Raw genomic sequence first — 288358 nt, 5'->3', positions numbered from 1 at the left:
AAACACACTGTACAATATTCCAAATGGCGCTTTCTCTACTGCACTGTGCAGCCATGTCGATTCCCAACATGGCTGAACATAACAATATCACGTGCTCCTACTGCTGTATACAATAACTGAGTCTGCGAAATAGTCCGTTAATATGCGAAAAACACCAATCCCTCGTTTGCAAAAAAATACGTTACAGTATTTACAATATTACACCAACAGTATTACGGACTAATCTAGTATTTAGCACAGATTATACGGACAATACCTATAGTGGCAGCCTGCAGTATCCTACACTAATACAGTATTGTCATTGCTAGTCGGAGATCTCTGGCCCATACACACCAAGCAATTTTAACACACTGTCCAATATTCTAAATGGCGCTTTCTCTGCTGCACTGTACTGAACGTGGAAGCCATCAAAAATCACGATATCACTACTGTATTCTGTATGAGTCTGCGAAATGAGTTTGCGAAACAGTCCTTTAATGAATGCCTAGTTTTGCGAACAAATCCGTCAATTGCACTATTACTTCAACAGTATTACGGACAATACCCCGAATCTAGTGTTTACGGACAATACCCATAGCGGCAGCCTGCATTATCTGAATACTGTATTCTTATCGCTAATCTCATCGCTAATCTCTGGCCCATCCATACACAGCAGGCGATTGTATACAGTATTCTGCACCGGTTGCATTTGAACAGTAGGGAAAGAAGGGAAACAGGTTCATTCAGGGACAAGGTGGGAACCGTCCATTTTGTCCTCGTAGGAGCCTGGCTGTGTACTGTATACTGTAATGCAGCAATCAGTCAAAATGTACAAATGACTGTACTGTACTTACTGCTCCAGCGAGAAGATACTGTGCTGTTCTTGCGGAAGGCAGTATGCTGGTAAAGCTTGGTAGAAACAGGAACGCAGCAACAACTTGACTTTGGATTCAGCAGAATGAATAGTCCAGGTGTACAGGTACAATCTCGTGCTTGTATACAGGCAAGAGATGAAGAGACGATCCGTAGTAATTCTAAACGGTTTAGATGCAGAAAAACAAAATGGATACAGTAGTATGACAATTTTAGCGTCTGTAGCTGAATTTATGCTGGCAGAGACAAAGGAAAACCTTCACGGCTAAATGCTGATAGGTGCATTTGAATTATGTACAATAGCAGGTAAACAAAAGGAAGGCAGACTGCAATTAACATACTGTATTTTGTATGACTGCAATCAACATCTTATTGTCTGAGGTGCCGGTCTGTGTCTGAGTTTTGAGAAATCTATTGTTGCGGAAAAAAAACGTTGTCTGTAGCGCAGTATGTATGGGCAATAACTGTGTACATGGCAGCCTGCCATTGTGAATTTTTGTTTGTGGAAAAGTCAGAAGGAATTTGCTAAGCACCAAATACTGTAACTATTGATTTAAAAAAAAAAGTACGTTTAAAAAATAAAAATATATTGTACCCAACTGAGGATCGAACCACTGTTACTGTCATAGTGTAGCTGTGCCTCTACGCGCTAGGCCACTGTTAACTGTGATTTTCTACGCTCCATTGGTGTGTGATATACAGCAACGTCCAATACAAGACATGCCCCGTAAAGTACAGTACGAACTGTATGACATGCTCCGTTTGATACTGTAGGTCCTCAAATAATGTTTTAAGTAGTCATCCAGCAATAGCAAAGGTTAGCATGGCTTCTGTACCACTTACATAAATTACCGTACGTAACTGCGGCTGGGAATAAAATACAAAAACTCTGTCCGTAAAGTAAGGACAAAATCCGTAGTGTAAAGTCGTGGCAGCTTGACTAGCAAAGGTTAGCATGGCTTCTATGTTCACACGGTAGCACTCTGAACCAGGGACATGTGTAGCCTTGAAAAGCTGGAGAAGCGAATTTAATCCCGAAACACGGTCCTCAAAGCAAGGACTTTTACCTGAAGAGCGAAATCTATTTTGCGAAAAAAACGTTCTCTGTAGCGCAGTATGTATGGGTATTAACTATCGTGTACATGGCAGCCTGCCATTGTGAATTTTTGTTTGTGGGAAAAGTCAGAAGGAATTTGCTAAGCACCAAATACTGTAACTATTGATAAAAAAAAAGTACGTTTACAAAATGAAAATATACAGTATTGTAACCAACTGAGGATCGAACCACTGTTACTGTCATAGTGTAGCTGTGCCTCTACCCACTAGGCCACTGTTACCTGTGATTTTCTTCGCTCCATTGGTGTGTGATATACAGCAACGTCCAGTACAAGACATGCCCCGTAAAGTACAGTACGTACTGTATGACATGCTCCGTATGATACTGTAGGTCCTCAAATAATGTTTTAAGTAGTCATCCAGCAATAGCAAAGGTTAGCATGGCTTCTGTACCAATTACATAAATTACCGTACGTAACTGCGGCTGCGAATAAAATACAAAAACTCTGTCCGTAAAGTAAGGACAAAATCCGTAGTGTAAAGTGGCAGCTTGACTGTTTAGCAAAGGACAAAATCTGTGGTGTGAAGTTGCGGGACTGCGTTTTGTAGAAGATACTGTACAAGTGTACAGTACTGTAGATTTTTTTTATTTTATAAAGGGAAGAACGTTGATTGGCCAGTTTCTCATACTCTCAATGTCAACTCCAATATCGCTGTATTCGGCACCGTAGTCTTAACGTGGAACATTAGTCACCCAGTGGTTAAACTATGTATTACATGGCGTGGAACATAACGCAGGACATAACGCAATCTACTACTCGCGAGTCAGAGCCCTCACAAGCGTGTTGTAAACCACAATGTACCTGGCCACATCTGTAGGTGTGTACTCTGCAGGCCACATGACACTATTTCCTGCCCTTGTTTCAATCTATAACGACTTAATTCATGTATGTGTCTTTAAAGTACTGTATATGACATCCGAACTATTTGGTACTGCATACTTAAAGCCACGTGATACTCACGATGGCTCTGGAACGCATGTGCGTTCCAGTAGACTTGAGTAGCGGTCACATGACATCCATGATAGCTCTGGAGCGCATATGCGGTCCAGCAGAGTTTAGTTGCGGTCACGTGTTATACACGTGACCAACGATACAATACGTAGATCTACACACGCCCCAGGAGATTTGAGTTGCGGTCACGTGACACACACGTGATTCACAACGTAACACACAGTTTCTGACTCACAGTCACATGATGATCAGGTGACCATCAACGTCACATTAACCCAGTGATTGGTTACATTAGTTTTCTCTCTCTTTTCTCTCTATCCCCTTGCCTGGAACACCGCCGCATCTACCCTTCACTTCCGGGGTGCTGGCGGAAGTAGTTAGTTAACTTATGTGAAACGCATCTGCGTTCCACCTACTTATAATGTACGTGCTCCCTATAAAGTCTAGGAAATAAATACATTCACTCAATAGAAGTGGATATCATGATTTATGAAATAATAAAAGCATAATAATGTTGGCTATCTGTCATCCGCCTGCATAACGAACTTTAACCCCGATCACGTGATCGGAACTTATACATTGGAATAAACGGTCTCTGTAATAATTTTAATGCAAATAACAACTATAAATTTTTATTCATGGATATCTGTCTGCCTCCTTATTTTCATATTGTAATTATGTAATATGGTTGTAATTCTACCGATGATTGGACCTTACAGGTGTTATTCACTTCCTCATTAAGTAACGTATATATACCTGAGCCAGGTACACAGCCAAATCACCTTTGATAAAGCTGCAGGATGCAGTGAAACGCGTTAGGTGCTACAACCCAGCCTCTGGATAGTGTCTTGTGATTTCCCCCTCCATTGTGGACATTGCCATTTCCACTACTGGCAACTCTCCATCTACATCGGTGGACACCCTGCACAGAACTTTCAGGTGACCAGAAACAACAACCTGCACCTACACTTGCATCACTAACTGTGCACGGAAGCCGGACCTAATACTTCACCTATTGACGGCCAAGGTGGTGGCTCGCTCCAAGGATTCTTCCGGTGACTCAAATGATACCCACCCCCTCCAAAAAAGTGGACAGAGTACACCAGTAAGCGACAGCAATTGATTACATCCTCCAGCGGTATTCTAACAAGCCGCGCTCATCGTGAGGACATCATCTGTATTCCACCAACCAAGGACCTGGTTCAACATTTGGTAATGTGCACTTACCTTCACCCACCAGTGATCACTCTCCATCTTCCAATTACACGAATCCATTGAGGCTTGGCTATTGACTTTAAATTTCATTCCAATTTACTTTTATTCTCCCCCCTTATCTTTTTCTATTAATTTATTGTATTGTACCATTGTATATTCAGGTTATTTTTAATGTGAGTAAAGAATTTGTTATATTTCCAATCATCTGGTATTATTCATTTACAGCGCTGCTCGACTCGCCTTGTGCTTGTCCCCTTTCTTTAGCTTTTTCAGTGGGGAGTGACTGCCCCCACATTTGAGCAGCTGCTTCTATTGGAGCAACAACCCGTGTCAAAGCGCCTGAATATTCCCAGGGAATATCTCTTTTGGGAATGTCCCTGCCCTGTACCCGCTGTGCCTCAGGCTGGGAATGTCCCTGCCCTGTACCTGCCACACCTTAGGCTGGGAATGTCCCTGCCCTGTACCCGCCGTGCCTCAGGCTGGGAATGTCCCTGCCCTGTACCCACCATGCCTCAGGCTGGGAATGTCCCTACCCTGTACCCGCTGTGCCTCTGGCTGGGAATGTCCCTGTATACAGCACACCTCAGGCTGGGAATGTCCCTGTACCCACCATGCCTCAGGCTGGGACTGTCCCTGCCCTGTACCCACCGCTCCTCAGGCTGTAACTCTACCTGCCTTGTACACGCCATGCCTCAGGCTGTGACTGTCCCTGCCCTGTATCTGCCGCGCCTCAGTCTGTGACTGTCCCTGCCCTGTACCTGCTGTGCCTCAGGCTGTGACTGTCCCTGTGCCCACTGTGCCTCAGGCTGGGAATGTCCCTGTCCCGCTGTTCCTCAGGCTGGGAATGTACCTGTGCCCGCTGCGCCTCAGGCTGGAAATGTCGATGTGCCTCGGCTGGGAATGTCCCTGTGCCCGATGCGTCTCAGGCTGGGAATGTCCCTGTGCCCGCTGCACCTCAGGCTGGGAATATCGATGTGCCTCAGGCTGGGAATGCCCTATGCCCGATGTGCCTCAGGCTGGGAATGTCCCTGTACCCACCACGCCTCAGGCTGTGACTGTCGTTGCCCTGTACCCACCTCAGACTGGGAATGTCCCTGTACCCGCCGCGCATCAGGCTGGGAATGTCCCTGCCCTGTACACACCACGCCTCAGACTGGGAACATCCCTGCCCTGTACACACCATGCCTCCCTGCCCTGTACCCACCTCAGACAGGGAATGTCCCTGTGCCCGCTGCACCTCAGGCTGGGAATGTCCATGTGTCCACTGTGCCTCAGGCTGGGAATGTCCCGGTACCCCCTGCACCTCAGGCTTGGACTGTCCCTGTGCCCACTGCGCCTCAGGCTGGGAATGTCTCTGTGCCCGCTGCGCCTCAGGCTGGGAATCTCCCTGTACCCCCTGTGCCTCAGGCTGGGAATGTTCCGATACCCCGCTGCTCCTCAGGCTGGGAATGTTCTGGTACTCACTGCGCCTCAGGCTGGGAATATCCCTGTCCTGTACCCCTCTTGCCTCAGGCTGGGAATGTCCCGGTCACTAGAATAAAGGGAAAGTATTCCTACAGGATGTCATTTCCTCTGCAACTCTCCAAATGCCGCCGAAGCGGCTGCGTAGTCATTTTCCAACAATCCCAAGCAGCAGCCAGGACGGGCCATAGAGCTAGAGACACGAGAGGGGCAATATATACAGGTACTGTACCAGAGGTGGTGGCATGTGCCTGTCCGCACACAGTATGATGTCATGGGTGGCACCAAAGAATGCTTAGAAATGTTTTTCTAATTTTCCATATGAGAGATACCTCATACATCCAGCCTCCGTACACCATGCACCACGAGATCCCTCATGCATCCAGCCTCAGAACATCATGCAGCATGATATAACTCATCTAGCCTCAGTACACCATGCAGTGTGATATACTTCATACATCCAGCCTCAGTACACCACGCAGTGTGAGATAACTCATACTGTACATCCAGCCTCAGTACACCACATACCTCCCAACATGACCATCTCCAGGAAGGACACATAGCTCTGCTCCTGCACTTCCCTCTTAATGCATGATTGCCATCACCTGTGTTGAAGCACCTTTATTATCAATTAACCTGTTCAACACAGATGAAGAGAATCATGCATTAAGTGGAAAGTCCAGGAGCAAAGCAATGTGTCCCTCCTGGAGAGGGTCATGTTGGTAGGTATGACACCATGCAGCAGGAGATGCCTCATACATGACCCTCTCCAGAAGGGACTAAGGGGTGCATTTATCAACATAGTGCGATGCCGGCGCAGTGACATCGCATTGTGGTGTTGAGTTACACCGCCTGAATGTATCACTAGAAGGGCGCAGGCACAGGGCTCTGAAAGCCCGTCCCTGCGAAGCCCTGACCCGGAGGCCGGGGGGTCTGCGCATGCGCGGTTATGCGCTGACCCCCGCCGACCCCTCTGACTGCACTGCCCCGCTCGGCAGTGCGATCCCGCAGCCATAGGCTACAATGGGCTATTGCCATCCCAGAATGGCGATAGCCCAGGGATGCGAAGCCGGGCCCCGATGTTAATACATCAGGCAGCTTCGCATCCCCCATAGAAAACTATGAGGGATGCAGCCGGCGGCGGTGCAGGGGGGATCGTAGCAGGGATCGGAGATTCCTGCTGCGGTCCCCCTTTGATACATTTAGGAGATACTTAATATTTGCGGCTAAACCCCCGATTTAGCCGCAAATATGGTTTGATAAATGGGCCCCTTAATGCTCTAATCCTGGACTTCCCTTTTAGCATATGATTACCATCACCTGTTGAGTAATTGATAAGAAAGGTGTGTCAGCACATGCGATGGTAATCATACGCTAAGAGGAAGTCCAGGATTAGAGCATTGTGTCCACTGGAGAGGGTCATGCTGGGAGGTATGCCCTAACAGTGCAGGTATTAGGGATATCCAGGTTTGAGTACAGGTAATTAGTTATTAGTACCTCAGTTATTTGGATTTAAGCCCTTGTCCTGTGTGTCTGGAGGTCCGATGTTGGGAATACTATTTAATATTGCTGTCCTCAGTTACCCCAGCACATAACGTGCTGCTGTATGTACATATGGACTATATATACCAGCCATGACACAGCTATGCAGACTAATAAACAGTAACAGCGCACAGTGATTTATGGCGGCATGTTCCTCGCTCACAGAGGACAGTTAGGATAAATGTCCCTGTCACTGTGCATCGTGGGGCTCATTTACATCATGCACCAGGGGATGGAGCACATGTGAAATGTTATAGACAGGGATAGCAGGAATGCCCAAACACCCGAGCGTTTCTGGCTGTACCCCAATGTGCAGCGTACGCCAGGGTGGTGCAAACCCAGATTTCATGTGTCACCTCTGTCTCTGTACATTGTTAGGACCAGCGGACACAGATAGATAGATGCTAGGACCAGCAGACATACATACATAGATAGATAGATAGATAGATAGATAGATAGATAGATAGATAGATAATGGTTATTGGTAGTACCAAACCGACACAGTAGATAGATAAATAGATAGATAATGGTTATTGTTAGGACCAGCAGACACAGTAGATAGATAGATAGGGCGGGATGTACTAAAGGGAAAATGCGGTAAAACTGGGGTTTTTACCGCATTTTCCTATGTACCATTACCCGTCCGCCCCGTCTCCGCCTGGCAGGGTATCACCCCCCTCTGGGTGGCGATACCCTATAGAAGCCTATGGGCTTCTATCACCGCCCGCCGTCCGCGCGACCCCCCTACCGTCCTCCATTGATCTCCTCCTCCCCCAGCAGGTGTCACAACCGGGAGGACATCCGGCTGCAGGGGGGAGGAGGAGACGCAGGGGGACACTGACAGCCGCCGGGATGTGACGGAGACCCCCGCACACCACATTACAGGTATCGCAGGGGTCTCCGTCACCGCAACCCGATGCTAGCCGCATATGTTAGTACATATGCGGTAGCATCACGGCGGCTGTCAGGCGAAGGGCGGCGATGTATATTAATACATCCCACCGATAGATAGATAGATAGATGTTATTGGTAGGACCAGCAGACCCGATAGATAAATAGATAGATAGATATTGTTAGGACAGATAGATAGATAGATAGATAGATAGATAGAGGTTATTGGCAGGACCAGCAGAGCCGATAGAAAGACAGATAGATAGATAGATAGATAGATAATGGTTATTGGTAGGACCAGCAGACACAGTAGATAGATAGATAGATAGATAATGGTTATTGGTAGGACCAGCAGACACAGTAGATAGATAGTTAGATAGATAGATATAATTAGGTCCAGCAGATAGATAGATAGATAATGGTTATTGGTAGGACCAGCAGACCCGATAGATATAGATAGATAGATAGATAGATAGATAGATAGATAAGTTTGTCCCAGGTGCCCGGAGGCAAGAAAAATATTAGTCCCCCCCCCCCCCCCCCATACACACACACACACACACACACACACACACACACACACCTCCTTATATAAACATAAGTATTGTATGTATGTATATATACTATGTTTAAAAAAAAGAATGTGTGAAGTCTATGGTCCTGCTAGGAGGGGGAGTCAGCCTCAGAGGCAATATTGAAGGCTTTCAATTAACTGATGCAAATTTGCAGGAGAGAAGAGGTGCCCTCTTGGGAGCAGGAGCCCGGCGACAGATGACTCCATTGCCTCCCAGAGTTACGCCTCTGGATAGATAGATAGATAGATAGATAGATAGATCAGCAGACCTGATAGATATAGATAGATGTTATTGGTAGGACTAGCAGACTAGATAGATAGATAGATAGATAGATAGATAGATAGATAATGGTTATTGGTAGGACCAGCAGACACAGTAGATAGATAGATAGATAGATAGATAGATAGATAGATAATGGTTATTGGTAGGACCATCAGACACAGTAGATAGATAGATAGATGGTATTGGTAGGACCAGCAGACCCGATAGATAGATAGATAGATATTGTTAGGACCGATAGATAGATAGATAGATATTGTTAGGACCGATCGATAGATATATAGATAGCTAGATGGTGATTATTGACAGGACCAGCAGACCCGAGATAGATAGATAGATAGATATTGTTAGGACACATAGATAGATAGATAGATAGATAGATAGATAGATAATGGTTATTGGTAGGACCAGCAGACACAGTAGATAGATAGATAGATAGATAGATAATGGTTATTGGTAGGACCAGCAGACCCGAGATAGATAGATATTGTTAGGACACATAGATAGGTAGATAGATAGATAGATAATGGTTATTGGTAGGACCATCAGACACAATAGATAGATAGATAGATAGATAGATAATGGTTATTGGCAGGACCAGCAGACCCGAGATAGATAGATAGATAGATAGATAGATAGATATTGTTAGGACAGATAGATAGATAGATAGATAGATAATGGTTATTGGTAGGACCATCAGACACAATAGAAAGATAGATAGATAGATAGATATTGTTAGGACAGATAGATAGATAGATAATGGTTATTGGTAGGACCATCAGACACAATAGAAAGATAGATAGATAGATAGATAATGGTTATTGGCAGGACCAGCAGAGATAGATAGATAGATAGATAGATAGATAGATATTGTTAGGACAGATAGATGGATGGATGGATGGATAGATAAATAGATAGATAGATAGATAATGGTTATTCGTAGGACCAGCAGATCCGATAGATAAATAGATAGATAATGGTTATTGGTAGGACCAGCAGACACAGTAGATAGATAGATAGAATGATAGATAGATATTGTTAGTAGCAGCAGACATCGGCAGTGATGATACAAGGTGTCGCACTAACCCTATCAGTACAGTATACTTCTATACACAGGACATACTATAAATGCAATGTGAGGGATGGAGGAGGCAGACTCAGCAGGCTACCGTGCAGTATAAATAGCTGTCTCACCTGTAGTCAGTTAGTGGGATCAGTAGGGATGACACATCATTATAGGAGCTCCCCCATTGCTGCACCAGATATCCCAGTGCCTGCTGTGTGAGATCAGACCCTATACACATGTGTCCAGTAATGGGAGACTTCTGCTTCTGAGTCACTGAGATAGGGGGGGTTTACTGGGAGGGAGCGGGGGAGGGAGGGCAGACAGGGAGAAAGGGTGCCGGGACAGGAAGGGGGCGGGAGTGGGACAACTGACTGTGAGCAAGGGTGCTAGGACTGGGAAGGGGAGGGATACTGGGACTGGGAGGGGAATACACAGCAGACTGGTAATAAACGGGGTGCTGGGACTGGGAGAGAAGGAACAGAAGAAAACAGGGAGATGTGGAGCTGGGACGGGGGAGAGGAAGTTACAGCAGACTGGGAGAAAATATGCTGTGACAGGGAGAAGGGGTTCTGGGACTGGGGGAATAAGGACAGCAGACTAATACCCCTTTTACACCAAAAACCCTGGTCCGACCCTGGTTGTTTGAACGCTGGAGTTTCAAGGGTCTGACCCTGCTTTATACTGCATTTACACAGCACTTCGACCTGGGTCGGACCTGGGTCTGCACCATTTACACTGAACCTGGGTCAGCCCTGCCTTTCCTTGTTGATATATAGATATATATATATATATATATATATATATAGATATCTATAGATATCTATAGATATATAGATATATATATAGATATATATATATATATATATATCTATATAGATATATATATATCTATATAGATATACATATCTATATATCTATATATATATATATATCTATATAGATATATATATCTATATAGATATATAGATATACATATCTATATATATATATATATATATATATATATATATCTATATATATATATATATATAGATATATAGATCTATATATATATATAGATCTATCTATATAGCTTGGAGGGGGTAGAGGGGGGAAGCTGTCCCCGGGTGCTGTGGGGGTAGAGGGGGGAAGCTGTCCCCGGGTGCTGCGGGAGGAGGGGGGTCCCTGCGGCTACTGAGTGGAGATGGGGTACCTGTCAGCGGCCAGCCTGACACGGCGCTGCCACTGCTGTATCTCCCCCGCTGCTGTATCTCTTGCGGCGGATGGCGGTGTCGGCGGTCCCTCGGCGGTCAGTGTCGGCGGTCCCTCTGGCGCAGGGGAAAAGACCCTATGATTGCCGGCGCTGCTGTATCTCCCCCCGGCGGCCGGTCCTTGCGACGGATGGACAGTCAGTGTCGGCGGTCCCTCTGGCGCAGGGGAAATAGTACTATTTCCCCTGCTCCAGAGGGACCGCCGACACTGACTGTCCATCCGCCGCAAGGACCGCCCGCCGGGGGGAGATACAGCAGCGGCAGCGCCGGCAATCATAGGGTCTTTTCCCCTGCGCCAGAGGGACCGCCGACACTGACCGCCGAGGGACCGCCGACACCGCCATCCGCCGCAAGAGATACAGCAGCGGGGGAGATACAGCAGTGGCAGCGCCGTGTCAGGCTGGCCGCTGACAGGTACCCCATCTCCACTCAGTAGCCGAAGGGACCCCCTTCCTCCCGCAGCACCTGGGGACAGTTTCCCCAGCGCTGCACGCTGTGGACCCGCTGCGGGTGCCTGGACCCGCAGCGGGACCATTTACACCGCCATTTACACGGGTCCCATCCGTGTTCTACCCAGGTCAGGACCTGGGTAGAGGACCCGTGTAAATGGACACGGATACCCCCCATTTACACCGCCAAGGATCCGGGTCTGACCCGCCGCTGACCCGGATTTTTCGGCGGTGTAAAAGGGGTATGAGAGAAGGGGTTCTGGGACTGGGGGAATAAGGACAGCAGACTGGGAGAAGGGGTTCTGGGACTTTGCGGAAAAAGGACAGCAGACTGGGAGAAGGGGTTCTGGGACTGTGGGGAATAACGACAGCAGACAAGGGGTTCTGGGACTGTGGGGACTAAGGACAGCAAACTGGGAGAGGGGTTCCGGGACAGGGGAATAAGGACAGCAGACTGAGAGAAGGGGTTCTGGAACTGGGGGAATAAGCACAGCAGACTGGGAGAAGGGGTTCTGGAACTGGGGGAATAAGGACAGCAGACTGGGAGAAGGGGTTCTGGAACTGGGGGAATAAGGACAGCAGACTGGGAGAAGGGGTTCTGGGACTGTGTGGAATAAGGACAGCAGACTGGGAGAAGGGGTTCTGGGACTGTGGGGAATAAGGACAACAGACAAGGGGTTCTGGGACTGTGGGGACTAAGGACAGCAAACTGGGAGAGGGGTTCTAGGACTGGGGGAATAAGTACAGCAGACTGGGAGAAGGGGTTCTGGGACTGTCCGGAATAAGGACAGCAGACTGGGAGAAGGAGTTCTGGGACTGTGGGGAATAATGACAGCAGACAAGGGGTTCTGGGACTGTGGGGACTAAGGACAGCAAACTGGGAGAGGGGTTCGGGACTGGGGGAATAAGGACAGCAGACTTGGAGAAGGGGTTCTGGAACTGGGGGAATAAGGACAGCAGACTGGGAGAAGGGGTTCTGGAACTGGGGGAATAAGAACAGCAGACTGGGAGAAGGGGTTCTGGGACTGTGTGGAATAAGGACAGCAGACTGGGAGAAGGGGTTCTGGGACTGTGGGGAATAAGGACAACAGACAAGGGGTTCTGGGACTGTGGGGACTAAGGACAGCAAACTGGGAGAGGGGTTCTAGGACTGGGGGAATAAGGACAGCAGACTGGGAGAAGGGGTTCTGGAACTGGGGGGAATAAGGACAGCAGACTGGGAGAAGGAGTTCTGGAACTGTGGGGAATAAGGACAGCAGACTGGGATAAGGGGTTCTGGGACTGTGGGGATTAAGGACAGCAGACTGGGAGAAGGGGTTCTGGAACTGGGAGAAGGGGTTCCGGGACTTGGGGAATAAGGACAGCACACTGGGGGGGGGGGGTGTCTGGAACTGGGGGAATAAGAACAGCAGACTGGGAAGAGGGGTTCTGGGACTAGGGGAATAAGGACAGCCGACTGGGAATAGGGTTTCTGCGACTGGGGGAATAAGGACAGCAGACTGGGAGAAGGGGTTCTAGGACTGGGGGAATAAGGACAGCAGACTGGGAGAAGGGGTTCTATGAATGGGGGAATAAGGACAGCGAACTGGGAGAAGGGGTTCTGGGACTGGGGGACTAAGGACAGCAGACTGGGAGAAGGGGTTCTGGAACTGGGGGAATAAGGGCAACAGACTGGGAAAAAGGGTTCCAGGACTGGGGGAATAAGAACAGCAGACTGGGAGAAGGGGTTCTGGGACTGGGGGAATAAGGCCAGCAGACTGGGAGAAGGGGTTCTGGGACTGTGGGGAATAAGGACAGCAGACTGGGAGAAGGGGTTCTGGGACTGTGGGGAATAAGGACAGTAGACTGGTAAAAGGGGTTCTGGGATTGTGGGGAATAAGGACAGTAGACTGGGAGAAGGGGTTCTGGAACTGGGTCAATAAGGACAGCAGATTGTGAGAAGGGGTTCTGGGACTGGGAGGAATAAGAACAGTGGACTGGGAGAAGTAGTTATGGGACTGGGGGGATAAGGCCAGCAGACTGGGAGAAGGGATTCTAGGACTGTGAGGAATAAGGACAGCAGACTGGTAAAAGGGGTTCTGGGACTGTGGAAATAAGGACAGCAGACTGGGAGAAGTGGTTCTGGGACTGTGGGGAATAAGGACAGTAGATTGGTAAAAGGGGTTCTGGGACTGTGGGACTGTGGGACTGTGGGGAATAAGGACAGTAGACTGGGAGAAGAGGTTCTGTAACTGGGGCAATAAGGACAGCAGACTGGGAGAAGGGGTTCTGGGACTGTGCGGAATAAGGACAACAGACTAGAAGAAGGGGTTCTGGGACTGGGAGGAGTAAGAACAGCAGACTAGGAGAAGGGGTTCTGGGACTAGGAGGAATAAGGACAGCAAACTGGGAGAAGGGGTCTGGGACTGGGAGGGTTAATAACAACAAACTGTTCTTACCTCTCCAGATGTATGAAGCAGTGTATTTAAAAACCACCATAAGGGGCGTGGCTTGGCGGCCATAGACAGTGGCTGCTTTCTGGCAGAGCTCCGGTGATTCGGTTTTAAAAGCAGATCCCAGAGGACACCCTTCCACTTGTACAACTACCCACGAGGCGCCATCCCCTCCCCTGTGCCCTCCGACGCCGACCTCACCTGGCAGCGGAGTCGGGGTGCCTTTTTTAAGGCTCCTGCGGACTGCGGCCTTCCTGCGGTCAGAGGCCGGGGACTAAATTTGGTGGCGGTCCCGGATTCGACGCGAGTGCTGCGGAGGACGTGGCCGTGAAGGAAGACCCAGTGACCGGCCGTCCGAGCTCCAATCAGGTACCCCTCTCCCCCCACCGCTGATATCACAAGCTGCGCTCCCGGACCGGGCGCCACACCAGACGCAGCGAGACCCGGAAGTGGACGGGCGCCATTCCCCCTCGCCTGTCCGGGGACTGCCCAGGAGATCTAAGGGAGGCAGCACACGCGCGCTACACTCTGCGCCCGGGACCCTCCACCGCCCGCAGTGAGGGGACGCTTACTCCCCCTGGCTCCCTCAGGCACAGGGGCTGCCAGCTAAGTGTCCCAGGGCGGCCAAGCAGCACAAGACGTGCAGGCAGCCGCCAGCTGGGATTTATATCCCTATAGCTCCCCTCGCTGCCCACTGTCCCCTGAAGGGCAGGATCCCTACTGCCACATACGTATACCCAGCAGCCCATTTAATTACAGCCATCAAACCCCCACTTGGCTCCCACAAATTGATCCACGCTGGACTCTCTTTGACCACACAGATCCCCTAGCAAGGGGCTCCCTCTGGTGGCCTACCCCTCAGCCTCTTTCAGCACTCCTATTCTGAAGCCCCTGCTGAGGTGAAGGGAATAAAAAATAAATAAATAAATAAATAAATAAAAGGAAAAAAAATAAAAATAATAAAAAAAAAATATATATATATAAAAATTTAAATAAAGAGGAAAAAAAAAAAAATAAGGGGAAAAGAAGAATAGAAACAGTGCCCAGCTACCCAGCTCTTTCACGGTGCCCTCCCGGAGCCAGCAAATGTGAACCCCCACCACCTGACATGCCGCCCCACTAACGGGGGAATGTGACCTTCGTCCCCTATAGCACAACACACAGTGCTCCATCTACATGTAACCACCCCTTAGCTTCCTCTTCTAAATGGGCAAGAGGGGAAAAGGATCCCAAAGCCAAACCCCTCTAAAACCTCGCACCAGCTCCTACCAACAGAATTTGCGCTCCTTTCTTTCCACCCCCCGCTCCGAGGATCCCTCAGAAGTCCCCCCGGACGAGGCCACTTCCTCATCCTCTAAAATGGCCGCAACCCCTCCGCCAGGGCCCTCACAGGACACCATTGCACAGCTAAGAGGCGAAATATCAGAGATCCTATCTCATGTTAAATCACTGCCCTCTAAGCAAGACATGCAGGCCCTTGAAACGAGACTTCACGAGTCCCTTCAATCCCAAATCGCACTAGTCCAGACCGACGTAACCCACATAGGCACACGCGTTTCTGCGCTGGAAGATGATAGGGACGAAGTCCACGCCCAGCTCCTTCACCTACGGGAATCATTATCCCAACAATCCATGGACCTAAGGTCGACGCAAAGTAAATTAGACGATCTGGACAATCGAGGTCGTAGGAACAACTTGCGGGTCCGAGGCCTCCCAGAGGACATCCCCCCTGCTGGTCTGATGGACGCTCTCAACAAAATCTTTGGGGAGATCCTGAACCTGGACCCAAATGACTCAATAGAATTTGATCGAGCCCACAGGGCCTTACGTCCGAGGGGAGCTGCAACGGACCGCCCGAGAGATGTTATCTGCCGTGTCCACTATTTCTCCCAAAAGGAGGAAATTCTCCGCAGGGTTCGCACCTTGGAAGCAATAGAATTCGAAGGAGCTAGTATCCAAATCTACCAGGACCTTTCCTGGCGTACCCTGCAACAACGACGGATGCTGAAGCCTCTAACGGAGGCCCTACGCCACAAAGAGATCAAGTACCGCTGGGGTTTCCCGCTGTCCCTCCAGGTTTCGCAGGGGGGCCAACCCATTACCCTCAAGGATCCCTCAGGTCTCTCGAACTTCTGCTCCACGCTTGGCCTTGACCCTATACAACTGCCAGACTGGCAGGCCTTCTCTCTCCCCTCCATCCCCACGCCAAGCCTCCCGAGAAGGCCCCACTGGGACCTGGTCAAATCCTCCAAGAAAAAGCCCAGAGAAGCAGGCCCTCCTTCAACTTCAGACCCCCCATGACCTGCATCGACCCCCTCTCTTGCCCACATCCATCTCTCACTCTCCTGACGTATCCAGGAGCGTCTGGAGACTGAGCATATCCTTTTTTCATATATACAAACGTGTTACTCTATGTTTTACTACCTAATAATATGCACTGTGTTTATTGTTTATCGCTACATGCGACTGTTCGTATGTACCATTCCCCCACTTGGGCGGACGAAGGCACTGCCCCCCAGTGTGCCCCCTGCCGCAACTGTTTTTTCCGTGACATAAGGGCTCTGGTAGTCCCTTTTTTTTGTCCGGATGCGGCTACTATATTTTTGTTTTCAGATTGATTTGTATTATGTTGTGTTGCACGCAGTTACCTACTTTGGTTACACATGTCTCACCTTTCCCCCTCTCAGTTGTCCTTTTCCCCAACCTCCCCACCTCTACCCCCCCCTCCGGTATCCTAGCACTATACATCTTGGTCCTTTTCCCCCCACATGACTACTTCCCTTAGGATTCTTTCCATAAATGCCAGAGGGCTAAACGTCCCTGAAAAGAGGTCCCAGGCCCTCCGCTCATTTCGTGCCGAGAAGGCCGACATAGTCCTAGTACAGGAAACTCATTTCCGTCAGTCAGAAACAGTGCCCAAACTCAGCAATCACTTCTTCCCCATTGCCCATTACTCTAACTTTTCCCAGTCCAAGTCTAAGGGAGTAGCAATCCTATTTGCTAAGCACCTACCAGTTTCCAATATTGTTGTACACGAGTTGGAGGAGGGGAGATGCCTTCTTATCACCTGCACTATAGCCAACTCCAATATAACCATAGCTAATATCTATGCCCCCAACCAGGGCCAGCCGGCCTTCATAGAGAAAATGCTAGACAAGATATCGAACCTCCGTGTCGGCCTTCTGGTCATTGGTGGGGATCTGAATTGGGCCTTAGACCCCCGTCTAGATGTCTCCTCCGGACCCTCCCGCCCTGAGCGGACGCTACGCAGGGTCAGGCGCTTGCTCCACTCTCACCAGCTGTCCGACATCTGGCGTATCCTGCACCCATCCGAAAGAGACTACACACACTTTTCCCCCCCTCACCAATCCTACTCTAGGATAGACTACATACTGATAGACCATAGCCACCTTCAGTCTGCCCGTGATGCTAAAATTGGCCCAGTGACTTGGTCCGACCACGCCCCCACCTCACTAGATTTTTCCTTGAGTCCCGCTTCGCCACTTTACCGGCCCTGGTGCTTAAATGAATCCTTGCTTAACGATGTATACTGCAGATCGCAATTAGACGAGGCCATTAAGGATTACATTGAGCATAACTCGACCTCAGATGTATCCAAACTCTCAATATGGGAGGCGCATAAATGTGTCCTGAGGGGGAAATGTATACAGTTAAGCTCCTTCCTTAAAAAGCAGAGGACTGGCCAGATTGAGAAACTCCTTAAGGAAATACAAAGCCTCGAATCATCCCACAAAACTACCCTCTCCTCAGACACCTACTCAGAACTCCTAGCTGCTCGGTCAGAATTGAACAAGATCCTCCTAGATAAGATTAAATTCTCCTACAGAAAATGCCGAGGCAAATATTATAAATGGGGAAACAAACCTGGCAAAATGCTGGCCCGTGCGCTCCGCGAAAAAAGAGCCTTCTCCTTCATACCCTCTATTGGGGATGGAGAAGGCCATACTCTCCACGAAACTGATAAGATAGCGGAGACCTTTTGCTCCTACTACTCCTCGCTTTACAATCTCCCACCCACGGGCCCCCCCTCTGAGACCGGGGAAAAGCAACGCGCGATAGGTGAATATCTCACTAGGGTAGGGTTCCCGAAGCTCAGCCCAGCTAACATAGAGGAACTAGAAAAACCATTTACGCTACACGAATTAGAAGAAGCCATAAAATCGACCCCCTCCGGGAAGAGCCCAGGCCCTGACGGCTTCCCCATTGTTTACTATAAGGCCTTCAAAGACAGATTGACCCCCATGCTACTGGAAGCTTTCAACTCAGTTTCAGATTCATCTCCCTTCTCCTCCCAATCCCTTGAAGCTATTATTACAGTGATTCCCAAGGAAGGCAAAGACCCGTCCTTATGCCCCAGCTACCGCCCTATATCACTCTTGAATTCGGATTTAAAACTCTTCGCCAAACTCTTAGCAAATAGAATGAAACTGCTCCTCCCTAGCATCATACACAGCGACCAGGTTGGATTTGTCCCGGGACGTGAGGCCCGTGACAATACCTCCAAAATCCTGGCCCTTGTCCACCACATCTCCAAAACGGGAGCTCCAGCGATCCTGCTCTCCACCGACGCGGAAAAAGCGTTTGACAGGGTAGACTGGAACTTCATGTCAGGCATCCTCCAACACATGGGACTAGGTCCCACCTTCTCCCAACACATTCTCTCCCTGTACCGTAGTCCTTCGGCAAGGGTCAGGGTCAACGGCTCTCTCTCCCCCTCCTTTAATATTAGGAACGGCACCCGCCAGGGATGCCCCCTTTCGCCGCTGATATTTGTTCTGTGCATGGAGGCACTAGCCCTCTCTATCAGAGCTAACCCTAACATCTCCGGCTTCACCCTCCATGGCCAGGAGTATAAACTGGCCTTATTCGCAGACGATTTACTCGCAACACTTACCTCTCCGATCACCTCCCTCCCTAACCTAATGGAGGAATTTCGCCTCTTTGGATCTCTTTCTAACTTCAAAATCAACTACACAAAATCAATTGCACTAAATATCACCACGCCCCCTAATATAATCACCGGCCTCAAAGCAGCGTTTCCCTTCACCTGGCATGACTCCCAATTAAAATACCTAGGAGTAGTCATCACCAGAAGCCCCTCCCAGCTTTTCGAGGCTAACTTCACTCCCCTTCTTGCAAAACTGCGACACGACCTGTGTGCGTGGAGGGCTCGGCCCTTCTCGTGGTTTGGCAGATTGGGAATCCTGAAGATGAATTTCCTCCCTAGGATCCTATACCTCCTTCAAACCCTTCCCATCAAGATCCCCCAACACTGGTTCAAGGACATACAGGCCATTATACGTGAATTTGTATGGGCAGGAAAACGACCGCGTTTGAGGCTTGATCTCTTGCATAGAACAACACTCAGAGGGGGCCTTAGACTTCCAAACATCCAAGGGTACTACCAGGCCTCCCTGCTAACTAGAATCCTTGAATGGTCAAGAAGGGATACATCGAAGCAATGGGTTCAGATTGAGCAGCAGGAAATACACATCCCGGTATACCTTGCCCCGTGGCTCCCCTCCCTACCTGGTCTGAACCACCCCACGATAGGACCCACTATGCAAACCTGGAAATCTCTTAGGAAACTCCCCTCTATCTCCTCAAAGGCCTCTCCGTTTAAGTCCTTCCTTGCCCTTAACAGCTTTCCCCCAGGCACCGACCTAAAGGCCTTCAGCCGCTGGCTAGACAGGGGACTCTTCCGAGTGGGACAGCTGGTGAGAGGGGGACGTCTTCTGTCTTTTGCTGAAGCTAAAGCTGAATGGAATCTGCCGGACGTGGAATTCTGGCGATACCTTCAGGTCCGTCACTACCTCCATTCCCTGGACCCTCCCACCGCGCTTACCACACCCCCGTCGCCCTTTGAACTCCTCTGTGCCAATTCGTCTCCCCCCCAACACACCATCTCTACGCTTTACAACCTTATTTTGGCAGATACTAGTCTCAAACTCCCCCACTTTACGGTAACATGGGATCACGAATTGGGAAAGGAAGTAGGTGAAACTAACTGGGAAAAGATTTTCTGCCTGGCCCACGCTTGCTCCACTAATGTAGGAGTCCGTGAGACACAATACAAACTTTTGTCCCGCTGGTACAGATGCCCAGATACTCTCTCCAAAATGGGTACTGGAGTTCCCAATATTTGCTGGCGCTGCACGGGGGCCCCAGGGAACCCATTTCATATATGGTGGCAGTGCCCCCTCATTCGGCCTTTCTGGACAGAAATCATCAGGCTGTCGGGGATCATCCTAGGCGATCAAATCCCCACCGACCAACTATTTTGGCTGTTTCACCTTTCCCCAGCCCCCCTCTCGAGATACAAAAATTCTCTGCTGTGTCACCTGAACAACGCAGCTAAATCAGTTATTCCGGTGAGATGGCGTTCCACCTCACCTCCAACAATAAAAGACTGGTTCAAAAAAATAGACTTTTACATGGACATGGAGGACATTCTATCCTCGGCTGACGATAGACACGCCCAGTTTAGGAGTACGTGGTCCAGATGGCTGCTCTTCAGGGACACAAAGACCTACAAAGACGTAATGGCCTCCTCGTCCCCCTAGTGCTTCCACCCCCCCTCCAGCGTCCTGGAAGCTCACCACCCACCCATCGCGCTCTCTCTCCTGCCGACCCTCTCCTCTGGTGAGAGTATTTGTCGATCCGCTCACACATCTCAGTATACATATATACCAGATGTCTCAGCCTTGTAATTGATATATTCTTAAATATACCGGAATACCCCCCCCCCCCTCCTCTCCCCCACCTCTATCCACCCTTTCCCCATTTATCTTCCACCTTCTTCATATTTGCACTATTGTTTCTGTTCCAGTTGTCCTTTTTTTTTGTATGTGATTTATTAAGCTAACGCATTGTCCCATGCTGGACGGACTTATAACCGAACTGTATTGTAAAAGCTGTACCTAAAATCAATAAAAACCTATTGGATACTAAAAACCACCATAAATCTGCCAGCATACCTACTGTAACAAACAACTAGCTTTAGTACAGATCCAGCCAGTAATTTAATTTATTTTTACAAAATACAAGTGATTGACAGGAATATCATCCAATACGATGACCGGGCTTTAACAGAAATCTATTAACATAAACAAATTTAAATTAAAAACCCACAATTATGCACCATATACAACACATACACCCAAATCACACAACATATACAGTGAAACAATCACATAATGTATCCAGCCAAACCACACAACGTATACACACAGGACTTTAAAAATGAAGAGAAAAAAAGACCACAAACAGTTGTTTCAATACAGTGTGCCTAGGCACCCCACATATCTGTACCCCGTCATACCCCAAGGCCTGTCGAGTAGGGTGCAGACGGAAGAGGGCCGCCTCTCTCCCGCAGCACAGTGCATTGAATGTTCGCTGGGCACCCGGTGCTAAACCATTTGTAGACGACCTGATTCTCGGTCAGGGTTTTGTGCGTAGCAGAGCAGCTCCCGGGGTATACATGTGCACGGGGCCCAGGTTAGAGGCACACTGTACTGGGTGCAGTAGGGAGTGGTTGTGTGGGGCCCCGGGGTATACATGTGCATGTGGCCCCGGGTCAGAGGCACGCTGTACTGGCTGCAGTAGGGAGTGGTTGTGTGGGGCCCCAGGTCAGAGGAACGCAGTACTGGCTGCAGTAGGGAGTAGTTGTGTGGGCCCCAGGTCAGAGGCACGCTGAACTGGCTGCAGTAGGGAGTGGTTGTGTGGGGCCCCGGGGTATACATGTGCACGGGGCCCCAGGTCAGAGGCATGCTGGACTGGCTGCAGTAGGGATTGGTTGTGTGGGGCCCCAGGTTGGAGGCACGCTGTACTGGCTGCAGTAGGGAGTGGTTGTGTGGGCCCCAGGTCAGAGGCACGCTGTACTGGTTGCAGTGGGGAGACAATGTTACAATACATATACCGGTGTGTGTAATCTGCCACGGCTGCACCGTGTAACCAGGGACAGGAATATATGCAGCTGTGTCTGTACATTGACTCCCAGACACTTCATGATGTATGGAACAGGCCCCAGATCATATGATGCAGCACACGGAAGGTGACATGAGGACCCTGGCATAAATAACTGCTGTGTGCTGGCTGCTGACGTCCCAGTATTTATATAACAGAACATATGCTAAGAGAGCAGTCACGCATTGTTTGCTGTATGGAAGAACCGCCACCCCTCGCTGGATAGAAGGAAGACGGCCATACCTTCATTCAACAGAAGGCCTACAGTTACAGATGAGGCCTATTCATAATGGAGCTCGTCATAAGTACATATATTACTATGGAATATACATCAGCACACACCGGTGGTAAGGAGCTGAATAATAATCGTCCGAAAACTGACTGATGCCAGCTCAACTGACTGATGCCACCTCCCCCACGCCCCCCCCTCCCCCCATGGAGTCCCTCCCTGGCCCTGCTGGCTCCGAGTCTCCCCTTACACTGTCCTGACTATTGTGTACATTACAGTCTTGCACAATCCACAGTATTTCTATGTCCAGTACATATAATCTAGCTGTGGTGGCACTGCATGCCCCAGCATGCCATGTCAGTGGCTGTTACAGCAAATACCATGGCAGCAAGCATAGGCGTGCGCAGCACATTTTATTAGGGGGTGCACTGTCAAAGGGGTGTGCCTAGCACCACATCTTAAACATGTATAACACCGCCCATTGGGTGTGTCTAACAGCACCAATCAGGCGTGTCTACCATAATCTATTGGTACTCGCTACAATATAAAACGTCTCTCAGTATAATAATATATGCAAATAAAGTAAGAAACATATATGGATGATATGTAGTGATATGACAATGGTCTGGCACAAGTAACAATGCAAAACACACATAATTGATTGATGGGCGCTTCTTTCAATGGAATACAGTTCTAAAAAGCAAAAGTCTTTGGTAAAAGGTATTGCTGGTAGGCAGGTGTTCATAAGGGTGGGCACAGCATTAGGGGGTGCCTGTGCACCCATAAGACTCAATGTGCGCACACCTATGGCAGCAAGGACTTTCTGTCCTTGTTTCCCACCCGCCGGACACAGAATCTGCAGTCAGAATTGTGCTGGTCATATCTGCTTCCAGTCCCGCAGTGTAAGTCACTAGTTGATCCCAGCATCTGCTGCACTCAGCTCTCTGACATTATTATTTTTGTACATTCAGTAATTTTTATTGAAAGTGGGCAGCTGAATCGATACAGATATCAGTATAGCAGGCAAAAATACATGTAGAATAGGATTAAACAGTTGTACATAGAGAGTAAGGGTCATTGTATCACACACATTAGGCTCAGAAAATCACTGCACAGTATTTGGATTACAACAGTACCCGAAGGCGCCATTCAGGCACAAATGCAAAAGGAGAGCATAGGGCATTATTCTAGTTCACTCTTAAAGGCAAATTCCTTCTCAAATGGACAAAACCATGTGCACTGCAGGTGGGGCAAAAATAACATGTGCAGAGAGAGTTAGATTGGGGTGAGTTTTTTCTTCAAAGTGAGATCCATATTGCAGTGTAAAAATAAAGTAGTCATTATTTTCCCTGCACAGAAACAAAATAACTCACCCAAATCTAATTCTATCTGCACCTGTTACATCTGCCCCCCTGCAGTGCACATGGTTTTGTCCATCTGAGAAGGAATTTGCCTCTAAGGGCCGTATTCAATGAGCCTAATTCGCCATGTTTTCTGGCGATTTTGTGCTATTTTCGTGCTGTACTGCGATTTTTTGACTAAAACGGTGAATCACCCTATTCAATGACCAGTGGGTGAATACATTTCAAGGTTTTTATCGCCATGATTCACCGAGTAGCAATCGCTATCTTTTTATGGTGAAGTGGAATGTGAACTTTTAAAATAAAGTGTTTTGTTTTTTACATTTGGTGTCAAAAAATCAGGAATTTTATTCTGAGGAGGGGCATGCTATTTTTATTCATGTGCATGATAATTACATATGCACGATCGGGTGCAGTGAATATCTGCTTCCCTGCTGGCTCTCCCGGGGGGCAGCCTGTGCTGCCTGGCACCCGGGGAGCCCACCTCCCCCCCACAAACTTCTGGGGCAGGCAGGGAGACTTCCATCTCCCTGCCTGCCGCTGTCCTCAGGCTCCCTGCGGCATCTGCCGTAGGAGTTAAAATTCGCCGGTCAGGTGCAGCGAGCCCCTGACTCGTTGAATACTGGAGCCGGCGAGGCTCCGGAACGCGGTGGGCAGTGGTGAATGTGCAGCGAATCCTAAACAGGATTCGCTGCACGTCGTCATTTTTCTCATTGAATACTGCCCTAAGAGTAAACTAGAATAAGGCCCATAGTGTATAAAATTAAATTACACTTGTAGGCGAACGTGTCACTGAATACAGAGTCACTGAAATGTATACCATAGCTAACTGCAATAGCCAAACAGAGTTAAAATGGGTTGGGATCATTTGGTCTATTGCATTATGGTCGAAAGTCATTAGGTCGAATCCATTAGGTCGACATGCTAAAAGGTCGACATGACTCTAGGTCGACATGGGAAAAGGTCGACATGATTCTAGGTCGAAAGGTCATTAGTTCGACAGGTCATTAGTTCGACAAGGTCATTAGTTCGACATTGTCTATGTCGACATTCACAAGGTCGACATGGGGTTTTTCACTGTTTTTTTACCTAAATGTCAACACAGTCGACATGGACACAGTTTAAAGTGCACTGCATCCCCTCGCATCGCTCGCTATGCGTCGGGCACGGTGCCTCGCTACGCTCGGCACACTATTTTATTCTCCCACCACGCCCTAGTGGATGGTAGGGCATGAAATACCGCCTGTCGGCACATGTTGGCTCAAAAAACAGTGAAAAACTCCATGTCGACCTTGTGAATGTCGACATAGACAATGTCGAACTAATGACCTTGTCGAACTAATGACCTGTCGAACTAATGACCTTTCGAACTAGAATCATGTCGACCTTTTCCCATGTCGACCTAGAGTCATGTCGACCTTTTAGCATGTCGACCTAATGGATTCGACCTAATGACTGTCGACCATAATGCAGTAGACCAAATGACCGCATCCCGTTAAAATATATGGAATAGATCCAGCTACCAACCCAAATAAAAATAATAACACCCATAGCAAACCTACCCCAAAATCCTCAACCCTGTATGAACCTAAACCAACACTAGGTATACTTGGATCCCCTAAAACACCCCAAAAAAGAAAAAACTAGCCCTAACCTACACCCAAAACCTCCATCATAAATAATCTAGCCATTAAGGGGTCGTGTTATGCTCCACCCAAGGGCGTGTCTAGTTCCATATATGAAGAGATTGTGAAAAGAAATTGTGAACGTGGCACCTAGAAGTGTGGGGGTGTACTGCTACATCTGAGAGGAATCATTTTAAATGACTTATATCCAAATTTAGATGAGCCCCAAAGCAGTTAGTACGAGATACCATACTTGCTAAAGTGCTGGGAAATGGTGCAGATGATTCAATGTAAATGTATCTGTCTCTCATTCCTTTTTTCCCCAAAAATGTAACTGTAATGTGGGCTGGGTGAAATGAGGGAGAGAGGGAGATTGCTGCTATGTCAGGGAGTCTCCTGCAGAATGCAAGAGGTGAGGTAACTATGATGTAACAGTGTAATGTGGGCTAGGTGAAATGAGGGAGATTGCTAGACTAATGAGGGAGAGAGGGAGATTGCTGCTATTTCAGGGAGTCTCCTGCGGAATGCAAGAGGGTAGGTAACTATGAATCTAGCCCAACACTAGGTATATTTAGATCCCCTAACCGACACTAACTATAATCATGTAGATAATATGAGCTAATTGACCAGTCGTCCTGATTCAAAACTAGTGTAGACTCACAGCAACAACAGGAAATAACTGTCTTCATTTTAGCTATCCCCCCCCAACTAACTAAAAGATCCCACCCAGCCAACCATCTCAATGATAAATGATAAAATGGACCGACAGGGGCAATGGGCAAAGATCAGAGCACCAGTTTGACTCTTATAGAATCCAGCACAGTATAAAGTATTTGCAGTCTCTATGAATTAGTTCAGCTAGGCCTTAGGAAACAACCGGGCTATTAAAGTAATAGTTTCACCTACCCTCCTTAAAAGAAGCCGGGACAAAATGTATAGTGACCTCAAGCTTAAGCTTAAGTCATAGTGGCCCAGCTCTCCCGCACGGGTCTAGTAAGGAGGGGTGTGGATCGTATTGTCGACAGCACTTAGGTCGACAGTCATTAGGTCGACAACATCCAAGGAAGACTGTTCAGGAGAAGCATCTGGCCCACGAAAGGCAGGGACCACAATCTCCTGGTTGACATGAAACCTGGACACCACCTTAGGGAGGTGAGAAGGAACGGGGACCCACAGGACAGGGCCGACAGGTCAGACACCCTCCTGGCAGAAGCAATTGGCAACAGGAAAACTGCCTTCCAGGTGAGCCAGCAAAGGTCCACCGACCGTAAGGGCTCAAAAGGTGGGTCCTGAACAGCAGAGAGTACCAGGAAAAGGTCCCACGGGGCATCCGGGGGAACAAAGGAAGGTTGGCTATGTAGGACACCATGCATGAACGTGCGGACATCCGGTAACAACGCCAACTTCCTACAGAACAAGATGGACAAAGCCGAAACCTGTACCTTTAAAGGAGATAAGCTCAATACGGCCTCCAGGCCCCTCTGTAAGAACGACAGAATCCTGGCCAAGCGGTAAGTCATGGGAATGAAGTGGCAAGCACGACACCAGGAAAAGTAAGCTTTCCAGATGTGATGGTAAGCACTGGCTGAAGAATGTTTGCATGCCCTGAGCATGGTTGAGATTACTCTGGAGTTAAAGCCTCTGGCCCATAACAGGAAGGTCTCAACAGCCACCCCGTCAAAGCCAGACGCTGCAAGTCTGGGTGTAGATGTGGTCCTTGAGAGAGCAGGTCGGTCTGGACATAGAGGTAGACGGATTGGAGGGGCCACTGATAGAGCCTGCAGAACCAGATCCATCTGGGGCAATTGCGACCCACCAGGATCAATGTACCACCCTCCGCTCTCAATTTGCGGATCACCCTCAGGAGGAGCAAAATCGTGGGGAAGGCGTACATCAGAGCAAAAGGCCATGGGGCTGACCACCATGCAAGCCCCTGGGTTGTGAGACCTGGTCCCGTATAGGGTGACCTTGTGGTTGTGGCATGATGCCATCAAGTCCACCTCAGGTTTGCCCCAACGTCGTACTAGCATCCGGAACACCTCCGGATGGAGGGTCCATTTGCCGGCCTCCAGAGTCTGGAGGCTGAGGAAGTCTGCTACCCAGTTGAGGACTCCCAGGCTAAAGATCGCTGAGAGAGCAGGGATCTTCCTCTCCGCCTATTGGGAAATGTGGGATATCTCCGCCATGGCGGCCCGACTGCGAGTGCCACCCTGGTGGTTTATATCATTGCACTGTCCGACTGGACCTGTACGGGGCGTCCACTCAGCCATGGTTCCGCCAGGCAAAGGGCCCAGAACACTTCCCTCAGTTGGAGGACACTGATCGAAAGTTGGGTTTCCTGAGCATTCCATAAAACCCGTAACGATCTTTGGCAAGTAACTGCCCCCCACCCATGGAGGCTGGTATCCGTGGTGAGGACCCAAAAAGTCTCCCCACTGTGAGGTTCTGGTCTAGAAGCCACCAGGATAGGGAGAGACGAATATCCGATGATAAGGCAGGACCGAATGCTGATTTAGAATCCTGACCACTTGGTGAGGATTTATTGTTGTAGAGTACGGGAGTAGAATTGGGAATTTTCCGCCATTCGAAGTCCAATACCACCGAGCCCAGGACCCTCATGCAAGCATATGTGGATACCCGCCTGAGGGAGAGAAGACACTGGACCCGGGACTGCAGAGTACCACGACAGTCTTCAGGCAGATATATCCGCTGGATCATGGATTGTGCTGGAAGCATGGAGGCTTTATCATCCAGCCGTGACATTCCAAGACATAAACGCAACCAAATGAGCCTGAAGAACCCCCGGGGACTGAGCCAGGATCAACATGTCATCCAGATACGGCAGTATCCGGATACCCTGATTGCGCAGCCTGCTGCCCATCACTGCCATGACCGACTTAGCGACATGTACGTCCACTCTGGGGGCTGTTTCCCAACAGACCCTATCCTGTTGAGGGAGGGAGTAAAGGAGGCAAACCGTCTAGGTAGGGTAAACTTCCTATTGGGCATCTCCCAGGCCTCCAAGAGGGTGTCCTCCAAGTCCTTAGACTTGGGAAATACTACTAGGGCCCACTTAGGGTGCTTAGAAGTAGGGCCAGAGTACCTAGTCAGTTCAGCGGGGTCCTGCAAATTTAGGACCTCTTTTACCGCCATAACTAAGGCCACCACATCAATGTGTGGTGAGATGTACCCCCCTGGAGGGGTTGTCATAGTCATCATCCTTGTCATTTACCAATGAAGGAAGGGAGAGGTTGCCTTGCGCTTGTTAGTCCTAACCTGTAAACTTCTGGATACCCTGGATGGCGGCAGCTAAAGGACGCACCCAAAGGGGCTCCAGCACAGGAGGTGGTTAACAGCAAGGATGAGGATGGCCCAACAGGCTGCAGGGGTGGTGCAGATGGTAGCTTACCTACTAGTTGCACCATTACCGGAGTAAGGGACTTAGGTGACCATTTATCAAACCGCCTCAAGCCACCAGTTTTTTTTAGTAAACAAGCCCAAGGCAGGAGCAAAGAGAGAAGGAAGACAATATGCAACATACAAGGCCACACACATAACAACAGGTCTAACCTAACCGCAAAAACCTATAAAATGCAGTGAAACATATAAAAGCAGGCGCGTCAGGGAGGGATCTCTGTGTCTCCTATGGATCTCGAGTAGGGTGGCAAATCCCGGGATTTGGCCCTAAATCCAATCCCGGGATTTCGGGATTAGACTGCGCATGCTCGCTCAGACGCTGCCCGGCGGTTCCTGACCCCAGCGTGTGGCCTGCGCAATGTGACGGTCACGCTGTGCAGGCCACACCGCCCACTCTGCTGTCACCCCTTCTCCTGCCCGCCCCTTCTACTGGCCACCCGCACGCCACTTCTCCTGGCTGCCCACCCCCCCACCTCTTCTCCTGCGCCTGCCTGCCCGCCCCTTCCCCTGCACTCACCCATCACCACGGACAGCCCAAGAAGCACTCACCGACCCTGTGGAGTGAGCCCGAATCCTGTCAGGGACCGGAAGGTCAGTGTCCCGATAGGCCTGGCAGATAGTGGATCTGATCCACGGGCATTGGCGGATTCGGGGAGGTACCTGAGTACCAGGGCTTTCCAACGAGCCCAGCCTCGTGTCTCTAGCCCCCTGGGAACCAGAGATATCGCCTGGCAAAGCCGTAACGTTTTTCCCCATAGGATAATATGGGACCCGTTAATTCCGACCCGACACCCGGTTCCGATGGCTGCTAGTTCCTTCCCTGGCATCACAGAAGTATGTGGTTGATCTCATTCAATTCCAAATCGCTGGGCCTTCAATATTATATCAGACTGGTCCCTATCGGTCAATCGGTTCCAGAGATATTGTGGATAAACCGATTTTATTATTTTTGAAATGTAATTTCATGGCTGTTCATGTTCTTTGAGGGCAGATTACTCTGGAACAAAACATTTCAGTTTCACTTGTCCAATATCATTCAAAGACCACTCAAAAGTTTGTCAATATGATACTTGTCTCATGTAAATGGGTCAGTTGGTTCCGAAGATATAACCGGTTAAATGAGATAACTGGTTAAAGGGGGGGAGGGGTGGTTTTCACTCCCCCTCACACCAGAAAATGCAGGGACTAGGCTAGTGTAAAAGGGGCCAACCTGGGAATGCATTTTCTGGTGTGAAAGGGGTATTATTTCAAATAGCCGGGACCTGAATACAGCCAGGCTCTGCCACTGTCAGTGACTATCACTTCTGCATGGCGGCAGCTGTCCCCCATTTACCGCGAGCATGTAATCCCACATGGCAACGAGCATGGAACCTCTGACAATGAGCATGGAACCCTTGGCAATGAGCATGTAGATTAGCAGCACTTATGTAGCATAATTTTAATAGGCATTATGGTGTTTGGCATAATCCATAATGGACATAATGGTGTGTAACTTAACGTGTAATGGACATGGTGTAAATGTTTAACGCGCGCCTTTGGCAGACAATGTCCCTGTTTATGAAGCGTATTGTGAATTTTGGCTTAATCCGTGTGGCATTATGTGAATTCTGGCTCAATCCGTGGGGCATTATGTGAATTTTGGCTCAATCCTTGTGGCATTATGTGAATTTTGGCTCAATCCGTGTGGCATTATGTGAATTTTGACACAATCCATGTGGCATTATGTGAATTTTGGCTCAATCCATTTGGCATTATGTGAATTTTGGCTTAATCCGTGTGTTATTATGTGAATTTTGGCTCAATCTGTGTGGCATTATGTGAATTTTGGCTCATTCCATTTGGCATCATGTGTAAGGGGCAAGTATAATTGGGTCTAGTATTTTATTGCATAATGTGTAGAAGTTGTATATGGTGTGGTACACTACACTCAAGGATACGACCCCTGTTGAGTGGCCACACCCCCTTTTCCGGAGCGCACCTTCGGCACGCGCACAACTACATCCTTCACTTTTGTCGCCATGGTGGGCCTGCATACTTTAAATGCCAGAGCCTATTTTTAATCCCATTCCCACCCTCTCTTTGCCGCTCTCTTAGCATGTACACTGGCACCACTAACACCACCCCTCGCCACCCAAACCCTCTTTTATCATGGTGCCCCCCCTGTCATTTTATCCTGGATCTGCCCCTGTCCACGGGCCACCGTCTCCTTCGATGCCAGCCAACCTCGCTTGTGGGCAGCATACAGGACAAAGAGTGCATCTGATTCATGAACTGTCTTCGTACACTTTACATAGATGCAAAGTGCGGACCACATCCAAAGAAGATTCCAAGGCCGTTTGATCAGAGGACCTGAAGGCAGGGACCACAATTTCCTGATTGATGTGGAACCTTGAGTGAACCTTAGTCAAATGATAGGGGCGAGTTCGAAGAACTGCCCTGTTTGGATGGAAGACAAGATAAGGGGAACACCATGACAGGGCTGACAAGTCGGACACTCGTCGAGCAGAAGCAATAGCTAAAAGGAATTATAGTCTTCCAAGAGAGTCATGGAAAATCTATTGAGCGCAACGGTTCGAATGGAGGAGACTGCAGAGCTCGGAGAACCAGGGAGACGTCCCACGGGGCTACCGGCGGGACAAACGGAGGCTGTATCCGGATAACCCCCTGCGGGAAGGTACGAACATCCGGTAGTAGAGCCAGTCTTCTGTGAAACAGGACAGACAATGCAGAGATCTGCACTTTTAGTGAAGAAAGCCGTAAACCGGCCTCCAAGCCCATCTGGAGAAAAAATAAGATACTATAACGCCTGGGATCCAGACCCCTTGTCGCACACCAGGAAAAGAAGACTCTCCAGATTCTATTATAGACACTTGCTGAAGACGGCTTACGTGACTGAAGCATAGTCTGGATTACTCCTGAGGAAAAACCTTTTGCCTGCAAAAGGGATGTTTCAAGAGCCACCCCATCAAACGGAGACGGGGCAGATCCGGGTGCAGACAAGGACCCTGACTGATGAGATCTGGTCGTAGAGGAAGATGGAATGGTAGGTCCGCTGACATTCCCAGTAGATCCGTGTAGCAGGGCCTCCTGGGCCAATCTGGAGCGACGAGAATCAAGCTTCCTCCTTCGACTTTGAATTTGCGAAGAACCCTGGGCAGGAGAGATATCGGGGGGAACACATACATTAGTTAAAATGGCCAAGGTGGCGATAGGGTGTCTGGAAGACAGGCTCCTGGATCTCTGGTGCGAGACCCGTACTTCTGGACCTTGCAGTTGTGGCAAATGGCCATCAAGTCCACTTCCGGAGCTCCCCATCTGTCTACAAGCAGGTCAAACACGTCTTGATGAAAAGACCACTCTCCGGATAGGAAGGCCTGGCGGCTCAGAAAGTCCTCTTCCCAGTTCAGTACCCCCGGTATGAATACTGGTGATATGGCCGGGATGTGTCTCTCCGCCCACTGGAAGATGCACCAGGTCTCTGCCATGGCCCCCCGGCTGCGGGTTCCTCCCTGGTGATTAATGTATGCTACAGCCGTAGCATTGTCTTACTGGACCTGAACAGGGCGACCCTGAAGCAATGGGAGGGCCAGACAAAGGGCTCAGTATACCGCCCTCAGTTCAAGGCAATTGATGGAGAGACAGGTCTCCTTTGCAGTCCACAAACCCTGGAAGGATTTCTGACAGGTGACTGCGCCCCATCCGCGCAGACTGGCGTCTGTCATCAGGAGTACCCAGTCCTGGATCCAAAAGTAGTAGTAGTAGTTTGTTTATTTATAAGTAGAGACAGGATTATATGCAACATAAAAAGCTCGAAATATGCATGCAAATATGCATGAAAAATACTTAAAATATGCATGAAAAGCGTCAAAATATGCTAAATAAAAAATACAAAATAAAGTGAAATTTTATAGTTTTTTACTTAAATCAGCATACAATTAGTAAGTAGTAAATGACCCCCAGCAGTATACCCCACATAATGCCCCCAGCAGTATACCCCACATAATGCCCCCAGCAGTATACCCCACATAATGCCCCCAGCAGTATACCCCACATAATGCCCCCAGCAGTATACCCCACATAATGCCCCCAGCAGTATAACACACATAATGCCCCCAGCAGTATACCCCACATAATGCCCCCCAGCAGTATAACACACATAATGCCCCCAGCAGTATAACACACATAATGCCCCCAGCAGTATAACACACATAATGCCCCCAGCAGTATAACACACATAATGCCCCCAGCGTATAACACACATAATGCCCCCAGCAGTATAACACACATAATGCCCCCAGTAGTATAACACACATAATGCCCCCAGCAGTATAACACACATAATGCCCCCAGCAGTATAACACACATAATGCCCCCAGCAGTATAACACAGATAATGCCCCCAGCAGTATAACACAGATAATGCCCCCAGCAGTATAACACACATAATGCCCCCAGCAGTATACGCCACATAATGCCCCCAGCAGTATAACACACATAATGCCCCCAGCAGTATACCCCACATAATGCCCCCAGCAGTATAACACACATAATGCCCCCAGCAGTATAACACACATAATGCCCCCAGCAGTATAACACACATAATGCCCCCAGCAGTATAACACACATAATGCCCCCAGCAGTATAACACACATAATGCCCCCAGCAGTATAACACACATAATGCCCCCAGCAGTATAACACACATAATGCCCCCAGCAGTATAACACACATAATGCCCCCAGCAGTATAACACAGATAATGCCCCCAGCAGTATAACACAGATAATGCCCCCAGCAGTATAACACAGATAATGCCCCCAGCAGTATAACACAGATAATGCCCCCAGCAGAAGTGCACATAATGCCCCCAGCAGAAGTGCACATAATGCCCCCAGCAGAAGTGCACATAATGCCCCCAGCAAAACCGCACATACTGTAATGCCCCAGCAGAAACTGTGCTGTAAGTTACACTCACCGTTGCCATCCGTTGGTTGAGGTCAGTGTTCTGTCCAGAAGCACCACTGTTCGGGGCCTCCAGCACCCGTGTGGCGCGCAGTGATTCCCCGCGTGTCAGCAGAGGTGGACAGCCTGTCAGCGCGGCGGGCAGCCTGTCAGCGCGGTGGGCAGCCTGTCAGCGCGGCGGGTGTGGGATGTAGCTGGAAGAGCCTACAGTACACACTGCGGCGTATCCACCCACATCCCACCCCCCGCCGCGCTGACAGGCCGCTTAATCCATTCCTCTGATGGGCGATTCTGTCAGTCTATCAGCGGCGTTTCCTCACATAAAGAAAAAAAAAGTCAGGAAGTGAGGGTGAACGCTCCGCGCCGACCGCGCTATACCAAATATGCACCATCAGGACATTTAGGTCAGATATGCAATTTCTGCTGAAAATCGGGCAAATATGCAAATGCATATGCAAATATGCAAATGCATATAATCCGGTCTCTATTTATAAGGCACCACAAAGTGTCCTCAGCGCCGTACATAGCAAACAAAAAACAAATTACAATCAGCGGACACGCTAGCCATCAGCGGGTACCGCCAGACACACTGACAGTTTGCCATGCAAACTGATCATATTTGAAGCATACCTCCCAACTGTCACGATTCCGTCGGGACAGTCCCGATTTTCGGGTCCTGTCCCGACGTCCCACCCGCGGCAGGCATTGTCCCGCTGCGGGGGGGTGGCAGTTGGGAGACCCCCCAATGTAGTAGAATAGACGCTGTGCGCATGCGCACAGCGTCTATTCTCGTATGAAAATGAGGTCGCGGCTAATTAGCATAAGCCGCGCCCTCATTTGCATACACCACGCCCCCTTTTCGGGCGCTCGCGCGGCTTCGCCGCGCGAGTGTCCCTATTTCTTTACATGGGAAGTTGGCAGGTATGTTGAAGCACTGTCAATCTATATAATATTGTGAGCATATTGTCTGATAACAGCAGCGGGTACACTCGCTGTGTGCCATTGCTGCTGCCTAAACTGTGAGATTGAAAGCGGACACGCTAGATACCAGCGTGTACCGCCAGACACGCTGACAGTTTGCTTCGCAGACTGGTTACAATAAGGCTATAGCAAACGCTTGCCCTAAACTACAGCAATAGCTAAAAACTACAGTACATATATGCATTATATTAATTATGATCAACTCAGTGTGTACCGCTTCAAATTGTGGGGATTATTGAGTCAACTATTGCCTAAACATATAAGCCAAGGCATTACATTATATGCCCTTTGCATTAACTATAATTAACTATAATATAATCAGGCAGACACACGATCTCAAGTAATACCCACTGGCAGCCTGCATACTAAAACTTACAATCTCTAACAGTAAAAATCATCGACACACAAGTGTCAACCATCAATCTAATTGGCAAGTAATACAAGGATTTTACAAACACAATCATCTCACTTAATTGCTAGCAGTCTTTCCATATAGCTTAAGGTGCGTACACATGGGGCAATATGATCACTGGCAATATATTGCTAGCAATATATTGCTCAGCAATCATATTGCCCTGTGTCCCGTTTTCATCTGCGACCAGAGATGGTCGCAGATGAAAATTTAAACACTGCTGGGTGAAGAGGCAGGGGATGTCGCTGGTCGGAGGAGCATGTTCCTCCGACCAGCGACCATTCAGGGGCTGAAAACGGGAGCGTGCACCTGGCGATTTATCGCTGGTGCACACTCCAATCACTGGCAATATGGTCGCTCAGCGACCATATTCCCAGCGATTTCAGCCCCTATCGCCCCCGTGTGTACACAGCATCAAACAGCAACAAATGTAACAAGAGGAAATTGTCCCACATTTGCAAAGGATACTGTTTATTGAAGACGTTACACAACACAAACGCATCATTAAAGAGACTTCTCATAGACACACAAGCAAGTTCCCACACGTGCTATTTTTAAACACGCACAATTTTTTCACTGTGTTTGTCTATTTATGTGTTTTATTTTATATTTCGCAATTTTAGAATAAAACAATTAAAAGTTAATTTTTACTGGCTTGAATTAATTCCTTACAGTGCACCACACCAAGACATACCTTCTCTTTTCCTGTATTCAGTTCTGAAGTAGGTGTCGAAATTGTGGAGGAGACTGAAGATGAAGTAGAGGAAGGGAAGAACAGGGCAGGAGTGCTGGTGAGGTAAAGAGGTAGGGAGAGTACGTGAGGAAGGAGGGCCCTACTCATAAGAGTTAACAGACTAAAAGGAGGTGGGTATACGAACGAAAAACAATAGGATAAGTAGGAACGGATGGGAATGGAAGGAGGGGTAGGGTAGGCAGGATAGGAGGAGTGAAAGAGGTTAGGAGGATGAGGGATAGGCTAGTCGGAAGAAGTGGGTTTTGAGGGAGCGTTTGAAGGAGGTAAGGGAATCAGAAAGCCTGATGGGTGGCGGGAGGTTGTTCCAGTGCAGGGGGGCAGCGCGAGAGAAATCTTGGACACGGGAGTGGGAGGAGGTCAGGCGGCGGCGGAGCGAAGAGGACGGGAGGGAGTGTGGATAGAGATCAGTGAAGAGAGGTAAGGAGCGGTGGAGGAAGAGAGAGCCTTGTAGGTGGTGGTAAAGAGTTTAAATAGAACTCAGAAATGAATGGGGAGCCAGTGAAGAGATAGACAGAGGGGGAGCCGGAGGTAGATAGAATTAAGAATGGATTGGAGAGGGGCGAGGCGGGCGAGAGGTAGCCCGGAGAGAAGGATGTTGCAGTAGTCAAGGCGGGAGATGACAAGAGAGTGAATGAGAATTTTGGTCGCGTCAGTGGAGAGGAATGGTCTGATGCGCGAGATGTTGCGGAGGTGAAAGCGGCAAGACCATGAGAGAGCACGAATGTGCGGGGTGAAAGAGAGGGAGGAGTCAATGATGATACCGAGGCAGCGCGTTTGGTCGGTGGAGGTGATCTCGGTTTCACCAATGCTGATGGAGATAGTGGGGGAAGAGGGGATGTTCGGGATGGAAGATTAGAAATTCAGTTTTAGCCATGTTTAGTTTCAGGAAGCATTGGGTCATCCAGGCTGAGATGGCCGTCAGGCATTCGGAGACCCTGGACAGGAGTGATGGGGATAGGAGGAGAGATAGATTAGGGTGTCATCAGCATAAAAGTGGTAATGGAAGCCGTAGGAGCTGATGAGGGTGCCCAGAGAGGTGGTGTAGAGGGAGAAGAGGAGAGGGCCAAGGACTGACCTGACTGGCTGCGGGGTAGTAGGAGAGGAGGAGCTCGGAGTGGAGATGGAGAAGGAGTGATCGGAGAGGTATGAGGTGAACCAGGAGAAGACTGTGCCAGTGATGCCAAAGGGTGTTGAGCAGGAGAGGGTGGTCAACAGTGTCAAAGGCAGCTGACAGATCAAGCTGATGAGGATAGAGAAGAGGCCTTTGGATTTAGCCGATTGTAGATCGTTAGTGACTTTGGTCAGGGCAGTTTCAGTGGAATGTAAAGGGCGGAACCCGGATTCAAGGGAGTCAAGAATGGAGTTAGCAGTAAGGTGGTTTAGGAGATGATTATAGGCCAGACATTCTAGGAGCTTGGAGGCAAAAGGGAGGAGGGAGATGGGCCTGTAGTTGGAGAGAGAGTTTGGGTTCATATTTTTTTTTTGAGAATTGGGGAGACAAGAGCGTGTTTGAAGGAGGAGGGGAACATCCCAGAGGATAGGAAAAGATTAAAGAGGTGAGAGCAGACCGACGGACTGAGATGACGGATAATATTGGAGGGGATAGGATTGAGTGGGCAGGTGGAGGGAGAAGTGGATTGAAGGATAGAATGGACTTCAGCAGCAGTGGTGGGGTAAAATGAGGACAGGGGTGGGAAGGAGGGGAGTGGAGATGTTGGAAGGGAGGAGGGAGAGGGTGAGGTCATGGCAGCAGTGATGGCAGTCCTGAGAGAGGAGATTTTGGTTAAAAAGTAGGTAGCAAAATCAGTGGCTATGATGGAGGATGAAAGAGCTGGAGGAGGGGGGGGAGAGCAAGGAGTTGAAGGTGGTGAAGAGCCTGCGGGGGTTGGATGATTGGGAAAGGATGAGGGACTTAAAGTAGGATTCCTTGGCCAGAGCAAGGGCTGAGCTGAAGGAGGAAATAATGAATTTGAAATAGAGATAATCCGCGAGGGAGCATGATTTCTTCCAGAAGCGCTCAGCTGTGCGAGAGCACTTTTTAAGGAATCGGGTGATAGGTGAGTGCCACGGTTGGGGGTTGGAGCATTGAAGGGGGATAGAAGGAGGGAGGGCAGGCAGAGTCCTATGCCGAAGATAGGATGATGTTATAGAGGGAGTGTCAGGAACCCCGGTTCCCATGCCGCTCGCGTGCGCCCCTTACCGGCACGCTGGTGTAATCTGCTCCGCAGATCAGCTGTTGGTACACTCTACAACCCCTGGCGCGATGTCTCCATCTCACAAGCTATTCCCTGTGTCACCTAGGACTCCAGGTGTATTCCCTGTCCTGATTGCGGGTCACATGTTCCAGGTAAGCTCCAACTTACTTCCTGGTCTGTGTACTACTGCTGCTGTGGCTAATTCCCCAAGCCTGCGGCTGATTCCCTAATCACCTGGAGGAATAAAAGCCTGCTTCCCAGTCTCCTCCCCGTCTTGAACAACTTGTCAGTTCCCCTGCAAGTTCTCCAGCATCAAGCTCCCTTCAAGACTCCCCACTTGCTCCAGAGGTTTGGTTACCTGAGTCCGCTGATACCTGCTTCCATCCTCAGCGTTCCTGGTTATTCCACTCCTGCCAGAAGCTTCCACGAGTTTCATCTGCCGTGTGATCCAGCTTTCTGTGTGCAGCCCAGGTTACCTGCTCAGCGTCCGGATACCAGTGGGTCCGCATGCCCTTCACCTCTCAGCTTCCAGGCTGCCCCAGTGATCTCCATCGATTACCATTAAGTCCCCTCCGGCTCCCAGGCCGCATCACAAGAACTCTCCTCCGGCTCCCAGGCCAAACCATCGAATACCATCGACCGGCTCCCAGGCCGTATCCCACGGTACTCAGTCCCCTATACGGTGTACACCTTGCTACCTACATTCCTCTGTGCCCTCTGTGTTGCTACCAAGCATTCAGTGCCATCGATCACCATTAATGGTTTAAGTACCCCATAACATCTTTGCTCTACCAGTCTCCAGAGTATCAACCCTGCCAAAGCCACAGGGGAACCTGGGTAGAGGGCCGTGACCTGGTCAGCAGTGGCAGCTAAGTCCATATCCCCTTGCGGGGGTCACTGGTGAACACCACTGTCCGCTTAGACCCCGCGGCTCTGCCTTAGGTTCAGCCAATCTTCTGTGTCCCCAACAGGCCATCATTCTCCATCCTTCCGTGAATGAGCTCCAGATACCTCAAGCCTCCCAGCTTCCGATTCCCTGCGCCCTCCACTGGCTCACCCAGGTCAGGGCCGGGAACACAGCAAGTCCAGGCTGTGACAGGGAGGCGGCGAGGTTCGGGCAGGACATGGCGGCGATTGGGGCGAGAAGAGGACACAGCGTGTCCGAGAAGGCAGCAACATCAAGTGTGTTGACGTTATGCCGTTAAAAAACAATGCGCTTGGGGGGGGGGGGGTGGCAGAGGGGGAAGCAGTGAGGGAGAAGGAGATGAGGTGATGGTCAGAAAGAGGAAAAGCTGAGATAGTGTAGTCGGTAAGAGTACAAGAGTGGGAGAAGATGAGATCGAGGGAGTGTGGGTGGGAGAGGTAGTCCACTGAGATAGGCCAAGAGAGGAGCAGAGAGAGAGGAATTTGGAGGTGCCAGGATCAGCGGGGTTATCCAATGGGATATTAAAGTCACCAAGAATGACAGAAGGTAGGTCAGAGGAGAGGAAGTGTGGAAGCCAGGCGGCAAAGTTGTCAAGAAATTGGGAGATACAGTAGGGCCAGGGGTACGGTAGATTGCAGCGACACAGAGGTGGTAGGGGTAGTACAGACGGATGGAGTGAGACTCAAAGGAGGAGAGAGGGTTCAGGGTGAATGACACTGTAGGTGCAGGAGGCTGAGAGGAGAAAGCCCACGCCACCACCTTGGTGACCGTCAGGCCTGGGGGTGTGAGAGAAAGAGAGGCCACCGTGGGAGAGAGCAGATGGAGAGACAGAATCAGAGGTGGAGTGACAGAATCAGAGGTGGAGAGCCAGGTCTCAGTGATAGCAAGGAGGTGGAATGCGCTAGATAAATAGGTCATGGATGTCAGGGAGTTTATTGCAGATGGATCTTGCATTCCATAGGGCACAGGAAAGAGGGTGGGTGGGTTGTGTATTTATGTGGATAAGGTTTTTTGGATTGCAGAAGCGAGGGGGGTCCTTGGGAGTGTGGGGGAGGGGTCAGGATAGGTATGGGTTGGGAGGAGGGAGGAGTGGTAGGAGAAATTGAAGTTGAGAGATTAACAGCCATGAGGGGTAGATTAGTGATAGACAGAGAGCAGGGATTTGGGAAGACAGACAGTGGGGCGCCCCATCTGTAGGTCCCCACCACATGAGGGACAGATGTACCTCCTGAGAGAGGACGATCCCCTGTGCCCTGATGTGATGGTGTGACCCGTCCCACTGGGTCAGAAGTTCCCACTGCAGCGGACGGGAGTGGAATTGGGCATCTCAAAGGTGGAAACCATCGAGCACAAGACCCGCATGCAGGCATGAATGAAACCTTGTGTTTGAGAAGATCCCGAATTCTGGACTGGAGGGTCTGAAGCCTGTTCTCTGGCAGGAAAACCCTCTGAAGTTTGGAATCCAAGAGGGCTCCTACAGTAGATGGACCATCCGTTGAGATGGAAGGATAGCAGATTTTTACCAACTGATAATCCAACCATGCCTTTGTAGAAGAGTCACTGTTCTGTGGATGTGATCTTGGACTTCCTCCGGAGATTGAGCCAGCAGAAGAAGGTCATCTAAAAAAAGGGAGAATTCTGACCTCCTGATGCCTGAGATGTCCTGCCATGACTGCCATGATCTTTGTGAATACACGAGGAGCAGTCAAAAGACCAAAAGGCAGCGCACAAAACTGAAAGTGATCGCCCAGCAGAGCAAAGCGCAGGTACCTCTGATGATTTGGGCGAATGGGGACATGAAGGTAGGCATCCTGGATATCCAGGGATGCCAAAAAATTTCCCGGTTCCACGATATATGTGATTATTCCATCCGAAATCGGGAATCCAGAGGAACCTATTGAGGGATTTGAGGTTCAGTATTGGTAGATACGCCCCGCTGGGCTTCCGAACCAAGAATAGGCTGGCGTAGAATCCTAGACCCCGTTGTGATGGGGGAACCTGTACAATGACCCTGGATTGAAGAAGGGACTGAACGGAGTCCTTAAGGGCTCTTGCTCTTATGGGATCCCTTGGTAAACTGATGGAAAAGAATAGAGAGGGCGATGTGGGCGAAAGGACTGAAAGGAAGCAGTACGGGGTCATGGAGCCCCTGTAGATGGCAGGAATGCTGTCTTAGAAGCTGCTACTTTAGCCACTATTTTGTCTAGCTCTGGACCAAAGAGGTTTGTCCCAGTAAAAGGAAAAGCCTCCAAAGCCCTTTTGGAGTCAGCATCCGCCCGCCAAGCTATAAAGCCCATCTTGATGAAATGGTGGAAGCCGAGACTTTGGAAGCGAGAACTTCCACATCTAGGGAAGCTTCTCCTAAATAAGCTGCAACCTGTTGGACCTGGCCTGCTAAAGGTAGGGGAACAGGGTTACCCATCTCTGGAGCTCATGTTGGGGCTAGAGTTGTTCAGCTGGTCCCCTGGAAGGCTCCTGGAAGTAGGTTTTGGAGGGAAACCTTCCCCCTAGCCAGACAGACTGGCACCTGGGTGGTACCTGGCCCCCCAGGTGGGCTGTAGCTCAGAGGAGTAACCACTCCCCTCTGTCCATAGGGACAATGCTGACTGTGCATGTGCCCAGTGTATGCACGTCTCAAGCACTTAAGTTGATTGGTTAAAGACCACAGGGTGGGTTTAACTTTACCCCCTGTGGTAATGGGTATTGGAGTAGCTTAAAAGGAGGGCCTTTGAGCCCTGGAAAATGTACATCTGCCAGTGTATGAATGCTGTAAACATCTGTATGCTGTGCATCCTATGATAGAAGAGATCTTTTAAGATCTATTGGCAAATAAACCATCTATTCAGAGGAGTAGCTAGGTGACATTGTGCCCGGAGCAGCAGTATGTTTCGGCGCCCCCCCTTCCCATTAATTTTTCTTCTTATAGTAATGCACCTTACACATGATGCCACACAAATTTTAATGCCCATTATAGAATATGCCACACCGTAGTGCTCATTACACATTTTGACCTACACCGTAATGCCTAGTAGACATTATGCCACATACCATAATGCTTAAGTAACTGCATGCCACACGCCGTAATGCACATTGCGCATGAGGGAGCACAAGAGGGAGAAAAAGAGAAGAGAGAGTGAGGGAGAGAGGGAGGGGAAAAAGAGGAGAGCGAGGAAGCGCAGGGGAGAGAGGAAGGTAAAAAAAAAAGGACAGCAAGGGAGAGCAGGGCATAGAGAGTAAGGGAGCACATGAGAGAGAGGAGGGAGGGGATCAGGAGAGGAGAAAGAGGGGGTGGAGGACCACTGGGGAGAAGGAGAGAGAGAGCAGAGGAGTGCAGGAAAGGGAGGGGGACCATGGGGGGTGGGGGATGACTGGAGAGACAGGGAGGAGGGGGAAAGAAAAGAGAGGCAAATGGGAAAGCCAGGCTGTACTTCCTAATTTTCCATTTCCGCACCACTGCTCCGCCCCTCTGCCTGAAAGTATAAGTTATTCACCAAGGGATGTCCTTACCAGCGCCTGAGAAGTCCCACTCCTTGCTGCTGCTGCCGTGTCTCCTGCTCTCACACTGCAGGGCCTCTGTTCTCCCGTGTACAGGAGCCGTCGCCGGGCCTACTCTCCCACATAGATGCAGCGCCGCCGGGACTCCTGCTCCTCCCGTACATAGATGCCGCTTCCAGGTCTCTGCTCCTCTGCATGCAGGTGCCGCCACTGGTCCATCTTCTCTGCACACAGGCGCCGCTTGTCCTTCCAGTGACACATGCAGGATTTTGAAAGGGGTAAATAAGTGGTTACAGAACCAATAATAACTGCCCCCACCCCCATAGATAGCTAGAATAACCCCTCATAGAAGGCATAGCCCCTCCATAGTTAGACAGCATAGCCCCCCATAGTCAGCATAGCCCCACATAGTCAACACAGCCCCCCATACACACCATAGCTAGTCCCACATCGTCATCATAGCCCCACCACAGTTAGACAGCAGAAATCCCCATGTAGACAGCACAGCCCCCATACACAGCACAGCCCCTAATGCACACCATAGCCCCACCATAGTTAGATAGCAGAACCCCCCATAGTCAGAAGAGCCCTCCCATAGATAGACAGCACAGCCCCCCATAGACAACAGAACCCCCCATAGAGACAGCATAGCCCCACATATACAGCAGAACCCCCCCCCCCCCCTCATAGTCAGAACAGCCCTCCCATAGACAGCACAGCCCCCCATACACAGCACAGCCCCACCATAGTTAGACAGCACTAACCCCCCCCCCCCCCCCCACACACACACACCATAATCAGCATAGCCCCTCAGACAGAATACCCCCCAATCGGAGACCGCCTCAAGAACAGTCCCCCCTCCCCCCTAGGCAGCAGACATCACAAGGATCCTCTCCAGCCTTCCACTGTTCCACACACACAGTCTGCAGACTTTGCAGGCACAAGCCTGGCCAGTGTGCAGATTCAATCATATCAGAACCACTGGCAGCCCCTGCCCCCCTACTCACTTTGTAAATAGAGTAGCCCTGGTGCCCATGTGCTCCTCCGTAGGTCTCTCCCCTCTCAGGCTGTATGTTATGTCGTCATCGTCAGCCTGAGGAGCTGCTCCCCCTGCCTGCCAGCGGCTGCATCTACATGTCACACAGAGAGGCAGACAGCAGCCGCAGCAGCAGCAGCAGCAGGGAGGCAGAGGGAGACGGGATGGAGACAGAGGCTCTGCGCCTCTGCTATAGATTGTTGCCGGGCGGCATCCAGAGGGTGGACCGGCGGGCAGCGAGTGTAGCGCCACGCTACTCCACTGCGCCCGGAGCACACGCTCCACCCTCGCTACGCCCCTGCATCTATTGCCCAAGACAACTACTTTTATCTTGCGACCAACAGAATTACTGCAATAATTCCGTTCTCCTGCTCTTCTCGGTACAAGTATCCAGCGCCCTCCAAGTTCCGCTCTGCCAGCTACCGAAGCAGAGGTCTGGTCTGTGACCAGTGGGGAAGCAATCAACGCCAGTCGGGGGTGTGTCAGCAGCGTGTCGACGCATACACCCCAGCAGGTAGTACTCAGGTGCCAGCGTTTGGGCCTGAGGAGGTATCAGTGGTTCCAGGCGCCACGTAGGAGGAGTCTGGTGGTGGCAGCAATACCCCCGCCCACTGCGTAGTGGGCGGAGTCAGTAACAGGCGTTTACTGACGGTAACAGGGAATCCCCTATTGGCCAGGTCCCGTGAGACCAGGAACCGCTATCTTTGGGCCCGAAGGGCGTAGCCAGAGCGTAAGGGCAGGCGTCCGTTCACAGTCTTTAGGAAATTTTCTAGCTTCCTGTCGGTGGGTTCCTTTAAAGAAGCGGTGTTAGGGATTGGCAAAGTAGAAGCTCGTACCAAGTGTGCCACCTGGGCATCCACTGGAGGCGGACTTTCCCATCTAATCCTGTCCCACGGGGGGAGGGGATAAAGAGTGGGAAATCTTTTGGGGAGTTGAAATTTACAATTGGGGGTAGTCCATGCTTTCTCCAACATATCTTCCAGTTGATCAGATCTAGGGAATATTCTTTTTACGTTTAAAAAACAGGGCCCTGGGTGAGGTAAGAAGCCCATGCCGGCTCAGTGATAGAAGAGACGGCTGAAGGCTGCTGCTGACGCTTATGACAGCATGCACAAAGGCTGTCAAACACCTCGTCATGTGTTGACAAGCCTGCAGTACAGGAAGAGCAAGTGCACAGCAAAGGAGTTCCCACCTTCTTAGGTGCCTTACCTCTGGACATTTTAACCTGAGGTACACTACAATCTCAACAACTCTGTATGGTGTGAGAAATGGCTCAAACGCACACTGCAGCGCAGGGAGAGCAAGTGTAAAGATTACCACAGCACTTATACACAGCAGAACACAAAATGCAACAGCTCTCACTGACCACAGCCCCAAGCAGTGGCGTAACTATAGCTCCACAGCCCCCGCGGTGGGGGGGGGGGGGGGGGGGGGGGCGCTGCGGGGCTATAGTTACCTGCGGTCTGCGTCTCGCCCGGCGCTGCCGGGGGGCTGCGGGGCTATAGTTACCTGCGGTCTGCTTCTCGCCCGAATCCTGCTGCAATGAAAACTGCCGATTAGAAAATGGCTGCCCCCATACTGCAAACAGTTTTCTGTCTGCAGTATGTGGGCAGCCAATTTCTAAGAGTCAGTTTTCATTGTAGCAGCAGGAGCCGGCCAGGATCGTGACGGTCAGGCAGGTCCCAGCAGAGAGCCGGGCGAGACGCAGACCTCGGGTGCAGGTACGGGTAAGAAGGGGGGGGGGGGGCGCAAAATAGTTAGTTACGCACTGGCCCCAAGGTTGGCAGGAGGAAGCTTGTATAGCCTGACCTGTGGAGGAGACGTATACAGGGGAGACCGGAGATGCAGCAGGCAGCGTGGATGAGGCAAAGATGGCCGCTGCGCATCCTGTGCAGGGAGGGAGGGCGGAGGAAAGCCTGCGGCGGGAACTCCGGAGAGAGAGGGTGCCAGCAGACCCAGGGGAGGGGCTAACGGAGTTGAGCCTGCCCCCTCCCTGCTGATTCTGGAGCCCCCAGGGAAAATGACCATCCGCAGCATCAGGCAAATAGCGGGGATCCATAGAAACATAGAATTTGACGGCAGATAAGAACCACTTGGTCCATCTAGTCTGCCCCTTTTTTAAACATGTTACCTCAAACCATATTTGATCCTTTTTTTTTTGTAAGGATATCAATATGCCTATCCCAAGCATGTTTCAATTGTGCTACTGTACTTGCCTCTACCACCTCTGATGGGAGGCTAATCCACTTATCAACTACTCTTTCTGGGCCTTATTTTGGTTCATTCTTTCTGACAAAATCCTTCTTAGATGGGCAAAACCATGTGCACTGCAGGTGGGGCAGATGTAACATGTGCAGAGAGAATTAGATTTGGGTGGGGTTTTACTTCAAAGTGAGATCTATATTGCAGTGTAAAAATAAAGCAGTCAGTATTTTCCCTGCACAGAAACAAAATTACTCACCCAAATCTAATTCTCTCTGCACATGTTACATCTGCCCCCCTGCAGTGCACATGGTTTTGTCCATCTAAGAAGGATTTTGTCAGAAAGAATGAACCAAAATAAGGCCCTCTGTGAAGTAATTCTTCCTCAAATTTCCCCTGAATCTTCCTCCCTCTAGTTTCAGTGCATGTCCTCTTGTTCTGCTGCTCCTCTTCCTATGAAGAATGTCTCCCACCTGTACCTTGTTAAAGCGCTTGATACTGTATATTTGAAAGTTTCTATCATGTCCCCCCTTTCCCTTCTCTGCTCCAAAGTATACATAAAGGGATTTTTGTAAGAACTTACCGTTCGAATTCCTTTCTCTGATATGGTCCTGGTGACACAGCTCAACATTGGGATGTAGGAGGGTCCGCAGGAGCCAGGCACCTATCCTAAAGCTTTTGGAGGGTAGGCTCCTCCCTTCCGCATCCCAGACTCCTCAGTTCAATCTTTCAAAGCCACTGGAATACATTAACTCAGTACAAATGCCTGCACATATTATATGCACAATTTCAAAAATTAACTTTTCAACCATATATAACATGAAACATCATGAACACTGGCATACTTACTGAGCGTAAGGGAGGGATCACTGTGTCACCAGGAGACGCAGACCGCAGGTAACTATAGCCCCGCAGCGCCCCCCCCCCCCCCACCGCGGGGGCTGTGGAGCTATAGTTACACCACTGCTTGGGGCTGTGGTCAGTGAGAGCTGTTGCATTTTGGTTGCACCAGGACCTCGGGTGCAGGTACGGGTAAGAAGGGGGGGGGGCACCGAAAAAACGTGCGACGGGGGGGGGGGGGGGGGGGCGCAAAATAGTTAGTTACGCACTGGCCCCAAGGTTGGCAGGAGGAAGCTTGTATAGCCTGACCTGTGGAGGAGACGTATACAGGGGAGACCGGCGCTGCGCATCCTGTGCAGGGAGGGAGGGCGGAGGAAAGCCTGCGGCGGGAACTCCGGAGAGAGAGGGTGCCAGCAGACCCAGGGGAGGGGCTAACGGAGTTGAGCCTGCCCCCTCCCTGCTGATTCTGGAGCCCCCAGGGAAAATGACCATCCGCAGCATCAGGCAAATAGCGGGGATCCATAGAAACATAGAATTTGACGGCAGATAAGAACCACTTGGTCCATCTAGTCTGCCCCTTTTTTAAACATGTTACCTCAAACCATATTTGATCCTTTTTTTTTTGTAAGGATATCAATATGCCTATCCCAAGCATGTTTCAATTGTGCTACTGTACTTGCCTCTACCACCTCTGATGGGAGGCTATTCCACTTATCAACTACTCTTTATGGGCCTTATTTTGGTTCATTCTTTCTGACAAAATCCTTCTTAGATGGGCAAAACCATGTGCACTGCAGGTGGGGCAGATGTAACATGTGCAGAGAGAATTAGATTTGGGTGGGGTTTTACTTCAAAGTGAGATCTATATTGCAGTGTAAAAATAAAGCAGTCAGTATTTTCCCTGCACAGAAACAAAATTACTCACCCAAATCTAATTCTCTCTGCACATGTTACATCTGCCCCCCTGCAGTGCACATGGTTTTGTCCATCTAAGAAGGATTTTGTCAGAAAGAATGAACCAAAATAAGGCCCTCTGTGAAGTAATTCTTCCTCAAATTTCCCCTGAATCTTCCTCCCTCTAGTTTCAGTGCATGTCCTCTTGTTCTGCTGCTCCTCTTCCTATGAAGAATGTCTCCCACCTGTACCTTGTTAAAGCGCTTGATACTGTATATTTGAAAGTTTCTATCATGTCCCCCCTTTCCCTTCTCTGCTCCAAAGTATACATAAAGGGATTTTTGTAAGAACTTACCGTTCGAATTCCTTTCTCTGATATGGTCCTGGTGACACAGCTCAACATTGGGATGTAGGAGGGTCCGCAGGAGCCAGGCACCTATCCTAAAGCTTTTGGAGGGTAGGCTCCTACCTTCCGCATCCCAGACTCCTCAGTTCAATCTTTCAAAGCCACTGGAATACATTAACTCAGTACAAATGCCTGCACATATTATATGCACAATTTCAAAAATTAACTTTTCAACCATATATAACATGAAACATCATGAACACTGGCATACTTACTGAGCGTAAGGGAGGGATCGCTGTGTCACCAGGACCATATCAGAGAAAGGGATTCGAACGGTAAGTTCTTACAAAAATCCCTTTTTCTCTTTCATTGGTCCTGGTGACACAGCTCAACATTGGGACGTTCCAGAGCCGGTCCTTTGGGTGGGTACGCTCAGGTCTGCAGCTCTCATCTATGCTCGCCCGAATGATCCGTCCTCCGATGCGAACTCAAGGAACCTATAGAATTTGGCAAAAGTGTGAACAGATGACCAAGTGGCGGCCCTGCAAACCTGCTCAGCTGTGGCCCCATGTCGAACCGCCCAAGAGGTGGCGACCGACCTGGTGGTATGCGCATTAATCCTGGCCGGCACAGGCCTACCAACCTTAGTATATGCAAAAGCAATGACGGAACGCAACCACCTAGCAATGGTCTGCTTAGAAGCAGGCCAACCAATCTTGTGCACATCATACAAGACTAGCAAAGTGTCAGTCTTCCTGACACCCTTCACCCTGTCTACATAAATGCGCAAGGCGCGCACAACATCCAAATGCCTCAATTTGTCCCTTTTTCTTGAACCCTCGGGGTTGGAACACAGGCAGAACTATTTCCTGATTCAGATGAAAAGCAGAGACTACTTTTGGTAAAAATTGGGGTACTGTTCGAAGAATAGCACTGTCATCATGAAATATTGCATGACAATGCTCCCAACTCCGATACTCTCTTTGCTGACGCAACCGCCAACAAAAATACAAGCTTCCATGTAAGGAACTTAAGGTCAGCCGACCTCAATGGCTCAAATGGCGCCTTTTGAAGACACTCCAGAACCAGCGATAAATCCCATGGAGCCACTGGTTGTTTGTAGGGAGGTTTCAATCGAGAAAACCCTTGCAGGAAAGTTTGCACCTCTGGTAACAATGCTATTCTTTTCTGGAAATAAATCGACAAGGCCGAAATCTGTACCTTGAGTGACTGAAGGCTTAACCCAGATGAGAAGCCATCCTGCAAAAACTCCAGCAATTTAGAAAGTCGAAATCGCGATGTGTGCGACTTCTGCCTTTCACACCACCTAATATAGGTCTTCAAGACCCTATAATAGTTTGCCGAAGATACTGACTTCCTAGCTTTCACCATGGTGTTAACCACAGCCTCCGAGAACCCCTTGTTCTTCAAGATGGCGGTCTCAATAGCCAAGCCATTAAATTTAGCCGAGCTGAATCCAGGTGTAAGAACGGCCCTTGGCTTAACAGGTCTGACCTCAGAGGTAGACACCACAAGTCCACAGACCATCTCTGAAGCCTCGAGTACCAGGACCTCCTTGGCCAATCTGGGGCCACTAGAATCACCGGAATTCCTTGGGACTGGACTCTTTTCAATACTCTCGCCAGCATTGGAAACGGCGGGAAGACAAAGCAGATTCCCCTCCCAGGGGATAGTCATTGCATCCACTGCTTCGGCTCGTGGATCTCTCGTCCTGGCATAGAATCTGGGCACCTGATGATTGAACCTTGATGCCATCAGGTCCACATCCGGAGTTCCCCACTTCAATGTAATCTGAAGAAATACCTGTGGGTTCAGGCTCCATTCCCCTTCCAGCAGCTCCTCCCTGCTCAGGAAATCGGCCTCGATATTCTCCACCCCCGGGATGAATATCGCTGACAATGCTGGAACATTCAGCTCCGCCCACAAGAAAATCCGGGAAACCTCCCACATGGCCAGCTTGCTGCGTGTGCCTCCCTGGTGATTCAGGTATGCCACAGCCGTGGCGTTGTCGGTCTGAATCCTCAAAGGAAGGCCCTGCAATCTTTCTCCTGCCAGAGATATCACTTTCCACACAGCCCGCAGTTCCAGGATGTTGATCGGCAAGGCAGACTCCTCCGAGGTCCATAAGCCCTGAAGGCGTAGGTCCAAAACCACCGCCCCCCAGCCCCTGAGACTGGCGTCGGTAGTCACTACCAGCCAGTCCCAGGACTGCAGAGACCGACCCCACTGAAGGGAATCCACCTGCATCCACCATTGCAGAGAAGACCGTGTCTCTGGAGACAACCCTATGTGCTCTGACTTCATGGTGTGAGTATTTCCTGACCAAGACGTCAGAATGTCCCACTGAAACACTCGAGAGTGGAACCTGGCAAACTGTAGCGTCTCGAAAGTCACCACCATTTTCCCTAACAGTTTGAGACACCTCCAAACCGATGGACTCTGAGGCCCCAGGATCTCTCTAACCAAGGTGGCTATGTCCCTGGCCTTTGTCTCTGGCAGAAACACCCAATGTAGATGGGTATCCAGGACAACCCCCAGGAACTGGATTCTCTGTGACGGCACAAGCTGAGACTTTTGTAAGTTTAAAAGCCATCCGTGAGTCTGCAAAAAACTGATGGCCTCTGCCAAGTGACTCTGCAACTTCTCCACCGACTCTGCTTTGAACAGCAGTTCGCCTAAATACGGAATCACCGTGATTCGTTTCAGGCGGAGAGCAGCCGCCATTACAGACATAATTTTGGTGAATACCCTTGGCGCTGTGGCCAGACCGAAGGGCAACGCCTGAAATTGCAAATGTAGGTCTCCTATCGCAAACCTCAAGAGAACCTGATGCTCCGGATGGATAGGGACGTGAAGATATGCGTCCTGGACATCCATGGACGCCAAATATTCTCCCTGGTCCAAGCTTAGCAGCACAGACCGTAGAGATTCCATCTTGAAATGGTCTACCCACATATGGAGATTCAGACTTTAGATTTAAGATTGGTCTGAAAGACCCGTCTGGCTTGGGCACCAAAAATTGTGGAATAAAAGCCTTTCTTCCACTCCGCTCGAGGGACCGGGATCACCACACCCTTCTCTAAGAGAGATTGAGCCGCCCCCAAAAGAGCAGCCCGGAGCCGAGACTCCTTTGGTAGTGGTGTAAGAATGAATCTTCTCGGAGGAAGACCTTTGAAGGGAATTCTGTAACCCTGGGATATAATGTCCAACACCCAAGGATCCCGGCCCAACAATGCCCAAGTGTCCCTGAACCATCTCAGACGCCCCCCCACTTTGACCACCATCGGGATAATTCCCAGGTAGTCATGCGGAGGGCTTGTCCTCACCTTTGGTGCTTGGTTTTTTATTAAAGGAACCAAACTTTGACTTAGGGGCCTTGCCCCTGGAGGACTGAAATTTTCCCCTAAAGGACTGTCCATGAAAGGACGCACCCCCTCTAGGGGAGGGCCGAAAGGACGGCCTAAAAGAAGAAAACCTTGAGGCCTGTTTAGCTGCAGGAGCCGGCAGGAAAGTACTTTTGCCTCCCGTGGCCTGCTTAATAATCTCTTCCAGCTCTGAACCAAACAACAGCTTTCCTTTAAAAGCTAAAGCCTCTAAGGCCTTTTTAGATTCATTATCCGCTTCCCAGGCTTTAAGCCAAAGCACTCTCCTGGCATTGACGGACACTGTGGAAACTCTGGAAGCCATTTTGAGAGCTTCCTCCTCCGCCTCAAGCACATAATCTGCAGCTGCTTTGAGCTTCTCAGCAAGCAATAACACACCTGGATCAGCATGTAAAATTGTACATAAGTCATTGGCCCACACAATCATGGCCTTAGAGACCCAGGCTGATGCTATAAGCGGGCGTACAGTGTAGCCTACCCCCTCAAATATTGCCTTGAGGTTACCTTCCAGCTTCTTGTCTACGGGGTCCTTAAAGGCTGCCCCCCCTGGACAGGAAGCACCGTGGCTTTAGAAAGCCGAGCCACAGAAGCATCCACCACCGGAACTTTTTCCCAGAGGTCTGCATGAGCCTCAGGCATGGGGTATAGACTTAAAAATCTCTTAGGCATCTGCAGCCTTTTATCGGGCGTTTTCCAAGCCCCTTCCAATAGATCCTGTAAACCTTCATCCGCAGGGAAGGTAACAGTCTCCTTATGCTGCCGTTTAAAAACACCATTTGCAGGAGTTTTATCCTCCACAGACAAGTTCAAAGCCTGCTTAACAGCAGTAATCAAGTCCTCCACCCCTGAGGCTGAGGACTCTTCAGAATCATCACCCTGATCCCAGGGGATGTCTGTGTACTCTCCCTCCTCTTCAGCAACAATCAATGGCACTGAATAAGACCTTTTAGGGGTCCCCACAGTATCACCATCAAATTTGTCTAACAAATCATTAAACCTGCTGATCCCTTTTGCAGTATCCTGCATGACCTGTAAGAAGCTAGGATCTGCCTGGGTCAGAGGCAAGGAGCCTGAGATGATGACATAGGTCTCGGGGAAGCTACCAACACATCACTCTGCCTGTCCAGCAATTGCACTAAGGCAGGGGTGGCCAACCGGTCAGAGGTAAAGAGCCGAAAAATATCGGTAGTCAAGCTAAAGAGCCGACATCATGCGCGCGCCGAAGGCGCATGCGCCAGAAAAAGGGGCGTAGTCTATTTTGACCCCTTGGGTGGGTGTGATACAAATATGCCTCCAATAGTGCAGTGCCATATATACATATGCCCCCAATAGTGCCAGATACACATATGCCCCCCACGGTGCCAGGTATGCACCACACGGTGCCGGGTATGCCCCCACAGTGCCAAAAAGCTGGTATGCCCCCACAGTGCCAAAAAGCTGGTATGCCCCCACAGTGCCACAAACTCATATGCCCCCACAGTGCAAATTTCCCAGCAGCAGCACTCACCGTTGTTGTTGCTGCTGCTGCCAGGTGTCCCCCTGCACAGTCTGGTGTCCCCCTGCAGTCCTCCTGTCATGTCACCGATGGGAGGAGAGCACAGGTACACTGCGCGTCTCTTTCCCCCTCATTTCCCTGTGACTGGGCCACCCACCAATCAAAGCTCGCTGGCCGGCTCCTGATTGGCTGCTGGCCCGTGAGCTCTGCTTGGCAGACGGCCCAGTCACAAGGATGCACAGTAAGGGGTAGGAGAGATGCGTGATGCGCGCTCTCCTCCCCTCAGAAGGAGAAGGGATTCAGGGAACCGGCAGCAGGGGGGACTGGGACAGACGGTGGGCGGCGGGCAGCAGTGGGAGCGGGAGCCGCACTTTACAAGGGGGAGAGCCGCATGAGGCTCAAGAGCCACAGGTTGGCCACCACTGCACTAAGGCATTCACAGACCTGCCCAGGGCACTGGCCCACGCAGGCTCCGATTGCTCTACCCTCCGGGGTTCACTCCCCATGGGTCTCACAGCAGCGCAAGTAATACACAAGCCCCCCTTGGCCATCTGCTCAGGGGCAAATTTCAGTGTACAAACACTGCAAGCGCTCAATGCATTAAGGGCTCCCTCCCCCAAAGCCACAGACTGTTGCTCAGACATGATGTTCTACAAATAACACACAGTCACAGCGCACACTGTACAGGCGCTTTATACAGAGCCAATGTACTCAGTCACTTATCTGTCTGAAGCCTTCAGAAGTGGGGAAACGATGCCCAGGAAATCCAATCACTCTGCCAGGATCTGTCAGCCAGCTCAGCTCCGCTGCAAGCGTTCCGAATGGCGCCAAAATAGAGTGAGGGAAGAGACCAAGTCCCTGCTGCTGCAGGGTCCGTGGCTTTTGGCACCAACCACCCCCAGACAGCCGCTCCCACTGCAGGATCTCCAAGTTCCAGTGTCTCCCCCTCTGCTGGGGACCACTTGGAACATGCCTGTAACACACTGCTGTCCTCTCATATAGGAGCTCAGTGTGTAAGCTCCGCAGAAAATGGCCGCCGCCATCACGGAGCGCCTGTCCCCCATGATCCCCACCTAGCGTGAAGTCGGTTTCAGATCGCTCTGGAGCCCAGGCAGCTTCTTAATAGAAGCTGTAAGCGCTGCACAGGGAGACCAGACAGCGTCTCCCCCATGCACAGTGAGCTGACAGGACGCGCTTCTGTCAGCTCCTGCTGCGCTGTCAGTGTGAGGATTCAGTGAGAATCCTCACACTGTGCCTACCTAGCTAGTGTAAAAGTTAATAAAATAAAAAACGGTACTTATGTATTATCTGGGCTCCCATGTTAAATGCACCCCATTTTTTCATACCCCTACTATCCAAATACGCATGGAGTTGATTTTATATAGTGTGGCGAGCGCAGCGAGCCACCGTGCCCGAAGCGTGGCGAGCGCAGCGAGCCCCGCGAGGGGATGCGGTCTCATAAGAAAAATGGGAGCCCAGATATTACATAAGTACCTAAAAAACTCCTAACTAACTCTAATCCTTTCGGCTGCTCCAGCAGCCCTTTAGAATAGCACCCACTCCAGTGGGCACCTAACATGAACTGAGGAGTCTGGGATGCAGAAGGGAGGAGCCTACCCTCCAAAAGCTTTAGGATAGGTGCCTGGCTCCTGCGGACCCTCCTACATCCCAATGTTGAGCTGTGTCACCAGGACCATTGAAAGAGAAATTAAGATCCTTTAGTCTTTCCTGGTACGTTTTGGGATATAGGCCAGGCATGTCCAACGCCAAATGTTGTGAAACTACACATCCCAGCATGCTTTGCCACAGTTTTGCTATAAGAGAATGCTAAAACTATTGCAAAGCATGCTGGGATGTGTAGTTTCACAACATCTGGAGGGTCAACGTTGGACATGCACCATTTTAGTTGCCCTTCTTTGTACAGTCTCTAATGTATTTATATCCTTCTGGATATATGGCCTCCAGAAATGAACACAGTACTCTAGATGAGGTCATACCAATGACCTATACAGTGGCATTATTACTTCTTTCTTTCTACTGCTGATACCTCTCCCTATGCAACCAAGCATCTGACTAGCCTTCTTCATTACTTTAGTCAAAAGTGGGTTGTTTACCACACAGAGCTACTTTAGTAAGTTCCCACAGAATAATACACCACTAAGTGATAGATTAATAGTGATACATAACTAGGTCAAAGCAGGTTGAATTTCCAGTTGTCAAGGGGGTTCAATCTGTAATGATACAAAAATACCCTTTGTGGGACTCACTCACAATAAGGGTACACAACAAAAAAACATCATGGTGTAGTATTTTACAATAGTTTGATTTTTTAATGTGTATATAAAACTCACAAGAGTTGACAATTTAAAAGGCAAAAACAAATAGAATCCCAGGCATAAACTGCTCACACGCTCCCAGAGCTCCTTTTCTTCTACGATCCCATGGCAGATATATTTAGGGATATTCCCCTTATTCCTAGGATTAGACAGGGTGATTTATTTTTAACTAAACTCCGCCCACCTGGGGTATATACGTCCACACCTCCCCTTCCTCTGTGTTTTTTTTTCCTGTCTCCTAAAAAGTTAGACAGAGTAGGGTGTTATTTTATTTTCTGGAGCTTACTTCAGGGTTGGCTGCCCAGGGGGAATGGAATCAGGTTGGCCTCTAAGAGTTTCCATCCTGATCAAATATACATGCAGCATGGGCTGCAGAAGCGGGAGCGCGACGGTTAGCTTGCTCACTGTCCGCGTGTTCTGGAGGAAATGGAAGCAGCAAGGTACTCACATGTGGTATTGCTAAAAGCTCTCTGCGGGGAGTAGTAATGCCAGGATCTGTTACATAGTAGGTAAGGCTGAAAAAAGACTTGCGTCCATCTAGTTCAACCTGGTATAGATATCCATTGCTGATTTGGTAGGTTCTGATATTTTACAGACAGATTATATTTCTTATTTGTACCCATGGATGTTTTTCTCCAGTAAATGTTTGTCCAACTTTGCCTTGAACGCATTTAATGAGCCAGCCGTTACCACCTCTCTGGGAAGAGAGTTCCAGAGTTTGACTGTTCTGACCGTAATGAAATTCTTTCTACTAGCTGAATTAAATCTTTTTTCATCTAATCTATACTCATGCCCTCGTGTCCTAGATTCCTTTTTAGTAGAAAAGAGGGTGTGTGACAGTTCCTTATATTGGCCCTTGATATACTAGTACATGTTGAGCATGTCCCCCCTTAAACGTCTCTTTTTCCAATGTAAATAGTCCCAAATTGCTTAATCTCTTCCCGTAGCTTAAAATCTCCATTCCCCTAATAAGCTTTGTTGCTCGCCTTTGGACTTTTTCTAAGTCTATGATGTCCTTTTTATAGTGTGGGGCCCAGAACTGCACTCCGTACTCGAGGTGAGGTCTCACCAATGCTTTATACAGTGGCATAATTACCCTTGAGTCCCTAGTTTCCATTCCCCTCTTAATACATGCCAGAATTTTGATGGCCTTTTTTGTAGCTACATTACAAATGGGCACTACATCCCAGTTTGCTGTCTATTTGGACTCCTAGGTCCTTTTCAAGTATGGAATTACCAAGTTCCTCTCCGCTAAGAATGTAACTTGCACACTGGTTGTGTCTCCCAAGGTGCATAACCTTACATTTATCTACATTGAACCTCATCTTCCGTTGCACTGGTCTCTGCTGATGTCGGGACCCGGTGACTGAACGCTCATCTCGCTGGTGATAGACGCGCATTCAGCGTGTGCGGGAGACTTCCGGGTAAGACCCCTGGAGGACGGCACAAAGATGTGGGTTTTACCCTGTATGTGTCAGGTTACTGGCAGAACCCCCGTTACCACCCCACCCCCCCCTGCGATTCATGGGACCCCTGCGGACCCCCCTCCCGCGATTCGCGGGACCCCCCCCCCCGCAATTTGTGAACCATCGCCCCCCTCCTTATCCTGCGAGTCATGGCACCCCCCTCCCGCAATTCTAGTCGCCCCCCCCCCCCGAGTGATTTGCGGACCCTGCCCCCTCCTACGATTTGCGTGATTTTTTTAAGGTGCCGGGACACGGAGCATAGCTCCACCCCCCCACACCCGGAAGTCCCGCCACCAAGTTCTGATTAACCCACGGCCTATTCAGTCAGATATAATGGATGACCATCGATAGTCATCCAAGTAATATGTTACTACTATCGATGGCAGGGTGCAAAATCGCCATCGATGGCGTCTGCACCAATGCCTATCCCTACTCAGCAACAGCCAAAAACCTTTACCACACCTCATGCCCACACACCTCCATCACTGCCCTGCCTCGTAACACCCAGTGTTGCCCACATTCCCCTATCATGCTTTACCACCCAGCCTCCTGCTCTCATGCACCCTAACTCCCACCCAGTAGGAAGAGACACTGACTCAGGGGCACCGTCCTATACTCCTGTGCTGCCACGCTGGACCCTCATCCACTGGCAGAAGCTGCACAGTGTCCCCCACCCTCCTCATTAGTCCCCCTTATGCCCACATACCCCTATCACTACTCAGCCTCCTGTTTTCCTGTGTCATGACCTCCGCCAGTGGGGAGCCGCTGACTCAAAAACACCCTACTATACTATTACACACACACACACACACACACAAACCTACAACTCAAGTTGCAATACAGGGCATCTTTCATACAATTCTAACCATATTTCACACAATACAAACGTTCACAAATTAAGGACAAATTAAGGGGGCGCAGCCCCTTACGACGGTGTGTGAAGAGCGCCCGTAAATTATTGACCTTTGTTTTATTTCTGGTGTTCTGACAAAAAAACACGGGTTACCGACTGCTGCATGCCTTTTTGGTGCGCTATATTTCAAACTATTCCTCTACTTTCTTCATTGCTTTGTTACATTGCCTACCTGCCTTAAGTCCCCTGAAATAGTGACACCTAGATCCCGCTCTTCCTCAGTAGTTTCCATTATAGTGTCATTTACTATATTTAGTCTCTGGATTTTTGAGACCCAAGTGCATGATTTTGCATTATAGCCCTCCAGCTGTTGTGAAACTACAAGTCCCATCATGCCCTGCCACAGTTTGTCTTTTAGGTAATGCTAAAACTAAGGCAAGGCATGCTTGTATGTATGTGTAGTTTAACAACTGGAGGGCCATAGTTTGGACATGCCTGGCCTGGGGTATTACCCAGTAAACCCATCAAATCCTCTCCATAAGGAAAGCAGCAATCTGCTGGACTCACCAATCCATCACAGTAAGTGCCCCCCCTTTACAGGCAGCACCCCAACACATCTCAGCAACATCAAATAAGACCACCCGTTACAAAACATCTTTTATTGGCTTTCAGTCACAGAGCCCAGAAAGAAGCTGCCGGCTGCAAATGGACAGCTATTAAAAATATGAGAAACAAAATCACAGAACATATAAAACTATATTTACAGCGATGATGCGGCAGGATGTAATGCAGAGAGGCCGCTAGTATACAACTCCCTGCGCATCTCCCCCAACATTGGCCTAACACCAAGTATGTCCCATGCAGATTCCCCGGCCATAGACAATCCAGTATGTCCCTTAGGGGATTCCATGACAGACTCTCTTGCTTGCGTAGTGCAGGAACCATTATTTACACTCACAGCCACAAGCATGATGGGAAAAAGGGGCAGAGTAGAGTAACGAGCGCAAAGACAGGGCACAGCAGCTAGAAGGCATAGCGAGTACGGATATCTTCCAGCTTCTTGGAGACCTCCGGGGGCGTCCGATCTAGCTCCTCAGCTACGCTCTGCTGCTTAAGTGGCTCCATTGAATTGAACTGCTCACACAGGTCTCCATCAATAACATTCTGAGGGATGAAAGAGAAGCCAGAGAGAACATGTGACCAGGAGCAACCAATCACATAACACAGCAGATACCCTAACCTTACATATAATCCAACTACACCAACACCCTTACCTCTGACCACTGTCCCTAATAACACAACACAGTTAATACCCTAACCTTACATATAATCCTACTACAACCTTCCATCCGACCCCTGAGCCTAATAACCCAATACAGTGGATACCTAGCATTACATATAATCCTACTACAATCAACACCCTTCCATCCAAACCTCCTAATAACCCAACACAGCTAATTCCCTAACCTTACATATAATCCTACTACACCAACACCCTTCCATCCGACCCGAATAAGCCAAAATAACTAATAAACACAGACACCCTAAAAGAGCAGACTGGATTACATTTATTTCTATATTCTATTGCAGGCCCATGCTGCCATCTAGTGGCAACATTGAGCAAAAAGCAGCCAGCGAAGACCAGCCTTCATATACCACAACCTACCTTCACAGGGAAGTAGTACGAGCGGAAGCTCAGGTGGTCCCGCCCACAGATCGGAGGGTGCTCAGAGCGGAGATGCATCTCCACATGCTGGAAAAAGTCGTGATCCTGTGGAAAAGTGGAAACAGATGGTTGGAATGAAATAAGATGGAGATGTGTTACACATGGGTCACCTCTCCTGCAGGCCCTGTTCTATTATAACAACATTGGTGACTCCTGTATCACACCCATACCTCGTGGGAAGTAAACGGGACCAGGATGCCAATGCCACCGGATAACGTGGTATACACCAGAGACTCTGATCCACCAGGAATGAGCGTTGTCTTCTGCAGTGACAACACAGTCTCTCCTACGTGATAGTTCATGATCACCTCTGCCTGTTTTGAGACGCAAATTAGGAGCCATTTCCCCATACACAGAAGCACCCTCCTACTGCATTTCAATGTCAGAATACATACATACCTTCTGAGATGCTCCATTGAGGAGACCCCTGTCCCACAGCGCCTTGTTACCAGTAGGATCTTCATCCACATCATCATTGATGTTCGGGGGTAGCCGCACCTGTGGGCAGAGACAGTCAGATCTGTGTGTGGGTCATCCAAGCCCTAATGCCTTGCATCATATATACCAGTATTCCCCAGCCCTGGAGAACCCTCTGCATTTCATGATCTCTGTGGGGAGATTGTTCCTAACAGACCCAAACGTTACATAACTCTCCAGTCTATATTTAAAGAAATCCTGAAATCATGACCTGCTGAGGGTATAACATATCAGCTACTCCCCAGTCCTGTTTGTTCCCCATTATTTTATAGACTATAACAAATGGACATGCAGATGAGCTTTACCAGTCAGCTGTAAATAAAGGAACCATCTGCAGCAGCGGAACCTGAACTCACCACACATATATTCCCGAACTTGTCTGCGCCGGCCACCGTATCGTAGTCCAGCAGGCTGGCAGTAGTAACCCAGCGAGGATGAGTGTCGTCTGCAAATATAATTAGCTGGTTCTCATTGCGCTTATACCGCGCCCATAAGAAGCTCTCCTGTACGTCAGATACAATGACGCGCTGCCCAATGGTCTGGATGCCCACAATGAAGTTTGCAATATGCTGCGAGATGGAACAATTGGCATTAGTGAGGAAAAGCAGATTGGGCCTCAGCCACCAAATGGAAATATCTCCATGGCAAAACTCACCTTGTTTTCACATTTACGCAGAAGTTTCTTCTTTCCCAAGTCATAAATTCTCAGCAATTTACCCACCCCTATCAAGACTCGCCCCTGGAAGGGTGCAATGGCGGCGGGAACCTCCTCTACAGGCGTCTGTCAGAGAGAAGAGTCCATTTAGTACAATACAGAAACCGGTCGGAAAACAATGATCCCATACAGGCCAACTGTACTGACCTTGTGCACAAACTCCAGCTTCTCCCCATTGTTCACCAGCTTATATGTATAAACCAGACCGCCGGCCACAGAGCGAGGGTTCAGGATCAGGTCTTTCGCCACACCGACCAGGACGTACCAATCATCCCCAGCATTACTGAACCGACACACGGCCACGCTGCAATGGAAAGAATGCACATTATAGCGGGGACTACATCACAATTCTGCAATACACTCACATGGGATCATGAATCCAACCCACCTGAATGCAGCCTCATTCTGCTCCAGCTGCACCAGGTCCAAGGTGTTCCCCTGTATGGCATTCATGACCCTGATAACAGAAGCCCACTGCCCATTTCCAGCTTTTGGTGCTCCGAAGATTGACTCAGGCAAATTCTCATTCAGGAAAGCTGCGGCCATCTCAGCAGCCAGTTCCCGCTCATCTTCTCCTGCAGCCTCCACCATTTCCTACAGCAAATAACCAACAATGAAGCTGTATACATCACGCTCTCACACCTACAGGAGACGGCACCTAGACCTGACCGCTCACACTTGCAGGTGACAGCACCTGCCAGAGGTACATAGACCAGACCTTACACCTACAGGAGAAGGCACCTAGATGGGAATCCATGAATACAGAGTTGTATATGTCCCCTCACACCTGCCAGGGGTACTTATTTATGTAAACCTGCTCTGCCCTGTGCATGGCATGTTCTGCTACACATGTACATTTTAGGATAAATCAACTATTTTCTTTTGGATCTCAATTTGGTTTCCTTTTCACTTCAGGGTCTTACTTCCCATATAATTTTTTTCATTCCAATGTTGCCCTAAACATAAGAAGTCTGCAAGGATTTTGGCATATGTCAGACCATTTATTCCTAAGTAACAGCCCGACAGATTCTTCTGATTTCTAGAAATATCATAGCAGGTCTCAGGCCGGTAGCTCCTCAGTCTACATGAGAAAGGGATTGGGTGGGAAATGAATCTACCCTGTGCGGCTACCCAAGCACCTACCTCTGCCATCTGCTGCTTGCGCTGAGCTTTGGTGGCCTCCGTGTACGCATTGTGATCTGTTTCGATAATGATTAAGTTGCTACTCTCAGGGTGGATAACAAACTTCCGTGGGGTGTACTGGAGAGGGAAAGCCACTTGGTTAAATACCGCTCCCAATTTCTCCAACGCTAAAATTCTGTCACGAGAAAGTAAAATTTCAGTGAGAAACCAAAACACAAGTGATTATACACGTAGTGTGGCACTAAATGCAGCTTCCAGCCAGACCACCTGTCCTCCATTCACAATGACCCGAGACTGACCTCAGTGTGTTGGTTGAGATTGCTACAATTCCTTCTGGACACTGCTCAGAGGCGAATCCAGAGGCGTACTCCAGCGTCTCATAGGAGAGGGGCGTCAGATGGAAGCGAGACTGGTAGGAATAGCTGAGCCATGAGCGGCTGGACATGGCCAGGACCTGAAATGTCACCAGGAGGTTACATGATTATTCTCCAGAGCTAGACATTACAACGGGTCATGTGCAGAACAGAACAAGGCCACATGAGGTATACAGCAGGTAGTGACACAGGGCAATGCTGGGGCATATAGGAACTGGTTGTGCCCAGAGAATGGTATAAAGAGGGGTAGAACAGAATATAGACAGATGGTCTGAGTGGATGCTAGAAGCATTTTAACACAAGGGTCTCTGGTCCACAATAGGGGTTCTACTGTGTACTTACAGCCTCTTGTCCTTGCATCCTGACACGGAACAGCTTGACCGGCCGTGACCCCAGATATCGGGTTCTGGTATCAGACAGGTCACCAGTTATTGGGTCCAACACTGTTCTGAGAAGAACCCCATTCTGTAGAGAGAGCAGACTGTTACATAGATGTCCCAACTCTAAGAAATCAGATCTAGAATGCTATTAATGGACCCAACAAAGTTACAAGAGAAGGAAGGGTTCTGGCACTAAACTAAAAAAATGCTGCCATGCTGGGGCTTGTAGTTGCACACAGAGAAAATGCTGATGCACACAATAAAAGTTAGAGCCAGGGAGAAGGAACAGTGTAAATGTCGAATATAGATTGTAAGCTCCACTGGGGCAGGGACTGGTGTGAATGTTTAAATATTCTCTGCAGCGTTGCGGAATGTGCGCTATATAAGAAACTGTTAATAAATAAAATAAAGAGTATTGAATCTATAAAGAATCCAATTTGACATGTTTCTCCAGACAGTCAGTCACTGTCCCATGCATATAGGATCCTGAGATCGGATTGCATACAACACATCGTATGCGATCCTGCTGCCCAGGAAGCTGAAGGGGAATTGCGTGCAACGTCAAGCCTCAGAGAATTGATCACTAGTGTATGTTTAAATAATGAAAGGTGTTCCAATAAGGACACCCGCAGCTCAGTGCACCGGCAATTTTTCTGGGATACAGCGGATCTTACACACAGGTGACTCACCTGAAGTCCAATGTTCAGGTACAGGAAGCCAATAGAGCCTCGTTCTCCGAGCTCGTCCTGCCTTTCAGTGCCTCCCATCTCCACAATGCACAGGGCCTCTGGCTGGGCAGGAAGAGCCTGCATGCTGAGCGGCTGCAGACAGTCCTGTTGGCAGGACAACGAGCTGGTTTTCAGTAAGAATACACAGACACAAAAGGGCTACATCCTACCGTTCTGTACTTACCGACGGGTCCAGAGAGATGATTCTGACAGTATTATCCACGAGTCCAACAGCCAGAAAGCGTGAGCGCTGCTCCCCAGGAGGCACGTTAGCCAGGCTCATACACACCACGTCTGCAGACATCTCCTTCCTCTCCGTGTACTCATTCAACTGCCCAGACTATGCGAGGAACACAAGGAACATTGCTGAGACAAAGGATTACAGGCCAAGCAGACAGGGCAGAGAAAGCAGAGATCCAGAACTTACAGGGTCCATCTCGAAGTACACAAGTTCGCCCCCAGTAAGAGCGATCACCACCTGGCGCTGGTTCACTGCGCACTTCACTATCATCTTCTTCCCAGGAGTTTTCCACTCATTGACTCTCTTATCTGCACGAATGTGTCGGATGCCATCGGGATAGACCTGATTAAGCAGAAGGAAGAATGCTTAACATCCATTGGAACAGGATATCCAAAGCATGCAAGGCGACATTACACACCTGCACCAAGGCGTCCTCCCCCAGCAGAGAGCAGGACAGGGTTGGCGTTGTCCCGAGAAACCCAGAGTCCGTCACTTCTTCAACAGTTTCTCCGATAGAGAGTACAAGGGTGGCGTTGACGAAGGATACTATGATGTAGGCATCGTATTCATCTACAAGAGAGAAAGGCAGAACAATCCAGTAAGAACACAAGGGGAACCATTACCTGCTGCACCCCACAAGGTCTATCCCCCAATACACAGAAATACAAATACATGTCATTCAGACTAGAGGCAGCTGGATGATCAGCAACACTTCATAGGACAGGCAGCTCTAATCTAACAGAACCTAGTTCCAGTCTTCTCCGAAGAGAGCCTGGGGTCAGGTATTTTCTAGCAATAACAGGGTTAGGTAAACGGTGACGGCTGTGAAGCAGCTAAACCACTGCGGCACAGTACACTATGGATAAGGCCATTCTCTAACCTGCACAGCTGTTGTGTAATTGCACTGGTAACCCTCAGGACTATATGGGACGCCAGGCGTAAACAGCACAACACAATTCTAATGGAGCCCATACACGGTCCCTTGTGTACGGCTCCGTTCTGTACTATGCGATGCGCGCTCCCGCGCATCACATAGTACGGTACAAAAAGTATGTGCTGCACATACTTTTTGTACTAGGTACACATCGGATCGCAGTGCATGCACACTGCATGCACTAGGGATGCGATCCGATGTGTACTATTTAAGTCCCAAACGGATCTGTTAAACGGACCGTGTATGGGCTGCTTCAACCTAATGAAAATTTAACATTGCTTGGGGAAGTGTTCCATATCTGCACTAAATAAACCCCAACAGTGCTTTTAGCGCTGCCGATACACACCCCCCCCCCCCCCCCAATTAAGCTGCTCGCTCTCACTAATGTGATGGACTTGGGACAGTTGGCTTGTGCATACCCTGAAACCCTCAGGACTACACATCAGTAGGAGGAGGAGGATTATATAGGAGACGGGACCATAAGGTCAACGGCTGGTACTCTGGGTGACAGAACAGTCTCTCTCTCGCTTAGAGGAGGTATCACATGTGTCCTAATAGGGAGGGGGTACACACAAACTGGGGGTCCAGTCCTCTCCTGTCTCATAGCACGTGTGACTTCATACCTACATGAAATAGCATCACAATACACTTGTACAATACAATGTAGCAAACACAGTTATATTATCTAGAGGACAAGAACAGTGCGGGTTAGTCATTCTGGGCCATATGTACAGGTTAATGCTTTGCAAGGTCTGATTTCTATTGGTCTGAGAACGTGTACAGTAGACGAGTCTAGAACCCCAGACTATCTTCTGAGGCCGGCTTCAATTACTATAAAACTGGTCCCATAAACGTGGCAGCCATAAGGCCTGGGGAAGGCCGAGAGCGGATGTCTGCAGGGATAGGACTCATACACACCTGCGTGTGTGGAGGGGGGTTATACCAGCACCTCCTCCACCAGCAGCCACCTGTGGAAGAAAAAAAAAGGCTTGGTATTGGGAGGGTGTATCGCCAAGTACCAGCCAGAGTTAGTATGAGCTGTCAATGTATGGACGGAGATGACATGAAAGCAAGAAGCTCAGCGTTTCACCTGTCAGACACAGTGTGGAGGGGAGGATACCTAGGATAGGGCAGTTGGAAGCAGGAGGCATTTTATCATGAGGTGCTGGGGACTCATCCAGACACTGGCATAGGGTTTCCTGCACGAGTAGTGCCAGCACCAATCTATTGTACATACCCGAGGGCCCTATTCATATTTGATCACAAAGCAGTTTTTCTCAAATAAGCAAAACCATGCTGCACTGCAGATGTAACAGGTGCAGAGAGATTTGGGGGTCATATAGTTTCTGTGCAGGGTAAATACTGGCTGCTTTACTCTTACACTGCAATATAGATTTCAGTTTAAACACCATCTACTCAAATGTAACTCTGCGCTCCAGTTACATTTGCCCCACCGGCAGTGCACCATGGAATTGCCCATTAATATAGTTTGCAGAATATAAGTAGGACCCATGGTGGCGTGACATAGCATCTGCCATTAAACACTGCCTCAGGCGAAGTTTATCACACAACATGCGGCAGGAGGAACTGCCCCCCCCATCATCAGAGAAAACATCAGGAACCAATCACACCAGGAATAAGTTACCTCTGTTCTTCACCCATTTTCTAATTGACCTTTGTAATTCAGGAACTATGAAGGCACATTGGGCTTAGTGGGCAAAGGATGAAATTCCAGCTGAGCACCACCAAGTAATGACCACTGGATAACACAGCCTGCTACTACTAATAGCAGAACCACACAATTATTTTATAGCTGTATCCAGGGTGCCATGGGGAGATCTGTTATCTTGTGGCCCACGTGATGTGGGCTGGGCCAGTAGTAAGGACAATGTAGCCTCTCCAGCCAGCACTAGATGATAAGACATCATTACACTAGCCGTCCCAGGTGGGAGTCTAAGAGGCGGTGCCATGTGCTTACAGTCAGATGACATGACACCAGACTCCCACCTGGGGATGCTAGTGTAGTAAGTGGCGGCGCTATGTGCCTACAGTCAAATCATAGGATGTCAGACTCCTGCCTGGGGCTGCTAGTGTGATATCAGGAGGTGCCATGTCTAAAGTCAGCAGCTCCTTTCTGCAATCTGGTCAGATTGGGATGTTATTACAGAGTTTACTGTTCTGCCCTAGTGAAGGATACATGAACCCGCCCCCGCCATGGAGCTTGTGACACATCACACAGCATACCTTCTATATGTCTTCTTACTGTCCACACAGCATTGGGGTTACCAGGCAGCTCCGAGACGGCCATTTCCGAGACCTAAGCAGAGACAGGAAGAATTTACTAGGCTCTAACAACGGATTCCCTCCGTGTGGACACGCAAGTGTCCGTCAGATTCTGCTATTGTCTCCACATCAGGTGTCAGAGAAGAGACATGAGAACTCATCATACTGCACACACAGCTAGGACACTGAGAACAGAGACTTCTTTCTCACCTCCAGCCCGTGTCGCAGGACCCTGAGAGAGGAACGTGGACCCCGGCCACAGGCCACATACAGCTGAGGAGTATCTTCGTTGGCCAAGTCAGCAATCTACGCAATGGACAGAAGACACACTGTAAGCTAGAGACCACCAGACCCTCACACCCAACACCGCTCCCTCCTCAAGGGTGTCAGACCCACCTGGCAGCACATGATGGGTGAGAGACTGTCCTGCTCATCTACCAGCACAAGGTTCTTCAGAGGGCGCGGCTGGAAGAAAAAGGTGTCTCCCTCCTCTAGGGGCATGGCAGAAGAGAACTCCGGCTCCTCATCGTCGTCACCCAGGTGAGCGATTTGGTAGAGGTAACTGTTGGGACAGAAACTTTAACTCACAGCCCAGATACACAAAATCTCGCACTAACAGAGGGAGCCACCGAATGCTCAGCTTGTGGTAGGGTGTACTTCTAATATTCATACCTGCTGGACAACCAACCAAATCAGTGCTCAGATGCTTCTGTCTAGCAGGTATATTGTTAGACTGCTCATTTTAACACCTAAGCCGGCACCACTATTCCCCACATACAGGGAGCTCAAATGCTCAGCTGGTGGCAGGGCGTACTGCAGGACATCCAGAGCAACTAATCAGTGCTCAGCTGCTTCTATCTAGCAGGTATATTGTCAGACTGCTCAATGTGACACAGAAGCCGGCACCACCAGTCCCCACACGCAGTCAAATCAATGCCATCTTTGCAGGTAAATACACTGACCTTCTATCCAAACAAGGCAGGCGCAGAGAATATTCCCAACTCTAACCTTAACACAAGGTCGGTATTCCTGACCGTATCAGTGCAGGTTACACAATGAACGCAGGTATATGGCAGTAGTGTCATAGTCTATGTAAGCAACAGTCTGTACTATAAATAATGGGAAGTATTGCGCATCTCATGGGCTGCTCCTGTGGGAATGTGACAGACGCAACCTCCACTTACTGGTTCCCAAACTCTGAAGCCACAAAAAGAAAGCCGGTTTTCAGCACACACATTGCCGTGGCCACAGGAACAGTATCAAAGTATTTTAGGCGAATTTCTGTAACCTGAGAGAAAGGAACAGAACATTAGGGAAGCACATCGCACAACTCTGCACTAAAAGGCATAAGAACAAGACAGTCTATGAATAGCGCAGATACTCACCATGTCCTCATCAGTCTCCAGAGTGATCTTAAAAATGTCCCCCTGCTCAGTCTGAGCCAGGAAGAAGAACATGGATTTGGTTTTGTGTGTGGCGGAGCAGACGAACACCATCCCTCGCTCTGGGTCATCCAGGTCATTCTGTGTAAAGGGACAAGGTTCCGTCAGGGAGAGATCTACCACCACCACCCCATCATCAGGCAGCTGGTCAGAACTTTTACATTCTCTCCAGGACTCAGTCAGAGAAGAGACATGAGAACTCATCACCAACAGCTGCCTGTATACAAGTCATGGTAGGCAGTGTACCAACTCACCCTTCTCCTGGGGATCGGACAGCGAATATCTGGCTGATCACCAAAGTTCTTGTATGTAATGTAGTTTTCAGAGCAAATGAGGACCCCGCTGGGACCATCTGACCCTCCAGGGACTGCAGAAGATAGGGTCAAATTAACAGGTAGATCACATTTCAGTTCAGCAAGAAGTGTCATGCAGGTAATATCAGAAGAGGGGGATCTACTGATTATTGAGGAGAGCAGGTAAATGTGCTTCCCTCATCTACATTTACCTCTACAACTACACCTATTAGGTCAATCAATCCTTGATATGGTGACAGACATCCTGCATAAGTCAGTCCTCAGCTACTGTGCCTCCCCATCGCACCCATGTCCTGCACATGCCAACCCCGACACTGTGCCTCCTCCACATGCCAGCCCCAACACTGTGCCTCTCCATCACACCCACGTCTTGCATACGCTAGCCCCTCCACAATGTGTCTTCCCTGCACACGCCAGCCCCTTGACATTGTGCCTCCCATGTACATGCCAGTCCTGACACTACACCCCCCCCCCCAAGCACCAACATCCTGCATAAGCAAGCCCACACTAGCTTCTTGCTATTTTGCCTCCCCATGTACTGCACACACCAGCCCCGACAATGTTCCCCCTATGGACCAACGTCCTGCACACACCAGTCCTGACACTGTGCCTCCCTCATGCACCTCATTGAGTCTCCCCCTTGCGCCATCCTGCACCTCACAGAGTCTCCCCTTGTAGTGTCCTTCACACGCCACCCTCATGCACCCCCGTCACCCAGCTCACCTGTAATTAGGAAGTTGCCGTGCTCCTCCAGTGGCTCACTGTATTTACGCACCACGTGGTTCAGGCCGAGATCCAGCTCATAGAAAGTCAGGGTCTGCTGGGTGTTTGCTGCAGCTTCTCCGGTTGGGTCGTTATCCGCTTCCTACAAACATAAGACCATCCAGTCATTACCACACGCATGTCATAAACCAAGCAAAGGGGACTATCTGATCCCTCTCACATCAGACAGAGACTTTCTCCAATGAAGATTTCAGAGAAGAGACATGAAAAACTCATCATGTAGGGGGTACATACTACACACCACTGTGCCACAGCCTGGCATCTCACCTCATAATCCATCTCCAGACAGGCAAACATGGGGTTCTCAAAGCCCACGTCTACCCCCACCACATGATATACTAGAGTGTTGGCCTTGTGAGCTTCCAGTGGGGAGGAGATGGTGAGACGGGCAGCTGCGTCTCTATTCAGAATATACACCAACTTCTGCTTCTCAATGGCACCTGTGGGCAACATGACAGTCAGAGATCAGGACCTACAGCAAAGTGCTCCCTACCCCCCCATGTAGAGTCACTCACTTATCATCACAGCTCTGCCCTTGGGGTCCACAGCCAGGAACTGTCCCGGTACTATCCTGCGACACCCACTCTTTCCAAAGGTTTCCTGGTGGATCTTCTCAAACATATTTTTAGAAGGGTGGTACTCCAGAATGATGATCCGCCCAGAGTCACTGCCTACCACAATGTAATCTTTAGTGCCTCCAGTCAACCGGAAGGCCATGAGGGAACGTATGATCCCGAACACCTCCACTGTCAGCAGCGTGTGCACTTTACCGGTGTTGGCATCAGGCCGGAGCAACTCAACAATCTTACCCCGGGAAACAACAATCTCTTGTAGTTTGGTTCCTACACAAGGAAATAAGAAATGTCAGTGAGACTGGCCAGCATATGATGTGCCCCCTTATCCCCACACATGGCTAATGGCCATTACCTGAGAAGTTTCCATGGATGGCGAAGCTGATGCCTGTGGCTCTCTGCAGCGTGATGTTGTACAAAAACATGGCAGCTATCAGTCCTTAGCAGCAGTAGGGTGAAAGGGGATTTATAAGAACAGATACTGAAAAAGAAAGTTCAAAACACACATTTAATGATAAATTGGTATATTACACACACATCACTAAATCCACCCGATGCTCCTCAGAGATAATTTGTCTCCAGTTACTGTCAGAGAAGAGACATGAAACTCATCCTTGGGAGCACCAGACGCTGCATAACACAGTGTCCTCACTGTCACATAATCTGCAGCCAACAGCTCAGAGCCACCCCAATACACACACGGCATCACCCCAGCACTGCATCCTCACACCTCAATACACACACGGCATCACCCCACCATTCCCTGCACTGTACCCTCATACCCCAGGAGTCACTTCAACACAGCATCACCCTCACCCTTCCACTGCATCCTCACACCCCAATACACACAGCATCACCCTACCATTCCCACAATTGTGCCCCACACCCCAATACACACAGCATCACCCCCACCATTCCCAGCACCCCCAATGCACACAGCATCACCCCCAATGCACACAGCATCACCCCCACCATTCCCAGCACTCCACCCTCACACCCCAATACACAGCATCACCCCAGCACTGCACCCTTATACCCCTGGAGTCACCCCAACACAGCATTACCCTACCATTCCCACCACTGTGCCCCACACCCCAATATAGACACACAGCATCACCCCACCATTCCCAGCACCCCAATACAGCATCACCCCCACCATTCCCAACACTGCACGCTCAAACCCCAATACACACCTCAATACACACATGGCATCACCCTATCATTCCCAGCACTGCACCATCACACCCGAATTCACACACGGCATCATCTCGCTGCCAATGTCTCCCTTACATAACCCGTGTACAGAGCCCCCATTAACACCCCGGCCACTGGGCCTCACATATGCTCCGGGGCTTCGGAGAGGCGCAGGCCTGGACCCACCCTGTGCGGGAAATGGGCGGCGGAGCTGACTGGCCGTGATCGGCCGTGGTGAGGGAAGAGAGCGGGGCGCTGGCGGGCTGCGGATGGAGCGGATATGGGTCAGATCGATGCAGGACGGAATCACTCGACCGCCATCTTCCTTCCCGCCGCTTTCTAGGCCACGAGCCGGCCTCAGGCCCCAGCACAGCTGCCCTCGTCGCGCCTGCTGCGGAGCGCGGACCACGGCATCTACTACCTGCAGTCACCGGCTGCTCCGTTTCCTCCTGTGCTGCCTCCGGAGCGCGGTTTCCTCACCACCACCGGCACTGAGCGGGCAGCTAACTAAGCAGAAACCACAGGAGGACGCCGGAAGTGACGTATGAGGAAGGAAGCCGGAAGTGACGCGTCATGTCAACAATGGCCAGCTCAGTCAGCGGCTACAGGGGAGCCGGTTGCTCGGCGCTGAGCATGGAGCACATCCGCTCTCTCACCGACCTGCAGGAGCTGGAGGAGGCCTATGCGCGGCTGTGCGCGGAGGAGGTAACCCGGGGAGGGGCTGCCATTACTGCTGTGTGCATGCGGGCCGCCATATTGAGGTGTTAGTGCATTGAGTGGCGCTCCCCAGTGGCTGAGTAACAGTACTGGCCATTACTACACTCCTATATCCTCGCCATACCATCATGTAACATTGCTGTATCCCCACTATGTGTATATATAAAACCACTGTGCCATCGCCTTACCATTACCATTGCCGTATACCCACTGATCCATCACCATATCCTCACAGTACTCTTGCCTTATCCTCACCATATACCCAGTCATATACCCAGTCTCTCAACTATATACACACTCTACCATCACCATATCCTTACAGTACTCTCCCCGGGAAGCGGTCATCTATTAGAATGAACTTAGGTCTACAGTCATTAGGTCGACCCCACTAGGTCGACTGGCAGGAAGGTCGACCTGACTTAAGGTCGACATGGGCCAAGGTCGACATGACTTAAGGTCGAATTTGCATAAAGGTCGACATGAGGAAGGTCGACTGGTCATAAGGTCGACATGGGTTTTTCACTGTTTTTTGAGCCGACATGTGCCGACAGGCGGTATTTCATGCCCTACCATCCACTAGGGCGTGGTGGGAGAATAAAATAGTGTGCCGAGCGCAGCGAGGCACCGTGCCCGAAGCATAGCGAGCGAAGCAAGCGATGCGAGGGTCCGATTCTCATTGCCAACTGTGTCCATGTCGACTGTGTCGACATTCGGATAAAAAAACAGTGAAAAACCCATGTCGACCTTATGACCAGTCGACCTTCCTCATGTCGACCTTTATGCAAATTCGACCTTAAGTCATGTCGACCTTGGCCCATGTCGACCTTAAGTCAGGTCGACCTTCCTGCCAGTCGACCTAGTGGGTTCGACCTAATGACTGTAACCTAAGTTCATTCTGACAGATGTACCGCTTCCCTCTCCCCATATCCTCACTAGGGATGGCCATCGACCATCGATGATTCGAAATCATCGATGGTTCATGGTCGATGTCGAATACTTTTGCCATCGATGGGGGAGTACAAGATGGTTTCCCTCCGTCGATGGAATAGCAAAACGATGTTTGCTTTTTTTTTTTTTTCAAAGTGCTGGGACACGGAGCATAGCTCCGCCCCCGACACCCGCGAAGCCCCGCCCCCATGTTTTGATTGGCCCACAGGCCAATCAATCAAACACAATGGATGACCATCGATATGTAAAAATATCGATGGTCATCCATTGCATAGTTAAGCAATATTGATAGCCAGTTGCCGAATTGCCATAGATGGCAACCATCGGTGGCAATGGCAATGATGGCCATCCCTAATCCTCACCGATCTCTTATGCTCGCTGTGTCCTCCCTTAAGCCGTCTCTTACGCTCGCTGTGTCCTCCCTGTAGCCGTCTCTTACGCTCGCTGTGTCCTCCCTGTAGCCGTCTCTTGCGCTCGCTGTGTCCTCCCTGTAGCCGTCTCTTGCGCTCGCTGTGTCCTCCCTGTAGCCGTCTCTTGCGCTCGCTGTGTCCTCCCCGTAGCCGTCTCTTGCGCTCGCTGTGTTCTCCCCGTAGCCGTCTCTTGCGCTCGCTGTGTCCTCCCCGTAGCCGTCTCTTACGCTCGCTGTGTCCTCCCCGTAGCCGTCTCTTACGCTCGCTGTGTCCTCCCCGTAGCCGTCTCTTACGCTCGCTGTGTCCTCCCCGTAGCCGTCTCTTACGCTCGCTGTCTCCTCCCCGTAGCCGTCTCTTACGCTCGCTGTGTCCTCCCCGTAGCCGTCTCTTACGCTCGCTGTGTCCTCCCCGTAGCCGTCTCTTACGCTCGCTGTGTCCTCCCCGTAGCCGTCTCTTACGCTCGCTGTGTCCTCCCCGTAGGCGTCTCTTACGCTCGCTGTGTCCTCCCCGTAGGCGTCTCTTACGCTCCCTGTGTCCTCCCCGTAGGCGTCTCTTACGCTCCCTGTGTCCTCCCCGTAGGCGTCTCTTACGCTCCCTGTGTCCTCCCCGTAGGCGTCTCTTACGCTCCCTGTGTCCTCCCCGTAGGCGTCTCTTACGCTCCCTGTGTCCTCCCCGTAGGCGTCTCTTACGCTCCCTGTGTCCTCCCCGTAGGCGTCTCTTACGCTCCCTGTGTCCTCCCCGTAGGCGTCTCTTACGCTCCCTGTGTCCTCCCCGTAGGCGTCTCTTACGCTCCCTGTGTCCTCCCCGTAGGCGTCTCTTACGCTCCCTGTGTCCTCCCCGTAGGCGTCTCTTACGCTCCCTGTGTCCTCCCCGTAGGCGTCTCTTACGCTCCCTGTGTCCTCCCCGTAGGCGTCTCTTACGCTCCCTGTGTCCTCCCCGTAGGCGTCTCTTACGCTCCCTGTGTCCTCCCCGTAGGCGTCTCTTACGCTCCCTGTGTCCTCCCCGTAGGCGTCTCTTACGCTCCCTGTGTCCTCCCCGTAGGCGTCTCTTACGCTCCCTGTGTCCTCCCCGTAGGCGTCTCTTACGCTCCCTGTGTCCTCCCCGTAGGCGTCTCTTACGCTCCCTGTGTCCTCCCCGTAGGCGTCTCTTACGCTCCCTGTTTCCTCCCCGTAGGCGTCTCTTACGCTACCTGTGTCCTCCCCGTAGGCGTCTCTTACGCTCCCTGTGTCCTCCCCGTAGGCGTCTCTTACGCTCCCTGTGTCCTCCCCGTAGGCGTCTCTTACGCTCCCTGTGTCCTCCCCGTAGGCGTCTCTTACGCTCCCTGTGTCCTCCCCGTAGGCGTCTCTTACGCTCCCTGTGTCCTCCCCGTAGCCGTCTCTTACGCTCCCTGTGTCCTCCCCGTAGCCGTCTCTTACGCTCCCTGTGTCCTCCCCGTAGCCGTCTCTTACGCTCCCTGTGTCCTCCCCGTAGCCGTCTCTTACGCTCCCTGTGTCCTCCCCATAGCCGTCTCTTACGCTCTTTATTCTATGACTCACAGAAACAAGTGGAATCTGAGCTGGATGCACTACTCGGACAGCAGGGGGCTGTAGAAAGCAAGATGGTGGCTCTCCAGCGAATGGGGTATGTACATATGGTCTAAATATTATACCCTGCCGAGGGCCCTATCTATCTATTTATCTATCTATCTTGGTGACGGTGGCACTCGACACAATGAAACAATCACCAGGAGACTGGATATGGTTCCCCAATGTTTCAAGGTACTGGGCCTCTTTATCAATTTGCAGAAATCTACACCTTGATAAAGAGGCACAGCACCTTGAAACATTGGGGAACCACATCCAGTCTCCTGGTGATTGTTTCATTGTGTCGAGTGCCGCCGTCACCCAGTCTCCAAATCACCCGGGATCCCCCCCCCCAAAAAAAAAAAAAAACACCACGTCCCGGAGAAAACACCATATTCACAATTGAAACCATGAAAATGGGTCATTTATCAGGAATTTCGCAATTTCAGTTTTTTCACTCCGCCCTAGTGTGTGTGTGTATATAGAGAAAGAGATATAGAGAGAGAGATATGGAGAGAGAGAGAGATATGGAGAGAGATGGGGAAAAAGTCCTCTATATCTAAGAGGCTGCTGTCCAGGTATCCAGGTATGGAAGCGCTGTCCGACGCTGGTGTATTGGCCACAAAGGCCTCTGCCAATTCTGTACTGGTACGTGGTATCTTGTGGCTACGACCCTGGAAGGCTGATTTCAAGTCTAGAAAGACCCTAGAAATGTTACCCTTTAAAGGGGGCATATTGTTACGGGAGGAGCTTCACAAAATTGTAGCTTCTCTGGCAGCTGCCAAGACCGCATGTCTCCCATCAGCTCTCCCGCATTGACCCATCCGCTCTTCCTCATCGACCTAAGCTTGCTCCTTTTCAGTCCTTTCGTCCCCAAGGCAAGGCCAGAGGCCAAAGCTTCCCTGTAACCTCCAGTGCATCTAAGCTGGCTAAGTCTAAGCCCAAACAGACCTGGACCACTAGACAGCCCCCAGCTAAGCCTGACAAACCAACATGATGGGGCGGGCCTCCCTCAGGTGGACCCCAAAGTGGGAGGCCAACTTCTGCACTTGACACAGCAGTGGCTCACCACCACAGCAGGTCCTTCAGTGAGAGAAGTCGTATCTCGGGGATACTCTGTATCATTCAAAAGACACCACCCAACAAAAGTTTTTTGCACAGGCCTCCCACCCAATCCACAAAAAGCGGAAAAGCTAAGGGACATACTACACTCCCTGTTACAATCTCAAGTGATTGTACCGGTCCCACAACATCAAAGAGAAAGCGGATTTTATTCTAACCTGTTTCTAGTTCTGAAACCAAACTGGACTTACAGGCCCATTCTGAACTTAAAGGCATGTAACAAGTTTGTCAAAGTGCCAAAATTCTGCATGGAAACCTTGCGGTCAATAGTGTTGGCAATGGAGCCGGGAGATTATGTGTCCCTAGATATAAGGGATGGTTATGTGCATATCCCTATTCTACCTTCACGCCAGCGGTTCCTCCGTTTAGCCATCCTATCCCGTCACTTTGAATTTCAGGCACTCCCATTTGACCTGGCGACGGCACCCAGGATTTTTAAAATAAATCATGGCATGCATGGCAACATGTCTACGACAACAGAGCATTAGAGAGTATCCCCTTACTTAGATGACCTCCTCCTAGTGGCCAAATCACCGGGGGTTCTGTCCGCACACCTGCAGACAACAATAGCTGTTATTCAGCAGCATGGATGGCTTCTCAGTTGGGAGAAATCCTCTCTATCACCATAATAACGGATGCTGCACCTGGGAGCACTGCTGGATTCCCAATCACAGAGGCTATTTCTAACAAATGTCAGACTCTAACAGAGAATACGCCAATTCCATTAACTTCCCAGAGTCTCGATCCACCTGGCAATGCAGATCCTGGGCCTTATGGTATCGACGTTCGACATGGTCGAATGTGAGCAGTTTCACATCCTCCTAAAATGGTTCAGAACCACATTCATGACTCCAGAGGTTTGGTTATCCCTCCAGTGGTGGCTCCAACTATCCAATCTGAACCAAGGACGACCATTTGGTTCACCAATTGGATTCTCTTAACCACCGATGCCAGCCTACGAGGCTGAGGAGTCATAGTAGAATCCCAATTCTTGCAAGGTGTGTCATCCCGCTCAGAAGCGTGTCTGTCCATCAACGTCTTGGAGCTACGGGCAGTATACAACGCACTGATCCGCTCCCAGGATCTTGTTCAGAACAGACCAGTACAGTTTCTGTCAGACAATGCCAAAACAGTGGCCTCTGGGGCACTCGCAGTGCAGCAGCCATGCAAGAAGTCTCCAAAATTCTCATTTGGGCAGAACACCATCTCCCTTCATTGTCGGCTGTTTTCATCCACGGAATACTGAATTGGGAAGCAGACTTCCTAAGCCAACAAGACGTTCATCTGGGGTATTGGTCACTCCACCCAGAGGTCTTTTCCCTTCTGGTAAAAGTTGGGGTCCTACAGATGTGGATCTCATGGCGTCCCATCACAACTACAAAATCTCAGTGTACGGGTCATGATCCAGGGATCCTCAAGCCAGCTTCACGGACACTCTGTCGATTTCCATGGAAGTTTTGTCTTCCATACGCCTTTCCTAAGGTGGCCATGACAGCCTTCGTTCTCAGGAAATCCAAACAGTAAGGCGGGATCTCATACTAATCTACGAGATCGTAAGGCCCATTATGGGTCGGCAAGCCGAGGGGGGTCCTCTGAGCATTGTGCAAGGCTGTAACATGTTCAACTGTTCATACATACATTAGGTTCTATGCATTTGACAGGTTCGCCTCCCAGGATGCTTCCTTTGGTCGTCTGGTCCTTCTGACACCTCAGACGGGTACCCTCCCTTGAGCACTGCTATTGGACATCCCCGATGTCACCCTGTGGGGACCATGAAACTCGAAGAAGAAAATGAGTTATGGCAGACTTACCTTCAGTTCACTCTCTGTCCTTGAGGTTCATGGGACCCGCATGGCACTCACCCTTATAGACCTGAGGTATTCCTTATGATATACAAGATGTGATTTATACGACCTTGGTCACTACTTCCCTCACTCTGGGGTAGATTTATTAAGCTCGGTGAAGTGATAAACTGTCTGGTTTTTATCACCGGCCAATCAGCTCCTACCTGTCATATTTCAAATCAAGCCTGTAACTTCACAGGTAGGAGCTGATTGGCCGGTGATAAAAACCAGACAGTTTATCACTTCCCCGAGCTTAATAAATCTACCCCTCTGTCTATATGAGTGTGCTGGTATGATCATCACCTGTCTTCTTCCTTCTCCGCTTCCTGCTATTGGCTGGTTAACAAACCAGAGGAGCTGAGCATGGAGGCGGGGTTATAGGGGAGAGGAGCCATGCATCCTGGGTTGCCTCAATGCTTTGCTGATCCTCTGGATCCGCCTACAACCCCGATGTCCCGCTGTGGGTCCCATGAACCTCAAAGAAAGAGTTAACCCAAGGTAAATCTACCAGAACCTCTCATTGCATGGTCTCTCTTCTGTCCATATGGCATCACACTATAACCTCTCAATTTTAGGTTCCTCAGTATGCTTAGCTCTGTGTTGCCAGCTTGTGCCCCAAAAGCGTCCATTTTCCCTTTCTCCTCCTCCTCCACACCTTTCCTGACTTATTTATCTTCCCATCTTCATTTCAGGCCAAACCTGCAGCTTATAGAAGGAGACGCCCAGCAGCTGTCAGGGATGATCACGTTTACCTGTAACTTGGCGGAAAACGTCAGTAGTAAAGTCAGGCAGCTGGACCTAGCCAAGGTATGACAGACATATGACTGTGGGGCTGGCAGAGGGATAAAATAAATATGTGGGACTTTCTAGTTAATAACCTTTACTGAAAGTGCTGTTGGTAATGGAAGTGAGTTAGGTCGGGGACACGGTATCTGCCTGTAATGGAAGTGAGTGAGGAAAGGGACCCTGTATCTGCCTGTGATTGGAGTGAGGTCGGGGACCCTGTATCTGCCTGTGATGGAAGTGATTGAGGTCGGGGACTCTGTATCTGATAGTAATGGAAGTGAGTGAGGTCACGGACCCTGTATCTGCCTGTAATGGAAGTGAGTGAGGTCAGGGACTCCGTATCTGCTTGTGATGGAAGTGAGTGAGGTCAGGGACCCTGTATCTGCCTGTGATGGAAGCGAGTGAGGTCGAGTACTCTGTATCTGCCTGTGATGGAAGTGAGTGAGGTCGGGGACTCCGTATCTGCTTGTGATGGAAGTGAGTGAGGTCGGGGACTCTGTATCTGCCTGAGGTCGGAAACTCTGTATCTGTGACTACTAATTTTCAGATCTGTCCTATTCTCTAGAGCCGGCTCTATCAGGCCATACAGCGAGCAGATGACATTCTGGATCTGAAGTTCTGCATGGATGGGGTGCAGAGCGCGCTGAGGAATGAGGCGTACGAGCAGGCGGCCGCTCACATCCACAGATACCTGTGCTTGGATAAATCGGTCATTGAGCTCAGCAGACAGGGGAAAGAAGGTACCACTTGTTCTCTCCACCACTCTGCGTATCCGTGTCTGGGTATCATAATCTTCATGTCACACATTACATAAACTTTATACCCTGACATGTATTTAAGGAGCAGGGTTGGCTTATTGCTTCTGCACTGAGCCTGACAGGTGTAGTTGGGGCTTAATAAGCGTGACCCATGGATGTGGGGCACACATATGTTTGGTGCTTGGTTACTATGTATCAGTATTGTGGGGCACACAGAGGTCTGATGCCTGGCTAGCGTGGCCCAGCAATGTAGAGCACATGGGTGGTTGATGGTTTGCTAGCGTTTCCTGGAGATGTGTGGCACACGGTTGGTTGATGCCGGGGTCGTGTGTCCCGCGATGTAGAGCACACGGGTGGTTGATGCTGGGGTAGCGTGTCCTGCAATGTAGAGCACACAGGTAGTTCATGCTTGGCTAGCGTGTCCCGGCAATGTATGGCACATGGGTGGTTGGTGCTGCGGTTGTGTGTCCCCGCAATGTAGAGCACACAGGTGGTTGATGCTGGGGTAGCGTGTCCCATGATATAGGGCACACGGGTGGTTGATGCTGGCTAGTGTGTACTGGTGATGTATGGCACACGGGTGGTTGATGCTTGGCTAGCGTGTCCCGGCGATGTAGGGTACTTGGGTGGTCATAGTCACTTAGCGTGTCGTACAGTGATGTATGGCACACGGGTGGTTGATGCAAGGTTGTCCAGGTGTAGAAAAAGCTCTAACATCTGTGTTTGTTCCAGGTAGTATGATTGATGCCAACCTACAGCATCTGCAGGAGGCCGAGCAGCAGCTCAAAGTCCTGGTTAGTGAGAAGTTTGATGCAGCAACTAAAGCTGGAGACTTACCTCAGGTGGAACGCTTCTTCAAGATCTTCCCCCTGCTGGGGCTGCACAAGGAGGGGATCAGCAAGTTCTCTGCATACCTGTGCCACCAGGTAACACGCTGTCCCCTGCTCTCTGACTTACAGTAAACACTTGTACCTGTGCCTACAGGTAACACGCATCCCCTGCTGTCCGACTTACAGTAATCACATGTACCTGTGCCCCCAGGTAGCACGCCATCCCCTGCTTTCCGACTTACAGCAATCATACCTACCTGTGCCCCCAGGTAACGCGCTGTCCCCTGCGCTGACTTACAGTAATCACATGTACCTGTGCCCCCAGGTAACACGCCGTCCCCTGCTCTGACTTACAGTAATCACACGTACCTGTGCCCCCAGGTAACACGCCGTCCCCTGCTCTCCGACTTACAGTAATCACACGTACCTGTGCCCCCAGGTAACACGCCGTCCCCTGCTCTCCGACTTACAGTAATCACACGTACCTGTGCCTACAAGTAACACGCCATCCCCTGCTCTGACTGAAGGTGCCCATACACTCTGTGAGAATTGCATATGTTATGGGCTAGATCGCATCGCACCGGATGCGTTTTGCATGCAATGTGCATTCGATGCAATGTGATCCACGGGCAGCACAAAAAGTATGTGCAGCACATACTTTTTGTACTGTGCGATGCGATGTCCGCGGTAGTGCGCATAGCATCGCATGCTGCTATTGCATGGCCACCTTTACAGTTATCACATGTACCTGTGCCCTCAGGTAACACGCCGTCCCCTGCTCTCTGACTTAAAGTAATCAAACAAACCTGTGCCCCCAGGTAACACGTGTCCCCTGTTGTCTGACTTATAGTAATCACACATACCTGTGCCCCCAGGTAACATGCCGTCCCTTGATCTATGACTTGCAGTAAACACTTGTACCTGTGCCTACAGGTAACACGCCATCCCCTGCTGTCCGACTTACAGTAATCACACGTACCTGTGCCCCCAGGTAACACGCTGTCCCTTAATCCATGACTTACAGTAAACACATGTACCTATGTCTAGCACCCCATATGCAATGTCCTGCCCCCCCTATATACAACATGCTGCTCCCAATATGTGATGTCTGGTACATTCTAGGCCTCTGCAGCTGATTATGTCTGATTTGCAGGTCGCTAAGAAGGCTGAAGAGAACTTGGCCCTGGCCCTGGGATCAGAGGGTGGTGAGCGCAGAGCTTCCCTCCTCTTTGCAGATACTCTCACTCTGCTGTTTGAAGGTGAATCCTATTGCACAATGTGTTCTATAGTAACCACCCCAGAAGCCTATGGTCCAGTCCTCTGGTGAACCCACACCAGAATATGAAACCTTATTTAGAGTTCCTATGAAAATACGAATGGGTGATCCCTCCGCATTTTTCCATATATACCATACATTCCTTCATATATAACAACGTATCCTCTTCTTCGCCTTATGGATAAGTTCTTCAGAGGCCAAATTCTTGGTGTAGATCCTTCTTTCATCTAAATGGGATCAATCTTGTTCCTAGTTTTTATAGCTGGAGCACTGTATAATGGCCAGTTCTCAAATATGTATAAGTAATAATCTTGGTAACACTCACCCGACCTAGGAACCAGGAGGAACACATAACCAAGGCTGACACTGAAATATCTTGGCGGTCTGGTGAGGGTTACCAGGACTCCCGCTGCTGACCCATTACTTACGCGCATTATTAATTCTCCAAAAGGGGTAAAGATGCCCTCCACCAAAAAATAGCACTAAAGATAAAAAAGGTATAACTTCCCTGTTTATGGGCTTAAGTCTGGATCCTCGTCTGTTCTGGATCTGGTAATCCCATATGTAAGACGAGAAAAAAACAGAGAGCCCCGCCCTCGTGTAATACTGTGATTTTATAAAGTGCTAATCTATTTTCATAAATATTCCATCCCTTCTATGTGGTGTGTAATATGGTCGGGGGAATTCCCCCTTTCACAACACTCACACTGTTAGGAGATCAAATTAGCTTATCACAGTAACATCAGACGACTCTCTTATACTCTAAGGATATATGGATGGCGTCGGGGATTCCCCCTTTCAGGTTACTCACTCTCTTTCTTCTTGGAAGAAGCACATCAACTGTTCTTTTCTGAAGAATGAAGCCAGGACTCTGTCAAAAATAAAATATAAGTGGATCCTTTATTAATTAATTATAAAAAACATGAGCATTATTGTCCAATCTCAGGTTAGCTGACGCTCCAGGGGTCCAGATGGTAAATACGATGGGGCCCCGTAAATGGTCCCTCTGATAGCCGTCAGTTCACCCAGACTAGAAAAGCTGCTCCTTAAAAAGTCACTACCAACGCGTTTCGACCTCTAATGTAAGGTCTTTTTCAAGGTACCAGTGACTTCTCAGGACCAGGTTTAAATAGCCCTTCTATTATCCATATTCCCATCACCTGTGTGTCACTCTGTTTTCTGTATACAAAATAACTTTTCCCATTGTCCTAATAAATATCAACTAGATATACATGTTCCTGGGTACCGGGTTCCGTATGGGAACTTCCTGTGAATCAGCCGCCCCCCCGGAAGTGACGCGGCACGGTGGTGACGTGTCATACCGGAAGTGACTCGCCGGGGTATTCCTCTGACTCCGTCTGTGTCTGTCAGCATATGTGACTGTAGGGAATTCCCCGCCCACCCCCGGAAGTGTTATATCGGGCTGGTGATGTGCGGCTCTGTTGTTTCTTCCTCTCCTGAAGCCGATATAGGTTCCGTTTTACTTCCCGTCGGCGGCCATCTTGGTACACCTTTTCTTATGGCTGGAGAATTCTCCATCTTGCTCCTCTCCCTTCTCCATAAAGGTGTATCTCCAATTGAGTTCCTGTCGGCGGCCATCTTGGTACACCTTGTTCCGTTATATTCAGCTCCACCTTGCTTCTCTCAGTTCATTTTTTTATGTCCCAGATTTAGTCATGGTGATTCTGAAAATTTAAAATAACTGGATAGCAGTGTCGGTGGGGATTCAATAAATACAATAAAAGCATAAAGTTAAAATTTAGGTGATATAAAACCAGAAAGTGCAATGTGTCAGTTTAGACAGAGGAAAGTGCATAGTGCGTATCCCAAGTGGGGTTCACTTTATCTTTTAAAGAAACCATTTGATTTCGAAGTCTTGGTTCAATCCTTTGGGTTCTAGTGTGTTCAACTTGAAGATAAGTTCCATTTGCTTTTTTGCCAGCCGTTTTTGAATGTTCTTATCCCTTTCTGTTGCTTGGATTAATTTTATGCCCCAAAAGCCCAAAACCTGATGTGTGGCCCATCTAAAGGGAAATTGTATAGAAACTTTTGCAGTCCAAGTAATGGATGATGTAAGAAAAATTAAAACCAAAATTCACCACAACCTCACACTAAAAGAAAGAAATGCCCTTGATGGTTTGAGGAAGAATGACACAATTATTATCAAACCAGCAGATAGGGGGGGGGTCGTTATTTTAGATCTGACCACGTATGAGGAAGAGGTAACGAAACAACTGGGAGAGGAATCTACTTATATGAAACTCAAAAAAGATCCCACCACTAATTTCAAAACAAATCTAGACACGCTTTTAAATGATTTTACAGAGGTTTTGAATCCGAGAGAAATAAAATTCCTGAAAATAGACGATCCGCAAATTCCAGCCATTTATATACTCCCTAAGGTCCATAAAGACCCAGTCAAACCTCCAGGCCGTCCAATCGTGTCAGGTATTGGGTCCCTGACTGCCAATCTATCCGAAATGATAGATTTTTATCTTCAGCCCTTGGTTTTTAAAAATAAATCGGTACTTGTTTCCTATCTGGGCGCCCAGGTTTTCTACGTACGGCACCGTAAGGAAATCGGATCGCATCGCATCGTACACATACACGATATTGAACGATGCGATGCGATGCGATCCGATTCGATTTCCCATAGGAAACAATGTGAAATGGCTCAATTTAGCCAAATTATCATAGGAACAATAGTAAATGGGCCAAAAACACCCCTGAACATTGAAATGTCCCCCCAAAAGTAGTTGACGCCACCCCGCCATCAACGTGAACCCGAAGCGTGGCGAGCGCAGCGAGCCCGCGAGGGGCGGCGGTACGCGTCCTCCGACCTTTTCATGCCCTACTATCCACTAGGGCGTGGAGTGAGAATAGAATAGTGTGGCGAGCGCAGCGAGGGGACGCGGATACCTTCACAGTTATACGCGTCCCCTCGCGGGCTTCCCAGGTGTCCATGGCGACGCGGACACCTGGGAAGCCCGCGAAGGGACGCGTTTACCTGTGAAGGTATCCGCGTCCCCTCGCGGGGCTCGCTGCGCTCGCCACGCTTCGGGCTCGGTGGATCGCTGCGCTCGCCACACTATTCTATTCTCACTCCACGCCCTAGTGGATAGTAGGGCATGAAAAGGTCGGAGGACGCGTACCGCCGCCCCTTGCGGGCTCGCTGCGCTCGCCACGCTTCGGGTTCACGTTGATGGCGGGGTGGCGTCAACTACTTTTGGGGGGACATTCCACTGCTCTGTGGGTTTTTTTGGGGTTTCTGGCCCATTTACCATTCTTCCCTATGCTGATTTGGGTAAATTGATCCATTTAACATTGTTTCCTATGGGAAATCGAATCGCATCGCATCGTTCAATATCGTGTATGTATACGATGCGATGCGATCAGATTTCTCTACGGAGAATAGCATGGTGCGCAATTAACTTAGCGGGCGCCCAGATAGGAAACAAGTACCAATAAATCTCATTTAAAAGACACAAGAGACATTTTAAATATTTTAGAGACCATCCAGTGGGAGGAGGATTTCATTTTAGTAAGTGCCGACGTCAGCTCTTTGTATACAATTATAGAGCATGAAAATGGAATTAAAGCTGTCGAATCCTTTTTAAGAGAATCCAATCTAAGTACCGAACTGCAAAATTGTATCCTGCAAGGTATCAAATTTATTTTAAAACACAACTTTTTATCTTCAAAGGAGAGTTTTACCTGCAGAAAACGGGCACAGCCATGGGCACCAGGTTTGCCCCAGCTACGCCAATTTATTCATGGGTAGCTGGGAAAATGATTATGTTTGGGCTGACCACCCTTTCAAGGCAAATCTGGTGTCCTGGTCACGATATATCGACGACATTATTTTTATTTGGAAGGGGGATATGGAAACACTGGAGGAATTTTGTACCTATCTTAATAACAATCCCCTTAATATCAAATTGAGTTTTGTAATCAATAAAACAACAATACATTATCTGGACTTGTCCATTTATATAGAAAATGGGAGTATCTGCACAAAAACTTTTCAAAAACCTACAGACTCATCAGCATACATATACGCTGATAGTGGCCACCGCAAGAACTGGCTAACGAGTATTCCAGGAGGACAATTCAAAAGACTTAGGAGAAATTGTTCAGACCAAAAAGTCTTTAATGAACAAGCCCAAACTCTAAAAAACTCCTTTCTGGCCTGTGGTTATGAAGAAAAAGAAGTACAAAAAGGCTTAAGTGATGCCATGACAGTGGAAATAATTGACCTACTTCAGCCGAAACCAAAAGAAGAAAATTCGAACTTCCAATGGGCCTTTATTACGAAGTATAATTCGGTACTTATGTAGTATCTGGGCTGCCGATTTTTTGATTGTATGCCTTAAGTTAAGGCATACAATCAGATGCGATGCGATGCGATATCGCATCGCATACGATGCGATGCGATGCGATGACCCGATTTTACCATAGGATTCAATGTTAAAATGGACTGAGTCCATTTTAACATGGAATTCAATGGGAAAAAGGGGTCCTTTTCATACCCCTACTATCCAAGTGGGCATGGAGTTGGATATAAACCTGTGGCGAGCGTAGCGAGCCACCGAGCCCGAAGCGTGGCGAGCGAAGCGAGCCCCGCGAGGGGACGGTATTCTGTGTCCCCTCGCGGGGCTCGCTACGCTCGCCACGCTTCGGGCTCGGTGGCTCGCTACGCTCGCCACAGGTTTATATCCAACTCCATGCCCACTTGGATAGTAGGGGTATGAAAAGGACCCCTTTTTCCCATTGAATTCCATGTTAAAATGGACTCAGTCCATTTTAACATTGAATCCTATGGAAAAATCGGGTCCATCGCATCGCATCGCATCGCATCGCATCGCATGCGATTTGGTCGGGTGCGATGCGATGCGATGGACCCGATTTCAAAATCGGCAGCCCAGTTACTACATAAGTACCTATAATTCTCAACACATTGAAATAGAAAAAATCTTCAAGAAGCACTGGTCCATTATCCAAAAAGACCCCATAATAGGGAATCTTCTACCCATAAAACCAAAACACATTTACAGAAAATCAGATAACTTAAAGACCAAATTGACCCAGAGTCTACATATGGGGAACCAAGTGAGAACGAGCTACAATAGATCAAAGGGGTTCTACAGATGTGGACTTTGTATTAATTGCCGTAACACCCCAAACACATCAGTGTCCAAAACCGAAGAACTGGTCATTAATGGAGAGAAAGTAAAAATCATGGAATTTATGACTTGCAATACCGCTACTGTGGTTTATGCCGTAGAGTGTTCGTGCAATAGGTGGTATATTGGAAGGACCAGCAGACCCCTGAAGACCAGAATTGCAGAGCACTTTAGAAATATTAGAAAAGGGATTGAAACACACCCCCTGGCAACCCACTTTAAAAAACACCATAAGTGCTCCACACATCAGGTTTTGGGCTTTTGGGGCATAAAATTAATCCAAGCAACAGAAAGGGATAAGAACATTCAAAAACGGCTGGCAAAAAAGGAAATGGAACTTATCTTCAAGTTGAACACACTAGAACCCAAAGGATTGAACCAAGACTTCGAAATCAAATGGTTTCTTTAAAAGATAAAGTGAACCCCACTTGGGATACGCACTATGCACTTTCCTCTGTCTAAACTGACACATTGCACTTTCTGGTTTTATATCACCTAAATTTTAACTTTATGCTTTTATTGTATTTATTGAATCCCCACCGACACTGCTATCCAGTTATTTTAAATTTTCAGAATCACCATGACTAAATCTGGGACATAAAAAAATGAACTGAGAGAAGCAAGGTGGAGCTGAATATAACGGAACAAGGTGTACCAAGATGGCCGCCGACAGGAACTCAATTGGAGATACACCTTTATGGAGAAGGTAGAGGAGCAAGATGGAGAATTCTCCAGCCATAAGAAAAGGTGTACCAAGATGGCCGCCGACGGGAAGTAAAACGGAACCTATATCGGCTTCAGGAGAGGAAGAAACAACAGAGCCGCACATCACCAGCCCGATATAACACTTCCGGGGGTGGGCGGGGAATTCCCTACAGTCACATACGCTGACGGACACAGACGGAGTCAGAGGAATACCCCGGCGGGTCACTTCCGGTATGACACGTCACCACCGTGCCGCGTCACTTCCGGGGGGGCGGCTGATTCACAGGAAGTTCCCATACGGAACCCGGTACCCAGGAACATGTATATCTAGTTGATATTTATTAGGACAATGGGAAAAGTTATTTTGTAAACAGAAAACAGAGTGACACACAGGTGATGGGAATATGGATAATAGAAGGGCTATTTAAACCTGGTCCTGAGAAGTCACTGGTACCTTGAAAAAGACCTTACATTAGAGGTCGAAACGCGTTGGTAGTGACTTTTTAAGGAGCAGCTTTTCTAGTCTGGGTGAACTGATGGCTATCAGAGGGACCATTTACGGGGCCCCATCGTATTTACAATCTGGACCCCTGGAGCGTCAGCTAACCTGAGATTGGACAATAATGCTCATGTTTTTTTATAATTATTTAATAAAGGATCCACTTATATTTTATTTTTGACGGAGTCCTGGCTTCATTCTTCAGAAAAGACCAGTTGATGTGCTTCTTCCAAGAAGAAAGAGAGTGAGTAACCTGAAAGGGGGAATCCCCGACGCCATCCATATATCCTTAGAGTATAAGAGAGTCGTCTGATGTTACTGTGATAAGCTAATTTGATCTCATAACAGTGTGAGTGTTGTGAAAGGGGGAATTCCCTCGACCATATTACACACCACATAGAAGGGATTGAATATTTATGAAAATAGATTAGCACTTTATAAAATCACAGTATTACACGAGGGCGGGGCTCTCTGTTTTTTTCTTGTATTACATATGGGATTACCAGATCCAGAACAGACGAGGATCCAGACTTAAGCCCATAAACAGGGAAGTTATACCTTTTTTATCTTTAGCGCTATTTTTTGGTGGAGGACATCTTTACCCTTTTTGATTGCTTCCCAGTGGAGGTGTGGTGTCTCCTCCAAGCCCTTACCGAATACCTGCTGCTGAACTGCGCAACAGGAACCCCACCTATTCTCACGTTCTACATTATTAGTTCTCCAGCTGGAAACACTTGACACAACATTGATCCCATTTAGATAAAAGAAGGATTTACACTAACAATTTGGGTTACTGTACCTACAATTACACGGTACCATGGTGCCCTATCCACTGTGCCCGAGCGACTGCACCCCGTGTCACTGTGCCAGCCTTCTTCTGATGGGAGGCTATTCCCCTTATCCACTACTCTTTCTGTGAAGTATTTTTTCCTTAATTTTCCCTTGAATCTTCCTCCCTCTAGTTTCAGTGCATGTCTCTCACCTGTACCTTGTTAGAAACTTTCAAATGGATCAAGGGTGTTATCATGTCCCCCCTTTCCCTTCTCTGCTCTAAACTACACATATTAAGATCTTTTAGTCTTTCCTGGTACGTTTTTTGATGTAGGCCATGCACCATTTTAGTTGCCCATCTTTGTACATAATGTATTTATATCGTTTTGGAGATATGGCCTCCAGAACTGAACACAGTACTCGAGATGAGGTTGTACCAATGACCTATACAGTGGCATTATTACTTCTTTGTTTCTACTGCTGATACCTCTCCCTATGCAACCAAGCATTTGACTTGCCTTTTTAATTGCTTTGTTACATTGGGGTGTATTCAATGCCGCGGCGAGCGGCCAGCAAGGGGGTTAAACAGCGAGGATTGCAGAAAACCAGCGATCCTCGCTGTTTAACCCCCGGCCGCTCGCTCTATTCAACGTTCCGGGGAAATCCTCGCCGTCACAGGACGGTGAGAATTCCCCAAAACAGCGAGACCCGCGGCTAATGCAAGAAACTCGCTGTATTAAGCCGCGAGTCTCGCTGGTTCTAGAGCCACATACGCCAATTCCCCCTCGCTCAAAAAATGGAGCGAGGGGAAATTGGCGTATGAGGGGGCTGCGTTGAATACGGTCAGGGTGAGTGGCAGGAAGCTCTGCTCGCTGTCACCACTTGCCCACAGCATTGAATACCCCTAATTGCCTACCTGCTTTTAAGTCCCCTGAAATAGTGACCCCTAGATCCATCTCTTCAGTAGTTTCCATTATTGTGCCATTTATACTATATTCAGTCTTTGGATTTTTGAGACCCAAGTGCATGATTTTGCCTTTTTTGGCATTAAACTGTAGTTGACATGCTCTTGACCATTCCTCTAATCTACATAGATCGTCAATCATTTGTTTTACCCCTCCAGGTGTATCTATCTCGTTGCTTACCTTTTGTGTCATCTGCAAACAGGCAAATTTTACCCTCAATTCCATTTGGAATATCACCAATAAAGATATTAAAAAGCACTGGTCCAAATACAGATCCCTGGGGTACTCCACTTGTAACGTTTTCCTCCTTTGACTGTACTCTGTTTACTACAACTCTCTGTTTTCTGTCCTGCAACCAGGATCTTATCCATTCAACCATCTTTGAATCCAATCCCAAGCTTTCAAGTTTATGTAACAGTCTGCGATGTGGGACAGTGTCAAAAGCCTTACTCAAGTCTAGATAAGCTAGACTTCAATACCCTACTCTACGTGGTTCTAGTGTTCCACTGTAACGCAGTGTCACAGAGAGGGGTCTCCCGGGGTATGTACCCTACTCTACATGGTTCTAGTGTTCTACTGTAACACGGTGTCACAGAGAGGGGTCTCCTGGGGTATGTACCCTGCTCTATGTGGTTCTAGTATTATACTGTAACGCGGTGTCACAGAGAGGGGTCTCCAAGGATATATACCCTGCTCTATGTGGTTCTATTGTTCTACTGTAACGCAGTGTCACAGAGCGTGGTCTCCCGGGGTATGTACCCTGCTCTACGTGGTTCTAGTGTTCTACTGTAACGCAGTGTCACAGAGAGGGGTCTAGGGTCTCCCAGGGTATGTACCCTGCTCTACGTGGTTCTAGTGTTATACTGTAACGCGGTGTCACAGAGAGGGGTCTCCCAGGGTGTGTACCCTGCTTCACGTTTTTTTATTGTTTTACTGTGTGGGGTCTAGGGTTTCCTGGGGTATGTATCCTGCTCTGCATGGTTCTAGTATTCTACTGTAACACGGTGTCAAAGAGAGGAGTCTCCCAGGGTATTTTCCCCTTCTCTACGTTGTTCTAGGGTCGACAACCATTAGGTCGATCGGTCATTAGGTCGACCAAAGCACTAGGTAGACAGTAAAAAGCTCGACATGGGTTTTTTCACTGTTTCTCCTTCATCCACTAGGTGTCACTGGAGTATCAATGGGGATAGAAGGGCGACCACAGGGAGCATGGGCACTTTAAATTTAAATGAGTGTGGTCAACTCCTCCCCTTCTACTCCCCCTCCTAGGCAGTCTTAGAATGTGCCCTCTGGGAGCTGGTCACACTCTGGCTTGCTCCAAGGCAAAGTTTATGCAAAGATAGAAAAAAATAAGATTGATTTCTTCCAGGCCTGTCTGCAACGTGGGAGCTGCCGGGCGGACCCGGCCGCAGCTGTCTGCAGCTTGCGCCCTGTCCACGGCTGCAGAGACCACGTCTCCGGAGTGACAGCCGCCACCGCATGCAGTGTGCGCCCCGTCCTCCCTCAGCGTCTACCGCCTCCAGCCAGAACAGGCATCTGGTATGTATGTCGGACCCCCCGGCTAGCTGCGGAGGTCATTTTAAATAGGGCGGTACTGCGGGGTCTGCCTTTTTTTCCTTTAAACATTGGCGCCAATATGGGAGACGGAGGGGCGGAGCTACCGTGTGGTATGCTCCCAGCGGCCCCGGCTTCTCCTCAGCGTGACTCAAAGCAGCGGCGGCCTTTTTCTACAGGCACTGCTGCATGCTCACAAGGGAAAACTCAGTTTTGCTGTGACAGTCTCCAGGACTCAAGAACAGCCCCTTCTTCCGGTGTCCAGACCTGCAAAAGCTTCCCCAGGTTCTGTGTGCAGACAGTGGGGTTAGAGCTTGGTGAGAGAGATTGGGCTGTATGCAAATTAGGCTATAGCGCTCCCTAGTATATACCATAGCGCTGTTGTTAGCCTGTGGCAGCTTCTACTTCTTATACTGTCTCTCCTGTCCAGTGTTTTCACTCTGGTTTTTGGCTGTACTATCCTCTGGTGTGTATGTACAGTTATAACTTGCTGATTGTTGCATATATATTTATACTGTATCAATCGCAGTTACAATGGCAGGAGGCAGCTCAAAAAGGTCTTGCAAAAAGTGCAATACTAAACTTACACAATCTGCTGAGGGCACAATGGAGTGCGATAAGTGCACCATAGATCCCTCTACCTCAGGCACAGACCTCCCCTGCTTGGGCATTGCAGCTCAATGATGTGATGTCACGCCTGTACTCTGAGCTTACAGCTTCACAGAGGGACAGAGAAACCTCTACAGAACAAAGCAGAGTGATTTAGCCTTAGCTGTGGAGGGTTTAACAAAAGCCCTGACCCCAGCCCACTCTGAGGCCCAGTGCATGTGACTCACAGCCCCCAGTGCTAAAAAGACTGCTTACGCAGGTCTTAAGGCCCCCATACACTATGCGATTTGGGCACGATTTCCCCTGATTCGGATGAATCGGGCCATGAAATCGGCCCAAATCGCATGTTTAAACATCCCCTCCGATCCGATGCGCAGTCCCGTGCGCATCTGATCAGGGTTGGGCAGTCGGACCGGCTGCACATAAGATTTCCTAAATCTTATGTGCAGCCTCCGGGCAGCAGGGTCAGCGGGCGGGGGACACTGCGAGGGCAGAGGCGGGCAGTAGCAGCGAGCGGGGAACGCCGGAGAGCCGGGCAGAGTCAGCAGCAGCAGATGCTGGGGACCTGCAGGGGGTGGAGCCGGGCATGGTAACCTCTCATATAATAGGCAGCGGGCAGGGGACACAGAGGCAGTGAACCGAGAGGGAGCTGGGCAGGAGGATCGGGGAATCACTCTGCAGCTGCAAGGAAATAAAAACCAATACAAATGAATGGGCAGTGATTGGCTGAGAGCTCTCTCAGTCAATTGCTGATTGGCTGAGAGCTCTCAGCCAAATGCTGATTGGCTGAGAGAGCTCTCAGCCAATCACTGGCTGCCCATTCATTTGTAATGGTTTTTTTTCCTCCCTTGCAGAGTGAGTCCCCGATCCTTCTGCCCAGCTCCCTCGTCGGTTCACCGGCGTCCCCCTGCGCGCTGCCTCTGTGTCCTCTGCCCGGCTCTCCAGCGTCCCCCCGCCCGCTGCCTATTTGAGAGATTACCATGCCCGGCTCCACCCCCTGCAGGTCCCCAGCATCTGTCTAGCTCTCTGGCGTCCCCCGCTCGCTGCCATGCCCCCCAGCTCCCCAGTGTCCCTCGCCCGCTGATTCTGCCCGGCTCTCCCCCTGCAGCTCCCCGGGAGTTGCATATGATAAATCGCATGGCGATTTATCATATGCAAAACTTGGCACATCAAGTGCATAATCGTGTGTTCCACTCCCGGGAGGGCTGCCGGGGAAATCAGGTCCGACTTGTCCCTAGGACAAGTCGGGCTAATGTATGGGGGCCTTTAGACACTGAAATGGATGATGACATGCCATACCAAGAGGAGGTGAGTTTGTTGCTCCAGAGGTTGAAGAGCAACAGGCTTTACTACCACAGGAACCTGAACAGGCTGCTCAAGTGTTAGATGACCTTATTGATCTGGTCAAACTAGCTCTGGATATTGATGACAGGGCTGCTGCACCCAGACGCCCCTCCCTTTTTGGTAAAAAACCTAAACAGGCGGCCTCTTTTCCTCCTGCAGAAGAACTAGATGAGCACGTTTTGTTGGCATGGAAAACCCTGATAAGAAATTTCTAATTTCTCGCAGACTTACCCCTTGTCTGCTGAGGCCGGAAAGTTGGTAGAAACACCAACTGGTGGTTCACCATTCGGTCACGCGTCTTTCACAGAACATGGTTCTCCTGGTACCGGGGGCCACCACTCTTAGAGATGCCTCGGACCGTAAGCTTGAGCTTACCCTTAAGTCCATTCATACCGCGGCTGGTGTAGTACAGCGTCCGGCTCAGGTTGGATGCTGGGTCAACAAGGCCATCGGGGTTTGGGCTTTTCAGATGGTTACGCATCTGAATCAGGGTGCTGATATTGACGTCCTGCTGCAGTTAGCAGAACATATACATGAGGCCTCAGCCTAAATGGTGGAGGCCTCTAATGATGCCTGCATCATAGGTGCCCGCATCTCTGCGCTCTTTATTTCAGCGCGCCGATCACTCTGGCTTCGCCAGTGGCAAGCTGATGCGGAGTCCAAGCGGGCGGTGGAGGCTCTCCCTTTCGGAGGAGATGTCCTGTTCGGGCCCGAACTGGACAAGTTGATATCGCAGGCTACTGGGGGTAAATCCATGTACCTTCCTTCCACTGCTCCCCCCTCCTCCTGCTCGCAGTACTTTTCAAAGTAAATCGTTTTGATCCTTTCGCCCGCAGTTCCGAGGATGTTCCAGAGGGAGTGCTCCCTCTCACAGAGGCTCCCAAGGTCGTGGCAGAGGTGCTTCCTGCTCCGCCCAAGAGGCTTAAGCCTTCACGAAGCCCTCAGCATGATGGGCTTCAGGCCCACCTGGGGGACCCCCAGGTGGGAGCTCTTCTTCAAGACTACACGCACGTGTGGCTTCAATCTTGTCAAGACGCATTGGTTTGAGATCTGATAGCCTTCGGCTACCAGATCCATTTTCAAAAACCACCTCCCTGCCATTTTTTTTCAAAACAGGTTTACCAGTTTCAGAGCAAAAGGGCCTGCTATTAACTGCGGCCATTTTGAAACTCGTATATGGGGGGGGGGGGGGGGGGTGATCCGGGACCCGGAAGAACTAAAGACCTTGGGGCTTTACTCCAGCCCTTTTCTGGTTCCAAAGCCAGATGGCTCAGCTCGCCCTATCCTCCACTTGAAGGACCTTCAACCGGTCAAGTTCAGGATGGAGTCCCTGATCGCCGGATTGAGGAGGGCGAGTTCTTGGTATCACTCGATATCAAAGATGCCTACCTCCATATACCCATTTGGCCACCCCATCAGGCGTTCCTGCGGTTCGTGGTCCGCAACCAGCATTGGCAGTTTCAGGTCCTTCCATTTGTCCTCTCCTTCCCGCGTCTTCACCAAGGTCATGGCGGTGATGATGGAGATTTTGCGGACTCAGTGACGGTAATACAATATCTCAGCGATCTTCTGTTGAAGGCTCCATCCAGGGAGGCTTTGTTGGTGAACATCACTCGGACAGAGTACTCTCATCCATCACGGATATAATAATTTCAGCTTCAGCCCTCACAACGGCTACAGTTTCTGGGAATGATCTTGGGTATGGCCCTGCTGAGAGTTTTCTTGCCGGACGACAAGATACAATCACTCCAAGCCTTAATCCGCCTAGTGCTTCTGACATGGCAGTTGTCGTCCTCACATGCCCCAGGTTACTGGGAAAGATGTTTGCCTCTTTCGAGGCGATCCAATACGGTCGGTTCTGGTCGAGACCGTTCAAATGTTGCCTACTGCAACAGTGGTCATGCTCTCATCTGCACCTACATCACAGGGTGAGGTTGTCGGTGTGGTGGCGGAATTCCAGCAACCTCAGGTAAGGAAAGAGATTTGGCATCTGGAATTGGATACTGCTCACCACGGATGCCAGCCTTTTGCGGTTGGGGGAGCAGGCACCCTGGATAACCAGTTCCAGGGATGTTGGACTCTGCAGGAGGCTCTCCTTATCAATGTTTTGGAGCTCAGAGCAGTATATTATGCTCTCCTGCAGGCTCATCATCACCTTCAGGGTCAACCCATCTGGGTACAGTCCAACAATTCCATGTCCGTCACCTATATCAGCAAGCAGGGCGGCACGCGCAGTCGCGCAGCCATGAAGGAAGTGAGTCGAATCCTCCTCTGGGCGCAGGATCACGCGTTAGCCATCTTCATACCCGGCATGGACGATTGAGAGGCCCGCCTTTTTTAAATCGGCAAGACGTACACCAAGGAGAATGGTGTCTCCACCCCCAGGTGTTTCAACGCCTGGTTCCCAGGTGGGGTGTCCCCAGGGGGATCTCATGTCGTCTCGCCACAATTATCAGCTGCCCCGGTACTTCGCCCGAATGAAGGATCCACAGGCAGTTGGAGTGGATGCTCTAGTGGCACCTTGGCCATTCCACTTTGTATACATCTTCCCTCTGTTTCCACTGTTACCTCGGGTGCTGCAGAGAAAGAGAGAGGTGGTCACGGTCCTCCTGATTTAGCTACGGATTGGCCATGCAGGTCGTGGTACACCAGCCTCACGTCTCTACTATTCAACGAACCATGGTCCCTGCCTCTTCAAGAAGATCTACTCCGTCAGGGGCCTTTCATCTTTCCAGACTTGAGTCTGCCGCATTTGACGGCGTGGCTGCGGAAAGTTCTATCCTAAGGCAGGCAGGCATTCCACGGCCTGTTATACCTACCATGATGAAAGCCAGGAAAGACGTTACCTCCAAGCATTACCACCGCATCTGGCGAGCTTACGTGTCTTTGTGTGAGGGACGTAGGGTTTCCACTACTCTTTTCAAGAAGGCTCGTCTTCTTTTTCTGCAGGCCGGCTTAGCTGCAGGGTTGCATCTGGGTACCCTGAAGGTGCAAGTGTCGGCTTTATCCATCGTTTTTCAGAGAAAGTTGGCTCTTTTGCCTGAGGTACATACTTTTTTTCAAGGAGTATTGCGGCTGCAACCTCCTTTTCACCCACCTACGGCTCCATGGGACTTGGACCTAGTCGTAGGTTTCTTGCAGTCTGCGTTTTTGAGCCGCTAGAAGAGGTGGATCTTAACTACCTTACATGGAAAATGGTTCTCCTCCTGGCCTTGGCGTTGGCCAGAAGGGTCTCGGATCTTGGGGCTCTTTCGTGTTGCGCTCCATTTCTGGTGTTCCATGCAGACAGGGCAGAGCTTCGTATTTGCCGCTTCTTTTTGCCTACGGTAGTATCGGCTTTCCACATCAATCAGCCGATTGTGGTGCCGGCCTTTCAGGAGGATTTTCCTAAGGACAGTACTCTGGACGTAGTCAGAGCTCTGAGGATTTATGTGTCTAGAACGGCATCTCTAAGAAAGTCTGATGCCTTATTTGTCACATATGATCCGATCAGGTGGGACTGGCCGGCCTCAAAACAGCCGTTGTCTCGGTGGATTCTTCTTACCATCCGTCAGGCCCATGTCGCAAATGCTCAACATCCTCCTGTTTCCATTGCGGTGCACTCTATGCGCTCGGTGGGACCCTCTTGGGCAGCTGCTCGCAGGGTCTCTATTCAGCAGCTCTGTAGAGCTGCCACTTGGTCTTATCAGACTTTTGTCCAGTTCTACCGGTTTGACACCTTTGGGGCTCCAGCTTCGCAGTTTGGACGCTCTGTGTTAGGGGGTCTCAGTGCCATCCCACCCACTGTTACTCCAGTGACACCTAGTGGATGAAGGAGAAAACAGGGATTTTGTACTTACCGTAAATCCTTTTCTCCGTGTCCACAGGTGTCACTGGATGCCCTCCTTGGTGTTGTTCCTTACTGTAGGAAATGCTCGACATAAAACTTTTTTGCAGTTTCTTCTGCCAGGTTAGGTTCCGGTCATGTTTGATGGAACTGCCTGGTATGTCTTGTGTGATGTGTATTGTTCAGTGTTATTCTCAATGTTATTCTCAATGTTATTCTCACTGTTAAGTTTTATTCTATACTGGTTGATTGTTACTGTGTGTTATGTTAACCTCCTCTGGGAAGTGTTTTTTTTCTTCCAGCTCCTTTCGGGCACATCCTTGCGACTGCCTAGGAGGGGGAGTAGAGGGGGAGGAGTTGACCACACTCATTTAAATTTAAAGTGCCCATGCTCCCTGTGGTCTCCCTTCTATCCCCACTGTTACTCCAGTGACACCTGTGGACTCCGAGAAAAGGATTTGCGGTATTTCATGCCCTACCATCCACTAGGGTGTGTCGGGAGAATAAAATAGTGTGCCTGAAGCATTGCGAGTGAAGCGAGGGGATGCGGTGCACTGGAAACTGTGTCCATGTCGACTGTGTCGATATTCGGGTAAAAAAAACACTGAAAAACCCCACGTCAACCTTTGACTGTCGACCTAATGCTTGTGTCAACCTATTGACCTGTCGACCTTGTCCCATGACGGCCTAGAACCATGTCGACCTAATGACTGTCGACCAACTTGCTGTAGACCAAATGATCTCAACCCCTCCCAGGGTATGTACCCTGCTCTAAGTTGTTCTAGTGTTATACTGTAATGCGGTGTCACATAGAGGGGTCTGGGGTCTCCCGGGGTATGTACCCTGCTCTACGTGGTTCTAGTGTTATACTGTAACGCGTTGTCACAGAAAGGGGTCTGGGGTCTCCTGGGGTATGTACCCTTCTCTACATGGTTCTAGTGTTCTACTGTAACCCAGAGTCACAGAGAGGGGTCTCCCAGGGGGGCACATACCCTGATCTACGTGGTTCTAGTGTTCTACTGTATTGTGTTGTCTCAGAGAGGGGTCTCTCGGGGTATGTACCCTGCTCTACGTGGTTCTAGTTTTCTACTGTAATGTGGTGCCACAGAGAGGGGTCTGGGGTCTCCCGGGGTACGTACCCTGCTCTACGTGGTTCTAGTGTTTATCGTTGTGTTTCAGGTATTGCGCGTATAGTGGAGACACACCAGCCCATCGTGGAGACTTACTATGGACCAGGGAGACTGTACATGCTCATAAAGCACCTCCAGGCGGAGTGTGACCGGCAGGTGGAGAGAGTGGTGGATGCGTTTATGCAGCAGCGAGACTACCAGAGGAAGGTTAGGATGTGGGTGATTAGGAAGAGTGAGGTATGAGGTGCCACCCGGTATCTCATAAAGGCTGAGAGGTATGAGGTGCCATACGTGGTATCATTCAGATTGTGAGGTATGGGGGGCTGTATGTTGGATCACTCAGGCTGTGAGGTATGGGGGGCTGTATGTTGGATCACTCAGGCTGTGAGGTATGAGGTGCTGTATGTTGGATCACGCGGGCTGTGAGGTATGGGGGGCTGTATGTTGGATCACTCGGGCTGTGAGGTATGGGGGGCTGTATGTTGGTTCACTTGGACTGTGCGGTATGGGGGCTGTATGTTGGATCACTCTGGCTGTGAGGTATGGGGGTCTGTATGTTGGATCACTCGGGCTGTGAGGTATGAGGTGCTGTACGTTGGATCACTCGGGCTGTGAGGTATGGGGGGCTGTATGTTGGATCACTAGGGCTGTGAGGTATGGGGGGCTGTATGTTGGATCACTCAGGCTGTGAGGTATGAGGCTGGCACTTTTTCTCTTGCAGTTTCAACAGGTGCAGAGCAGTATGATTAGAGCATCCTTGGCAGACAAGATGGAGCCCAGGTGAGCACACAGTTACACCGACACCTGGGACGTTACACAATTACACACAGTATGATAAATGGTCAACGGCTGGAAATGTGATATTGGCTTTAAGGGCAAGCAATTAGTCCCTGCAGATGAATTCACCAGCATATATGTCAGCCAGTTCCATGCAGTAACTACTGTTATCCGCTTCCATTGCTTGGATATTTATACACAGAGTATGAGAAGTATCCCCGTCTTCTGATCCGCCTTCCCCAGGGTGGGTGAGGGTTTGGGGTGGAGTAGCCAGTCTGTTCAGCCCATATATTAGTGCTGGGCTGTGCAGTGTCTCGGGACAATGGATTGTCTTCTAACCACGGGTTACACACACACCATGTGCTACACAGGATGGGTGTGATGAGGTGCATGTGTCATGGTGCTGTATGTATGTAGGGACCCGCTAACACCCCCAGCTACCTGGTGACATAAAATATGTACTACACAGGATGGGTGTGATAAGGTGCATGTGTCACGGTGCTGTATGTATGTAGGGACCCGCTAACACCCCCCAGTTTCTCTGCGACATACACAATGTACTACACAGGATGGGTGTGATATGGTGCACGTGTCATAGTGCTGTATGCATGTATTTATGTAGGGACCCGCTAACACCCCCCAGTTTCTCTGCGACACACACTATATGCTACACAGGATGGGTGTGATACGGTGCACGTGTCATAGTGCTGTATGCATGTATTTATGTAGGGACCCGCTAACACCCCCCAGTTTCCCGGTGACACACACCATGTACTACACAGGATGGGTGTGATATGGTGCTGTATGCATGTATGTATGTAGGGACCCGCTAACACCCCCCAGTTTCCCAGTGACACACACAATATACTACACAGGATGGGTGTGATATGGTTCACTTGTCATGACTCTGTGTCCTCTTTGTGCTCTATACAGGGATCTGGACCCAATCCTGGCAGAAGTGGCACTGATGAGCGCCCGCACAGAACTATACCTCCGCTTTATAAAGCGACGAGTGACCTCTGACTTTGAGGTTGGGGACTCTGTGGCGACAGAAGAGGTGAAACAAGGTATTGACCTTCCCTGTTTTGTCACAGTGCGTCAGACATGTCTGCACTCGCTCACCTCACACTGTCTAGGGCTAGGCCAGTGGTTCCCAACCCTGGTCCTCAAGTACCCCCAACAGTGCATGTTTTCCAGGTGACCCTGCAGGTGCACTCATTATTCAAGCACATTTGAAAAGATCCACAGGTGGAGCAAATTATAGCACTTGTGATTTCTGTGTGGAGACCTGGAAAACATGCACTGTTGGGGGTACTTGAGGACCAGGGTTGGGAACCACTGGGCTAGGTGAATACATATCCTCTCGCTCCAACTCTGAGGAATCGTCACATACCGGTCCCTACTGACCTGAAACTGGTCAGTCATTCTCTTTTATCACTGCACATTTATTATTGTGTATCCATAATGCCACCTTTAGGTGTTTTCAACCTTGTGTGCCACCATCTTGCCCTTTTCATCTGCATGGTGCCTGTCACATTCCAGCAGCAGAAAAGAGATTTTTCTTTTCAGGGTCCTACAGGGGACATCGGGGTTGTAGGCAGATCCAGGGGTCCGAGGCAAATCGGCAAAGTTTCCCAGGATTCCCGGGCCCTCTCCCCTGTTTTTTGTTTGGTGCCAGCAGGAATCTGACGCATTATTTTTATCAGCAGGGATTACCTTCTGAGGTAATATCTGTACTGAGGTAATCCCATAAGAAGCTGTACTTTATTCTTATTTTTTACACTGGCCACTTAAGCGGCTGAGGCCACCCCCCGCTGTCAATCACTGACGGCGGCGCGGGTGGCCACATCACTCCCGCTGGCGCCGTAACTCCCCCACGACTTTGTCAAGAGGTGTACTCGGCAGGGGAGACTGACAGCGCCTAGCACCTCCGAATCTCCCCCAGGCAGCGTGGCCGGACTCCGGGAGAAGGTAAGGCCCTCTCTGAGGGCACTAAGTGCTGCGTGCTGGGGGAGAGGGTCGCAGCAGCTGGTGTGGACACTGGCTTCGGGCAGGGACACCACTAGACCACCGAGGCCAGAGCGCAGGCTGGATCTTTGGGATCCATTTCAACAGGCTCCATTTGTCCTGGTGGGGGAAGTCCAGCAAGTCTTAGAAGATTTCAGAGGTTTTACCCTCTCGGGTCACACATACTCAGTGTTATCATTCTAGGTTTTCCTCTGGGCTATACCTATTGCGCACTGTAACCCCCCCTCCTTGGGTTTTTACAGTATGTCCAAACGGGCGTAATCAGACAGTCTCCCCAACTTTTGTCTTGCAAGAGTTGTGCTGCAGGTCTGTCTGATCAGGATGTCATTCAGGAGGGGCTATGTGTTAATTGCTTTATTCCCCCTGGCCAGTCCTCTGATACGTTGGTTTCCCAACAACCTCCCTGGCCAGCCTTTCAGCAGTTGTTAGGCACCCTAGTGGGTCGCCTTCCTCCCTCCATTGCACCCCCTGTAGTCCAATCCCCTCCACCTTGGGTGGATGTCCTGTCGACCACAGTGCAGACCTTGCAGCAGACATACGGTAGCTATCCAAAAGCTGCTGCCTAATGCTGCATTACCTAACAGGCCTCTGTTAACAGCATTGCTCACTGTAGCACAGGATGACACAGATGATGATGGGGATAATAATGATAATGCTGATGATGACATTAATATGGATGATGATCCTATGCCTACAGACAATCCTGCTTCACAAGCAGAGACAACTGATGTGGCAGCTCTCATCCATGCAATCCGTGAGGTGTTATTCATAGGAATGAGAGCGAGTGTGAATAGAAGAGAGATAACGTTTGGGAAAAGTTTGCAATTTAATATATAGTCAAAATTACACCAAACTGCTAGTCCCTATGATTATTGAATATTCTGTGCCAGAGCAAAGATGACTACTACTTTGACTGCCAATGCATGGTGATACATAATTGGGGTATAAGGTAGAGAAACCATGATCTAGACTTAAATATTTATTATAGTCTTTTCTCATTTCCTATTGCAAGCAGTTTCTGACAGGGGGAACCTCGAGAGCCGCCCAATTAGTGGGGCCCGGTGACCCTTTACCTGTCTGCTTACCTGTACATATATCATTAACGCTTTGTGTTTGTGTGTGAAATACCTTTGTTGTACATCCTTTGAATGTACCTTATTTTATCCCTTATAAATAAATAAATAAAATATATCTTAAAACAAGTTCATATTAGACAAACTTTTAGGACCCCCCTTTCTAAAAACTTTAAGAGTGCCCCAAAAAAGAGCTTTCTCTCTCTACTTGCAAGCCTCACTCGTTCTCAGAATGTTCAAATGTTTATTAAGTACTTCCTGGACTTTTCTCCACTCATGGCAGAAAGTTCCTATAAAGCGTATCTTTTCTTGGACATCCACCTTTTTAGGTTTGGGGACCAGGAGTAATTCTCTGTCTACTTTCTCCATTTCCTTCCTGGCCTTCCGTATGGTCCGGTTACTGTACCCCCAGTTTCTGAGTCTCCTCCGATCTTAGGTCATAGGTGATCTGATCAGAGCAATTTCTTTTTGCGCACAAAAAGGTTATTTATTTATTTATCTTTATTATCAATTGCACTAATATTAAAATGCATTAATATTTAAATCCGGTGTTTTAGCGCTGTTACCCATTTTCTTTCCTCCTTAAAGGAGCCTACGGACAGGCGCATGGAACAATGCCTTAAGTCCATCTTTACGCTCACAGGGGCAATACAAAGACCCACTGTGGCTGCGTCCTGGGCTGCAAAAGCTATTCTGCCATGGCTGCAAGTGCTGGAGGATGAGTTGGAGTGTGACTCCTTAGAGGATGCCAGACTATGTGTCTCTTATATCAGACAGGTAGCATTGTATATCATGGATGCTCTGTCAGACGCTGGTGTATTGGCTGCAAAGGACTCTGCCAATTCTGTACTGGTACATCATATCTTGTGGTTACCACCGTGGAAGGCTGATTTAGAGTCTGGAAAGACCCTTGAATTGTTACCCTTTAAAGGGGACATATTGTTTGAGAAAGAGCTTAACAAAATTGTAGCTTCTCTGGCAGCTGTCTCCCATCAGCTCTCCCGCATCGACCTTAAGCTGCCCATATACGGAGCTGTTCGCCGGCATCCGTTCTGTACTATGCAATGCGCGCTCCCGCGCATCACATAGTACGGTACAAAAAGTATGTGCTGCACATACTTTTTGTACTAGGTACACATCGTATAGGATCGCAGTGCATGCACACTGCATGCACTAGGGAGGCAATCCGATCCGATGTGTGTTGTTTAAGTCCCAAACAGATCCGTTAAACGGACCGTGTATGGGCAGCTTAAGGTTTCTCCTTTTTGGTCCTTTCATTCCCCCAAGGCAAGGCCAGAGGCCAAAGATTCCCTCACACATCCAGTGCATCTAAGCTGGCCAAGTCTAAGCCCCAACAAGCCTGCGCCACTAGACAACCCCCAGCTAAGCCTGACAAATCTGCAGAAGGGCGGGCCTCCCTCAGGGGGTCCCCAAAGTGTGAGGCCGATTCTGCACTTCACACAGCAGTGGCTCATCACCACAGTATCGGGGATACTCGGTATCATACAAAAGGCACCCCCCCACAAAAGCTTTTTCGCACAGGCCTTCCACCCATTCCGCAAATAGCGGAAAAGCTAAGGGAAATACTACACTCCCTGTTACAATCTCAGGTGATTGTACCGGTCCCACAACATGAAAGAGGGATCGGATTCTGGTTGTTATTGTGGTTCACTCGCAAAGGCAAATTCCGGTACTTATGTAATATATGGGCTCCCGTTTTTCTTATGAGACCGCGTCCGCTCGCCACGCTTCGGGCACGGTGGCTCGCTGCGCTCGCCACACTATATAAATTCAATTCCATGCGTAGTTGGATAGTAGGGGTATGAAAAAATGGGGTGCATTTAACATGGGAGTCCAGATAATACATAAGTACCCAAATTCCTTCTCAAATGGACAAAACCATGTGCACTGCAGGGAGGGGCAGATGTAACATGTGCAGAGATAGGTAGATTTGGGTGAGTTCTTTTGTTTCTGTGCAGGGAAAATACTGATTGCTTTATTTTTACACTGCAATAGAGATGTCACTTTGAAGTAAAACCCCACCCGAATGTAATAATCTCTGCACATGTTACATCTTCCCCACCTGCAGTGCACATGGTTTTGTCCATTTGTGAAGGAATTTGCCTTTCTGTTCGACCCAGTTTCTAGTCCCAAAACCAAACAGGATTTACAGGCACTAAACAAATTTCTCAAAGTGCCGAGGGATTATATATATATATATATATACAGTATATATATATATATATATATATATATATATATATATATATATATATATATATATATATATATATATATATATATATATATATATATATATATATATATATATATATATATATATATACATACAGGAAATCCACAATTGCGCTAGAAAGTCCCAGAATGGAAGGGTCTGTCCGTAATCAATATGACATGTAGTGCAGCTGTAATCCGTTAGGTGTTTCACCAAACACCAAAGGTAGGAACATGCAGGAAAAAACCAGAAAGCGCACAGGTGAGCTAGTATGAAAGTACAAATTTACTATAAATAACAGGCTCACATACATGTAGGTTTGAGAAAGCAGGTATGCGGTAACATAAAAACCAGCACAGCGGAGTCCACAATCAGAAATAGGCACAGCGGCAGGACATCAGCGGCTGGAAGCGGAGGACCCGGAGACGCCACAGCATGGATAGCTGAGATGAACGTCAACGTCAACCCAGGAACGCCCCAACGCGTTTCGTCAGCATATGACTTCGTCAGGAGGCGTGTCTTGCATCCACAGGGATAGGATTTATATACCCAGCGACAGGCATGTTAAGTGAACCTTCACTGATCATATTAAAGGTATATACCCGCATATATTATTAAAAGCAACATGAGCAACAATAATACATTGAATGGATACATAATGAAAATACATAATAAGAAATATACATACAATATACAATAAAATACATAATGAAAATATATATGAAGACAAAAAGTACTTTTATACAATATTTGATAAAAAATACATGTATATATATATATTGAGATGAAGGAAGAATCGACACAGCATTGCACAACACCGACAAAAAAATCAGGACTAAGCACAGACTAAGGGGTAAACGCCCAACTACAAAGTCCAGCAAATCCCAAAAAAAGAGTCAGTGTCAACAGTGCAAAAAAGGTACTATGTCGATACCTTCATTCATCCCAGTGGGAGACATGGTTTTTAAAGTAAAAATCCAATAAGATTCTCTGCGACTTAATTTGGATAAGATATCGCCACCTCTCTCATCGAGGGTAACGTGTTCCAAAGCTTTGAAGGAAAAGAAATCAAGGTTAGAATCACAACATAAAGCAAAATGACGGGGGACACTATGAAGAATGGACTTATTACGTATACTTCTAGTATGCTCCAATAAAAATTAGAATATTGGAGCATACTAGAAGTATACGTAATAAGTCCATTCTTCATAGTGTCCCCCGTCATTTTGCTTTATGTTGTGATTCTAACCTTGATTTCTTTTCCTTCAAAGCTTTGGAACACGTTACCCTCGATGAGAGAGGTGGCGATATCTTATCCAAATTAAGTCGCAGAGAATCTTATTGGATTTTTACTTTAAAAACCATGTCTCCCACTGGGATGAATGAAGGTATCGACATAGTACCTTTTTTGCACTGTTGACACTGACTCTTTTTTTGGGATTTGCTGGACTTTGTAGTTGGGCGTTTACCCCTTAGTCTGTGCTTAGTCCTGATTTTTTTGTCGGTGTTGTGCAATGCTGTGTCGATTCTTCCTTCATCTCAATATATATATATACATGTATTTTTTATCAAATATTGTATAAAAGTACTTTTTGTCTTCATATATATTTTCATTATGTATTTTATTGTATATTGTATGTATATTTCTTATTATGTATTTTCATTATGTATCCATTCAATGTATTATTGTTGCTCATGTTGCTTTTAATAATATATGCGGGTATATACCTTTAATATGATCAGTGAAGGTTCACTTAACATGCCTGTCGCTGGGTATATAAATCCTATCCCTGTGGATGCAAGACACGCCTCCTGACGAAGTCATATGCTGACGAAACGCGTTGGGGCGTTCCTGGGTTGACGTTGACGTTCATCTCAGCTATCCATGCTGTGGCGTCTCCGGGTCCTCCGCTTCCAGCCGCTGATGTCCTGCCGCTGTGCCTATTTCTGATTGTGGACTCCGCTGTGCTGGTTTTTATGTTACCGCATACCTGCTTTCTCAAACCTACATGTATGTGAGCCTGTTATTTATAGTAAATTTGTACTTTCATACTAGCTCACCTGTGCGCTTTCTGGTTTTTTCCTATATATATATATATATAACAGATAGCATGGCTGGAATCTGATGTGATAGCTATGTGTATTGTAGCCATTTTGAGCGATAGTGTTAGGACCTGCAGAAAAGTGGGGTCCCGTGAAGGGGGCTGCAGGTTTAAATGCATTGATCAATTCATGAACCAAATCTCCACTATTTATTTTTAGTTAATTTAGTGTGTGCAGAGCCCCTACAATGTCTGTTTAAACAATGTGGTCACAAGCCATAGGGCACCCCAAAACTAAGATAGGTGAGTGCCGATGTTTATATGTCCCAAGGTTGTCCGGCACTCCTGTTATTAGCTGCCCGGGTGCCTTTTTTAGATGGGAGATCCACCAAGTATACTGTAATGTATGTGTGTATGTGTGTGTGTGTGTATATATATAGTTACATAGTTACATAGTAGGTAAGGCTGAAAAAAGACTTGCGTCCATCTAGTTCAACCTGGTATAGATATCCATTGCTGATTTGGTTGGTTCTGGTATTTTACAGACAAATTATATTTCTTATTTGTACCCATGGATGTTTTTCTCCAGTAAATGTTTGTCCAACTTTGCCTTGAACGCATTTAATGAGCCAGCCGTTACCACCTCTCTGGGAAGAGAGTTCCAGAGTTTGACTGTTCTGACCGTAAAGAAATTCTTTCTACTAGCTGAATGAAATCTTTTTTCTTCTAATCTATACTCATGCCCTCGCGTCCTAGATTCCTTTCTAGTAGAAAATAGGGTGTGTGACAGTTCCTTATATTGGCCCTTGATATACTTGTACATGTTGAGCATGTCCCCCCTTAAACGTCTCTTTTCTAATGTAAATAGTCCCAAATTGCTTAATCTCTCCACGTAGCTTAAATTCTCCATTCCCCTAATAAGCTTTGTTGCTCGCCTTTGGACTTTTTCCAATTCTATGATGTCCTTTTTATAGTGTGGGGCCCAGAACTGTACTCCGTACTCTAGGTGAGGTCTCACCAATGCTTTATATAGTGGCATAATTACCCTTGAGTTCCTAGTTTCCATTCCCCTCTTAATATATGCCAGAATTTTGTTGGCCTTTTTTGTAGCTACATTACAATGGGCACTACATCCTAGATTGCTGTCTATTTGGACTCCTAGATCCTTTTCAAGTATGGAATTACCCAGTTCCTCTCCGCTAAGGTTGTAACTTGCACACTGGTTGTGTCTCCCAAGGTGCATAACCTTACATTTATCTACATTGAACCTCATCTTCCATTTTTTTGCCCACTCATCTAGAATTGCAAGATCATTTTGAAGCATGGTGACATCTTCAAAATGATATATATATGTGTGTGTGTATGTATATGCAGGGCTATTTTTGTGCAGACTCTAGCAGGAACTGTGGCCCTTATTCTAGCTCACTCTTTCTGACAAAATATTTCATAGATGGACAAAACCATGTGCACTGCAGGTGAGGCAGAAGTAAAACCCCACCCAAATCTAATTATCTCTGCACAAGTAACACCTGCCTCACCTGCAGTGCTCATGGTTTTGTCCATCTAAGAAATATTTTGTCAGAAAGAGTGAGCTAGAATAAGGGCCACAGTTCCTGCTGGAGCCTGCACAAAAATAGCCCTGTGTATATGTGTATGTATGTATGTATGTATATATGTATGTATGTATGTGTGTATATATATATATATATATATATATATATATATATATATATATATATATATATATATATATATATACATAAAATGTAGGCAACAGCACTCACGGGACTTACAACATCACAATCAATAAGGCTCAGACACGGAGGTCTAGTTAGCAACGTTTCGTGCTTTAATGCACGTCATCAGGCTCCTGATGAGAGCCTGATGACGTGCATTAAAGCACGAAACGTTGCTAACTAGACCTCCGTGTCTGAGCCTTAGATGTTGTAAGTCCCGTGAGTGCTGTTGCCTACATTTTATGCATACTTCGGATGTCCTCCGACCACTCCAGCACCCAGGCATATTGCTTCTAAGGAATATTGAGTGCCTTCAACATACGTGTATATATGTTATATATATATATATATATATATATATATATATGCAGGGTGGCCCGGCACAGCCTTCTATTGTCAGTGTTGGATGGGTGCCTGCACTAAATAGTGCATATGTATCCCAGTCTGTGGTGCGGCACTCCGAGTCAAACTCCACTCAGGGCTGTACAATTAATGTTTTATTCTGTCTATAGCAACGTTTCTACATGTCTGTAGCAACGTTTCAATGCCGCTAGGGCATTGTCACATTGCTACAGACAGAATAAAACGTTAATTGTACCGACTGGGATATATATATATCTGGTCTGGCACTCTGGGTTGGCTACAACTTGTACTTGCCCGGGTGCTCGCCTGCTGTGGGGATACCACCTTCAATACATACACCTGTAATAAGCGTCACTCCGGGACTCCATTTCAATACTAGTGTAACATATTTAGTTTAGTGACTCTTGTAGTGACCATTTAAAATATACTTGGAGCAAAAGAGAGGAAAGTTTGCGCCAGTCGCACAGGAAAAGTATTATATTTTGAGGATTAGTATGGACCCCTGTTACATCAAAAAATCATTTAATTCATTTAGAAAACATTCTGAATAATGAGTATGTGCGGGGGTGCTACCACGGGACACTAATGGAGACACAATTTATTAAGGAAAGAGAGAATGACACTTATGGTGGTGCACTTCAGAGAGAAGAAATTTTAACACTTAAAATGTAACTTTTAATAGGATTGGCTAATAAAAATGTTGCGAAATATGGACTAAAAGAACACATATAAGACACGGACAGTGTAGTAAAAAGGATACAAGATCCTCACACAGTGATCCCCACTGACCAGCCCTCCTTTATAATTCTTAATGATATTCTGGTTTCAATTAGTGCGCGTTGTAAATAATACACAGATTTTTATTAATCCTGTAAGTGTCCCAATTTGTAAGGTACAAGGGGATTTCAATAAGATGTCCCATATAATGCGGTGACAATACAGGTACTGGTATGTATAACAAGTGCTTCACATATGTGGGATAGGTAATACAGCTCGGAGCCTGTAGTTTGAGGCAGCGTGCATGTATTTCCCTCACGCTGGCTGGGTTCAACTTAGGCAGCCAAATCCATGTGCTGGCAACTAAGTCAGCGCTGGAGTTCCCGGCTGTCTGAAGGGACCCGCCGCCGCTTTTGAAAAAATTCTTTAAAAAAAGACAGGACAATACCGCCAGAGGAACCATGGTTAATGACGTGTCAGACAGAGAATTCTCCCAACCATGTATTGATCAATTTTTCAATACTCAGGATCTGAATGCATTAGAAATTTTGGGTGAACTCTATGAAGACAATGAATCAATGACCACCACGGATCCACCGATAGTGAATCCAGATACCCTAAATACCAAATTGAAAAAGAAGTCTACTTTTTCACCTGACTTCTCTTTGTGTCCCCAAGTAAAAGTATATGTAGAATTGGTCAGTAGGGATCTGGACATTATTGAAATCAATAGAAAATCATATAACCCTCAAGACAATCTCATTATACAAGAGAGACAAGCCCTCAGGGAAATTCAGGGGTGGAAAGATACCATCATAAAACCCTCGGATAAAGGGGGCAATGTGGTACTCTGGGCTGCAGACAAATATCGCAGAGAATTGGCACGCCAACTGGGGGACACCTCATGCTATAAATGACTCCATTTTAATCCCACCAATGACTATCTGGAGGGATATCAGAGGATGTTAGAAGTAGCTTATAAGGGAGGTGTCATTACCAAAACCCAGCATGATTTTCTCACGGTAAAAGAAGTTAAGATCCCCACAATATACCTCTTACCGAAGGTCCACAAATGTGAGGAAAACCCCCCGGGCAGACCAATTGTGTCCGGGATGGGAGGTCTTACAGAGAAGGCCTCACAGTTTGTGGACCAATACCTGAGAAAATTTGTCCCCACGCTACCATCCTACGTACGCGATACCATGGATGTATTAAATAAAATACAAGACCTTACTCTAAGTTCTGAATCCTGGTTGATCACCTGCGACGTAGAGAGCCTGTATACCAGTATTATACACACGTACGGTATACAGGCTTCCCAATACTTTGAGTATGGACCTTACCACACCCCTGAATGAATTCATCATTCAATTACTCAGATTTGTCTTAACCAAAAATTATTTTGTGTGCGAGGACAAGTTCTACCTCCAGGTACAGGGGACTGCGATGGGGAGTACTTGTGCCCCCACGTATGCCAACCTGTACCTGGGGTGGTGGGAACGCGAGCACGTGTTCACCGATAATCATGAGAGATATACCGAGCACATTTTATTGTGGCTTAGATATATTGACGACCTACTGATAGTATGGGAGGGGGACATCAGTCTGTTTACTGAATTCATCACAGAGTTGAACAACAACAACCTGAATCTCAGACTTACCTTCCATACTAGTCAGAAAGAGGTCGAATACTTGGACCTCCGCATCACTATCGAAACAAATGGATCTATATCCACTGATATTTTTCGCAAAAAAACAGCTACCAATTCGCTTCTACATAACAACAGTGCTCACTTCCCACCGGTCATCAAAGGTCTCCCCAAGGGAGAGTTCCTACGGACCAAGCGTAATTGCTCCGAACCTACTATGTATGACAAAAGAGCCGACCAACTTGGTACTAGGCTCAGACACCGGGGGTATAGTAAAAGGTCTATACGAAGGGTCAGAAAAGAAGTATGTAAATACGAAAGAGAATCTCTTCTTGTTCCAAAAGCCAAGAGCATGGACCAACCAGAAAAAGTGAGATTTATTGGCACCTTTTGCCAGGAATGGCGGGGAGTGCAAGAAGCACTCAATAAGCATTTGCATGTTCTTAAAACAGACCCAGATTTAGAGGAAATCTTGGGGGACAGGACAGAAATCAGTTGGAGAAGGAGCAGTAACCTTAGGGACATTTTAGTCCACAGCCACCTGGACAAAGATACCAGAGCCAAAATAACAAGAAAAGGCTCATACAAATGTGGGACATGTAAAATGTGCCCCCATATGATCCCTATGCAAAATTACACTGACAAATACAAAAAAGTGTGGAAGATAAACCAATATATTAATTGCGAAACCGCAGGGGTTATTTATAACTTGGAGTGCCCCTGCGGCAAGCATTATATTGGCAAAACTCGAAGACCCCTTAAAAAACGATTTGCCGAACACCATCTTAGCATTAGGAATGCAGCCAGGGATCGGGAAAAATTCAAAGCTTTGACACCCGTAGCCAGGCACTTCCTTAAGCATCATGGAGGCAATCCATCAGGGTTAAAAGTTTTTGGAATGAAAAGAGTTGAGATGGGAATACGGAGGGGAGATTGGGACCAGGAACTCCTCAGACAAGAAACTCGACTGATTTTTTTGATGGGCACTGTGTCACCAGGAGGCCTTAATGAAGAAAATAATTACACAGTTTTCTTATAAGCCTACCTCCAGAATTCATCTATCATCCTAGACCAATCTTAACCTTGTCTTTTCGTCATCACCTTGGATCACCATAACACTAGCAGCCATACCTGGGTGGCACCATCCTTATTTTATCACCACATCAAACTCATCCCTGACACATCACTCCCCTCCCCTTCACTGGTTTTAGTTTATTTGAGTCACTTCACAGCACTTCATTCATTATTCACGTTTATATTCACCATGTCATGCACGTCAGGGAATATACACCTGCATCACATCTGAGAGAGACCTGCGTCTATTCTCCCATCTCACGAGCCATATCATTGGACACATGCCTCTCACCATTGGTCCACTGAACACAGTGATATCAACTGATCTTTCACCATTTATGTACATATATCACATTTCCAGTTTGTCTCTATCCGCAGTGCACGTCACACTATCACAATCCTTTGTTATCATATTAACCATTAACTGTAACAGGATGACACCATCACATCCATAATAATACAGATATATATGACAGTTATGACACTGTAAATTTCCTTTTGACTTACCTTTCTTTGTAGCTCTCCTGAGGCTGACACCGAGGAACCTATGTCCCATCTTCTTTACGGCTGGCCAGTACTTCGTTGTGTACTCAACAAAAGATCTAATAAATAAAAAAACATGGAACAAATCATTAGACTGTATGATAGCCTTATCAATACCATATGATCTCACAAATAAACTTATGGGAAAGCATGCTAGACGTGCTCCATGAATCCATGAGATGTATGACTATGTCAATTTCATCTGTCTTATCCTGCTTATCGGAACTGCGATGCCCGACACGGCTCCCACGGGTAGCGTCGGACTATATGCCCGATCAATCTATAATAGTATATGTACATAGAAATATATGTTCCATCTCCCCCACAGTTGGTCTGTGCCTCACTTACCTATCTCAGTAGATTCAATGGAGACATGGATAGAATGGTGAGAGTGAACGTCTCATCACTGCGGTACCTTGCCAAGTTAGGGGGTATATATATAGGACCATATAACGCAACACACGGACAGGAGAATTTCTCCTTTCCCTTCAACGAGAATCCCTTGTCTTACACTAACTTCCCTGCATTTATTAACACCCCTTCACCGCCAAATGAATAGTAGCGGTATGCATGTGGAACTATACTCAACATATTTTGTGTAATAATAAACATCCAAACCAACACTCCAATTTCAATTACCCACATCTCGTCCACACCATACGACATTGCAAGAAGGGAACAATTCAAAATCACCCGAGATGTATATTACGTCTGCACCGGCACTACAGACCATGCCTGTGCACTCCTGGTACCAATATGATTTCCCTCTACACTTGTCACTTGATCTCCAAGTGACAGTACATGAACAACTCATTGCTGCAAAGCAACAGGAACGCGTATCCAACATGAAGACTTATCTGCGTCCACACTATACGATCGCACAGGAGATCAACTCAGACTGTGCTAAACTGCAATATTACGTGTAACATAAAATAACACGCTTGTCTCACCCTGTACATTACCCCCAAGTGAACCCAATGTACACATATGCGCTACAGCGCAATTTTTCAATACCTCATAAACCTATGGGTGTTCTTAACTTCCATACGCCCTTCGACATGTCCTCATGAATATGCATGAACCATTTGGTATAAATAGGCTTCCGTACTAAGGTCAGGTTGGTCCTAACGAAGCTTAACTGCGAAGCGTACGCAGACCGACTGCGCCCGCAGTGTAAACCCCCCTGTCTCCCCTCCCCTCTTGAAATGTATTTTGTATATGTTTAGTTTAATTAGTGCAGCGTTCTATACGGGCGTCACTTTCCAGTGAGTCCGTGGAGCTTGAGAAGCGGTGTGGTGGCGCCACTCACCGCAGCTCCTAATAGGGTAGTGTCTGACCGGTAGTGTTACCACCTGACACTCCGGCACGTACCTGACACCCCTACATCACAAGAAGCGGCGGCGGGTCCCTTCAGACAGCCGGGAACTCCAGCGCTGACTTAGTTGCCAGCACATGGATTTGGCTGCCTAAGTTGAACCCAGCCAGCGTGAGGGAAATACATGCACGCTGCCTCAAACTACAGGCTCCGAGCTGTATTACCTATCCCACATATGTGAAGCACTTGTTATACATACCAGTACCTGTATTGTCACCGCATTATATGGGACATCTTATTGAAATCCCCTTTGTTAATGGTGATTAAAATATAACCAGAGTGACAATAAGTGAAAAGCGTTGGTTACGTAATAAGTCCGCAACCAACGTACCCTTTATACCTAGCTACGTGCGAACAAAGCGTAGCGCAGCGTAGCGTACCTTTTATTGTATTATGTATACCAAGAACCAATACCTTAATCAGAGATTCCTTCGCAGTACTTTGTCTCTAATCTGCGAATATACCTTATCGGACTGTGTCCGCAATATACCTTATCGCTATTATGCGAATAAACAGACAACGACCACTGTATAGAAATATGGAGATAAGAGCTCCGTAAAAAGATTGTATTTGAGTCCCTAATGGACAAAAGGGGGTTACAGAAATAAGAATAAACAGGTATAACAAGTAATACAATATACTAACAATGAATACTAAACAGACTCTGCTAAGGGGAGAGAAAACAGATACAAGACACAATCAGCCAATCAATACAATAAGGATAACTACCGTTAATGCAACCGTTACCGTTCTCATCAAATATGCGAAGTGTAGTCCGGTCAGAGCTCACTATCGTTCAGGGATGAACTATAGTCCGGTGGTCAGGTCAGGGAAAAGTAGATGTGCCAAAGAGAGTTTGGCTGCTCTGGGTCGCCTATCTTATAGGGTCAGAAAGGGGAGGTCAAAGGCCGTTCTCATTGGTCAGGGGTCGAATGTCAGGTCAGCTGTGATTGGGGGGTAAGCTGATACACCTGGTTTGGCTAGGTCCAGGGGAGTGAACTTTAAGAGTCCTTTGTTCGGTGGTTTCGGCGTCAGCAGTGATAAGAACTGGTTTCATCTGGATTTCTTTGTTACATTCTTTCAACAGAAACTGTCCCTGGATTATGGATTATGTCCATAACTATCGGGCAGTGTATATTGCGAAATATTCGCAATGACCGGAATACTTCGCATAATGAACTGAACGGAACGGTACTAAACACGATACAGATAGATGTATGCAGGGCTAACTAAGCTATGTGTGGCGTTCTAAACCTTTAACTATATTTTACTTAGGGTCAGTATGTATTTATGAATTTATGTGTGATAGTATGGCTACTCTTCTGGTCCATTTTGCCACGCATACTCGGGTATGGAAACTTTATTTGCGCAACTCTGCGAACCAAAATGGCGACCATACTATCCTAAAATGGCGTGTGTGTAACTCGACTTCCATAGTCCACCCTTTAACAGTAATTATAAAACTGTTACAATACAAAACATTTCACACGACAATACAGAAATTCATAATCCTAACAGAGAAATTGGGATACATGAATTAAACATATAAGGGGAGTAAACCATCTGCTCTCGGCCGATCCAGGATCATGGATAAACGATGGGCCGCATTTATCGAACAACCTACTCAGGGTCACGAAGGATAATGTACAATTTTGGGATAAAAATAAAAACAGGGGTGGTTACAACATATACACGTTCACAAATATGGTTTCTTTAAAGGGAGGTGGTTTCGATTTTAGGGTCATATACCAAACCCTGGTCTTCCTCTGTATCTCTCGTTCTTACACTCATGATTTCGGTACGTTTTGTCTTTCCCCGGGTCACCACCTTTATACATTTGAACAATAGCACAAAGACTATGATGGCACCACCGATACAGAGAAGGAGTTTTCCTATGCTAGCTATGATCCCTTGCGCCCATTCTCCTAAACCAGAGAACCAGTGCATTGGATTCAACCAGGAGGTCCATTCACTAACTTTGTTACCTATTTCTGCCAGGCTGATATTATGTTCCCTTCTAAATTCCCATTTAAGCTGAAGAATCTCATCCATCCGATGATCGATGATTTCTTCTGGGTCTTCAGTATTGTTGGTGATATATGTACAACACTTCACCCCAAACTGTGTAGAGAGGGTGACACAATATCCTCCTGTCATAGCTGTCAGATAGTTCAACACCATTCGATGTTGGACTAGCTCTCTTTTATACGCTTGCAACTCCTTCCCAGTGTATCTAAAGGTGTCATCATAAATCTCAGTGATGTTATCTACCAAGCTGGCTAATGCTTGTATATATTTAAAATTTATGACTCCTCTGGCGGTATGGGTGATGTCTAAAGCAATGAGGAGTTGGATACCGAACGACTCGTGTATCATTTCGGAAGCTAGGGGTTCTTTCCTGATGGTTAAATCCCTTTTATGGATTTGGTCATAATGGGTATGAGTGTAAGGAGGAGAAATACCTCTGTGTATGTTCATCATCTCATCATGTGTGAGGGTCATCACTTCCGGTAACACTCTGCCTAGATAACAAATACCAACGTAGTTCATGGAGAGCCATTTGTACGCCCTCCTACCACAAATATAATAAACATCGTCAGGGAGAAAATAGGGGACAGAGTATTTCATGATCTTGTCACACCTTATCCATAAGAACATCCCCGTCCCCTGTTCCCTGACTTGTTCCTCACAGATTTCTGGCTGTAGGGTTACATTACAGTAGCCGGCTGATACTCTGCCGGCCATCATTTTACTTCTCTTCACCGTGTAGACATATTTATAGTGTCTCCCACTGGTTCGGATTTTTAACAACAATTCTTTATCAATAGGCTCTCCATCTGGACGCTGGGAGTAAGTTATTGTCTGGTTATGCCATGTCACTTCCCAAGTACCAATCGCTCTGGAACTCGAGAAGTTCATACATACCAGGGATTTATCCACTTGGTATGGGTGTAATCTAAGACTAGGGGACCTGGTATACAGGTATCTCTTATCCAATGGCCTCCCCTTATTTAATACGCTTATCTCTGAAATATTAAGCGGGTATGGGACTAGGCCTACACTACTCCTTTTATGTAACACTTGTGAACACACCCAGCATTCTGTTTGGTTTAAGACCTTACCCACTAGTGAGTGGTAATCACTCAAAGGATGTCGGCCTGTAGTTGCCTTACTTGTCGACTGACATCGCTGGATGCATTCTTCTTCCATTTTAGGTTGACAATATCTACAGACACAGTACTCACCAGACAATAACTCATCACATAGCCCTTGAACTACGTTTCCCTCATACCTTTTACCTTCTCCTGTCATGGGCAAAGTGTCAAGCTGGTTTAGGGATTCTACCTCACCCATATCTGGGTCCATTATTACACTGTCAGAACTCCGCTCCGATCGCTCTAGGATGTGGCAGCCACCGAGTATCTTTGGGTGAATAAAAGAACACAGAAAGAAAACAAAGACATATATGCATAACTGTGAACCTTTTGCTTGGAGTCCTTCCATCATCTCTACCAGGGGACTTTTATTTTGCTCTGCTCTTAGACCTTTGTTCGCTCAGGTTGCTCGACCTTGGCTGCTTCTCAGTGTTCCCGAAACAATGCTTCTAGCGACACTTCTTCTCTCTCGCTCTCTGCACACTGGGACTCTGGGTTACTGGCTTTCTTGCAGTGGGACGAATGTATCCAAGTCTCTCTCTCTGCGACTTTAATTGATGTAGTGCTGGTCAACAAAACTTGGTACGGTCCTTCCCAACGGTCTATCAAACAACCTGAGCGTAAAAAATTTCGGATCATAACAAAGTCTCCTGGTTTAAGATTATGACAATTCTCTGTAGGCATATCAGGGTTCAGTAATTTCAGCTGCTTTTGTTGCTCCCTTAGCTGTTTGTTTAGCTTTAGGAGATACTGTACAGTTAGCTCATTGTTACATTTGAGATCATCCTGTGGGTCTATCATGATGTGTGGCTGCCGACCAAACAATATCTCGAAGGGGGACAAGTTGAGCGGAGTCCTGGGAGTGGTCCTAATGCTATACAACACAATAGGCAGTGCCTCTGGCCATAACAACCCTGTTTCAGCCATCACTTTACCCAATTTGTTCTTAATAGTACCATTCATTCTCTCAACTTTGGCGCTCGCCTGGGGACGATATGGAGTATGAAGTTTACTATTAATCCCCAGGAGTTTACACATGATTTGGAAGACCTCTCCTGTGAAATGAGTGCCTCTGTCACTCTCAATGACCTTTGGGATACCATACCTACAGACAAACTCCTGACATATTTTCTTTGCTGTAAAGGTAGCAGTGTTGGAGGCAGCGGGGAAAGCCTCCACCCAGCTAGAAAACATGTCAACACAAACTAATACATATTTCAAATTCCTACAGGGTGGTAACTGTATGAAGTCGATTTGTATTACCTGGAAAGGGCCTTCTGTAGGAGGGATGTGGGATGGCTCTGTTGGGATGGCTTTTCCAACGTTCTTCCTCAAACAGGTGAGGCATGACATTGACACTCTACCTGCTTGAGAAGCGAACCCTGGTGCACACCAGTAGGCCTTTACCAGCTTGCACATACCTTCCTTCCCAAGATGTGTCAGCCCATGGGCCGCCTCGGCTAGACTAGGAAGGTATGCTCTGGGGGCCACTGGTTTCCCGTGTCCATCTCTCCAAAGTCCGGTAGACTCTTGGCCACATCCCTTCGACTTCCATACTGCTCTTTCCTGTGGGGAACACAAATTCTGCATGTCTATCAGTTTGGATGTGGATACTATGTTCAGTGTACAAAGGTTGGTAGGATGGGTGAAAATATTTACAGGGCATGCGGCCCTTTTCGCTGCCTCATCAGCGCGGCTGTTACCAAGTGACACCGGGTCCTTCTCTGATGTGTGAGCTTTGCACTTGATAACAGCCACTCTGTCTGGAAGCTGAATAGCTCCCAGAAGTCTCCTAATATATGTCGCATGCGCCACTGGTGTGCCAGCCGCCGTCATGAAATTTCGGAGGCGCCATAGGGCTCCAAAATCATGGACTACTCCGAAAGCATATCTGGAGTCGGTATATATGTTGACTGATTTTCCTTGGGCCAGTTCACATGCTCTGGTCAGTGCCACCAGTTCCGCTACTTGTGCTGAGTGAGGTGGTCCCAAGGGTTCAGCTTCCACAATACCTTCTCCATCTACTACTGCGTAGCCTGTGCACAGCTCTCCCGTGTCCGTCTGTCTATGACAGCTACCATCTGTGAATAAGGTTATGTCTACCTCACTTAATGGGCTGTCGCTTATGTCAGGACGTGCTGTGAAGGTCTGATTCAGGTAGGACATGCAATCATGTTTGTCCTCACTCTCACTAAACTCTGCTTTACCATATTCAGCAACATTCCCATCACCCTCCACCCTTTGTGCCTTGGAAGGCACATGAGGAAGGAATGTGGCTGGGTTTAGTGTGTTGCATCTTTTGATGGTAATATTTACTGGGGCCATCAGCGCCAGTTCCCACTTAGTGAACCGTGCTGAGGACACATGACGTGTTTGGGCAGAATTTAGGAGGGCAGAGACAGCATGGGGAGCATGAACAGTTAAATCGTGTCCCAACACTACGTCCTCACTCTTACTTACTAGTTGTGCTATTGCAGCCACACTTCGTAAGCAAGTTGGGAGTGAGCGTGCTACTGTGTCCAGCTGGCCACTGTAGTACGCTATTGGTCGGTTGGCATCACCATGTTTTTGTACAAGCACTCCTGCCGCACACCCACCTGATTCAGTTCCGTACAGTTCAAAGGGTTTTCCATAATCTGGCATTCCCAGTGCTGGGGCCTTTGTTAGGCTCACCTTTAGTTCCTCGAAAGCCAGTTCAGATTCCTCAGTATGAGAAACCCGATCTGGCTTAGTTGAGGAAACCATCTCTTGTAGTGGTAATGCCAGAATAGAGAAACCTGGGATCCAATTGCGACAGTATCCACACATGCCTAGGAACGTACGGATCTGATGCTGGGTCTGTGGCAGTACCATATTCTGAATCGCTTGGATTCTGTCGTCGGTGAGGTGTCTCAGCCCTTGGGTAAGGCAGTGGCCCAGATACTTAACCCTGGTCTGGCATAATTGCAGCTTATCCTTAGATACTTTATGTCCTGTCTCTGAGAGATGCATCAGCAGCTGTCTAGTGTCATCCACTGATGACTCCAGTGACTCAGAACACAACAATAAGTCATCAACATATTGTATCAGTATTGAACCACTCATGGGTTGAAAGGATTGTAAACAATCATGCAAGGCCTGGGAGAAGATGCTGGGGCTGTCTATGAATCCTTGGGGGAGTCGTGTCCAGGTATACTGTACTCCTCTGTAAGTAAAGGCGAACAGATACTGGCTGTCAGGATGCAAAGGGACGGAGAAGAATGCTGAACACAAATCAATGACTGTGAAATGAGTACAATGAGGTGGGATTTGCATTAGGATGACAGCTGGGTTTGGCACTACGGGGAATTGGCTCTCAACTACCTTGTTTACCCCTCTTAAATCCTGCACTAGTCTGTAGCCCCTCCCCCCACTCTTTTTCACAGGAAAGATGGGACTATTGGCCGTGCTGGAAGTTCTAACTAGGATTTCCTGTTGGAGCAATCGTTGGATCACTGGAAATATTCCTAGCTCAACTTCAGGTTTTAAAGGGTATTGCGGTATTTTTGGGGCTATCCTGCCTTCTTTTAAGCGGATTTCTACTGGAGCTACATTTGCCATTAGCCCAGCGTCCTGTCCATCTTTAGTCCAAAGGGAACTCGGTATTTGTGCTGTAATTTCAGCTACCCTAGATGGATTTGATTCTACAACAGTGGAATACAACATTAGCCTCTGAGGACTGTCCAGCATATCTTGCACTTCTTGTGTAAGATTTTTAGGAGTATCTAGGAATACCCCATCGGGAGTGCAATAGATGACACATCCCATTTTACATAGTAAATCTCTACCCAGGAGGTTAGTCGGGGCCGCTGCAGCCAACAGAAAAGAGTGTTTGGTATGCAGAGGCCCGATTGTAACCTCCGCTGGTTTCGTCAGTGGGTAATGTTGTATTTTTCCTGTTACCCCAATTGCCGCTACTGATTGGTTAGTGAAACCCAAGTGAAGAGGAGTGTTGAGAACAGATCTGGCCGCCCCTGTATCAACCAAAAAGGTTTGCCTTACTCCAGCTATATCAACCTTCACCTGAGGTTCCTCTCCAAGGTGTTGTGTTAGTCTAACTGGCTGTAGGATACAGGTATGACCTGTTTCCTATGGTCTGACCTGGGTTGCCCTTAGCACAGTGTCAGCCATCAGATGGGGAGGAGGCATGTTGCGTGACCTGTCTGTCTCCTCCCATTGTCTAGGGGCTGGGTATCTCCGTGTCTCACCTTTGTGAGATTCCCATTCTCGCTTATGTGTTTGGTAACTCCTGGGGTTTCCTGCCCTACAATGAGCTGAGTAATGACCTTCCCTATTGCAGTTGTAACAGATAATTTGTTTTCTACCTGTGTCCCTGGTGTTTCGTGGTTGTTGGTATGCAGCTTTGTTTGGGGCATTAGTAAGGGCTTGGATGCTAACCATCATCAGTTTGTCAGTTTGCAGTTCCCTGTGCTTCTTAATGTTGCGGTCGTGGTCCACAGCAGATTCCCGTAGGGCATCCACTGTCATTCCACGCCAATTTGGAAAAGAGGTTTGGACTCTGGCTCTCAGGTTTTCCCTAAGCCCTTCCACCAGCACAGAGACAATCATCTCCCTCAGGTGGGGGTCGTCCTTAGGCTCGGAGACACCAGTGTACTTTGATACCTCCAGTAAGGCCTTTGTAAAATAATCAGCAGCAGTTTCGCCATCTTTCTGTTTGATGGTGAAAATCTTGCTATATTCTACTGCCGCAGGAAAATATACTCCCAACTGTAAGTTAATCAGGCGTATATTCTCCTGGTTGATCTCATCATTTATCTCCTTGTCCACTTTCAATCCACTATCCTGAATGAATTTCGGGATGTCAATGTGAGTGGGGAGACAGGCCCTCAACATGATTCTCCAATCCTTGTTGGTGGGCTCATCAGAGTTTCCTAGATCCCTTACAAATTTCCGGCACAATGCCAGATCTTTCCTTGGGTCAGGGAAATCTGTAATGATGGACCGCAGCTCTAACCGTGTCCATGGGTTTAGCATGGTCATCTTTCTGGTAGGTATCACACCCTCTCTGTCTGCCTTACCATAGGGAACCTCCAGTGTGCGTACAGGGTATGTTTGTACCACATTCGCATTACTGGGACCTGCTTGGGAGTCATTTGTGTCTGTGCTGTGTGGTGCATCATTACCTGAGTCCAATACTATGCTGTTGGCATCAGCCGTCTCCTCCTCCTGTGCTGGGGCCTCAACAGCGGGTTGAGCTTTTCCCTCAATCATATTAATTGCATGAGAGACGGCCAGTGCCAACAGCTGCTCGTTTTCCTCTCGGGCTTCCTTGTAAGGGGATAAAACAGGGTACAGGTTAGCAACGGATACATTATTACTTATACTTTTCTTATGAGTCATTATCCCCTTCGGCACATATGGGGGTGGGGGAGCTGATTCTATTGTGGCAGCGGTTGCATTTATATTGTGGCTGATTGCGTCAGGTATTGCCAGACCTCTGCTTCCCCATTGTTCCTGTCCTTCCTTCTGCCACAATTTAAGAATATTGATATGCTTCACTCTCTCCTTACGACTGGAGAGTAGGCATATTTAATCTTTTACTGCTGATAAGATTTCCGGATCGAAGCTACCAACACTGGGAAATTCTAACTTGCTGCCTTGTGTCATTTTTCTCCATTTATTTTGGTAAACAACTGCGAGTTCACCGTGCTTCCTGCACATAATAAAAGCAGCCGATCCTTTTGGCCGGCTTGCTTCCTCCCTAACATGCACGTTATCACAGCGTGACCCGTTATTACCCATAGTTACAGGAATAAACGTTCACAGCTTAATAGATATCGGTGGGTTATTACTTATCTGAGAGCTCCCCAAACACTCACTTCTACAGCTTCCTAGAACATCCCACAGTCAAGCAGGTGCGAAGGATACGAGGTACGATACTCAATCACCAAGTCTTTCAACTAGCAGCGAACTTCTAGCCAACTTGCTTGATGCGGCACAATTTTTCCAGGGTATAACAAACTTGTTTTCCTATACCCCCAAAAATCGGATTTCTAAAGTAGCTAATCGGAAACAAGTGCGTTCCGATATATCTTCTTGTACCCTCCTAGCGGAATCAATTCCACTGAAGGGGCAGTTCCTATGGGCACGTCGTCACGTGAACCCTAACCTTGTCCTACCTGGACTGTCCTACACTGGACTACACTGCGCTTGAGTCGTGTCGTCACACACCCGTTCGCCTCAGTTATTTTTCACACTGGGTGCTGGTTACACCTTGGTCTTATGCATATATTTGAAATATTTCTGTACAGAAAGTTTCCCAGGCCGGTAGCTTTTCACTAGATACTTATGCAGGTATAAATCCCTTATAATACGCTATAGGAATCTATTAAAATAATGCTTGAGTTGCTTGCTTATGAGAAAATGAACAAAAAAGAAAAAAAACTTATTTTCTCTTTATTTAATCACCACCTTATCCACAGTATATTGCTATACTGTTTAAATAAAGCTAGTGGTTCAATACTGTTCACCTTTGAGTTCCTATGTGTGCTGCATGTGCAGTACCAATGAACAGTCACGTGTGTACATGCGCTGTTCACAGGCCGCCGATGAATCGGCCACCCACGTGTTCTATAGTGTATTTGCAAGGTTACACTCGGGTTTCGCTATACGCAGTAATTGCGCCTAAATGTGGAATAAATCCCTTAACTCCGTCCGAAAGTTACGTATCAAGATGCGAAATAAATCCCGCACTTAATCCGTAAATCACGTACAAAGATGCGAAAATTTCCCGATATGGGCACGTGCGCGCGCACCTTGCTTAATACACAATAGACGCTTTACGTTACTGCAAAAGGCCCAGGACTTGTCGCCACGTGGCGGAGTCCCTGTTTTTGCGGTAACTAACAATAAACAATTATAGTTTTGCACAGAGGGGATCCTCTATGTACTATAATAAACACAGATTCCACGTGTGCGAACCTTATCGCACGTGGTACATATACTGTAATGAACAAGCAACTCAAGACACTATACCCCGTTAAACTACTTGTGGCAGGCAGAAGTACAGTTTACTAAACACTTAATATATGTTTTAAAAACACGTGGCTTTCACTTATTGTACTCCGGGTTCAGCGCTAGCACTTCCCGAACCCCGCACCGCCGCGGACTCGGCCTATCCAGCAATGGAAACAAATAAATACTTCCACCCTTTTGCTGGTATAGGTCGGGTCGCACGCCTGGTACTGAGTTCTGGACTGTGGAGCGGACGGACGAGCCCTCAATTGTTAATGGTGATTAAAATATAACCAGAGTGACAATAAGTGAAAAGCGTTGGTTACGTAATAAGTCCGCAACCAACGTACCCTTTATACCTAGCTACGTGCGAACAAAGCGTAGCGCAGCGTAGCGTACCTTTTATTGTATTATGTATACCAAGAACCAATACCTTAATCAGAGATTCCTTCGCAGTACTTTGTCTCTAATCTGCGAATATACCTTATCGGACTGTGTCCGCAATATACCTTATCGCTATTATGCGAATAAACAGACAACGACCACTGTATAGAAATATGGAGATAAGAGCTCCGTAAAAAGATTGTATTTGAGTCCCTAATGGACAAAAGGGGGTTACAGAAATAAGAATAAACAGGTATAACAAGTAATACAATATACTAACAATGAATACTAAACAGACTCTGCTAAGGGGAGAGAAAACAGATACAAGACACAATCAGCCAATCAATACAATAAGGATAACTACCGTTAATGCAACCGTTACCGTTCTCATCAAATATGCGAAGTGTAGTCCGGTCAGAGCTCACTATTGTTCAGGGATGAACTATAGTCCGGTGGTCAGGTCAGGGAAAAGTAGATGTGCCGAAGAGAGTTTGGCTGCTCTGGGTCGCCTATCTTATAGGGTCAGAAAGGGGAGGTCAAAGGCCGTTCTCATTGGTCAGGGGTCGAATGTCAGGTCAGCTGTGATTGGGGGGTAAGCTGATACACCTGGTTTGGCTAGGTCCAGGGGAGTGAACTTTAAGAGTCCTTTGTTCGGTGGTTTCGGCATCAGCAGTGATAAGAACTGGTTTCATCTGGATTTCTTTGTTACATTCTTTCAACAGAAACTGTCCCTGGATTATGGATTATGTCCATAACTATCGGGCAGTGTATATTGCGAAATATTCGCAATGACCGGAATACTTCGCATAATGAACTGAACGGAACGGTACTAAACACGATACAGATAGATGTATGCAGGGCTAACTAAGCTATGTGTGGCGTTCTAAACCTTTAACTATATTTTACTTAGGGTCAGTATGTATTTATGAATTTATGTGTGATAGTATGGATACTCTTCTGGTCCATTTTGCCACGCATACTCGGGTATGGAAACTTTATTTGCGCAACTCTGCGAACCAAAATGGCGACCATACTATCCTAAAATGGCGTGTGTGTAACTCGACTTCCATACCTTGTACCTACAAATTGGGACACTTACAGGATTAATAAAAATCTGTGTATTATTTACAACGCGCACTAATTGAAACCAGAATATCATTAAGAATTATAAAGGAGGGCTGGTCAGTGGGGATCACTGTGTGAGGATCTTGTATCCTTTTTACTACACTGTCCGTGTCTTATATGTGTTCTTTTAGTCCATATTTCGCAACATTTTTATTAGCCAATCCTATTAAAAGTTACATTTTAAGTGTTAAAATTTCTTCTCTCTGAAGTGCACCACCATAAGTGACATTCTCTCTTTCCTTAATAAATTGCATTTAAAATATACTATTATTCCTAAAATAAACTACAAGAGTCACTAAACTAAATGTTACACTAGTATTAAAATAGAATAACTATACTTGAGCGCCATCTACTGTCAGACTTAAGCATAGGTCTGACATGTTTTATGGAGAAAAAAAGTTTGTCTATGTAACACTGTTAATAAGATAATAATATTCAACAGAAGTGTGAAGTTCAGTAGATTTAATATAAGCACTTGACACGTTTGTTTAATATTAGAGGTGGTTTCAATTTGTTAATATTTTTGCCAATAGCTGTTGCATACTTGCCTACTTTTGAAAACTAATTTCCAGGAGATTATAGTTGGTAATAGAATTTTGCACACCGCCCCATTAAGGGGGTGTGTCATGCTCCACCCAAAGAGCGTGTCTATTTCCATATATGGAGAGATTGTGAAAAGAGATTGTGAACGTGGCACCTAAGGCCCCCATACATTAGGCCGACTTGTCCTTAGGACAAGTCGGACCCAATTCTCCTGTGAGCCGCCCGGCAGCTCCCCGGGAGGCTCACATACAATTTGGCACTTGATGAGCCAGTTTTTACATGTGATAAATCGCTTGCGATTTATCACATGTAAAACAAATGGGGAGCTGCAGGGCGGTGAGGAGCAGTGGGGCGGGCAGCGGCAGTAGTTGGGGCGGGCAGCGGCAGTAGTGGGGGCGGGCGGCGGCTCACAAATGAGTTCCCGGCGGGTGCCGGGTGCGGCGAGTGATGCTGACCTGGCCGGCATGCTGTGATAACAAATAGCAGCGGTGCCGCTGCGGGACGGGACGCACAGTGGCGGCTATTAGATTTTCAAAATACCTGTCAAATGACCGGCCGTTCTGTGATTGGCTGAGAGAGCTCTCAGCCAATCACAGAACGGCCGGTCATTTGACAGGTATTTTAAAAATCTAATAGCCGCCACTGTGCGTTCCGTCCCGCAGCGGCAGCGCTGCTATTTGTTATCACAGCATGCCGGCCAGGTCAGTGTGTCTGCCCGCCATGCTCCCCCGCCCCCCGGTGTCTGCATGCATATGCCTGACAGGTGGGCAGGCATATGCATAGCATACAGGGAGGTCGGATGATCTTATGTGCTGACCGTCCGACCTCCCTGATCCGGTCCGATGCGCACGGGACCGCGCATCGGATCGGATCATATATCACACACCTGCGATTTTGGGGCGATTTCATCCGGTTATCGGCCCAAAGTGCCGAAATCGGATGAAATCGTCCCAAAATCGTATAGTGTATGGGGGCCTCTAGAATCATCGGTAGATGAGCCTCAAAGCAGTTAGTAAGAGCTACTATACTTGGTAAAGTGCTGGGAAATGGTGCTGATGATTCAATGTAAATGTATCTATCTCTCATTCCTTTTTTCCTCAACAATGTAACAGTGTAATGTGGGTTAGGTGAAATGAGGGAGATTGCTAGACTAATGAGTGAGAGAGAGAGAGATTGCTGCTATTTCAAGGAGTCTCCTGCAGAATGCAGGAGGGTAGGCAGCTATGAGCTTTTGCCAGTACCCCAGCCGCACAGAGGATCCAGACACATCACATCCGGCGTCTACCGAAAGTAGACTGCCGCGATCCGGACGGACGGAAGGGGGGACAGCACAGCGAGTGATGTGCTATGTTTTTTCATTATGTGTAGGTTATATAAGTTTGGCACTGCACACTGTTTTGCTGTAATGTCCTGAAGAAGAGCCTAGGCTCGAAATGGCGTAGACACACATTAAAATTGCACTTTGCATGATGGAGTCCCGGAGTGACGCTTATTACAGGTTTGTGTGTGTGTGTGTATGTATATGTATATGTATGTATATATATATATATATATATATATATATATATATATATATATATATATATATATATATATATATACTTCCACAAAAGTAGCACTCCGACCATGGAATTACTTCAAGTGTTTAATATAAACCACAGCAACGTTTCGATGCTACTTCGCGATCCGGACGGACGGAAGGGGGGACAGCACAGCGAGTGATGTGCTATGTTTTTTCATTATGTGTAGGTTATATAAGTTTGGCACTGCACACTGTTTTGCTGTAATGTCCTGAAGAAGAGCCTAGGCTCGAAATGGCGTAGACACACATTAAAATTGCACTTTGCATGATGGAGTCCCGGAGTGACGCTTATTACAGGTTTGTGTGTGTGTGTGTATGTATATGTATGTATATATATATATATATATATATATATATATATATATATATATATATATATATATACTTCCACAAAAGTAGCACTCCGACCATGGAATTACTTCAAGTGTTTAATATAAACCACAGCAACGTTTCGATGCTACAGCATCGTCCTCAGGCTTAAAATACACAGCACACAAAGCCATTTAAATACAAAAAGTCACGCACTGTGTACGCCTCCAATGGCGCGCCCACAGTGCAATCAACTAACAGGTGAATCAAAACAGAAGATCTCGCGTGTGGACGGAGCCACCGGCGAGAATGCAAAATTCAGTGTAATCATAAATTATATAGAAACAGATACAAAATACATATATATACAAGCAGCATAATAATATATACATAATCAGTGCTAGGATAAGTGTAGCAGAGCTGGAACTAGATCTAGTGCAATACACGTATTAATGTTAAAAACCCTAAACCTTTTTAAATCTACAGATCAACTAAATATCAATATTATGCAAGGCGTTACTTTCTATAATAAATGGAAACAAATTGTAACACAGTGACCACCAATAGTCAAAGTACTGCAACGCAGAATGATCACTAAGTTATTTCTATCAGGAGGCTATCAACCACGTAACTACACTACCAATCTAGCAGCTTCATAGCATAGGGGTCAGCAGCTACTTCAATGTGAGGCTAGATGGATCATACGACTTAACACACTAGCACCCAATGGGTTAAATGAATCCCTGGGGATGAATATATTGCTATGAAGCTGCTAGATTGGTAGTGTAGTTACGTGGTTGATAGCCTCCTGATAGAAATAACTTAGTGATCATTCTGCGTTGCAGTACTTTGACTATTGGTGGTCACTGTGTTACAATTTGTTTCCATTTATTATAGAAAGTAACGCCTTGCATAATATTGATATTTAGTTGATCTGTAGATTTAAAAAGGTTTAGGGTTTTTAACATTAATACGTGTATTGCACTAGATCTAGTTCCAGCTCTGCTACACTTATCCTAGCACTGATTATGTATATATTATTATGCTGCTTGTATATATATGTATTTTGTATCTGTTTCTATATAATTTATGATTACACTGAATTTTGCATTCTCGCCGGTGGCTCCGTCCACACGCGAGATCTTCTGTTTTGATTCACCTGTTAGTTGATTGCACTGTGGGCGCGCCATTGGAGGCGTACACAGTGCGTGACTTTTTGTATTTAAATGGCTTTGTGTGCTGTGTATTTTAAGCCTGAGGACGATGCTGTAGCATCGAAACGTTGCTGTGGTTTATATTAAACACTTGAAGTAATTCCATGGTCGGAGTGCTACTTTTGTGGAAGTATGTATGCGGATTAAGCAAGTGGGCACCCGCCGAAGTAATTAAATATTTATTGGAGTGCCGGACCTTCAAGCGGATATATATATATATATATATATATATATATATATATATATATATATATATATATATATATATGAAGAAATAGGGCCGCGCTAGTCCTTTTCAATACTTCAACATCTGTTCAAACTGTGCGGTGCAGCTTCTCCGATGGCCGATCCCACGGCACAATACAGAACATGCGAAAAAACAGGAGATTCGCACAATGAGCAATATAACAATTCCTTTATGTAATAAAACAATAGCTCACGTACAGATAGGTTTAGAGTAATCAGCTTGCCAGCATAAATATAAGCATGGAGTGCAGTCTCTTCCACGTTGCACCAAAGCCGCAATAGCCCTTGATTCACCGTCGATAGGACCACCCACGCAAACGTCACTGGACACGCCTCTACGCGTTTCGTCACTTGATTGGACTCCAATCAAGTGACGAAACGCGTAGAGGCGTGTCCAGTGACGTTTGCGTGGGTGGTCCTATCGACGGTGAATCAAGGGCTATTGCGGCTTTGGTGCAACGTGGAAGAGACTGCACTCCATGCTTATATTTATGCTGGCAAGCTGATTACTCTAAACCTATCTGTACGTGAGCTATTGTTTTATTACATAAAGGAATTGTTATATTGCTCATTGTGCGCATCTCCTGTTTTTTCGCATATATATGTGTGTGTGTGTGTGTGTGTGTGTGTATATATACATACGTAACCAGTAGTATGTGGGTGCCCGCACTTGTAGATGCAATATAGAAATTCGTAGTGTGCAGCACTCCAGCCAGAATCTTCGAGGTACAAAATAGCTTTGAGACAACGTTTCAATATCCAAACGATATTGTCATCAGGTTGACAGATGACAATATCGTTTGGATATTGAAACGTTGTCTCAATAAATCTATTTCTCTTTCAATGGTCCTGGTGACACAGCTCAACATTGGGATGTAGGAGGGTCCATAGGAGCCAGGCACCTATCCTAAAGCTTTTGGAGGGTAGGCTCCTCCCTTCTGCATCCCAGACTCCTCAGTTCATGTTAGGTGCCCACTGGAGTGGGTGCTATTCTAATGGGCTGCTGGAGCAGCCGAAAGGATTAGAGTTAGTTAGGAGTTTTTTATTTTATTAACTTTTACACTAGCTAGGTAGGCACAGTGTGAGGATTCTCACTGAATCCTCACACTGACAGCGCAGCAGGAGCTGACAGAAGCGCGTCCTGTCAGCTCACTGTGCATGGGGGAGACGCTGTCTGGTCTCCCTGTGCAGCGCTTACAGCTTCTATTAAGAAGCTGCCTGGGCTCCGGAGCGATCTGAAACCGGCTTCACGCTAGGTGGGGATCATGGGGGACAGGCGCTCCGTGATGGCGGCGGCCATTTTCTGCGGAGCTTACACACTGAGCTCCTATATGAGAGGACAGCAGTGTGTTACAGGCATGTTCCAAGTGGTCCCCAGCAGAGGGGGAGACACTGGAACTTGGAGATCCTGCAGTGGGAGCGGCTGTCTGGGGGTGGTTGGTGCCAAAAGCCACGGACCCTGCAGCAGCAGGGACTTGGTCTCTTCCCTCACTCTATTTTGGCGCCATTCGGAACGCTTGCAGCGGAGCTGAGCTGGCTGACAGATCCTGGCAGAGTGATTGGATTTCCTGGGCATTGTTTTCCCCACTGTGAATGCTTCAGACAGATAAGTGAGTACATTGGCTCTGTATAAAACGCCTGTACATTTTGCGCTGTGACTGTGTTAATTTGACATCATGTCTGAGCAACAGTCTGTAGCTTTGGGGGAGGGAGCCCTTAATGCATTGAGCGCCTGCAGTGTTTGTACACTGAATTTTGTCCCTGAGCAGATGGTCAAGGGGGGCTTGTGTATTACTTGCGCTGCTGTGAGACCCATGGGGAGTGAACCCCAGAGGGTAGAGCAATCGGAACCTGCGTGGGCCAGTGCCCTGGGCAGGTCTGTTTATGCCTTAGTGCAATTGCTGGACAGGCAGAGTGATGTGTTGGTAGCTTCCCCGAGACCTATGTCATCATCTCAGCAGTCCTCTGGCTCCTTGCCTCTGACCCAGGCAGATCCTGGCTTCTTACAGGTCATGCAGGATACTGCTAAGGGGATCAGCAGGTTTAATGATTTGTTAGACAAATTTGATGGTGATACTGTGGGGACCCCTAAAAGGTCTTATTCAGTGCCATTGCTTGTTGCTGAAGAGGAGGGAGAGTACACAGACATCCCCTGGGATCAGGGTGATGACTCTGAGGATTCCTCGGCCTCAGGGGTGGAGGATTTGATTACTGCTGTTAAACAGGCTTTGAACTTGTCTGTGGAGGATAAAACTCCTGCAAAAGGTGTTTTTAAAAGGCAGCGAAAGGAAACTGTTACCTTTCCTGCAGATGAAGGTTTACAGGATTTATTGGAAGGGGCTTGGAAAACGCCCGATAAAAGGCTGCAGATGCCTAAGAGGTTTTTAAGTCTATACCCCATGCCTGAGGCTCATGCAGACCTCTGGGAAAAAGTTCCGGTGGTAGATGCTTCTGTGGCACGGCTTTCTAAAGCCTCGGTGCTACCTGTCCAGGGGGGGCAGCCTTTAAGGACCCCGTAGACAAGAAGCTGGAAGGTAACCTCAAGGCAATATTTGAGGGGGTAGGCTACACTTTACGCCCTCTTATAGCATCAGCCTGGGTCTCTAAGGCCATGATTGTGTGGGCCAATGACCTGTGTACAATTTTACATGCTGATCCATGTGTGTTGCTGCTTGCTGAGAAGCTTAAAGCAGCTGCGGAGTATGTGCTTGAGGCTGAGGAGGGAGCTCTCATAATGGCTTCCAGAGTTTCCACAGTGTACGTCAATGCCAGGAGAGTGCTTTGGCTTAAAGCCTGGGAGGCGGATAATGAATCTAAAAAGGCCTTTGAGGCATTAGCTTTTAAAGGAAAGCTATTGTTTGGTTCAGAGCTGGAAGAAATTATTAAGCAGGCCACGGGAGGCAAAAGTACCTTCCTGGCGGCTCCTGCAGCTAAGCAGGCCTCTTGGTTTTCTGCTTTTAGGCCGTCCTTTCGGCCCTCCCCTAGAGGGGGTGCGTCCTTTCAAGGACAGTCTTTTGGGGGAAAGTTTCAGTCCTCCAGGGGCAAGGCCCCAAAGTCAAAGTTCGGTTCCTTTCATAAGAAACCAAACACCAAAGGAGAGGACAAGCCCTCCGCATGACTACCTGGGATGGTTCAGGGCTGCGTGGGCATTGTTGGACCGGGATTCCTGGGTGCTAGACATTGTATCCCAGGGTTACAGAATTCCCTTCAAAGGTCTTCCTCCGAGAAGATTCATTCCTACACCACTGCCAAAGGAGTCGCGGCTCCGTGTTGCTCTTTTGGCGGCGGCTCAATCTCTCTTAGAGAAAGGGGTGGTTATCCCGGTCCCTCGAGCGGAGTGGAAGAAAGGCTTTTATTCCACTCTGTTTTTGGTGCCCAAGCCAGACGGGTCTTTCAGACCAATCTTAAATCTAAAGTCCTTGATCTCCATCTGTGGGTAGACCATTTCAAGATGGAATCTCTGCGGTCTGTGCTGCTAAGCCTGGACCAGGGAGAATTTTTGGCGTCCATGGATGTCCAGGACGCATATCTTCATGTGCCAATCCATCCGGAACATCAGGCTCTCTTGAGGTTTGTGATAGGAGACCTGCATTTGCAATTCCAGGCATTGCCCTTTGGTCTGGCCACAGCACCAAGGGCATTCACCAAAATAATGTCAGTAATGGTGGCGGCCCTCCGACTGAGGGGAATCACTGTGATTCCGTATTTGGACGACCTGCTCTTCAAAGCAGAATCGGCGGAAAAGTTGCAGAGTCACTTGGCAGAAGCCATCAGGTTTTTGCAGGCTCACGGTTGGCTTTTAAATTTACAAAAGTCTCAGTTGGTGCCGTCACAGAGACTCCAGTTCCTGGGAGTTGTCCTGGATACCCATCTACATCGGGTATTCCTACCAGAGACAAAGGCCAGGGACCTGGCCTCCTTGGTGCGGGAGATCCTGGCGTCTCAGAGCCCATCGGTTTGGAGGTGTCTCAAACTGTTTGGGAAAATGGTGGTGACTTTCGAGACGCTACAGTTCGCCAGGTTCCACTCTCGGGTGTTCCAGTGGAAAATCCTGACATCTTGGTCAGGGAATACTCAGACCATATAGTCAGAGCACATAGTGTTGTCTCCAGAGACACGGTCTTCCCTGCATTGGTGGATGGAGGTGGATTCCCTTCAGTGGGGTCGGTCTCTGCAGTCCTGGGACTGGCTGGTAGTGACTACCGACGCCAGTCTCAGGGGCTGGGGGGCGGTGGTTTTGGACCTACGCCTTCAGGGCTTATGGACCTCGGAGGAGTCTGCCTTGCCGATCAACATCCTGGAACTGCGGGCTGTGTGGAAAGTGATATCTCTGGCAGGAGAAAGATTGCAGGGCCTTCCTTTGAGGATTCAGACCGACAACGCCATGGCTGTGGCATACCTGAATCACCAGGGAGGCACACGCAGCAAGCTGGCCATGTGGGAGGTTTCCCGGATTTTCTTGTGGGCGGAGCTGAATGTTCCAGCATTGTCAGCGATATTCATCCCGGGGGTGGAGAATATCGAGGCCGATTTCCTGAGCAGGGAGGAGCTGCTAGAAGGGGAATGGAGCCTGAACCCACATCAGATTACACTGAAGTGGGGAACTCTGGAGGTGGACAAGAGATCCACTGGCCGAAGCAGTGGATGCAATGACTATTCCCTGGGAGGGGAATTTGCTTTATGCCTTTCTGCCGTTTCCAGTGCTGGCGAGAGTATTGAAAAGAATCCAGTCCCAAGGAATTCCGGTGATTCTAGTAGCCCCGGATTGGCCAAGGAGGTCCTGGTACTCGAGTCTTCAGAGATTGTCTGTGGACTCGTGGCGTCTACCTCTGAGGTCAGATCTGTTAAACCAAGGGCCGTTCTTACACATGGATTCAGCTTGGCTAAATTTGACGGCTTGGCTATTGAAACCGCCATCTTGAAGAACAAGGGTTTCTCGGAGGCTGTGGTTAACACCATGGTAAAAACTAGGAAGTCAGTGTCTTCAGCAAACTATTATAGGGTTTGAAAGACCTATATTAGGTGGTGTGAAAGGCAGAAGTCGCATACATCGCGGTTTCGACTTTCAAAATTGTTGGAGTTTTTGCAGGATGGTTTTTCGTCTGGGTTAAGCCTTTAATCACTCAAGGTACAGATATCGGCCTTGTCGATTTATTTCCAGAAAAGGATAGCTTTGCTACCGGAGGTGCAAACTTTTCTGCAAGGGGTTTCATGTTTGAAACCTTCCTACAAGCAACCATTGGCTCCATGGGTTTTATCGCTGGTACTGGAGTGTCTTCAAAAGGCGCCTTTTAAACCGCTGAGGTCGGCTGACCTTAAGTTCCTTACATGGAAGCTTGTATTTTTGTTGGCTGTTGCGTCAGCAAAGAGAGTATCAGAGTTGGGAGCGTTGTCATGCAAGTCTCCTTTTCTTATTTTTCATGAAGACAGGGCTGTTCTTCGAACAGTACCCCAATTTTTGCCAAAAGTAGTCTCTGCTTTCACATCTGAATCAGGAGATAGTTCTGCCTGTGTTTCAACCCCCAGAGGGTTCAAGAAAAAGGGACAAATTGAGGAATTTGGATGTTGTGCGACAGGGTGAAGGGTGTCAGGAAGACTGACACTTTGCTAGTCTTGTATGATGTGCACAAGATTGGTTGGCCTGCCTCTAAGCAGACCATTGCTAGGTGGTTGCATTCTGTTATTGCCTTTGCATATACTAAGGTTGGTAGGCCTGTGCCGGTCAGGATTAATGCGCATACCACCAGGTCGGTCGCCACCTCTTGGGCGGTTCGACATGGGGCCACAGCAGGGCAGGTTTGCAGGGCCGCCACTTGGTCATCTGTTCACACTTTTGCCAAATTCTATAGGTTCCATGAGTTCGCGTCGGAGGACGCATCATTCGGACGAGCAGTGATGAGAGCTGCAGACCTGAGCGTACCCACCCAAAGGACCGGCTCTGGAACGTCCCAATGTTGAGCTATGTCACCAGGACCATTGAAAGAGAAAAAGGGATTTTTGTAAGAACTTACCGTTTGAATCCCTTTCTCTGATATGGTCCTGGTGACACAGCGATCCCTCCCTTACGCTCAGTAAGTATGCCAGTGTTCATGATGTTTCATGTTATATATGGTTGAAAAGTTATTTTTGAAATTGTGCATATAATATGTGCAGGCGTTTGTACTGAGTTAATGTATTCCAGTGGCTTTGAAAGATTGAACTGAGGAGTCTGGGATGCAGAAGGGAGGAGCCTACCCTCCAAAAGCTTTAGGATAGGTGCCTGGCTCCTAAGGACCCTCCTACATCCCAATGTTGAGCTGTGTCACCAGGACCATATCAGAGAAAGGGATTCGAACGGTAAGTTCTTAAAAAAATCCCTTTTTTGTAACTCGAAGATTCTGGCTGGAGTGCTGCACACTATGAATTTCTAGATAGATAGATTATTATTATTATTATTATAATTTTATTTATAAGGCGCCACAAGTGTTTCGCAGCGCCGTACAAAGGAACAATACAGGGAGACAAAACTTGGCATAACATTGAATAAATAACAAAAATACAGTACAAATAAAGAGCACCACAGTTCAATACACATTACAGCTTAAATGTAAGTAGTGAGGACCCAATCAACATACAACTAGAGGCTTGAGGCCAATGATGGAGATGAGTATGCAGACGAAGATGGTCACTGAGTGTTGGAGTAAAGGAGAGCTGTGAGTGAAATGTGAAGAGAAGTGGGCTTTGACAACAGGAGGGAAGAGGGCCCTACTCGGAGGAGCTTACAATCTAGTAGGAAGGGGAGACAGACAGATTACAAGAGGTGCAAGCGAGGGGGTGGTGGTTAGATAGCAGGATGTAAACAGGCAAGGGGTCGGAGAACCAGCTGGTTTATGCAGTGGAAGGGTACGCTTTGATGAATAGGTGAGTTTTCAGTGCCCGTTTGAAGCTTTGCAAGGTCGGGGAGAGTCTAATGGAGCGAGGGAGTGCGTTCCACTGATATAGATAGATATATATAGATATATTTGCATATCCCTTTTCTACCTTCACACCAGCAGTTCCTCCACTTTGCTGTCCTATCTCTACCATAACTCTCGTTATCTCACCTGTATCAGAACATCAGCAGAGCTTGGAGAAGCTGCTGAAACACTGTTTGCTGAGCCGGTCTATGCAGGAGGTGATTGGGTATTACATAACCATGGAAGAGTATTACATGAAGGAGTCTGTCAATAAGGTAAAGAACGCAGGGGGTAACAGAAAACATATATAGGGTGGGGTCCAGGAACGGGCTGCGCACGCAGCGGGGGCCGGGAAGAGGCTGCGCGCACACAGCGAGGGGCCGGGAAGTGGCTGTGCGCACATACACACACGGCGGGGGGCCGGGAAGAGGCTGCGCACACACACACAGCAGGGGGCCGGGAAGAGGCTGCGCACACACACACACACAGCAGGGGGCCGGGAAGAGGCTGCGCGTGCATACACAGCAGGGGCCCGGGAAGAGGCTGCGTGTGCATACACAGCAGGGGGCCGGGAAGAGGCTGCGCGCGCATACACAGCGGGGACCGGGAAGAGGCTGCGCGCGCATACACAGCGGGGACCGGGAATAGGCTGCGCGCGCATACACAGCGGGGACCGGGAATAGGCTGCGCGCGCATACACAGCGGGGACCGGGAAGCGGCTGCGCGCGCATACACAGCGGGGGCTGGGAAGAGGGCATCGTAGGCAATAATGAGGCACCTACAGTATGTAAGGAGCTGCTTGTCCCATTATTCCCTGCGCAGGCGGTGGCAATGGATGCCTGTGAGCGGGGGCAACTGACCTCCAGCATGGTGGACGATGTGTTTTACATAACAAAGAAGTGTATTGGGCGTGCGCTCTCCAGCTCCAGCATCGACTGTCTCTGTGCCATGATTAATCTCTCCACGACCATGATGGATTCTGACTTCAGGTGAAGGCAGGAACCACGTCTCATGTCCACAGTAAGTCCCCAGTTGCTGCATAACCATAATGAGTTACTGTACGACCATGTCACCATAGGGAGGTATTATGTAATAAGCTGAGGATGGGCTTCCCGGCTACCACCTTCCAGGACATCCAGCGTGGGGTGAGCAGCGCAGTCAGCATCATGCACAGCAGCCTGCAACAGGGAAAGTTCGACACCAAGGGAATCGAAAGCAACGATGAGGCCAAAACGTCATTCCTGGTGAGAGACTGGATTTGTGGGTGGGGGAGAGACTGAATCCCCCTGGTGCTACCGTTACCCTCTTCTTCTTTCAGGTCTGTCTTAATAATGTGGAGGCTTGCAGCGAGAACATCACAACTCTGAAGAAAAATCTGGAGGTATGAGGCTTCCCTTTCCTACTAGTAGTCGAAGGGGGACAATAAGCTAAGCACCAAGTCCAGGAGATGTTTTTCATTTTGTGGCAATTCCCAATGCCGGGCCTTGCCTGCAGAAGCAGCATACTCTATGGATGATGACTGTGCCCCCCCCAACCGCAAGCCACTCCCCACCCTATAGTTCCTGTATGGCCTACATCTGGGGTAGCCAACCCTAGTCCTCGAGAGCTACCAACAGTGCATGTTTTGCAGGTCTCCTCACAGAATCACAAGTGAGCTAATTAGCTCCATCTGTGTATCTTTTAAAATGTCAGTGATTAATGAGTGCAGCTGTGCAGCAGCTAGGTTGTCTGGAAAATGCGAACTGTTGGTAGCTCTCGAGGGCTAGGGTTGGCTACCACTGGCCTACATTATGCTGCACAGCTCCCTGTAATCCTTATATTTATTCTTTGGGTCACATCAGGGGCCACAGGCTAATGCTGGGTTTTAGAGTGGGAGAGAGAGCTTCCAGCACCCAAGATCTTCCGGCCTCCCAGGCAGACCAGGCTCCTCCCCTCCTCTATCCTGCCGCCAGGCAATTTTGGGGGTTTTGACAGGAGCCAACATGCACTTTACAGAGGGGCTGCTATAAGCAGCCTCACTTCTTCATTTTTATTTTTGCACTGACTGTGGTCCGTGACAGCGCTGCTGCTTCATCACAGGGGATCGGCGACTGCAGCACCATGAATCTGTGTGTGTGTGTGACCGCAGCTGTCCCCAGGCACTAGGAGACAGACCTGCAGGCCGGTCCCAGGACACTGACAGAGGTAAGAGCAGGCGCCCCCTGCAGGCAGCTTATCGCGGCTGAGCAGCTCGGCATGGGGGACCAGCGGGCTGCGTTAACAAGCGGATGGCTCATTCACCACCCACTCCTGCTGGACCACCAGGGATCATGCTTGTATGTGGGCAGCAGTGCCGGTAGCGGAGACGCCCGGTGCACACCGGATCCCTGCCATTTTACCGGCACTGCATGAACAGTTTTCCTTGGTGGCCATTTGTTATTGGGGGGAGTGGTCTCTCCTCACACAGCCACTCCCCCAGGGACATTAGGCGGCACACCCAACAGCTGCTTCCCACCACTTATCCTTCCTGCCTCTCTCTCACATAGGGCCTTATTCTAGTTCACTCTTTCTGACAAAATCCTTCTTAGATGGACAAAACCATGTGCACTGCAGGGTGGCAACTGTAAAATGTGCAGAGATTTTGGTGAGTTATTTTGTTTCTGTGCAGGATAAATACTGACTGCTTTATTTTTACACTGCAATATAGATCTCACTTTGAAGTAAAACCCCACCCAAATCTAATTCTATCTGCACAAGTTACATCTTCCCCACCTGCAGTGCACGTGGTTTTGTCCATCTAAGAAGGATTTTGTCAGAAAGAGTGAACTAGAATAAGGCCCATAATGCGGCCAGGGACACAGAGCTCTTCAGCCATCCAGAGATCCACTGCTTCACTGCCAGAGAGCCTGTGCCATTCCTCCCTGTACCTATCCTCACAGGACACTGGTTACAGAGTTTGTGTTTGCATTGTATGCCTTGTATGCTTGCTGTATATTGTGTACTGCATTAACACTATAACTGCCTGTCAGAAATATACTGTCAGTGCCTATTAGCTGTCTGTCTACTTCACTGTTTTCAGTGTATATAGAGCCTGGTTATGTCTTCTAGGGGTAAATCCAGTAAGACAGGTCCTCAGCACTGCTCCTACAGTCGGGAGTCATAGCACTGGTCTCTTTGTCTCATCGAGGCTCAGGACTCTATGCCAGCCTCTTTCTAGTCTGGAAACCCAATGTTACATATAGTCCCGTTCTCAACTTGAAAAGACTCAACACGTTTGTTTGTCTGTTTGTTTGAATCCTGAAGTTCCGAATGGAAACATTGAGGTCCATTGTCTTGGCCTTGGCAACCAGGAGACTACATGGCATCCCTAGACATCCAGGATGAGTATCTGCACATCCCCATCAGGCTAAAACATCAATGGTTTCTTTGGTTTGCGATGCAGGACCGTCACTTTCAATTTCAGGCTTTGCCTTTCGGACTGTCTACCGCCCCTTGGGTGTTTATGAAGGTCATGGCCATGATGGGCAGCACACTTCGCAACCAGGGTGTCTGGATACTAGAGTATCTAGATGACCTGTTAATTCTGGCACAATCTGCAGACGTTCTCAAGGAACATCTGAACACAGTGGTGATGTTCCTAGAACGTTGTAAAGCGCAACGGAATCTGCTGCGCTATATAAGAAACTGTAAATAAATAAAAATAAATAAACGTCATGGCTGGATCATCAATTGGCCCAAATCATCCATGACTCCCGCACAGTCTATGATCCATCTGGGAGCCCAGTTGGATATAGTGCATCAAAGCTCTACCAGCCAGAGGAACGTCGCCGATCTCTGCAGTCCCGCATCCGACCTCTACTCTCCCTCAGACGGGTGTCCATTCATGCCTGCATGAGAGTCCTAGGTTCGATGGTATCAACCTTCACCATGGCCGAATATGCCCAATTCACCTCCACTACAACGGGAGATCCTCACCAAGTGGTCGGCATCCTACACCAACATCCGGTCTCAGCTGATAGCTTTATCAACGACCTTACATCTCTCCCTCTCCTGGAGGCATCTAGACCACTACCTCACAGCAGGGAGACCATTTTGGATCCATCAGTGGACCCTCCTAACAACGGATGCCAGCTTCCACGGATGGGGTGACAGTAACTTGCCGGAGATCATTTCAGGGACATTGGAATGCTCAGGAAACCCAACTATCAATCAATGTCCTCGAACTGAGGGCAGTCTTCCGGGCCCTCTGCTTGGCAGAACCCTGGTTTAGGGGTCGTCCTGTGCAGGTCCAGTCGGACAATGCGACAAAGGTGGCTTATATCAATCACCAGGCCGGCACTCGCAGTAGGGCTGCCATGGTGGAGTCATCCCGCATTTTTCAATGGGCGAGGAGTTCTCAATTAGGTAGTGGACTTCCTGAGCCATAAAGACTCTGGATGCCAGCGAATGGGCCCTCCATCCGGAGGTGTTCCAGATGCTGGTACAACGTTGGGGCAGACCTGAAGGTCACCCTATATGAGTTCAGGTCTCGCGACCCAGGGGCCTGCATGGATTCTCTTTCTTCTTTCTTCTCTCTTGTCTCCTGCCTTGGCTTGTAAAAACTGAGCTGCCTGCCTGGGAGGCAGAAGAAGTTTAACCTCTTGGGTGCTGGAAGCTTCTCTCCCACTCCACTATCCAGCGTTAGACTGTGGCCTCTGACGTCGACCTCGAAGAAAAAGATTTAACGGGTAAGACCTAAATCTCCTTAGCCCACATAAGATGCACAGCTCCCTGTAGTTCCCATATATCCTACAAATGCTGTACAGCTTCCATATATCCCACATATGCTGCACAGCTCCCTGTAGTTTCCATATATCCTACAAATGCTGTACAGCTTCCATATATCCCACATATGCTACACAGCTACCTCTAGTTCCCATATATCCTACATACGCTGCACAGCTCCATCTAGTTCCCATATATCCTACATATACTGCACAGCTCCCTCTCGTTCCCATATATCCTACATACGCTGCATAGCTCCCTCTAGTTCCCATATATCCTACATACACTGCACAGATCCCCTAGTTCCCATATATTCAATGTATGCTGCACAGCTCCCTCTAGTTCCCATACAGATGGAGCCATCCTCATCTAGCCCTTTAATAGGATTAAGTGAGTAATGGGATTACTCTGCTAATCCCCTACTGTATTGTATTGCAGCTGAGAACAATAGGCCTTGGATAGCCATGGCTATCCGGAGACGGCTAGATGCGGATGGCTCCATCTGTATATCCTACATACGCTGCACAGCCCCCCTAGTTCCAATATATTCCACGTATGCTGCACAGCTCCCCCTAATTCCCATATATTCCACGTATGCTGCACAGCTCCCTCTACATCCCATATTTCCCACATACGCTGCACAGCTCCCTGTAGTTCCCATATATCCCACATACGCTGTACAGCTCCCTCTAGTTCCCATATTCTACATACGCTGCACAGCTCCCTGTAGTTCCCATATATCCCACACATGCTGCACAAATACCTCTAGTTTAAATATATTCCACATATGCTGCACAGCTCCCTCTAGTTCCCATAGGGATAGAGCCATCCTCATCTAGCCCTTTAATATGATTAAGTGAGTAATGGGATTACTCTGCTAATCCCCTACTGTATTGTATTGCAGCTGAGAATAGGCCTTGGATAGCCATGGCCATCCGGAGATGGCTAGATGAGGATGTTCTCCATCTGTATATCCTACATACGCTGCACAGCTCCCCCTAGTTCCAATATATTCCACGTATGCTGCACAGCTCCCCCTAGTTCCCATATATCCCACGTATGCTGCACAGCTCCCTCTAGATCCCATGTATGCTGCACAGCTCCCTGTAGTTCCCATATATCCTACATACGCTGCACAGATCCCTCCAGTTCCCACATATCCTATATGCTGCACAGCTCCCTCTAGTTCCCATATATCCTACATATGCTGTACAGCTCCCATATATCCCACATATGCTGCACAGCTCCCTCTAGATACCATATATCCTACATATGCTGCACAGCTCCCATATAGGCTGCACAACTCCCTCTAGTTCACATATATTCTACATACTCTGCACAGCTTCATCTAGTTCTCATATATCCCACGTATGCTGCACATCACCCTCTAGTTCCCATATATCCTACATACTCTGCACAGATCCCTTTAGTTCCCATATATCCTACATACACTGCACAGCTCCGTCTAGTTCTCATATATCCCACACATGCTGCACAACCCCCTGTAGTTTTCATATATCCCTCACATGCTGCACAGCTCCATCTAGTTCCCATATATCCTACATATACTGCACAGCTCCCTCTCGTTCCCATATATCCTACATACGCTGCATAGCTCCCTCTAGTTCCCATATATCCTACATACACTGCACAGATCCCCTAGTTCCCATATATTCAACGTATGCTGCACAGCTCCCTCTAGTTCCCATACAGATGGAGCCATCCTCATCTAGCCCTTTAATAGGATTAAGTGAGTAATGGGATTACTCTGCTAATCCCCTACTGTATTGTATTGCAGCTGAGAACAATAGGCCTTGGATAGCCATGGCTATCCGGAGACGGCTAGATGCGGATGGCTCCATCTGTATATCCTACATACGCTGCACAGCCCCCCTAGTTCCAATATATTCCACGTATGCTGCACAGCTCCCCCTAATTCCCATATATTCCACGTATGCTGCACAGCTCCCTCTACATCCCATATATCCCACATACGCTGCACAGCTCCCTGTAGTTCCCATATATCCCACATACGCTGTACAGCTCCTTCTAGTTCCCATATTCTACATACGCTGCACAGCTCCCTGTAGTTCCCATATATCCCACACATGCTGCACAAATACCTCTAGTTTAAATATATTCCACATATGCTGCACAGCTCCCTCTAGTTCCCATAGGGATAGAGCCATCCTCATCTAGCCCTTTAATATGATTAAGTGAGTAATGGGATTACTCTGCTAATCCCCTACTGTATTGTATTGCAGCTGAGAATAGGCCTTGGATAGCCATGGCTATCCGGAGATGGCTAGATGAGGATGTTCTCCATCTGTATATCCTACATACGCTGCACAGCTCCCCCTAGTTCCAATATATTCCACGTATGCTGCACAGCTCCCCCTAGTTCCCATATATCCCACGTATGCTGCACAGCTCCCTCTAGATCCCATGTATGCTGCACAGCTCCCTGTAGTTCCCATATATCCTACATACGCTGCACAGATCCCTCCAGTTCCCACATATCCTATATGCTGCACAGCTCCCTCTAGTTCCCATATATCCTACATATGCTGTACAGCTCCCATATATCCCACATATGCTGCACAGCTCCCTCTAGATACCATATATCCTACATATGCTGCACAGCTCCCATATAGGCTGCACAACTCCTTCTAGTTCACATATATTCTACATACTCTGCACAGCTTCATCTAGTTCTCATATATCCCACGTATGCTGCACATCACCCTCTAGTTCCCATATATCCTACATAGTCTGCACAGATCCCTTTAGTTCCCATATATCCTACATACACTGCACAGCTCCGTCTAGTTCTCATATATCCCACACATGCTGCACAACCCCCTGTAGTTTTCATATATCCCTCACATGCTGCACAGCTCCCTCTAGTTCTCATATATCGTACATACGCTGCACAGCTCCTGTAGTTCCCATATATCCCATGTGTGCTGCATTTGTCCTAGAACGACTGCAGAAAGCTGTTCAATCAAGACTTTGGAGGGGACCAAGCCAAGGCCAAGATTGAAAGCTGTCTCTCCGACATGGCATTAGTATCCAACAAATTCCGAGATCTCCTTCAGGTGAGGTTGGGCCCTGGGCTCTCTACCTATGGAGGTGATGAGTGAGTCTGAGGCTAGTGACCCTGTCTTGTTTCCCTGGGGACAGGAAGGTCTGGGGGAACTGAACAGTACGGCCATCAAGCCTCAAGTCAAGCCATGGATTAACCTCTTCTTGTCTGTGTCCCACAACATAGAGGAGGTGAGGTCCTGTCAGTGGAGTTTCTGTTTGTCACACAACTTTATTAGCTCATTGCCTAAATATCATTACTAGGAGGAGTTTAATGACTGTGAAGCCAATGACCCCTGGGTGCAGCAGTTCATAGTCAACCTGGAGCAGCTCATGTCCGAGTTCAAGGTAAGTGTCCTATACCATGTGTTCCTGCTGCTGCACGGCGACTGTCACAGCGCATGTCTCCCTCTATAGGCCGGGCTGTCCCCCGTCATCTATGAGAATCTCACCAGTTTGCTGACCAGTCTCATAGCCATTGAGCTGGAGAAAGTAGTTCTGAAGTCCACGTTCAGCAGGGTAAGCGTACATTCCAGCCGATTATACATAAATATGTGATATTCATTCATAGAATCATTGTATTAGCCACTAGTGATGCATGATCCATATATATGGTTTACTTTCTAGTGCAACCAGATTTCCAGTTGTTTGTACCCTTCACAGTCCATCTCATACCCAACAACAGCCTTGGTCCTGATTCTGGTTGATTTGTAAAAGCAAACTCTTTGTTTAATGAACAAAACCTTGCTGCACTGCAGGTAGGGCTGATGTTTCAGGTGCAATTAGATTTGGGAGTTATATTGTTTCTGTGCAGGGTAAAAACTGGCTGCTTTATTCTTACACTGCAATATAGATTTCCGTTTGAACACACCCCACCCAAATCTAACTCTGCACATGTTACATCTGCCCCACCTGCAGTGCTGCATGGTTTTGTCCAATAAAAGAGGCGTTTGCTTTTGCAAACCAACCAGAATCAGGCCCTTGGTGTCTAATGCTCAAGGAACCTGTCTCTGTGGTAATTAAGACTGTGACCTTATCCTGCTGTGGGGTGCGGAGCCAGCATCCAGGAGGGCGGCTGTGGGGTGCGGAGCCAGCATCCAGGCGGCCAGCTGTGGGGTGCGGAGCCAGCATCCAGGAGGCCAGCCGTGGGGCGCGGAGCCATCGTCCAGGAGGCGCAGGCTTGAAGGGACATTTCTTCAGGGATTTTTTTCAGCTGGGTTCTCCCTCTGATTCCCCTTTAATTTCATACTCACATGATGGAATTGTATTATTATAGGGCAGCAGATATTTATATTACGCAATGCAACTGCCTCACCCAAAATCTAAAGGCTACGGTTACCAAAAAGTATCATTATGCAAGTATATGTGTTCAGATGTTGCCTGTGATTGGAGGAAAGACCCTACCCTCCCATCATCCCCCTGTTCTATGTCTCCTCACAGCTTGGGGGGCTGCAGTTTGATAAGGAACTCCGCTCTCTAGTCGCCTATCTGACGACTATGACTACATGGACCATCCGGGACAAGTTTGCTCGGCTCTCCCAAATGGCCACCATCCTGAACCTGGAGAGAGTGAGACCCTGTCTGTTTGTGTTGTCACTACGCAGGATTTATGTCTTGTCTCCTCTCTGACACCGCTCTTCCTCCTACCACAGGTGACGGAAATCTTGGATTATTGGGGCCCCAACTCTGGACCACTGACATGGCGTCTCACTCCGGCTGAGGTCCGGCAGGTGCTAGCGCTAAGGATAGACTTCCGCAGTGAGGACATCAAGCGCTTAAGGCTGTAGACAGACATAGTAAGAGCTTGTCTAGATTTTCATGGGTGGAAGCTGTGCTATACGGATGAAGAGCTAGCATTCAGATATATGTAAATAAAACAGGAGACACATATTATCATGCATTCATTTATACTTTAATTTACAGATATTTGTATGACTTATTGATTAAATTTGATGGCGAGTCAAAAATGATCTGCCCTTCAGTTCTATTAGATCATTTATCAGCTGCACTCCTATCACTTTCCATACTAGGCCACTGTCTCCCCAGTCAATGTCTTACATTTGTGATTGCTGTGCAAGAAAAGTGGACTGCCCTCCTTGTGATTCATGTTTTGTGGTCTAAGTGTGTGTTTGGTGCTGCTATTTATTGAAGACTTTATGCATAGTATGGAGAAAGTACAGATTATTACCTGCTAATATGCTTCCCTCTACTCCACCATGGCAGCATACTTCTGGGTTATGCCCTCCTGGGTAGATATCTGGAAAGGAACAAAAAGACACTGCCCCCTATATAAGGACTGTCCCCCTTTAGCTCTGTGTCTTAAATTATAAAGCTTTCATAACATAACTGAATTTAACATTCCATATAGATCTAACATAGGGCTGGGAAAACGGCTGCCATGGTGGAGGAAAGCATATTACCAGGTAATAATCTGTACTTTCCTCTACCTCCACATGGCAGCATACTTCTGTGTATACCCTAGCAGTTACGTCACTGGGTGGGCAACAAGAATGTAATGTATGATAAATAATAACAATAATTGAAAGGATACGGGTTGCTTCATTATCTAAATATGTGCCAGTTAATTTTTTTTAAAACTACTGCATTTAAGATTTTTCTTCCCAATCTGGCGTCTTCAGAAGACCGAACATCCACTCTGCAATGACTTGTAAATGTAAGTACAGAGGACCAGCATGCTGCCCTACATACTTCTTCTAGTGATGCCGTCTCTTTCTACACCCAAGATGGTGCCATGGCTCTTGTTGAGTGTGCTTTAAGCCCCACTGGAGGCTCCAGCTTTCTAAGTTTATAAGACTCGATTATACACATTTTTATCCATCTAGAGATGGTTGCCTTGGTAGTTCCTATACTTCCTCAGGGGCTCTAATCTCCGTATGTAAATTTTCAGAGCTCTTGTCACGTCCAGGTTATGTAGTCTTGCTTCCTTGGAATTCTTAAGGTTTGTGCAAAAAATAGTAGTATTATTTCTTGATTTAAGTGGAAATTAGAGACTACCTTTGGCAAAAAATGAGGATTCGTTCTAAGCACTGCCTTGTCCTCGAAAATGTTAAGAAAAGGCTCCTTTGCCCACAGGGCTTGTAGTTCTGATACCCTCCTTGCTGATGTGATGGCTACCAGAAACACTACCTTAATAGCGAGATACTTAAGCGATGCGTCTTCCAGCAGCTCAAAAGGTGCTTCTGTTAACGCATTTAGAACCATGTTGAGGTCCCATGGAGCCAAAGGATTATGAAACGTAGGTTTGATTTTTTTAATTGCCTGTACCAACCTCTGTATGTATTTGTCAGCAACTCTCATATGTAGCATTGCACCAATAGCTGATATTTGCACCTTTCAAAGAGCTTGATAGATTATTTTCTAGTCCTATTTGTAAAAATTCAAGAATAGTAGGTATTAACCTAGAGTTCTTATCATTTGACCTACAGAAGTGAACATACTTCTTCCATATTCTGTAATACGTATTGGACGTAGATGACTCTCGCTTTTAACAAAGTGTCAACTAGCTTTTGTGAGAATCCTTTTCCCTTCAGCATCCTGGTCTCCGTAACCAGGCTGTTAGCTTCCAGCTGCTTGGTTGAGACTGGTAATACCGCCCCTGTCGGATCAGATCTTTGCAATTGGGCAGTATCCACGGTACGTCCACTGGCATCCTTGTCAACTTGGCGAACCATGGTCTCCTCGGCCAGTACGGCAGTATTGCTATTACTGTCTCTTTCTGTATCTTGGTTAATAACCTGTGAATAATTGGAAATGGCGGGAATATGTACACTAGGTCTGCGTTCCCATTTGATGTCAGCGCATCTGTTTGCCATGCCCCCGGCTCCCAATGCCTGGAGATAAATAGAGGTCCCTTTGCATTCTTTGCTGTCGCCATTAGGTCCACTTCTGGCAATCCCCATCTATCTATCAGTGCCGTGAACACTTTTGGGGAAAGCTCCCACTCTCCTGGCGCCAGTTTGTACCTGCTTAAGGTGTCCGCCATGAAATTTTATTTTCCCGCAATAAAGACTGCTGTAAGACTTTTGATGTGAAGTTCTGCCCATTTCATGACCAAGGCCACCTCCGACATTAGTTTTTCGCTGCTTGTACCTCCCTGTTTGTTTATATAGGTTACAACTGATTGGTTGTCTGATCTTATGACAACTTCCTTGTTCAATAATTGATTCTAAAATGCTTGGCATGCCATCAGTACTGCTCACATCTCTCTTATGTTCGAGTGTGCTTGACTCATTTTCTGGCTCCATTCTCCTTGCGCTGATCTTTCTTCGCACACTGCCCCCCAGCCTGTTTTGCTGGTGTCTGTAGTTACAACAAGTTTCAATTCTGCTGCAAAATTATCTTCCGGCGCTCAATCTTTGAGCATTTGACCACCATTCGAGATCTGAGATTGCCCCTTTTGACAGGTAAATTCTCTGCATTGGATTCTTGGCATCTCTGAGTTAAAAACATTTTTTGCAGTGTTCTCATGTGGAATCTGGCCCACGGAATAGCGTCTAGCGCAGCTGACATTAGCTTCAGCCATCTGTCTTGTGTTTGTTTCACAAACATACATTTTTTATCCAGAATGACTCCCAAATACTTTACTGCCGGTGAAGGTCCTAGATTACTTTTTTTGATAATTGATTAACCATCCATGTAGCTTGAGATAATCCATCACCAACCTTGTGTGCGCCAAAATGAATAGGTCATCTAGATAGGGCCAAATTGAAATGCCTTGTACCCTGAGATTGGCTACTAGCACAACGAGAACTTTTGTAAACGTTCTCGGTGAAGTCGATAGGCCGAATGGCAGTAATGTGAACTGGTAGGTAACTTGTTTTATCCGAAATCTGAGGTAATTTTGGTGTCCTATAGGAATATGTAGATAGGCATCTTTCAGGTCGATAGTTGTTAAGAATGACCCTTTTTCAATGTCCGGTAATATGGACCTGACCGACTCCATTCTGAACTTTTTTACAATAACGTAAGTATTTAACCTTCTTAGGTCCAGAATCGTTCTGAAACCTCCCGGGATTTTTTTTACCACAAATAATCTTGATATCCAACCCTGATCTTCGTGTTCCCTTGGAACTTTTTTGACCACTCTTTGTTCTAGCATTGCTTGAAGACTGCTGAAAAGAGCTGACCTCCCAATTCCTTGAAACGGGGACTCCTCTATCCAGTCTCCTCCATAGAGTCTTTGAATACGTTCGCATCCTCCAACGGAAGCGTTGTTTTCCTTGATATACGAGCGACCGTAGCGTCCACTTTGGGCGCCTCCTCCCACTTTTTAATTTGCTCAGGATCAAAGGGGTACATTTTAGACAGCCTTAAAAGGTACAGTCACCTTTTTGTCCGGGTGCCCCCATTCCTCTTCCACCACATCTTTTAATGTTTTGGCCAAGGGAAATTGTTTGACTTTGGAAATTGTTTGACTTTTCTTATCCCTGAATAGCAAATCCTGAAGTTTCCCTCTTCCTGAGGGTCTTCAATATTAAGGGACTTATGAATAAGGGACAATAGATTATCTAGCAGATCTGGGTTGAAATCGAATTCCTCCTTTTCCTGAATGATTTCCCCTTCCTCTGTTCTGACTGCAGGCCCTGCCTCAGAATCATCTGAATCCGAAAGAACTGCCCTAGTTCTTTTTAAAAGGCGCGCTAGCCAAGTCTTCCTTTGTGACAAATGTATCCGCCAGTGCTGTTTTTAATAAGGCCACCAACTCATTCATTTGTGCTGGTCCCATTTGTTGCGACCCTTTACATTTGTCATAGCGAGCCTGAACATTTATCCGGCAGCACTTTGACGCATAAGGAACATTTTGCAGAATGTAGCTGCTTGTGTTTAGCCTTAAGTTCAATTTTTTCTTTGCTGGTCTCTGACCTACCAAAAAATCAATTACCCAGCATAACATATGCTATAAAAGACAGAAATAACAGCAATCTTCTCCTTCTGGCTTACCCGGACTTAGTCAACTGCTTTTTTTTTCTTCCTCCATTATAAGAATAGGCTCCAGACAGCTACTGTACACTGCCAATGAACAAAAGCTAATCAGCCAAAGTTTAGAAAAACCATTGCCTCAGCAGCGCCGCTGCCTCACAGGGCCTTACCCCAGTCTGCCAGCTGTTGTAGATCCGTGACCACAAAAACAAGAGTAAAAAACTTAGAGGTTCTGCGCCAGAAAAGGTCGCTACAGAAACTAGGTATGGAAGGACAATCCCAAAATCCTTCAGGTATCACAATAGTAGCAAGAGAGGGTATACCAATTTCAAACAGCGCCCAAAAGCCCAGGGTGAGTGGGTCTAATACAAAGTGCAGTAGGGGGAATCAACAAAAAGGTACTTCCATATAATTGATGTTCCACCTGTATCCAGTAATATTCCTCTGATGGATGGGGTGCTTCAGTACATGTAAACAGAGAAGGGCTTATAATAGTGAAGCCTGTTTAATAAACATGTACACATAGAATCATAAAAAACAATACAATATAATACATAAACAATCATAAAATCCAGACTAGTGAGGAGGATGGGTACGCCAACGCGTTTCGACCCTTGAACCAAACGGGTCTTTCTCAAGGCATGTGCCTTGAGAAAGACCCGTTTGGTTCAAGGGTCGAAACGCGTTGGAGGAGTACTGTTGGCAGCATCCCAGACAGAGGAGGACTTAAGGGACAACCAGAGGAAGTGTCTGACCCCCAGCCCTGTTACCCGGGACCGGACTGGTGATTATTTGACTGAACACTTGTGAACTGATTAACACCCAGTTCTGATCCACCTCTTGGTAATTTGTACCCATCCTCCTCACTAGTCTGGATTTTATGATTGTTTATGTATTGTATTGTTTTTTAGGATTCTATGTGTACATGTTTATTAAACAGGCTTCACTATTATAAGCCCTTCTCTGTTTACATGTACTGAAGCACCCCATCCATCAGAGGAATATTACTGGATACAGGTGGATCAATTATATGGAAGTACCTTTTTGTTGATTCCCCCTACTGCACTTTGTATTAGACCCACTCACCCTGGGCTTTTGGGCGCTGTTTGAAATTGGTATACCCTCTCTTGCTACAGCTGTTGTAGATCCGTCTGCAGCAATCACTTGGACTGCAGACTGATTCTTATACTGTGGTGCCCCCCGGGTGCCTGCTCCACGTCAGACGCCGGCAGCGCCACACCTCCCAGTGCGGGCACCAGTTTGTGACTTCAGCACCGCGCCTGTCACAGTGGGTGCCTACTCTTGATGTCAGTTGCCGGCCGGGCTACTTACATGGTGTGGTTCTTCCATCTGTAACTATCAGAGCCTGCCAACACCCGGGGACCGCTACCCTCCACCACACTTGGTAGTGGGGTACCTCAGCAGACTGACGCCCCTACAGCTCTTGACAGAGGAGGTCCCACCATAACCCCTTCCTGCACTGGGCAGTGGGGTCGTCTGCAGCTCTTCACAGGCTAAGCCATCCATCTACCCGGGAAAAAAAAAAAAAAAGACACAGAGCCCAAGGGGGGCGGTCCTTATATAGGGGGCAGTGTCTTTTTGTTCCTTTCCAGATATCTACCCAGGAGGGCGTAACCCAGAAGTATGCTGCCATGGGCAGGTAGAGGAAAGTGCGTTTTTGCAAAGTGTGTATGAATGGATAGAGAAAGTCAAAAATGGCCACGTGTCAGCCATGAAGGAGGAGCCGGGTATATGCCGCTGCTTATACTGTCAGTGTTAAACAAAATAACTTTTGTTTTGAGGAGTGAAAGCATCCTCCCTCCAGTCCTGATCCTGGCCCATGGGACTATCACCTGTTTGGTCCCCTGAAATCAGTCCTAAGTCAGGTCCGGTGACAACAATGGTGCATTCCTGGCTCCCAGCTCAACCTAAAACAATTCCTATTACTGGAATGCAAAAACTTGTTGAAAATTGGATAAAATATATTGAAAAATAGATTGTTAAAAATTTGAGATGTGCAGGCTCTGATTTTAAAGCAGGATTTTATTGGCTATCCCAAATCACATGACCGTTGTTGACCGTTGATAGCCAATAAGATCCTGCTTTGAAATCAGAGCCTGCACATCTCTATTAAAAATAATGTTTTTGTCTTTTCTGAAAGTTGATTACAATAAATGCTACAACCAGAGTGTGGATAATCTTAGACTCGCCCTTTTATTTCTATGGGTACTATGTTTTGTAAAATGATCCTGAGGGTGTATCAGAAACCTCACCCTGGGGTAAAAAAATAAGGGAACGTATGGTACAAAACTACACAGCACAGTCTGTTCTAATGCCCGGAAGGGGGCACCCGCTGGCACAAGAGATGGCATCGCAGCTGTACTGAAGGCACTAACAGATCCGAGGTATAGCCATAGTCTGCAATAACAAAGTACTAGGAAGAGAATACCATCACCTCTGCGGTACAGAACTATTGCACCCCAGTGCTGACACGTTATATTGCACTATACTCCGTGTCCGCTGCAGTAAGGGAAGACCCCTTGCTCACATGTTCTCCTTGGCAGCTGTCTCCATGTGCACAGCGAATGGCTCCATATCCACCTGCACAGTGTGTGCGCTGCATCTCTCCAGCCCCTGGAATATAGCACAGGTCAGAACACACTGTGAAATATTGGGAGATCTTAGTGCGCAGAAATGGGCGAGCTATACACCAGGAGCACAGACGCAGATCCCTTCTGTTCTAGGAGCGTGTACCTGCGCAGGAGCTATTCTCACACCTCTCCATATATCCTCAGGGATTCGGTATGAAATCCCGAGAGGGTCAAAATCCCGGCATATAGAATGCACTGGTGAAACAGTGTACATGACTTTCCGTCGACAGGTGCGAGGTCGACATGGTTTTTTTCACTGTTTTTTTACCCGAATGTCGACATGGACACAGTTGGAAGTGAACCGCAGCCCCTCGCATAGCTCGCAATGCTTTGCGCTCGGCACACTATTTTATTCTCCCACCACGCCCTAGTGGATGGTAGGGCATGAAATACCGCCTGTCGGCTTAAAAAACAGTGAAAAAACTCATGTCAACCTCGCACCTGTCGACGGAAAGTCATGTAGACTGTTTCACCTGTATATTCTATATGTCGGGATTTTGACCCTGTCGGGATTTTAAATGTCGGGATTTTGTCCTTGTCGGAATTTTGACTGCATCCCATCCACAGAGGCTCCCCCACATTGGGACAAGTTCCCCTTTTAGTCTGTATGACTATTCTACATTCCCCCATGTGTGTCTGTGAGACGTGTAATACCTGCGTATTCTCCAGCAAAGTCTGTATCACTATTCTACATTCCCCTATGCGTGCCTGAGACGTGTAATACCTGTGTATTCCTTCAGCAGTTTGTATGACTATTCTACATTCCCCATGTGTGTCTGTGAGACGTGTAATACCTGTGTATTCTTCAGCAGTCTGTATGACTATTCTACATTCCCCATGCGTGTCTGTGAGACGTGTAAATACCTGCGAGTTCTCCAGCAGTCTGTACGACTATTCTACATTCCCTGTGCGTGTCTGTGAGACGTGTAATACCTGCGTGTTCTCCAGCAGAGCCTGTATGGAATCTCTCTGCTGCGGCTCCCTGGTCAGTATGTATAGGAAGCCGCCTCCACCAGCCCCAGCCAGCGACTGTCCATACACGTATGGCTGTAACGTGTCCATTATCCTCCGCACTGCCTGCGGCTCACAGCCAGGGGCCATCCGCTTCTTCTGCTGCCAGTATGTAGAGAGACAGTTTCCAAGGAGCTGCAGATCCCCTGCACACAGAACAGAGCCTGGGTAGAACATTTCTCTGCTCCCCTGGACATATATGTGCAGTTACTACATAATAATATAATAATAATTTTATATATATAGTGCTCTTTCTCCAATAGGACTCAAGGCGATTAAAAGATAGAATGAATGTAATACAGTACAGAAAAGCTTTTCATAAACAATACTTAAGGGACTGAAGGAAACGCTTGAGTAAATAGGAAAGTCTTGAGTCTGTTTTTGTTTCTCGAACTGTGCGGGGAAGTGAGTTCCATAAAGTCGGAGCTGAATGGCTAAAAGCTTGACCCCCAGATGAATTACGGGAGACCCTAGGTACTGCTAAAAGTCCTTCATCTACAAACCACAGTAATCGGGTGGGACAGTATGGAATCAGAAGCTGCTTCAGGTACCTTGGGCCTTGGTCATGTAGGGCTTTGAAACTCAATAGATTGATCTTTATAATTATTCGCCATTTTATTGGCAGCCAGTGAAGGGAGTAGAGAATGTGAGTAATGTGGCTAGAGCGGGGCTGTTTAGTTAACAGCCTGGCAGCTGTGTTTTGTACCAGCTGTAATTGGTGCAGTTCTTTTGCTGGTAGACCAAGGTAAAGGGCATTGCAGTACTCCAAACGAGATGATACAAATGCATGTATGACTTTTGGCAGGTCTTCAGATGGGATTAAGGGTGAGATTTAATAGGATGAGATATTCAGAAAGTGAGAGATTTGGGAAGAAATCTCCAGTTTTTTTTAAAGCGGCAATCATTTACACTGCAAAACCAGTTTGATTTTGCAGTGTAAATGATTGCCGCTTTAAATAAACTGGAGATTTCTTCCAAATCTCTCACTTTCATAATATCTCATCCTATTAAATCTCACCCTAAGGCCGGTTTCACACACTCCGGCTCCTGCCGGACGGCGAAATCCCGCACGGCCAGGGAGCCGTACTGCACACATTAGTTGTGAATGGACACTATTGTGTCCATTCACACGGGACGGCCACGCCGCACGGCTGCAGCCGGATCCCGCCACTGGAAGGGAAGGCTGCCGGGCTGTGGCCATCCCCTCCATGATAAACTACTGTGTGCGGCACGGTTCCCTGGCCGTGCAGGATTTCACCGTCCGCCTGGAGCCGGAGTGTGTGAAACCGGCCTAAGTGTTTGATTCTGGCTATATACATGGTATTATGGGCGAGGAGAAATCTCACCTGTCTGGAAGGCCGCAGCGCACACCTCAGCATTGCTCACTAGCGCGTCCACGTTTATCGTTATGTCGGGAAGACGGGCATACCAATTCCGCAGAACGTCCTAACGGGAGAAACCGCTTGTAGGCATTATAGTAGGTACAGCACAGGCAGGCATTCTACTAGACACAGCACAGCAATATAACGCACGCACACGCTCATACAGGTGTACGCTGCACGCAGGCACTATAGTGCGCATACAGGTGTAGGCTACACCCAGGCAATATAGCACACATACAGGTGTACGCTGCAAACAGGCACTATAACACATACACTATAGTGCGCATACAGGCATACGCTGCACCCAGGCACTATAACACATACAGGTGCAAGCTGCCCACAGGCACTATATAGCACGCTAACAGGTATAGGCTGCACACAGGCACTATAGAGCTCATACAGGTGTACACAGGCACTATAGCATGCATACAGGTGTACAATGCACACAGGCACTATAGCCAGGGCTTAAAGTGGTGTCCCCCCCCCCCCCCCATATTAGGCAGAGCCTAGACCAGTGCCAGGGAATTTTGCCCTACCTCCAATAAAAAGGGATAATGGCAATGGTCCCACAAGGAAGGTGTTGTCACACAATAGTAACTCCATTTAAAACTACAACACACAGTAGCACAATCATATACACATTTAAATGCATGTAGTGCCGTTGATTCATATTAAATCACACAGTAGTGCCCCTTCTACACATAGGGGCAAATGTTTTAAGCTTTAACAAGAGATAAATGCAAGGGTGATGATGAGCGATTAACGCCCAGACAATCACCTGCTAACTGCCATGTTACAGCCTGTGTTTGAAAAAAAGTCAGTAAGGAGCTGATTGGCTGGCTGTTTATCTCTCCTTATCACCCTTGCATTTATCTCTTGTTAAGGCTGAATACATCTGCCCATAATGTCCACGGTTGTGCTGCTTCCACACATCTGTCACTCCAGCAGCTCACTGTCCATGTCCCTCAGCAGCTCCATGCCCTGTGTCCCTCCAGCACCTTCCCCACCTCTGAGTCCCTCCAGCCCCCTCTCACCCTGTCTTCAGCAAGCACAGAGCCTGCTGTTAGTGGTCCTTCTTCACTTCTGCGGTGGTGATGGTATGACATCACATACGCCGTGCCAGAAGAAGCCGCCGCTGGGACAGGCTTTTCTGTTGGAATTACTGTTCAGGGCTGTGATAGAGGTGGAACTCCGTTCCCCCTACCATTAGAGGTGGTGGAACTCAGTTCCCCCTCATTTTAACCCCTGACTATAGCACACATACAGGTGTACGCTGCACACAGGCGCTATAGTGCACATACAGGTGCATGCAGGCAGGCACATGCTGTACTCAGGCACTAGAAAGCGCATACAGGTGCACACTGCACCGAGGCACTGGTGATAACACAGCAGCCAATCAGCTCCTGTCATTTTTTTTAAACCCAGTCTCACCATTAAGAGCTGACTGGCTACTGCATTATCACTTCCCAGGCTTAGTACATCTGTCCCATAATGTAGCATACCACAGGTATATTACCTGCAGCAGATTACGAGCCAGCCTAGTCTTCCCAGTATACACCAGGAGCAGGTGTTGGTTTAACTCCTCCAAAAACGTTTTGGGCAGCTCAATACGCTCAACCTGTACGTGAAGGGGCAACTCAGGAGCAGAACGGCCAATTTTCACCCCTGGAATCAGCCCTCCGACCTGGTCCTGCCAGCCACCGCCTGAAGGGAGATACAAGGAGCCTTCAGCCTCATGTAAAGCAGAGATGGCAGCTGTGAGAGGTTGTCACTCACCTGTGGTCAGTACCTGCTCCAGGTGTAGAACCGCATGGATCAGAGCTTCCGCATCTACTGACCTTCCCGATACCTCGTATAGCACAGCCATCACTGCCCCGGCAAGGATACTGCTCGTACCTGCAGGAGACAGCACCTGTAATTCCTCCACATGGTATAAACCTCTAGGACCCCGGATAGCTGCCCCCCTCCGAGGCTCCGACGCTCTAATCCCCATACCTGGCACAACAAAATAACACGATTCTTGCAAAAATGTGCACACTCTGCTAAACGCCTCTGGAGGAAATCTCACTCTCTGGCAGACTTCCTCCATTTCAAGTTTATTCTCTCCTCCTACAGCGCTGCTCTCTCCTCTGCCAAACAATCTTTTTTCAAATCTCTCATCCCATTCCTCCAATCCCCGCCGTCTCTTTGAAACTTTCAACACTCTACTTCGCCCTGCACCACCCTTCCTCCCTCACTGCCATTGACTTTGCCTCCTGCTTCCTCTCTAAAATTGAGATAATCCGACATGATATCTCCTCCCATACCCCCTCTGCTGCCCACCCAGCCCAATCATCCTCTCCCCCCCCCCCCCCCCCCCCTCAGGTCCAACCCTCTGAGTCTAGCTATCTGCAAGGGGGCATCAGTTAGGTTCTGATTCTTCATGCCTTGCATCAGATAAGTAGATTCGTGCAACCTTCATTTTTATATTATATAAATAATACAAACAAATTCTCTGAACAACAATGAAAAGAGGGGGGGGGGGGGGGGAGAATTAGGATTTGCGTTTCCTATCATAGTTTTTTGTAATGTAGATAAAAGAGTTGACTAGTAGATTCAAATAGTAAAATTATCTATGTGGGTTTCAAAAAGTTTGCATATTTTATCTTTCAAGTCGGGGTTTCGGCTACGTATGAATGGGCCCCATACTCCATAGAAGCGGGAGATCGGAGCATCAAAATGTCTTAGCGTGTCATATCTATCGTAGTACATTTATTTCAGCATCAGGGCTTCAACCTCATTTATAGTGGGGATATGGGGGGTGATCCACGAGTTTAGTATCACCTTTTTCGCAATAGTGACGGTGAGTGTTAAAATCGGGATCAGGTGAGCTGAGCCAGGTGGAAGTGACCAGGCTTCAAAGTTGGCAAACAATAATGGGAGAGGATCTAAACATACCTTCAATTTGAAGTTGCAGTTGATGTAGTAAACAAGCTTAAACCAGAATTTTCTTACATGCCTGCAGGTCCAGAAGTTATGTATGAAGGAGGCCGTATGGAACCGACATTTTGGACACATACCTGTTTCCTCCTCTACAAAGACACTTCTACGTGTTGTGATATGTATGCCCTATGGAGCACCTTAATGTGGACTTCCTGGAGTATGGAGGATTTGAGAATACGTAAAGTGTTGTGGTGATATGTGTAGAGCGAGTTGTTATCAGTCAATAAAGGAAAGTCATTCACCCATCTGGATGTGATTTGTTTCCAGTTATTTTCTGCTGGGAGGGCGGCAAGTAGCTTATAGATATGTTTGGTTCTGAAAGATGCTGTTTGTAAGGAGGATATGTGTCTCATTAATACTAGTGTAGCCGGTGTAAATGGAATAAGTGGGGGGAGGGAATTTGCATAGTGTCTTATCTGGAAAAGTGGGAATATACTGTTGTTGGGTAGGTTGAATCTGGATTGGAGATCTGTAATAGAGTATAAGTGGCCTCCCGGGTCAAAGACTTGGGAAACAATCTTTAGTCCTTTATGGCGTAGTCTAAGGAGAATGGAACTGTCTATTCCAGGAGTGAACCAGTGGCGTAGCTAGCGTAAGGCAGCCCCCGCTGCCGCTTGGGGGAGCGTGCGGCAGCAGGGGCGCCGGGCCCTGGCACCCGCTAACCCTGCGGGGTCTGCAGTATACTAGGCAATGGCGCACTCAGAGGTTTTTTTTGTTAAGCAGGGTGGCTGCTGACCTACTGCCGCTGCTGCTTCTGAATGCCCGGCGGCTCCTCAGCGCTGAAGGCATTTGGAAGCAGCAGCAGCAGGAGGTCTGCAGCGGAGGGAGAGAGCGATGTGCAGCGTGACAGCAGATCATGAGACCTGATGCTGCGTGACAGCAGAAGTGCTGGAGATCAATTGACCTGGAGTTTCCGGCGCCGGTCAGTGAGGGACACCGTGTGATTGATGCACCTGAAGATGCCAGCGCTGCGGGAGATCCGGATCTGCAGGGCTGATGAGACCCGACAGAAGTGCCGCTATTGCTGATGGGAGACTGGGTACTTACCCAGGATGGGGGGATAAGGAGGTACTTTACAAGTTATTTCTGTCGCCACCCTACTCTCTTGTCCTTAGTCCCCTTTCCCTGTCTGCTTAGGGCACTCTCTTACCTTCCCGTCCTCGTCTCCCTAGCCCCCTCCGCAGTTCCCCTCCCTCACTCCCTGTCTCCTCAGCCCCCTCTCTCGCCACTCCGTCTCCACAGCCCCGTCATTCCCCCTTCCCTGTCTCCCCAGCCCCCTCTCTCCCCACTCCATATGCCCAGCCCACTGTATATCCGCCATCACAGTCCCCTATCTCCACAACCCCCTGTCTTTCATACTCCTTGCCTCCGTAGCCCCTCTTTTTCTCTTTCCCGTGCTGTCTTCCCCCACCCCTCTCTCTCCTTTCCCTACCTGGCAATGTCTCAGGGACACCCTCTTTTTCTCCCTGTCTATACAACTTTCTGTCCCTAACACTCACTCTTGCTCCCCTCTTTCTCTATATCTCTCACTTCTGAGCAGTGTATGTGTACAGTATCTAAAAATAGGGGAATAGCCCCAAGTGCATTATGGGGAAGGGGGGGGCACCAGATAGTTTTTTGGCAGGGGGGAGCTAAATTTATAGTTACGCCCCTGGAGTGAACATTGGGTTTTCCCAGATGGGTAGCCGGGGGGAGGTCTCGGGGTCGCGACCCAGGTCCTTCGAGGCAGACCACCATGCGTGTCAGTGAATAGTCTGTTGTGTAGAATGTGTGGTGGGATGTGTTTGCGAGGGGTATGTAAGAGGGCTCCGGGGGAGTATGGGGTAAACATTGCACAGTCTATTTCATATTCTGAGTAGTTACTGAGTTCCGCCAGCCACCCTAAAGCGAAGCGGCATAGCAGAGCTTTAGAGTACTGTTTTAAATCTGGGATGCCCAGTCCTCCTAAGAGCTTGGGTAGCTGGAGTTTGGTCAAAGCTATTTTGGATTTTTTTGAATTCCAGAGAAATTTTGCGATGTGGGAGTTTAGGAGTTGAATGTCCTTGTTGGATATTCGCAGTGGAAGCATTTGCATCACATACAGCAGTCTGGGTAATAGCATAGATTTTATGACCTCAGCTCTACCTAGTAAAGATAGCGGGAGATCTTTCCATGTGTCCATAGATTTAACTATAGAGGAGAGTAGGGGGTCATAATTAGAGGAGTAAACTTTGGTCATTTTTGTTGGGATCTGGATGCCTAGATACTTGATCTGCATATGTTGGAGTTTAATCTTTTGGAGGTCAGGTCTGCCTGGGAAGAGAGGTGGGAGGCCTTTTAGGGTCATTAATTCTGATTTGTTCATATTTATCTTGTATCCTGAAAAGGAACTGAAATGGTCAATTATTTTAAAGGCTTCTGGGAGGGAGTGTTCAGGTGCGGTAAGGAAGAGCAGCATATCGTCTGCAAATAAAGAGACCCTGAGGTCAACTTTTCCTATCTGGATGCCTTGGAAAGTAGGGGATTGGCGTAAGGCTATGGCCAGGGGTTCGAGGGCTAGGGCAAATAACAAGGGTGAGAGGGGGCATCCCTGTCTAGTTCCTCGAAGTATGAGAAAAGGTTCTGATAGTGTTCCATTGCATTGGATTCTGGATGCTGAACCAGTGTAAAGTGTGTTTAGAAGGCTGATAAATTTTGATGGGAAGGAGAATTTTTGTAATACTGAATATAGGTGGTCCCAGTGGACCATGTCGAACGCCTTCTCCGCGTCCAGAGAGAGAATCGCCAGCGGGGCGCCCGACACAGTTCTACATCAGTCCCAGTTGGCTGAGAGGACTCTGCGAATGTTGGTGACTGGGTTTCTCCCCATGACGAAGCCCGTCTGATCTCCATGAACAAGCGCTGGGAGTAGGATCTTCAGTCTCTCAGCCACAATCTTCGTAAGTATCTTGTAATCTATGTCCAATAAGGATATAGGGCGGTAGGAACCTGGGTCTGCTAAATTGTGGCCTGGTTTCTGGATTACTTTGATTGTGGCTGCATTGAAGAATGGAGGGGCCACGTCACTGTGGAGAATGGAGTTATAAGTAGCTACAAGTGTAAGGGCTATCTGGGGGGATAAGAGCTTATAGTAATCTGATTTTAGGCCATCTGGGCCAGGCGCTTTCCCCGGTTTCAGCCCTGCTATGGCGGTTTGGACCTCCTCTAGAGTGAAGTCCTTGGTAAGGGAATCGGCTGAGTCCGGGGGAAGGTGGGGGGTGGTGATATTTTCCCAGAAGGCGTTAGCTTGCAAGGTGTCTGATGTGGGTGCTGAGTATAGGGATTTGTAATAACCGTTTAAGGTTTCAGCTATTTGGGCATTTGATTTAGTAATTGTGCCATCGGGGCGCTTTAAGGGGTGGATGGTGGTTGGGGCATGGTGGCCCTTGAGAAGATTAGACATCAGTCTGCTGGTTTTGTTACCGAATTTATAAAATTTTGTATTGGCTGCAAAAGTATAGCAAGCCTCCGATTTTGTAAAGAGACCTTCAAAGGAGGCCTTAGCAGTCATGTATTCTTTTCTATTGTGTGGGGTAGGGGATTGCTTATAGAGTAGAAAGGCGGAGGTCAGATTGGCTTGGGCCTGGGAGAATTCATTGGCTGTGGATTTTCTCTGGTAGGAAGTGTGTGAGATTATCCTTCCTCTTATTGTGGCCTTTGAGGCCTGCCAAAAGAGTGGTGGGTTAGTTAGGGCTGTGTCACTGTTATTTAGGGCATATTCTTCCCATGCCTTTTTAAACGGTGGTACGTAGGGATTCTGAAGTGGCTAAGGAGGACGGGCATCTCCATGAGATAAAGGAGCTTTTCTCCTGGGCGATTGTAAAGGAGATTCTTATGACTGCATGATCTGAGATCGTTATCGGTTCAATTGTAGCTGCAGTGATCTTGGGGAATAAAGTAGTGGATGTTAAAATGTAGTCTATTCTGGACATTTTTCCAGTAGCTGCCGATATACATGTAAAGTCCCGTTCTGTGGGATTGAAAAGGCGCCAGATATCAAGTAGGTGTAATTTTTGTGCCATAGCTGGGATGCCTAACTTGGGGAGGGGTCTAGATGGACGTGACTGTCTATCTAGGATGGGGTGGGATATTAAGTTTAAGTCTCCACAGAGAATTATGGGAAGATGTAAGTAGGGTGTAAGTAGTTTAATTATATCAAGGAAAAAGGCTTTAGAGTAGGTGTTTGGGGCGTATACGTTGAGTATAAGGTATTGGGCTTGCGCTATTGTGATGCGGCATAGTGTATATCTGCCTTCAGTGTCTGTATGTAATGTTTCAGCGGTCATTGGCGTCTGCCTCTTACCCAGGATCACGACCCCCGCGAGACTTGGAATTAAAGGAGGCCGAGGATAGGACTTGCCATTGTAGGATCTGTAGTTTTGTTTCTGTCGGGGTAAGGTGAGTTTCCTGCAGGCATACGATATCCAGCTGAAGCTTGTTCAAATACATCAAGATGCGCTTTCTTTTTTGGGGGAGTTGATACCCCCCACGTTCCAGCTACCAATAGATAAGGAAGACATCATAAAATAGCATTGGCATTAGAATGTGGTACAGTTCCTGGAGCAGGAAATGTTTAGGAAGAGAAAAAACATTATTAATATGATTAGTCATCGCAAAGGTGGGATAGGGGGAGAGGGAGGATAACATAAACAACAATATACGACTTCCAAGTGGAAAAGTGCAAAATATGCACGCTTCTCTGAGCATGTGTAACTTAGAACTGGAGGGCAGCTCCTAGGCCAGGAGAAGCCTAAACATTAATATGTAAAACAATGTATACCAGGGCGCTCGGGTGGGGTGTAGGGAGTGGGGTGGTAGATGGGGAGGGGGGGGGGGGGGAGTGAGAGTTCTGTGGCAACCTTATGAGCAATGGGGGGAGGGAAGTTTATCTCAGCGGTAGGGGTAGGGCGGGTTGGCATATGGTTAGAGCGTCCAGTTGGGCGGCTTGGCCCGTAGATGTGGAGACCTGATGGTAGCGTCATAGCTCCAAAGTCACGGTAGTATAGGTAAAGTTTCAAAACGAGAAGCAAAGTCCAGATGTTTCGGGGGGGTGGGTGGGGGAGGGGGAAAGGGGGGATCAAGGGAAGATTGAGATGAGTGATCCAAGGAGTCTATCAAAGTTAGGCACAGCATGGAGGGTAGTGTTCCTTGTGGGGGGGGGATGAGGAGGGGAGGGAGGTGGAGAAGTGGTATGTTGTGACACTAGGTCACCGTTTTCGCTTCTGGGGGGGTAAGGGTCCAACTGTAGATAGGTAGATCAGGCTCCAGTAGAAAAGGGGGGGGGGAGGGGGTGTGGAGCGGAGTTGAAAGGAGATGATGATATCAGTCCTCTGTCCAATCTGTGTCTTGGTGGGAAGCGGTATCATTTTCTTTAATGTATGCTTCGGCATCATGGTGAGAAGTGAAGTCTTTGTAGGACGTTCCTTGGAAGATGCGGAGTTTGGCCGGGTATAGCATGGAAAACTTAATGCTTTTCTGTATCAGCTGAGAGCATAGTGGGGCAAAGTCTCTTCAGGATTTGGACAACTCTGCCGAGAAGTCGTGAAATATCAGGATCTTGCTCCCCTGCCAGGTGATGTCACGCATTTTGCGTGAGGCTGACCAGATTAACTCCTTGTGTAGGAAATTTAGGGTTTTAAAAATTACGGCTCTGGGTCTGGCCCCCTCCTGCGGTCTGAGTGATCCCAGGTGATGAGCCCTTTCTATTATGAGATCGTTGCATCTGTCAGCTATCTGTAAAAGTTCAGGGAGTGTCAGGGATTCAGGGAGCCCTATAATTCGTAAATTACATCTTCTTGAGCGGTTCTCAAGGTCTTGCACCCTATTATGCAGGTAATTGATATCCTTATGGGCAGTGTGTAGTGCTTGTTTCATATCAGCTACATCAGCAAATGCTGCACCCACGGTTTGTTCGGTGATAAAAAAAAAAAAACCTGGACCCTTTATCTCCCACAAGCTACCGCCCTATCTCTCTTCTCCCATTTGCCTCTAAAATACTAGAACGGCTGGTTTACAGCTACCTGTCTGACCACTCCATCCTTGTTCCCCTTCAATCTGGCTTTTGCCCAATTCACTCCACTGAGACTGCCCTAGTGAAAGTCACCAATGTCCAGCTGTCAGCCAAATCCAAGTGTCACTTCTTCCTGCTTATCCTTTTGGACCTATATGCTGCTTTTGACACTGTGGATCACCCTCTCCTCCTCCACACACTCCAAAAACATTTGCCTCTCTGGCACGGTCTTAAAGTGGTTTACCTCTCCAACCGTTCCTTCTCTGTCTCTGCCTCTACCTCACCACCTTCCATCCTTCCTGTCGGGGTCCCTCAGGGTTCCATCCTTGGCCCCCATCTGTTCTCCCTGAACACCTCCTCTCTGGGTGCACTCATCAACTCCTTTGGCTTCCAATATCACCCAAATCTACCTCTCCTTATCTGTCCCCCACTCTTCTCTCTCAGGTTTCCAACTGCCTCTCTGCCATCTCCTCCTGGATGTCTGAGCGATTTCTAAAGCTGAATATGGACAAAACCAAACTTATTATCTTTCCCCCACCCAGAGCTATGCCCCCTACTAATATCTCTATCACTGTTAATAACACCATCATCTCCCCCGTTCCCCCAACTCCGCTGCCTGGGTGTCACTCTCGACTCCTCCCTCTCCTTTGCACCCCACATCCAAGCCCTGGCCCATTCTCGCCAGTTCCAGTTACGCAACATTGCTCACATCAGGCCTTTTCTCTCACAGAGTGCAACTAAGCTTATCATCCATTCACTGGTCATCTCACAGCTCGACTACTGCAGTGCTCTCCTCACCGGCCTCGCTCGATCCCAACTGGCTCCTCTCCAATCTGTTCTCAACTCTGCAGCCAAGCTTATCTTCCTCTCCCGCTGCTCTAATTCTGCCACTCCCCTTCAACAAAATCTGCACTGGCTCCCATTCCTCTACAGCAGGCATGTCCAAACTATGGCCCTCCAGCTGTTGTGAAACTACAAGTTCCATCATGCCTTGCCACAGTTTTTCTATTAGTGAATGCTAAAACTATGGCAAGTCATGCTGTGATGTGTAGTTTCACAACAGCTGGAAGGCCACAGTTTGGACATGCCTGCTCTACAGAATCCTCTTCAAGCACCTTACACTCACATACAGGGCCATCTCGAATTCCATTGCTCCATATATCTCTAACCTGATCTCCATTCATACACCCTCACGCTCTCTACGGTCGGCCGACTGTAGTCTCTCCTCCACCCTGATAGCTCCTTCCCACGCTAGAGTACAGGACTTTGCCCTTGCTGCACCCTTTCAGTGGAATGCATTCCCTCGCTCCATTAGACTCTCCCTGACCTTGCAAAGCTTCAATCGGGCACTGAAAACTCACCTATTAATCAGAGCGTACCCTTCCACTGCATAAACTAGCTGGTTCTCCGACCCCTTGCCTGTTTACATCCTGCTATCTAGCCTCCACCCACTTGCACCTCTTGTAATCTGTCTGTATCCCCTTCCTACTAGATTGTAAGCTCCTCCGAGCAGGGCCCTCTTCCCTCCTGTTGTCAAAGCCCTCTTCTCTTCACATTACACTCACAGCTCATCTATACTCAAACACTCAGTGACCATCTTCATCTGCATACTCATCTCCATCATTGGCCTCAAGCCTCTTATAAGTAGTGAGGACTCAATCAACATACTATATTTAAGCTGTAATGTGTATTGAACTGTGGCGCTCTTTATTTGTACTCTAATTTTGTTATTTAGTCTATGTTATGCCAAGTTTTGTCTCCCTGTACTGTTCCTTTGTACAGTGCTGCACCTGTGGCGCCTTTTAAATAAAATTATAACAACAACAGGTGTCACAGCCCCTGTGTGATTGTACCTGCAGGAGACAGCACCTGTAATACCTCCATCTGGTATAAACCTTTAGGACCTGGACAGGTGTGACACTGATACCCCAGAGTGATTTTACCATTACTCATCCATAACTGCACATCCCACAGAGACTCAGACTCAATCCCATTCTACGCCATGTGCAAGTCATCGCAGCAAAGGCTGCACTCTGCAGAGTCACTGCTGAACAGGGCTCCAAACACTTCTGTGCAGAAATGCGGCTGACGGGTGTGAATCCAGGTGTCGATGCACATCGCACTGTTCACATGGAATTGAACTAAACCCATAATACTGGACACACCACACAGAGGCTCTGGAAGAGGGGGACACCCTACACAGAGGCTCCAAAAGAGGGGGGGGGGGGGGAAACACACCCCAGACAGAGTCTCTGGGAATGGGATACCCCCATTAATATGTGAGTCTAGGTATCCGGATGGCTGACCAGGTCTACTAATTAAGGGTTCATGTCAATGGCCATTTCTCCAGTGTTGGCCTAGTAGACCTGGTCTGTGAGCTGCACCACACCTGAAGACACGAGAAGATGATCTCCTGGTAAGTGGACACTGCTGCATTGCGGGTAATGTCAGAGCACTCACCCAGACCAGATCCATGTGGCAGGTGAGACCACGTCCGCAGCTCAAACCCTCCCCCGTACTTCTCGCTGAGCTGCTGGGACAGCGTTTTCTCCGACGTGGCATCCACGGTCCCTGAGCAGATGAAGGCTGCTTTGAGTAACGCCCCTGAACAGGCGGAGAGAAGTGGGGTCAGTGATACACACATGGACAGACAGCAGGTTACAGTCACCAGTGTGTGGGTCACCTGGAGCCTGGGGCTGGCGGTAGTCCTGCAGGTCAGCGAGACTGTGACAGGTCAGCTGAGTGCAGAGCTGGGCTCCCCGCGGACCGCTGGTGCTGGACAGGCGCAGCTGCAGCTCCGGAATTCTTCTGGCTCCAGCACCTATTGGTCTCTGTCCATCAACCAGCACGGCGACATTAACCACAGCACCGCCATGTTCATATGTGATGGGAGGGGTGTCACTCCACCCGCCTAACAGGACACAGGAACAGTCATCAGACAGCCTGCAGGACAGAGAGACCACCTAACTGTACCCTAACGTCAGTGACTGTCTGTGTACATGCGGGAAGGAGGGACCGCCTACCTGTACCCGGACGTCAGTGACTGTCTGTGTACACACGGGAAGGAGAGACCACCTACCTGTACCCTGACGTCAGTGACTGTCTGTGACATGTGGGAAGGAGAGACCACCTACATGTACCCTGACGTCAGTGACAGTCTATGTACATGCAGGGAGTAGACAGCCCGCCTCCTACCTGCACCCTGATGTCAGTGACCGTCTATGCACACGCGGGGTGGAGACAGCCCGCCTCCTACCTGGCCAGGCTGGGGTTAGTGTGGCACCTAGTCCGCCTCCCGTGTGTACATTAGTATAGTGGAGTGTTCCCCTGCCCGGGACCCACCTGACATATCGATGCGTGCTGGACATGCGGCCGTCACCCACTGATCCTGGGGCAACAACTTCTTTTCTCCAAGAGACACAAACATGAAAGCAGACATCACTGCTCTGCGGATTAGTATTTGCTCCGCCCCTTCATAATGTCGCGCAGCCCGAAGGCACAAAGCCGGCCTGTAAGGGTGGAAACAATGTATAAAGGGACTTGCTTAAAATAGCATCTTCCAGCAAAGCATCGCAATTTCCCACTGCTACATCATCCAAACCATCCAGAATCCTGCAGAGCATTGCAACTCACATTGCTACATCATCTTAACCATCCAGAACTCTGCAGAGCATCGCAACTCACAGTGCTACAATCAGACATTACCTGTTTAACCATCGCCGACGCTCTTCAGCTAGAAGTTTCACACCCTGTGCGATGTCCCCCTTCTCGAGCAGCTGGTAGCCAGGTGTCCAGGCGCTGTTAGCTGCTGGTCCACTCCTCAGCCCTCCCTTGCCGTCCGCCATGCAGCCCAGCAGATCAGCCACACAGGCAAGTGCTCGGGCAGCCACCCCGGGATCCTCACTCTCCGTGGCCACTGTGTGGAGGGAACTTGTTAGAGCCACCTCTAATCCTCGCCCAATGCTCACTCTACAGCGGCTACATCCTCACCATGGTCCAGTGTATCCAGCAATCTCTGGTGTTCCCCCTCTTGTACAGCCGCCCGGATGATGGGCATCAGACTTCTCTCCTCCTGTCCCAGGAGAACTTTCTGTACCTTTTTTTGGGCCTGGGTAAAGAAGATTTCCCTCCGGGCCTGCAGCGCCTTCTCTTGGTCGCGGTGCTGCCGTATCTGCTGCCATGACATGCGCCAGGAGCTGCGCCACTTCTGTAGTCTGCGTTCTCGCTCTCTGCTGCATGGATTTAGGAACCAGAGAACGTCCCCAACCCCCAGAGACTCACAGGGGTGGAGAATGGGGAACAATGGGGCAGTTAGTACACTGTGCTCTCCACCTGGAGCCTCATACCCCCAGAGGTCACTCTCACTGCAGGGAAGACAATGGAACGGGCTGTGAGCAGCAGAAAACAGAACCCCAGTGACAGATCATGGGACACATCCTGCACTCACCAGATTCCGGTCCTACAGAAGAATTCATCCCAGGGAAGGTTCAGGAAAGTGGGAGATCCGCCCCCTGCTGGAGTCTGGAGAACACAGCACAGGTATTACACCAGAGAAGCAAGCAGTGGCACTGCTGGGAAACGAGGGGGGGTAGAAGGTACCTGCAGCTTGTCGTCCGTCCCCAGAAGGCTGTACACTGTTAGGGAAAGGTCCTGTACCCGGATGGGATGCGCCTGCAGAATGACATCACTCAGATGATGTCCACATAGCTCCGTTGCTGCCGCAAGGTCCAGGCCAACAAGAAGACACCCACTGCCCACAGTGAGGGGACCCTAAGGGTGACACCAAGTGCTGACAGGTGACCATACAGTGACATGAGCACGGGGGGGGGGGGGGGGGGGGGGGCTGTGCACGACAGGGCGCTAGAGACGAGGGGCTGTACATGGGACAGGGTGTAAGGGGGGGCATGCGCAACAGGGGGGGTATCGGCAACAGGGGCGTGCCTAACAGGGTGCAATAGGGAGGGGGTGCTTGACAGGGTGCAAGAGGGGGGGGGGGAACAAGCCTGAGAGGAGGCACATGAGGGACAGTGCGAGGGAATAGGGACTGTCAGAGAGTAACTTACCTGTAGGTGACAGTTCTGGATGACACTACCGGGAGATACAGACACCTCTCTGCTCAGCCAGCTATTAACCACACAACTGCCATCCTGGATCAGTGCTGGACACTACATGATGACAGAGACACATCCAGCCTTACAGCACCCTCCTCTCACAGTTACAGCATCTTACTGGGAACACATCAGCCTGGAAACTGCCTGGGGCTCATCCATGATGGCACCAAACCTTCTCATCAGCCCAAGGTGGCCTCTAGTCCATCCTGAGGACACCACAATTCTGGCCTTAGACTGGGGTAGGATGATGATGCGATCAGGACATATACTGACAGGACCAGGGAATTGTACAGGACAGATGACCTGTAGATCCTTTACAATGTCCTGCATGGTAACAGTCTATATCTAGGCAGATTAAATTGATAATCACCCGGCTTACACTGGGTCTGGAAGGTCGCATCTCAGGTGCTCGGCAGCACGTTACAGAGAGAATAGTACGTTTTGCGCACTGAAACTTATGAGCACACCCTTATTAGGGATAGCATTCCTCAGTGTATCCAATGTCCCAATGGGATAAATGAAAAACCAAAATAGATTGTAAACTTGCAAGCAGGGCCCTCATACCTTTGACTGTCTATAAATACCCAGGTTGTTGTATCATTGTCTCCTATTGTAAAGCACAACGGAATATGCTGAGCGACTGTATATAACAAACTGTTAAGAAATAAATAAATTTTATTTATGTATGATAGATCCTTATCCACAAGTCCTATGGCAGTTTCTGCAGGGAGTTAAGTGCCCAAGCTCCTGTGACTGCCCCCTATGCCCGGGGTATCCAGTGTCCCCCATAGGACTCAGAGAAAAAAGGGGAGAAATGTTTCTGGTGTATTCAGGGGATTTCTCATGTCATTTATGCCAAACAGTGCATGTGTGTATCACAGGCAAAATGTGAGTGTCTGTAGTTAGGGTGGACTCGGTGTGCGCTGGTGTGGAGAGGTGTGTGGATTAGCATTAGGCGCAGTTTGCCCTAGATGTTACATAACCCCCTGGTTGCAGAATGTAACAGTTTGCAAGTCTAAGAAAATTACATCTTGTCTGCAAATAAATGCAGATTCCTTACCCCCAGAACCTATTACATAAGCACACACATCTGTATCAGCCCCAAATGGTCACAAACAAGTGCGTCCTCCACCCTGGGATTTTACCTCTCAACATACCATGACAAAGGAGTGGGCCAGCTTGCTGGGGTGATCTCCTTCAGATGCTGCTCTCACCAGATTTCCAATGTGATCTCGAGCACAGAGTGACAGGTACTCGTAGCGGCCATCAGGTACATACACTGTGTATACAATCCACACATTAGCAGGTCAGAGGTGCACAGTATGGTTGGGTAGTGGTGGTGGTTTTCAAGCTTGCAGCCTATCCCTAAACATGACCCTGGCCTATCCCTAACCCCCAGCCTATCCCTAAAAATAACCCCCAGCCTATCCCTAAACACAACCCCCGGCCTATCCCTAAACACAACCCCCGGCCTATCCCTAAACACAACCCCCGGCCTATCCCTAAACACAACCCCCGGCCTATCCCTAAACACAACCCCCGGCCTATCCCTAAACACAACCCCCGGCCTATCCCTAAACACAACCCCCGGCCTATCCCTAAACACAACCCCCGGCCTATCCCTAAACACAACCCCCGGCCTATCCCTAAACACAACCCCCGGCCTATCCCTAAACACAACCCCCGGCCTATCCCTAAACACAACCCCCGGCCTATCCCTAAACACAACCCCCGGCCTATCCCTAAAAACAAACCCCGGCCTATCCCTAAACGTAAAACCGGCCTAATCCTAATACCGGCCTAATCCTAAACATAACCTTGGTTTAATCCCAACCCCGGCCTAATCCTAAACATAAACCCTGGCCTATCCCTATGTTAGGATTAACCCTAACCGCAGCCTAAATCCGTAATGATGATGCAGGGACAGTTGACATTCACAATTTCAACATGCCCTAATAATTACATCAGTGTCCTGTCTCCTGATGTCTTTATTTACCATGTACTTCTGGTAAATTGCCTTGTACTGTAATTCAATATTTAACCCTGGGTGTAGGGTTGGAGTAGCCTGGCACCAAACGGGTTGAACCTTTTGCAACCGGCCCGCCCAGGCTCCTCCTCCCCTATATTGCTAGTCGCTGCAGAACCTTTGTGGCGCCATATAAGTAAACGATAATAATATACATATTGATGAAGTAGTTCTGATCTGCCTTCAAATTCTAGTTTACTTATGCTGACAATCTAAATGTCCTATAGACCAGAACCCTCCCATCTGATGAAGTGACAGCAGCAAGTCGCTGGGGGTGGGGGGGAGCTACAGATTCATAGGCAGCGGAGCTACAGAATCACAGAGGGCGGAGCTACCTTCTAGTACCCTGATTTAATTCTCCAGCTTCCAGTTAAAAAGCAATTATACTACAGATACATTTACTGTACACAGATAGAGTGTAAGCTCTGCAGACAAGGTAACACCTTACCCATGGTCAGAGGGAGATCATGAAGCTCTTCCCAGAGTACGGCCCGGGCGCTTCTTAACCTGTCGCTGAGATCAGAATCCCCACTCAGGAACCTCTCCTTACTGACATCCCGACACATACTCATGAGGACGTCCAGGAACAGAGACACCTGGGAAAGGTGAGCGCACATCTTCAGTGGCCAACTGTGAGCAAGAGACTGTCCCAGAATGCTACCGAGAGCCCCAGCCACTACCAGCTCCCCCTGTACCCCTCAGCCACTACGCCCAAACCACTGACAGCCCCCCCCCCCCCCAATATGCCCCAGCCACTCACTGACCCCCTCCCCATGCGCGCACACCTATAGATCTAAGTAAATGAACGTTCATCTGAATCATGACTGAGCGTGTGACTCTCTACATCTGTCATAACCAGAGCAAGGGCCGACCGCCTACCTCAAGGGGCTCCGCCCCGGAGTCCAGACCCTGGTAAGTGCAGCCATCCAGCGGGGGTGAGGTGAGAGTGCTGAGGAATCGCTCTGCAGTCTCTGAGGAGAGGAAAACTATTCCCGACACCTGAGAGCGGGAGGGCGAGAGAGAGAGGGAGATCAGTGTCAGAATTGTGCAGCAGGTCTCATTGTGTGCTGGAAGAGTATATATATATATATATATATATATATATATATATATATATATATATATATATATATATATATATATATAGAAAGGAAGGTTTTCCAGAGGGCGCTATCCAATGTCAAACAAGAACAATTCGGTTTTGACCGTTTAATATAAAAGTGAAAAAGATCCCTTAATGGGGTATCACAAATAATACATACAAATAAAAACTGGGTACTTGTGAGTTATCCGGGCTGCCGATTTTGTCCTTAAGTTTGGTTAACTTAAGGACACCCGACCGACGCGATGCCCACGATTTAGCTCCAAACCGGGGGCATCGCGTCGGTCGTGGCCGTTATAAGGGTCCGCGACGCGATGCCCCCGATTTCCCATAGACAGTAATGTTAAAAGACACGATATCGGGGGCATCGCGTCGGTCGTGGCCGTTATAAGGGGCCGCGACGCGATGCCCACGATTTCCCATAGACAGTAATGTTAAAAGACACGATGGACCCGATTTCCCATAGACAGTAATGTTAAAAGACGCGATGGACCCGATTTCCCATAGACAGCAATGTTAAAATAAAATTACAATGTGAAATTGGGCAATATGTTTTTAAAAAAAATGTTTCATGGCCCCCCACCACCGTTAACGCCACCCCGCTATTGACGCCAACCCGAAGCGTGGCGAGCGCGAGCCCGCGAGGGGCGGCGGTACACGTCCTCCGACCTTTTCATGCCCTACTATCCACTAGGGCGTGGAGTGAGAATAGAATAGTGTGGCGAGCGCAGCGAGCCACCGAGCCCGAAGCGTGGCGAGCCCCGCGAGGGGACGCGGACACCTGTGAAGCCCGCAAGGGCACGCGGATACCTGTGAAGGTGTCCGCTCGCCTCGCTGCGCTCGCCACACTATTCTATTCTCACTCCACGCCCTAGTGGATAGTAGGGCATGAAAAGGTCGGAGGACGCGTATCGCCGCCGCTCGCCACGCTTCGGGTTGGCGTCAATAGCGGGGTGGCGTTAACGGTGGTGGGGGGGCCATGAAACATTTTTTTTTAAAACATATTGGCCAATTTCACATTGTAATTTTATTTTAACATTGCTGTCTATGGGAAATCGGGTCCATCGCGTCTTTTAACATTACTGTCTATGGGAAATCGTGTCGGAAATCGGGTCCATCGTGTCTTTTAACATTACTGTCTATGGGAAATCGTGGGCATCGCGTCGCGGCTCCTTATAACGGCCACGACCGACGCGATGCCCACGATTTCGGGCGCGATGAAAAAAATCGGCAGCCCGGATAACTCACAAGTACCAAAAACTGCTTAATACACAAAATGGCACATATGTTTTACAGCTTCACATGAATAATGTTCTATTCAGTAGAGAGTAGCCCAACGCGTTTCGTCAGATCCTGACTTTATCAGGGGCAGATAACATAGCCAGCAGACACTATAAGAGTTCTATACCGATAGAGTCTGAAGATATAAATTTCATGTAACAATCCAGTGGGTTTTCAATACTCGGAATCAAATAGATGTGACTTTTAAGTATCACAGCAGGCAATTCAAATGAATTTTCACAGCAGACAGTTCAAATGGCTTTCACAACCGATAAATCTGATGTATGATCTGATCAGTGTATAGGGATCATAGAGAAGTAGCCAGCAGCAGGGTTTCACCAGAGTGAATATATATATCACACATACTGTATATTAGCCCCCATACATCTACAGCACACCCCACCCTATCCACACGCTATGTTCTGTAGTCATTTCATCTCTATCGATGCAGGTGTGTATACTCTTAGATGGATCCTTAGGTGGTCATGCAGACAGACACGTCACGTATGACGCAGGACAGCTGAGATCACAGATACAGACATGTATGACCTAGGATAAAGTACCAGCGGAACATGTTGATCCTCGAGGATGCAGTTCTGGATTCTCTCTCTGGACCCGCGGTATATGATGTCTCTCACGTCCCCCTGTGACAGAGATGGGAGACACTCAGAGACCTGCTGTCACAGTCCGTATCTAACATCATGTCGCTGACCTCCACCTACCAACTCATCCGTCAGGTACACTCCATGCTTCCGGGCATAGTCTGGCGTTCCTGGCAGAGCGATGACGCGGGCTCCCCTAAACTGTGTCCAGCTAATTCCTGCACATTACAGCACATTGTACAGTAGAACGCAGCTCAGGATTGTGTAGTGAGAAGGAGGACAGTATGGAGACAAGGAATAGGCTGGAAAGGGGTAGAAAGGTCCCCGCCAGGGAGGAAACACGGGGTCTGAGAAATCACTAATTAGAAGAATTTGCAAATCAAGCGATTATGAAATGACTGCGCATGTTTAGCATATGCATACCGCATGGGCAAGGGCAATGCGCAAAACAAAATGCATATGGATCAAAAATGCAAAGCAGCCAGAGGTTGATTGACAGGAAGCCGGCATTTGGGGGAAGTAACCGGCCGTTTTGTGGGAGTGTCGGGGTAAATCAGGGGTGTAGTGTTCATTCTAGCACCCGCTATCTTTGAAAACCCATGCAGTTCCTGTTCCCTGCCGTGGTGTTTCTAGCACAGGCCTGGTTTGCATATAAGTGCTGATATACAGACCACACTGTGCTAGAAGCACTACAGCAGACAGCGACACCCCAGGCAGGAAGGAGGAACTGCATGGGTTTTCAAAGATAGCGGGTGCTAGAATGAAAACTAGGGGGGGGGGCGTGGGATGTTAGTGCCAGCCTGTCTCAGATCAGTAGCATGGTCGGGGTTATGTTCGAGAATGGCGTATAGATCCACGCCTGGATAGCGAATAGAAATCTATTAACAATTCTGAGCTATCTCCTCGCAGTCATCAGCAACCTCACGCATCAGAGATCCAGAAAACTAGCACCGGCAAGGAGGCAATATGCCAGGAGAGAAGGGAGATGGGGAGGTCAGAGAGGGAGATTGGCGAGAAGACAAGAGGGTAGCCAGAAGTGTACATAGGGGTAGATTTATCATCCGGCGCTGTGGGGCATATGGGCTATCCGCCTGCGCTAAAGCAGAGAAAAGCGCTTCCCCTCATCTATTAAACCCGCTGTGCATGTACTGTAACGGCGGCAGTGCGGGGTGGCGACGTAGCGCATGTACTAGTTTAAGTACAGTGCTCAAGAGTCCTACCCAATTTATGAAACTTCTTTATCTTCCGTGCGTCTCTGCGCTCTTGTCCTTTACGCCGGAATGATCTGGCGAAGCGGGTCTCATGTTGTAGGATGTTAACGCCGCTTGATGGTGCATGCGCCGGGTAATGTTCGCAGGGGATGCCGTGTACCCAGCGCATGCGCAGTTTTAATCTGAAGCCGCCGGAGACCAACAAGCGGCGCCTAACATGGAAAACTGCGCATGCGCTGGGTACGTATTACGAGAAAAAATATCAGGAGCATGCGCAGATAAGACAGGCGGACAGCAGCGCACATACATTATGGGAGGCAGCGTATACCAGGCAGCAGGGGATAACGCACTCTCATAACGAAGGCCACTCTGTTCATACATTTGGGCGATTTGCAGGGGAGCTTCACCACGATAAAGTGGTGAAGCGAACCTGCGCCCATAAAGAACCTTATGGCCACATTAATAAATCTACCCCTAGGAAACATAGGGCCGTATTCAATGAGCCTAATTCGCCATGTTTTCTGGCGAATCTGTGCTTTTTTCGTGTGTATAGGCGATTTTTGGAGGTCCAAAAGCGAATTCAATGAGCAATATTCGCAGATGGCGACCTGCGAATGACGGACAATTCGCCATCTGTTATTCGCAGCAAATCGCCGGGCTTTGTCAATAGGATTTTTCATTGAGAATCGCCGGGATTCGCCATGAATCGCCATTAGTGTATTCAATGAAAAGATGGCAAATCTTTTTCTTACTTTTATCGCCGTTCTTCACCGGGTTTCCCTCATCATCTTTTTATGGTGAACTTTTATCTGAACTTCGGAAATAATTGGTTTTAAGTGTTTAATTTAACTCTGCAAGTGTAATCTAATATTATTTGCTGCCCCTGTATGATCTTATGGTTGTAGAAGTGCCATATAAATATATGGTATTTCTTTTTCTCCCACAATGCATTGTTATTACCCATGATTCACCTCAATTACCCATGAATCTCCTCCCCACCTCACTCCTTCGTTTGGCCTTTGAGGGGATAACACAGCTTTTGCAGTCTGCTGTTTTGGAATTGTTTTTTCAGGGTAATTTGCATTTTTTTTGCATTTCACTGCAATTTCTTAAACACTGACTACAGTAATGGAGCTGTTTAGGGATACGCCGGATTGGCTGAGATTCACAGTTATGGGCAGCGAATCTCAGCCACGTTAAATAGGGTGACTCGTCGAGTCCCGGCGAATCGCCATACATGGCGAATCGCCGCAAAAAAGCCGGCGAATTGATGGCGAGTGTAAAAACGGAATCACCGTGGCCGGCGATAAAAGTCATTGAATACGGCCCATAGAATTTGACGGCAGATAAGAACCATTTGGCCCATCTAATCTGCCCTTTTACTGTACTGGGATGGATGAAGGGAGGATGGCTTGGAAGATGGAGAAAGATGTAGTTAGAGAGGTAGGAAAGTGGGACGACAGGGGAAGGCTACTCACGCGGATTAGAGCGCAGACTCAGAGTCATATCCGTGCTGCAGATCCAGACCCCAGGGGGGGAGCAAGGACATAGCTGGGTGGGATGCAGTAACAAGTCATTAGTACAGTATATATATATATATATATATATATATATATATATATATATATATATATATATATATATATATATATATATATATCTCTAGGTACACTGCATTACTGAATACATAGACAAATGTACAGATCTAGGGATTCTGGAGCAGACATGACACCACAGACATATCACACATATGTTACCTGGTGCCTAAGCGTGTTCAGCAGACTGTCCAAGTTGCAGGTGATGGATTCTACCAGAACATTGGTATCCTCCAGCGGCAGAACAGTGAATACGCGACCACAGTCATCAAACAGGAAATCTCGCCCCTTGCAGGAGAACACAGGTTTAGCGCAGGCTGGCGATGGGTACTCGTGTACAGTACAGCAGCATTCCTACTCACCGTATGCAGGATGACCAGCCGCGCCCCCTGCAGGACATCTGCAGACACTACCTGCGGGAACATCACTAACATTATACCCTCTGCTGGAACATGCACTACAACATTCTATAGGTGACTAACACTCATTTGTACTATGTGTACTCAGTCCGCATTACCGTATATCCAGCACGTGCACTCAGGTGTTCTGTAGCCACCAGCAGAGCATTCAGTGTGGCACCCCCACTCCCTACATGGGCCTGAGGGTCTTCCACTGTCAGAATCAAGGTGCCTGGGGGTAGAACACCACGCCGCTGCCTGACCTCCAGCTCTAGGGGGGGAGAAGATACAGAGGACACACACAGCATTCATTACTGAGATCTGGTACAGCAAGACAGCTAGGTGTACTCTCAGGGAATACAGCATAACAGTAGAGTGAGGCAGCTAGGTGTACTCTCAGGGGATACAGAGTTACAGTACAGTGAGGCAGCTAGGTGTACTCTCAGGCCATACAGCATTACAGTGCAGCGAGACTGTCCGATATACCCTCAGGGGATACAGCATTACAGTACAGCAAGACGGTCAGGTGTACTCTCAGGGGATACAGCATTACAGTACAGCGAGTGTACTCTCAGGAGATACAGCATTACAGTACATCGAGACTGTCAGGTGTACTCTCAGGGGATACAGCATTACAGTACGACAGTCAGGTGTACTCCCAGGGGATACAGCATTACAGTTCAGCAAATGTACTCTCAGGGGATACAGCATTACAGTACAGCGAGACTGTCAGGTATACTCTCAGGGAATACAGCATTACAGTACGACAGTCAGGTGTACTCCCAGGGGATATAGCATTATAGTACAGCGAGACTGTCAGGTGTACCCTCAGGGGATACAGCATTACAGCGAGACTGTCAGGTGTACTCTCAGGGGAGGAGAGAATTTTTTTTTCAAATCTGCACACAAATAAATGAGACCCTATATTATTCTTAAAAAACTAAAACCTGGACCCTTTATCTCCCACAAGCTACCGCCCTATCTCTCTTCTCCCATTTGCCTCTAAAATACTAGAATGGCTGGTTTACAGGCGTCTCACCAGCTACTTGTCTGACCACTCCATCCTTGATCCCCTTCAATCTGGCTTTCGCCCACTTCATTCCACTGAGACTGCCCTAGTGAAAGTCACCAATGACCTGCTGTCAGCCAAATCCAAGGGTCACTTCTCCCTGCTTATCCTTTTGGACCTATCTGCTGCCTTTGACACTGTGGATAACCCTCTCCTCCTCCACACACTCCAAAACATTGGCCTCTCTGGCACAGTCTTCAACTGGTTTTCCTCTTACCTCTCCAACCGTTCCTTCTCAGTCTCTGCCTCTGGCTCTACCTAACCACCTTCTATCCTTCCTGTCGGGGTCCCTCAGGGTTCCGTCCTTGGCCCCCTTCTGTTCTCTCTGTACACCTCCTCTCTGGGTGCACTCATTAACTCCTTTGGCCTCCAATATCACCTCTATGTGGATGACACCCAAATCTACCTCTCCTCTCCTGATCTGTCCCCCACTGTTTTCTCTCAGGTTTCCAACTGCCTCTCTGCCATCTCCACCTGGATATCTGATCGATTTCTGAAGCTGAATATAGACAAAACCGACCTCATTATCTTTCCCCCACCCAGAGCTATGCCCCCTACTAATATCTCTATCACTGTTAACAACACCATCATCTCCCCCGTTCCCCAACTCCGCTGCCTGGGTGTCACTCTTGACTCCTCCCTCTCCTTTGCACCCCACATCCAAGCCCTGGCCCATTCTTGCCGGTTCCAGTTACGCAACATTGCTCGCATCAGGCCCTTTCTCTCACAGAGTGCAACTAAGCTGATCATCCACTCATTGGTCATCTCACGGCTCGACTACTGCAATGTTCTCCTCACTGGCCTCGCTCAATCCCAACTGGCTCCTCTCCAATCTGTCCTCAATGCTGCAGCCAGGCTTATCTTCCTCTCCCGCCGCTCTAATTCTGCCACTCCCCTTCAACAAAATCTGCACTGGCTTCCATTCCCCTACAGAATCCTCTTCAAACACCTCACACTCACATACAGGGCCATCTCTAATTCCATTGCTCCATATATCTCTAACCTCATCTCCATTCATACACCCTCCCGCCCTCTACGGTCGGCTGACGACTGTCGTCTCTCCTCCACCCTGATCACTGCTTCCCATGCTAGAGTACAGGACTTTGCCCGTGCTGCACCCCTTCAGTGGAACGCACTCCCTTGCTCCATTAGACTCTCCCCGACCTTACAAAGCTTCAAACGGGCACTGAAAACTCACCTATTCATCAAAGCATACCCTTCCACTGCATAAACCAGATGGTTCTCTGACCCCTTGCCTGTTTACATCCTGCTATCTAACCACCACCCACTTGCTTGCACCTCTTGTAATCTGTCTGTCTCCCCTTCCTACTAGATTGTAAACTCCTCTGAGCAGGGCCCTCTTCCCTCCTGTTGTTAAAGCTCTCTTCTCTTCACATGTCACTCACAGCTCTCCTATACTCCAACACTCAGTGACCATCTTTGTCTGCATACTCATCTCCATCATTGGCATCTAGCCTTTAATTGTATGTTGATTGAGTCCTCACTACTTATATCCAAGCTGTAATGTGTATTGAACTGTGGCGCTCTTTATTTGTACTGTATTCTTGTTATTTATTCAATGTTATGCCAAGCTTTGTCTCCCTGTATTGTTCCTTTGTACGGCGCTGCGAAACACTTGTGGCGCCTTATAAATAAAATATAATAATAATAATTTGGGTATATGCCGCTATATTTAATTTGGCTAGCGGGGTGCTATGCTACCAACTAAGTATATGTATTTGACTTGAAGAAGCATTCATTGTGAAACACATGTGCTAACGTTTATAGCGTCAGATAGTGGGCTGTGACCAGTGGGTGCAGAAAATGTATTCCTCATTTTAATTGTACCAATCAATTTGTGCATACACCCGCACTTGTAAATCCTTGATGAATACAAAATGTATGTGAAGGATCAGCTGACATAATCAGAAAGTTTCCTTCAACACCACTTGGTGTCCTATGTAATACGGCCTACACACATGCCGATATTAAGGCATTTTCTAAGCGATTTTGCTTAGTTTGGCAAAGTCGCTTAGAAAATGCCCTCACATCGGTGTATGTGTGGGGGCTATATAGACAGCAATGCGCGTCCCCGCGCGTCTTTGTCGCTGGCCGAGATTGATGAACAGTGTCCATCAATATCGGCAGGGTTCTCCCACCGGAGAACACTGGCGCTGTCTGCTCGCTTAACACACAGAGATGACAGCTCGCTCTGTGTGTGGGCTGTCAGCTCTGTGTGCTGAGCAGAACGGCCCGACATAGCACAGCTAGGTCGCCCTACACACATTGGCATGCGTGTAGGGCCTTTAACTCTCCTTCGCAACATTATTACTTGTGGCCTCTCTGGGCAACCTGCCAATTATATACTTAGCTACAATAATAGTGTATCAGATCAATTGGCATTTATGCTGAAATTATATGGGGAGACTTCAATAATATATATATATATATATATATATATATATATATATATATATATATATATATATATATATATATATATATATATATATATTACACCACCATGTGGGATTCTCCTTGAACCACGCATCAGCAGAACCCTAATATACACCTAACTACAAGACTACCCTTCAACAAGTGCCCACAAAGGGTCTTGCAAGGATATCTTTCTTTGACATGTATTAAATAAAGCCAATTATATATACAGATGTCAAAGGAAATATAAATACTTAAAACTATTATTCCCTTCAACATATCCTGGATGCATTCATCCCAAGTCAAGAATAAGCACCACACCTCCCAGCCCCATCTGCCTATATTTTAAAGTCTATTTAACACTCATTTTTTCAATAATTTTTCACTGTATTGTGTATATGTATGCTGTATGTCCTATATTTTAACCTCTCTAATTTCGAAACTACAGTAGGTGTTTCCTGAATCCATGACCTAATAAAGATTAACAGGATTCCCCACTTTTGATATTAACTTCGAGACTGTCCTCATGACATAATAAATACCCCAAAAAAAGCCCTTGGAGTGTATCCGCTACAACTACCTTTCCTCTCTTTTTCTTTTGAGTACTCTCAGGGGATACATCGTTACTGTACAGTGAGACAGTCAGGTGTACTCTCGGGATACAGTACAGCGAGACAGTCAAGGTGTACTCTTAGGGGATACAGTGTTACAGTATAGCGAGACAGTCAGGTGTACACTCAGGGGATACAGTGTTACAGTACAGTGAGACAGTCAGGTGAACTCTCAGGAGATACAGTACAGTGAGACAGTCATGTGTACGCTCAGGGGATACAGTGTTACAGTATAGCAAGACCGCCAGGTGTACTCTAAGGGGATACAGTGTTACTGTACAGTGAGACAGTCAGGTGTACACTCAGGGGATACAGTATAGCAAGACTGCCAGGTGTACTCTCAGGGGATACAGAGTTACAGTACAGGGAGACAGTCAGGTGTACTCTCAGGGGAAAAAGTTACAGTACAGCGAGACATTCAGGTGGTCTCACCTCTCTGAAATGCAGGGACGCTGTCCTTATGCTGGCAGGTGAGAACCAACACTGACCAGTCTGTATCTGATCCCATCCTGTCCAAGGTGCAGACACGCAGCAGGGACACAGCGCCTGCAATGCCGGAGTCTCTGGGTGCTGCAATAGGTACAGAGAGATCTGGGGTAACTCCCCCTCCTATAATACAGATCTGGGGTCACTCCCCCTATAATACAGATCTGGGGCATACTTGCCTACTTTTGAAAACGAGTTTCAGGGAGATTATAGTTGGTAATAGAATTTTGCACAGTGTCCCATTGAGGGGCGTGTCATGTTCCACCCAGAGTGCGTGTCTAGTTCCATTTATTGCCCTTTGTAAAGCGCAACGGAATATGCTGCACTATATAAGAAACTGTTAATAAATAAATAATAAAATATATGGGGAGATTGTGAAAAGAGATTGTGACTTATATACAAGAGTAGATGAGCCCCAAAGCAGTTAGTAAGATATACTATACTTGCTAAAGTGCTGGGAAATGGTGCTGATGATTCAATGTAAATGTATCTAGCTCTCATTCCTTTTTCCCCAAAAAATGTAATGTGTAATGTGAGCTGGGTGAAATGAGGGAGATTGGTATACTAATGAGGGAAAGAGGGAGATTGCGGTTATTTGAGGGAGTCTCCTGCAGAATGCAGGAGGATAGGGAACTATGATCTGGGGTCACTCCCCATATAACACAGAACTTGGGTCACTCCCCCTATAATACAGATCTGGGGTCACCCCCTACTCTACTGAGAAATGAGCGCTAGCCCTAGCGAGTGTCTGCTCACACCCATGTGCACAGTGGGCACTACTCTGTGGTACAGGGAGAGAGACCCCAGCCAGACGGACCCCCTTCCCCGCATCCATAGTGACACTCACCCTGTGTAGTACCAGCTGGAGCAGGACACAGGAGTCACATGACAGCGCGCCGGCTTCTGGGACTTGACGTTTGCTGTGTTGGGTCACGTGGCCACACTGCCTGGTGCAGCTGCGCATGCGCCATTATCGCGCACAGCCGGCGCGCTCTTCTATATGTATATAGCGGCAGCTCCTTACTACAGCCGGCAGGTGGTGCTCTTTCCATGTCTATAGCGGCAGATCCTTACTACATCCGGCAGGTGGTGCTCTTTCCATGTATATAGCGGAAGATCGTTACTACAGCCGGCAGGTTGTGCTCTTTCCTTGTCTATAGTGGCAGATTATTACTACAGCCGGCAGGTGGCGCTCTCTTCCCTCCATGTATACAGCAACATATCCTTACTACAGCTGGCAGGGGAAGCTCTCCACCATGTATATTTATTTATTAACAATTTCTTATATAGCGCACACAAATTACACAGCACTTTACAGAGAATATTTGAACATTCACATCAGTTGCTGACCCAGTGGCGCTTACAATCTATATTCCCTACCACATGTACACGCACACACAGACATTCTACTAGGGTTAATTTTGTTGGAAGCCAATTAACCTACCTGTATAATTTTGGATTGTGGGAGGAAACCGGAGTACCCGGAGTAAACCCACGCAAGCACGGGGAGAATATACAAACTCTGCACAGTTAGGGCCATGGTGGGGATCGAACCCTTACTACAGCCGGCAGGGGGCGCTCTCCTCAATGCATATAGCACCAGCTCCTTACTACAGCCGGCAGGTGGCGCTCTGCTCCATGTATATATCAGAAACTCCTTACTACAGCCGGCAGGTGACTCTCTCTTCCCTCCATGTATATAGCAGCAGCTCCTTACTACAGCCAGCAGGGGGCACTCTCTTTCCTCCATGTCTATAGTGGCAGCTCCTTACCACAGCCGGCAGGTGGCGCTCTCTTCCCTTCCATGTATATATAGCGACATATCTTTACTTCATCTGGCAGGTGGCGCTCTCTTCCCTCCATGTCTATAGTGGCAGATCCTTACTAAAGCCAGCAGGTGGTGCTCTCTTCCCTCCATGTCTATAGCAGCAGGTCCTTACTACAGCCGGCAGGTGTCCCTCTCTTCCCTCCATGTATAAAGCGCCAGCTCCTTACTACAGCCGGCACGTGGTGCTCTCTACCCTCCATATCTATTACAGCAGCTCCTTACTACAGCCAGCAGGTGGCGCTCTCCTCCATGTCTATAGAGGCTGATCCTTACTACAGCCGGCAGGTGGCGCTCTCCTCCATGTATACAGCGGCAGCGCCTTACTACAGCCTGCAGGTGGCGCTCTCTTTCCTCCATGTATATAGTGGCAGATCCTTACTACAGCCGGCAGGTGGCGCTCTCTTCCCTCCATGTCTATAGCGGCAGCTCCTTACTACAGCCATCAGGTGGCGCTCTTTTCCCTCCATGTCTATAGCGGCAGCTCCTTACTACAGCTGGCAGGTGGCGCTCTATTCTATGTATTTAGCGGCAGATCCTTACTACAGCCGTCAGATGTCGCTCGCTTCCCTCCATGTCTACAGTGGCAGCTCCTTACTACAGCCAGCAGGTGACGCTCTCTTTCCTTCATGTCTATAGCAGCAGATCTTTACTACAGCTGGTAGGTGGCGCTCTCTTCTATGTATATAGCGGCAGAGCCTTACTACAGCCGGAAAGTGGCACTCTCCTCCATGTATATAGCGACAGGTCCTTACTACAGCTGGCAGGTGGTGCGCTCCTCCATGTATATAGCGACAGATCCTTACTACAGCCAGCAGGTGTCGCTCTCTTCCATGTATATAGCGGCAGCTCCTTACTACAGCCGGCAGGTGGCGCTGTCTGTCCCCATCTCCTCCTCATGTGGCAGCAACTGCAGATATGGGGTGACTCCTATACCTTTTATCCATGTAGAGTGCACACAGTGACCCCCAGTCAGTCAGTGTAGAATCCCCCTGCTGCCTGCTCATAGCCACTGCGGTAGGCAGAGATAACTAGGGGCCCATTTACCATGAACACCCGAGTGTGTGATACAATATCTGCTGCGGATCCCCCACCTGCGATACCAATATCAGCAGCACCGATAGGTTATTATGGCGGATGTGACGCCGTAATATTTATATTTGTTCCTGTGTCCACCCCTCCAGATAGCATCAGCCCATTGCAGACATAACCAGCAGTGCATCCCCGGAAATCCTCCTGGCAAAGGCCGCCATGCATGCAGGGCCAGCGGGACTGCGCATGAGGACACATGGCAGGGACTGGCTCCATTAGATTGTTACATAGAGTCACAGTGCGATATGATTTGGCTATAATATAACGCAATAAGAGAGAGTTGAGTCTGCATACAACTTTATTCTGCCTTTTTAGTAAGGCTGATCAATCTGCAGGTTATTATTGTAATGTTGTGTCTGCGGGTGCAGGCCTAAACAACCTATGTATACAGTGTAAATGCAAGAAGAAAGAAGAGGTTGTGTTGGGTGGATGCACACCTGGAAAACATCTCCTGGGTTTTAGCTATATTTGTTAAAAATTTCTTAAAAATTCCTTCATTTCTTCCCTTTATGAAATGTTGGGGGCATTATGCATAAGCGACATTACAGTGTGTGGCATAATGTGTGAGGGGCATTACAGTGTGTGTTATAATGTGTAATAGGCATTAGTGTGTGGCATAATGTGTAATTGGCATTACGGTGTGTGGTATAATGTGTAATAGGCATTAGTGTGTGGCATAACGTGTAATGGGCATTACGGTGTGTGGTATAATGTGTAATGGGCATTACAGTCAGTGGCATAATGGGGCTCTATCTGGTGCAGCCCCCTTACACTTGTCCAACTATTATTGTCCAACAAGTTGGACCTGATTGACTTGAGATTTATCCTATGTGCAGGAGGATCAATCTCTTGCAATCTCTTGGTTATACCCAATGACAAGGAATTGTGCATTGGGTCCTACACATCAGACACATAAGTTTTTGTCAGACAGGCACATCAGATTTTCTCAGATAAATTGACTCAATCCACCTGAATTTGGTCAAATCTGACAAAATCTCACAAGTGCAAGGGGCCCTTAAGGGGCTCTAGCTGGTGCAATTTGTATAATTGGCTCTACTGTGTGGCGTAATGTGCACTGGTATTACGACGCCATGCCTTTCCCACAAAGCCGTGCCCTAAATTTTTGATGCGCACACTGTCGTTATTTTTGGAGTGATGGGTTATTTTACCCCAACCTCCCCCTGTTACACAGAAAAGCAAACGATCGTGTCAGGCACTTCTATTTGCTTTTCTGAGTAAAATAATCTGTGGGTGTAATTATGATAAGTGGATTAATGGCTAAAATAATGCTAGAATCACATCCTGACTAAACACCCAATGCACAGCTAGAAATGTTTTCCTGTAGGTGCACACCCTCATATAGGGGGTTATTTTGGTTCACTCTTCATGACAAATTCCTTCTTTGATGGACAACACCATGTGCACTGCAGGTGGGGCAGATGTAACGTGCAGAGAGAGTTAGATTTGGGTGAGTTATTTTGTTTCTGTGAAGGGAAAATACTAACATCTTTATTTTTACACTGCAATCTCACTTTGAAGTAAAACCCCACCCAAATCTAACTCTCTCAAATATCAAGAAACTCATGGACACCTGTGCAGCTTCAATCAGGTACGTCTTTATTCTGGAAAGAAAAGGGGTGTGAAACCGCGCTTTTACCTATTGATATGCAACAGTTAGAGGTAAAAAAATACATTTATTAAAAATACACTTGTTGAAATATACCACATATAAGGATGAATGAAAAAGATGGTACTATTGCTGATAATTAAAATAGAATATATTCTAATATATTCTATTTTAATTATCAGCAATAGTACCATCTTTTTAATTCATCCTTATATGTGGTATATTTTAACAAGTGTATTTTTAATAAATGTATTTTTACCTCTAACTGTTGCATATCAATAGGTAAAAGCGCGGTTTCACACCCCTTTTCTTTCCATTTATTGTGTTTGGGCTTGACACCCTTACTTACGAAACCGCAGCTCTAGCAAAGTCACCCATTTATAGGCGCCATCACGGGACACTTTGTGCCCCACCCCCCTTTTTTTTACGTCTTTATTCTAGCTCCGGCTAACACTGACCCAGCCAGCCGTGTGTCCGGAAGTGATGTCATAACCTGGGTACTAAAAAGACCAAGATGCATCAGATGCATCTACATCTCCCCTTTTAACTGAGAGGACACAACATGCATGGATATAACAATTTCAAAAACAATAAAGACAAAGATGAAGGAAAGACTAAGTGGCAAAGTCTTGGAACTTGGGATTGGGCTTGGACACCCGCCCGGACCTGGTGATGGTGTGCTGTGAGCCCATGGGATTGTCCTGGACAGTTTGGGAGGGCTCTGCCACTGTTAAGGTCTCTGGGATGGGATTGTCCAAATGATGTGAATCATCACTAGCATTGGTTGCAGCAGTGGCAGTAACTGATGGACCCGGCTGTGCAGCGTCCTCTTCAGCTGTACTCAGCAGGTGCCGGCGGTTGTGCTCGTACAAGGCATCGTCAGACTGCACCACATAACTGTTAGGATGCTCTGCTGGACGCTGCACCACTGCTGTTCTGTCGAAGCCTTGCTCAGTCTGTTTGCGAACTGGTTGGCCTGGAGAAAGTGTTGGCAGGCGATGTGCAGATCTGTCGTAGGATGCCTTGGAGCCTTGGAGCGGTCGGCGCACGCAGCTTCGTCAGACGAAGCTCTTGCGAAGCGTGCGCCGACCGCTCGCAGTGTGTCCCCCCTACCCCCTCCCCACTTACTATTGTATTTTGATTATGTTTGGTTGCGCCTAACGGGTTTTCCGCCGCAGACGGAACCCCGCTGCTTACTGATCAGGTTGTGACGGCCGTCACCTGACTTCAGCAGCACTCGGATTTTTCTGAGGCCTTGCAAGGGCACATACCTCAGATGCGCCTTACTGACAGAAATTAGGCGACTCTTTGAGACACGGCTACGGTGACCGCCACCAGGGCAGGTAACGGAGACGCTCTCCACACCCTGCACCGGGAGTAATTTCCAGTATTAGTCTCAAAGCCTCTCTGTAAAACCATTTGAGCGCAAAATCCTGAACCCGATCCCACAGTGGATCTCATTGTCTAAGAAGGGTTATCAAAAGGTTGCAATCATTTACGAATTATTGTCTGTGTAAATATCAATAGGAAAAGTGAGTATACAATCAATAAAGCGCTCTCCAATATCACCATGTGAAAAACACACATAAATAAAAGAACAATGATACTGTCCCTTTAAGAAGTCTCCTCAATTTTCAGGTCGACATATGTAATCTGTATAAAGAGACTTGGCTTTTTATGCAGCCATTTGAGCAAGCATTTGGCCAAGGAAAAAACACCACAATTTAAGTGCAGACTGTAGATACAGATTTTGAGTAGGAATGTAATACAGATGGGCACTCACAAGCAGGCTGTTAGTTTAAAGCATTCAAGATATCCCTCTGGCAAAACAGCAGCTCTTCTTTCAGAAGTGGGGGGAGATCAGAAAGAGAACAAAGCGATAGTGCAGATCAATTTGATAAAAAGCACCTTTTAATCAATGATAAAACTCACATAAGAAGACAAAGTAAAAACATGTAGTGGTATCCCCAAAGGCAAAAGCTGGAACCAGGAGCCGTTGATCTGTCCCTGAAGGTGATGGTATTCACTGACCCTCCGGAAGGGTCAGGCTCAGGAAACGGACAGGAGCATCCAGGTAGTTCAGCAATGAGGGTCCACAGGTCCTAGTTAGCGCCAAACGCGTTTCGGTATTCACCTTTTTCAATGGCATAACTAGGATGCGTCCACATGCGCATATTTATGCGCCATGCAATTTCTGTTCATCTGCGGCACCTGCCGCCGTTCGCGCATGCGCATTCCGTTTTCCAAGATGGCGGTGCGTTCCAAATACCCGGAAGTTCCGGGTTTTTGCGTTCCACCCATTCTAAAGTGCTTGGTATAGTGCACTGAGCCATCTAGGTATAGAATGTGAAGGATCAGAAGCATGCCAAACGTAAATACATCAAATAACAATACAAATCTGTGGATCTTGGTACTAATAAATAAGGATTAATCACCTAAAAAATGAATAATATAAAAATCAATTTATATTAAAAACATAATAAAATTCTTAATAAAAAGAACTTTATTTATTTTAATCCAATGTATTAAAATATTAAAAATTATGTATATTCAAATAGTATACAAGAACCACAAAAATGTTTACAGGGATATTCATAGTAGGGCATATGCATCTCTGGGAGCACCAATGTTTATATAGCATCCCTGCTACCCAGGTCACACATGCCCATCTTGCACAGCATATATTAGAAGAAGTGCACAACAAAGAAAGAACAAGAAAGGGAAGAGTACAACGAGTGATATTTGATATATAAAACCAGTAAAATACAGAGGATCACGTAAGAAAGTGCTTAAGCTCGAAATCACCATTGAGCCCCTTTGGAACAAGAGTGCCCAAACGGTGAATCCACCTCATTTCATTTTGCGCGAGTCTTTTTTCGATATCTCTGGTTTTCCACTTGGGTGTAATCTGCTGGATACCCCAGAAGTTGATAATATTGATTTCTTTGGACTCGTGGTTCGTTTTAAAATGCGCTGGTACTGTATGGGTCAATAACCCCTTCCTTATATTATAGACATGTTCCGCCATACGTACTTTTAGTTGTCTAGATGTTCTTCCCACATAGAACATCCCACATGCACATTCCAACACATATATAATGTTTTTAGAGTGACATGTTATAAAATTGCAAATCTTATAGTCCTTCCCATTAACATTAAAGTGCGTAAGTTTTCTCTCTTTACTTTTTACCGTCTTGCACATTAGACATGAGCCACAGCGGTGAAATCCGTTTGTGCGCTCGCTATGTCTGATTTCAACTTCTGTATTACTGCGTACAAGATGGTTTTTTAGAGAAGGTGCTCTGCGATAAATAAAAGATGGTTGAGGGGGTATGATCTCTGTTAAAATTGGATCTTGCCTCAAAAGTTTCCAATTGCTTCTAAAAACTTGTTCTATCTGTTTATGCATCCCCGTGAATTGGGAGATAAAAGATAGTTGATGCTTATTGTTACCAACATTGGATTTTACTTTTTCGCATAAGAGGCTTTGCCTATCAATATTTTCAATCCTCTCTTTAGCTTTGTCCAGTGTGATGTCACTATATCCTCTTGCAGATAGTCTGTCAGATACTTCTTTGATTTGTTGACTACAAACAGTACTATCTGTGCAATTCCTTTTTATTCTTGAGAATTGGCTAAAGGGAATAGAGTCCAGCCAATTTTTATGATGTTGGCTGGACCTCTCGATATAGCTATTCGAGTCTGTTTCCTTACGGTAAGTTTTGGTTTTTAATTTACCTTCATCTATATACAGATTTAAATCAAGAAAAGTGACTGATGCTTGACTGGTCGTAAAAGTTAGTTTGATGGCAAATTGATTGACATTTAACATTTCACAAAAGACTTTTAAAACGTCAAGGTCCCCTCTCCATATAAATAACACATCATCTATAAAACGATGCCAGGACACCAGGTTTGCCACCAGCCCACCAGAAGGCCAGATGGTTGACTCCTCCCAGTACGCCATAAAAAGATTGGCGTAACTGGGGGCAAACCTGGTGCCCATAGCAGTACCAATGCACTGTACATAAAAACATCCCTCATGATAAAAATAATTGTTGGTTAAAATGAATAGTATACTCTCTAAAATAAAAGATTTAACATTTTCATTTAAGGTGCTTTTATTTAAAAAGAAGGACACTGCTTCTATGCCCTTTTCTTTAGTTATAATTGTATACAGGGTGCTGACATCTGCACTACATAAAAAGTCATTTTCTTTCCATTGATAGCTTTCCAATTTGCGTAGCACATCTCCTGTATCTTTGATATAGGCCTTAGTCTGTTTAACGATTGGCTGTAGATAGGAGTCGATTACTGCAGATAAATTGCTTGTAATGCTATTGCATCCTGCAATTATTGGTCTACCAGGGGGGTGGAGTGGATCCTTATGCACTTTTGGTAGAGTATAGATGGAAGGTATTGAGGGTTCTTTTATATTTATGAAATCAAATTCATTTTTGTTTATCACTTGATTATTCATTGCTTTTGTTGTTAGTTCCATCAAACCTTTCATTATTCTGTCTGTGGGATCACATTTCATTTTTTTATATGTCTCTCCATTTCTTAATTGTCCATCTATCTCTTTTAAGTACATGTCACGATTCATAAGGACCACCCCACCCCCCTTGTCAGCAGGTTTTATAATTGTGGACTTATCATCCTTCATTTTCTTCAGGGTTTCAAAATCTGTTTTATTAAGGTTTAGTTTACTTTTGAAACCAGCCCCTTTCTTTATAATTTTATCGACCTCCTCGCAAACAACTTTATTAAAGCAGTCGAGAAAGCTGCCTCTGAAGTGTGTAGGATAAAACGTGGAAGGGTTTTTAAAAACAGTTAATGTGGGATCAAATTCAGGATTTTCTCCTGATTCTTTATTATGAAAAAAACGTTTTATAGTCAACTTCCTGATGTATTTCTGAATATCTATAAATAAGTCAAAGGAGTTGGGTTTTACTGATGGGGAGAATTTAAGGCCTTTTTTCAAAATATTGATCTCTGTGGGTGTTAGATCTCTCCCAGTTAAGTTAAATATTAAATACTAAAGAAAAGGGCATAGAAGCAGTGTCCTTCTTTTTAAATAAAAGCACCTTAAATGAAAATGTTAAATCTTTTATTTTAGAGAGTATACTATTCATTTTAACCAACAATTATTTTTATCATGAGGGATGTTTTTATGTACAGTGCATTGGTACTGCTATGGGCACCAGGTTTGCCCCCAGTTACGCCAATCTTTTTATGGCGTACTGGGAGGAGTCAACCATCTGGCCTTCTGGTGGGCTGGTGGCAAACCTGGTGTCCTGGCATCGTTTTATAGATGATGTGTTATTTATATGGAGAGGGGACCTTGACGTTTTAAAAGTCTTTTGTGAAATGTTAAATGTCAATCAATTTGCCATCAAACTAACTTTTACGACCAGTCAAGCATCAGTCACTTTTCTTGATTTAAATCTGTATATAGATGAAGGTAAATTAAAAACCAAAACTTACCGTAAGGAAACAGACTCGAATAGCTATATCGAGAGGTCCAGCCAACATCATAAAAATTGGCTGGACTCTATTCCCTTTAGCCAATTCTCAAGAATAAAAAGGAATTGCACAGATAGTACTGTTTGTAGTCAACAAATCAAAGAAGTATCTGACAGACTATCTGCAAGAGGATATAGTGACATCACACTGGACAAAGCTAAAGAGAGGATTGAAAATATTGATAGGCAAAGCCTCTTATGCGAAAAAGTAAAATCCAATGTTGGTAACAATAAGCATCAACTATCTTTTATCTCCCAATTCACGGGGATGCATAAACAGATAGAACAAGTTTTTAGAAGCAATTGGAAACTTTTGAGGCAAGATCCAATTTTAACAGAGATCATACCCCCTCAACCATCTTTTATTTATCGCAGAGCACCTTCTCTAAAAAACCATCTTGTACGCAGTAATACAGAAGTTGAAATCAGACATAGCGAGCGCACAAACGGATTTCACCGCTGTGGCTCATGTCTAATGTGCAAGACGGTAAAAAGTAAAGAGAGAAAACTTACGCACTTTAATGTTAATGGGAAGGACTATAAGATTTGCAATTTTATAACATGTCACTCTAAAAACATTATATATGTGTTGGAATGTGCATGTGGGATGTTCTATGTGGGAAGAACATCTAGACAACTAAAAGTACGTATGGCGGAACATGTCTATAATATAAGGAAGGGGTTATTGACCCATACAGTACCAGCGCATTTTAAAACCCACCACGAGTCCAAAGAAATCAATATTATCAACTTCTGGGGTATCCAGCAGATTACACCCAAGTGGAAAACCAGAGATATCGAAAAAAGACTCGCGCAAAATGAAATGAGGTGGATTCACCGTTTGGGCACTCTTGTTCCAAAGGGGCTCAATGGTGATTTCGAGCTTAAGCACTTTCTTACGTGATCCTCTGTATTTTACTGGTTTTATATATCAAATATCACTCGTTGTACTCTTCCCTTTCTTGTTCTTTCTTTGTTGTGCACTTCTTCTAATATATGCTGTGCAAGATGGGCATGTGTGACCTGGGTAGCAGGGATGCTATATAAACATTGGTGCTCCCAGAGATGCATATGCCCTACTATGAATATCCCTGTAAACATTTTTGTGGTTCTTGTATACTATTTGAATATACATAATTTTTAATATTTTAATACATTGGATTAAAATAAATAAAGTTCTTTTTATTAAGAATTTTATTATGTTTTTAATATAAATTGATTTTTATATTATTCATTTTTTAGGTGATTAATCCTTATTTATTAGTACCAAGATCCACAGATTTGTATTGTTATTTGATGTATTTACGTTTGGCATGCTTCTGATCCTTCACATTCTATACCTAGATGGCTCAGTGCACTATACCAAGCACTTTAGAATGGGTGGAACGCAAAAACCCGGAACTTCCGGGTATTTGGAACGCACCGCCATCTTGGAAAACGGAATGCGCATGCGCGAACGGCGGCAGGTGCCGCAGATGAACAGAAATTGCATGGCGCATAAATATGCGCATGTGGACGCATCCTAGTTATGCCATTGAAAAAGGTGAATACCGAAACGCGTTTGGCGCTAACTAGGACCTGTGGACCCTCATTGCTGAACTACCTGGATGCTCCTGTCCGTTTCCTGAGCCTGACCCTTCCGGAGGGTCAGTGAATACCATCACCTTCAGGGACAGATCAACGGCTCCTGGTTCCAGCTTTTGCCTTTGGGGATACCACTACATGTTTTTACTTTGTCTTCTTATGTGAGTTTTATCATTGATTAAAAGGTGCTTTTTATCAAATTGATCTGCACTATCGCTTTGTTCTCTTTCTGATCTCCCCCCACTTCTGAAAGAAGAGCTGCTGTTTTGCCAGAGGGATATCTTGAATGCTTTAAACTAACAGCCTGCTTGTGAGTGCCCATCTGTATTACATTCCTACTCAAAATCTGTATCTACAGTCTGCACTTAAATTGTGGTGTTTTTTCCTTGGCCAAATGCTTGCTCAAATGGCTGCATAAAAAGCCAAGTCTCTTTATACAGATTACATATGTCGACCTGAAAATTGAGGAGACTTCTTAAAGGGACAGTATCATTGTTCTTTTATTTATGTGTGTTTTTCACATGGTGATATTGGAGAGCGCTTTATTGATTGTATACTCACTTTTCCTATTCTATGCATTTCAAAGTGGTTTGGATGTCACTTTTTTGTATACAGTCTTAAGCTGCACCTCAATTCTTGTGCGCACTTATTGCTATTTTTTTCTTTGAAAACTGTTTGTATTCTACATCCATTTATAGTATAAAGTGCTGCAGCCATGTTTAACTTCCGGGAAACAAGGAATTCCTTGTTAAAAGGGACTTTTTCTTCGGATAAGGATGAAATTATTATAAGTGATGAAAATCTAAAGAGTGTTTTTAAAAAATTAGAGAATGTAATGATCAAAGAAAACCGCCTATGGTGGGAAGTGGCCACAATGGAACAATACTTATCCGCAAAAATCATACCTAAGGGCCTAAAAATAATAAAACCACCCTCCTTTCAGTCTGCTGAGGATAATTTTGTTAAAGAATGGGATAACATTCTAAATGATTGTTCAGTTTCCCTGATTAATTTGATCATAAAAGAAAGAACTAAAAATATGAAAGATCTTAGTAATGAGATAAAGACTCTCTCAGAAACTATCCATCCTTTCAAAAATCTAGAAGATTTTTCAGAACATGAAAAAAACCTTATGAATGCTATAGAGAAAAGTACAAAGGAGTTAAGAGTACGTAAATCCAAAAAATATCAAAGGGACCTTAACCTCTTGCAAACACAAAATTTAATACCAAATTCACAGATAAGTGAAACCATTCCACCCAAAACTCCCAAACTAAAAGATCAGACCCCTATTTGGAGGAATAAAAAAAAAAAAATTAAAAAAAAATAAAAACTCAAATAAAAATAGGAATCCCTCAAAAAACCGAAATACTGTTAACAACCAATATTTCCCAAATAAAACAAATTATGGAACTGAAAGAGGTAGAAATAAGTATTGGGAAAATGAGAGACCTACACCTCAAATGGGGAGAGTTTACAACCAATACCCCAATAGAAGGTTCAATCGTAATAATTACGAGAGAAACCAACAGGAGTGGAATACCCCGCGGTTTGCAAATAGACTTAAGGAACAAAATACAACGCCACAAAGAATCAATACCTTCAACCGATATTTACCGTTGGAGAGAAATTATGATCATCATGATATTGATAGGCCGTCTTTTTTACAGTGGGGCAACAAAACTCCAGGCAGGAACAAATTCTAAACCCCAAATCTATTAGAACTAGAAGGGGAAAAAGGGCGGGGAAAAAAAGAAAATTCACTAAGCCCAAACCAACTAAAAAGAAAAATCCTGAAATTCCTGAAAATAAGGAAAATGAAGGCAAAATATTTAACTTAACTGGGAGAGATCTAACACCCACAGAGATCAATATTTTGAAAAAAGGCCTTAAATTCTCCCCATCAGTAAAACCCAACTCCTTTGACTTATTTATAGATATTCAGAAATACATCAGGAAGTTGACTATAAAACGTTTTTTTCATAATAAAGAATCAGGAGAAAATCCTGAATTTGATCCCACATTAACTGTTTTTAAAAACCCTTCCACGTTTTATCCTACACACTTCAGAGGCAGCTTTCTCGACTGCTTTAATAAAGTTGTTTGCGAGGAGGTCGATAAAATTATAAAGAAAGGGGCTGGTTTCAAAAGTAAACTAAACCTTAATAAAACAGATTTTGAAACCCTGAAGAAAATGAAGGATGATAAGTCCACAATTATAAAACCTGCTGACAAGGGGGGTGGGGTGGTCCTTATGAATCGTGACATGTACTTAAAAGAGATAGATGGACAATTAAGAAATGGAGAGACATATAAAAAAATGAAATGTGATCCCACAGACAGAATAATGAAAGGTTTGATGGAACTAACAACAAAAGCAATGAATAATCAAGTGATAAACAAAAATGAATTTGATTTCATAAATATAAAAGAACCCTCAATACCTTCCATCTATACTCTACCAAAAGTGCATAAGGATCCACTCCACCCCCCTGGTAGACCAATAATTGCAGGATGCAATAGCATTACAAGCAATTTATCTGCAGTAATCGACTCCTATCTACAGCCAATCGTTAAACAGACTAAGGCCTATATCAAAGATACAGGAGATGTGCTACGCAAATTGGAAAGCTATCAATGGAAAGAAAATGACTTTTTATGTAGTGCAGATGTCAGCACCCTGTATACAATTATAACTAAAGAAAAGGGCATAGAAGCAGTGTCCTTCTTTTTAAATAAATGCACCTTAAATGAAAATGTTAAATCTTTTATTTTAGAGAGTATACTATTCATTTTAACCAACAATTATTTTTATCATGAGGGATGTTTTTATGTACAGTGCATTGGTACTGCTATGGGCACCAGGTTTGCCCCCAGTTACGCCAATCTTTTTATGGCGTACTGGGAGGAGTCAACCATCTGGCCTTCTGGTGGGCTGGTGGCAAACCTGGTGTCCTGGCATCGTTTTATAGATGATGTGTTATTTATATGGAGAGGGGACCTTGACGTTTTAAAAGTCTTTTGTGAAATGTTAAATGTCAATCAATTTGCCATCAAACTAACTTTTACGACCAGTCAAGCATCAGTCACTTTTCTTGATTTAAATCTGTATATAGATGAAGGTAAATTAAAAACCAAAACTTACCGTAAGGAAACAGACTCGAATAGCTATATCGAGAGGTCCAGCCAACATCATAAAAATTGGCTGGACTCTATTCCCTTTAGCCAATTCTCAAGAATAAAAAGGAATTGCACAGATAGTACTGTTTGTAGTCAACAAATCAAAGAAGTATCTGACAGACTATCTGCAAGAGGATATAGTGACATCACACTGGACAAAGCTAAAGAGAGGATTGAAAATATTGATAGGCAAAGCCTCTTATGCGAAAAAGTAAAATCCAATGTTGGTAACAATAAGCATCAACTATCTTTTATCTCCCAATTCACGGGGATGCATAAACAGATAGAACAAGTTTTTAGAAGCAATTGGAAACTTTTGAGGCAAGATCCAATTTTAACAGAGATCATACCCCCTCAACCATCTTTTATTTATCGCAGAGCACCTTCTCTAAAAAACCATCTTGTACGCAGTAATACAGAAGTTGAAATCAGACATAGCGAGCGCACAAACGGATTTCACCGCTGTGGCTCATGTCTAATGTGCAAGACGGTAAAAAGTAAAGAGAGAAAACTTACGCACTTTAATGTTAATGGGAAGGACTATAAGATTTGCAATTTTATAACATGTCACTCTAAAAACATTATATATGTGTTGGAATGTGCATGTGGGATGTTCTATGTGGGAAGAACATCTAGACAACTAAAAGTACGTATGGCGGAACATGTCTATAATATAAGGAAGGGGTTATTGACCCATACAGTACCAGCGCATTTTAAAACCCACCACGAGTCCAAAGAAATCAATATTATCAACTTCTGGGGTATCCAGCAGATTACACCCAAGTGGAAAACCAGAGATATCGAAAAAAGACTCGCGCAAAATGAAATGAGGTGGATTCACCGTTTGGGCACTCTTGTTCCAAAGGGGCTCAATGGTGATTTCGAGCTTAAGCACTTTCTTACGTGATCCTCTGTATTTTACTGGTTTTATATATCAAATATCACTCGTTGTACTCTTCCCTTTCTTGTTCTTTCTTTGTTGTGCACTTCTTCTAATATATGCTGTGCAAGATGGGCATGTGTGACCTGGGTAGCAGGGATGCTATATAAACATTGGTGCTCCCAGAGATGCATATGCCCTACTATGAATATCCCTGTAAACATTTTTGTGGTTCTTGTATACTATTTGAATATACATAATTTTTAATATTTTAATACATTGGATTAAAATAAATAAAGTTCTTTTTATTAAGAATTTTATTATGTTTTTAATATAAATTGATTTTTATATTATTCATTTTTTAGGTGATTAATCCTTATTTATTAGTACCAAGATCCACAGATTTGTATTGTTATTTGATGTATTTACGTTTGGCATGCTTCTGATCCTTCACATTCTATACCTAGATGGCTCAGTGCACTATACCAAGCACTTTAGAATGGGTGGAACGCAAAAACCCGGAACTTCCGGGTATTTGGAACGCACCGCCATCTTGGAAAACGGAATGCGCATGCTCGAACGGCGGCAGGTGCCGCAGATGAACAGAAATTGCATGGCGCATAAATATGCGCATGTGGACGCATCCTAGTTATGCCATTGAAAAAGGTGAATACCGAAACGCGTTTGGCGCTAACTAGGACCTGTGGACCCTCATTGCTGAACTACCTGGATGCTCCTGTCCGTTTCCTGAGCCTGACCCTTCCGGAGGGTCAGTGAATACCATCACCTTCAGGGACAGATCAACGGCTCCTGGTTCCAGCTTTTGCCTTTGGGGATACCACTACATGTTTTTACTTTGTCTTCTTATGTGAGTTTTATCATTGATTAAAAGGTGCTTTTTATCAAATTGATCTGCACTATCGCTTTGTTCTCTTTCTGATCTCCCCCCACTTCTGAAAGAAGAGCTGCTGTTTTGCCAGAGGGATATCTTGAATGCTTTAAACTAACAGCCTGCTTGTGAGTGCCCATCTGTATTACATTCCTACTCAAAATCTGTATCTACAGTCTGCACTTAAATTGTGGTGTTTTTTCCTTGGCCAAATGCTTGCTCAAATGGCTGCATAAAAAGCCAAGTCTCTTTATACAGATTACATATGTCGACCTGAAAATTGAGGAGACTTCTTAAAGGGACAGTATCATTGTTCTTTTATTTATGTGTGTTTTTCACATGGTGATATTGGAGAGCGCTTTATTGATTGTATACTCACTTTTCCTATTCTATGCATTTCAAAGTGGTTTGGATGTCACTTTTTTGTATACAGTCTTAAGCTGCACCTCAATTCTTGTGCGCACTTATTGCTATTTTTTTCTTTGAAAACTGTGTAAATATCAAGTCAATCGATCTATACCAGTGATTGATACAACGGTTGCGCTGACAGGGATTTCGTATCACACGAATAATAGGACTTAGTAGTCAATCTCCCTTCAGTACACACGAAGTCGATACATGTGAACCCGATCTCATGGTAGATCTCATTTTCAGGGTTACACATGAAGTACAACTGTTCTTGAATTTAACAGCAAACCTCTAAGTGGGGTTCTCCGTGGTGCATACACACCAGGAGACATCTATAATAAAAATTTCCAATTGTCATTTGTATTACAAATCCGGGGCACACTGCATGAGGAATTCTTCCTCTTTTAAATCACTATTTGTATTTATCTGTGTGTTAGTGTGTTTTTATGTTCGCAATCTTTTAAAAGCATCCTTTATTAAAAGTTACATTTTATCGTACATTCCTTTCAAAGGTGCACCATACTGGACATTCTGTGCTTTCTCTTTCTCTGTATGCTCAAAATTTATGTCCCATGGTAGCACACCCTTACAGGTTGACTCAAGTGAATCCCACACAAAATAACCTATACAAGGGTCTACCTGAATGAAAATGATACTATATTTCCCTGTGCGACTGGTACAAACCCTTGCTCTGTTTATACCATCCCCAGGAAGCGCTGGAGTGCCAATTTTTCTGCTGGGAGGGGCACCTGCAGGACGGCAGAGACCTTGTTTGGGTCTGGCAGGACGCCCTTGTCGTTGAGGATGTGGCCAATGTATGCGACCTCCGTGACTCTGAACCTGCACTTGTCAGGGTTGATCTTGAGGGCGCAAGCCCGTTGGAGTACCTGGTGGAGGCGTTGATCATGCTCCTCTCTGGTGCGGCCCCAGACGAGGATGTTGTCAGCGATGATGTCACAGGGATAGCCAGAGAACAGTTGCTCCATGCATCGCTGGAAAACTTCGCTGCCCGTGGTGATGCCATAGGGCATCCGGAGGAAGACGTAGCACCCAATGGGGGTCATGAAGGCAGTGTCACGGATCACAGAGGAGGACAGAGGCGCGGAATCTAACTGTGCCAGGGGTTTTCTGCCAGTGACCCCTCCAAGCGGGATTTGGGCTTTTGCGGCCCTCTGCCCAGGCTTCTCGTACAGGTGCTGGTTACACTGGAAGTAGCAGTAGTCAGACAAGGGTTTAGCAGGTGCAGGTCACAGGTATAGCCGGGTCGGTAGCAAATAACAGATGGCTGGAGGTACACAAGGATTGAGCAGGTTTTTTGTCACAGGAATAGCCAGGTCAGTACCAGATATCAGGGAGCGTAGTGCAGACAAGGTTTTAGCAGTTGCAGGTCACAGGGATAGCCAGGTCGGTAACAGTAAATCAGAAGGCTGGATACACACAGGTATAATGCTGAAATGGTGTGAGTACCTGAGACACTGGATACTGATTATACTATGCAGCACTGGATGACTTCAGGTATGAGCTTGGAACCAACAAGCAGTGAACAGAGACTGAATGAGCAAACTGAGAGTGGATCTCCCCAGGTACTGTGCAGATGGTGATTGCAGTCAGCTGTATAAGCAGGTAACATTGGTGTTTGCAGGATGAGCTTGGTGAACTAGTATTTTCAGGATTGATTACTTGCAGAGAAGTACTTAGCTGGAGTGCATGGAATTACAGCAACTGCAATTCTGGGCCAGATAACAGAATCTTTAACTTGCACATGAGAGACAAGGAACAGCATGTAGCTCAGGGAAGTAACACCTTGCTTCTGGCACCAGTGGGAATTCTCACAGGGAGTATCACTCAGCTGTAGGTGTGTGATAGGCTGCTGAGATCAGCTGACAAGGTGATGTCAGAGTACCAGGTATTCACACAACATAACAGAGTGTGACAGGCAGTAAGCAAGGAAGAGGCTCTGTCCAGAGGGATCTGCCAAAACCCACATTTGGCATCCAGGGTGCTAAAGACGGTTGCACCTGGCATGTCGGCAATCACCTGCTCGATGGTCCGGAGCGGATGGTAGGGGCGTAAAAGTGCCTTGTTTAGGTTTACTGGGTCAATGCATAACCGTACAGTCCCATCTTTTTTGGCAGCTGCTACCATTGCAGACACCCATTGTATTGCTTCTTCATTTGGTGCAATGACACCTAGCTGCGTCATTCTTTGTAGCTCCTGAATGATTTTGTCCTTCATTACAATGGGGACTCTGCGGGGAGCACAAACAGTGGGGGCAATAGAGTCATCCAGCCTCATATGATATGTGATAGGCAGCTTTCCTAATGTGCTGTTATCAAATAAGTCTTGGAAATCTTTCATTTCTGGGACAGTCATTTGAATAGCGTGTACATCAGGCCCCAGTTTCAACAGGCCCAGTTTCATACTGTCCGGGAGGCACTTGTTGGTCCACAATGTGGAAAAGTAATTCAGCACGGTTGAACTGTATTTTTGTGGTGCCAAGCGTGGTGATGACCTGGCCTCCATATGCTATTAAGTTGATTTTGTCCTGTGGGTTAATCTGTGCAGCAGGGTCTAGCTCGTGTAGTTGTCTGCGTGACATGACGTTGCACTTGGCCCGTGAGTCTATCTTGATTGTGGCCACACTGTTGGTGTGTTTGGTCTTGAGCTTTATAAATATTTCACCCCTCTCATCAGTGTGATCGACACTGTCACAGACTGTTGTGCGGGCTGTGCTGTGCACCAGGTCTGTGTCTACCTGGCTGACCTGCCTGGGAGTGCAGCTGTATCGGGGTTCTGGCTGCTGCTTTGGGGGTGTCTGGTCTTTGGAGCGACAGCACCTGGCGAAGTGGTTCCATTTGCCACATGCATTGCAGCGTTTATCATATGTGGGGCAGTTCTGCTTGCCTGGGGGGTGCTGTGCTGCGCAGTTCCCACATGAGGGAGAGCAGGGTGCGGTGGCCGCCATGACACATACTTCAGCGTCCTTCTTTAACTCCCTTGTACCCTTTTCTGCCTGCTCATGGAGCATGCATATGCTTATGGCGGTTTCTAGCATGAGGCCCTTCTCCCTTAGCAGCTGTGCACGTACCTTGTCATTTCTAATGCCACACACGATTCTGTCACGGATGAGTTCATCTGTGAGTGTCCCAAAGTTGCACCTCTTTGCCAGTAGTTTTAGTGTGGAGGCGTATGATTGCACTGTATCGTCGCCCTTTTGACTTGTGCTGTTGAAGATGTGCCTGTCCATAATGACGTTATTTACAGGCATGCAGATTTCCTCAAATTTAGCGAGTAAGACTTCAGGATCCTCTCTGCTCTCTGTGTCCGCGTATATGAATGCCTCTGATTTGTCCACTGCGTCTGTGCCTGCGAGGTTCAGCAGCGTGTATGCCTGTACCTTCTTTGACTTGTCTGATAAGCCCGCGATGCAGTACACGTGCCACTCTCTTTTGAAGCGGAGCCAGTTGTCAGCGCTGTGTTAGTCGAAAATCAATGGGTCAATCTTCCTCAGCCCATGTGCCATGTTTATCCCGCTTCTGACACCATGTAGATGTGTGGGTATCAAGAAACTCACGGACACCTGTGCAGCTTCAATCAGGTGCGTCTTTATGCCAGCTCCGGCTAACACTGACTGCCCGGCCAGCCGTGTGGCCGGAATTGATGTCATAACCTGGGTACTACAAAGACCACATGGTTTTGTCCATCTAAGAAGGAATTTGTCAGAAAGAGTGAACCAAAATAACCACCATAATGAGCTGCGCACGCCTATGGTAGCCTTATACCACACACAGTAACCTGTGTGGCGTAGGCACTATAGCGGTCACTGCCAGCTACCTTATATAGTAGTATGTTTATACGGGGTTCCGTGCTGTTAGTTCAGACATGACGCATTATACTTCCCGTGTAATGTCGGCTATTATAGGGCACTAATCTGACAATAGACCCTTTGTTCGCTTACACAATTGACCCTTTACTGGAGACCATGTCACGTGGTGCACTGTGTCAGAGGCCCTGTAACATGTTAGTTACGGTACAGACCATACACATGATCGGGGACCTGAGTCCCATTTCCCAATATCCTGGAAACAACCTTATTTTTAATTCCTTTCTCCAAACCGTTTGCATCCTCACATTGCACTGACGCTGCTGGGACCTCATATCATCATATCAGTACAGAGTACGTCACATCTCCTTATATTTTTGTGACGCATTTCATGGACCGGTTTCCGCTTCTTTAGGGCGTTTCTCTGATGATTGAGATCCAAAATCTTGGGGTAAAGATAGCAGACATCACTCCTTGTGGAGATCCAGCGGCTAGCTCTTTTGCCAATTATCACACCCTCCAACCGCAACCAGGTGACCTCAACTAGCAGCTCCCTAAAACTAAGGTTCAAGTACCAGCATGGTAGCACCCAGGGACAGAATAAGATGTGCAGGGGACCTGGAAAACACATTTGTGTGGGCCCCTAGGAGCTCAAACTGGACAGCTGCAGATCTCAGTTAAAAGTGTGGGTACTCTTTACGTAGCACGGCGCCCACGATTTTGATCGTGGGCATCGCAGGTAAAAAAATTGCGGGCATTGAATGCACTAAAAATCGGGTGCGATGCGACCGACGCGATGCCCGCGATTTCCCATAGGGAACAATGTTAAATGTCTGAATTGACCCGATTTTCCTGTTCAATGCCTCAATTGACCCGATTTTTCCATAGGAAACAATGTTAAATGGCCCACAGAGGCCAAATAGCCACCCTGAAGTGTGAAATGGCCCCCACAATTGTTAACGCCACCCCACGATCAACGTGAACCCGAAGCGTGGCGAGCGCAGCGAGCCCGCGAGGGGCGGCGGTACGCGTCCTACGACCTTTTTATACCCCCACTATCCACGTCGGCGTGGAGTTGAGAATAGAATAGTGTGGCGAGCGCAGCGAGCCACCGAGCCCGAAGCGTGGCGAGCGCACGCGGATACCTTCACAGGTAAACGCGTCCCTTCGCGGGCTTCACAGGTATCCGCGTCCCCTCGCCACACTTCGGGCTCGGTGGCTCGTTGCCCTCGCCACACTATTCTATTCTCAACTCCACGCCGACGTGGATAGTGGGGGTATGAAAAGGTCGTAGGACGCGTACCGCCGCCCCTCGCGGGCTCGCTGGGCTCGCAAGCTTTGGGTTCACGTTGATCATGGTGTGGGGTTAACAATTGTGGGGGCCATTTCACACTTCAGGGTGCCTATTTGGCCTCTGTGGGCCATTTAACATTGTTTCCTATGGAAAAATCAGGTCAATTGAGGCATTGAACAGGAAAATCGGGTCAATTGAGACATTTAACATTGTTCCCTATGGGAAATCGCGGGCATCACGTCGGTCGCATCGCACCTGATTTTTTAGTGCATTCAATGCCCGCGATGGGCGCCGTGCTAAGTAAAGAGTACCAAAGTGTGCTTCCCACTAGAAATCTCTGTGTGAGCGGACTTATTACTTCTTGTGATTATCCTTTCTCTTTTTAAGTATTAGATTATTCGATTTCTTGGGGGCACCTCCAATGTTAAAAAATCAATTTGTCTCATTTACGAGAATAATGAACACAATTGTTGTTTTCTTTATAAATACTATTCATGTCCTTAAACGTCCTGTGCGGGATAATCCTTTTTGCTTTGTCCAGCTGCAAACTTTACTGTGAGGTGTCACTTTATACCAGGGTTGCCTACTTTTAAAAAATAATTTCAGGGAGAAAAGTAAAGGCCAGGGGGCAGGCCTTGCATCACCAGGGGGCGGGCCTTGCATCACCAGGGGCCCCCTACAGTATTTTGATAAGCAGCCAGATCTGGGTTTGGGCATGAAATATGGTTCTGTATTAATATGGTCCGCAACCCATCAGAAAAATATCTCTGTGGATCGTCCTGCACTGCAGTCCTCAAAGGGTTATATGGTTTTGCGATGTGCCCTATATGCATGAAGCTCAAAACATGTAACTGTTAAAGTGAATCTTACTAAATACTATATTGTCTATATAAACTGAAGATTCCTTTAAGTACAAAGTATTAAGGATTACTGTATGTAGTATAAGAATTAGAACAAATGTATGGTTCTATCTTCAAGGAGTTGAAACAGTTAATATAAGTTCATGTATAAGTCTCTCTTTGTCCTGAGAAACCTAATTAATATAAATTCAAAACAGATGTGGAATGAATGCCAAAACGGCAAAATGGACATTCCCTTAAAAGGCAAGGTTTCTAGAAGGTTCTATACATTCTATGGGAGTTAACAGTGATAGATAGCATAATATAGAAGCTACTCCAAGTCTATAGAGGTTCACTCCCTTAATGATGTAAGAGATACCATTTATCCTACGTATTCCTACGTTTTCTTTACGTTGAACCAAAGTTTTAATTGTTAGCCCCACCTTAGGGGTGTGTTGTATTTGAATATGTATGTTTTTTTGTACTAAGCACTCCTTTATGGGAGTGAAGGAACAGTATGGTTATGGTATAAATATGAGGACTGTGTAAAGTAATTAAAAAACACATCATCTTAAACTTCTTGACGGTCAGCGTAACTGTGTCGTGTGATGTCCAAGTACTGAAACTCTCCAGGGGCTCAAATTACAAGCCATCAATTGGGATCTCGTCTGGGATGGAGATTTGAAGGAATAGAACTGTGTATTATTCTCTGCTGAAGTTACGTTACATATCTGAGTGAGTACAATCTGTTTTTAATTATAAGACTGTTTTGCTCGCTCAGATCTGTTAGTTACCTATGTAGTAAGCAGAGTATAAATGTACATTTCAGTTCTTCCTTGTAAACTTCATTATTATAGAACCAGAGATACTTAGATATCACACAGCATTAAGTATAGCTGTAATATTTTTGTACTGTGTTTGTACTGTGTTTGTATTATCATTGTCTACTGTGTGTCAGTATCTGTATGTTTCATGTTGAATGATTGGAAAAAAAACAGCCATCTTCACGAGGCTTGCTAGTTGGGGAAGGCCAGTCCGGTATTACTTCAGGTTAACGCCGACCAGGCGCCCTGAAAGCGTTTTTGTTTGTTTGTTTGTCTGGTAAACACAATATAAGTCATAAGGTGTAACAGTGTTCACAAGACTGTTAAGACTTTCTTTGATAGAAGCTGTAATAGGCAGGACCTGGCTTTCATCAAAGACTGATCCTAGGAGTCAGTTTGAACCAATTAGGATGCTGCCCTTATGAAACTAGGTGTGGTTATGTATCAATGTCTGTGTCTGTGCTGTGTCACGTAGAACATGTCTAGAATGTAAATGCAGCATAATTCTAAAGTTTAATTTCCCCAACTTTGAATATATAGAACCGCAATTGCTTGCAGTAATATAGCAAGTACATTTTAGAGTAATAAGTGGAAGTAGTGATCTAGATGGCACAGAGTTTACTTTAAGAGTTTTGTGTCATATTGCAACAGAGTTTCTGCAGCAGCTAATTGGAGAACATTACCCAAGCTGCCTTGAATTAGTACCAATCGAGAAGTGGATATTTCCAACAATATGCCCAAACAGCCTCTTTGAGGTGAACTACTCAGAAAATGAAAGTTTGAGGATTTTGTTAGGTAACCAAATAGACCCACACTGCAGCAATTACTATAAACAGTGGAGAAAGTACTTAAACAGGAAAAAAAAAAGACATGAGTACTTCGCATTAAGGACACAACACGCACCAGTTCATAATTAAAGTGCTCAGAACAGGGTGCCTGCCTAGGTTATAAAAGTGGTATTATATTATTGTCCTGATAAGTGGTTATGATATTTTGACTTAGATTGAAAACAGGGAACTGAAAGCCGCATCTATATTAAACTTTAGCCAATAGAAGCACAGTTGTTTTACCTTTCTGCACAACGTTACACACTGCTTTACGCACGTGGATAAAGGCCACACCCACAGGAAGTAATTAATCCAATGGGAGTGAACAGTGGAAGGATAATGGAGCGCTCCCCCCCAGAGGTTGTGGCAGAAAGGGAAGGAAAGAAATCGATCAAATTGATCGGTTCGATTTTAAGAAGGGCTAATTTTCCTAAGGATGGAACTTTAGATCCTGTCGCAAGGAAGCGATTCCAAGTGACGAACGCTCATTGGCTACAGAAAAAAGGTTATATAGATACAGTTAATATATGGCTTACAGTGTCACAAGAATTAGATGATGAGAAAAGAAAAGTTAAGGGGTTGTCATTTGAGAGTCCACCACCATATCACTTACCAAGACCTAATGCACCACCACAAGCAGATAATCAGGTAGATAATGCACCATTTGTACACCAACCACCACAGGTAATTGAGCAACCCCAGGGCAGTTGGGGGGCAGAACATAGAAGAACTAGACTTGTTCGCAGCAGGGGGCACCACACCCAAAACCACAATTACAACAGCAGGTAGAAATACAGCTGGTATAGCCAGGTCAAGCATAGGGACTGAGGAATTGTATCCAACTTCAGATTTGCAGGCCCTTAAAATTGGAAAGTATTGTCCACAGAGGAAGTGTCCATTATGTGTGTTTTGTATACCAGAGGGAGACACAAAATGTCCTAATTGTGGGAATTGGGTAGCGTCAGAGGGTTTTATCATGTGACCCAGAAGTAAGATCTGTAATAAGGCTAAAATATTATAACCAAAGTAACTATAAAAATAAATTAAAGTTGTTTTTTTTTTTATTTAAAAATCCTAGGAATAAATAAATATGTGGCCAGATCAAATAACTGATCTGAGAAGAAAAAAATTTAATAAAAAATGCTTTATGTTTGAAAGTCTGCAAGTTGGTGATCTTGGAAAATGTATCCTGGCCAGGAAAATAAATGAATATCTTCATTTTCCCTATATTACCAATGAGCAGAATCAAATGTACAGTTTTGTGTTCAAAGTAATGAACTAAAATCATCAAGTTTGTGTCATTACATATGTGTAAGTCATCTGTAATGTTTAATGTGCATTTCTGTCATATGTATGCAATTATGATCTTTGCATTTGGTGAATTTTAATACTAAAGTGTATTTGAACATTCAGTATTTAACATTTGAGCATGTTAAGGATTTAACTGACTGCATGACAGCCAAAGGTCACGTAGCTGCTCTATGGGGGTTATTCTAGTTCATTCTTTCTGAAAAAATCATTCTTAGATGGACAAAACCATGTGCACTGCGGGTGGGGCAGATGTTACTTGTGCAGAGAGAATTAGATTTGGGTGGGGTTTTTCTTCAAAGTGAGATCTATATTGCAGTGTAAAATAAAGCAGTCAGTATTTTCCCTGCACAGAAACAAAATAACTCACCCAAATCTAATTCTATCTGCACATGTTACATCTGCCCCCCTGCAGTGCACATGGTTTTGTCCATCTAAGAAGGATTTTGTCAGAAAGAATGAACTAAAATAAACCCCAATGTGTGTAAAGGCCCATACACACTTGACGATTTTCACCTGAAAATCGGTCAAAACAGCAGTTTTAAGCAATTTTCCGCTGAAAATCGCCTAGTGTGTATGCCACCCAGATTGCAGACTAGCGATGATGCGCGCTCCCGCATCATCGCTGTCAAAGTCTCTAATCTGCTGGTTTTACCAGCATGCCAGAGATGATGGCTGATTTATTCAGCCATCATCTCTGTGTGTGTACGCCGGGCTGCCGGGCTAAAGATTAGCCACTTTGAGCCTGCGTACCGCCCCGCCACCCCGCCGCCTCCCCCTGCTCCCTCCCCCAGCACGCACCTGTATTCCGGGCGGCTACAGTACCCCTCCTAATGCCCGCAATTTTGTCTGGCTGCTGGGCACCCCTCCGCCGGCAGGTCCTCCTGTTCTTCCACGGTCATGTCCGCCTGGCTACCCAGGGTCCCCAGCTGCCTCCTCATATGTTAAAAAAAAAAATAAGAATAAGTTGTTAAAACTTTTATAAAATGAGACCACTGCCACCAATGTGAGATTGCGCACAAGTGTGTATATATATATTATAGATATATTTATATATCTATATATATATATATCTATCTATATATATATATATATATATATATATAGATATAGATATATATCAGGTCTCTGCTCACTGTAGCAGAAGGACCTCTGGACTGCTGACTCCATTTTCCCTTCAAAGGCTGTGATATTTTGGTGACTTCCCCTTGATAAAGATCCTGGATTGGGATCGAAACGTTGGGACAGTTTTTGGAAAAACTGACAACTGACTTGGTATGTGTAAAACCTAAAAATCTTTTTTTCTGTTGATGAATAAATGAAAAAAGTTTTTTTATCTTAAAAACTTGGAGGCGAGTGCTCATTTCCATTAGTGGATTTTTTGGATTATATATAGATATAGATATAATATATCTATATATACATATATATATATATATATATATATATATATATATTATATATCTATAAATATATATATATATATATATATATATAGTTCTGTGTAGAACCGGCACTCCCAATAAAAATACTTCAACTGCCCCAGGTGCCCTCGGTGGAATCAGGATGTACAAACATATGTACATGCTGGTTGAAGTGATGATTATTGAGGAACTTTTCCCGTTCTTCCTTGAACATAAAAACATTGGCGAAGCTAGGGGCTACCGGGCTCCCCATAGCACACCCACTCTGCTGTTGGTAATACTTGCCATCATATAGAAAATAGTTTCGTTCAAGTGTTAGTGTCAGTAACTCAATGAATAGGCCTTGATCTAGGACATCGATGTTATTTTCGCGTAGACATGTCAAACCACACATGTTATATATTTGTTACACTGTCCATGCAACCTACATTATGTAGGTAAGACCATCCGCACAGCGAGGATACGAATGGCACTACATAGATCAGCCATAAATCAGGCTATACTGACTAAGAAATCTGATCAGCCAGTAGCTAGACATTGGCTTGAAGCCGGTCACTCCATAGAAGAATTGAAATTCATCTTGATTGACCATATACCAGCTCCAATTCGTGGAGGGGACAGAGATGGCAATCTCCTCAAATTGGAATCAAAGTGGATATTTCGCCTGCAGACAATCAGACCTGGAGGTCTGAATGAATGCTTTAGCTGGCACACCTTTCTCTGAAAGAAGCTTTTTAGCTTTCATTATTATAGACTTTATAGTCAAGCCGCTATTATGTGTTTCTGTATGTAACCTGGTCCGCACTGATCTGACTGGTGGCCGGGGACGGCGTCCTGTACTGTTGCTTGGCAACTTAGTCGGGACTGACGTCAGTGAGCTGCGCCCCTCCTCTGTGAGGTGATGCGACTCACACCCGGCTGCTGGAAGGATCCAGGACGGGTATGTATATATATCACTGTTGTCTCGCCGCCGAGCGAGTTTGTTTTCTCGCCGCCGTGCGAGTTATTGTTACAATGTGCTATCTTGACAAAAGTGCTTGCGGGCACTGAAACGTCGACCTTTTTGCACATGTATTGATTGACGTTTATATATAAATATTTTCATGACCAAGACCCCCTGAGTGACGCGGATTATTACCTACATTTATATATATATATATATATATATATATATATATATATACCATCAGCTATTAAAACTAAAGAAAAAGGAGATCGATTATCTCCTACACAGAATAAGCTTATCTGATTATCATCGGGACCACAAGATACCTAGAGGCTTTAGGATTAGAATCATACCCACGAGCGGCAGGAACAACACAGAGTTCTGCCGACGCTGGGTAGCCATTCTAAACAAATGTTCCAGCGATCTAATCCTCCTTGTGGTAGAGGAGTCCACCCTAATTATGGATGAGACTAGAGCAAAAATCATGGAACTGGAAAAAACAGCCAATCCAGTCCTCACCCAAGATGTCGACAGTGAATGGCTAACTAAGCTTAAAACCAGCATTGATAATTACAAGAAAGAACTTATCAATACAAAAAAAATAAACTGGCCACAGTCGACAGAGATTACCAGGAGCAGATGGTGTACCCCTGGGCCACAGGACGGCAATTACCACAAAAGAAATTTCAAAACTTCCGTCAACGCCGACCACGTCGACAGATGAACACCGATTCTGAAAATACATCATAAAATAATTCCACCCAAAGTGAGAATGAAGGAAGAAACAGCCGTACAACAGCCAGGCCCCCTTTAGGGGTGGTCACCCGCCTGGGCGCAGGAGGCAGTACACCCGCAGGGGCGGCCAAAGCGAGAGGAAGGCCAGGTCGCAAATACAACAAGTAAACCTAATTGTGAACCTCTCAAGCCATACTCTCTCAGAAACTGAAACTAAAGTCCTCAACCGATTGGAAGATCGACACCAGTCGACACGCGCGCAATTTAAAATTAAAGGAATACTTCATGAATAATCCAAGTTCGGAAAACACTATTGCCACACATCCATTCAGACCGAAGTCATCATTTGAACCTCAGTTATTTAATCCTTCATTAAAATGTTACAATCGAATGATGGAATCGACAGTACTCAAGGGTGCCAAATGTGCCGACACGACACTGAATAATCTCAACAAAGAGGAATTTGAAGCTCTAAAACAATTAAGGGCCTTATTCTGATCGGTGCGGCCCGATCAGAATATGCGGCCACGACCGTGCAGGCGAATCCCCGCCTTCCATACGGATCGCCACCTCCGTCCGTACGCGGATATGTGGCGATCCGCATGAAAATGGACGGGGATACGCCTCCTCCGTCTTGGGAGCAGCCCCTGCATTCGATGGTCGCCAACATCGAATGCAGGGCCGCACGCTCCACCAGGTCCCGCCACACAAGACCACACGGACACTTGTCCGTGTGAAATCATGTATGGGGGCGGGCAGCTGACATCCGGCGATGTCAGATGCCCGCCCCCTACACACGCGTCACGGCCTCATTACCATGCATACGCCCCGCGTTTGCATGGGAACGCCCATGAAACGCGGGGCGTATGCATAGGGTAATGAGGCTAAGTAGCCCCTCACGCCCCTCTACGCCCCCTGTGCGGCGTGTCAAGAATACGTGCGGCGAAATCGCCTGCACATGCGCAGAGTGACCTCTGCACATGCGCAGACGATCACCATCGGCGGGACGACCGCATGCGGAGAAATCCGCACCGATCAGAATAAGGCCCTAAGTGAGAACAAATTGCTCACCATAAGGTCAGCAGACAAAGGAGGCGCAATTGTACTCCAAAACACAGAGGATTATATCTCTGAACTCAATCGACAGTTGAGTGATGTAACCGTCTATGAGAAAATTTCAGGCGACCCCTCAGTGGCATATAAGAACGAGATTGACACACTCCTGGAACAAGCATTTGCAGACAAGATCATTGATAGAGTCACCAAAGAGGCCTTGACACAAAAATTTCCAATAGTGCCGCTTTTATATAGTCTGCCAAAAATCCACAAGGATTTAACTTGTCCACCAGGACGCCCAATAATATCGGCGAGAAACTCTTTATATTGTATCATTGCCAAATATGTAGACCACTGGTTGCAACCGGTCATACAATCAGAGAATACCTACTTAAAAGACACCACAGACCTATTGATCAACCTGCAAAACTTGGGACCTTTGCCAGCAGATCTCTTGTTATGTTGTATTGATGTTAAGAGTCTTTACACCAACATACCTCATAAGGAAGGCTTGGACTCTGTAAGAATACTACTATCAAACAATGAACACTACAAAGGCCCTAACATCGATTTCATAATTTCATTATTAGAAAAAACCCTTACAAGGAATTTTTTCTATTTCAACGGCGAGTATTTCTTGCAGAAGAAGGGATGTGCCATGGGCAGCAATGCAGCTACAGCATTTGCTAATGCCCATATGTTCAACATCGATAAAACATTGTTTCTGAACAACCCCAGAGTACAACAAAATTTTTTTTTCTATAAGCGTTTTATCGACGACATAATACTCTTTTGGAGAGGGACACAAAGCGAATTTGAAGAAGAGTTGAGTCATATTAACCAACTTGATCCCAACATCAAATTCACTCATGAATGCAGTACACATCAAATTCACTTTCTTGATGTCCTGATCAAAAGAGTTGAAGAGGGGGACCTGAAAACAGATATTTATGTCAAACCAACGGACATGAATACGTTGTTGCACTACAGGAGTCATCATCCCATGGCCATGAAAAGGGGACTCCCTTATTCACAATTTTTAAGAATAAGGAGAATAACGAGTGACGAAACTGAAGCAATCAAACAGATGAACATACTGCTCACCAAGTTTATACAAAGGGGTTACAACCCTAAAGACCTAACTATTGCCAAAAATAAAGCTATGGCGGTATCAAGGGAAAACAGCCTTAAAAATAAAACAAACAAAAAAACTAACCAAATTTTACCCTTTGTCAACACCCATACTACAGCGAGTGAGTTAGTAACTAAAACCATCAAATCAACTTGGCCAATATTAACAACAGATCCTAGCCTCCCCGGGTTTAAGGATACAAGAATACTAAATTGCCAACGAAGAGGAAAAAACTTGAAGGATTGGTTGGTCAAAAACGATGTTACGGCGCCAAAACCAAATACTGAGCACTTTATGACAAAAAGGAATGGATGTTACAGGTGTATAGGCTGCACCACCTGTAGCTATCTTGAAACTGGATCGCATGTCACCCATCCACATTCGGGAGTAAAGATTCCAATACAGCACATATTAAATTGTCTCAGTAAATTCGTCGTATACATCATTAAATGCCCATGCGGCCTATCATACGTGGGCAAAACGGTCTGTACTTTCAGGGAACGTGCAAATCAGCATCGACATGCCATTCGACAAATCCTGGAAGGAAAGGAGGTAGATCAGCCAGTGGCAAAACACTTCAAATCTGCGAGACACTCATTGGCCCAACTCAGATACAAGATAATCGATCACGTGGCAATGCCAAAGAGAGGAGGAGACAGAGCAAAATTACTTCTACAAAGGGAAACTTTATGGATTTCAAGATTGGACACTGTATCACCCCGTGGGTTGAATGAGCAGGTATCCTGGACTTCATTCCATTAAGATTACATATCCATATATATATATATATATATATATATATATATATATATATTTAAATATCTCTGGATTTTTTTCACATTTTTTCACATTTTTTTGGGTTTTTCACGATTTTTTCACTCTGCAAATATATTTTTTAATAAAATTCTCTTTTTCTACAGATTTTTTATGATCACATTAATATCAATGGTGATATATTATAACACCTTTTGGGAGAGTATTATTTCCCCTTATAAATAAGGTTTTGTTTATACTTAACCTTTTATACACATTAATTAGCCCACACTAAGCTCACTAATATTTTTCCTGTTCTATATATACATCTTTTTCACTCTATATAATTTTTTCATATATTCAGATGTTTCCATGAATTTTCCCTGTAGAACAGATAACTTGTAGCACTGAGAGATAGTAATATGTAACATTACTCCCTAGCTCTGGCTTAGCTGGCCACTTCTATATTATGAGTGAGCGCTATATCCTAGATGCTAATATATATCTTTTTTCCATCTTTAATTGATTTTCATATACTTGGGGAAGGAGATTCCATTTTGTAAATAAGCCCCGTGATAGGTCATTGTTGGCAATGAAGGAGGTCAATGACTCATTCACATGATGTTTTTAAAAAAAAGTATGTCTTTTTTTCATTTTTTTATGCACTATGTAATAAAACCTATGTATTCCCCAGGAACCCACTGGAGCCACCCCTCAGGTTGTGATGACGTCCGCTCAACTCCAATCACGGCACGGGAGCGTAGTGAGTGGAGCGGTGATCTACAGCAGTGGAACGCAAGCTTCCGGCTTGGGCTGCGTTCCAAGCATACGAGATTGTGGAGGCGGGTGATGATGTCATCATCCACAGCCAGCGGCGATGGCGGTGGGAACGTGGGACATTCACTATTGGTGTTGTCTGGTATAAAGGTATGTTTTATTGTTATGTTATTTGTCCCTGATGAAAAATCTATCAAATTAGATTTGAAACGTTGGCAGAAGTTAACCCAAAGTGTGGTCTTTTATTTCCAACGCAAATCCCACTGAGTGCCATCCGGCTCTGGTCTGTATCAAACACGCTTGCTATCTTGCTGTTTTTGGAGGTGCACCAGGGGTATTATCATCATTTGGAGGAGGAGTGCCAGCCAATCTCTGTTTATATATATGTGTATATATATTATATATATACACTTGTGGGCATTCTCACATTGGTGGCAGTGGTCTCATTTTAAAAATGTTTTAACAACTTTTTTTTTAAAACATATGAGGAGGCAGCTGGGGACCCTGGAAGCCAGGCAGACATGTCAAGTGGGCGTGTGGCCGGAAGGACCTGTGGGCGGAGGGGTGCCCAGCAGCCTGACGAAATTGCGGCCATTCGGAGGGGTACTGTAGCCGGAATTTAGGTGCATGCTGGGGGAGGGAGCAGGGGGAGGCGGCAGGGCGGCATGCGGGCTGAAAGTGGCAAATCTTTCAGCCCGTGCTGCGTACACACATAATCCAATAGACCGACGGGTACTTGTGTAGTTTCACGGCGCCACTAAATCGCATGCGATATCACATGCGATTTAATACCTGTTCATATCCCCACTATCCGCTGTGGCATGGAGTTGATTTTATATAGTGTGGCGAGCGCAGCGAGACACCGAGCCCGAAGCGTGGCGAGCGTAGCGAGCGCCGCAAGGGGACACGGAATGCGATATCAGGTGTCGCCGTCAAACAACACAAGTACCATAATCCGTGTCCGCTCGCCATGCTTCGGGCTCAGTGGCTCGCTGCGCTCGCCACACTATATAAATTCGACTCCACGCCGTAGTGGATAGTTGGGAAATAAAGAGGTATTAAATTGCGTTTGATATCGCATGCAAAATCGCATTTCTCCGAATATACTCCGCCCAGTGATCAATTCTGAATCAGGACCCAAAAACAGAAATGCACAGAATAATATGGCCCCTGCTCCCACCCTTGGAAATCAAACCCAGCCCATTATGTAAATAGCCTTTTACATGAAAGATTTTCAGCAAAGTCTTTCACCTCCTGAACATCTCTTGCTCTTTTGGGAAAATAGATCAGTGTGTACGCACTACTTTGGTGACAGATATATCTATCAAAGATTTTGGCAAAGTCTTTTGAAATGAAAATCTTCAAGTGTGTATGGGCCTTAACAGTGAATGTCTTTTTGTGTTCAATGCATGTGACGTCGACAACAGCTGCTATTGCGGTAAGCTAGCTAAAAGAATAATTCTTTGGGATGAAAGCACTAACTTTAAAAAAAAAAATTTATTTTTCTTTTAGAAATCTGAGTTTTTAACCCCTTACTGACGCAGCCTGTTTTTGCCTTCCTGACAGAGCCCTTTTTTTCAAATCTGACATGTATCACTTAAGTGGGGATAACTTTTTTTTGCTTTTACTTATCCCAGTGATTTTGAGACTGTTTTCTCGTGACACATTGTACTTCAAGTTAGTGGTAAATTTTGGTCGATACAGTCTGTGTTTTTTTGTGAAAAATACCAAAATGTCGTAAAAAAATTGAAAATTTTGCAATTTGCAAAATGTTAAATTTTCTGCTTGTGAGACAAATAATCATACCACTCAAAATAGTTAATAACTAACATAGACCATATGTATACTTTATGTTTCCATCATTATTTCAACCTCCTTTTAATTTTTTTGGACACTAGGAGGCTTAAAATATGAATAGCAAATTCTAAAATTTTCAAGAAAATTTCAAACACTGATTTTTTTAGGGACCAGTTCAGTTCTGATGTGACTTTGAGGGACTTGTATGTGAGACACCCCCATAAATGATGCCATTTCAAAAACTGCACCCCTCACAGTATTCAAAACAGCATTTTGGAAGTTTGTTAACCCTTTAGGTGTTTCACAGGAATTAAAACAAAGTGTAGGTGAAATTTCAAAATTTCATTTTTTTAGCAGATTTTCAATTTTAATACATTTTTCTAAGGAACACAGTAGATTTTACTAGAGAAATGTGACTAAAAATTGATTCACCCAATTCTTTTGTTTTCATAAATATCCTATATGTGGCCCTAGTGTGCACGTTGACCAAACCACAGGCTTCATAATAGAAGGAGCACCTACTTGATTTTGGAGCCTCCTTTTTATGAGATTATTTTTTAGGCACCATGTAGGTTTCTAGGCACCATAAGATGCTAAAAGTTAGGAACCCCCCCACAAGTGACCCCATTTTGCAAACTACACCCCTCAGGGAATTCATCTAGGGCAATGTACGGCAATGCCTCATATGTGACCAAAAAATACCATTTGGGTGCATGGCAGGACTCAGAAGGGAAGGAGTGATATTTGGATTTTGCAGCACAGATTCTGGTGTAATGAATGGTGGGTGCTATGTCGCATTAGCAAGACCCCCAAAGCACCAATACAGTGGAACCCCCCACAAGTGACCCCATTTTGCAAACTACACCCCTCAGGGAATTCATCTAGGGGTATAGTGTACATTTCAAACCCCCAGGGGTTTCACCAATTTTGGTACAACTGGGATGTGAAAATGAAAAATTACATTTTTTTACACAGAAATGCAGTTCTGGTTCAAAATTTTTCATTTTCACAAGGAATGAAGGAGACAAAGCACCCCAAACTCTGTGCCCCAATTTCTCCCGAGTACGGCAATGCCTCATATGTGACCAAAAAATACCATTTGGGTGCATGGCAGGAATCAGAAGGGAAGGAGTGATATTTGGATTTTGCAGCACAGATTCTGGTGGAATGAATGGTGGGTGCTATGTCGCATTAGCAAGACCCCCGAAGCACCAATACAGTGGAACCCCCCCACAAGTGACCCCATTTTGCAAACTACACCACTCAGGGAATTCATCTAGGGGTATAGTGTACATTTCAAACCCCCAGGGGTTTCACCAATTTTGGTACAACTGGGATGTGAAAATGAAAAATGACATTTTTTTACACAAAAATGCAGTTCTGGCTCAAAATTTTTCATTTTCACAAGGAATGAAGGAGACAAAGCACCCCAAAATCTGTGCCCCAATTTCCCCCGAGTACGGCAATGCCTCATATGTGACCAAAAAATACCATTTGGGTGCATGGCAGGACTCAGAAGGGAAGGAGTGATATTTGGATTTTGCAGCACAGATTCTGGTGGAATGAATGGTGGGTGCTATGTCGCATTAGCAAGACCCCCGAAGCACCAATACAGTGGAACCCCCCACAAGTGACCCCATTTTGCAAACTACACCCCTCAGGGAATTCATCTAGGGGTATAGTGTACATTTCAAACCCCCAGGGGTTTCACCAATTTTGGTACAACTGGGATGTGAAAATGAAAAATTACATTTTTTTACACAGAAATGCAGTTCTGGTTCAAAATTTTTCATTTTCACAAGGAATGAAGGAGACAAAGCACCCCAAAATCTGTGCCCCAATTTCTCCTGAGTACGGCAATGCCTCATATGTGACCAAAAAATACCATTTGGGTGCATGGCAGGACTCAGAAGGGAAGGAGTGATATTTGGATTTTGCAGCACAGATTCTGGTGGAATGAATGGTGGGTGCTATGTCGCATTAGCAAGACCCCCGAAGCACCAATACAGTGGAACCCCCCCCCCCACAAGTGACCCCATTTTGCAAACTACACCCCTCAGGGAATTCATCTAGGGGTATAGAGTACATTTCAAACCCCCAGGGGTTTCACCAATTTTGGTACAACTGGGATGTGAAAATGAAAAATTACATTTTTTTACACAAAAATGCAGTTCTGGTTCAAAATTTTTCATTTTCACAAGGAATGAAGGAGACAAAGCACCCCAAAATCTGTGCCCCAATTTCTCCCGAGTACGGCAATGCCTCATATGTGACCAAAAAATACCATTTGGGTGCATGGCAGGACTCAGAAGGGAAGGAGTGATATTTGGATTTTGCAGCACAGATTCTGGTGGAATGAATGGTGGGTGCTATGTCGCATTAGCAAGACCCCCGAAGCACCAATACAGTGGAACCCCCCCACAAGTGACCCCATTTTGCAAACTACACCCCTCAGGGAATTCATCTAGGGGTATAGTGTACATTTCAAACCCCCAGGGGTTTCACCAATTTTGGTACAACTGGGCTGTGAAAATGAAAAATTACATTTTTTTACACAAAAATGCAGTTCTGGCTCAAAATTTTTCATTTTCACAAGGAATGAAGGAGACAAAGCACCCCAAAATCTGTGCCCCAATTTCTCCCGAGTACGGCAATGCCTCATATGTGACCAAAAAATACCATTTGGGTGCATGGCAGGACTCAGAAGGGAAGGAGTGATATTTGGATTTTGCAGCACAGATTCTGGTGGAATGAATGGTGGGTGCTATGTCGCATTAGCAAGACCCCCGAAGCACGGTGAAATGATGAACCTAATAATCCATAGATGTGTGGTATATTTTAAGGCACTCCTTCATACATAGGCCGGGTTTGTCGGGGCAAGTTTCACAGTGGAAAATAGTTTGCTTTCGTATTCCCTTTTTATAGCAAACTTTGCACCTTTTTTGTGTCCTGCCCTTTTTTCCAGTGGAGGGGATTTCGTTAGGAAAATGCTGCCCTGATACAATACGGGGGCCAGTACTAGAAGTACTGGGGCCAGTACTAGAAGTACTGGGGCCCTCTGCCTGCTGGTTCCCAAATATTAGGCCCTTTATGACTTCCTCTTGAAAGTGCATAAATGTCCCCGTCTGGCTGGTAGAACGGAATAGTACGTAAGCATTATACAGTGCCATCTGGATGATATACACGGCCAGCTTCTTATACCATATTTTTGTTTTCCGCAGGGCACTGTACGGCTTCAGTACCTGATCTGAAAGATCCACTCCGCCCATGTACTTATTGTAATCAAGGATACAAATAGGTTTTGAGGTGTGGGTACTGGTACCTCGTACAGGGACGGAGGTGGTACTGTCTCCGTGAATTGTTGTCAGTATAAGGACATCCCTCTTGTCCTTATATTTGACCAACAACATATTTTCGGTGCATATTCCCCTGCTTTCACCCTTTCTCAGTAATTGGGCAACGTGCGTTTTTGGGAGGCCTTTTTGGTTCTTGCGCACAGTACCGCAAGCTGCTGTACCTCTTGAACCAAGGGCCTTAAACAGGGGGATGCTGGTGTAAAAGTTATCCACATAGAGGTGATAACCCTTATCCAGAAAGGGGTGCACTAAATCCCAGACAATCTTTCCACTAACACCTACGAGGGAGGGGGGGGCATTCTGGCGGTTCAATTCTTGTGTCCTTCCCTTCATATACCCTAAACCTGTGGGTGTACCCTGAGGTACTTTCGCACAGCTTATACATTTTTATGCCATACCTTGCCCTCTTATTGGGAAGGTACTGGCGGAATTTAACCCTTCCTTTAAAATGTATAAGTGACTCGTCTACACAAATTAATTTTTGGGGGATGTACATCTCAGCAAATTTGGCGCTGAAATGATCAATGACCGGCCTGACTTTGAATAGCCGGTCAAAGGTGGGATCATCTCTGGGTGGGCACTGTGCATTATCGTTGTAATGCAAAAATTTAAGGATCGTCTCAAAACGAGTCCGGGTCATGGCCATACGATGAAGTGGGGTGCTGTACAGAACATCTGTACTCCAATATTGCCTAATTTCTGGCTTTTTAACTATGCCCATATGTAACACCAGACCCCAAAATGTCATCATCTCTACTGCATCTACAGGGGTCCACCTAGCAAATGATGACGTGGGGTTTTGGGCAATAAACTGCTGGGCATATAAATTACTTTGGTCCACCATTAAATTTATAAAATCATCAGAGAAAAAGACTTTGAAAAAGTCAATTTCTTTGAGGCCTGTACTATCAAATTGGATTCCTGGGTTGGCCAAAAACTCAGGAACCTGGGGCTCAAAATTGACTGGTGGTGGGGTCCATACGAGATCAATCATTGGAGGGGGGGTCTCAGCTGCTCTACGGGGGCATCTTTGAGGGGGTCCCTCATCACTAGAGGAGGAAGAGGAGCTTAAGACAAATGCCAATTCATCGCTTACTTCACTGGCTGTGTCAGTGTCAGAGGCAAGAAGGGCATATGCCTCCTCCGCTGAAAACAGTCTTTGCGATGATTGGGACATTTTTATTATTTTTAAGTGTAGTTTTTCAACACGTGTATAGTGTAGGGGGGGGTACAAACTTTATTTCAACACGGGGGGTATGTAGTGTGTATGTAGTGCTTTAACACGTGTAAGAAAAAAAAAAAGCTCCTGCGCCAAAAATTGAGCACAGATGTTGGTCAGTAACGTCCGTCACTGATCAGCGCTCAGCGGGCACAGGACACCCACAAAAGCACCGTGGGTGTAAAAACAATTTAAAAAAAAAAACCCACAGCACTCTCCAAAAAAAAAAAATTAAAAATAACTGCTGAGTCAAAGGCAACAGAAATTTGATCAAAAAAAAAAAAATTAGTTCAACCCTGTGCCAAAAATGCTGATCAGTGATGTACGTCACTGATCAGCGCTCAGCGGGCACAGGACACCCACAAAAGCACCGTGGGTGTAAAAACAATTTAAAAAAAAAACCCCACAGCACTCTCCCAAAAAAAAAATTAAAAATAACTGCTGATGAGTCAAAGGCAACAGAAATTTGATCAAAAAAAAAAAAAAATTTGATCAACCCTGTGCCAAAAATGCTGATCAGTGATGTACGTCACTGATCAGCGCTCAGCGGCCACAGGACACCCACAAAAGCACCGTGGGTGTAAAAACAATTTAAAAAAAAACCCCCACAGCACTCTCCAAAAAAAAAAAATGGTGATCAGTGATGCAACACTGATTAGCAGTGATTAGCAGTGAGGGGCAGCAGGCACACAACTGTGGGTGCAACCTGACAGGGTATATATATAAAAAAAAAATAACCCTGCACCCCAAAAAAGGTGCTGATCAGTTAGTTTTAGCACAAAAGGGGGGCATCAGGGGGCAGCAGATACAAAATTATAGCACACAATATATATATCTCTGACACAATGACGCTGCAGCAGCAGCACAAGCAGACAGGAAGCAAGAGCAACCAGGAAGCAACCAGGAAGCACCAATAGCTGGCAGCACGGATGCCACCAACGCTGATCAGGTCAGTATAGGGCACAGATGGGCACGGAGACCGCTCTGCACGCTGTTCCTGACCGGAATGGCGGCTGCAGGGCTGTCTCCGTTACCTCATTTGAGGTGTATTGGCGGTGATTGGTCCGTCGGTCCGACGGACCAATCACAGCCTTTGGGGGCAGGTGGGGTGAGGTGGGGTGACCACCAGTGACACCCTTACACCCCGTGGTGATTGGTGCTGTACTTAACAGCACCAATCACCACCGATCCCTGTGTCACCGGCGAATGTTATTCGCCGGTACACAGAAAACGCTGTAATTGGCTGTTCACATTGAACAGCCAATCACAGCGATCGCAGATGGGTGGGGGCATCGCTGCCCCCCTGGGCAATGAGGGAAGATGTCTGCTGTCAGGGACAGCAGACATCGTCCCTCTGTCACCGCGTCTATAGACGCGGTGACAGTTAAATGGCATGACGTACATTTATGCCATGTGTCGGGAAGTACATCCCGACCATGACGTAAATGTACGTCAAATGTCGGGAAGGGGTTAAGTTGTATGTTTCATTTTTTTTTTTAACAATTATGTGACAGTAACATTTGTTTTTTGTCTCCTTAGTAGAAAGTTAAAGATACGAGCTGTTTCTTTTTTATAGAATCATAGCAAACTTTTCAGTATTAAGTGTATTTTTTTGCATATCAGATATTTCTTATTTTTCATTGGATATTACTACTTGAATTTTTCCTTAAAGTAAGAAAATATGTGGATATATACACACATACTCCAACACATATGTGTGCATTTAATAAGAACTTAGTAGTTGAAGGGAACATTATACTTCTTTACTATGACATTATTTGGAAATGTAGTTTTACGTTAAAAATGCAATGCTAAAATAAACACAGTTCCTATTGTTGGTCATATGTGACTATGGGCCTTATTTTAGTTCACTCTTTCTGACAAAATCCTTCTTAGATGGGCAAAACCATGTGCACTGCAGGTGGGGCAGATGTAACTTGTGCAGATATAATTAGATTTGGGTGGGGTTTTACTTCAAAGTGAGATCTATATTGCAGTGTAAAAATAAAGCAGCCAGTATTTTCCCTTCACAGAAACAAAATAACTCACCCAAATCTAATTCTCTCTGCACATTTTACATCTGCCCCCCTGCAGTGCACATGGTTTTGTCCATCTAAGAAGGATTTTGTCAGAAAGAGTGAACCAAAATAAGGCCCTATGTTATCTTTCATAGCCTAATATGAACAATGATACTTTACTGTAACATTGTTACAAGCCACAGAGTGGCTCATTCCTGTTTAGGATATTTAGTTAGAAATTTTCTGTTCTGTGTTTAGTTTGTATGGTCTCTCCGGATTAGCTTTCCCGGTTTTGCATTAGCTTTTGGGGTTTTGCCTTATTCACTCGTTCTTGTATCTGTGGGCACAGCTGCTCCTATGGATCTATAGCTTGAGTGTTCTGTTAGGCTGCACAGGTGTAGCTTGTGTGCTCATTAGTGGACTTTATAGTCTGTTTTGTGTCATTTGTGGGTATAGGCAGTTTCTCTCTTATCACTTTGCTACTTTGTATCAAATATAAATCCAATATATCCAAAGACTCACTACCTCAAATAGAGGCAGCTGTGTATATGTTTCTCTCCCAGTCATCTATTACAGATTCTGCTGAAGTTATCCTCCCAGATTGGATCACATCCCAAGTACCGGACAAGCTGTGGTCTAAGGGGAAGATGGACACTGGCAAGCTGAACGTACAACCTGTTCAACTGCGATTAAAGCCAGGAGCAGTGCCAGTATTCGTAAAGCAATATCCACTGAATCCTGATCAAAGAGTCGCCATCAGCAAGCAACTACAAGCTTACAGTCCGGCATCCTTGTTCAATGTAGATCCCCATGGTCGACGCCTTTGTTTCATGAATGATTCATGATCTAAGAGAGATCAACAAGAGACTGTTAATTAATTGTCCCATTGTGCCTAATCCACACACCTTGCTGAATCAGATCCCACCATCAGGGGCTTGGTTTACGGTGATCGATCTGGCGAATGCTTATTTCTCGATACCCATCACTAAAGACTCTCAAGAACTGTTAGCTTTTACACATGATGGCAAACAATACTGCTGGACAAGATTGCCTCAAGGGGGCGCCACTAGCCCCAGTGACTACTCTGAAGCAATGTCACTGGTTCTCCAGGCTTGGAGACCCTTTTACTCAGAAGAAACTCAGCTTATCCAGTATGTTGATGACCTCTTGTTAACTACAACAACTCAAGACAAATGCCAGCAAGAAACAGTGTCCCTACTCAAGTTCCTGGGAGAACAAGACTGCAGGGCTTCAAAAGACAAACTACAGCTCTGTAAACAAAAAGTTGTCTTCCTTGGACATTGTATCTCTCAAGGCATCAAACACCTGACAGAAGACAGGAAGAAGCTAATACTACAAGCTAAAATACCAAAGACTGTGAAACAAGTCAGGTCATTTCTAGGCCTGGTGGGCTACTGCAGGGGCTGGATACCTCTTGCATCAGTTTACATGCAAACACTATACAATGCAATCAAAACAGATGGTCCGCATCCAACAGATGAAGACATGGCTCAAGCAGTTCAGCAATTAAATTTGGCCATTGCCTCTTCACCTGCCCTAGACCTACCAGACTATTCTAAACCTTTTACCTTGTATTGCCATGAGGAAAAAGGACATGCTTTGGGAGTGTTAACACAGATCCACGGAACAAGACAAAGACCTCTTGCTTACTATTCCAGCAGGCTTGACAATATCATTCAAGGATCACCTACATGTATTAAAGCTGTAGCAGCGGCTGCTGTATTGAAGGATAAGTGCATAGACATTGTTCTTAATCATGAACTAACCATACAAGTACCACATGCTGTAACAGAAATCCTACAACAAGCAAGAAGCAAACATCTTTCAGCAGCTAGACTCACCAAGTACGAAGTGTCCCTATTGAGTGCAACCAATGTGACAATCAAGAGGTGTATCACTCTTAATCCCGCAACGCTCCTCCCAGCCCTGTTGCCAGAACAGAAGGAGTATGAACATAAATGTTCAAAAGGAGGGAGAATGAGGGGACAAGCACCTTCTGTCAGCACAGTAACATCTACAGCAGCTAAGAGAATGGAAGTAGATCCAGAAGGTGAAGGTGAAGGTGAGGATAAAGATGAAAATACTTGTACTCAAAATTTTTCTCATGACTGTCTTGCTTTGATGGAACAAGAAACCCAGACATTGCCACACGTCCAAGATATGCCCATACCCAATGCTCATTACGAACTATATGTTGATGGGTCCAGATACTATGAAAATGGCACACCCTACACTGGATATAGCGTCACTAACGACACTTAAGTAGTAACTTCTGGAGCCCTACCAGCACACTTATCAGCACAAGCAGCTGAACTTGTGGCCCTTACTAAAGCATTGGAGCACGCAGAGCATACAACAGCAAACATTTATACAGATTCCAGATACAGCTGGGGAGTGACAATGGACTATGGGTTGATCTGGAAAAGCAGAGACTTTAAAACAGTTACAGGTAAACAGATACAGCTGACCTCATTAAAAAAACTTTCTCGAGCATTAATGAAGCCACACAAAGTTGCCATCATCAAGATTCAAGCACACACAAAGAATCAAACAAAAGAAACAAGAGGAAACAATCTTGCAGATGCAGAAGCTAAGAGAGCAGCAAAAGCCCAGCCAGTAGAAAAAAGACACTACTTGGTTGTGACAGAAACGGGAGAACCACAACACATGGCAGATATGCAACAATTAAAGAAATTCCAAGACCAAGCAGGTCCAGTGGAAAAAGCAGAATGGCAAAGGAAAGCAGCGGCAAAAGATGAACAAACGGAGCTCTGGAAAAAAGATGAACTGTTATGCCTACCCAGAGTACTCTACCCAGCTATGTGCCAAGTTACTCATGGACAGACCCACCTTGGAAAGGATCAAATGACTGCTATTACTAATGAGAGATGGATAGCTCCAGGATTCCAATCGGCAGCAGCACTTCACACACAAGCGTGCTGGATCTGTGGAACAAGCAATCCAGGGACAAGAGTAAAAACTCCACAAGGGGCAATACCAAAAGCAACAGCTCCTTTTCAGAGACTGCAGATTGACTATATTCAGATGCCTAAGTGTGGAGTGTATGAGTATGCACTCGTAATAGTCGACATCCTGACTAAATGGGTGGAGGCTTATGCAGTGGCAAAGGCCACAGCAAGGAACACAGCTAAGAAAATCCTCTCAGAAATTGTCTGTAGATATGGTGTCCCAGATGTCATTGAGTCAGATAGGGGTACACACTTTACAGGTGTAGTAATGAGACACATAATGCAGGATTTAGGCATACAACAGGCTTTTCATTCTAACCTGTTATGTAAAAGAACTAACTAAAAGACTAACTGAACTTCATGTTGCAGCTTATGCTTCACTTCCAGATTCCACAGCAGAGAACAATCCTCATCATCTCCAGCCAGGAGATTGGGTGTATCTCAAAAGACACGTATGGAAATCGCTTCAGCCCAGATATGATGGTCCATTTCAGGTCCTACTGACTACACCAACATCAGTGAAGCTAGAAGGAAGGGATACTTGGGTACACTCATCCCATTGTAAACGATTACGAGTTAAGTTTGATGATGCAGTTTGCTGAGATGTTATTGGGGCCCAAATCCGATTAAAGTCTATGGGGATGTATTATGTGTTTGGCAACCACAATAGTGGCAATAATATGGTTATGTACAGTACTAGAGGTACCAGATTATGCTAATAACAACAGTACAGTACAAGTTACCTCTATAGTCTATCCCAAACCACATTGGTGAGAAAAAGGGAAGTAGTAAACCCTAGCCATGAATGTAGAAATTTGACACACATCTCAAGGTGTATTTGTGAGTATTGTGGACAGTCACCTGAGGAGACATGTATAGAATGGTGTAAGGCCCCTACTGGAGAAAACCGAAATATGTTGTTGCAATTACATAATTTGGTAGGGAATGCCCTTAACACTACAAACTGTTGGATCTGCTCTCAAGGTCCTGCCTCAGGAGGAGGAGAGTGGACATTTATCCCCATCACATTTGAAGAATGGGCACTATTTGAAGATAACCGTGCAGATAGTGAACCATTCAAAGCATCAGTAAGCCAATACTTACGCAAGGAATCCCCTAAACTGCTAGCACACCTAATTACCCCAAATGTATCTTTTTGCATTGAATTAAAAAAAAAAAAAAGTGAAACCATACTTGGCTTTAATAAACAAAAGGTTTCCCCCTCAAACATCTACTTAGGAACATTTCATCCTTGCTCAAAGGCCCCTTTTAGAGTTGGTAGTGCCCCTGACACCTTTGAATCAGGAGTACCTCCATACCAAATGTTTTTAACACCCTATGATGATAAACCTGCACTAAGGGAAATGATAAATATTGGAGTGTGGCCAAGGCCAGGATTCCCTAGTTGGATGAATGAGACAGGAAGCAATCCTGACCAGTTCGTAGTTAATGGTACAGTAGCAGGAAAAGGATTGGTTAACCTAAAACAAATGTGGGATAGCATACCTCCAATTCTCCCAAATAATTTGTATTTTTTATGTGGGAAATACGCCTACAAGTGGCTTGTTTATGGCGACTATGGAAATTGTACACTAGGACGCATAGTACCTGCAGCGCAAGTGATAGAGCATGAAGATCTAAAAAACATAATCAAAGGCCAAGAAGGCCAGGTAGGGAAGTATAATCCCATACACAGGGACAGAAGGGAAATAAAAGAAGCAGGGAAACACACTGTACTGTGTGCTGTACGCAGAGAACGGGGATGCCTCCTAGCTGATGCAGGTACTATTTATTGCCGCAGTGTGTACTGCGCGGCTCCATCGTGTCAGCTGCGTCATTACGCATGCGCAGTACACACATCGGGGAAGCGAAGCAGCAGCTGCAGGAGAAAGGGGTCCTCTTCCGGGAGTCCGTGAGATGTCCAAGGATTCCGGGAGTCTCACGGACATTCCGGGAGAGTCGGCAACCCTGCTTAATACAGGAGTAAACATTATACAGCCTCATCTAACCACTGCCATGGTGAACACTGCAGAGGAAACTGGCGCAGCACAGGTGTCACTGTCAGGTCTCCGCTGCCATTAATACCCCTTTTCCCCTAGCCTAAATATCCCAGGTTTTTGCACGGGAGTGCGCAAAACCCGGGATTTTAGGCAGGTGGAAACGCTCCCTGTAGAAATAACCCAGGTCGTGAGACCCGGCATTTCTACCCAAGTAGCGACCAGGGTTGAACACGTGTTCAACCTGGGTCACTGTGTAGTGTAAATGGTTAACCGGGGTCGATGTGACCCGGGTCCCGTTCACTACAGTGCAAAAGCCATCCCAACCCCACCTTACCGGTAACGTCACCCATCTGGCATTATGGGGCAGATGTTACTTGTGCAGAGAGAATTAGATTTGGGTGGGGTTTTACTTCAAAGTGAGCTCTAAATTGCAGTGTAAAAATAAAGCAGCCAGTATTTACCCTGCACAGAAACAAAATAACTCACCCAAATCTAATTCTCTCTGCACATTTTACATCTGCCCTACCTGCAGTGCACATGGTTTTGTCCATCTAAGAAGGATTTTGTCAGAAAGAGTGAACTAGAATAAGGCCCTATGCCGGGTGTGGACTTTAATGTGAATGGGGTTGCTAGCCGGATCACACCCAGGTTGTAGCCGGGTACAAAATCCCGGGTGAGACCCGGCTTGCAGATAGAAAAGGGGTATTAGTCACCAGGAGATGGCAGCCTACAAGCAGGGACTGTGCCAAGCGGGCAGATAGGTGGCACTGGACCTGCTGCCAGAAAGCTCTGCTGCCTCTCCTGTCTACATACCTGTCTGCTGTGCATAGCGGGTATCCGGGGAACGTGTGTGAGGAGAGGGGACTATAACCCTGGCACACAGAGGGGCTGAATTTTTTATTTTTTTTAAAAGGCAAATCTATTATAACTGAAATCTACCATTAACCCCCCCCCCCAAATGTAGTACTCCTATCTGGGAGAGGTACGGTGAGCTCAGGTACCTGGGAGAGGTAGGGTGTGGATGGGTGAGCTCAGGTACCCCGGAGAGGTACAGCATGGATGGGCGATCTCAGGCACCCAGGAGAGGGTTGGCGTGTAAGGGCGAGCTCAGGCATCCGGGAGAGGTACGGCGTGGATGGGACAGGCGAGCTCAGGCATCCGGTGAAGGTACGGCGTGGATGGGTTGGGCGAGCTCAAGTATCCTGGAGAGGTATGGCGTGGATTGGATGGGCGAGCTCAGGCACCCGGGAGAGGTACAGCATGGATGGGACAGGTGAGCTCAAGCACCCGGGAGAGGTATGGCGTGGATGGGATGGGTGAACTCAGGCATCCAGGAGAGGTACAGCATGGATGGGCGATCTCAGGCACCTGGGAGAGGTGGATAAGATGGGCAAGCTTAGGCATCCGGCCAAGGTACGGCGTGGATGGGATGGACGAGCTCAGGCATCCGGGAAAGGTACGGCGTGGATGGGTTGGGCGAGCTTAGGCACCCGGGAGAGGTACAGCATGGATGGGATGGGCAAGCTCAGGCACCCGGGAGAGGTATGGCGTGGATGGGCGAACTCAGGCATCCGGGAGAGGTACGGTGTGGATGGGTGAGCTCAAGGGTTCAGTCATTATGGGGGCGCATAGAATGTCTGGATTGGGTGTGATTGGAATGTGAGAAGGGGGACAGTTGGAAATGCTGGGTCTGCACCGGGGGATAGCAGTGTTGCTCCCGCCACCTTAATAAATTGAAACCTACAATGGGACAGAGCTATATGTGGCTAATATGGCAGAAAGCATTCCAAGGTCGTGTATATAAATGACACCTTATAATAAAGCACGCCTATGCAGAGTATAATTGTGGCCGGAGACCCCGGCACACGTGTGTAATGGCTACCACGGCACTCAAGGGGTTAAGCCATTTTTGACAAGGGCACTTCACATGTTTAAAATGATTTAAACCAGGGTGGCCAAAAGGTCGATCGCGATCTACCCGTCGATCGCGGAGGTCCCGCGGGTAGATCACGATAAAATTCCCAGCAGAACAGAGGCTTCAGCGTTCCCAGGCATGCAGTGCGCGGGTGCACATGTGACGTCACCCGCGCACTGGAAGAGTGAAGCAAATGTTGGAGCCGACTTCAGCGGCATGTATGTTCAGCCCGCTGTGGCAGGACAGGGAGCAGGGAGGCTCAGTGGCGGCAGGACAGGACTGGGAGCATTATGTAGCAGCCGAGACTGGAGGCTCAGCTGCGGCGTGACAGGAGTCTGTGCGCACAGTGAGGGACAGCAGGGAGGCTCAGAGGCGGCAGGTAGTTAGTGCACTGTGTATGTGGGGGAATAAGTTTTTCCAAAGGGTTTTGTTTTTACGTGTTGTTATGCCGTGGGAGGGGGAGGAGCTCTCTTTACAAATGTAAGTTCATCCCAGTTGGATACCAGTAGGCGCCTTGTGCACACAAAAAAACTTTCAATTTAATTAATAAAAATAAATAACATACAGGATAATTTCATTGCATGCAATAAACAATTTAAAATATATGTATCAACACAATACTGTTTAAAGTAACATATAGTTACCATGTCCTGGTTGAATGCTCAGATATGCGCACATTGAACAGATGTTATTGTCCTGAATGAAGGGGGTGGAATTCCCAGCACTGTGTTGGGGGACAACAATTAGGGGGGGGGGGGGGTTGTGAGTCCTCCCAAACGTGAAACCGTATTCAGCAAGTAAGTTCCTTAAGCTCCTTGATCATGGAGCTTGATTTGAAATAGGCACTTTGTCGTTACCTTTGGGCGATGTGGACCGCGATGGTAGTGTGTCTCCCAGATCTTATTCGCAAGGCTCTCAGCAGGTCCCAATTGGGGTGTGTGGGTGCGCTCTACCGCCACACGCCTATAGTGTTTGGTTGTGGGAAGCAGCTACACCGGCCAGCGAGCCGTGTGTGAGCCGCTGAACACTGTGGCGGGCGGGAGCGTCCTCTCTGTGTTGGTGCATGCACGCTCCTGCTGTGTGCTGCCGGGATGACAAGTGGGCTGTGGATCGTCCAAGGCAACACTCTGTGTCTTAGCTGGTGAGCACTAGCGGGGACTGGTGTGTAGGAGGGTATTGGAGCTCACACTGGGCAAATTCTTCTCCAGGTCCTCGGTCTCAACCAGCGTGGAACTCCTTTCAAGACGCGTTTCACCACGCGTTTCGCCACGCTCAGGCGGCTTTATCAATTGGGAATAGGGAATTCCATTTGGTTGGCTGATCTTATACCTGTCTGTATGTTGCACACAGGTGTGTGCTTCCTTCATGGACCAATCATTAAAGTCTTTGTGATTGCAGGGCTTGTTTGCATGTGCAGTATTTGAACTGACAAAAGTCTTTGTTTTATTTATTTAAATTTAAAACAACAGCTCCATGCACAATATGAACAACAAAGTAACAATGACATATACATAAATATAATAAGATATAATAATAAAAATTATACTAGAAGCAAGCGGCATGCTTCCAGACAATATGTAAATCCAGAACCGGCATAAAAAAATGGCATTTCTATTGCTACACTGACAGACCATTGGAGTTTGTATATACCAAATAAAGATTGAATCATATTGTTCCTCAGTTCGTGGTGTTTAAATATACTCTTGGCATTTAATATAACACTTAGATGCGTGCCCAAATGATTTAGAGCACAGTTTAATTACATTAAAAGGGATAGCAGCTATTCTGTTTGTATAGGTGAGAGATAAAGTTGGTTCATAGTAGAAGGATTTGGGAATAGATGTGTGGAAAATGGGGTACTGTGGCATAAGGAGGGGAGGGGAGACACGACAAACAGGAAGGAAAAAAGGGGAAAAGGTAGAAGAAAAATGGAGGCAAATAGATTAATTTAATTAAATTAAATTAAAAATATCCAGTGCGACTGTCTCATGTTTCCTTAGAGTAAGTATAAAGATCTGAGGTCAAGATTAAACCATATTCGTGGTGATATTAATAAACTTAGTATGAGCTATAATCTACATTCACTTTCTTGATGGACAATGTTTCATATATGATCTATTAAGGGAAGCTATTGTACCATACATGTGCATCGCCTTATATAAATTCAAACATTTTTGCGAGGGTACATGATTTAAGATTGATTATTGTTACATGGTGACTTTTTGTTCAAATAATGTTCGGTACTTGTTTCCTAGCACGGCCACACCGATTTGGATCTCGGGCAACGCAGGTAAAAAAATCGCGTCGGTAGCATCGCATGCGTGCAAAAAAATCGCATGCGATGGGACCGACGCGATGCCCGCGATTTTCCATAGGGAACAATGTAAAATGCCTCAATTTACCCAAATAAACATAGGGAACAATGTTAAATGGGCCAGAGACCCCAAAAAACACCCCTGAAGTGTGAAATGGCACCCCCAAAAATTGTTAACGCCACCCCACGATCAACGTGAACCCAAAGCGTGGCGAGCGCAGCGAGCCCGCGAGGGGCGGCGGTACGCGTCCTCCGACCTTTTCATACCCCCACTATCCACGTCGGCGTGGAGTTGAGAATAGAAAGTGTGGCGAGCCACCGAAGCGTGGCGAGAGCGCAGCGAGCCCCGCGAGGGTACGCGGATACCTTCACACGTATCCGCGTCCCCTCGCGGGCTTTCCCAGTATCGCGGATACTGGGAAAGCCCGCGAGGGGACGCGGATACGTGTGAAGGTATCCGCGTACCCTCGCGGGGCTCGCTGCGCTCTCGCCACGATTCGGTGGCTCGCCACACTTTCTGTTATCAACTCCACGCCGACGTGGATAGTGGGGGTATGAAAAGGTCGGAGGACACGTGCTGCCGCCCCTCGCGGGCTCGCTGCGCTCGCCATGCTTCGGGTTCACGTTGATCGTGGGGTGGCGTTAACAATTTTTGGGGGGGCCATTTCACACTTTAGGTTTTTTTTGGGGGGTCTCTGGCCCATTTAACATTGTTCCCTATGTTTAATTGGGTCAATTGAGGCATTTTACATTGTTCCCTATGGAAAATCGCGGGCATCGCATCGGTACCATCGCATGCTTTTTTTGGCCGCATGCGATGCGACCGACGCGATTTTCACCTTTTCAATGCATTTCAATGGCAAATCGCATTTCAATGGCGATGCCCGTGATTGTGGCCGTGCTAGGAAACAAGTACCTAATGATCTTATTAAGAGCGGCTGACAGGAGTTTGGCAAAACGATTCATTGAAAGCAAATCCTGACAGCAAATCAGCATTTGGGTTGGCATGCACATGAGAGGGAGAGAGAGGAGAGGAACGGAAAGTCAATATTTATTTTTTAGTTTTTATATTTGTAATTTTTTATTATTTTATTTTTTATTGGAGGCGCTCTAATGAACCTATTGAGTTCAATAAAGAGCTTGAAAAAATTTGGTGTGTAAGTGGGAGCGAATTTCATGCCCCTGGAGAGTATGGCCTCCTCTGTGGAAGTGAGTTTTCTCGATGATAAATTGAAAATGCCTATGGGTGCTATTGGAATCTTTGATTTTTGTTTCCTCTTTCCTCCTTGCCTGCCTCTAGAGCTGTATCCCTTGCTCTTTTTGGGGTTCTGGCTAGTACTTGGTAGCGGTTGTGATGATGGTAGTGACTCTCTGGCATCTCGGGGGTGATGAGATCCCCCCTTCTTCTCCCTAAAAAAGACCTCTGATGGTAATAATCCTCCCGATTATTGTAGGTGTAGTTGTTCCTATTTTTCTTATAGGGTACTTGTCTCCACCTTGGAGAAGGCATGGTGGCCTGCTCATGGTGTCGACCCTTTCTCTTTTCTGCTGGTAAGTCTGAATTAAATTGTGGTACTTCATTCGGTATCTGTTTTCCACCTGCTCTATTGGATGAATGATCACGTGGTTTGTATGGCCTCATGCGACTCTGCGACTGATTATTGGGCCCCTCTTTTAGATGTGTTTTATTGTAGTTCCTTACTTGGTTGGAACTATAATCGTGTAGATCCCTCTTAAACTTATTTTTTTTTCTCTCCACTATCTCTCTCTCATATGCCTCCAACATCCTGTTTACATTCAGTTCCTTCTCCTTATAGTAGGGTTCATCCTTAAACTTAGATAGTAAATCTTGTGTATCCTTAATCTCCTTATCTATCCCTTTAAGTTTGCTTTCTCTGTAATCGACAAGTAGCTGCATCAATGCAAAAGAACATTTGTCTAGGATGCTCTCCCATTTGCTCAATAGGTCTGCATCATCATGGAAAGACAGAGTCTTTGATATCCTCAGGCCACGAGGGATTTTATTATTTTCAATATATTTAATTAGGGTGGTCTTATCCCACCAGTGTCTACATTCAGCTTTAAGTAGCTCCTCTAGGTGGCCTGGGTTTTCCAAAAACTCGTCGTGGGGCAATTCTATGGGTTGGTCTTTTCTGCTTTCGTAACTACGCAGAAGATCCAACCTCCTCTGTAGTCTGTCAGTGTAGCTTGTTAGGTTCATATTGGCACCAAACACTATGTCCCAGCAGCTCAAAGAATTGGTAGAAAATTGGCAAAAATAAGGACAACAGGCTTTGAGCGCTAGGGACAAGTGTATAGGTGCTGTGTGCAAATGGCTGCTATAATCTCCTCACCTAAAAATAAAAATAAAATAAAAATAATCATAATTATAGTATACCTAAATTACCCATGTAGGTAATTTTTAGGCTGAACAACCTCTGAGACTTCGGTGCTACATGTCCCTCACGGATTTCTTTTGAGCTAGGGTATCAATATAAAACCTTGATACATCTACAAATACATAAGATAACAAATAATTAAAAAACTAAAAAACTAAAAATTAAGAAATAAAAAATAAAATAATAAAAAATTACAAATATAAAAAATAAAAAATAAATATTGACTTTCTGTTCCTCTCCTCTCTCTCCCTCTCATGTGCATGCCAACCTAAATGCCAACCCATACAGACAGGTATAAGATCAGCCCACCAAATGGAATTCCCTATTCCCAATTGATAAAGCCGCCTGAGCGAGGCGAAACGCGTCTTGAAAGGAATTCCACGCTGGTTGAGACCGAGGACCTGGAGAAGAATTTGCCCAGTGTGAGCAGTAGATAAGGCACACTTTTTTATCAAATTTGACAGCTGACGCCCCCTCACGCCCCCTCCAGTCACGCCCACGTTTATACAGGTTTGATAGTCAAGCTGTATCACTTTAATATAAATGTGTATTAAACAGTGTCAAAAATATAATGATTTAACAGCTGTAACTCATACAGGGGATATTCATCATGTCAAATGCAACACAGCTGATAAAATTAACAGTATTGCATGAAATTAGCCACAGAGTGGTGTTATTAAACAGTATCAAAAATATAATGATTTACATCTGTAACTCATACAGCGAGATTCAGCATGTTAAATAAAACTCAGCTGATAAAATTATCAGTATTGCATGAAATTTAACCACAGAATGGTGTGATTACTGATTCGGCCCAGGGTGACAGGTGTTCGTTAATTAAATACGCATGATTTACTGAGAAAAAATAAGTTTCAAAAGGTCTATTGTATTGATTTGGGGGCTAGAGACAGGTAGTAATTCAAAATTCACATGATTTACTGGGGAAAAAAATAAGTTTCAAAAGGTCTATTGTATTGATCCGGGGGCTAGAGACAGGTAGTTATTTAAAATTCACATGATTTACTGGGAAAAAATAAGTTTCAAAAGGTCTATTGTATTGATCCGGGGGCTAGAGACAGGTAGTAATTTAAAATTCACATGATTTACTGGGAAAAACTAAGTTTCAAAAGGTCTATTGTATTGATTCAGTCCAGGGGGACATATGATACATATGAGAAAATACACATGTAGTGATATTGCATAGGGGTATTTAATCATAAATATCTAGAAATAATATAATCATATAGCATTTATATGTTGATCTGTTAAGAGAAATAAAACACACACACACACACATATACACACACACAAACACACACACACATACATTAATAATAGATAGGGTATTTAAATATATTTATCTAGAGAGAAAATGTATATCTAGTAATACTAGATAGGGATATTAAATATAATTACAGAGAAATAAAACACACACACACATACATATATATATATATATATATAAGCATTATACAATCATATAGAATTTATATGTTGATCTGTTAAGAGAAATAAAACACACACACATATACACACACAAACACACACATATATTAATAATAGATAGGGTATTTAAATATATTTATCTAGAGAGAAATTGTATATCTAGTAATATTAGATAGGGATATTAAATATAATTACAGAGAAATAAAACACACACATATACACACACAAACACACACATATATTAATAATAGATAGGGTATTTAAATATATTTATCTAGAGAGAAATTGTATATCTAGTAATATTAGATAGGGATATTAAATATAATTACAGAGAAATAAAACACACACACACACACACACACATATACACACACACATATATTAATAATAGATAGGGTATTTAAATATAATTATCTAGAGAGAAAATGTATATCTAGTAATATTAGATAGGGATATTAAATATAATTACAGAGAAATAAAACACACACACACATATACACACACACAAACACACACACATATATTAATAATAGATAGGGTATTTCAATATATTTATCTAGAGAGAAAATGTATATCTAGTAATATTAGATAGGGATATTAAATATAATTACAGAGAAATAAAACACACACACACTATACAATCATATAGAATTTATATGTTGATCTGTTAAGAGAAATAAAACACACACGCATACACACACAAACACAAACATATATTAATAATAGATAGGGTATTTAAATATAATTATCTAGAGAGAAAATGTATATCTAGTAATATTAGATAGGGATATTAAATATAATTACAGAGAAATAAAACACACACACACATACACACACAAACACACACATATATTAATAATAGATAGGGTATTTAAATATATTTATCTAGAGAGAAAATGTATATCTAGTAATATTAGATAGGGATATTAAATATAATTACAGATAAATAAAACAATATATATGTATATATATATATATATATAAATGTTAGAAATCTAGAACTTATGAAACTCAACCCACTTATATTTAAATGAGGCACAGCCATCACAGACGGGGGTGTGGTGTCTTAAATGACACAGTGCATGGGCAGGGGCGGATTGGGCAGGAAAACCAGCCCGGGAAAATTTTGGAAGCAGTCCTTATGGGGGTGGAGTATGGTGATGGACGGAGTATGACCTCATAACAAGGGGTGTGGTCTTACAGGGAATGCTGTACCCATGAGAAAAACATGAACAAATTTGGAAAATACAGGGCGGTATTCAATGCCACCCTGATGGGGTTTTCTACAGCGAGGATGGCTTATTTCAGTGAGGAAAAGCCATCCTCACTGTCCAACCCCCCTCGCCGTATTCAATGTTTGGCCAGAATCCTCGCCTTCAAAGGATGGCAAGTGATCCCCTTAAACGGAAAGGTTTGCTGCAAATGGAGCGGGTCTGCTGCATTTTGTGGGGAGCCCCGCTGTTTTGATGGCCACACTCACCGTATGGAAACAGCGAGGTGGAAACGGCCAGTGAAGGGGAGGGAGTTGAATACAAGTGTCTGTGAGTCTCTGAAACACTCCCATCTGGGGGCAATCTGACTATTCTGGGCCTGATTCAAAGGTGCACTATTTATCACAGTGCAACTACATCTTTATGCTAATGCAAATGGTCTTCCTACCGAGACACACAATAGTCGTGGTGGTAATTTGACACTGTCCATAAAAACACACCTTCAGTTGTACCATCGAACATTGCTCCAACCACATGGAGGAGTCCATCTGAACATGGGTGCAACTGCAGCAAGAGATATAGTCGCTGGCTACCACATGCATGCATGTGTCTAGCCTAGCCACCCCCTGTTACCTCTCAGGAGCGCCCACTAAAATTGCCTGTCTCTGCATCCAAATTTGTTCTGTGTCTACCGGTGGAACAATTGGGACGCATGAGAATGCACAGACAGAAAATATTGTCCACTGCATGCAGAAATGACATAGCATGAGGCTTTCTTGGGAAAAATCTACTAATAGTGGTAAAGTACTACAAATACAAGATGCTAGTAATGTTTACTACACTGTTTATATATCCTATACACACACTTGTTTAAGAGAATTTTAATATCCTGCTTTTGCCAAATTGTTCCTAATTTTAATAAAACTTTTTGAATTCTGAGTGTGGCACTGAACGCCACTAGGCGTTGCCCCTGTACTTGCTGTTTTCTGGGGGGAATGGGCATGGTGGATGGTCTCTACACCCTACACTACTGACCCCTCTATACCCTTCACTACACTACTGACCCCTCTATACCTGCTACTACATTACTGACCCCACTACACTACTGACCCCTCTATATCCACCACTACACTAGTGACCCCTTAATACCCTACACTACACTGCTGACCCCTCTATACCCACCACTACACTAGTGACCCCTTAATACCCTACACTACACTGCTGACCCCTCTATACCCACCACTACACTAGTGACTCTTCTATACCCTACACTACTGACCCCTCTATACCCACTAAATTACTGACCCCTCTATACCCTACACTGCTGACCCCTCTATACCCTACACCATGACCCCTCTATACCCACCACTACATCACTGACCCCTCTATACCCTAGACTACATCACTTACCCCTCTATACCCTACACTGCATCACTGACCCCTCTATACCCTAAACTGCATCACTGACCCCTCTATACCCTAGGCTACATCACTGACCCCTCTATACCCTACACTACATCACTGACCCCTCTATACCCTACACTACATCACTGACCCCTCTATACCCTACACTACATCACCGACCTCTCTATACCCGCCATTACATCACTGATCCCTCTATACCCGCCACTATACTACTGACCCCTCTATACCCTACACTACATCACTGACCCCTCTATACCCTACACTACATCACTGACCCCTCTATACCCTACACTACATCACTGACCCCTCTATACCCTACACTGCATCACTGACCCCTCTATACCCTACACTGCATCACTGACCTCTCTATACCCGCCATTACATCACTGACCCCTCTATACCCTACACTGCATCACTGACCCCTCTATACCCTACACTGCATCACTGACCCCTCTATACCCTACACTGCATCACTGACCCCTCTATACCCTACACTGCATCACTGACCCCTCTATACCCTACACTGCATCACTGACCCCTCTATACCCTACACTACATCACTGACCTCTCTATACCCGCCATTACATCACTGACCCCTCTATACCCGCCACTACATCACTGACCCCTCTATACCCTACACTGCATCACTGACCCCTCTATACCCTACACTACATCACTGACCTCTCTATACCCGCCACTAAACTACTGACCCCTCTATACCCTACACTACATTAGTGACCCCTTTATACCCTACACTGCATCACTGACCCCTCTATACCCGCCATTATACTACTGACCCCTCTATACCCTACACTACACTACTGACCCCTTTATACCCTACACTGCTGATCCCTCCATACGCACCACTACCCTACTGACCCCTCTATACCCACCACTACATTACTGACTGGTTAATAAATCTCCTTGTATATCATTGTCAATATCCTCCTAGTTCACTACAGACACGCCCTCCCCCACTTCACCATTTGGTATAGACACCTGCAAGCCATAACTCACCTTAAGCTGCTGTGCACTTGTCAGCTCCTCAGTCTTCTGCTCTTTTCTGCTTCAGGAATGTTCATCCAGTGTTCCAACTCTATTGTATGGGCAGCGCTGCAGCGTTGCCGACATTTAGAGGTGCGGGACGCCAGGCACCTCACTGCTGTCAATGCTCTCTAGTTAGTGGCTGTATGGTCCCTGTCACTCTCCAGTAGCAGCTGCAGAGCTCATGCACTATAACAATTAACATAACTATTGGGCTAAAGAGGGGTACTAACATCCCGTGGATGATGGATCAGGTACTAGCAGCAGGGGTCAGGACGCAGCAGGTGAACAGCTGCAAAGACCCAGATGACATCGCACTACGCAGGATGAATCAAGGAGCTGCGAGGCAGATGGGGCAGCGCAGAGTCAGTAGTAGCTGCGCGCACAAATTGAAAAGGGGGGTGGAGCCGGACAGACCTGGGGATGGAGCCTAGAAGGAGGAGGTAACTGCACGGCCACAAAATCACAGATAGGCCCGGGGAGGAGAAGGGGAAACAGCCGCTGATATCCTGTTTTAATAGGAGCTGGAGGCCACTCACTAGTCACTACAGCAAAGCACCGCGGGAGGAGCTGCTTGTGGCCGCATATGCGCAGCAGCCCTCCCGCGGCCATTTTGGTTATGGGCAAAGTGCTGCGGCCGCTACACGCGGCCCAGCCAGCCCAGGGGGGAGCACCGGCCGGCCAGTTTTTAATTAGTTTTGGGCCGGCCCACCGGGAAATAGCCCGGTTTCCCGGCGGGCCAATCCGCCCCTGTGCATGGGCTATAAAAATGAGATTCAGCTGACAGATATCATCACAGCCAAGCAGAAACACTGAGAACTGAAATCCCCGCACTGAAAGTCCAACAAAACTACAGACGTGAGTTTTTCTTTGCAATTTAAAAATAGTATATTTTGGTTTTTTTTAGTTGATTTTATTTTTTCTAGCTGTGTCTTATATTGTTGAATGTAGGCCAGCCTATCATATACTGTTACTATAATAAAAGTTGGGTATAGTGGTGGTGTCTACACAATATGGCTGTTGCAAAATTGCACAATCATGTGTTTTAATATACTTTTAAATATTATTAGCGGATTTAAAAATGTTTGATTTATTTATAACAATATCATATACACTATAAGTAGCACCATTATTAGTCATTTTATTAATTTTTTATTTACTTATTATTATTATCATTTTAGTTACTGCATTATAGTGCATAGTTTTCGGTTGTAATAAAAAGTGTGTCTACACAAATTATGATGTTGCAAAGTTGCACAGTCATGTGTTTAAATATACTTTTAAATATTATTAGCGGGGTTTAAAAATGTTTTTTATTTATATAAGGCTTATGTTTATTATGTTTTTAAATATTATTAGCGGCCAAAATGTTTAATTTAAGGCATGTGTTTTATTATGTTTTGAAATATTGGTACTCTTTACCTAGAACGGCGCCCATCGCGGTGATCGCGACATCGCGGGCAGCACATAAACGGCCGCGACGCGATGCCCGCGATCACCGCGATTTTCCCATAGGGAACAATGTTAAAAAGTCAGATTGATCGCGATTTTGCATTCAATGCCTCAATGCCCGCGATTTTACCATAGGAATCAATGTTAAATGGGCTACAGAGCCCAAATAGGCTCAATTAACCCTTAAATGTCACCCCAATTTTTTTACGCCACCCCACGATCCACGCCAACCCGAAGCGTGGCGAGCGCAGCGAGCCCGCGAGGGGCGGCGGTACGCGTCCTCCGACCTTTTCATGCCCTACTATCCACGTCGGCGTGGAGTTGAGAATAGAATAGTGTGGCGAGCGCAGCGAGCCACCGAGCCCGAAGCGTGGCGAGCGCAGCGAGCCCCGCGAGGGGACGCGGATACCTTCACAGTTATACGCGTCCCCTCGCGGACTTCACAGGTGTCCGTGGCGACGCGGACACCTGTGAAGCCCACGAAGGGACGCGTTTACCTGTGAAGGTATCCGCGTCCCCTCGCGGGGCTCGCTGCGCTCGCCACGCTTCGGGCTCGGTGGCTCGCTGCGCTCGCCAAACTATTCTATTCTCAACTCCACGCCGACGTGGATAGTAGGGCATGAAAAGGTCGGAGGACGCGTACCGCCGCCCCTCGCGGGCTCGCTGCGCTCGCCACGCTTCGGGTTGGCGTGGATCGTGGGGTGGCGTACAAAAATTGGGGGGACATTTAAGGGTTAATTGGGCCTATTTGGGCTCTGTAGCCCATTTAACATTGATTCCTATGGGAAAATTGCGGGCATTGAGGCATTTTACAGTGAAATCGCGGTCAATCAGGCTTTTTAACATTGTTCCCTATGGGAAAATCGCGGTAATCGCGGGTACCCGATTTTGATGTACCCGCGATTTACCCGCGATGCCCGCGATTTTTTACCCCCGACGCCCGCGATTCTGATCGCGGGCGCCGTTCTAGGTAAAGAGTACCGAAATATTAGCGGATTTAATGCAAAGTTGCACAGCCATGTGTTTTATTATGTTTTGAAATATTAGCGGATTTAATGCAAAGTTGCACAGCCATGTGTTTTAATATACTTTTAAATATTATTAGCGGCCAAAAAAAGTTTTATTTAAGGCATGTGTTTTATTATGTTTTTTAAATATTAGCGGATTTAAAAGTGTTTGATTTATTTATAACAATATCATATACAATATAAGTAGTTCCATTATTACAGTCATTTTACCAATTTTATTATTATTATCATTTTAGTTACAGTGAATATGTTTGTTTGAAAAAATGTGTTTAATGCTGTGTTTGGTTGTCAACAGCACCATCTAGCAGTTTGTTTTGGAAATACATTTCTACAGAAGTGGTAATAGCCCCCGATCTATCAACTTAACAAAAAGCACCATGCAGGTTTGTATATTTTATTTGAATCAATGTTAAAACTGCATATTTGTTAAATTAGCTGTAAAAACGTACTTTAGTCTAGATCAGTGGTTCCCAAACTGTGTGCCGTGGCTCCCTGGGGTGCCTCGGGACACATGCAGGGGTGCCCTGGGTTGGTGGTCCAGGACCAACTCAAATTATTAATGGTTAGTTATTAATGAGCAAAACCAGTGCTGGTGCCTGCCAATCATAAAATGTGTACAAACAGAAACAAATCCTGCCCTTTACCACATAACTGACCCTAGGAATCGCATATAAACCCAATCTAATTCTTTTTTTTTGGCCTAGGGGTGCCGTAAAAAAATTCTGATACTCTAGGGTGCCGTGATTCAAAAAAGATTGGGAACCCCTGGTCTAGATGCATTATAACATATATATATATATATATATATATATTTTTTTTTTTTTTATTTCTCATTCTATAGCGAAAGGAATATCAGCCCATGAACTTGAATGACATGAATGTATCAGGGTCTGAAGACATCCCGAGTTATCAGCCAATCATTAGTAAGTTCCTGTCAAAGTCATGTTTGTGTTGTTAGTCGTTAATCAGAATGAGACCTATCGAGACCTATTGGCGGTTGTATAAATGTTACGCGCATAGGAGTGTTTAATTATAAAGGTTAAATATTTTATTAAAATTGTTATTTCTCATAATTAAACAGCTTCAGATGTCACAAACAATGCGTCTGACGTTGGGCCATTTGGTTCAGAGTTCACAGTTGGGGCAGATATGACTACATTCCAAAACCCCTACCCGGCATACGCTGGATCACCCGAATCGCAAAAATGTAGGTGTTTCATCGAAAACATGTAATCTGCCAAAATGTATTATATGTTAAAAATATATGGTTGTGTCTATATTTTCCAAAACTACCGTGTATGTATATAGATATGTTATACAATTTTTTTATTTTTATGTATTTATTTATTTTTCTGCATGTAATATTAATTAATTTTTTCTCTGTTAAGTGTCGCCGATCATGTCCAAAGCCGACGCGGATCATATAATAACTGAACTCTGGAATTTACCAGCGAATCGCTATAATCCATTATTTCAGAACCTGGCTATACAAGGTGAATATTGTGAATGGGGGGTTGTTTTTATAATGTGTTTTGTCTTAAATTCAGCATCTCACCACAAATTAATGAATAGTGTTATTATCATAACTTAAATGCTGTTTTTCACACGTCTGTGAATGTGTAATTGCAGTGGACCCGATATCGCAAAGATATGATCCAACGATACCAGGAGGCAGCATTAATGATGCTGGTGCAACCGGATGCAGCGCCCCGACAACAAGTGGCAGAAGGGCCTGCACCTTTGAATATAAAGGTGATGTTATGTTTATTTATTTACAGTTTCTTATAAGCTGATAAGCTAGACTGAGGATGTTATAAAGTACTGGTCTTAAACTTTGTGTCCGTGAATGTGTAATTAAATGCTGATATTTTTATTACAATTGATACGCAACAATATGGAAAAATAACATCAGGGATCAACGCCACATCACATCAAATGCACAGGCCTAGCACAAGTGGGAAAACGCTGAGACGAACAACCGACACTGAAAAGGGGGGCCAGCAAATCTCTAATCCGTTGATCAATCACAAGCGCCAAGAGGTTGTACCTAGGGCCGTGATTATGGCAGCGGAGCGTGATGATTTCAAGCCAAATAAGCGCAGAGTACCCCGAAAAAGAATTGACACCAAAGAAAATAAGACCATGTTAACTGAGCTTAAAAGGAAACTGGAGTATTTGGATAACGAGGCGCCGCAACGGAAAAGGCTTGCGTTACAAAATGTGTCAACTGTGAGTAATGCGGGTTACCCACATGTATTTACCAATGCAGCATCAGCTACATCAACCGGCAATGACATACCTGATAATACAAGAGTCGTGAAGAGTCGTAAAACACCACGATTATCAAGAAAGAGGTTTACAACGCTGCTGGATGATGATGTAATTGTAATTTCGGATACACAGGTGTGTCCTACAGCTGAAATACTATGGCCCTTATTCTGGTTGGTGCGGTCGAGCCGCATATGCGGCTCCGACCGCACCAGACGAATCCCCGCCCACCCTACGGTTCGCCACGGCCGTCCGTACACGGACGGCTGGCGAACCGCATAAAAATGGTGGAGGCTACGCCTCCACCATGGTGGGAGCTGCCCCCTGCATTCGATGGTCGTCGACCATCGAAGGCAGGTCCGCACGCCGCGGCAGCTCCCGCAAGCTGAGACCACACGGACAATCGTCCGTGTGGTAGCTTGTATGGGGGCTGAAAGCTGACATCCGGCGACGTCAGCTTTCCGCCCCCATGAGTTGCGTCATGGCCTCATTACCATGCGTACGCCCCGCGTTTGCATGGGAACGCCCATGAAACGCGGGGCGTACACATAGGGAAATGAGGGCATGATGCCTCTCACGCCCCTATACGCCCCCTTTGCGGCGGACGAAATCCGTCTGCGGCGAAGGGGGCTGCACATGCGCAGATTCACCTCTGCGCATGTGCAGAGTAAAAACATCGGCGGTACGGCCGCACGCGGGCCGTACCGATCCGATCAGAATAAGGGCCAATGTGTGGTTGGTAACACATCTGCTGATGTTACATTATCAAATAATGATGAGGATCTAAATGGTCAAGAGTTTTTTACAACCCCCAGAGTAGCATCGTCCTCACACCCCCTGCAGAATTCTGATGATGAAGCGGTATCAGCTGTAGCAGGAATTCCGGTTAGTACGACAGAGGATGATTGTGCGTTAACAATACCCAGGATTTTTACCACGGGCGGCGGGGCATCCACATCGGACGATGTGAATGCCCCGCCGTCCGTAGTATCCCCCGACATAATTGACGGGGGGCAAAATCCAGAGCAATTAGGGAAAGATGCTGAAATGCAATATTATGCAGTTATAGGGAGGATGCGGAAACATATAGGCCATATGAGGAAAAATGTAAATATCCTATTAAATCGTATAAAAGATGATATTTATGGCCCGAAATGGAAATCAGAAATCATTAAAGATCTTGTAGTATTGTATATGAATGTTATGTCTAATCACATAGAAGAGATAGTGAAGAGTAGGGACTTTATTAAAGCAAATATATACCATTTTGCAGACATAATTGAAACTGATCCGTGACATGGTGGGGTATGGATTGAAACGTGTTTTACATGTGTGTAAAAAACACCCAAGAATTAAAGCATATGGACTGTGCAAAATCTCACACTTATTTCGACGGACAAAATTAAAACAGGCATTAAAATGTATATTCAGGTTGCAAAAGCGTAAACAACACGGGGTGTGCGGGCTACCCCGCCCCCTGAGTGCGCAGCTTGACATATCACCTGTCCAGTCATTATCGGTTGACGCAGCGCAGCCTGAAAATGTTGAACCCGCCGCATCACCCTTGCATAACGGCGTAGACTGGGGTGCATCGCCCGATAATGTCTATGGCCGGCGACATGTGTACTTAGAAGCTGTTAACAGGTATGAGCGACACCACCCTAATTTCAGGGCCATTGAGTATCATAATCATTTTCAATTTGTTAATTTGGAAAGAGTTACATCATTTGCGGAGGGTGTTCAAGCCATTCACAGCGCGATTCAGGACATGCTTGATGCATTCATGGTTGATGTTGACCCTAATGATCGTGTACAGTTAAGATTGGAGGGTGGTGGGTTACACAACGCCATCTACTCACACCAAAAGCCGCAAGAAACATTAGATGCGGTCAGTTTCTTGAATCAAATTACAAACACACTTTAAAGTAACGCTGAATTCTTATTAGCTACAGGCTTAAGGTTTGTGATCACTGTTTTTAGAAATAGATCAGGCGGCGCCCTAACTGGTCGCGGTCTTAGGCGCATTCCATACAGTTTAATCATAGAAAGGCGCAGAAGACACCTGTATGATTTCAACAATATGCACAATTATTTGTGCTTTGCGGCATCTATCTGTAAACTTCTGGATAAAGGTAACGCCACAGACGCTGAAATACACAATCGGGCTCTTCAGGTCCATAAAGATTTGAACCTACCGATCGATAAACCCGTCAGCTTTAGTGATGTTGATTTTTTTGAAAAACACTTCAAATCATCAATTAGAATATTATACCATAATAATGGGGCGTGGCACTATTTTTCTTTAGATAATCATTACAATCATAATACCCTGTATGTATTATATCACGATTCGCACTTTTATGGTGTGATCAATATTGCAGCTTTTCTACGGGCGAGGCACTTTTGTAAGTTCTGTAATAGCGTAAGAACAGCCACAATTGTATTTTCTTTTGTAAGGCCTGTCACAGACAAGCGTGCATTGATGATGGGGTTTCCGCATTAAGGTGTTCGGTATGTAGGATATTTTGCAGATCAAACGAATGTTTAGAGGAGCACAAAACCTTAGCTTTAAATCACAAAATTTCCTGTCTTGAACATGTTTATTGCGACAGGTGTTGTCTCTACTGCCGCAGGGCTCATGAGTGTCAGGGGCTAAAGTGTTCCATTTGCAAGGCATATGTTGATGGGTTTGTGGATCATTTGTATTATATACAACCCATCAAAGCAGAAGAACCCACAACCAAATACATCTTTTATGATTTTTGAATGTACTACTGTTATGCTCTAACATTAATGGGTGAGAAATCCTGGGAGTTTAAGGGTATTGGTTGTATCGATGATTTGTAAAGACATTTGTGAAACCAAAATTTGCGCATTACACATTCATAGCACATAATGCCGGGCGCTATGATGCGTATTTTATATAAAGACATATCATAAAAGAAAAATGTTGTATTAGTCTCTTATCTAAAGGTGGCAATATAATGTGTATCACTCTAAAAGATCTCAAGATGAGGTTTATAGACTCTCTCAATTTTCTCCCCATGAAATTGAGCAGAATTCCAAAGGCCATGGGTTTTGACGGTGTTAAAGGGCATTTCCCGCATTTTTTTAACACAGCCGATAACCAAAATTACATAGGGGATATGCCCTCAATAGATTATTTTGGTCCAGATCACATGATGGCCGATGAAAAAAACTGAATTTACAGAGTGGTACGAAAAAAACAAGCACAAGTCGTTTAATTTTCAAAAATAATTAATACGATATTGTGAAGAGGATGTGAGAATATTGCAAAAAGGTTGCGCTGCTTTCAGATCAGGTGTTATAGCAATGACAGAACAGGAATTTGTAATAGCGGCAGAGAAAAAAGATGTAGCCGTTAAACGTCACGTTGATCCATTCCAACTGACGACTTTAGCGTCAGTTTGCATGGCTATGTATCGTTGTAAATATTTACAGGAAAACACATTGGCCCTTGTACCGGGTGATAATTATCACAAGACCCAGAAGCGTTACTCAACACCGGCCATACAGTGGCTAATGTACATAGAACACAAAGAAGGTGTAAGTATAAGACATGCTTTACAAGGGGGTGAGAAGAAAGTCGGCAGATACAGTCTGGATGGTTATGCTGTGATTAACGGCGTGCCAACAGCATTTGAATTCCAAGGTTGTTTTTATCACGGCTGCAGCACATGTTACAAAGCCGATGATGAAAACACCCTGACTAAAACGACCTACGGTCAACTGCGTCACAAGACGCTGTTGAGGATACAATTCCTTAAACAGTGCGGATTTCAGATTAGGGAGATGTGGAGTTGTGAGTGGAAGAAAATGAGGGAGGATGATGAGGAGCTGCAGGCTTTTCTGAAGGGTTTGGAAATACCCGAACCCTTGGATCCTCGTGATGGGCTTTATGGCGGTCGGTCTAACGCCATAAAACTTTATCACAAGACAGGGGGTGATGAAAAAATTCACTATTTTGACTTTACTAGCCTATACCCATTTGTCAACAAAAAAAAGAAAAGGTGCCTCCACAGGGGGAGGGGATGGTAGGTGGCGCTGTGACGTGGGTTGTGACACTAGCAGCTGCTGGTATGTCGGGTTAGTTAGGCCCGAGCTGGACAAAAAGAGCAACTGGAATGTAGCAGCGCTGTAAATTATTAAATGTTAATATGAATTTGAGAAATAAAAATTATGAAAAACAAAAAATAAATAAGAAGTAAAAATAAAAATAAAATAAAGGATTGGACTGATTGTACAATATAAAAGCAATATGACATTTATTAATAAAGTGACCAAGTGCTGGTATGATGAAATTGGGGGGAAGGAGATAAAATCAAATTGCAGAACTGTCCATTCCTATTGTGCCGAAGACAACATTTTGTGCAAATGCATAAATAATGGATGGGGGTTACCGTCCACCTGTAGACACACCGGGGTGTAGCTTGTGCTCCCTGGGACTCAAGGCCCAAGTTGTTGATAGGGCCGAGTCACCGTCCAGAGTGGGGGAGACTCCCGGAAATGGCACTCCCAAAGATGGTGCTGGGGTCCTTTTTGGTGTTGAGTGTCCACGGTAAGGTAAATCCAACGGGGTCCACGGCTGGTCTGGAACAGTTCAAAGATGAATGGAAAACACCTGACGCGTTTCGCCGGCTCTGCGGCTTTATCAAAGGTGATGGGGTAGTGTGGCTGAGGGGTTTTTATACCAGACTATAACAGGAAGTGGGTATGGTCACATGGTACACAATAAAAACACATAATCGGTCCAATCCATATAAAAACGTAAATAAAAGGTATGTGGAGGAGGCAGAAAAAACATATAAATATTCAACATATATTGGTAATTAATTATTTACAATTAAACTATTACAATAGCATGATTTTGTGGCTGAATAAACACAGCTATTTTATTATTGGTTGGTAGTAATCATGTGCTGCTGTATTAGGGTGAATGGTGATAGGTTGGATGTGGGGCCAGAGTCACTATCGTGTCCCCGTATTGGTCAGAATGTGGAGAACAAGAGAGAGGGCGGAAGTGAGGCAACAGTGAGGGCGGAAGTGGAGTGTGTCCTCTCACAGCTCGTATACAACGAGCATGAATAATATTGGTTATGTTTGGTAACATGGTTCGGATAGGGAACAACACACTTGTGTGTATGTTCCCAAGTTTGTCAGCATTTAGATAGACTTTAGCGTCTATGAGATATAATCCAGCGCGTCCGGTCATGTGATAGCCGGGGGCGCTGACGTAGGGGCGTTGCGCACCAATGTGTGTGTGGTTGGCAGTTCCATAAGATGGTTGGCAGGAAGTACAATCGCGCGATAGTGCGAGATGCACAGATATATGCTTCCGGTTGGAGGCGTTGACGTGGGGGTGTCATATACCACGTGAGGATAACACGCACTCGTGTGCGTGTGATTGGCAATGTCCCAAGGGAGGGGCGAGGGGTTTGGCACATGAGTCACGATCCGGTCACGTGGCTTGGAATGGAAACCATGGTCACGTGATCGGAATATCGTAGTTATGGTTACAGGTATTGTTTATAATATGACAACAGTGCGTCTATGGAGTATCAGAGAGAGTAAGGAAAATATTGTATTACTATTGATATTCATATGTGACAAAGTGAAATTTGGAGGATAAATAACCTCTTAGCATATAACTAGGTATAGATACATATTATATATCTTTATTTTTATATTTTTTATTTTTTATTTTTGTTATTTTATTTTATTTTGTTTTATTTAGTGGGTCAAGTCATATAATCAAGGAAGGGGTGTGAGGAAAGGGGGTGGTGGACATGAAGTGAGGACAACATTTCCTCAGAACATGGATACACGATCAGTCCATTCAATATGGGTAGTTGTAGTGATGTTTATATAATTCTAAAATAAGGCATTGTAACACATATTGGTCCATACAATAGATCATTCTGAGTATACATCTTTATCCGAAAGAATAATGGGATGTATATAATATGGGATTTCTCCATTTGTCAACAAAACCAAAACGTATCCTATACGTCACCCACGCATCATTTATAAGGACTTTGACGATGTCACAAAGTATTTCGGTTTTGTTAAATTAAAAATTATTCCACCCCGCGGTCTTTTCTTTCCGGGTTTACCAGTTAAAATGAATGGTAAGTTAATGTTTCCACTGTGTCGCACATGCGCCGAATCTGGACAGTGTGAGCTGTGTATTCATGACTCAGAAAACCGTGCCCTAACCAGTACATGGTGCACAGTGGAGATAAATCTGGCTATAGAAAAAGGGTACAAAGTGTGTAAAATGTATGAGATGCGGCATTTTGATGAGAGATCTGACGATTTGTTTTCAGGTTACATTAAAACACACCTCAGAGATAAACAGGAGGCTTCTGGTTACCCCGATTGGTGTACAGGCTCTGTGAAACAACAAGAGTACATAGCCGCGTATCAAAAAAATGAGGGCATGATCCGATTTGGGGGGGCGTGACCACGGCGAGCAGGGTGTAGGTCGCAACTCGGCGTCCTCTCCCGCTCCACCATCCTGGGTGCTACTGATTAATAAAACCCCCAGGTGAACAATTCAAAAGCCCGCTTGAGCTTTAAACAATCTGCCATACCTGTGGTGGGACTGGCCGCCTGGCATAAAGTGGTGCTGTAGGAGCTGGGAGATCAGCGTGCTCCAGGCATCCGGCATCTGTGCTTGTGTCGGACGGAGGTAGCCGGAAGGAGACGCAGCACGGCCTGTCGGAACGGCAGTGTGGGAGCCGGTGCCGACAGCGGGACTCCAGCGCACAATGAGGCAGCGGCTGCGGGGGTTGCGGGACGCCTTGTGAGAGGCGGTGTGCGGCTGCTGTACCTGCTAGTAACTCGCCTGGCACAGGAGAGAGTACAGCGGCGGCGAATACGAGGTGGAGAGCTGGCAGCATGCCGGGGGGTCATCCGACCACGCAGAGCAGCAGCTGGGACTATCTGGAGATCGGTCAGCGACAAAAGGAGTGAGGTACCGGGCCAGAGCTAGCCCTCCTATTGTTATATGTGATGGCTGCATGAACAAGGTCCTTTGGTATTGATTGCCTGTGTACTCTCCTACCTGTAAACTGTCAGTATATTGCTGCGAGAGACTCTTTTGACACCCCACTTAACACAGAACTTGGCTGTATGCTACAAGCCTCTTTTTTTTTTTTTTTGGGCTTATCTTTGGTCAGACACTTTTCTCTATCCTTCCCTATAAGGCGAATTATTGGAAGTAGGGAGAAGGGTTAAAAGAAAGGGGTAAGAGAAGGCAAAGCAGCAGAAGACATGGGGAAAACTCAAAATGCCACAGCCGCAAACCGCCTGGCAAAATTTGCAAGACCCCCGGCAACTCCACCATCCGCCCCTAGAGGGGAAAATTCTCCCCCTGATACTTCTCTTGACAGTGAGAAGTCCATAGCTCATAGCGACACCTCAATTCAAAAAGTACTGGACGCGTTAGCTGCTAGTGAGGGCCGCCTTACAAATAAAATTGAGAAAATACAGGATGATTTGAACGTAATTAAGCAGTCAGTACAACAGATCAAAGAACAGTTAAAGTAGGTCGAAAAATGAACCTCAGACCTAGAGGATGGGCTCACTCCTCTGGCGGGGAGGGTTGAAGATCTGGCTTCCCAAGTTAAAGCCATTAATGGTAAACTGGTCGACATGGAGGGGCGCGCCCGCAGAAATAATCTGAGATTTGTGGGGCTACCCAAAAGGGCTGAGGGTCAATATCCTGAAAAATTTATACAGAACTGGTTGATTGAATCCTATGGCCAAGAGACTTTTTCAAAAAATTTCAAAGTTGATAGGGCTCATAGGCTGCCTATGCGAGCCCCCCCTTATGGGGCGCCACCCCGTACGTTCATTATCAAGCTTTTGCATTTCTCAGACCGTGATCTAATACTGAAATTGGCCAGAGATAAGGGCTCTCCGGTCTGGGACAACGTGAAGGTCTCCATTTTTCCGGACTATGCCGGCGAAGTACAGAGGGAAAGAGCTCAGTTCTACCCTATAAAAAAACGGCTGAGAGATTTGAATCTGCAGTACTCTATACTGTTTCCAGCAAAACTTTGTGTTATACACGATGGTTCAACCAAGTTTTTTAATACTCCTAAAGAAGCCGCAAACTGGCTGGACGGCAGTTTCCCCGCAAGCAGGCAGATAAATACCAGCTGATAAAGCTCTGGCACAAAAAGCAGACACAAAAAGTGAACATCACTTCGATCTATTGCAAACATTTATTTTATTTTTTTTTCCTCTTTCTCTCTTTTTTTTGTCAAAATACTGCTGTTAAGGATACGGGTAGAGCGGGAATATGTATCTCTGTATTGAGTAGTTTTATGCTTGTGGCTCAACTTCAGGATAAACGCCGTATATGATAAGACATCTAAAGGTTTATTTAGAACAGCTAGCGGCATATGCAACTTGTCCATCTGTAATATTAGCGCCCGACAATTTATGGTATTTATTTATTCAGATTACCTATTGCATATTTTTTTTTTCTTTTCTCTGCCTCTGGATCTATGCAGGGTATATGAGTCTGGTATAAAGGAATGTTCACCGGGGGAAGTACAGTATGGTATATAAAGGGGCGGGGGCGGATCCCCAGCTCGTGGTCATTATATAGATTGTCCCAAAAAAGAAAAGGATGGGGGAATAAAGAAGTAAAGGGGGGGTGAACGTTAACACATTTGTGGTTTTTTTTTTTCTTCCATTTTCGGACAGGCATGTCCTGCCCAGAGACTATAATAGTGCAGTTAAAGCTATGAGAAGGGTGGGGTTAGGTATCACTGCTCTAGGAAGCCTTGCTGGGTCATACGCTTGCGCCCCTACATTAGGGCAACCGCTGACTACTGTAAGCTATCTGGGGGTTTACCCAGAATCGGTAGTGGCACATGGGAACTTGCTTATCTGCTATACAGTAATGTCTGATAATGTAAGGTATTTTATTTGTATACTGTATGTCTACGTATTTATTTATTTATTTTCTGAGGTATTGCAGGCTTTAGTGTTCACCGGGGGTAACACGGTATACAAAGGGGCGGGAGAGGTCCCCCAGCTCGTGGTCATTACATAGATTGTCCCCAAAAGAAAAGAATGGAAAAAATGGGGGGGGGGGGAAAGGGGGGGGGGGCGGGGCAGGAGGGGAGGGTGGTCTTGGGGGGTGGGGCGGGGGGGGCGGCTAGCTGGGGGAGGGAGCGGACGAGGCATGTCAGGAAGGGTGCAAGGCATGCAGGGTGGGGGGAAGGGATGGGATATATGGCATTGGGTTTCACTGTTCTTTATAGCCCTATTAAGAGAGGTATGCCACACTGGGCCTATTTCCTACCCCCGATAGTATGGTATTAGCAAAATACTCCTTTTTGTCATGGAACGTACGGGGCATGTATAGGCTGGGCATACCACTCCTCTTTTACATCTTCTTCCCGGGGGGTCTCTATTCTGATCCGCAAAGGCATTCCATTTTCCAAAGATATAGTACAGGTATATACGGCAGGCAGATATGTGTTTATGAAATGTAAAATGGGCACGTTGGTTTTTCTGCTGCTATCAGTATATATACCCCCGCCATTCAAATATGAGATATTGAAAAAGGCGGCAGAGTTTATGGCAACTTTCCCTAATATTCCAGTTATGATCCTAGGGGATTTTAATAATACACTAGATCCCTTACTTGATAGGAAAAGTCGCACTAACACTCCCCTGGGCCCGCAGAGAATGTGTTTTCCATCTTTAATTAGCGAAATGGGCTTAAGGGATGCATGGCGAGAGCGACATCCTGGTGTGCAGGAATTTTCGTGCTTTTCCAGCTCCCATGATGCCTTTTCTAGAATTGATCTGGCATTGGTATCAGAGAACTGGTTCCCTCGCATTCAGGAAACAAGCTACAGGACTCGCGGAATATCAGATCATTCGCCATTGGAAATAGTAGTGGACATAGGGGAAACTAAGGGGTTTACCTATTGGAAAATTAATGCCTTTTGGACAACACTCCTAGAACCAGGAGATAAATTAGAAGCTTCCTGGCAGGAGTTTATGGATAAAAATAGGGGTTCAGGGTCGATCGATAACATCTGGGGGGCATTTAAAGCCCAACTTAGAGGGACTTTGATAAAAGAAATCTCAGGCTTAAAAGCCTCATATAAGAAAGAGGAACAGAATTTAGAATTAAGGTGTAAAACTTCAGAGCAGAAATACCTGAGAGATGGGACAATTGAAAGTAAGAAGGAGTGGAGTAAAGCCCAGGAAGCTTGGCAGAAATGCCTTGTAGACAAGACAACATATAAAGAGCTTTTTGCTGGACATAACACGTATGCTAACGGGGACAGGCCTGGTAGTTTTCTAGCCTACCTCTCACGAACGGACCAGCCTGGGAACACAGTGGTGGAGATTCATAGCCCTGAGGGGGAGGTGGTGTATCAAACCCCTGAGATAGCAGAGAAATTTAGGCTACATTACCAGGACCTATACGCCTCTCGGCAAACCCGGCTCCCCGAGGACATAGAAGGGTTTCTGTCCGGGGTAAAGAAAACAACCAGACTTTCAAGTGAAGCTAGGGAGATGCTGGACGGCCCTTTGACCCTCCGCGAGGTGGAAATGGCTATATCATCGATCCCCGGAGGTAAGGCACCAGGCATCGATGGTATACCACAAGAGCTATATAAAAAATACAGTAAATTCTTTTCACAAAAGTTTATAGACTTATTTAATACACTATACGATAGTAATACATTACCAGCTAGTATGGCGGAAGCCTTAATTATAATTCTACTAAAGAAGGCTAAGGACCCTAAAAATATGGACTCGTACCGGCCCATTTCTCTGCTCACTAATGATATAAAAATTTTAGCTAAAATCTTATCAACTAGATTAAACAGGGTTATAGGAGAAGCCATTCATGGGGACCAAACAGGCTTCATGCCTGGGAGGTCAACCACAACCAATTTGAGGAGATTATACGGCCAACTCCAGCTCTCCCAAAACAAAGAGGATAACTCAGTGGTGGCCTCACTTGATGCCGCGAAGGCATTCGATACAATCGAATGGGATTTCCTGTGGGCAGCGATGCAATGGGCCGGTATTGGCCCTGTTTTTATAACCTGGGTGAAGTTATTATACATTTCTCCAACAGCTAGGGTATCAGTCAACAAATTTATCTCCTCTAAGTTTAAAGTAGAACGTGGCACTCGCCAAGGGTGCCCACTATCACCGGCACTATTTGCAATAGCGCTGGAGCCACTGGCATGCATGATTAGAGAAGATCCACTGATCCAGGGCTTAAAAATTGGCACTAGAGAGGACCGTATTGCCCTTTATGCCGATGATATTCTATTGTTCCTTAATGACCACCGTTTGGCACTACCCCGGGTCATGGGGATAATAGAAGATTATGGCATCAACTCCGGACTAAAAATAAACTGGAGTAAGTCTTATATTCTTCCTTTACATAGTAGTAGCTCCCTATGTCAGGACGAGGCCACACCACTGCAGTGGGCAGATGAGTTTAAGTACCTGGGCATATGGGTCTCCAGGGATATATCTAAATTCATACCCCTGAATTTAAATCCCCTAATGGAATATATGAAGACTAAAATAAAAACCTGGGCCAGGTTGCCACTGTCCCTGACGGGCAGAGTCAACCTGGTCAAAATGATAGTCCAACCTAAAATTTTGGACATATTACAGCATTCTCCCCAATATCTTCCGCAGTATATATTTAAAAAGATCGAGGGTCTGATCACCTCTATTCTTTGGTGTAATAAGAGAGTTAGGCTTGAACAAAATACTCTTGCCAGAGAAAAGGTAAATGGGGGCCTGGCCCTACCAAATTTCAGGCTATATTACCTCTCGTCGCAAATGACATACATTAAGATGTGGGTTAAAAGGGGGGACGAGAGCGAAAGAATTGAGGCAATGGTGGGCTGTGTTACCCCAGGATACACCCCTCTACAAATATTACTGGCAATATGAGAAATAGATGGCCCCCATTAGTAAAACAGGCCGTTAAGGCCTGGAGAGCAGTGGAAACACTAATGGGGAGTAGCGGGTTGGACCCTGAAACTCCCTTGTACGGGGCCGGCTGCCTTGCGGAGCTGAGGGACCTTCAGATGCGTGAGACCTGGGCACAAAAGGGGATAAGGAACATAGGTCAGATATATGTGGAGGAGAATATGAGAACCTTCCAGTCCCTGAAAAATGAATACGCTTTACCAAATAATTACCTTTTCAGATATCTGCAAGTTAGACACGCTCTGGAAACTCAGTTCCGCAACGGTGGTCCGGCCATAAGGGAATCCCCCACAAAAAAACTGATTAAAAGATCCCCCCATAGACACGGGGTCTCCTTTTTCTATAAAGCCCTATTACAAGCACAAGATGAGGACTTGGTCCAACTGAGGGATAAGTGGGAGAAGGACTTAGGGGAAATAGAAAGGGAAGAGTGGGAGGAGGCACTGGGTAACATTAGTAAAGCTACAAACCAAGTCAGATTCCAGCAAGTCCAACTGTTCATATTCCATAGGGTATATATAACACCAGATCGAATGAACAAATTCAGGGGGGTAAGCAACATCAGGTGCCCAAAGTGCTTGGCCAATACAGGTTCATTCTGGCATCTCATATGGGAGTGCCCCGTGGGGTTCCCCAGTTCTATATGCACCCCTCGAGTGTGTATCTTGACTATAACGGGGAATGTACCATTGGGTAGGGCTGATAAGCTACTATTGATACAACTCTGCACCCTGGCTAAGATATGCATAGCGAGAAGGTGGATGGCTAAGGAAAGTCTTAGCTTGGAAGCATGGCTGGCACTGATTCATGCAACAAAGGACCATGAGAAATATGTCCACAAGGTTAGGGGCTCGATCCAGAAATTCCATAACATCTGGGATAGATGGTCCGATTATGAGGAGGTCAACCCCCGAACGTAAGGCAGGGAGGAGGGAGATGGAGTGGAAGTAGAATGGAAGCCCAGGTAGGAGATGGGGGAGAAGAAAGGAAGCTAATAGTTAAAAATTGGTCTAAAGAACTATATAGTAGCACAAAGTTATCCCAACGCCAGGGGAGGGCGGGAGGGGTGGGGAGCAGGTAGGGGGGGGGTAGGTTATTAATAAATAGAGTGAGTAGGTGACGTAAATACTTGTTGCAAATATATTAGGAAAGGTGGCTCGGTGTCCAACCCCAAGCGTCTATACAGAGATAACTTTGTGGAACGAAATTGGTTAGCATGGGGATGATAAAGGAACAGTTATTGAGACTAGATTAACTAAACAGACACAATTTTCATCCTTTTTTATTTCTTTAGATATATAATCACTCGCACACGTAAATTACGGTTCTTATATAATTTTAACACTGATAGCAACGTACAAAGGATAAATAGCACGATTATATATGTAATAGGAAACAAAACATATTTTGTAATGTGCAAAACATATTTTGTCAAGGTAAAAAGAGCAGGACTATACATTTAACCCCTTCCCGACATTTGACGTACATGTACGTCATGGTCGGGAAGTACTTCCCGACATTTGACGTACATGTACGTCATGGCTTGTAACTGTCACTGCGTCTATAGACGCGGTGACAGTTAGGAGATGTCTGCTGTCCCTGACAGCAGACATCCCCCCTCGCCGCCCAGGGGGGGCAGGGGTGCCCCCCCCGGTCGGCGATCGCTGTGATTGGCTGTTCAAATCTGAACAGCCATTCACAGCGTTTCCTGTGTTACCGGCGGCTAAGCCGCTCGGTAACACAGAAAACGGTGGTGATCGGTGCAGCACCGATCACCACCGATGAGCAGCACCCCCCTCCCACCCACCCGGCACTCACCGGCAGCTCCCTCAGGTCCCCCGGCAGCAGCAGCAGCACGCCAGGTCCCCCGGCAGCAGCAGCAGCACGGAGCCTCAGCGCACGCAGCGCTTCCCCCCTCCCACCCCAGCAATGAGTTAAAAAAATAAAAAAAAGGCACTGAAATATATATATATATATATATATATATATATGTGTGTATGTGTATATATATATATACACACATATATGTATGTGTATATATGTATATATATATATATATACACACATATATATATGTATATATATATATATATATATATATATATAGACAGATATATGTGTGTATATATATGTGTGTGTATATATATATATATATATATATATATATATATATATATATACATACATACATACACACACACACACATATATATATATATTTATATATATATATATATATATATAGAAAGATATTCCCGACATATGACGTATATATACGTCATGGTCGGGAGGTACTTCCCGACCGAAGACGTATATATACGTCATGGTTTTAAACTGTCACCGCGTCTATAGACGCGGTGACAGTTTGGAGATGTCTGCTGTCCCTGACAGCAGACATCCCCCCTCGCGGCGATCGCTGCGATTGGCTGTTCAAATGTGAACAGCCAATTGCAGCGTTTTCTGTGTTACCGGCGGCTAAGCCGCTCGGTAACACAGTGATCGGTGGTGATCGGTGCTGTTAAGTACAGCACCGATCACCACCGATCGCCAGCCCCCCCCCCCTCCCACCCGGCAGCCCCCCTCACTCCCACCCACCCGGCTGCCGCAGCGCCAGCACCCCTCCCACCCCCCGCCAGCCGCAGCGCCAGCCCCCCTCCCAAAGCTGGTGACCAAAATGGGGTCACTTGTGGGGGGGTTCCACTGTATTGGTGCTTCGGGGGTCTTGCTAATGCGACATAGCACCCACCATTCATTCCACCACCAAATATCACTCCTTCCCTTCTGAGTCCTGCCATGCACCCAACTGGTATTTTTTGGTCACATGTGAGGCATTGCCGTACTCGGGAGAAATTGGGGCACAGATTTTGGGGTGCTTTGTATCCTTCATTCCTTGTGAAAATGAAAAATTTTGAGCCAGAACTGCATTACACAAAAATGCAGATCTGGCTCAAAATTTTTCATTTTCACAAGGAATGAAGGAGACAAAGCACCCAAAAATCTGTGCCCCAATTTCTCCCGAGTACGGCAATGCCTCACATGTGACCAAAAAATACCAGTTGGGTGCATGGCAGGACTCAGAAGGGAAGGAGTGATTTTTGGATTTTGCAGCACAGATTTTGGTGGAATGAATGGTGGGAGCTATGTTGCACCAATACAGTGGAACCCCCCCACAAGTCACCCCATTTTGCAAACTACACCCTTCAGGGAATTCATCAAGGGGTATAGTGTACATTTCAAACCCCCAGGGGTTTCACCAATTTTGATACAACTGAGCTGTGAAAATGAAAAATTATTTTTTTTTATTTTCACTGCCCAGTTGTACCACAATTGGTGAAACCCCTGGGGGTTTGAAATGTACACTATACCCCTAGATGAATTCCCTGAAGGGTGTAGTTTGCAAAATGGGGTCACTTGTGGGGGGGTTCCTAACTTTTAGCATCTTATGGTGCCTAGAAACCTACATGGTGCCTAAAAAATAATCTCATAAAAAGGAGGCTCCAAAATCAAGTAGGTGCTCCTTCTATTATGAAGCCTGTGGTTTGGTCACCGTGCACACTAGGGCCACATATAGGATATTTATGAAAACCAAAGAATTGGGGGAATCAATTTTTAGTCACATTTCTCTAGTAAAATCTACTGTATTCGTTAGAAAAATGTATTAAAATTGAAACTCTGCAAAAAAAATGAAATTTTGAAATTTCACCTACACTTTGTTTTAATTCCTGTGAAACACCTAAAGGGTTAACAAACTTCCAAAATGCTGTTTTGAATACTGTGAGGGGTGCAGTTTTTGAAATGGCATCATTTATGGGGGTGTCTCACATACAAGTCCCTCAAAGTCACATCAGAACTGAACTGGTCCCTAAAAAAATCAGTGTTTGAAATTTTCTTGAAAATTTTAGAATTTGCTATTCATATTTTAAGCCTCCTAGTGTCCAAAAAAATGAAAATGAGGTTGAAATAATGATGGCAACATAAAGTATACATATGGTCTATGTTAGTTATTAACTATTTTGAGTGGTAAGATTATTTGTCTCACAAGCAGAAAATTTAACATTTTGCAAATCGCAAAATTTTCCATTTTTTTACGACATTTTGGTATTTTTCACAAAAAAACACAGACTGTATCGACCAAAATTTACCACTAACTTGAAGTACAATGTGTCACGAGAAAACAATCTCAAAATCACTGGGATAAGTAAAAGCAAAAAAAAGTTATACCCACTTAAGTGATACATGTCAGATTTGAAAAAAAGGGCTCTGTCAGGAACGCAAAAACTGGCTCTGTCAGGAAGGGGTTAAACACAAAATATATGGTCCTGTTCAAGAACCCCTGGGATAAAATGCAGGTGGGGATTCTGGCTAGGCAAATGTACCCATCGAGACATAGGTATTTCATCGAAGCATTTGAATCTGCGACAGCACCCCCTTATGGCTATTTACTGGTTGATTTAAGAAACAGCGCTCTTGACGATTATCGTTTATGAAGCGGTTTATTCCCACCCGACACACCGGTTGCTTATGTCGTTAAGAAGCGCTGTTCTAAATAGCTATAACCGTACAAACTTTAGTCATTCATCATTGTTCTAACAACGGTGAGCATGTCGGCCCGGATACAACGCAATTGGGCACTTTTAAAAACGCTGATAAAGGCGAAGCCGTCCCAAAGAAATGCTATTTTATCCAATGCTTCAAACGATTTGGTGACTGCTATATGTGAGATTGCTCTCAATACGCTTAAAGGTAAAATACCCCTGTCACAGCGTCAGTTGAATTACCTTAAAAAGAAGAGGACCCTTACGTTTTGTAAGAAATGCGCCATTGGCAAAAAGAAGAGGTTGGTGAAACAGACAGGCGGATTTATCGGGTCGCTGCTTGGTTTTGCTATTCCATTAATTACCGGACTACTGTCTAATCGTTGATGGAGTATGCTGAGAAAATGTATCTGGTGCCTCAGCAGCAGATAGACCGTTTACACAACAAACCGAGTAGCGACGATATACGTAAAACAGTCACGCAGGGTCTAGATGCGGAGATCGTAAGCATACTACATAATAACGCATTATCAGAATATGAAAAGGCAAAACGCTACACGGCCGCTTTACAGAGATATCTGGTGTTGAGTAAACAGACTGATAGAAATATGTCAACTTTAACCCTTTATCACCCGGTGCAAATGCTGATGCTGAAACAGTTAATGTCATGCAAACCGATGCCGCCGACTCGGTTTATCAAGATGTATTGAATGGGGTTAATGCGAGGTATAAAAAAAACTGTGAAATACTAATGAATAAGATGGTACGCGCTAAACACATCACAAATTGGGATGATAAAGGCTTGTTTATTTATAAAGGGGCCGTTGTACCCGGCTCCAACATGTTAGATTTGCTAAGAGGCATAAAGCAAAATCACAGCGTTTCGAGTCATAAGATGCCTAACGGCTGGCCTGAGTTTATGAGCGCTATGGCTGAATTGAATATACCATCCACAGTCGTTGGTAATGCCTCAAATAGACTGCAGCTTGATCGTTTAAAAGCAGAGACCTTTGCTGACTCTGATGGTTCTTTAATCACTAACACCCCGAAACAAACTATTCAAAAAAGCCGTATAAATATTTTAAGCCCCCCGGGGCTAACAACGCCTCACGGATACTTGTTACCTAGGAAAAGATCCGTAAATTTATTTCAGGAATTACAATGGCTGAACCTATAACTTATAAATAATTTATGCTGTTATTATTATGCATCAACTTTTGTGTGAATATTTTGTAATATGATGTTTGTATTGTGCCAAGTCTTTCTCCTGTGCTATTTTAATTGTCTTGAGTCGCTTTTTTATATTATTGCAACACAAATGCTCTGTAAATATAATTTATGTATTAGGTTAACAAATGTTGTTTATTATAATCAATATAGTTATGGCGTGTTGTACATAAAATGCATGAAGCTCAATATTTGTTGCAGCATTGATAACTCTGTAAATTTGCTTTTCATGTACCAATAAAATATATTTCTGATTTAGAAATTCATCGTTTTGGTCTTTGTTACTAATCAACGTGCATGGAAGAATCACACAATCACACGATATAAAGTTAAAAAATATTTTTGTTTATTAAAATCACCATATTTATGAAGCATTGTACATAAAATGCATTAAACACAATGTTGGTTACAAGTTACACAAGACTGTACATATTTAAATGTTTAATGACTCAAACAATGGCTTCGTGGTAGACGTTTTACAAAGTTTGAAACAAAACGATCATTACGTTTTGTATTGCCAGTAAAACGGGCCAGGACATCTGCATATTTGTAATTTTTACACATGTAAAATATAAAGTATATACAATAGTGGCCGCAAACGGTGCTGTTAAAATCTTGCAACTGACTATTTTGATGGTAGAAACTTTTTGAATTCACATTTAAAAATTGTATTATAGGTTTTGGGAATAAGGCACTGTCAGGGGCTAGGCCGTAAGAATCAAAAAAGTAACATTCGCGCCTTTGGGAAACAGACACCATTTGGGGCACCAAGGACCACACGAAGAATCTACAACTCTGGGCCAGGTATATAGACGTCATAATCATATGGGATGGCGAGAAAAAAGACCTGGAACATTTTATAGCAAAAATCAACATAAATGACGTAAATTTGGAATTTACAAGCAGTATAAGTGAAGTAACGGTAAACTACCTAGACTTGAACATCTTTATAGAAGAAGGGAAATTGGAAACAAAGACCCACATCAAAAAAACCGACTGCAACAACTATCTAGCAGCAACAAGTAACCACCACAAACAATGGCTCAGAAACATTCCTGGAGGGCAACTAAGAAGAATAAGAAAAAACTGCTCGAAAACAGAAGATTACAGGGCACAAACAGACCACCTGATCAACAACTTTAAAGAAAAGAAATACGACCCAACCTTTCTACGAAAAGGCCCAACCGAAAAAGGAAAACAAGATGAAAAACCAAGGTGTCACCTTCATATCAGACTTTTCCTCACAAAGCAGATTCCTAGAGAAAAGCCTCTCCGTGCGTATTGTTGATCTTCCTATTAGGGTATTTTCTGTAGGTTTTTTATAGCTGCGGACCAGTGAGTTTCTTAGGGTTCCTGCTCTTCTATAGATGATGCGTGGTTTCTCCGGTAAGTGTAAAAATTGTATTATAGGTTTTGGGAATAGGGCACTGTCAGGGGCTAGGCCGTAAGAATCAAAAAAGTAACATTCGCGCCTTTCATTAAAATAAACGGTCAACCAGTGCTCGCCCGGTTGTCTGCTGTTATGCGTATTGATTACAAACGCGCAGGGGTATTGTGAAAGTTTACAGGCTGGTGCAATGTGTATGCGTCTTGCTCTTGTAACCATTTACTCATGTCAGATATTTTATATTTATTTTTCAATGCTTTATAATATTTATCAATACCGCAAAAACTACCCGGTTTTAATACGTTATAATATCTGGATTTCAGCTGTCTGTTCTGGTGATCGTTGTTGCACGCCATTCTATTCAAATCAAGTTTCATATAAACATGATATAAAAATCTACGAATTTTATATCAAATTTATATCACACCTGTATAAACGTGGGCGACACCGGAGGGGGCGTGTCAGCTGTCAAATTTGATGAAAAAGTGTGCCTTATCTACTGTGAGCTCCAATACCCTCCTACACACCGGTCCCCGCTAGTGCTTACCAGCTAAGACACGGAGTGTTGCCTTGGAAGATCCACAGCCCACTTGTCATCCCGGCGGCACACGGCAGGAGCGTGCACGCACCAACACAGAGAGGATGCTCCCGCCCGCCGCAGTGTTCAGCGGCTCACACTCGGCTCGCTGGCCGGTGTAGCTGCTTCCCACAACCAAACACTGTAGGCGTATGGCGGTAGAGCGCACCCACGCACCCCAATTGGGACCTGCTGAGAACCTTACAAATAAGATCTGGGAGACACACTACCATCGCGGTTCACATCGCCCAAAGGTAACCACAAAGTGCCTATTTCAAATCAAGCTCCATGATCAAGGAGCTTAAGGAACTTACTTGCTGAATACGGTTTCACGTTTGGGAGGACTCACAACCCCCCCCCCCCCCCCAATTGTTGTCCACCAACACACAGCGCTGGGAATTCCACCCCCTTCATTCAGGACAATAACATTTGTTCAATTTGTGCGCATACCTGAGCATTCAACCAGGACCTGGTAACTATATGTTACTTTTAAACAGTATTGTGTTGATACATATATTTTAAATTGTTTATTGCATGCATGCAAATTATCCTGTATGTTATTTATTTTTATTAATTAAATTGTAAGTTTTTTGTGTGCACAAGGCACCTACTGGTACTCTTTCTGCAATCTTGTTCTCCTTTTGAGGGCGGCATCCCTCTCCCAGAGGGCAGCCATTTGCACACAGCACCTATACACTTGTCCCTAGCGCTCAAAGCCTGTTGTCCCTATTCAACGCAGTTGCTGCCTGTGATGGAGTTTTATATATATTTTAGGGGCACAAAACTCCAGGCAGCAACTGGGATGAACTTACATTTGTAAAGAGAGCCCCCCCACCACCGCATCAACTAATTTTGATTCATTCAGTGTTATATTTGGAGTTTGCATCATAATGTGTGGCACAATGTGAATTTTAGCTAATTCCGTGTGGCGCAATGTGTAGTTTGCATCATTCTGTGTAGCACACTGTGAATTTTGGGCACATTCCCTGTGTCAGGATGTGAATTGCGGCTCATTCCCTGTGTAACAATGTGATTTTCGGCCTCATTCCCTGTGTCAGTATGTGATTTTCGGCCTCATTCCCTGTGTCAGTATGCAATTTTCTGCCTCATTCCCTGTCTCAGAATGTGATTTTCGGCCTCATTCCCTGTGTAAGAGTGTGAATTTTGGGCGCATTCCTTGTGTCAGAATGTGCATTTCGTGCCCATTCCCCGTGTCAGAATGTGAATTTCGGGCTCATTCCCCGTGTCAGAATGTGAATTTCGTGCCCATTTCCTGTGTCAGAATGTGAATTTCGTGCCCATTCCCCGTCTCAGAATGTGAATTTCGGGCTCATTCCCCGTGTCAGAATGTAAATTTCGTGCCTATTCCCCGTGTCAGAATGTGAATTTCGGGCTCATTCCCCGTGTCAGAATGTGAATTTCGGGCACATTCCCCGTGTCAGAATGTGAATTTCGGGCACATTCCCCATGTCACATGAGAAACGAGTGGTAAGTATGCTATGCAGATTGGTGTATGGTGGGTCATGTTACCTTAGTTGGAATGGTTAGGTATTGCTTATGCATTATGCATTGGCACAGGCTACTGTGGTGGGGACAGGCATGTGTGAATTATGCAATGTGTATGTGTAACACTATGATATCTCACCTGCAGACTGGACAGTGTCACCAATCGGATGTGTCTGATGTTGGTCAACAGAAGGCTGGGACTCCAGAGCTGGAGCTGTTTGAAAGAAGAAGAAATTTTCTATTATTATCATTTGCACCTAACTGGCATTTTTCGCATTATGCAGATAAAAACTTTTCCTCATTCAAACTTTTGGACCCTGATATGATTACATAAGGAATTTGAAGACTTTGAACTGAAGTGGTTATTTGAGTATTATGTCTGTGAACAATATTTTGAATCCACTTGCAAATAACAGGAAAGACCAGCAGATTAGACCTGTAAAAGTGACTGTAAGGTGCTTTCCCAACTACCCAGAGGATAGATAAGGATTAACAATCAAGTACACTGCAGGCCTACAGTGTTTAGGACAGCACATATTAATTGGATCTGTGGAACTACATAGCCCAGCAACATGCAGAGTCCATTATTTAGCAATGCAAGGTAGCAAAATGTGATTTTGCTGGGATATGTAGTTCCACACACAGCAATCTTTTGGACACATAAAGCATAGCAGCATAATAGCATGCGCACATGACATAGCAAAATGTTACATTGACATGTGTGGACACTTACCAGTTGGTGGTGGAGTGGGAGGCCTGTCTGTGTCGGCAATGTGGATGCCGGGAAGCACCTCCGGTGGGATGATTCGGCGTAGCAACCTCTCATATGCCTTAAAGCGGACCTCCTGCCTAGGGCCACCTCCTGTGCGACAGGCCTCCTTCTTCTCCAGGGCAAGCTTTGCTTTGAGGAGGCGCTTGATGTCATTGTAACGCTTTTTGACGTTGCGCACACTCCTCTTGTGTGTGCTAACTGCATTTACCGCGGATGTGATACTGTCCCACATCCCCTTCTTCCTTGCCACACTTGTGCGATGATGGTGAGGACCAAGTAGGCGGTCATACAGGGGCAGAAGTGCACGCACCAGGGCCATATTCTCCTCATATGAGAACCTGACTTTCCTCCCACTAGCTGTACAAGCTGCATCATCCTCCTCCACATTTCCAGCCTCACCCTCTTCCTCCTCCTCCTGTCCTGGTTCTTCACCCAGCACCTCCAATTCAGCTCCCTCTGCCTCCTGCACAGGCCAGTCCACCTCCGAGAAATCCCCCTCTTGCAGCTCCTCCTCTGTGTGCCTGGCACTCTGTTCCTCCTGTGAGGACACCTGGCTTGTGCCTGCTTCCTCCTCATCCTCCATAGCCACCTGCTCAGCTTCCACCATGTGGCCTCTCCCTGGCGCAGCTCTTGCTGTGAGCATGCTGGCTCTCCCTGTCCTGCCTCTGCCAGTGCTGGCTCTCACTCCCCTACCTCTCCCAGTGGTTGTCCCTCTGCCTCCTCTGCACCTAACAAATCCTCCTCCTCTCCATCTCAAACGCCTTACTCCCTTTCAAAGGGTAAAATGGTGTCTGCGCCCGTTTATATAGGGGGTGTGATGCGTATTGCAAGGGACTAAGGTGGGCCAATAGGTTAGCATGTTGTATGGGCTGTTAAGGTGTATTTGTGTAAATCGCACTCCGGTTGGCCGCAAATACGCACATGACCGAACCCGGAAATCGCACTTTTATGGCGTAATACATCGACTCAATTCGCACCTTATCGCCGTCTATCGCCATGTATCGCACTTTTCAGGCGGCTTTGCGCCAGCCATTCAATACGCGATTTCTGGGGAAAAATGCGATAAAAAAATGGCGATACACGGCGATTTGAGTTTAAATCGCATTTGTCAAAAACGGTAAACACAATAAATCTCGCCCTGGATCTCTTTGGTAGTTTTATTGTCTTTTTTCATGGTTGCAATTATTTTGCTCATCGTCTCGTTGATTTTAACCGGCATTTTGTATAACTGTACTGTACACGGTCCTGTGTGAAGAAAATACATTTTTAAATACTGCTTTAGAAGACATGGACTTTTTTAACAAAAAAATTACTACTTTAAATTTTATTAAAAATGCAATCTTTATTTGTCATTTGTAATATCAATGTAATAAAAAATGCTATGTTAAACAGTTTAAAAAAAAAAATTATTTACAACGGTTCGACCATAGTGTTTGACTCCACCCCAACCCAAAATAATAAATAAGCTTCTAGTGCGTCTCATTTGCAAGTGATTCTCCTTTGCAAGTGATTCTCCTTTCCTTTGCAAATGAGTCTCTTTTGCAAGTGAGTCACATTTACAAGTGATGTCATTTACAAGTGAGTCTCATTTGCAGGTAAATTCATTTGCAAATGAGTCTCATTTGCAAGTGCCTCTCAGACTCGTGGGAAAGCAGACTCCCTTGGCGTCCCAAGGCGCAAGCCACATCCACGTAGCAAAGTACTGTACGGCAAACTACAGTACAGTGTAATTGCTATTCGGACACTACTGCGTCTCAATAGCTATTGCGAACCAATCGCCGGAGGAGGGAGCGTGCTGTCGCTCGATACAGTTTTGCTCGGACGCTGGGATTAACAAAATGGCCGCCAGCGCAGAGGCGCCTCGTGGCAGCCACGGTCCACAGAGCAAAGTAACAAACTAGGGCACAGCTACGGGAAGCAGATACGATTGTGTCTGCCCCTGCGTCTCATTAGCTCCTGCGTCTCAAAACAAATTTTGTGCGTGACTGAAGTTTTGCGCTAAAAGCAGCTATGAATGGTCTCTGGAACTTGATAGTTACTTACACCAAAAAGGTCCTTGGAGTTGAACAAATGGAAAAGTTGGTTTTAAGATCCAGAAACAGTACACAGCGCTAACAAACTAAATACAAAAATATCGTGAAAAATAAAGTGAACAAAATCAATGTGCACAAATATAAGATCAAGAGTACTTCCCTTTCATATGTTTCAATGGGAGGGAGGTAAGAGTATCGGTCCCTTGAAGCAATTCTTTTAAAGTGTGAGGTCTGTGTGTTTTCTTATTTTTCTCAAAAAGGGCATGAAATGAAGAAAATGTACATTGTGTGAACAAATGAAATTCAATACAAATGAATCATAAATAATAAAGTTCAAGATATTGGCAGAGGCAATGGTTTTCTCCCGACTTCTAAATTTTGTCACGAAGTTTACTTCAGGGGCGTACCTCTACTCACTTAAATGTTGTATATTAAAATCTCATAAAGGTATCTTTTTCAAACATAATTTTCTGACAGAAAGGATAGGTACCCCCACTCACTGGTTACTCGGTGGGTTAAATCTCATCAGGGTATCTTTTGTGGAGGTTATCCCAAAACTTATATATCAGGTGAATGAATATATATTGGCGTACCCCCACTCACATCCAAGATGAATGATAAAAGCACATCAAGGTATCTTTTATGTGTAATTCAAGGTAGAAGTCTTAAAGAGGATAGCGTACCACACTCACGGTGTTTTAGACTGGAGCCAGACGCATCAAGGTTTCTTTGTAATGTCAAAAAAGGTCTTTGTATTTTATTTCCACAGAGAATCTCTCAATGTGGATGTTGGTGACCCCAGGAAAACAAAGAAAAAAATGATGGGTAGACTAGAAAATCTTTAATTTACAAAAAGTCCATAATTGGACTACAAATACGTACAATGCAAATACATGTATACAAAAAAGATAAAAACATTTAGGTAAAAAATGAAAATTTAAAAAAAGAGCAAAATGCAAAAAGGACTAGGTGACCTAAGAGGCAACGCAAGGGCATCAACACAATCACAAAAATAGATGTTAAAGGTCCGGACAAAGTGAAGGGTTAAGGTGTCCAACGTTACCTCTGTCGGTCAAACAGGTCCAAGATGCACAGGATCCCCTAGTGTCAACGCATTTCGGCTCCTTTAGAGCCTTTTTCAAGACATGGGGACTAGAAGCAACCTGCTGGGTATTTATGTAAAGCTGGACTTAATTTAACACCTCAAATTGACTACGTTAAGTCCAGGATAGGCCCATGGGGCAGGTTACCTTTGACAATGACAGGCAGGGTTAACCTAGTCAAAATGATTCTTCAAACCAAAATAATGTATATAATGAAACACTCACCGGTATACCTTCCCCGTAGAATTTTTCAACTTATTGATGGCCTTATATCCACACTGATCTGGGGTAGTAAAAGAGCTCGGCTTAGAAAAGACGTTTTGACCAGAAGAAAAGGGGAAGGCGGTTTAGCCCTGCCTGACTTCTGGATGTATTATATAGCATCTCATATAACGCAAATTAAAAACTGGGTTCAGAGGGGAGGGGAATATGAATGGGTGGAACAACTGGTGGGATTAGTGTCCCCTGGGCACACCCCTATGCAACTTCTCCTTAGCGGCAACTTAAAACGTAGGTGGCCACCAATAATAAGGCAGGGAATCTTGATATGGAGGCAGGCAGAGACGGTCCTGGGGAGCCAGGGTATCGACCCAGAAACACCCTTGTATAATGCCTACCCACTTAGAGAATTAAAAGAACTGCAAGTCGAAAAAGTCTGGGGGAAAAAAGGCATAACAGAAATTGGTCAAATATACGCTGACACAGGACTACACTCATTCCAATCATTAAAAATAGAATATGCGCTATCTAATAAATTTCTGTTTAGATATATTCAATTGAGACACGGGCTGGAGAAGCAATTTGATGGAGGACAACCTGATATATGCGAATCAATGACAAAAAAATTAATTAAAAAAACTCCTGCTAGACATGAAACTTCATACTGCCATAAAGCTCTAATGCAAACCAAACAGAGGGAGGCACTGGGCGAGGTTAAAGTTAAATGGGAAAATGACATAGGGCCTATTTCAGAGGCAGACTGGAGGAAATCATTGGCCAGTGTTAAAATGGCCACCAACCAAGTTAGGTTTCAACAAATCCAACTGTACGTGTTGCATAGGACGTATATGACACCAGAACGCATGTATAAATTTGGGGGTAGAGCGAATGCAAACTGTCCTAAATGTAAAGACCCCGCCGGGACCTTCTGGCATCTGTTATGGCTGTGCCCAAAAGTGGCCGGATTCTGGGCAGAGGTCACTAGCATAATGATATCTAAGGGTATCCCCCGTAATAGCTGCACACCTAGAGCTTGTATTTTAGCAATAATAGAGGATGGCTCTATGAACAAATATGAAAGGCAGTTCTTTATCAACCTTTGCACCCTGGCCAAAATTTGTATTGCCAGAAAGTGGATGGCAGAAGCTGGACCAGGGGTGGCCATGTGGGGTGCTTTGGTTGATGAAACAATAGCCCATGAGAGATACATATATGTGACAAGGGGGCTGGAAGGAAAACATCACTTAATATGGAATAAATGGTGAAGATAATTTATGATACAGAATGGATACTGGATTAAGATAAAAAAGTAGAAATTAGAAGAGAATCAAGATTATAGCGGTTAACCTGAGGGGGGAGGGATGGGAATAATGTTATAGAGGAGAAATTTACAAAAATAAAAAATAATGTGTGTCCGAGACCCGACGCCGCACAATGGCATCTGCAGTGCCGAAGGGGGGTGGGAGGAGGGGGGAGGGGAAAGGGGAAGTAGAACACATAGAAGAAGCAGTCACACTGTAACCATATGAATTTAAGTCACTGGGACAATAAAGTAAACACCTTTTTTTTTTTTTTTTTTTTTTTTTTTTTTTTCTCCTGCACTGTGAACACTTTATAAAGCAACAAGCACTCTAGATAGTAGCATTTAAAGCTACAATAGTTATAAATATAGAAGCAAAGTACACAATGTATAGCATCTTTGATAGGGCCTATTTCAAAGACCCCGTATAGTAGCACACTAAAGAACACAATATAGAAAGGCAGGGTAGATGGCTATTGAGGCGGTGACGGGGACCGGAATATAAAAATATTAATGATAATAAAAATGTTCTCCTCTATATGATTTTATGTGATGTATATGTATGTTTGTTTAAAAATGAAAACTATAAATAAAAATTGAATTAAAAAAAAAAAAAAAAGCTGGACCAATCACATGATAACAGGAACTGGTCACAGGAAGTAATAATCCAGCAGTAAATTCATACATGTATTCTATACATACAAACTTTTTTAAAAGCATACATTCAATAATATTTAGGATGGAAAGTACACGCCTGTGGTTTTATAAAAAATGATAAGGAATAAGTTAAAAAAAGGCAAGATTTTTAATTGACCTCCGGATGAACAATGAATCAAAATGGCCGCCAAATGGAACGCAATGCGTTCCAAAACGGCGTGGATGTTTATAACAAAAAACAGAGATGTTTCTGCTACATCAAAGACTAAATAGCAGTGAAGGTGGGATAAAGAAAGGCGCCAGTGAGGGCTGGATGGAACCACCGACAAGTTAGGTGCAAGTTTAACACGCTAACTGTGGTGTTCCGTCCTGATGGAATGGCGCTGAGTTATCGCGTCATGGATTACTGTGAGTGGAACGCATATGCGGTCCACTCACTGTCGCTGTCCTAGTGCGTCGGGAATTGGAGTGTGTGAGCTCCATTCACAAGCAGCTAATGCGTGGAACGCAAAGCGGTCCACTGGTTGTCAATGTCCCACGTTTTAAAAAGAATAACAAGGCATATAATTAGTGGACGAAAATAATGCAAATTTTAGGTGTGTAATGTCCATCCCACTTTGCACACATATCTAAGCATCAGAATAGATACAAAAATTATGTATTAAAAAATTTCATATATTCACTAATACTAGGCATGTACATTATCTTATATAACAAAAGGAATAAAAAAACAATACATAATTACATATTGTATACATTGTTAGCCTGTATATTTTACAAACAATGCGTATTTACAGAGATTTTACATATGGCAAAAATGATTATATCACATTTAAATGGGTATTTCTTTGGTGTGTTCTTCTAGTCGGGCCATGCCTGCCTGGGACCAGGTGTAAGCAAACCCACAGAGAAGCACCAAAAATTGTGAATTCACTGTATATTCTCTCCTATTTAGTTTTTATCTAGAATAGAAGGAAAAGGATGTTTTAGCAATATAGACACTACAGATGATGACATATAAATTACAAGTTAAAATGGTGAAACATTTGCAGCGGACAGGTTAGAAAAATTTACAAAAAACATTTTAATTCGAAATCTTTGTTGAGTCCTAAGGGTGTAAGGGTTTTTAAATTATATATGCATTTCATTTCCTCTTTTGCTAACATTCTTGAGGAATTGTTTTGTCTGATGTTATCCTGTATTGCTTTTATCCCAATGAAATTTTTTATATGTTCACAGGATTTATTGTGCACTTGTTTGAAATGGGAAGATAAAGCGTGGGTCTCTAGTCCGTTTTTTATGTTTCTTAAATGTTCGCGTATGCGAATTTTCAGAGGAAGAGAGGTCCTACCCACATAATATTTGTCACAGGAACATTGAATGATATATATAAAATTTTTTGTGTGGCAGGTGATAAAGTCTTTTATTATCACCTCTTTACCATTTATGTTAAGTTTTTCATATTTCTTGGTGCCGGTAGATTTTATATTCCGGCAACCAAGGCAACAACCACACCTATGGAACCCTTGCGTACGGATTCGTGTGGATTTTGAAACTGTGGCGTATGCACTGGATACTAACTTCGATTTTAAGTTAGGTGCCTTTCTATAAATGTGTACTGGTTTGTTTGGGAGTACTGGCCCCAATACAGGATCCATTTTTAGAACGTTCCAGTGTTTCCTCATTATAGATTAAATTTTGTGATATTTAGTGGAATATTCTGTAATGAACGCCCAGTCAAATTTAGAATTCTTAGGTTTCTCTGATTTTGGTTCGAACATTTCTTCTCTATTTGTTTCGCTGATGATTTTAATGGTTTCTTCTATTTTACTCTCATTATATCCCGCTGCTAAAAAATTTTCTTTCATCACTTTTGCTTGTGTTTTAAAAGTGGCTTGCTCAGTGCAATTTCTACGAATCCTTTTGAATTGCCCTTTAGGTATGGCATTAATCCAGGACTGATGATGGCAGCTATTTGTGGGAATATAGGTGCCTGAATCCGTAGGTTTTGTGTAGTTTTTAGTAAAAATGTGATTATCTTTAACATATATAGTCACATCAAAAAAGTTTATATTCTCTGTTTGAATGTCGAATGTTAGTTTGATATTTAGACTATTGTTGTTGAGAAAATCACAGAACTCATCGAGTAGTGATCTCTCACCCTCAAATACAAAAAATATGTCATCTATATATCTCCTATAGGACACCAGGCTCGCTCCGAATGGGTTATTATGCCAGATGTTGTCAAGCTCCCATTTGCCCATAAATAAATTGGCATAACTCGGAGCGAACCTGGTGCCCATAGCGGTGCCATTCTTTTGAAGGAAAAGGGTGTCTTTAAATAAGAAGATATTATTCTTGAGGATGAACTCAATACCTTCAAGTATCAACTCCTGCAAATCTGCATCAAGTTCTGATTTTTGTAGAAAATTTTTTTTTACAGCCTGGAGACCTTGATCGTGATCGATAATAGTGTAGAGAGAACTTACATCTGCACATACCAGAAAAAAACCCTCTTTCCACTCAATTTCTTTTAGCGTGGTAATTAATTGACTAGTGTCCTTTAGATGGGATTTATTGTCGTTTACCAGGGGTTGTAGGAAGTAATCGATAAACTCGGAAAGATTCGATGAAATGGAATTCATTCCCGAGATAATCGGTCTTCCGGGGGGATCTACCAAAGATTTATGCACCTTCGGAAGAAGGTATATTACAGGAACCACTGGATCTTCTATTAATAGGAATTGGGCCTCTTTTTTTGTCAGAACATTGTTATTCATATATTTATTTATGAGGGCCTCAAAATCCTTCTTCATTTTGTCAAGTGGACTTCCTCTTATTTGTTTATAAGTGGTGGGGTCGTTCAGCTGTCGATACATTTCCTTCTCATATTTATCGCAATCCAGCAGAACGATCCCACCCCCTTGTCCGCAGGTTTAATAAGCAGATCTTTATTATCTTTTAATTCTTTTAAGGCCTTTCTCTCTTTTGCATTTAAGTTGAGGGATTTTTGTTTATAATCCAATTTTTCCAAGTCTTTTAACACCAGACCTGCAAAGCTTTCCAAGTATGGGCCTTTAATATGATGGGGAAAAAAAAGAAGATTTAGGTTTGAAGGGAGTGTGTGGAATTTCATTTGGTTCTATTTCATCCACGATATCTTTGCACAGAAAAAACTTTTTTATGGACATTTTACGTACAAATTTCTGAAGGTCTACATAGAGGTCGAATGATTTAATGTCGTTCGATGGAGCAAACTTTAAGCCCTTTTCTAGAAGGGCAGTTTGATGTTCACTAAGAATATGTGAACTTAAATTGAAAATTTTGACTTTAGTTTTTATCTGTCTTTCGACATTTTCATTTGTATTGTTGTTATTATTCTCCTAAATAGGAGAGAATATACAGTGAATTCACAATTTTTGGTGCTTCTGGTGGGTTTGCTTACACCTGGTCCCAGGCGGGCATGGCCCGACTAGAAGAACACACCAAAGAAATACCCATTTAAATGTGATATAATCATTTTTGCCATATGTAAAATCTCTGTAAATACGCATTGTTTGTAAAATATACAGGCTAAAAATGTATACAATATGTAATTATGTATTGTTTTTTATTCCTTTTGTTATATAAGATAATGTACATGCCTAGTATTACTGAATATATGAAATTTTTTAATACATAATTTTTGTATCTATTCTGATGCTTAGATATGTGTGCAAAGTGGGATGGACATTACACACCTAAAATTTGCATTATTTTCGTCCACTAATTATATGCCTTGTTATTCTTTTTAAAACGTGGGACATTGACAACCAGTGGACCGCTTTGCGTTCCACGCATTAGGCGCTTGTGAATGGAGCTCACACACTCCAATTCCCGACGCACTAGGACAGCGACAGTGAGTGGACCGCATATGCGTTCCACTCACAGTAATCCATGACGCGATAACTCAGCGCCATTCCATCAGGATGGAACACCACAGTTAGCGTGTTAAACTTGCACCTAACTTGTCGGTGGTTCCATCCAGCCCTCACTGGCGCCTTTCTTTATCCCACCTTCACTGCTATTTAGTATTTGATGTAGCAGAAACATCTCTGTTTTTTGTTATAAACATCCACGCCGTTTTGGAACGCATTGCGTTCCATTTGGCGGCCATTTTGATTCATTGTTCATCCGGATTTCAATTAAAAATCTTGCCTTTTTTTAACATTCCTTATCATTTTTTATAAAACCACAGGCGTGTACTTTCCATCCTAAATATTATTGAATGTATGCTTTTAAAAAAGTTTGTATGTATAGAATACATGTATGAATTTACTGCTGGATTATTACTTCCTGTGACCAGTTCCTGTTATCATCGAGGGCATGAGTATAGATTAGTAGAAAAAAGATTTCATTCAGCTAGTAGAAAGAATTTCTTTACGGTCAGAACAGTCAAACTCTGGAACTCTCTTCCCAGAGAGGTGGTAACGGCTGGCTCATTAAATGCGTTCAAGGCAAAGTTGGACAAACATTTACTGGTGAAAAACATCCATGGGTACAAATAAGAAATATAATTTGTCTGTAAAATACCAGAACCAACCAAATCAGCAATGGATATCTATACCAGGTTGAACTAGATGGACGCAAGTCTTTTTTCAGCCTTACCTACTATGTAACTATGTAACTATGTAACTATCATGTGATTGGTCCAGCTTTACATAAATACCCAGCAGGTTGCTTCTAGTCCCCATGTCTTGAAAAAGGCTCTAAAGGAGCCGAAACGCGTTGACACTAGGGGATCCTGTGCATCTTGGACCTGTTTGACCGACAGAGGTAACGTTGGACACCTTAACCCTTCACTTTGTCCGGACCTTTAACACCTATTTTTGTGATTGTGTTGATGCCCTTGCGTTGCCTCTTAGGTCACCTAGTCCTTTTTGCATTTTGCTCTTTTTTAAATTTTCATCATTTACCTAAATGTTTTTATCTTTTTTGTATACATGTATTTGCATTGTACGTATTTGTAGTCCAATTATGGACTTTTTGTAAATTAAAGATTTTCTAGTCTACCCATCATTTTTTTCTTTGTTTTCCTGGGGTCACAAACATCCACATTGGGCCTTATTTTGGTTCATTCTTTCTGACAAAATCCTTCTTAGATGGGCAAAACCATGTGCACTGCAGGTGGGGCACATGTAACATGTGCAGAGAGAATTAGATTTGGGTGGGGATTTACTTCAAAGTGAGATCTATATTGCAGTGTAAAAATAAAGCAGTCAGTATTTTCCCTGCACAGAAACAAAATTACTCACCCAAATCTAATTCTCTCTGCACATGTTACATCTGCCCCCCCCTGCAGTGCACATGGTTTTGTCCATCTAAGAAGGATTTTGTCAGAAAGAATGAACCAAAATAAGGCCCATTGAGAGATTCTCTGTGGAAATAAAATACAAAGACCTTCTTTGACATTACAAAGAAACCTTGATGCGTCTGGCTCCAGTCTAAAACACCGTGAGTGTGGTACGCTATCCTCTTTAAGACTTCTACCTTGAATTACACATAAAAGATACCTTGATGTGCTTTTATCCACCATCTTGGATGTGAGTGGGGGTACGCCAATATATATTCATTCACCTGATATATAAGTTTTGGGATAACCTCCACAAAAGATACCCTGATGAGATTTAACCCACCGAGTAACCAGTGAGTGGGGGTACGCTTATCTATCCTTTCTGTCAGAAAATTATGTTTGAAAAAGATACCTTTATGAGATTTTAATATACAACATTTAAGTGAGTAGAGGTACGCCCCTGAAGTAAACTTCGTGACAAAATTTAGAAGTCGGGAGAAAACCATTGCCTCTGCCAATATCTTGAACTTTATTATTTATGATTCATTTGTATTGAATTTCATTTGTTCACACAATGTACATTTTCTTCATTTCATGCCCTTTTTGAGAAAAATACGAAAACACACGGACCTCACACTTTAAAAGAATTGCTTCAAGGGACAGATACTCTTACCTCCCTCCCATTGAAACATATGAAAGGGAAGTACTCTTGATCTTATATTTGTGCACATTGATTTTGTTCACTTTATTTTTCACGATATTTTTGTATTTAGTTTGTTAGCGCTGTGTACTGTTTCTGGATCTTAAAACCAACTTTTCCATTTGTTCAACTCCAAGGACCTTTTTGGTGTAGGTCCTATCAAGTTCCAGAGACCATTCATAGCTGCTTTAACGCAAAACTTCAGTCACGCACAAAATTTGTTTTGTACTGTTCTGTTTCACACCTATCTTGTGTTTCTGATAAACTGTCGCATAGTTCACATTTTTTTGATTATCATTTTTTTTTGATTATTATTATTTGTTCATATTGAGAAAAAAATGTTTGCCATTAGAGACAATAGGTTGTCCACATTTCAAAAAGTATTCAATGAAGTACAGGAAGAATCAGACCTGACAGATGGAAATCTAGAAGGCTATATGTATAAATTAGAAGGCCTTTTACAAAAAGAAAACAAAATCTGGTGGGAGGTGGCTACAATCGAAAAATACCTCTCACTAAAATTAATACCACAAGGCCTTAAAATAGAAAAGACCGCAACCTTTTATGAAGCAAGTGAGGAATTTAGAAAGAGTTGGGACCTCATTATAAGAAACTGCTCATTTAGTCTAATGGACTTAATTGTTAAAGAAAGGAGAATTGAATTGATCAATCTAGAGGAGGAGATTGAGATCTTAAAATCCCTAGTAGCCCCATTTTCAAAAACAGAGGAATATAGAGAACTGGAGAGCTCTATCGAATATAGATTAAAAAAATCCAAAAGAATACTTTCCAACAAAAAAGTAAAAAAATTACAGAGAGATAGAGATATAGATAACAATTTAAAAAGAGAAGAGAGAGAAAACTTACAAAGAACAGAGAGAAACACTACCATAAATGAAACCCCGAAAAAAAAGAAGGATCAATTTCAAAAATAAAAATTTAGGTACTTGTTTCCTATCTGGGCGCCCGCTAAGTTAATTGCGCACCATGCTATTCTCCGTAGAGAAATCGGATCGCATCGCATCGTACACATACACGATATTGAACGATGCGATGCGATGCGATCCGATTCGATTTCCCATAGGAAACAATGTTAAATGGCTCAATTTAGCCAAATTATCATAGGAACAATAGTAAATGGGCCAAAAACACCCCTGAACATTGAAATGTCCCCCCAAAAGTAGTTGACGCCACCCCGCCATCAACGTGAACCCGAAGCGTGGCGAGCGCAGCGAGCCCGCGAGGGGCGGCGGTACGCGTCCTCCGACCTTTTCATGCCCTACTATCCACGTCGGCGTGGAGTGAGAATAGAATAGTGTGGCGAGCGCAGCGAGCCACCGAGCCCGAAGCGTGGCGAGCGCAGCGTGCCCCGCGAGGGGACTCGGATACCTTCACAGGTAAACGCGTCCCTTCGCGGGCTTCCCAGGTGTCCGCGTCGCCATGGACACCTGGGAAGCCTGCGAGGGGACGCGTATAACTGTGAAGGTATCCGCGTCCCCTCGCGGGGCTCGCTGCGCTCGCCACACTATTCTATTCTCACTCCACGCCCTAGTGGATAGTAGGGCATGAAAAGGTCGGAGGACGCGTACCGCTGCCCCTCGCGGGCTCGCTGCGCTCGCCACGCTTCGGGTTCACGTTGATGGCGGGGTGGCGTCAACTACTTTTGGGGGGACATTTCAATGTTCAGGGGTGTTTTTGGCCCATTTACTATTGTTCCTATGAGAATTTGGCTAAATTGAGCCATTTCACATTGTTTCCTATGGGAAATCGAATCGGATCGCATCGCATCGCATCGTTCAATATCGTGTATGTGTACGATGCGATGCGATCCGATTTCATTACGGTGCCGTACGTAGAAAACCTGGGCGCCCAGATTGGAAACAAGTACCAAAATTTAAATAGAAAACCAATTACTCCGGTCAACCATTCTGAGGAGGAATACGATGATAAAGAATATGATCATCAATATTCAGCAAGACAAACAAGGAACAAAACCTATGATTGGATAACACCTAAAAGATATAGGCAAAAGAAAAACCACAATCATAGAAATGAGGTTCAGGATAGAGATTCATCCCATTATAACAGAGAAAACTTAAACATTCCAGCAGACCAAAATCGTTTTTCTCCATTACAAGATCTAGAAGATGTTGCCCCCCCTCCCCGTCCTTTTTTAGCCCAGCGAGAAAGGAGGTACAGGAGGTTTTGACCATAAATAAAAGAAACCGAGGAAACAGGGGACGCATTTCCCTAGCAAAGAAGAGAAAAGAAAGATTAACAATCAAAAGAAGGGAATACAAAAAAAGTAAAAGAAAGAAAAATAGAACCCTGAGGAAGGAGAATAATAACAACAATACAAATGAAAATGTCGAAAGACAGATAAAAACTAAAGTCAAAATTTTCTATTTAAGTTTACATATTCTTAGTGAACATCAAACTGCCCTTCTAGAAAAGGGCTTAAAGTTTGCTCCATCGAACGACATTAAATCATTCGACCTCTATGTAGACCTTCAGAAATTTGTACGTAAAATGTCCATAAAAAAGTTTTTTCTGTGCAAAGATATCGTGGATGAAATAGAACCAAATGAAATTCCACACACTCCCTTCAAACCTAAATCTTCTTTTTTTCCCCATCATATTAAGGGCCCATACTTGGAAAGCTTTGCAGGTCTGGTGTTAAAAGACTTGGAAAAATTGGATTATAAACAAAAATCCCTCAACTTAAATGCAAAAGAGAGAAAGGCCTTAAAAGAACTAAAAGATAATAAAGATCTGCTTATTAAACCTGCGGACAAGGGGGGTGGGATCGTTCTGCTGGATTGCGATAAATATGAGAAGGAAATGTATCGACAGCTGAACGACCCCACCACTTATAAACAAATAAGAGGAAGTCCACTTGACAAAATGAAGAAGGATTTTGAGGCCCTCATAAATAAATATATGAATAACAATGTTCTGACAAAAAAAGAGGCCCAATTCCTATTAATAGAAGATCCAGTGGTTCCTGTAATATACCTTCTTCCGAAGGTGCATAAATCTTTGGTAGATCCCCCCGGAAGACCGATTATCTCGGGAATGAATTCCATTTCATCGAATCTTTCCGAGTTTATCGATTACTTCCTACAACCCCTGGTAAAAGACAATAAATCCCATCTAAAGGACACTAGTCAATTAATTACCACGCTAAAAGAAATTGAGTGGAAAGAGGGTTTTTTTCTGGTATGTGCAGATGTAAGTTCTCTCTACACTATTATCGATCACGATCAAGGTCTCCAGGCTGTAAAAAAAAAATTTCTACAAAAATCAGAACTTGATGCAGATTTGCAGGAGTTGATACTTGAAGGTATTGAGTTCATCCTCAAGAATAATATCTTCTTATTTAAAGACACCCTTTTCCTTCAAAAGAATGGCACCGCTATGGGCACCAGGTTCGCTCCGAGTTATGCCAATTTATTTATGGGCAAATGGGAGCTTGACAACATCTGGCATAATAACCCATTCGGAGCGAGCCTGGTGTACTATAGGAGATATATAGATGACATATTTTTTGTATTTGAGGGTGAGAGATCACTACTCGATGAGTTCTGTGATTTTCTCAACAACAATAATCTAAATATCAAACTAACATTCGACATTCAAACAGAGAATATAAACTTTTTGGATGTGACTATATATGTTAAAGATAATCACATTTTTACTAAAAACTACACAAAACCTACGGATTCAGGCACCTATATTCCCACAAATAGCTGCCATCATCAGTCCTGGATTAATGCCATACCTAAAGGGCAATTCAAAAGGATTCGTAGAAATTGCACTGAGCAAGCCACTTTTAAAACACAAGCAAAAGTGATGAAAGAAAAATTTGTAGCAGCGGGATATAATGAGAGTAAAATAGAAGAAACCATTAAAATCATCAGCGAAACAAATAGAGAAGAAATGTTCGAACCAAAATCAGAGAAACCTAAGAATTCTAAATTTGACTGGGCGTTCATTACAGAATATTCCACTAAATATCACAAAATTGAATCTATAATGAGGAAACACTGGAACGTTCTAAAAATGGATCCTGTATTGGGGCCAGTACTCCCAAACAAACCAGTACACATTTATAGAAAGGCACCTAACTTAAAATCGAAGTTAGTATCCAGTGCATACGCCACAGTTTCAAAATCCACACGAATCCGTACGCAAAGGTTCCATAGGTGTGGTTGTTGCCTTGGTTGCCGGAATATAAAATCTACCGGCACCAAGAAATATGAAAAACTTAACATAAATGGTAAAGAGGTGATAATAAAAGACTTTATCACCTGCCACACAAAAAATGTTATATATATCATTCAATGTTCCTGTGACAAATATTATGTGGGTAGGACCGCTCGTCCTCTGAAAATTCGCATACGCGAACATTTAAGAAACATAAAAAACGGACTAGAGACCCACGCTTTATCTTCCCATTTCAAACAAGTGCACAATAAATCCTGTGAACATATAAAAAATTTCATTGGGATAAAAGCAATACAGGATAACATCAGACAAAACAATTCCTCAAGAATGTTAGCAAAAGAGGAAATGAAATGCATATATAATTTAAAAACCCTTACACCCTTAGGACTCAAAAAGATTTCGAATTAAAATGGTTTTTGTAAATTTTTCTAACCTGTCCGCTGCAAATGTTTCACCATTTTAACCTGTAATTTATATGTCATCATCTGTAGTGTCTATATTGCTAAAACATCCTTTTCCTTCTATTCTAGATAAAAACTAAATAGGAGAGAATATACAGTGAATTCACAATTTTTGGTGCTTCTGGTGGGTTTGCTTACACCTGGTCCCAGGCGGGCATGGCCCGACTAGAAGAACACACCAAAGAAATACCCATTTAAATGTGATATAATCATTTTTGCCATATGTAAAATCTCTGTAAATACGCATTGTTTGTAAAATATACAGGCTAACAATGTATACAATATGTAATTATGTATTGTTTTTTTATTCCTTTTGTTATATAGGATAATGTACATGCCTAGTATTACTGAATATATGAAATTTTTTAATACATAATTTTTGTATCTATTCTGATGCTTAGATATGTGTGCAAAGTGGGATGGACATTACACACCTAAAATTTGCATTATTTTCGTCCACTAATTATATGCCTTGTTATTCTTTTTAAAACGTGGGACATTGACAACCAGTGGACCACTTTGCGTTCCACGCATTAGGCGCTTGTGAATGGAGCTCACACACTCCAATTCCCGACGCACTAGGACAGCGACAGTGAGTGGACCGCATATGCGTTCCACTCACAGTAATCCATGACGCGATAACTCAGCGCCATTCCATCAGGACGGAACACCACAGTTAGCGTGTTAAACTTGCACCTAACTTGTCGGTGGTTCCATCCAGCCCTCACTGGCGCCTTTCTTTATCCCACCTTCACTGCTATTTAGTCTTTGATGTAGCAGAAACATCTCTGTTTTTTGTTATAAACATCCACGCCGTTTTGGAACGCATTGCGTTCCATTTGGCGGCCATTTTGATTCATTGTTCATCCGGAGGTCAATTAAAAATCTTGCCTTTTTTTAACTTATTCCTTATCATTTTTTATAAAACCACAGGCGTGTACTTTCCATCCTAAATATTATTGAATGTATGCTTTTAAAAAAGTTTGTATGTATAGAATACATGTATGAATTTACTGCTGGATTATTACTTCCTGTGACCAGTTCCTGTTATCATGTGATTGGTCCAGCTTTACATAAATACCCAGCAGGTTGCTTCTAGTCCCCATGTCTTGAAAAAGGCTCTAAAGGAGCCGAAACGCGTTGACACTAGGGGATCCTGTGCATCTTGGACCTGTTTGACCGACAGAGGTAACGTTGGACACCTTAACCCTTCACTTTGTCCGGACCTTTAACACCTATTTTTGTGATTGTGTTGATGCCCTTGCGTTGCCTCTTAGGTCACCTAGTCCTTTTTGCATTTTGCTCTTTTTTAAATTTTCATTTTTTACCTAAATGTTTTTATCTTTTTTGTATACATGTATTTGCATTGTACGTATTTGTAGTCCAATTATGGACTTTTTGTAAATTAAAGATTTTCTAGTCTACCCATCATTTTTTTCTTTGTTTTCCTGGGGTCACCAACATCCACATTGAGAGATTCTCTGTGGAAATAAAATACAAAGACCTTCTTTGACATTACAAAGAAACCTTGATGCGTCTGGCTCCAGTCTAAAACACCGTGAGTGTGGTACGCTATCCTCTTTAAGACTTCTACCTTGAATTACACATAAAAGATACCTTGATGTGCTTTTATCCACCATCTTGGATGTGAGTGGGGGTACGCCAATATATATTCATTCACCTGATATATAAGTTTTGGGATAACCTCCACAAAAGATACCCTGATGAGATTTAACCCACCGAGTAACCAGTGAGTGGGGGTACGCTTATCTATCCTTTCTGTCAGAAAATTATGTTTGAAAAAGATACCTTTATGAGATTTTAATATACAACATTTAAGTGAGTAGAGGTACGCCCCTGAAGTAAACTTCGTGACAAAATTTAGAAGTCGGGAGAAAACCATTGCCTCTGCCAATATCTTGAACTTTATTATTTATGATTCATTTGTATTGAATTTCATTTGTTCACACAATGTACATTTTCTTCATTTCATGCCCTTTTTGAGAAAAATACGAAAACACACAGACCTCACACTTTAAAAGAATTGCTTCAAGGGACCGATACTCTTACCTCCCTCCCATTGAAACATATGAAAGGGAAGTACTCTTGATCTTATATTTGTGCACATTGATTTTGTTCACTTTATTTTTCACGATATTTTTGTATTTAGTTTGTTAGCGCTGTGTACTGTTTCTGGATCTTAAAACCAACTTTTCCATTTGTTCAGCTCCTGCGTCTCATTGGCTAGAGCGTCTCAGGCTCCGGGGAGGAGGGGGCGTGCTGTAGGGGCAAGCGTCGCTCGATACCGCTCGAGGCAGTTTTGCTCGGACGCTGGGATTTACAAAATGGCCGCCAGCGCTGAGGCGCCTCGTGGCAGCCACGGTCCACGGAGCAAAGTAACAAACTAGGGCACAGCTACGGGAAGCAGATACGATCGTGTCTGCCCCTGCGTCTCATTAGCTCATGCGTCTCATTGGCTAGAGCGTCTCAGGCTCCGGGGAGGAGGGGGCATGCTGTACGGGCAAGCGTCGCTTGATAGCGCTCGAGGCAGTTTTGCTCGGACGCTGGGATTTACAAAATGGCCGCCAGCGCCTCGGGGCCTCGTGGCAGCCACGGTCCACGGAGCAAAGGAACAAACTAGGGCACAGCTACGGGAAGCAGATACGATCATGTCTGCCCCTGCGTCTCATTAGCTCATGCGTCTCATTGGCTAGAGCGTCTCAGGCTCCGGGGAGGAGAGGGCGTGCTGTACGGGCAAGCGTCGCTCGATACCGCTCGAGGCAGTTTTGCTCGGACGCTGGGATTTACAAAATGGGTCGCAAACGCAGTGCACGTCCCACCAAGAGACAATTGGCAATGGCTGCAATGGCTCCCCAGTATGCACCCAAAAAGGCGAAGAAGACTGCTGCCCAAAAAGAGAACGTTCCAGTAGCAGTAAAGCAAAGGAAAAATGCCAATAAAAAGAATGATGTTTTGCAAGACATGATTGTTGGTGCATTGGGTGACATTAACAATGTGCCTTTCTCTATTGCAGATATCGAAGCTGGCTCATCACACAAGGAGACTGTGTTGGCTGAAGATATACACGTACCAGAACTCAGCATGGATCAAACCCTGGTACAGGCAGTAAGTAATGATCCAAATGAGGAGATTGTGGTTTTGGATTTTGTTTCTATCCCAGATGAACAAGGACATTCTTCACCAAGAAGAAAGCTTGATTTTGGCAATCTTTCAGGAGCAAAAGAATTTACGGACAACCTGCAAGACGACAATGGAGCACAGGACCTTCAAGAAAAGGTACATCGGCTGGAGATAGAAAATGCTGTGCTAAAAGATGCCTTGAAGAACACCGTTGAATCAATGAAGGACGTCCTCATTGAATCTGTAAGTAATACCATCATGACATCAGTGAATGATCGAATCAGTGACATCATCGAATCAGTGACTCACACCATCACAACATCAGTGAACGACCACATCATCGGAGCAGTGAAAGACACGATCGTCGACACATTGAAAAAACCAAGACCACAAACACATAAAGTACAGATGTGTCAAATTGAGGATGGACCTGGCAGAGTGGATGCACTCTGCGAATTTGATGGACCGGGCGAAGTGGATTCATTTGGCGAACTGGATGCACTTGGCGGATTGGATGGACCGGGCGAAGTGGATAGATTCGGCGAACTGGATGCACTCGGCGGATTGGATGGACCGGGCGAAGTGGATACATTCGGCGAACTGGATGCACTCGGCGGATTGGATGGACCGGGCGAAGTGGATACATTCAGCGAACTGGGTGCACTCTGCGAAGTGGATGCTGGCGGCGAAGTGAATGCACCCAGTGAAGTGGACACCACAATCGTCTTGAATAGACACGAAGAACTGCCTTCTACAGCACAACCAGTGGTGAACTTTGGTGAAGTGACTTTGCAGCTTCCTCGAGCACCCATTCAGTGCAGCACCCCTGCAGAGCCGGACTCTGAGGAAGTTTATGGTCCTGTTCTGCCGAATATTCCCCTGTGTGACATCACGGTTGCAACTGATGACCTGCTTTATGGAAAGGCAAAGGACCAACTGCACAGATATGCAAAACTTCTTTTCCAAGAGCATGTGCCACATGACCTCTATTTGACATGGGCAAACCATGTGAACTATTATGGCAAGTATGGAAAATTTGCACTGCCAAAGAATTTAAGAAAAGACATCATGAGCAGATGTGGTAAAGCACCATAGACCCCCCATAATTGAGAAGCACCATAGACCCCCCATAATCAATACCATCAATGGATTACTACGAATGAAGAGGAGAACACCATGGGTCCATCTTAATCATGTCACAACACGGTTACCACCATTGCCAAGAGTTTGTACTCCCTTGTGCACAACTCGGTGATGAAGCAGGGGTGGTTCACAGCACTTTCACTTTCATACGGTATACTGTAGTACTGTATTTACTGTACTTTTACCCATCTATTTCCGTGTGTGTGTCATTGTTCCTTCAAAAATAAACCTACTGTAAAACTAAACCTAATAAAAATAATATTAAAAAATACAAAAAAAAAAAAATAAATTTTAAAGTTGTGTGTGATGTTTTTATCTTCACCGGTCCGTTTTCCATGCGTGTGCTGCTGTTCCTACACCCCCACCCCAAACAATTTTTTTTTTTAAATTACAAAAAGCAAAAATAAAAAACAAAACAAAAAAAGTTGTGTGTTTTCCCCACGTTGTAACCTTTTTCCCCACTGATTGGTCTGTATCCCTTGTCATCCATGTGCTGTCAATAAAAGTGTTTCTTTCCAGTTGCAGCTGAGTCCATGGTGGCGCCGTGCATCCAGCATCTGCTATTTTCCTTCACCGATCTGTCCTCTGTGTGCGTCAGTGTTCCAAACTACTGTACCCCCCCCCCCCCAAAAAAGGATAAAAAAATACAACCCCCCACCCCACCACACACCTCACCCCACCCTTCAGTACAGTATTTCTCTTCACCGGTCTGTTTACCATGTGTGTGTGCTGCTGTTCCTACACACAAACCCCAAACAAATATAAAAAAAAAAAAAAATACAAAAAGCAAAACAAAAACAAAACAAAAAAAGTAGTGTGTGATGTTACCATTGTTTTTATTGTTCTGTGCTGTACAGTACCTTGTTACCTTTTCCCCACTGATTCGACTGTATCCCTTGTCAACCATGTGCTGTCAATAAAAGTGTTTCTTTCCAGTTGCAGCTGAGTCCATGGTGGCGCCGTGCATCCAGCATCTGCTACAGTATTTTCCTTCACTGATCTGTCCTCTGTGTGCGTCAGTGTTCCAAACTACGTACTGTACCCCCCCCCCCCCAAAAAGAAAAAAATACCCCAAAAAAAAACACTTCACCCCACCCTACAGTATTTCTCTTCCGTGTGTTTTCTGTGTGTGTGTGTGCTGCTGTTAGTATAAAGTATAAAGTAGTAATATACAGTATCCTTACAGTATCTTTTGTATTGTTCGGTACTCTATAGTACAGTACCTCGTTTCCCTTTCCCCACTGATTGTATCCCAAATCATCTTCTGTCAATAAAGAAAGAGCCAAAACTACAGTATTGAACGTTTTTAACTTTATTTTACAAAAAAAAAAAACTAAAGCTGGCGGAAGGCGCCAATAAATAATTGGTCCACCAATTGGTGGAGAACCAGCTCCATGTTCAACATGGTCCTCCTGAGGTTTTCTGTGGGGGGGAAAAAAGGGGATACTGTAGTACAGTATTACGATACAGTAACTAAAACCCTACTTTAAGATAAATACAGTAACTGTAGAAACATATACTGTACTGTAGTAGAATTTGACGGCAGATAAGAACCATTTGCCCCATCTAGTCTGCCCCTTATTTATCCTTCAGGTCATCTCAACCCTTTTTAATCCTTATTTCTTTTTAAGGATATTCATATGCCTATACCAAGCATGTTTAAATTGTTCTACTGTCTTAGCCTCTACCACCTCTGATGGGACGCTATTCCACTTATCCACTACCCTTTCTGTGAAGTAATTCTTTCTAACATTTCACCTGTACCTACAGTACCTCCCTCTAGTTTCAGTGCATGTCCTCGTGTTCTATAACTTCTTTTCGTTTGAAGAAAATTTCCCTCCTTACTACAGCATGTTCAAACCCTTGATACTGTACAGTATATTTAGAGATTTCTATCATGTCCCCCCTTTCCCTTCTCTGTTCCCTCTTCTTTTTTTCTGCTACTGATTCCTCTCCCTATGCAACCAAACATCTGACTAGCCTTCATCATTGCTTTGCTACTGTACTATTGCTTTCCTGCCTTTACAGTAAGTCATTTGCAATAATGACTCCTACTGTACTGTATATGCCTTTCCAGCATGGTGAAGAGAAAAGTGCAG

General features: G+C 46.0%; 4 protein-coding genes across 13 annotated transcripts in view; 1 reads left to right on the top strand and 3 right to left on the bottom strand.

Annotated features, from left to right (window-relative positions):
- IL34 (interleukin 34) overlaps positions 1 to 10331 on the bottom strand; it is a 69305-nt gene extending 58974 nt beyond the window's left edge. The window contains exons 1-2 of one of the 5 annotated variants that reach the window (XM_083164859.1): positions 10079 to 10331; positions 834 to 1013 (exon numbers count right to left, since the gene is read on the bottom strand). In XM_083164859.1, coding sequence (XP_083020985.1) covers positions 834 to 1013; positions 10079 to 10188 — 290 coding nt within the window. In that variant the 5' untranslated portion in view covers positions 10189 to 10331. Of the gene's footprint in view, positions 1 to 833; positions 1014 to 5340; positions 5562 to 10078 lie in introns of those variants that run through there. The other 4 variants (XM_083164857.1, XM_083164858.1, XM_083164860.1 and 1 more) reach the window with 4 other exon arrangements.
- A 47605-nt stretch (positions 10332 to 57936) lies between these two features.
- On the bottom strand, positions 57937 to 71162 carry SF3B3 (splicing factor 3b subunit 3). Of its 3 annotated transcripts, none has more exons than XM_083163813.1 (26): positions 71020 to 71162; positions 69760 to 69885; positions 69348 to 69674; positions 69100 to 69272; positions 68773 to 68914; positions 67990 to 68102; positions 67679 to 67816; positions 67478 to 67581; positions 66690 to 66855; positions 66504 to 66599; positions 66255 to 66327; positions 63495 to 63646; positions 63263 to 63418; positions 63020 to 63175; positions 62797 to 62940; positions 62070 to 62192; positions 61653 to 61807; positions 61354 to 61528; positions 60599 to 60804; positions 60358 to 60514; positions 60151 to 60276; positions 59852 to 60064; positions 59418 to 59516; positions 59189 to 59332; positions 58959 to 59063; positions 57937 to 58456 (listed from the first exon to the last, which is right to left on the bottom strand). In XM_083163813.1, exons 2-26 carry the CDS (start codon positions 69827 to 69829, stop codon positions 58316 to 58318), a joined length of 3654 nt encoding a protein of 1217 aa, XP_083019939.1. In that variant the 5' UTR covers positions 69830 to 69885; positions 71020 to 71162; the 3' UTR covers positions 57937 to 58315. The 3 variants fall into 3 exon arrangements, with proteins under 3 accessions (XP_083019939.1, XP_083019940.1, XP_083019938.1); XM_083163814.1 differs by lacking the exon at positions 71020 to 71162 and adding an exon at positions 70744 to 70978; XM_083163812.1 differs by lacking the exon at positions 71020 to 71162 and adding an exon at positions 70785 to 70978.
- Positions 71135 to 157576, top strand: COG4 (component of oligomeric golgi complex 4). The gene is made up of 20 exons (XM_083163815.1): positions 71135 to 71303; positions 74211 to 74293; positions 77894 to 78008; positions 78553 to 78727; positions 79478 to 79671; positions 80729 to 80834; positions 97487 to 97644; positions 98159 to 98217; positions 99148 to 99281; positions 135693 to 135811; positions 136359 to 136525; positions 136615 to 136780; positions 136855 to 136917; positions 143261 to 143377; positions 143463 to 143555; positions 143628 to 143711; positions 143781 to 143882; positions 144804 to 144932; positions 145016 to 145159; positions 157352 to 157576. Exons 1-19 carry the CDS (start codon positions 71172 to 71174, stop codon positions 145148 to 145150), a joined length of 2331 nt encoding a protein of 776 aa, XP_083019941.1. The 5' UTR covers positions 71135 to 71171; the 3' UTR covers positions 145151 to 145159; positions 157352 to 157576.
- Positions 151499 to 266565, bottom strand: FCSK (fucose kinase). 4 transcript variants are annotated; one of them, XM_083163808.1, is made up of 25 exons: positions 265905 to 266565; positions 265311 to 265385; positions 181232 to 181369; positions 176803 to 176954; positions 176648 to 176698; positions 176448 to 176573; positions 176169 to 176241; positions 173600 to 173697; positions 173441 to 173521; positions 171374 to 171493; positions 170943 to 171090; positions 169626 to 169747; positions 168421 to 168522; positions 167957 to 168127; positions 167805 to 167878; positions 167348 to 167721; positions 167063 to 167273; positions 166700 to 166866; positions 166041 to 166268; positions 165818 to 165961; positions 156124 to 156243; positions 155864 to 156051; positions 154312 to 154411; positions 152888 to 153111; positions 151499 to 151937 (listed from the first exon to the last, which is right to left on the bottom strand). In XM_083163808.1, exons 1-25 carry the CDS (start codon positions 266548 to 266550, stop codon positions 151848 to 151850), a joined length of 4023 nt encoding a protein of 1340 aa, XP_083019934.1. In that variant the 5' UTR covers positions 266551 to 266565; the 3' UTR covers positions 151499 to 151847. The 4 variants fall into 4 exon arrangements, with proteins under 4 accessions (XP_083019934.1, XP_083019935.1, XP_083019937.1 ...); XM_083163809.1 differs by having other exon boundaries at positions 167957 to 168028; XM_083163811.1 differs by lacking the exons at positions 265311 to 265385; positions 265905 to 266565 and adding an exon at positions 182133 to 182265.
- Between the last annotated feature and the right edge of the window lie 21793 nt (positions 266566 to 288358).

The sequence above is a fragment of the Crinia signifera genome, chromosome 11 (genome assembly GCF_055691185.1).
Source record: "Crinia signifera chromosome 11, ASM5569118v1, whole genome shotgun sequence".
Lineage (NCBI taxonomy): Eukaryota > Metazoa > Chordata > Amphibia > Anura > Myobatrachidae > Crinia > Crinia signifera.
This window is presented reverse-complemented; position numbering and strand designations above follow the sequence as displayed.

Bases quoted from the DNA above. Each gene is read 5' to 3' on its own strand.
- SF3B3 (XM_083163813.1), bottom strand. From the start codon at position 69,829: ATGTTTTTGTACAACATCACGCTGCAGAGAGCCACAGGCATCAGCTTC. The intron at 68,915-69,099 runs GTGAGATGCCAG...TTATGTTTGTAG, and splicing joins GTCTGGAGATGGATTATGAG to GAAGCGGATAACGACCCAAC. The intron at 62,941-63,019 runs GTAAGTACAGAA...TCCTGCCAACAG, and splicing joins TCATCTCTCTGGACCCGTCG to GACTGTCTGCAGCCGCTCAG.
- COG4 (XM_083163815.1), top strand. From the start codon at position 71,172: ATGTCAACAATGGCCAGCTCAGTCAGCGGCTACAGGGGAGCCGGTTGC. The intron at 71,304-74,210 runs GTAACCCGGGGA...TATGACTCACAG, and splicing joins CGCGGCTGTGCGCGGAGGAG to AAACAAGTGGAATCTGAGCT. The intron at 98,218-99,147 runs GTGAGCACACAG...TGCTCTATACAG, and splicing joins GCAGACAAGATGGAGCCCAG to GGATCTGGACCCAATCCTGG.
- FCSK (XM_083163808.1), bottom strand. From the start codon at position 266,550: ATGGTGGAAGCTGAGCAGGTGGCTATGGAGGATGAGGAGGAAGCAGGC. The intron at 168,128-168,420 runs GTAAGTTACTCT...TGTCACCCTTAG, and splicing joins TCCAGAACTGTCACCTACAG to GGTCCCCTCACTGTGGGCAG. The intron at 165,962-166,040 runs GTGACCCACACA...CCGCCTGTTCAG, and splicing joins CCGCCAGCCCCAGGCTCCAG to GGGCGTTACTCAAAGCAGCC.